Source organism: Equus asinus, chromosome 16 (genome assembly GCF_041296235.1).
Source record: "Equus asinus isolate D_3611 breed Donkey chromosome 16, EquAss-T2T_v2, whole genome shotgun sequence".
In the NCBI taxonomy this organism is placed as follows: domain Eukaryota; kingdom Metazoa; phylum Chordata; class Mammalia; order Perissodactyla; family Equidae; genus Equus; species Equus asinus.
In genome coordinates this window covers 34,811,381-35,099,738 of record NC_091805.1, presented here as the reverse complement: position 1 = coordinate 35,099,738, position 288,358 = coordinate 34,811,381, and the positions used below count along the sequence as shown (strand labels likewise).

At 40.0% G+C, this 288,358-nt stretch overlaps 2 protein-coding genes across 22 annotated transcripts; both read right to left on the bottom strand.

Moving 5' to 3' along the window:
* Positions 1-80,218: 80,218 nt before the first annotated feature.
* On the bottom strand, positions 80,219-86,727 carry GPR88 (G protein-coupled receptor 88). Of its 2 annotated transcripts, none has more exons than XM_044749406.2 (2): positions 84,618-86,727; positions 80,219-84,213 (listed from the first exon to the last, which is right to left on the bottom strand). In XM_044749406.2, exon 2 carries the CDS (start codon positions 84,142-84,144, stop codon positions 82,990-82,992), a length of 1,155 nt encoding a protein of 384 aa, XP_044605341.1. In that variant the 5' UTR covers positions 84,145-84,213; positions 84,618-86,727; the 3' UTR covers positions 80,219-82,989. The 2 variants fall into 2 exon arrangements, with proteins under 2 accessions (XP_044605341.1, XP_044605339.1); XM_044749404.2 differs by having other exon boundaries at positions 80,220-84,213; positions 84,565-86,727.
* Positions 86,728-100,878: 14,151 nt separating this feature from the next.
* On the bottom strand, positions 100,879-259,607 carry CDC14A (cell division cycle 14A). Of its 20 annotated transcripts, none has more exons than XR_011494866.1 (17): positions 258,395-258,551; positions 258,154-258,244; positions 240,522-240,597; positions 234,558-234,602; positions 227,882-227,974; positions 201,188-201,267; positions 184,090-184,156; positions 180,978-181,040; positions 168,709-168,796; positions 161,263-161,493; positions 154,301-154,439; positions 135,497-135,656; positions 125,248-125,363; positions 122,963-123,010; positions 120,560-120,738; positions 119,713-120,046; positions 100,879-102,871 (listed from the first exon to the last, which is right to left on the bottom strand). XR_011494866.1 is itself a non-coding variant. In XM_070486917.1 (17 exons), the coding sequence occupies exons 1-17, from the start codon at positions 258,516-258,518 to the stop codon at positions 102,842-102,844; spliced, it is 1,908 nt and encodes a 635-aa protein (XP_070343018.1). In that variant the 5' UTR covers positions 258,519-258,544; the 3' UTR covers positions 100,879-102,841. The 20 variants fall into 20 exon arrangements, 19 of the variants coding, with proteins under 19 accessions (XP_070343018.1, XP_014706982.1, XP_070343020.1 ...); XM_070486917.1 differs by lacking the exon at positions 120,560-120,738 and adding an exon at positions 120,773-120,895 and having other exon boundaries at positions 258,395-258,544; XM_044748972.2 differs by lacking the exons at positions 100,879-102,871; positions 120,560-120,738; positions 234,558-234,602; positions 258,395-258,551 and adding exons at positions 115,296-115,480; positions 118,514-118,524; positions 120,773-120,895; positions 259,034-259,582.
* Between the last annotated feature and the right edge of the window lie 28,751 nt (positions 259,608-288,358).

Here is a 288,358-nt window from a genome sequence, read left to right as displayed (position 1 = left end):
TAGTACAGGCAGCCAAATTGCTTTCCAGAAATTTTGTACCAATTTACCAACCAACATTTGATGAGGGTGCCCATTCTATTTCACTCAATTAGCACTGGATTTTTTAAAAAATTATTCTTTGCTAATCTGAAAGACAGAAATGCAGTTTCCTTTTTGTCTTAATTTGCATTTATTTGAGTACCAGTGAGGTGGTTTACATTTCCTGTCTAGTTACATTTTTCGTATGTAAATAGAAGGTTTGTGTCCTTTGCCCATTTACCCTCAAGGTCTTACAGCTTTTACTGTCATTTTTGTATGAGTTTGTAATATGTTAAGATTATAAACCTGTCTATCATGTTTCTTACAAATACCACACTTTCTGGATTCTAAGTTACCGTTGATGAGAAGACACGTATTACTTTAATAACAGCTTTTAAGAAAAAAAAAAAAAGAAACGCTATAGTCACAAGATGTTGATTATAAGACATCTTGATTTCAGAGATGTTAAAATGCAGGTAATGTTAAAATATTAAAATGTGGAGAGTGTTAAAATGCAGTGTTGACTCTAAATCAATATAGTATGAATTTATTATGGATTCTCAAAATCGATCATATCTGATGAATATTGCTGCTGAACAGAGTGATATGACCCAATATCTAAAAGTATACCAGTTTGATGAAATACAAGGATTTTAATAAAGGCCATTATAATATCGGATCATCGGCATTTATTTGAACTTGGACCATAAATTACTCCAAAGCATTTAGTTGCTAAGTGCTGCTCGATGTTGTAGAAATTGATGGGCAAGAACTCTACAGTGAATGCTAACATTACGTGTTGAGTTAAGCGTGTCAGGAAACTTACACATATCTTTTTATAATTATTACCTACATATCCCTATCTGTCTATTATCTATCTATCTAGCCTGAGTATGTATGTATATGCGCGCCTGAGCATGTGTGTGTGTATAATCATCCATAGTGTTGAGTCTTTAACATTGACAACAGCTGCCATCACAGGACCACTTTTCCAGAACTCTTTTCGTATCCATTATTCATCAAGAATCGTAGAAAGTCTTAGAATGTGGTGGTTTTAAAATATGAGGGTTTACTGATGTGGAGTTATCCATGTAAAACTTGTTATAAGGTCATAATCTAAAATTAGGCTTCTCTTACTGGATCAGAGGACTGAATGTGGTACTGTCGGTATCCTTCCTTATGATTCACTGGTGCAGGGCCGTTTGTAACCCCCCACAAAAACAATAATTACAGCGATCATGTCTTGAGTGAATATTAGTGTCCTAATCCCTGTGGAAGAACTTTGTGACAGAAAAGTAGTCCAGGAAGAATCAATAGATTAGCTCCAACTTACTGACATTTATTCCAATATTTATTGAGCACCTGCTGTGTGCCAGGTGCTGTTCTGTGTGCTGAGAGTACTGGGGAAAACAAGAAAGATGAGGTCTTTGACCTCCTGGTGCTCACAATGTGGTAGGTTTGGGATGGGAATAGACAGTAAACAAGTTATCAACTAAATAAGAAAACGTCAGAGTGTGAGAAGTGCCATGAAAAAAATAAAATACAGTCGTGTGGCAGTGACTGGTAGGGGTGCTACTTCAGTCGAGATTGTCACGGAAGCCCTGTCTGTGGAAGTGTATCCTGGTAGGGTGCCCAGGACTCTCCCAGCTGCCTGCATCTGCCACTTTATAAAAAAGCTTTCTCTCTATGACCAGCAGACTATGCTTTAAATTAATTCAAGTCTATTGGTCTTTCATTAAAAGCAGGTTGATGCAACTGGTCTATAGTTCCAGTTTCTATTTGTGGATAAATATTATTTGAAACATAAGAGAATGGTTGATTTTTAGCAACATAGTTTAAAATGGTTACTGGATATCTTGCACACAGGCAGCCTGGCTGCTCTCCATGAAAATAATAAATACTTCAGTCAGTCCATTAAACAAAAAGCTGTCTGGGGCTGTTTTTCTAAGGTAGCTACTGACTGAAGCCTGCTAGGAGAAGACCTGTTTTTCCCTTCTGGGTGAGCAAACTAAGTTCCTTGTGATACCATGGTTGTCAAAGCGAAGCTCATTCCAGGCTCGCATCCTTGTGCTCCATCTCTTGCCTGGAATGATGAGAAAATGCAATGTTTGCTCCCTCACCAGTCTAGGCCCCTTTTGTTCCTTTACGAGAGTCTAGGTACAATGAGAGGGACCGATAATGCTTGCTTTTGTTTTGTTCACACCTATGAATCTACATTTTCTGAGTAAAAGTCTTCTACTTTCAGCAGAATTTTAAAAATTTGTCTTAATTAGCCAGCTTGACTTAGTCTCAATCACCTGACCCTTATCCCAGCTCTGTTGGATCCTATCTTAGTTTAAAATTTTGATACCTAGTTCATCATGAATTTTTTTGGCATTAGTTTTGATTGTTTTCTAAAGTATTGCATTAAGATGTTATTTATCTTGATTACTGAGTTTTTTGGCACCCCCTTAAATTTTGCACCTGAGATGGGTGTCCTTCTTGTCTTTACCTCACCCTAGTCCTGATCCTGCCTTGAATGACTGTGTGAAGCAGAGCCCACCTACTAACCACATTGGACTGGGAGAAATAAATGTCAGTGGCACTAAGCCATTGAGATATGGGAGCATTTGTTATAACAGCTGAAGTCATTTTCCCTCATACAACTTATTAATTGCTCCTGGATTAATTGCATCCTGGACACCCAGTGGATGTTTCTTAAGCTTATCTTTATTTAATACAGACTTCTATTTCTGTATTATCCAAAACTTCTCTTGTGGCTAACTCAGGAGACATGCTGACCATTAGTTTCTTATAACATTTTGGAATCCACTGAAAACCTTACATGGTTCTGCCCAGAACTGTCTCCCAGTTCTGACAGTATACACATACAGTTCTTGAGAGGCAGGAGAGCATAGTGGTTCTATGCACAGACTATGGAGTCAGATATGCTGGATCTGAATACCGATTTGGTAGACTGAGTAAGCTTAGACTAGATACTAACTTCTCTGAACCTCAATTTCTTCATTTAAAAATGGGGCATATAATAGTCCTATCTCATAGGACCGTGCGAGGAATAGATGAGGTAAGACTTGGCATACAGTCAGCACACGATAATTATTAGTATTTATTATTCTAATTTTCTCTAGATGGAGGCCACTTCTTACTTCTCCCACTCTGGCATTTGATGTAAATCTGAATTGAGAAGATACTTATCAACTAGTAGTACTTGGTTTCTCTTAACAGAATCATTGATGTTAAACAGAAATTTGAATTGAAATTAAACAAACTCTACCATAAATAAGTCCTGTGGCAGTCCTGTTTCTAGGAAGACAGTGGTACCAGACAATGGTCCTGGTGCAGGCAGGGTCACGGGAGATTGGTACTGCCATATCCCAGAAGCACAGGTGCCAGGACTGGCTCCAGAGAGCCTGGGTTCCTGCCCACAATAGGAGCTGTCAGCAGGGGAGTTATAAATAAGGACGGAATCTCCGCTATCATTGGATTAAATTCAAAATGTGCAATGGCAGCTAGAATTAAGATATCTTTGCCAAAACGAAATCACGAAAAACAATGGACATTGGAATTTTCTCTTGAAGTTTTCCCCCAGGGACTTTTCCTTTTCTTGCTTGTTACCTGTAAATGTCTCAATTCACAGAAAGGATTAATAACAGAAAAAAAGAATACTTTGTCATATACTTTATTATTCTCCAGTGTCTGAACAGCTATTTACGTAAGAGAAGATAAGATCAGATAAGAGAATAAATTTTTGTTTCAATATACTGAAAATATTTGCTTCCTGGATTATGGACTCAGAACTTGAAGCCCAGCTGGACCCTTGAAAGCAGTCAGACACCGACTTCTTCTTTTTTTTTTTTTTTCCTGCAAATGAACAAACTGAGGCCTTGAAAGGAAGCAGAAGCTGGGTTCCCTGACTCTTGGTCTAGTGCTTGTTCTTTCTGATTCTTCGCCTGGCACATATTGGCTAGTCTTTCTTTAGCGTTCTGCAATCATACACAAGCCCCGCCGTGACCTTTATGCTGTGCAAAGGCTTCCCAGCAGGACACTGATACTGGGATAATATTCGTAAATTCCAATTTCTTCATATGCTTAAAGGATTTAAAGTGGAAAAGATCAAGCAATAGTTTTGAAATCAACACCAATGTCTATTTCAGAGGGACAAGCAATACTTTGTAGCTGCTTAGAGCTAGGACCCCAGACGTATGTCTGCTCTTGTTACCTGGAGCTTTTAGACCCTCTCAGATAACATTTGTGTTTTGGTAGAAAACAGAGAGGAGAAGCAGCTGTGGAGGGGCTGATGGCCAAGGAGATTATCTTTGAAGGCACTTACAAGACCCTAAGTGGCATAAAACCCAGAGAAATTATGCTGTTACATTTCTTTATGCATTAATTCAACGGATATATGCCACACACTGTGTAGGAACTAGAGAAGCAAAGGCTTTGCCCTAAAAGGATGCAAGCATGTAAGAATCTGTAATGCCATCTGATAAGAATAGTAACTAGCTTGGATTTGAGGAATGAGACCGGGCTACAGTGATGGGAACTGGTGACCTAAGTTTTGCAGGAGGAGGAAGTATAGGTGGACAAGATAGGAAGGGTGTTCCCGACAGAGGAAACTAAATTAAGTGTTGTTCCTTAGAGATGGTATCTCGTGGCTAAATTCAGAAGGATGAGTAAGAATAAATGGATGAGATAGGAAAGGGCAATCCCGGCAAAGGAAGCAGAGCAAAGCTTGAAAGTTTCATTCCAGATTCGATAAGCTTCTGAAGGTCAGGGGCCATGTGCCGCTCAACTTTATAGTCCTAACTCTAGCAGAGAGCCTGGCTGAGAGTAGGGTACGTGGAACGAATGATTGTTGAATAAATGAATGGATGCATGCTGGGGGTAGGGAGTCTCATTTTCAGTCCTCTGAAAATGGGGCCTGGAAATCTCTGTCCTTTTCCAGGCTCCCCTGAACCTCTGGCATGAGGCATCCACCAGGCCACTATGACCAAGGGTAACATCTGGCAGCAGCTCTCTAGCTACCCAAGACATACCAATTTGAAGAGGAAGGCACTGTTTTCTTAGCTTTGGGCTCTGCTGGGAAATGAAATAACTCTTAATACAGAGATAAAAATAGGCTGTAGGATAAATCAAGTTGTCCCTCAATAAAAACATGAGCTGGAGGGTGTGGACGGGGGTTGGTTAACATATTAAATTCCCCCTTACAGAGCAGACAGTGTTCCTTTGATGTTGTTTTTTAAATTAAGGATCATTTTATAGTGTCTGGATAAGGTTAGCTGTCCCTCTAGCTACGCAGCCAACAGAATTCAAGAGCAAAGTGGTGAATGCTCCCCAACTCCTAGTCTCTGAATACTTCTCCTGCTTCTGGGGACTAAAGTTTGGGCTAACAAGCCCCTGGTTGTGAGGCATTTGGGCAAATCACTTTCATTATGTTAGATTCTTTTTTAATATGAAAATAATACATACTAGGGGTAATTTGTTTTCAAACAGAACAAAAGAGTAGCATAATCAAGTAATGTTGATAATTGTTGAACCTAGGTGATGGGTAAATGCGGGGGGGGGGGGTCATGGTATCATTCTTTCTACCTTATGTATGTTTGAAATTTTTCATAACAAAATATATTTTTAAAAAGAGTCTCTATTCCTCCCCATGGTCTGCATCCCTTTAGGCCCCCAATTCTACTCTCCAGGCTTAGACATGACAATGATATCTTCTATATTTTTCCAAACATTTTCTGACCATTTATAAGCACACATATGCATACATAGAGCCTATTTTTTAAAATAGTACCATATAAAACATATTATTCTGAACGTTGATTTTTTTTTCTTCTTAACAGTATACGTTGAGCTCTTTCCATAGCAGAACGTGTAGCTCTATCTCATTCTTTTAACAGCTATTTAGTATTCCACCCGAAGTAGATAACACTCTGTACACTCTGAAGAATTAATTTTTTATATATCTTTGCAAATATAATAGGTAAAAAAATATTTCATTAATGATAAGTGAGGTCAGCATCTTTTCATATGTTTGTTGGTCATTCGTATTTCTTTCTCTGAATTGCTCACTTAAGTCTTCTTCCCATTTCTCTTCTAGGGATTTTTTTTTCTTTTTTCTCATTTGTTTGTAATATTTACCCAAAAATAAGGCAATTTTCCTTTGATCTGTTGTGCTACAGATATTTGGGGGCATGGTGTAAGGATGTGGTCAAGACTAGATGCCCAGACTGCTTGAACACTCATCTCTTCTGACAGGCAATCTGGCCAGCCATCCCAAAATATCCGTCCAGTGAGACTTACTATTGGTACAAAATGTCATAAGACTTGCCACTCTTAATACCAAAAACGCAAGATGGGGAAAACTTTTCTCAGCACATACACACACAAAAAGTAGGAGCCTTCCTCCAAGCCTTTCCCACAAACCTTCCTAGATGGATCCAGACCACAGTGACTTCTGTCAGAGGCTGCTATTTTCATCTTCCAGAATGATAACTCATTTGGAAGTGCCACCCCTCAGCAAGCCCCAACTACTGAACCACCTCCATCCTCTGACTTTTTCCTCTTCCTTTCTCTTCTCCTCTCCGTGCCTCATCTATCCTCACCCAACCAGGGGACCGACTTCTTAGTGTACTCTCAGCCAGGGAAATTCACCATACACAGTAGAGACAATCTTGTTATCCTTAATCTCCACACAAAATGTAATCCCTCTGGTTCCTGGTACCCGATCCTCGCCCTTCCTTTCATCCCAACCCCACGTTCCTCTTCTCCCTTCCAAATCTTTCCTCTGAGCCCCTATAGCTCTTATCCTATGTTTAAGCTCCCCCACGTCTTCACTGAGCTTCCCCTCTTCACCTTAAGTGAAACTCAGCTCTGTCCTGAGACACTAAGCAGCCCTCTCAAGTGACAGGTGTTCCTTTTCCCACATCCCATATAAAACTTTTGGGTCTGAAGATAAGATCAGGATCTCCCTTACTCTCTACTGCTGCTTCCAGAACATTTCTCCTTCACACATTTGAAAAAGCCTCTATTTCCTGTCACCAAACCTATAAATTTGCCTACAACTATACCCTTAATTTCTATCCTCTTTTCCTCCTATTTCAATATTCCTTCTTGTCTAGGGTTGACCCTCCACTAGTGCTCCTGACTCCATTCCCCTCCCGCCTTCAGAGGTATCTTCTCATACTAGTTTTCCTCCCTCTCCCATACCTTCAAACTCTTCATCTCCGTGGGTGGCTCCTTCCATCCGCAGAGTCCTCAGAACACAGCAAGGGGCCCAGGGGTCAAGGTTAACAGCACAGACTCAGGCCAGGTAACCTGGGGACAAATCCTGACTTCACCTTTTATCGGCTGTGTGGCCTTAGCCAAGTTTTTCCATCTCTAAAATGAAGGTCATAAGACTATCTCCCTTTCTGAGGATTAAATTGGTGAAAATGTGCAAAGCATTTAGAACAGTGCCTGACCCAAAGCAAGTATTATATGTGTTTGCTAAATAATTCAGCATTTTAAAACATATCTGTCCTCTCATACACAAACCAAACACACAAACAATATACTCTTCCCAGTTCCCACTTCCCTTTCCAGTCACCACCTCATCTTCTCTTCCTCCCTGACCAGCCATGCTTTTTGAAAGAGTCTCCTACACTTATTGCCTCCACTTTCCTACCTTGTGTTCATAACCCAACTCGTTGCAACAGGACTTCACTAAATCTACTCTTGCCAAAGACACTACTCACCACTTCCTAGTTGAATCCAATAGCTGCCTTTCAGTCTTTACTGATTTGTCTTAGTGTTTAATGTCACCAATTATTCCCACCTTGAAAGGCTCACTTCTGGCTCCACAGTATCATCCTGTTCTGTTTCTCATTCCAAGGATCCATCCTGTCTCTCCCTCTTATGCTCCTTTTCTTTGGCCCAATCCCTTAAAGAGCGGTGTCCATGGGGTCTGTTCTAGGCTCTCCCTGGGGGATCTCAGACACTAGCAAAGCTTGGATGACTATCCCTATGCAGATAATTTTCACATCTCAGTCTGCATCCCAGACCTCGCTCTGGACTGAGACATGTAGAGCCAGCTGGATCCTGGAGGTCATCACTTGGAGGAGGAACTAAACCCAATAAGTTCAAACGTGTAAATGAGTCTACCCTCTCCCAAACATTTTCTGCTCTCTGCATTCTCTCTCTTTGAGAAGGGTGCCAGAGGCCACCCTGTCACCCAAGCCCAACCCCAGACTTACTTCTTAGAAGCTCCCCCTTCCTAAGCTTCCACATCTGATCAATCATCTGTTGCTCTAATGTCTTCTAAATCCACTTTTTTCTGCTTCCCAGCTGCCACTACCTCCACTAAATTCACTGTAATTTCTGGCCTGGATTAGTACACCTCCCTGCCTGCAGACTTGCCCTCTCCCCTCCTCACTGAAGCCAGAGTGATCTTTGTAAAACTCTGACCTGATGCTCTGTTTCCCTGGCTGAAAGCATGTCAGTGGCTACTTGTGGAACTGGAGTCCATCCAAACTCTTGACCCAGCAATCAGGGTACACTCAGGTTACTTGCATCTGCTGCAGAGCTGATTTTTAAAAACCCAGAAATTTTGCATGCTAGTTGTTAAAGTGTTGGCAGCTGAAATCAGCCACAATAGGAACATTCATGCTATGGAAATCAGCCAACGCTCCCAGAGCTGGTTTACCGGTACACTTCACTTCTCTTAACACTCTCCAGCTGGAACTCTGCTCTCCAGTTATACTGAACTACTGCCAATTGCCTCTCACTTCTGCACTCATACCACTAACTCTGTGGAGGGAATCTTCTCTCTCTCCTGGCTCTCTCCTACTCATTCTTTAGGTCTTATATTAGCACCCACCTCATCAAGGAGGGCTTCCCTAATGTTCTGCCCTCAGGTTGACTGATGTACCCCTTCAATGTGTTCCCACAGCATCCTGTCCTACATAAGTCTCTGCCTACATCTGCAACTGCATGTAAAATGAGGGCTTTCTATTTGCCACACAATGTGAAACAAAAGTTGAAATGCCTGACCTCATTAATCCTCACAACAACCATAGGAGATAATTACTCTCTTAGATGAAAAAACTTAGGCTTAGAGCATAAGCTCCAGGAGGTCAGAGGCCTTGCACACCCACATGTCACAGTGCCTGAGACTTAGTAGGTGTTCAACACAAGTGGATACTGAATCAATTAATTCTAAACACTAAAATAACTGCTTGCCAAATTCTACATTATAACATTCATGACTTTTTGTCCCAATGTCACTTTAATATTCATAAATTCTCCAGAAGCTTACAAAAAATGCTGATGAAAAATTTACCCACTCTCTATAAATAACTGGTATAAGACTCCTTTTTCAGGAAAGAGCAAGCAAGAATGCACCCCAAATTATTGTTAATCAGACCCCAACCCCACACTCCTCTGGGTTTTACTCCACTTGTCAGGCCTCAGGCGCCAGGGATCTCCCCTAACAGCATTGGCTTCCTGAGGTTCTGCAAAATGCTCAAGCTTCTTTCCAGCATTTTGTTGTCAATTTTTTATTTCTCCATGACCACCGCCAAGATTCAATTGATCTTTTCTCATGGTTTCAAAACAGCAGTCGAGAAATTGTGTTTTGAAATTGAATCGGAGACAAGAGGAGTGATCCTGAGTGCTCTCCCAGCCATTTGGTTGCACTGTGGAGTATTAGGGCACAGCTTTCAATAAAGTTTTATTCAGCAAAAAGTGTTCCCCAACAAAACTCTATTTATTTGGGATTAAAACTGCTCCCATTTGACTTCCCTCTGGGCTTCCTTCGGCATTCATGCCTAATGTCTATAGCACCCTAGTGGGAACTTGCCTGTCAGGGGCTTCCTCGGTGCTCTCTGTTGTTTACTGTATGTTGGTCCCTTAAATGGATAAAAACTCCTAAATGACAAGAGAGCGTTTTCTCCTTGCAATGGAACCATGTGCTTCCTGCAGGCATAAAAAGTGTTTATTTGAACCGTTAAAAAAATCAACCAAATCAAGGTAAAGGATTTTTTTCAAGTTAATTGATGAAAAGTTGGTTCTTTCTTTTATGACATCTAAAACTAAGACTTTTATTGATTACTCCTGAAGATTAGCTACCAGAATCAGAGAAGCAATGATGGGGAGGCCACTCTATTGAAGAAAACTGAAGTAACACCATTCTGTAAGAAGGGCTTACTCTCCCTTTTCTTTAATGTCCCTTGGCAATGCATTCGTAACATAGCAAAGCAGGCTGAAATAAACTTTGTTAAGAGGATTTCATAACGGGGCCTATTTACCTGGGTCAGGTTCCTATACTTCACCATACTTAAAGAATATTCTTTAAACTCAAGACAATAAGAAATGACCAAAATATTTGTTGAAAATAAATGAACCCACACTCTGTACTGTGTATCATAGGCACAATGAACAGCCGCTTATATCATAAATATTGAGGTCCAATATGTATGGAAAAGCTATTTTGATTAAAATTTCCTATTATGCTTACTTTTCTAAAATTGTGGACCACAACTGTATGCACAGGAAATTGTTGGATACAGCCATCATTTTATCACCCATGTATCACCAATGAAGAGCCAGTGTCTTGAGTATAATCTTAAATTTTGGATTTCCAAATATAAACTTTTGAAAGAGTTTCTTTTTCTTGTTATTGGTTTAAAATTGAGGTATAATATTCATACAGTAAAGTGCTTAAATCTTAAGCACACAGCTCAATTACTTTTTACATGTGTGTATACCTGTGGAACTACCACACAGAGAAGACACAAAGCATTTCCAGCCTCCCAGAAGTCTTCTTGGTGCCCGCTCGCAGTCAATATCCTCCAAAGATAACCATTATTCTTCTATCACCATAAGTTAGTTTTACCTGTCCTTGAACTTTACATAAATGGAATCATAATTGTATTCTTTTGTGCCTAGCTTCTTTTACTCAACATTATGTCTGTGAGATTCATCCATGTTGTTGCATGTGACAACAGCTGGCTCTTTTTCATTGTTTTGTGATATTCTACTGTTGATGGACGTTTGGGTTCATTTACGTCTTTGGTTATTATGAAAAAAGCTACCAAGAACATTTTTGTATATCTTTGAGGTGGACGTATTTCTCTTGGGTATATACCTAGAAGTGGAACTACCGGAGTATAGAAGAAGCTATGTTTGGAATCTTTATCTTTAGCTAATTGCAAAAAAGTGGTGGTAGGCGAGAGAAAAACTACCTCCTACTGGTGTCTATTGTGTTACTTGACATTCTTAGAGAGTATTTTATAGCCGCAGCTGGCCAAATTGGACAGATGTACTTCTAGGTAAAATCTCAAGGAGTGAGTGGGTTAAGTCAGACGGCACTTGAACTACATCGCTAATGTATTGTATTTGGGCTAATTAGAATTATTTATGCGATTTGTCTGAGCCTCTCAGGAAATGCCAAAGTTCCAAACACTCTGGTCATTAAAAATTCTTGGAAAGATGAGAGTGCTCTAATTAGACTCAACTATAAGAACTTTGAAATAACACAAAGCTGCCTATGAACCCCAAGTAATCACTGAGGGATACTTTTTCACAGAGAGGTGAACTATGCTCTCATCTGGCTTTATCTTTTCCTTTGACCACTGTGGGGTTTGGAGCTTCCACTTGGAAGTTACCAGTGAGAATAAAAATATTTTCATTTATTATTTCATCCACAGTGCCCACCTTCAAATAAAATGTCTCCTCTCTCTCTTGGGGTTTTTCCTAGGTTTGAGTTAAAGCCTTTGTGTGGAGAATAAATCTGGTGCCAAGTACAAGTCAATAATTAAATTATGCTTATCCTCTGGGGAAGCCGAAGTCTGATGAACTTCCTCCCCATTGTAGAACTGTTTCTTCTTTCCCTTGAATGCTTCCCTGGCCTCCCCCACTCTCCTCCCAACCATCACATACAAATGATTTGTGTTTGCGTTTTCTGTCCTAGTCTCCTGCAAATCACTTTATTTTCTGTAAAACCTCTTTGATAATGCAGATCTCTAACTACTTTCTCACATCCCTTTGGCGTTAGATCAATTGTACAAAGGTTATCTTAGCATTTGGTCTAGACTTAAAAAAAGCATCCTGGGAACAGTTCCAGGCTTTTTTGATTAACTGAGCCATTCTGGAAATTAAGACTGCTTTTGCCATTCTTCACTTGAATTACGGTATTCGTCACTGGCCCTCTATATCAGGGTGTGCTGCTGCATTTCTGCTAATACAGGATGTAACAGCTTGAATTCTCATGAACGTGTTCATTCTGAGGTCATTCCACCTTCATATAGAAATCTTTATTTAGATTTCTTAATAAATGAGGAAACCAATTTCTAAAAAATTTGGCCAAGTCCTCATCACAAAGATAAGTGTGGCCCTGAAATCTTTTCCATTTGATAGCCTTAACCTCTGTTGGTCCAATTTAACTTCATTTCAAAAGAACTTGAATCAGAGCAAACTATTTCATGCACTGTGTAAGCAATCACTCTTCAAGACTATCAAATTTGTTCCTATGTTAGAATCTACATGCACAATTCAGAAAACTATCATGACTATAATTTTATTCAAATTGATCAGTAGTGTGTAGCTACATGAGAGACACTAACAAATTGAGAATAATCAACATGTTATTTATAAAACCAGGTCAGTTCTACCTTCATGAGATGGGGCCAGGAGTTGCTTCTGGCTAAGTGGTCTTTTGTGTACCTTGCCACTAAAAGAAAGTAGGAAAGGAACCAACATTGATTGGGTGCCACGTGCCAAACACTCTGGAAACATTTTACATGGGTTAACTGAAAATTTATAATTACAGGAGGCGAGTGAAATAACTCCTCATAACAACAAGAATGGGGAATTCCTTAACCTACGGGTGTTAGAGATTTTACAGATTCTTGTCCAGTCTGAGGGAAATTTCTTTAAGGATGCCTGGAAGGGGTTGAGCAGCTGAATTTAAAAAGCTTTCCTGTCTTAAATAATTATTGGTCCAACTTATGAGTATATTTTCTCAGTTGCTACTTCCTGCACTTTTAGCCTTGCCCTATCTCTGTCTTCTTAATTATTTAAAGCAGCTTGTTAATAATTTGCTTATCTGTTTCTATATTGCTGTTTAGCTGCTACCGTGGGGACGGAGTTTCTCTTGGGTTGCTGCTCAGTTCTTTTGTTGAATCTTGTCCTGCTTAAGCTGCCTGCTCTTCTCACTTTTCCAGAAACTCCTGCAGTACTCCTGGTTGGCTCCTGATTTTGTACCTGCCAACTCTTGCAGATTCCTACCAAATCTCATTTCAACTCCTGGTCAGTTCTGAACTCGTTCCACCTCAAACTGGTACCTCCTTGTTTGATTTCCCACTCTTGTGTAACCCCACTCTAGCTCTGATACATAGGACGTGGTTGACCCAGGCACATATGATAGTTCATATCTACTAAATCTCTGTACAGTTAAATTGAATACATCACATTGACCAAGAGTTATGACCAGGATGATTCTGGAAATTATTCTTTCCACTGGCCTATAGATCTAGGCTTTAAAACAAAATCAAAGAACATTCAAATGGTTGATCCTGAAAACCAACAAAGAGTTGCAAGAGATTCCAAATCTGCTTATCTATTTTCTGAAGAATAGCACCTAATGATTTGATAATATCTCTGTGTCAAAATCATTTTCTATTGTTGGATAAGTTTTGAAAGGTACAACTGGAAATCTCTGATTTGCTAACTATAGAATAGACTTAATGTAGTCCTAGTAACCTGACATTTAGTTTAGATTTATTTCCTGATCTAATTAATCAGAGGATTAATTTTTTAAAAAAATAGTCTTTTGTAAAAGGGTTGGCAATTCCTGTGTGAATGAATGGTTATAAGCTGATTGAATGTAGCTTGTCTACCAAATAGCTGTCATCAATTCTTTCCCTCATTCTGTATGCATGTCACACCTCCATCTAAAGATGGAGTCTCTTCCTGATCTGATCTCTGACTGCTTCAACCAACAGAATATGGTGGCAATGATATCGTGTCAGTTTCAGGTCTGGCCTTTGTGAGGACTGTAAGTTTCCACTTCCTGCCTCTTGGAGCCCTGAGCTGCCATGTCAGAAGTCTAAGTTACTTTGATAGAAAGAAAGACCACTCAAAGGAACAGAAAAATGCCAGACATGTGATTAAGAAGCCATCTGGGACACAGCTCGGTTGAGCCTTTGGTGGCTCCAACCTCAGCAGCTCTATGACTGCAACTGCAGGAAAGACCCCAAGTGAAGTCTGCCCAGACAAGCTCACTCAACTCACAAAACTAGAAGAGGTGATAATAAGTTGTTGTCTTAAGTCACTAAGCATCGGTGTGGTTGGTTACACAGCAGTAGATAACTGAAACAAATGAGTCCCAAGGTTCAGCATAAAGCAAGAATCTAAAGCAAGCACTTTCCATTAAATAATTTTATCTCTCGATTTCCCTCTCCACATTCAACTTAGCTGGCCTTTCTCCAATTGTTTTATCCATAATTTTAGTAATGAATGTGAATTATTGCAGTTAAGCCTAAGTCTTATATACATTTGTATGTATATATAGATCTTAAAGCTTGTTTACAAATTTACTGTATAAAAACACACAATACACAAAAGCTATTGGCACATCACGAAGTCAGGCTTGTAGAATTAATGCTGGGGAATCCCAGTGGAGATCACCAAATTTTACATATCAATGATTTATTGGGCAACAAGGATAACACCATCTGATATATGCTTTTATTCTTTCTCCATTAGAGGATAATAACGGAAGCCCTGCTATGGCCCACTAAAAATATCCAACATGATCATTTGTTCTCTGGCTTCCTAAAGAAAATATCCTACACGATAATTTGTTATCTGGCTTCTAGGAGAAATTAATCCTATGCCATAACCAAGAGACTACTCCAACCCCTGAAAGTAGAAATATAAAACTTCCTAGATCCACAGTTGGCTTCTGAACAGCAAATCAGTCTCCTGCTTAAACTCTCGGACTCTATATCCTGATTTCAGTAACTGGACCTTGACTTGTTCTTTGTGTCCAAAAATAGAGAAGAAATGTCATGTAAGAAAAAGACTAGCCAAACATATTTTAAATTTATGAAATACTAGGCATTTTTCTGTGTGCTTGTAGGTCACCTCCTAGCCCAATGACATAGGTACTTTTCTTCTCCCCAGTTCTCTGCATCTCAGCAAATGTCAACACTGTCTATCCAGTTGCTTAATTTCTAATCCAAGGGACATCCCTGATGCCTCTCTTTCCTTCACACTTTGAATCCACTCCATTATCAAGTCCTATCATATCTATCTCTAGAACTACTGAACCGGACACTTCTAATAGGTACAATTAAACAAAATTTTATGGTATGTGAATTATATCTCAATATATCACAATAAAGTTATTTAAAATATGTCTAGAATCTTTCCACCTCTCTTCATCACCACTGCTGTCATCCTTGTTCTGATCTCCACCTTCTCTTCCTGGATTACTGCAGCAACTTCCTAACTGGTCTCCTTACTTCAGGCCTTGCCCTCTTATGATCTCCGTTCAGAGATCAGAGTTCAGAGCAATCCTCTAAAAACATAATCCCTAACATGTTACTTTCTTGCTCAAAACCCACCCAATGATTTCCCAATCACACTGAGAATAAAAGCCTTCACGATCTCACACGATCTGGCCTCTCTTTCCAACATCATACCTGCCACTCTTCACCTGCTCCTTTTACTCCTACAACACTGATCTTCTTGGTCTTCCTAAAACGTGCCAAGTTCACTCCTCTCTCAAGAATGAATAATCTTAGCATTGGCTGTTCTCTCTGCCTGAAACATGCTTCTCTAGATCTTTCAGATCTCTGTTCAGATCTCTGTTTTCTCATCAGAGATCTCCCAAGGTCTTCCCAGGAAATAACAGTCCCATTCACACACTCCGCCCCAATTAATTTTTATCTCTTTAACCTGCTTTATTTTTTCTTGGTAGCGCTTATCATTACATGACGTCATATAATATGGTTATTTGTTCATAGCAGTGTAATCTAGATGAGTGGAGAGGTTCTATCCCAGCCCTTAGAATAGTACCTGGCACATTGCAAGGTGCTCAGTAAATAGGTGGAGTTTTGAGTGAGCATGAATGAAAGAATAAATATTATTAAACATCCCTTTTGCTAAGTTCACTAGTTCTTCCTGCTCGAAGACGCTCTTGATAGCAACCTAGCTTAACATAATTGTTCTCTGGTTGGGTTTTATTTCCCCCAGAGTTTTGTGGGTTGCAAATGGCTTAGCCACTTTGAAGGGATACCAGCAATCTCAAACTGGTAGGAAGAAAAAGTCTCTTATATGCCCTCATAAAAGGCCTCAAATGCCCTTCTCCCACTGAAAGGACACTTAGACCAATTAATAAGCTCCAGATCACAAAAACATTTTCCTAAAATTATCAGTCCTGAAGCCCAGTTATATATTCCCCAATAACTATTTATTGCACATGAATATATAGCAGGCCCTGTGCTGAACACTGAATACAGGAAAATGAATACAATATAGTCACTTGGAAGGTCCCTTTAGCTTCCCTTGATTAGTTTTATGTACATGGTTTTAAAAAAATCTAATCTGATTTTTCATTAACACATAATTATTTTTTAATTTCAACGAATGAGCCTATTTCTTTTCTCTACCCCGGTGAGGGCTAACTTAAGGTCATTCCTTACCACTGACGATTTCTCTCTTAGTGCGTATTCTCCTGCCCTCCTCGAGGTTAGCTCACTCCCTGTGCTCTTGATTCCACCCCTTCCAACTACCCCTCCATCATTCAATCTCTATACTTTTCGTTATCAATTATCTCAAAAGAACAACTCCATTCTTTACTGAAGTTGTTTCCTTACCCGTGACCAACGATCTCCTCTTCCAAGTTCCATACAGCTTTCTACGTTCTCACCCACCTGGTGCTCTCTAAAGTATTTGACCATGTTGAACTCTCCCTCCTGCTCAGGTTCTCATCTGCCTCAGCTTAGTTGATCCTACATTGTTCTGTTCTCCTCTCCTCTCCTCCTTGTCAATGCTCCCCAGTGTCCCTCCAGGCTTATCTTCATCTTGCCACACCCTGCATGTGGAGAGTCCCCAGGCCTCTGCCTTTCAGCCACCATTCCCCTTTGATATTCTCATCTGCATCCATGGCTTCAACTGTCACCTCTTTAGGTCTCACGGGTCTACATATTCAGTTACACACATGACCCTAAACTCTCTTCCCATAGATCCATAGGCCTACTAAACATTTCTATCTGAAATTCCTCAAACTCAACACCACAAAATAAAACTTTATTTTACCATTCTACAAGTCACTTCTCTTTCTTATTTTTCTGATTACATTAATGATACCACCACAGTCCAATCATCTGCAACTTTTCTCTCTCTCTCTCCCTCCTTTATTCCCCAAACCAATCAGTTTTCAAGCTTTGTTGATTTCCTTTGCAGATCGGCTGTATAGGTTCTGTCCTGTCCATGATGCTTGTCAGTGTCCTGGTTCTCCCTTTAGTATCTCCTGCCTGGACTCTTCAAGTAGCCTCATAAACGTCTTCAGCTTCTCTCTAATCCATTCTTCAATTAGCTTCGAAAACCTCCAATGGCTTTCCATTGCCTGCTAAATAGACTCTACATTCTTTAATCTGGAATTTAAGACCCTATTATTTCTCTATGTGGCACCTTACCCTATGCCAAAAGTGTACTATGACTCTTTTCCTGAGTCCACCTTTTGCCTGAGTGCCTTTGTATCTTTTTTAATACTCTTCTATCCCCCTAACCAGCTTTTCCCCATTTCCTTCTCACAAGATCCTGCTTTTGAATACCTAATCTAAAAGATACATTCCTCTGTTAAGCTTTCTGTAACTAACCTCAGTCAAAAGAAATGTCTCCTTCATCTTACCTCTATAACAGGTTGCTTGTACTTCATTTTTAAAACTGTAGCTATTTGTGTATCCTTCCTCAACTATATTTTAACCTCCTTAAAAATAAGGATGTCTTCTCTGGTAGATTCTATTACTATTCCAAAATATTCACTGCCTTCTTTGTGGGTGAATTATATTTGTCTGCCCCTCATGGGAAGTTTAGCTACATAACTAGCTTTGACCAGTTAAATTTGAGCAGAAATGATATACGTATTTTTGGTCCATCGTGTGTTTCTGCCATCTCTCTTGTTCCCCTGCCACAAGGTAGGCTTGTCCCAATTAGTGGCTGCTCCTCCCGCACAGATCCCAGAATTAAAAAGATGAGAAGTAGAGTTGCATCAAATTCACGGTGGACATTAACATAGATGAGAAATAAGCTATTGTGTTGTAAGTTACTGAAATCTTGGGGTTGTTTGCTAAGGTAGCATAACTTAGCGTAAGCTGAATCAACTTCATATCCAATTCAACAAATATTCAATCATTCATTCCACAATGCTGAGAACATACTCTACACCAAGACTACTTTAAGCACCTCAGAATGTACAAAAATTTATAAAGCATCATGTCTGTCTTCAACTCTCTTCCTTCTGAGTAGGAAGATAAGATATGTTCTCAATTTGCTAAATACAATGCAAAATGTCTTAAAGCTATTCGGAGACTTGCAAACAAAGAGCTGCTAGGTTTCAGGAAAGGGACAAATAACATCACACTGGAGGAATCAGAAAAAGTCACATGAAGGAAATATTATTTGTATCTTATAGCACACCTAGCAAACAGTAATTTTTAAAGATGTGTTGAATAGAGAAATAAATGCACAGCTAGTTATAGTCAATAAAAGCTGACATTTCTGTGTTAATGAATCCACATCAGGGCAAGTTAAATGTTCCAGGGTAAAAGATAATGGCACTTAAGAACTTCGTGAGTGGGTGAATTTGCTTTAACTAGATCCTTTGATGAAAGAAATCTTACTCATCGACGCTGGCACCTTTTAAGCTCCAATTACTTCTGGTTAGTCATGTGGCTTTTCATATGATCCACTGCTTTTGGCAGTCTGCTTAAGCAAGTTTATTTCACAGTCAGCAACCAAAGGCTTCCTATTTTCAGTTTTATTCTTGATAGGAAGCTTCAGGCCTGGTACTTCCGAGTATTCGGGCTGGGAGAACTCAGTCCAGGGATGAGCAAGGCTTGTACCAACCTCCAAAATGGGCCAGGATAGCCATCTTAAATAGCCTAGAACAGGGTTTTTGGAAGAAATTTTTCCCTCCCTGACTCTGACACATACTTCTGGGGTGATTCAAATGATAAATGCTTTCCTGGGTTCATAAATCACAAATTCAGGAATTGGTTAAATAGCGTAGTCATGCACCCAGTGCCACAGAGAGGAAAATGCTAAGGACAGGAGGACAGGAGGCCCATAAATGAACTCTTGCCCTCACTTTCCCCTAAACTAGACTGAGCCATTGAGCCAAAATTCTATCTCTAACATCTCTTCAGCTCTGAAATTCTGTGAATCTATGTAAATTCAAAAAGATTTGCCTCCACAAGCGGATAGACTACTCACTGGACATTTGTCCAAATGACAGTGGGACTGAGGAACCTTGCTTCCCACTCCCATATTTTCCTAACGAAGCAAGGTCAGGGTTTGTGAAATGCCAGCACCAGTGGTTACCACAGGGTGACAATAGAAATCTCGTGTGTCTATGCCTGAATCCAAGTGCCTCACGTTAGAATAATGTCTTGGGACAACACAAACATTGTGTCAGTTGTAGGAAAGGATGCTCTCCCCTTTCCAAGTAGAGGCCATTCTTTAAAGAAAAAGTGACTGTGCCAAAGGTGCTGAGTCTATGCAGAGCTTCTGAGAGAAGAATAACTTCATACTCTCCACAGTTCAAACCTGAGCTCACGGACGTCATTATTTCCTGATTTGAGACAAGTTGCTTACTCTTTCCGTGCCTCAGTTTTCAGATCTGTAGAGCAACTACCTTGTGTGGCTATAATGAGGTTATTTTGTGGATATGAAAGTTCTCAGAGCACAGGAGGCACTCATAGGAGTTTACTGCACGTTAATTCTCTTCCTCTCAGGACTCTCCCTTAGCCCATTTCAGTTCCTATCTTGAATATTATTTTATTAACTTTCTTTTTCTTTATCTTTTAGTTAAATATTGCTTTCACTTATGTTTAATATGTTTCACAATAAGCTGAGAAAGCACACCCACACAAAATGTAGACAATCCAGGATGGAAAAAAGTGCCGAATCATCCAGTGGAGAACCATCATCCACTTTTAGGCTTATTGACAAAATTTGAGATCTCTCATCATCCCACAAAAATTCCTCTGGTCCATAACAATTTTGGTTTTAAAATTGTCTAAATACGAACACAGAGCTATCTCTTGGCTCCTTCCTGAGAATTACCCCGGAAGCTCCCGGTCTGAAAGCTAGCAGGCTTATCTTGCCCCAGCTCCCTCCCCAACTACATGACTCGCTCAAATTCCTGTTTCCACTCCATGCTCACCTTGGCTTCCACCAACAAACTGTTTTTCCACTGCCCACTCTCATAACTCCCGAGAGTAACAATCACCATCCTTCTCACAGCTGAGTGGAAAGGGGTTTCCTACCCTTCTTTGTTTCAAATTGTCTCTATCTTTCAGTTTTTTCAGGCATAACACTGCTGTGTGCTTTGCAACTAACCAACCTTCAGTTTACAGAGGAGGAAAAGAAAGGACAGGAAGATGAATGATTGAAGATGAATGCCAAGAAGTTACCAGCAAAGGTCAATGTTAGAACTGCCTTTTCTTGATCTCATCCTTTCAGTTGACAGCAGGACCTCAGTTACAGGGAAGGCTCTTCATAAACATTTAATGAGTAAGTGTTACGTGAATGAATGCTCAGTTTCCTCCACTGTAAACTGAGGGTGACACTAACCCTTTTCTGAAGTAGGCATACCCTATTGTCTTCAGGATTAAGTGTTGGAATATTACTTCGGAGTCCAGATGTCTGTGTTTAGATCTGCTGCTCCAGCTTGATAAGACTTGATAATGCACACACAATACATGTGTGCAATGATACAACTTTCAGATATTGCATAAGCTGAGACAGGAAACAAAAAAGAGAAAGTTTGTTAGAGTCTCACTCTATGAGGAGGCAGAGGAAGGAAAATGATCATACCCTAGATCGGTGCAGTAGTGTTATAATTTACTACGTGTTTTCATAAACCTTAGCTCATTTGAACTTTCATGAACCTTATGGAAATGGTAGGGCAGGTATCATCTCTGTTTGGCCTTTGAAAAATTGGAAATTCAAAGAATTTAAGTGAATTTTCCAAGGTTACAAACTTAATCAGTGGTGGAACCAAAACTAGAGGCCAGGTCTCCTCTTTCTAGATGAGAATTAGTCATTCTTGTGCTACCAATCATCAGTTATAAGACATTTAATCCTTGATGCTGAGTACGGCGTTTTTTAAATGGGTACATTCTATCTTCCCATTTAAGAACCCTGAGGGCAGGGCTATGTCATATTCATATTTGGTTTCCTATGTTTAAGCACAGTCTCTTTTATAAGGTAAAACCTTAATGATATTCAATATATCAATAATATTATTTTGATGAGTAAAAATAACATTCTTAAGAAGCATCTACATTTAGCAAGTTGGCTCTTCCAGGATATTGACTGGTTCCCTGCTTGTATCACCAAAGCAATGAAAAGTTTATTTCTTAACGAATGTCCCATCAACTTGGTGTGAGCAAAATTTTTTATGAGGGGAATTTCTCCATTTTAAAAAACACTGTTTTAACTCTTTTCGAATGTGCCTTCTTCTGGCTCCCCTAAAAGATCCCCGATTTGCCAAATGGTGAAAAAATGTATTCTGTCTTACCCTCTAAGATTAGAAACATTATCTTATCCCTTTAGGATTTGTTTTTTTCTTTTTTTTTTTTTTTGGCCTCATTTTTTATGCCCCTGTTGGAAAAGGTTTTCCTATTACCATTCAGGGATCAATTTCAGGCAAAAAGCTGCTTATCATTTTTAGAATGCAAGACATGCTTAAGTAAGAATCTTCCTCATTAATATAGATAATATTTATGGAGTGCTCAATGTGTGCCACGCTTTTTATGCATTATCTCATTTAACTCTTAAATGATTTAACTTGTTTAAGATCTCATTTCTCATAGGAACCTTTTGACATAAGGAATATTATTATTCTTATTATATAGTGATGGAGACTGAGTCTTAGAGATCACATTGCTAGTAGGCAGCAGAGGTAAGATTTGATCCTAGGTCTCTCTGAATTTGGAATTTAACAACTATACTATATAGTTTCTGTCACTATTGGTAGCAGATGGACCTCATGTTAGTGGACAATTGTCTTAATTTTCTTTTCAATACCTGATGGATCAAGCTGTTAACTAGAATAATAAAAAACCTAATTCATCTACACACCTAATCTGTGATTACGTAAAGGTTTTTTACTTCAACATTCTCTGTAATAGTATACAAAATTACAGTGAGACCCCACCTCACACATGTTAAAATGGATACTATTAAGAAAACCCAGAAAATAACAAGTGTTGGTGAGCATGTAGAGTAATTGGAACGCTTGTTCACTGTTAGTGGGAATGTAAATGGTACAGACACTGTGGAAAACAGTATGGTGGCTTTGCAAAAAATTAAAAATAGGATTACCATATAATCCAGCAATTCCATTTCTGGGTATATACCCAAAAGTATTGAAAGTAGCATCTCAAAGTGGTACTTCTACACCCACATTTGTAGCAGCATTATTCACAGTAGCTAAAATGTGGAAGAAAGCCAAGTGTCCATTAACAGATGAATGGTATATACATACAATGGAATATTATTCGGCCTTAAAAAGGAGGACAATTCTGACACATGCTACAACATGGATGAATCTTGAGGACATTATGATAAATAAAATAAGCCAATCACAAAAGACGAAGACTATATGATTCCACTTATATGAGATACGTAGAGTCGTCAAAATCATAGAGACAGAAAGTAGAATAGAGGTTGCCAGGGGCTAGCGAGAGAGGAAGAATGCAGAATGCTTGTTCAATAGGCATAGAGTTTCAGTTTTACAAAACAAGAGTTCTGGAGATGGGTGGTAATGATGGTTGCACAACTTTATGAATGTATTTAATGCCACTGAACTGTCCACTTAAAATGGTTAAGATGGTAAATTTTATGTTACATGTATTTTACCACAATAAAAAAAAATTGGGAAAAATTAAAGTTGAGTAATTGCAGATTTATAATCAATGCGAACAACCAATCAAAATGTGTTATGTTAGAAAGTAAAGTCATTTTCACACAATAAAAAATAAACTAGAAACACAAGAGAGTCGTATTCAGAAAGGGACTGCTTGTTTTTTATACACCTGCAACAGATAATGTGGTCTGTGAACAAAAGGGACTCCAGAAGCACAGAAGCTCTGATGAAACAATGCTGCCTGGTGAGGCAGAGGAATGTCTGGCAGTCCGAAGGTCTCGTTCATCACAGTACGGAAGGCACCCTCTCGAGAACATGTAAACAAGACGAAGAGCTCTCTCGGAAGGTTACAACAAGTATGCGCCAGGCCTCTGGGTTCTCTGTCTGGGGTCATTTCACTCATAGTGATTCATCTTAATCTTTAAGAATCTGGGAAGCATATGATAGATCAGGCAGGAGGTACCATGTGTTTAAACCGCCAGCCCTTAACACAGAGTAGAAATCCTTTCCGGATGAACATATTTTAAGATGCAGGCAGAGTTCAGAGTTCAGCATGGATTGTTTATTCGAAAAATCCCAAATAAGTAACAGAGCAAAACTGGACGTAGGAAGCTAAATTAAAAGCTTATTATGGTGAGCTTCAGAAACGATACTTCAGAACAAAAGTTTACCGTAAACTTTCCATACTTTGCTCTTTGAAATGAAGTTCATTTACTTCAAATTAAACACTGCTGGTTACATCACCTGCACCTCTACTGCTGTATTTCTGGAATATATTCTCTGTCTTTTCCACAGATTTTGATTTTTTTTCAGTGGAAAAGGAATTTGATGGGTCATGTGTCCCTAGAATTCTTTTTGTGGTTTGTTCTAAGTTATTCACGTCCCCTCGCCTAGGCCATTACGCTCCTCCAAACCATTTGCACACCATACCAGATGAAAACGGCTAATGGAGATGCAGCTCAGTTTAAGGCCAAGAGTTAACTGGCCTGTACAGGGATCAAACCCATGACTTTCCTATCAGTAGCATCATACCTTTCTTCCAGCAACGGGCACTAGATCTCACAGGTAACTGAGGCTTTCAGTAAACACTACATCATTGCAACAACTCCATGCCCTTTAGAGGCTCACAGAAACGGAGACCCTGGACTCTGGCCGGGCTAAGGAAGTTACTGCACAAAGTAATTGAACAACAGATGAAAATTTTACTCTAATGTTGGTTCTGCCTTTCATTCATTCATGCATTCAGCAAGTATTTATTGAATGGCTACTATGTGCCAGCCACCAGAAAGATAATGGTGAACAAGACAGACATGGTCCCCACAACTGCAGAATTTACCGTCTAGTGGGAGGGGGGGTACAGAGAAGTTGAGAGGAAATCACAATACCTTTTAATAAATGCCATCATAACGGGAAAATTATAGTGTGCTAGTGGGACCACAAAGGAAGGGCAACTAATGCAGGGGTGTGCGTGTGTGTGTGTGTGCAGAGGCTGGTCACCATAGGCTCCTGGGATTAAATTGTAGTTGATATTTAAAATATGAGTTTTAGTTAGAAAGAGAGAGGGGTTGGAGGTGAGAAGAGGAGGAACCAGCATGTACAAAGGCCCAGAGGCTAAAAAGAACATAACTGTTTATTCCACGCTGTTTCGATAATCTTTCCACATTTTACTTTTCATCTCTGTGACAGAAGGCAGTGTCATGGCCAAACACTCGGGTAAAACTCTGTCTGGAGCTGCTGAAAGCTGTTGCGCTTTCAAAATACAAGTTGTTTTCTCTGTTTATAATGGTTAAACTGTTTGAACATGTCATTTATCGTATTCCTACTTAAAATGTGACCAACTTGCAGCAGGGAGCATAGCTCATAGTTCTGTTTCCCAGAACCTAGCACAGCGTTCTGTCCACATTGGAAGCTTAAGAAATGCTAGTGTTAAACAGATAAACAGCTAAGGTCAGCAGCCAAGCTGGAACTCCCAGAATTTTCAAGGGAGTGGCAGTGTTTATCCAACAAGGGATTTTAGCCAGCATTACTTGCTTAAGTTTCGACTTTAGGAGCTTAGTCACAAAGATCCTCATTAAATAGTATCTTGGCAATCCGAATAGTCACTGCCCCTCTGACTTGAACTAGTTGATTAAGGAGGCCAAAATCAGGACCTTCGAGTCCCATGAAAGCTTAGTTAGCTTTAGGGAGAGAGAGAAGATTCTTCCATAGTCCCACACATCAGCCACACCCTGAACTCTGGCCAGACTGAGGGATATAGCATTGCATACGGCGTGTGACCCATATTATGGGCTAGGCACTGTACTAGGTACTGTTGACATGATCGCAAATAAGAAGTGGTTCTGCCCCTAAGGTGGACCTGTGCTCAGTAAATCTTCATGGAGAAACTGAGTGAACACAGTCCTACATAACTAAACAAAGCAGTTATCATAAAATATGTGACAGTTTTGTTTTTATAGTTGGACTCTCTCCTAAGCTGTGGAAACTTTTGTATCCTATGACCTCTTTGTAGTCTCTACAAAAAGGAAATTCCTTCTCTGAGGTCCTGAGGGAACCACTACCACTGCTTTTGAAGGCAGTTAATGCAGCAGCCACTGAAGGGGCCCTGGTCCCCGTCTCAAGGAGACCGCAGCTCCCGCCTCTGTTCCAGTGTTACCGTACTCTGGGCACAGCTGTTGGACTGAAAGAGTTGCTCTGAGAGTCACAGCGTGGGCAGTAGCCCTCAGTGAACTGCAGCCATCTTGAGAGAATGCTCTTCTACAAAGAACACACATTTACAAGCAGCTGGACTCCACTCCGGCCCTTGGATTGCCCAGCTCCAGTGCTCACACCCACCAAGAAGAGTCCTGACTGGAAGGATCAGTGACATTATTTCCTGATGCAGAGGACAAACATATTCACTTCTTCTGAAACCTGGAAAATCATATTTATTCAAGTCATATTTATTCGTAAACATACTCAAAATAAGATCTCTCTCCGTTGAGTAAGGACAGTCTCAAACGTTGGGGATTCAAGTTCTGCTTTTTACACATCCCAATATACTGTTCAGAAGCTTTGGCTTCTGAGCCATGAGCAAGCCGTTTGGCTTCCAGGGCACTTTCCTCAGGTCTCTTTGGCAAGAACTGCAGCCAGTTCTTAGCCATTTCCTGGATGAAGAAAACTGTTTGGTTTCTCATACTTTTGAGTTAATGTGGACAGTTGGGTGTGCTGAGAGAAATGATGAGGGCACTGCAACCCCTCTGTGAGTGTTAACCTCCCATAGTGATGGGGCATAGGGCAGGCAGAGAAGATGAGCCAAATGGCAATACAGTAACAGGCTCAAGATGCAAATTTTATTACTTTCTGCACAACTCACACTAATTTGGGAAGGAAAGAAAATAATAATGAGCTGCAATATCCCACAACTGAGTTTCACTGACACAAAAATGTTCTTCATCAAACCCAACCTCTTTCATTCATTTCTTCCCTAATTCTCACCTCATCCAGCTAGCTGGGAATATTTTCTGCCCTGGTTTCTTTCATTCAGTCATTTGATCATCCGTCACCCACTCAGCAAGCACATAATGAGCCCCTGTCATATACCAGGCACTGAGAGTAAGTTCCAGAGTTTCTGTCTAGTAATTAAATATTTGAAGTATAGAGTGGTAAGTACAATAAAAGGCATCCACAAAGCTTGGGGATGGGTGGGGGAATGGCATATATCAAGAACTCCCTGAGAGCAGTTCCTGACAACTTCCCTAAAGGTAAGACGCTGGAGCTGAACCTTGCAGGACATACAGGATTTTGGGGGCAAATAAGTGCAGGAAGAGGAGCAGGTGGCCAGAGACAGAAGTCCAGGGAAAGGAAAACTACCAGCAGCAGCCAGTACTTACTGATGTGTCTGGCACTGATGTGTTTAGAATGTGCTGAGCACTGTGCTGTGTTCTTCACCTGCATTAATCTTTTTAATCCTTAAGATCCATAGGAGGTAGTCTCTGTTATTATTTCCATTGTGGCAATACACAGGCAGACCAAGTGAGTTGGCCAAAATCACACAGCTAGAAAGTGACAGCCACAGTGAAGTCCAGAGCATGGGCTCCTAACCACTACAGGACAGTGTAGAGAGAGATGTACGCAAAGGTCTAGAGAAGAAAGAGAGAGCAGTGCCTTCTGGGAGAAATAAGAGTTGACATGAATGGGACAGAGTGGTCATGAGGGAGCATCAGAAGCAAATGAAAGTGAAAAGATAATGGGCCAGATTACAAAGGGTCTGTGTACCCTGCTAAAGTTTGTGCTTAATCCTGAGAGCAATTGGAGCCATAAAAGGCTTTATACCCAACATCTGATCTATGTTTCAGAAAGATGATGGGCAGCTGAGCAGAGAATAGATTGTAGAGGTGCCAGTGAGCAGGAGAACAGTTAGGACAGTAACGTGACTGTACAAGGGAAAAATGGTGAGGGGCCAACCGAGGGAATAGCAAGAGGGAGAGAGGAAGGGAGAGCTATAGGAGCTATTTAAATGATAGAATTTATGGAGCCAGGAGGGAAGCTGGCTGGATGTGAAAGTTGATCCAGAAGAAAAGGAAAGATGGATGACTTCTAGGTTCAGGATTGGGTAGAGATGAACCGAAACAGGGAATGTAAGAGGAGTCCCTGGTTTAGGAGAAAGACAATATGTTCATTTGGGAATATTGCATTTGAGGTGCCTGTTCCAGCTATCTATTGCTACATAACAAACCATCCTAAAACTTAGTAGTTTAAAACAGTAATTTATGATTGTTGCTCATGATTCTATGAGTCAACTGGGTTCAGCTGGGCAATTCTTGCTTGGGGTCTCTCAGATAATTACTGTCAGATGTTGGCTGGGCTGCGATCTTCTGAAGACTCACTTGGTCTGGTTGTTCAAGATGGCTCTCTCCCATGGGTGGCGGTTGACGCTGGCTTTTTGGTAAGAGTTCAGCTCGGCTTTTCCACCTACACGCGGATTCTCCATGTGGCTTGAGCTTCTCATAGCAGGATAGCTGGGTTACAAGAGATAGAACCCAAACAGCAAGCATTTCAAGAGGCGTAGGCAGAAGCTGCAAGGCTTCTAATGACCTAGCCTTGGGAATCGTATAGTGGTTAAGAGTGAGTCACAGGGTCAGCTCAGACTCAAGGAGTGGGGATTCCATAGGGCTTGAAGACTGAGAAGCATATCTCGGTGGGGCCCATCTTTGCAGACTAACACAGTGGCTTTGGGATGTGCAATTAGAGAAGTTTAATAGGCATTCAAGTTATGGCTCTCTAGCTCAGGGAAAGATCAGGGCTAGGGATCTAGCTGAGAAGATAGTCAGTATGTAGGTAATGATTGAAACCATGGATGTGAATGAGATTTCCTAGGGAGAATGTGCAGAGCGCAACAAGCATAAGACCAGGGGAAGAACTTTGAAGCACCAACATCTGAAGGGTAAGCAATGCAACAATGAGTTCCTAAAGGAGATCAAGAATGTGGGGCTATAGAAGCAGAGAAAACCACAAAAGAATATGCTTATATAAGTTAAATGCAACATGTCAAGAAAAAAAAATAGTTAACAGTGTCAAATGCTGCAGAAAGGCAAAGTCATGGGGTCTGACAGCTATTTTCACCAGATTTGACAATAGGTAGTCATGGGTGACTTATAAGAAATAGTTTTAGGGAACCAGGAAAGCAAAGAAAAAATAAAACAGACTTAAGTGAAATAGATAATGAATGGTAGCTGAGAGAGAGAAGGCAAAAACCTATCACAAGACATGCACTTGAAAGAGGGTTTGTGTTTTAAGATGGTTAAGATGAGGGCTCTGGGGTCAGATTGCCTGTTTGCCTGAATTTGTATATCAGCTCTCCCAGCTGTGTGACATTGCTCAAGTAACTTAACCTCTCTAACCCTCAGTTTTCTCTGAAGAGGTGACATTTAAGCTGACACTTGAAGGATGAGCAGGAACCAGCCTGGCAGCAGATTGGGAAATAAAGTTCTTGTCTGGGGTAACAGAAGGATGTGGGTGAGTCTGGAGCACACTTGACTCATGCAAGGAATAGACTGGAGTGGGACAAGCTGGCAGGAAATGTGGGGAGAAGATGCAGTCAGCGGAGTAGCATGAGATTGAGCGAGGGAAGAAGGAGACAGTAGTCTGATCTTTCTGGGCTTCTTACTTGGGGGGAATTTCATTCTAAGTGCAACAAGAAGTCATTGGAAAATTGTAAACAGAGGAGTGACATTATTTGACACGTTTTTAAAAGATCACTCTGTTTTAAAAATAAACATACACCTACCCAGCAATTCTACTCCTAGATATTCACCCAAAACAAATGAAAATGTGTGTTCACAAAAAGACTCTTGCAAGAATATTCATAGCAGTTTTATTCATAATAGCAAAAGCTGGAACAGTCCACACGTCCATCAATAGAAAAATTACAAACACACTGTGATATATTCATAAATGGGCTATTACTCAGCAATAAAAAGGAATGAATTACTGATACAGGCGATATAGTCTATGATTTCACTTATATGGGATTATAAAACAGGCAAAGCTAATGTACGATGGAAAAAATTAGAACAGTAGTTTCTTCTGAGACAGGAATGCGAGCAGGGCCCGCCTGAGAAGGGTACAAGGAAACTTTCTGAAGGGATGGCTAATGTTCTACACTTGAGAAGTGTTAGGGTTACACAGTTGTCAAAATTCAGTAAATGTAAATTCAGGAATTAAATTTTACATTAAAACAAAAAAACCCTACACAAATATTGAACTGCAGTTAATTATACATATTTTGAAGTGTTTAGAGGGAAAGGCACTAATACTTATAATGTCTTTGAAATACACCCAAATTGAGATAGATTAATGGATGAAGAGAGGGATAGATGGACAGAAATGTAGTAAAGCGAGTATATGTGATATGGGCTGAATAACGTCACCTCAAAATTCGTGTGTTAAAGGCCTAACCCCCTGTACCTCAGAGTGAGACTTTATTTGGAGATAGGACCTTTAAAGAAGGTAATCAAGGTAATACAAGGTCTTATTAGGGTGGGCCCTAATCCACTATGAGTGGTATCCTTATAAGAAGAAGAGATTAGGATACAGGCAACATAGACTGAGGGACAACCAGTGAGGACACAGAGAGAAGGTGGCCACCTGCAAGCCAAGGGGAGAGGCCTCAAGAAATCAAACCTGACGACACCTTGATTTTGGCCTTCTTGGTTCCAAAACCGTGAGCCACCCAGTCTGTAATATTTTGCTATGACAGTCCTAGCAAATGAATATATATAAGTAAAATGTTAATGATAGAATCTAGGTGGCAGGAATAAAAATTCATTACGAAATTATTTCAGCTTTGCTGCATATTTCAAAATTTTCATAGTAAAATGTTGGGGGGAAAATCACTCTGATCTTGGTGTATGATGGATTTAGGGGGCAACTGTGAAAGTCGGGAGGAGGCTGCAGCAGGGGCCAAAGTGAAGAGGGCCGGTCGCTTGTCCCAGGATGGTGAGAGTGGATTTGGAGAAAGGTGGGCAGATTCTGTATTTATGTTGGAGATGGAAACAGCAGGACTGTCCGAGAGATTGGTTAGAAAATGTGAATGAAATGACAAAATCAAGAATGACTGCTATGGATGTCTACAACAAAACACCAGGGGTGTTTACTAAGATGGAAAATATCAGAGTTACAGGAACAAATCATAAGTTTTATTTTGGTCTTGTCAAGTTTGAAATGCCTATGGGATTTACAAGTGGCATTATCAAGTAGTAAATTAAAGAGAAAATTTAAAGCTTGGAGAATGCAAACATGTAAACTGCTTAGCACCAGGCCTAAGACATAGTAAGTATAATAAATGCTTGGTATTATTTCCAATTATTTTAGCTTTTATAGGATATGTGGATAGAAGCAGATCTATTAACATTGTATATTGGTATACTGGTATATCCTGTCTCAGAAAGGAGATAAGATTATAAATATATAGTTAAATCTGAGATGCTATGTGAAATGGCTAACATACAGCATTTGAACAAGATCCTGCACCAAATATGATAGGGCTGAGAGAGGGCTCAGCATGTCCTCTTGGCTCATCCATCCCTCAGGCAACATCACTTCCAAATCACCTCGGAAAAATCAGAATTTATTCTCCATTAAACAACTCATTCTAAGATTAATAACTGCTGCACAGTCACTTGGTTTTTTTCCATTTGAATTTGTCTAAATATAGTGAGAGCTCAAATTATTGGCCCTGGAATGCAGCTCCTTAAAATCCTAACATATGATATGATTCTGCTTATGTTTATCTGGTATGTTAGAATCCCTGGATAGACTTGCAATGCAATATTCTTGGATGGAAAAATTTAATACATTTTAGATATCTTTGCTAGAATTTTGTATTCTTCACCAGATACAGCACACAGATAGAGCCCTAGATTAACTAAGTAGGCAGGAAAATTGGGGGGAAAATGAAAACCTGTCATCCATGTCATTATTTCAGCACTAAGCCTTTAGGGAGTAGGAGAAGTGTCACTCAGAGCATCTGTGCAATTGCCTGAGCTGCATCAGTATCACCAGCTGCCTGCCTTACATGATCATTTAGAGCTTGCCGAAACTCTCACGTTTTCTCCCCCATCTATGCACCCTCTCCCTCTCCTCATTGGAAACAGGACCAGCGTTTGTTCAAACTCAATGGAAAATAGGAGCAAGCACAATCGTAGTTTGGCTTCTCTTTTCACAGTAACAGCTAAGATCCTACTTGAGTGCTTGACAAAGTGCTAGGCCCCATGCTCAGTGTCATTTCATTCAACCTTCATAGCAACTGTCCTCTGAGGTGGTATCTATTATTACCCACATTTTACAGATGAGGTATGTGATGCTCCAAGAGGTGAAGTAATCTGCCCACCTAGTAGGTAAGAGAATTGGAGGTCAAAACAAAGAGAAAAATCACCTAACTGCTGTGTTCTCGGCATCGCTGATGGGAATGACATCAGGAGCTCAGAGGGTGAGGAGGTTGGCTGATCCTCCTGAATCTTCAACAACAGCCGTGAAGCCACAGGGCTTCCATTCTGCCTCTGAGGGCACAGCTGAATGAGCAGCTCCTCCCTCTGTGTGAATTTGGAGGCTTCCCTGGCAAGTCTTCCTACATAGCTCCCCAGACCATCCAAACTCAGAGCCCATGCCTACAGTGATATCCAGGGCATAAACCTTCACATCTCCCAATAAAGATGAGGCCGAATACAAATACCTCTTCAAAAATTAAAGGTGGCTTAAATTCACACCATGCTAAATGTGACATGCGTTGAGATCCATCTGGATTAGATTTAGCTATAGGAGGTTGGGGAGAAAAGGAGAAAGAGTGACTAGCTATAAAGGGGCAAGGAGGGACCAGGAAAATATTCAGAAATAAGTATGTAAGCTCTGAAGTTAAACTTCACCTTCCAAGTTGCTGACTGCCAATCAGCCCATTCCAAAAAGAATTAAAGGTGATGTACACTGGCCTCCAATCTATTCTTTCCACTTTGGAGCCTTGCACACCTGCTGTATGGGACCTTACACAGCACCAAAACCAAGCTTCTACCTTGCCTCTTGGCCCTCTTGCCGCTATTTACATATTGAAAAGCTTATTATTCGGGGAAATGAGTCCACTTCTTGGCAAATATCTATAGCTGGTATATATCAGTGCTTCTCCAGGGCTTTTGCTCCCACGCCACTCTGCTGTGCACCAAGGAAGCAGTATTCTCCACATGACCTGGAGAATGGTGATTACAGGGAGGCTGCTAGACCCACTGGCCTCATTCAGACCTTCTTAAGGAGTCCCACGTGGCCAGAAGCTGTTTATTACCTAATAGGCTTTAAGAATAGGCTGGGAGAACAAGGGTAAAGAGATTTGCCTGGGAGTGCTGGGATAATCCTATTATTTTAGTCAAAAAATCAAGTTAACTCCAACAAAATATTTATAAAGGTTTATTTACTGTTTGTTTTCCACATTAGACTAGAGCTGGATTAAGAGACAACCCAGCCAGACAGCTTTCCCAAACATCAGTCTAAAAAGGGGGGTCAGGAATCACCTACTGCTAAAGCCTCACCAGGATGTCATAGGATGGAAGAAACATGTGTTGACCTGACCACTTTTAGAGTACTGCATACAACTGGAAGGAGCACTAAGTGTCTCCCAGTGAGGAACGAAAGACCAAAGGGACAAATTAAACTGCCTTCTAGGGTGGTAGGAGGGGTTAGCCCCAGGGCTTTTGCTTTGCTGGATGAGATTTGCAAATTTGGAGCCAGAGCTGAATTGCTCTGGCCTAGAGAGAAGAGGCAGAGCACTCCTACAAAATAACACTCCAATTCCTCTCTCTCAGTTGGAAAGAATGCCAATTATTCCACTGCCCAGGGTTGCCGCCAGTCTTGGTGTGGCCCTGCCTGGAGGGAGAGTCCCATGCGAACAGCGGCTGTATCTGTTTTGTTCAGGACTGTCCACTCAGCATCTAGCTCTGTGCCCAGCCAGAGTACTCACCCTAGAGTCATGCTCTGCTCCAGAAGGTGCCTTTCACAGAGTGTGCAGCCACTGTATTCAGCCTCATAAGTGGTGTACTACTTTTAGGACTGTATACAGTGGCCCCTGAGATTTATTGGTTGATCTACTGAATGAGTAAATAACATCTAGATGGAGAGGGGATTAACTTTTTCCCAACCGTCCTTTCTTCAGTGGAAGGGGCAAAATTCTTAGCATGGAAAAAAGACCTTCTGTGAGTGGTTCCACTTGATACCTCCAGCATCATCTCTCACTACACCCTGCTTTTTTGCTCTGTGCTCTAGCCATGCCCAATGGTCAAATTCACTACACACTTTCTCGCTTACGGCTCCTGCATATTCTATTCTATCTTCCATGGATAACATTTTTCCCTTCTTCAATATTGATATGGATTTTCCACACTGAGTGTATCTTTAAAAACAAATATATTTTGTCAAGTTAGATCTTTTAATAAACTTTTAATTTTAGAATAGTTTTAGATTTACAAAAAAGTTGCAAAGATAGTACAGAAAGTTCTCATAGACCACATACCCAGTTTCCCCTATTGTTAACAGCTTATGTACTATGTATTTGTCACAACTGACCAATATTGATACCTTATTGTTAACTAAAGGCCACACTTTATGCAGATTTCCTAGTTCTTACTAAAGTCCTTTTTCTGTTCCAGGGTCCTATCCACGATATCACACTACATTTAATTATGATGTCTCCTGCCGCTCCTCTTGACTATGACAGTTTCATAAACTTTCCTCGTTTTTGATGGCCTTGACGGTTTTGAGGACTACTGGTTGGGTATTTTGTAGGATGCTTGTCCACTAGAGTTAGTCTGGTGTTTTTTTCATGATTACACTGGGGTTATGGGTTTGGGGGAGGAAGACCAAAGAGTGCCATTCTCATTACATGATATGAAGGATAAATGCTATCAACATACCTTATCACTGTTAGTGTTAATCTTGGTCACCCAGCTGGGGTAGTGTTTGCCAGATTCCTGTAAAGTTACTCCTCCCACTTTTCTGTACCGACTTGTTTGGAAGGAAATCACTATACACAGCTCATACTCAAGGGCTGGGAAGTTATGCTCCACCTCCTTGGGGAGAAATCATCTATATAAATTTTCAAATTAGATTTTTAAAAACATTTTGTCCTCTTAAATACCTATTTTTACTCACAGATTCTAATAACCGGTTTGGCTCATTCTCAGCTGATTGTTTTGACTCCGGGTAGTCACAGAATTAGGGTAAAAGGTAGATACCAGCCTCCATTTCCCACTTTCCTTTCCAAGGCCTAGCCTCTAAACTAGAATTACTTGTTAACACTTTAAATATATAATTTCTTTATAAATAACAATTTAGTCTTTACAGATGATAAACAATAGTCTCTATTCTTTAGAAAGAAGAGAAACAAAAGACTTGAAATGTTAATGATTCGAGTCGTAGAAAGTGAAAATTATTGATCAACCAAACAGCTACTGTTTTACATCTATCTGCCTAAGGGGAGGTAGCACAGGAACTCTGATCGGTTAAGAAAAAATTACTTATTTTTAAGGATGCGCAAATACTTTCTGACCATCCGAGGACCATTAAGTGCATTTTCAAGAATTTCTTCTTATGTTCCCCAAGCCCCCTTCCTATGCATGTTATTACTTAACTGTCATGATCTGGAGCAGAAAGGGGCGACCTTCCCTCATGAGTGCCTGCACTGTGTATTCTTTGGTTAATATCCGTTACCAAAACAAAGAATCTGCCACTGCATATTATCAGATTCAGACAGATTATTCTATTCTTACGTTGGTAAATCTTTAGGGTAAACATCTCTTGGCAAAACATTGTGTCAGTAAAGCCTTTTGGTTTGAAAGACAAAAATCCATCACCAAAAAAAGTATCTTATTTTGGCCTCCCATAGAAATCAGCTTGAAAAAAAGCAGCCAAGAGCTCCCAGTTGGTAACTAGTTCATCACTAGTTGTTTCACTGAATTCTACTACCTTTTCTCCCCAAGCCAGTTTATGTGTAGATAAGGCCTAAATCTAGATCCTTTTAGATTTACAGTAAAGTTTTTATCCCTAAGAATTCTCAATAACTAAACAGTTAAGACATGGTTCAAATGGCCTGAATTTGATCCCTGGAATCTCCCTAACAGTGCTTTCCCCAGGGCAGAATTTCCCTGAGCAAAAAAAGAACAAAAGAAACAAAATCAGGCTTTCTTTGGGAATGTTGGTAAGGGAAGGGAGCTATTCATCACAGAAAATATGTCTTACAGTTGAACTTTCTAATGCAGATCTGCACAGTACTTGTAAATTTAAAATACAGAAAGCAAGCAAGCCATGGGCAGCAGAATCAATGATTTGAAAACTTCACATTAGTCATTTTATTTAGTTTTCCAGTGACCAACTGTGAAAGACATATTATGTCCACCCAATTATTTCCCCATATTCTGATCAGGTGACGCTGGATATGTCTCAGGCAGACATGACATGGGAGCCCACACCACCACAACTACATGAGTGACTGCTAACAAACAAGAAGAGTCACCCTAGAAAGATGCACACATCTGTATGTGTTGACATGAAGTGGGAACCACAACTACCACATTTACAAAACAGTTTACAAAGTAAGATCTAATTTTTGGTAAAATATAGATCTATGGTATAAATATTTATATATGCAAAACATGTCTAGAAAGATGTATACACTAAAAAGCTAACAGTGCTGAACAATGAGAGTATGAATGATCTTTATTTTCCTCTTGTACTTTATTACATTTTCTGAATTTTTCAAAACTTTTTTTAAGAAAGATATATGAAGAGGCCAGCCCCACAGCCTAGTGGTTAAGTTTGGCGCACTCCATTTCAGTGGCCAGGGTTGGCAGAGTTTGGATCCTGGGCACAGACCTGCACCATTCATTGGCCACACTGTGACAGGAATCCACATATAAAAAATAGAGAAAAATTGGCACAGATGTTAGCTTGGGGCTAATCTTCATCAGCAAAAAAAAGAAAATTAAAGAAAAAAAAGTTATATGGAAACATACTTTTTCTCTTTCCTGCTGGAATTTCCTCTTTTTCACAGTCATGTTTCTCTTAACTCTCTACAAATGCAACACTTACTCTTATTCCCTTCACGATTTGCAATAAAGTACAAGGAATTCAGACATTTTGAAAAATGTATTGATGACATGGTAGCTGATATGACTAGGATTGATAGGAGGCCACATAGAAAAAATAAAAATTCCATTTGTTTTGTTCTCCCAGAAGAATTTTTAAAGGCCCCTAAAGGTTTATGTAACAATCTGGCTGTGCATCAAATTGTTGTTTTTATAGCATCTGTTATCATTGGTGGTCACAAACATCACTTGACTGTATTCCAACAGAAAGAGAAGCATGCAGTGTTCCCTGGCTAATTCCCATAAAGGAAAGCTTCAACATCTCCTGGAACTGATAAAGTCTGAGTCCCTTTGTTAGGAATGAGGGGAAGTTTATGCATTTAACAGGCATATGTTCTTGTATTCAAACAAATTTCCAATGGTTTGCTCATTTTTTGAATTGTAAAATAGAAGTGTTTCTGGCGGCACAACTTTAATATGCATTGACTTTGATAGAGCATGAGACACGGAAAGGATACTGGCAGGAACCACAGAGGAATACACTCTTCGTATGCCCTTGACTGCTTCTTCCCTAGGCACAGGCCATCCTCTGGGTCAGACACCCAGCTGCAGGAGGGATGAGCATACACAGAGCCAGGGGGAGGAACAACCACAATCACATAACCAAACAGAGTCAATTGGGCAATGTTCTAGACACTCTGAGAAATTCATTGAATGCAGAAAAGCACGATATAGGGATTAAGAACACAAGTTCTAGAGCAGTGATTCAACTCTTAGTGTGCATAGGAATTACCCAAAGAGCTTGTCATAAAACAGGTTCCTGGGCTGACCCTGCACCCAAATATTTGGATTCAGTCAGTCTAGAATGTGCCTAAGAATTTGAATTTTAACAAGTTCCCAGGTATTTGTTGATGCTGCTGGTCTGCGGATCACAGTTTGAGAATAGAGACAGGTGCCCTGGCCTTAAGTACTGTCTCTACCACTTACTGACTACATGATGTTAAAGAGGTGGATGGACTAATTCCTCGCTAGCTCAGTCAACTTTTCCGTGAAACGGGGTAACAAGAGTTCCTGTCTCATAGTGCTGTTGTGAGGATTAAATGAGAGAAGCCAGCTAAGGCTTTTGGAAAAACACTCAATAAATGTCAGTATTATTATTAATAACATTAATATTGTTTTGATAGTTTATCTAAACTTTCTGATTTAAAATTGAGGAAACTGAGGCCCCCAAGAGATTGAGTGATGGTCACATGGTCCCTGAGCCAATGATCAGTGAAGCTGAGACATGGACCCTGGGCTTCCAGGCTGTCTCATGATAGACTGAGTGTGCCCTGGGACATCTCGCAGAAGTTGAACATTTTCAGCGGGTCTCAAAGCCATGATCTTCATATAGGAAAAAAATGCAAAAACAAGCCTTCAAAGGAAACAAGCATCTGACAAAGCTGACTGACAACAACCTCACACCACTTCTGCCAATTGAAAGAGAGCACACTATCCCAGGTTATCGAAATGGGAAACCAAGGTCATGTTGAATAAGGAAATTGTTATAGCCCTAATAACAAGTGTTGGCATTGCCCCCATTTCTGAGAAGACGTGGGGTCTGGTTGACATTAAACACATCCCTTGGTCCCCAGGAAGATGTCAGAGGGGCAAATCATAGTCACAATCTAAACCTCCAACAGGACATTGGGATAACAGAAAGTCATCGCCAGAGTGTTGCCCGTCTTTGGCCTGCTGAGAAAGAGAATTCCTTAACTCTGGCTTTAATAAAATGCACAATTATGCATTTTTTAGAAGAACAGGACAAACCTCCTTTTCCCAGCCAATAAAATGTGATGTGCTTTTCAATAAAACTGCTGAAAAGGGCAATAAATGCTGGCCTTGCTGTAATAACGTGTCTAACTTGGAAATCAAGGAATAAGATGCTCTTCTCAATTCTCCAATCAGCTTTCTGCTTTGGGGAACTGGGATATTAGGAAGAAACAGAGATCCTTAGAACATTTTCTTCAAGGCAGATATGAAAACAATATTTTAGATTAAGAATAACTTCATGACCTTCAGACGGTTCCAGTAATCCTTATATGATATCAGAAAACGGTTTCGAATTTTACTAACTTGACAACTTACTTCATGGAGTTATGATGATTAACTTGATTAATATATATATAAAGAACCTAGCACAGACCCTAGCACCTAGTAAGTGCTCTGTAAGTGTTTGCTGTTATGATTATGAATTATCGTGCTGATTTGGTGCCACAGTAAAGCCATGGGATCTACAGGCTGGTTCAGATCTCTGTGACTTTCATAACTCTATGAGGTAAAGCAATTTGTTCCCCCAATGGGATACAATAGAGAGAGAAAGAGAGTTATTGAGGGGAAAAGAAATATTTTGACAATAAAAGTTTTACTAAACTTGGAAACAAATCTTTTTACAAAGAACTGAATTTGTTTTCTGTTTACTTTTGATTTTTTTCTTTTTTTTCAAGTTGGTTTACATTGCTGCAGAAAAACACTCAGCACTTTTCAAAGCAGAACTGATTGATTTTAACCTAAGATAATCAGCATTTGCACACAAACACACAGTAGGAAGCGTTCTATGTCTTTTTTTCTGACTTTCTAGTTCATCGAAATCAGGTTCTTTGAAACCTGATTGTCTCACAGGATATTGGTTTACCGTGTTTATTTCACTAACTAATTTTTGAATGTGGCCTGACATCTTACTGAGTTCTGAATGGCCATTTTTATAAGATTTTTGAACAGGAAATTTCGACGTATTCATAGTACTGGGGCCCAAATGCATGTGTTTTAATACAATGCTGGAAATATAAAACTATGCAACTATTCATGAGGGTAGTAAATATATGATTTAGGGCAAGTTGAAAAGTATGCTAATTGCCATCATTCTTTCACTTCCCTAGAGAAGAGAGGTAAGGCTCATCAAACGCAAGTGATAATTTCAGGAAGGATTTTTCAGGATAGGTAGGATAATTTCAGGATAGAAAACAGAATACGGTCTTCCCTAATCAATCCTGTACCTTTCAGACAGTCCATATGCCTGCAGGCTCTCCTCTCTGGTCCTTTCCAGCTTCCGCTTCAATCCATTACCACCATGGGGCTCTTGGCTCTCTTTATGTACTACAATCCTATCCCACCCTGTGGACTAGGGTTGGATCTGACCGCTCAAACCCCTCCACCTTTTGCTGTGCTGCAAAGATCAGTTTAGAGTTGAGTCCCCAGCTCTTTCCATATTGTATGATCTTGGTGAGTTTATATCTCACCTCAGCTGGCTCCTACTGACCCAAAACAAACTTTCATCCATGGCTAGTGGCCCATAGAGGCCCCTGATATCCTGCAAGCGGTGGCTCAGAAATTGATGCATTAGGTAGGATTATAATTAAATGTTTTATTCACTCTTGTTAACTTAGGTAACATAATTCCATACAATAATAAGAGAAAGTCAAGAGAAAAATGGAGGGGAGGGGCAAAGTTTTACTGCAAACTATGAAGCCTCTATAAAAGAGATTCACTGTTACATAACTTGCTTTATGTTCTCCCCCCGTATTTAACTTCTTCCATAGCAAATCTATGTCTTAGATCAACATGTTCTATTAGCGGAGAACATCTAGACACCCTTCTCGTTTCACTCGGCTCTAAAGGCAAGCCCCTTATTTCCTGAAGTCTACTGACTGGCTGCATCAGGTACAAAGCATTCTTAAATTAAGCTAGCTTTCAATGCTACTTTCCCAAGGAAGAAAAACTTTGAGGAAATCAAAACAGCAGCGGGTTATCCAGGCAAACACTTATTTAGCTGTCATTAGCCCTCGGTGGGAATCCTACTTCTACCATTAAGGGTATAAGAAGGCAGCTTTATTTCTCATCTTCATCTTTTGAATTCTAAGGAACCAAAAGGACATTTTTGTCTTTATTAAAGCTTAGAAAGAGATCATGATGCATCCTTGATCACTGCAATGCTTTACTTACAGAATACAATAAAGAATTTCTCCAGTAGCAAAATACAATGTGATCTTCCTCTACAAACAGAATTATGTCCTTCATAGCAGAATTCAGGCAGATCAGCTGGCTAATTCTGGGCCAAATAACAGTGATTCGTTACACAAAAACTCACAAAAGGAACAAATTTTCTTTCTCTAGAAGGCTTCCAGGTCATCTATCTCAAAGCTCCACTAAATAGTTTTGTATTCATCAAAACTTATTTAAAACCAAGGGTGCCCTAGGCTCTGAAAGAGCAGTGGCTGGGCAGTAATGTAGTGCCACCTAGCTTCCCTCCTGAGGGATACTTGGCCATCACTAGATGTTCTCAAATGCCTGAAGAAACTAGCCTGGGTTCAACAATGTGCTAAGGCTCTATGAGGGAGAAATAGACAAAGGAGAAAATATCTCCTTTCATATTCGTACAGAGATAACTGAATGTCAAAGGTGGACCCTGGAGTTGGGCAAGATCCTCTACAACCTAGTCCCATCACCCTATCTAGTCTTTCCCCACCCCATCACCCCTACAACTCTGCAGGAGAAGAATATGTACTGTAACATATACAGTGCTTATGGTCCCACACCATGTATTTCTCCTAACCACCTCAACATGTGCCGTAAGTAATCCCACCTCTGTTGTAAATCCTTTTCCCAGCCTAAAGTCTCCTCCCCATTCGTTCTCCCTTTCAAACCCTTCCAATTCTTCAAGTCCCACCTCCTTTGTGCAGCCTTTCCTAACTACACCAAACTTCAATAACAGTCTCATCTCTGAATTACATTGTGTTTCCAGTTCTTCATCGTGCCTTTCATTGCTCTGCGTGAACCTACGTGCTCATTCCAGTCCTGTACCTGGAGTCTCTATTCATCCTTCAAGACTCAGCTCGGCTGTCTGCAGCTGTTCTTGACCGCACACACTTCCTCCTTCAGACAAACTGATATGCTGCCCCCTTGGTGTACACACCTCTATGAGAGAACTCATTTTTCTCTTGCCCTACTAGACTCTAAGCAGAGACTGTGTTTTTGTATTCTGCTCTAAAATAATCATTAATAAATTGTTGTTGAATTAACTAAATGGTTGAAAGAATGAAATATAGCCTTTTAATTATTACATGTGTTACTCATTGTTTCTCTAGTCTACGTTTCTTGGGGAAGAAATACATCCTTAATCCTTCCATTGCCACAATCCTGAACACAATGACCATTCCCTGCCTAATCTTTTTGGACCTTATCAAAAAAACAAAAAACCAAAACCCTACATTTCTGTAGTGAATTTACTCTCCCCCGTCTAAAGCAAGCAGTCTCCTCTTTCTTCCATCGACTCTCCCACTCGTTCCTAACTAGAGACTTTGCTCCTTATTTCACTGAAAAATAGAAGTCATCAGGGTTTCTGGCAGTATGGTCGATCAAAAACTGTGAAGCCTTCCTTCCACATAATATCTAAAAATGCTCAATGAAGTATGAAAAAAAAAAAACCTCTTTGCAAACAATTGGACGAAATGGCAGGAAAGTTGGGGAAATGAGCTGAGGTCAGAAATAAGACCAGGAGACAAGCATTGAAGCATACAAGACATGCTGAGGCATATACCTTTGGCTTCATTGCTCAGCAGGGACTGGAGGTAAAGCCCATGGTGGGCCCAAGGCATTGGAGCCAGGTGGGAGTCTGCCAACATAAATCCAAGACACAGACAGTTCTCAACACATTAGCCGGAGCGATCATTTCAAAATGTCACTCAACTGCTCACAATCCTCCAATGACTCCCTATTTCCATGAGAGTAAAATCCCAGGCCCTTCAAGGCCCTCTGTGGTCTGAAGCTCCTCCTTACTTCCTTGAACTCCCTCTTTCCTCTCCTCCCCTCACTTACCCCACTCCTGCTGTACTGGTCTTCTTGCTCTTCCTGATACTATTGATATCCCTGATGTAAATATCCATACTATTTCCCACAGCAGGTCCTTAACTCTTTCTATCTCCCTTTCTAGTTCCCTAAACTTCATGTGACTTATCCCTCACCTCATTCAGCTGAATGCTCAATATAGTATACTCAGAAAGGCCTTCCCCGATTATATTGTAAAAAATAGACCCCTCGCCCCTCTTTCTCCATTTCCTTACCCATCTTTATCTTCACAGCGCCATAACTGCTTGGAGTTACACTTCAGATTTTGTTAAATATTTATTATATGTCTTTCCCACCCAGATGTGAACTTTATGAGGGAAGAAACTTTCTCTTTCTCATTTAGATCGATAAACCAGTTCTAGACTGGGCCTGGAGAGAGGGGTACTTTATTCACACATAACTTTGGCAGAATGGTAGGGATTTGGGAGGAAAGGGGCCACCGACAGAGGTGTATTGGTCATTGTGGGCTAACTGCTATAACAACTAACCCCCAAATTTCAGGGACTTAACACAATAAAGGTTTATTCCTTGCTCGGGCTGTAGTCATCACAAGTGTTCCTAGCCACATGGCCTAGGGGGTGAGCAGGCTCCCTCAATCCAGTGGCTCCACCATCCCCTAAGGCCTTGGAGTCCTCCACTGGATCCCTTGCATCTCACCAGAGATGAGGAACTAGGGAGAGCATAGAGAATTATCTGGGCAGTTGTAGGGGTCAGGTCTGGAAGTGATATAAGTCACTTTCACCCACATTCTTTTCATTGGAACTCAGTCGTCTGGTCTTTCCTTATCTTGAGGGAGCCTGAGGAAGCAGTCCAACTGATTCCAGAGGGGAAAGGAAGTGGAGTATGGTGAACACATAGTGTAGTAGTGTCCGTCATAAGACGTAACCAGCAGGTAATGAACAAGCCGATTTACAACAGATGAGAAAGTTACCCTAGAAAAGTGTTCTAGGGCAAAGGAACAACAGCTGCAAAGACAAAGAGATGTGAAAAAATCACAGTACATTTTAGGAACTTCAGGTTGTAGATGTGGCTGTATCCATTGTGAACATACCATGTGAAACAAAAAGGCATATAGTTGGGGAAATAGACAGAATCTAGACCATGCAGGACCTGCATGCCATGACAAACAGATCATCCTGAGGGTAACAGGGAGCCATTGAGGAATATTAAGGGGAATGGTTGGAGAATAACATGATTAAATGTGTGTTATTGAAAGATCATTCCAATGGCTGTATGGAGGACGCATTTGAGATAGGGAGAATGGAGGCAAGATAATTAGATAGGAAGCTATTGTAGAAGTATAACAGGAAATGTTGAGGATGGGAGCCAAAACTAAGATAATAGTTATAGATGGTTGTTGAATTCTTTCTGGAAAGTCTCATGCACATGCTTACCTTCTTTGATTGGCTGAGACTCTAATATTATTCCTGGGGCTTAGAAATCCATCTAATAAAGGTTAACAAAGTCACGTTTTAATTAAATTTCTAATTGTATTTCTAATGCCTATCATTAAAAAATAAAGGTCAGTCTAAATGAATAAAGCTATTTTCCAATCCATGCTCAGAGATTACTGGGGGCAAGGAGGTGAATGAAGTAAAAGGTCTGAGGGAACTCTCACTTACATTGATAGTGTGTAAGAGGGGGAAGAAATTGATGAACATCTCCCCGCATACTCATTGTGATAATATAATTCTAATCAAGGAATAGATGGGAAGGATAGATTGTTCGTTATAACTCTGTCTTCAACTTCACCAAATAAATTAATATGACACTTCAATTAAATTAAGTTTTAGGTTTTTCCATAAGTACAACTACCAAAATTTTTCGTTTTTCTCCTTATAAGTGTAAACTTTTCCATTTCCCTGAACCATTACTGATCTGTAATAATTATCTCTCTTTTTTGGCCATCTTTTTCTTTATTTTTAATTTTTTTTCCAGCTTTATTAAAGTATAATTGACAAATAAAACTTGTATGCATTTAAGGTGTATACTATGATGGTTTGATATATGCGTTCATTGTGAAGTGATTACCACAACCAAATTAGTTAACACATCCATCACCTCACATAGCTGCCATTTTATTTATTTATTTATTTATTTATTGTTGGTATAGTGAGAATACTTAAGATCTACTCTCTTAGCAAATTTCAAGTACACAATCCAGTATTATTAACTGAAGTCACCAGGCTGTACATTAGATCCCCAGAACTTGTTCCTCTTATAACTGAAAGTTTGTACTCTTTGGCCACTATGTGCTCATTTTCCTCACCCTCCCATCCCTGGCAACCACTATTTTACTCTCTGGTTCTATGAGTTTGACTTTTTTAGATTCCACATATAAGCGAGATCATACAGTATTTGTCTTTTTCTGTCTGACTTATTTCACTTAGGACAACGTCCTTCAGGTTCATCTGTGTTGTCACAAGTGGCAGAATTTCCTTCTTTTTTATGGCTGACTAATATTCCATTGTATATATGTAGCATATTTTCTTATTCACCCACCAAGGACACTTAGGCTGTTTCACATTTGACTGTTATGAATAATGCTGAAATGAGCGTGGGAGTACAGATCTCTCTTGAAGATCCTGATTTCAATTCCTTTAGACAAGTGTCAAGCAGTGAGATTGCTGGATCATATGGTAGTTGTATTTTTTTTTTTTTACGAACATCCATGCTATTTTCCATAATGGCTGTACCAACTTACATTCTCACCAACAGCGCACATGATCCCTTTTTCTACACACCCTCAGCAACACTTGTTATCTCTTGCCCTTTTGATAACAGCAATCCTAACAGATGTGAAGTGATATCGCATTGTAGTTTTGATTTGCATTTCTCTGATAGTGATATGGAGCACCTTTTCATACATCTATTAGGAAAATCTTTGGAAAAATGTCTACTCATATCCTTAATCCATTTTTTTAATTGAGTTATTTAGCTTTTGCTATTGAGAAAGATCTATACACTTAAAAACCTGTATGATGTTGATGAAAGAAATTGAAGAAGACACACAGAAAGGGAAAGATATCCCATATTCATGGATTGAAAGAACTAATATTTTTAAAATGTCCATACTACCCAAAGTAATCTCTATCAAAATTCCAATGTCATTTTTCACAAAAATAGGGGGAAAAATCCCTGTAATTCATATGGAACCACAAAAGACCCTGAAGAGTGGAGAAAGAGGAACAAACCTGTAGGCATCACACTTCCTGATTTCAAACTATATTACAAAGCTATATTAATCAAAACAGCATGGTTCTGGAATAAAAACAGACATGTAGACCAATGGAACAGAATAGAGAGCCCAGAAATAAACCCACACACATATGATCAACTAATCTATGACAAGGGCACCAGGAATCCATGAGATAGAAAGGATCGTCTGTTCAAAAAATTGTGTTAGGAAAACTGGATACCCACATGCAAAATAATTAAACTGCACCTTTTTCTTACACCATACACAAAAATCAACTCGAAATGGATTAAAGATTTAAATATAAGACCTGAAACCACAAGACTCCTACAAGAAAACATAAGGAAAAAGCTCCTTGACATTGATCTTGTCAAAGACTTTCTGGACTTGACAGCTCAAGCAACAAAAACAAAAATAACCAAGTGGGACTATATCAAACTCAAAAGCTTCTGCACAGCAAAGAAAATAACAAAATGAAAAGACAACCTACAGAAATGGAAAAAACATTTGCGAATAATATATCTGATAAAGGGTTAATATTCAAAACAATTTTAATTTAGAATGATTAGATGTACAATCAACATATTTTAAAGCCATTGGAAGAAAAATAGGAGAAAAAAACCAGTGGTTTTTCCTGTACTCTGGAAAAAAAAATAGAAGAGTTCTAGAAAGTAGAGGGCAAATTAGAGCATCAGCAATACTTTTTCCTTTTAAAGCAACCTTTACAAATCTAAAATCACTGCATATGGTAATACCTGTTATATTGAAATTTTAGAATTATGAGTGAGTGACTTACTTTTGTCTATCGACTCCCTGTGTAAGTACATTACTTGTAGGAAGAAAAATGAATAAAGATAGACTCCCTTTGACAAGTTTATTTGCTCATGAAGTTATCAGGAATCTGAGTTCAAATATCAGCACCACTGCTTATGTGACATTGAACAAGTTAATATCATTATTATTATTAGCATTAAAAAATTGATAATACCTATTTTGTAGGACAGTTGTGAAGATTAGATGAGATTATATACAAAAAGCATGTTCTAAATTGTATAACATTATGCACATGTTGGTTGTAATCTTTATTCATTCTTGTATTGTAAAATATTCAGATAATAAATACAAATTTTTTTCACACTGCAATACATTAAGGCTGCCTGTGTTTAGCAAAAGCCTAACCACATGGTGCTGGAAAAATTGGCTTAGCAGAACACCAGATTGTATTTCAGATTCAAATTTTGGACTATATTCTGTGTTGCATACCCTCGAAAAAAGAACCTTTTGGGGGCCAGCATGGTGTCATAGTGGTTAAGTCCAGTGCACTCTGCTTTGGCAGCCCAGGTTCATGGGTTCAGATTCCAGACATGGACCTACACACCTCCTCGGTGGCCATGCTGAGGCGGCAACCCACATACAAAATAGAGGGAGACTGGCATAGATGTTAGCTCAGGGCTAGTCTTCTTCAAGCAAAAAGAATCAGGGTGAATCTTCCTCACCAAAAAAAAGGAAACTTTTGATCACCAAATTGCTCAAGCCAAAAACCAAGAACTACGCCTCAGTCCTCCTCTTCCTGATTCCACGTGGAATCTGTCAACAAGCCCCATGCTTCCATCCCAGACACAGCCTGTATCCTCTCACTGATCTGCATTTCTATTGCTGCCTCCCTGGCCAAGTCCTCACAGTGTCTCACTTAGACTTCTACAACGGCCTGTAACTCATCCTACCTCCCTCTTCTTTCACTCCTGAGACAACATTTGTATCCCTCTTGATGCTTAATTTTTCTCACATATTTCCTTTTTACCGCGTTCTGGAACAATTCCTTTAATTCAGTCTTCTGGGTCTATGTTGTCCAATACGGCAACCACTTGCCGCAGTGACTCCTGAGCACTTAAGATGTAGCTGGTCTGGATTGAGATGTGCTGTAAGTACAAAATACACACCAAGTATTCAAACATTTAGAATGAAAAAAATGGATGTAAATATCCAGTTTATAATTGTTTATATTGATTACACGTGAAAATGATAATGTTTTGTTTATTTTGGGTTAAATAAAATACACTGTTAAAATTAATTTCACCTGTTTCTTTTTACTATTGTAATGTGACTTCTAGAAAAATTAAAATTATATATGTGGCTTGCATTATATTTCTATTGGGTAGACCTGTTCTCCATTGCCAATTCAGTTGTCAGTTGTCTCCGTTTAACCTTTTTACTGAGGGATGTGGGATATTCTGGAAATCAAGTTTTAAATTTCCTAAAGCTCTTTAGAGTTCTCTAATTGCTTCTTTTTCGTAGTAACTATTCTTATTTTATGAGTTTAAAATCTTCTCAAATCTTTTTGGAGATACATAAATAGAATTTTATTCAACTGTTATTTCCTGTGCTAACTCTATTTCCTCAGGATTTAGTTTCTCCATTTTTTCCCCCATTTTGGAGCCTCTCTTTCATGCTATTGGTTTCTCCTCCAGTGGTTTTGATTCTTGGCTACCCATATCTAAAGTAAGTATCTAGACTAGTCAGTTATTGGTGGCTGCATCGTGTTTCCTCAGCCCAAGTGAAATGACACTTCCCTTAGCAGTGAGTAGGGTTGGTTAATGGAACCCTAGATGGGAAGAGTGGGTGAGGACATGTGGCCTGGCTGGCTTCTCTGTAGGGCACATGAAGAGCTTGCCCTTTTGGTACAGAGACTCCTTTTGATGATACCTGGGGCACTGCCCTAGTTATCCCAGAGAGCCCCAACACTTACTTTGGAGCTCCTCAGAGTATATCATCCATTCTATTTACATTTTCAGCATATTACAATGAATAATTTTAACCTAAGAAATGGAAACTAAAACTTATTACAGAACCATGTGGTAGCATAGTCAATAGAAGAAAAAAAGAGAAGAAAAGATTAGATATCATTACGGAAAATCTCTCAGACTGCTCGGGTAGTTAGAGCTAGATGACTTCATACTAGTCCAAACCTTGCAAGAAGGCAGGATGAGGAACACCGACTATCCAGATATCTGATGACAAGTGTCTAACCACTAAACCTATCCAAAGACGAATTGACCTCTCGTGGAGTTCTCCTCACTAGATAACTTTGCATCGAGTAAGTAGAAGGAATTCAAGTGTTTAACATGTTTAAAATTGATGATTTCTAAGGTCTGTTCTAGAGAGTGTATCAAGAAGCATATCTTGAGGTGTATCTGTACCTGTGTAGAAATAACATTGAATTGGAAATCTTGGCATAAAGTCTCAGCACCACCAGTAATTGGCTATATAACTGGGGAAACTCTCTTCAACCTCTCTGGGCCTTAGTTGTGAGCAACTCAAAAGCAGAGTCTGTGCTTCCCAGAGATGGACTGCCTTTAGAAAGATAGTCCATACAAAATGGACTTCCTTTTGGCTCAGTCGCCACATCTATAACAAGACTCGGTAAATATTTCTGTAAAGGGCCAGGTAGTAAATACTTTAGGTTTTGCAAAGCCTAATCCAGTTTCTGTAGCATTTTATTCTTCTCTTTTTCTCGCTCTCCTTTTTTTTTTTTTTACAATGTTCTAAAAATGTAAAAACCATTCTTCACTCACGGGCCCTAGAAAAACAGGTCACGCGCCATACTTTGCCAATCTCTGATCCATAAAATAGAGATAATAAGAGAACTACTGGGTAGGCTTGTTGTGGCTATTGAAAGAGTAAAACTTGTAAAGTATTGGAACAGTGTATAGCACATAGGAAGCTCTCAATAAATGTTAAATGGCATTGTTACCATTATAATTATTGTATGTTAGGGTTCTATCTTAGCACTGGGAACATACCATGACCTCAATAAGTGGTTTTGAAAAAATAAATATGTGAAGGAGGGGACTTGGATTCAATAATATCTGCAGTCTCTTCTAGCTCTGCAATTCCACAAACTTCAAGTCTCATGATGCATGTTGCCATCAGGTATGCTGTGCTTTGACCCAACGCCTGAGGAAAAGTCTAGGGAGAGGTGGAGGTGGTGCTGAGTAAGGCTGGCAAAAATGTTGGCTTCCCGAAAAAAACGTTTTAATCTACAAGACTGAAATAAAAACTTGAAGGGCCAAAAATTCTAGAAAACAGCTTAACGAATCAGAGTATGATTTTCTTACATGTATTTATACCAAGTATATGTTGCCAATTTACTTCCCAAATCCTATCTTCTTTTCCAGGGAAGTGAGCTACTCCCTGGAGACTTTTGACATTATCTCAAGAAAAAGTTCACAAATTTACAGTGACCCAATTTTTATCCACGAGTGAGAGAAATTAAACATTGAAGGTGCATTGGGCTTCCAGAAATACTTTCCATTCCTCCATCAAAGAGTGTACCAACGATTCAAGATGATACAGATCAATTATAAAACTATTAAATGTCAGTTAATATCTCTGGAAACTGAATACAAAATGAATGAACTAACACAGCCTTGTTATAATCCCTCTGTGTATAAAAATTAGGTTTAAACTCTTTCTGACTATATGAAAATATAATTACCAAGTTATTACTCTTGTAGAGGTGATTAATTACCATATCATTGACTTTAAAGAAAAAGAATGCCTGTTCTCTGTCTAAACCAGTAATTCCCAAAGTGTAGACCTTAAAGAAGCAGCAAGAACAGCATCTAGAAATTTGTTAGAAATGCAGATTCTCCATCCTGTTCCAGACCAACGGAATCAGAAATTCTGGGAGTGGGGCCACTAATCTGTGTGTTAACAAGCCCTCCAAGCAGGATCAAGTTTGAGAATTGCCGTTTTAAGCCATTCCCTTCTTCAGCCATCCCCTTAATTCTTCTCACTTGTCTTAGTCCATTCGAGCTGCTATAACAAAAATACCATAGACCGGTTGGCTTAAACAACAAACACTGTTTCTCACAGTTCTGGAGGCTGTAGAGTCCAAGATTAAGGCACTGGAGAATTCAGTGTCTGTGAGAGCCCAATTCCTGGTTCCTGGACGGCTGTCTTCTTGCTGTGTCTTCACATGGAGGAAAGGGGCAGAGGAGCTTTCTGGGGTCTCTTTTATAAGGGCATTAATTCCATTCATGAAGGCTCATTCTCATGACATAATAACTTACTGAAGACCCCATCTCCAAATACTATCACACTGGGGATTAGGTGTCAACATATGAATTTGGGAGGACAAAAACATTCAGTCTATAGCATAACCTTATCCAATGCCTAACCCCAAATTCAGTATTTGATGTCTCCTCTTCAGGTAACATAGTCTTCATAGCACCAGAAGTCTCATTTTCCTGTTTTCCCAACTCTGGGGTCCTTTCTCTCCCGCACTTGCCTTATCCAGATCCTTCCCTTCCCCTATTTCCCTCTTGGTGCCCATGTTCTGGGCCTGACCTTCCCAGACCACAATGAGCACATCATTTGCTAAAATCTTTAGCATTAACTGTACCACAATTTTAACTCCTCATCACACTCTGTCTTGCGCTGTTACTAACTTGTTTTATTGATTCAAACTAACATCATTTACCAAGATCCTACCCGGAGCCAGGTTCTGGGCTAGACCCTGTGAGAGTTCAGACATAGAACCTATCTTCAAAAAAAGTTAATCTAGTAACAGATGAGAGGAAACTTATAACTAATAATAAAATATAGAAAACATGTTGAAAAGAGGCACAGATAAAAGCATCATTCCTTGGTGATCTCTTGGTCTTTAAATACCGCCTATACTCATACGGCTTCCAAATTTACATCTTCAGCCTAGGCCTCTCCAGTGAACTCCAGTCTCGTAAATACAACTGTCCACTCCACATCTTGACCCAAATGTCGTATAGATATCTCAAATGTAGCATGTCCATAACTGAACTTCTAATCTTCTTCCCAAAACCTGCTCCCTCCTGCATCTTCCCCATCTTTCTCTCATACTCCACATCTGAGAATGATTTCCTGCCAGCTCTACTGTCAAAACTTTTGCAAAATCTAACCATATTTCATCATTTCCACCATTACCACCATGGTCTTAGCCTTTTGACAATGCTCTTGCTTCCATTCCAGCCTATTTGCAACACAGAAGCCACAGCGATCCTTTTGAAACATAAATCAGATGAAGTTACTTCTCTGCTCAAAACTCTGCTTCCCATCTCACTCTGAGTAAAAGACAAAATCCTTAACAGCTAGAGGATCCGCACTCCATCCCCCATCCCACCATTACATGTCTGTCCTCATCGCCTGTTGGACTGGCTCACTCACTCCTCTCAAGGCACGCTGGTCTTGCACTTGTCATTTCCTCCCCCTGGAGCACTCTTCCAGCTTACTCCCTCACTTCCAACAGGTCTCTGATTAAAGATCATTTCTCCATGAGGCCATTCTCCTCAAAATTGCAACCATTCTCCCCCTAATCCTGGAACTCCCTATACCCTTTTCCTGTCTTATTTTTCCCCATGACACTTATCACCATCTAACATAATGTACATATATTTTTTTTGTCTATCTCCCCCCATTAGATTATAACCTTCATGAGAGCAGAGATTTTTGTCTACAGCAGTGGACAATTGTTGAATAGATGAGAAAATGAATGAATGAAGTGCTACAGGAGTTCAAAGGAAGTGCAGGTTACTTCCTAAAAAAGAAATAAAGAAAGATTTAGAGTAGAGGCAGCATGTGAGTTGGTCCTTGAAGAACTGGTAGAATTTGGACAACAAGAGATGGTGCATGGAGGCATCTCTTTATTTTACTGAATAAGTTCTGAGGATCTAAGGTACATCATGATGACTATAGTTAATAACACGATATTGTATACTTGAAATTTGCTGAGAGTAAATCCTAAGTAGATCTGCCTACTTAACCACCTATGAATACTTATTTATGGAGGCTTATCTTTTTACCAAACCTAGGAGAGCACATTATCCCTAAATGTAGCCAAAACACTGTACAATTATGTCACAAAATATATAAAAATTATATCCTTTCAACATTAATATTATTAATATTAATAACATTATAGTATAGATATTATTAGCCAACTCAAAAATAGCTTTAAATTGTTCTTGTGAAAAAGTGGTTGAACACGTGGAGGAGGAAGAAGAGAATGGAGACTCTTGTAGAGATTCTGGGCAGGACCCAGGCATCTCAAAGGCTTTAGAAGTGAATGGGACTGAAGATGTGGAGAATCTGCCTTCCCGTTCATGGTGGATGCATAGTCTAATGGTCCATATCTGATGGGGTTGGGGATTTTTTTTCTTCATAAATTGATATAAGAGAGATTTTGCTAGGCAACACAGCAAGAGTAAAAACTTAGGGTGAAAGAAGATGTGTATGTACGTAGGTGAGAGTGTGTTTGTGTGTGTGTGTGTGTGTGTGTGTGTGTGTAAGCTATGGCAATGAAGAGGAGAGAGACGAGCTGCTCTCAGATAGAGCACAGCAAGCATGACTCCAGGGAGCATACGGTAGTCAATAAATAATTGTTGAATGAATGACTTCCCACCTATTTAAGATACTCCCAAAGAGAATCTGTCCAAATGTCTGCTTATGATTTTTTGATTCTCCTAAAACTCAGCATGTGATTTATCTCCTCCATGAAAACCAAATGGTGTACTGGTTTTATCTTCTCTGCACAGAAAATGTAGCATCTGAAAGAGAATGTTTATGCTGGAAGGACACGTAAGGGTTGTTTATTCTAATTGCTCTCATTCTCCATAAGCAAGTGAGTTTCTGAAATGTGTAGAGCCTTTTCAAGGTCACAGAGCTGGTTAGAGTCAGATTCTGGACTGAATCCAGGGCTTCTGGTTCCATGTCCAGGACTCTTTCTCCTTTACTAGACTGACAACTATCCACGGTTTGTTTGCTTTATTGAACAACAAAGCAGGTCAGGTGAGTAGAACTTGTTGGTATGTTATCTGATATATCCTGCAGAACTTGGATTCTAGCTTATCCTTGAGTTCCCACTGAAGGTCACAGTTGGCTTAATAGTTATTCATTTCATTCATTCAGTAAATATTTATTCAGCACTTCCTATGTGCCGGGCATTGTGTTAGGCACTATTGATCCAACAGTGAACACAGGAGTCATGGCCCTGCCTTCACAGAGCTTAAATTTTGGTAAGGGTGGCAGAAAACAAAAACAAATAAAATTACTAAATATTGTGATAAGTGATAGGAGGGAGATAAACAAGGTGTCTGTGGTAGAGAATAAAAAGTGGACCTCCCTGAAATACAGTGGCCAGAGGAGGTTGCTAAAAAAGAAGCATCGTTTAGGCTGAGTTTGAAGTAGGTGGAGGAGCCAGGCATTGGAAGAGCTTCTAGGCAGAGGGAACAGCAAGTGGAAAGCCCTAGAGGCAGCAAAGAGCTTGGTGTGTCTGAGAAACTGAGAGAAGACTTGTGTGTCTGGAGCACAGTGAGGGAGGCAGAGAGGGGACTGAGATGAGGTCAGAGTAGAAGGCAGGGCCAGGTCACACTGGACATAGTGGGTGTGGTTTGAAGCTTGAATTTTATTTCAGGAACATGGGAAGCCACTAAAGGACTTTAAGCATGGAGTGACATGATGTTATTTACATGTTAATAAGAGGTTTCTATGTTAGGCATTGTTCTACTCACTTCAAAAGGAAGAAACTCATTTAATCATCATAACTTTATAAGGTAGGTACAATCATGACCATCATTTTACAGCTGAAGCATCTGCAGCACAGCAAACTTAAAGAAATTGCCTAAATTCAGATAGCTGGTAAGTGGCAGAGCCAGGATTCAAACCCAGGTCGGATCATTCCAGAGTATTCATTCCAAACCTCCCCACTTTTGTTTTATGTTGAATAAGAGTTTGGTGGAGTGAGGCAAAGATATCAGTTAGGGAGCTATTGCAGAGCCTAGGAGAGAGATAATAATGGCATCAGTTAGGATGGTGGCAATGGAGATGGATAGAAGCTGATGGATTCAGATATATTTTGGTTGGCAGAATTGACGGAATTTGATGATGTAGTAGATATAGGAGAAGAGGAAAAGAGAGGAACCAAAGTGGGCTCTCAAATTTGGGGCATAAGTAATAAACCAGGAGTTCATTGGTGGTGCCATTTATTGAGATAAGGAAGATAGGTGAAGAGGTGAAATAAGTTTTAGAGGTAAAATGGCAATGGTTTTGATTTAGCTGTCTCAAGTTGGACATATCAAGTAAACGTCTGAATGCGTCTGGAGCTCAGAGGGCTGGGTATAAGAATATACAAGCTATCTGCACAAAGATGGTCTTTAAAGCCGTGAGAACAGACAAGGCAGCCCAGGAGGAGAGTATAGAGAAAGAAAGAGGGTCGGAGACCGACCTCTGAGGGGAGGTTGATTCGAGATGGATCTGTCAAAGGGATCTGAGATGCTTTGGACAGTGAGATGGGGAAAGCCATAAAATATGATGACAATCCAAGAAGGGAGATGATTTTATTTTAAAAAAAGGTCAGTGTCAATATATCAGATGCTGCTGAATAGTCAAACAGCAGGGATGAGTTAGATCACCTAAGCCACTTGATTCCAGGGGCTTCAGAAGTCTCGTCCCTTAAAGACTCTCCCACCCAGTTCCCAGATGTATGAAAGTCTGCATTTAAATCTTCATTCTTTTTATTTTTTATGACATTCAAAATTCCATAAGTGAAATATCAAATTGAGTCATTTCTACCCCCTGGAGGAAATAAGTTTTGGATCATTTCTGGATACTAGAAATTTGATAAGGAAAAGGAAAGAGAGAGAGATGAGTAAGGGCTATTGTGGGAAGAGAGGGTACTGTCAAAGTGAGGGAGAGGGAAAGCCAGAAATGCTGGGAGACATTGAATCCAGCTTTAAGTATTTCACACATTTGCCTGGGGCCTGCTAACTGCACTGAGTCACTTCTGTTTCCAAATGGTATTCTGACTGACATTTGATTTGATAAAGGAGGATAAAATCTCCCCCACATTCCCTCAAGGTATAAGCAAATGTTCTCTTTATATATGATACACCTTTGATAATGAAGTTCTTGACGCACTCTCGTTACAGTTTTCATATCACCATCTTCCCTGAAGACGTATTAGTGACATAATTAGGAGCAAAGCTTTTATTAACATATAAACACCAAAGGATGGTACCATTTGACTAGTGGAGATGTGGAGAACAAGAAAGACACACCAGGTGACTTGCATTTCAAACCAACCCACATTCAAACTAGACCAACCCACAACCCTCAGAAGCGTGGGTTTGTCAAAGAGAGGGCTCCCTTCCTAGTTGTGTGCTGGATGGACTTGGATTCTAGCTGGCACGCTTGAGCCTGACCTGTTAGTTGTCCACATCTTTACATTCTCTTAATTCTTCTTTGATCTGTCACAGATCCTGAGGGGAGAGCTAAGCGGGAAAACTGATTCATCTTTAGTTTCAAGTGTTTCCAAGTTAAATGGGTTCCAACCACCTGATGGGGGTAAAAATACCATTCATCAAAGTACTTAAGTCTTTAGAAACCCTGCTTTCACATTTCTTCAGAGGAACAAAACAAAGGAAATCAGCATGTACTCCATAACTTGTTGTTAGAAAAACAATGATGTTATGTAACAAATAGTTCTTAATAATAGAAAATCCCACTCAGATGAATGAATAAATGAAAGAACTAACAAATTTATGAATGAAAGAAAAAGGGGGACTGGCCTGGTGGCGTAGTAGTTAAATTTGTGTGCTCCACTCCAGAGGCCCAGGGTTCGCTGGTTCAGACGCCAGGCAGGGACATGGCACCACTCATCAAGTCATGCTGTGGCAGCATCCCACATAAAATAGAGGAAGATTGGTACAGATGTTAGCTCAGTGGCAATCTTCCTCAAGCAAAAAGAGGAGGATTGGCAACAGATGTTAGCTCAGGGCCAATCTTCCTAACAAAAAAAAAAAGAAAAAGGCACACCATAGATTGGCTTATTCCAGCTATCCTTCCAGGGGCTATGATCCCTTCAGACTCAGCATAGGGCCTGAGATTGGAACAGATAGGATAGGAATGCAGGAAAAGCTTCAAGGAGTATAAACAAAGAGGCCTTGGCCCCCGGTAATGTGGGTGACTATGTTTGGGGCATTTGTCCTTGTGGAGTCTTTTAGGCAACCACAGCCGGCTATTCTCAAATCCCTTATCTGAGGATGAAATTTCCTGGACTGTGCAGAAAAGAGTCAGCTGATGGCCTTCCTAAGGAGGTATTTTTGAAAAGCAAGCATTTCCCCTCTTCAGAGCAACCCCCTTCAGAGAAGGTTAGCATTCCTGGAGGCGCTCCAAACTGTCCAGAGTGACTCTGTCTCTGGAGTCTAAGCAGAGCAACAAGAAGGAGAAAAGTCAACAAGATTGCTTCACTAGCAAAACAAACCAACAACAAAAATCCTTCATTAGGATCCTAAAGGATTCCAAAGAGGAGTGTGGTCAAGACACGCAAGAACAATCCAGTTCCTGGGGCCTTGGAGCTGCAGGAAGTCAATGGCAGAGCCAGAATTGTGATTTGGCTCTCAGGTGACTGCCAGACAAAAGGGCTCTAATTATTCTTTTTTTGTTTTTAATTAATTATTGGCATTTCCTACTTAGGCCTTAGATTGCTTCCAGATTATCTGAATGGTGTTTTACATCCAGTTGTTCCATGGGTCTGCCTCATGGAAATGGTGCCTTGATAAGTTTCCATGACCAGAAGTGAGAATACATTGTCATGTCCACAACTTTCTCCATGTTCTTCTCTCACCTGCAAGAGCGAGAATACTTTCCCATCTTTACCTTCTCCACCTATGAAAAACGGGTATGTTGTCTGGAATTAGCATTTGTCCCTAAGGCCTTGAAGCAGCGTGGGATAGAGAAAAGAGCAGAGAAGTCAGATAAAAATGGTTTAGAGTCCGAACTCTACCACTTGCTATTTCCTTGAACTTAGACGAGTTCCTTAACTTCTCAGAGCCTTGGTTTCCTAACTTGTAAAATGGGTCTAAGAATACTTACTACTTGTTATTTGGATGGTTGTGAAGATTACATAAGGTGACATATAGCAGCTCATGCCACGCTGTTGGCACTTGGTAAGCACTCAAGCACACTTACTGGCATTCAGTAAATGCTGCTTCCTTTCTGTCCCCAACACTAAGCTCACTCCAATCAGAAATGATCTTACTTTTCCTACACATTCCCAGTGTGTCCTATTTACCCATTTGCTGAATGCCCATATCATGTCCTGCCTTATCCTCTCTACTACACTGGAAGCTTCTTGGGGACATAGGATGGCACTGCACAGTTACATCATTCTCTTATTGCCTAGCAACGCACCTTCCCGTGAAAAGTCCTTCATGAACATTAGCCAAATAAACAAATCTTTCTCTTTTATCAAAAGAGATCAGTAGATAAATTTTCCTCATGTCCTTCTTATTCACAAGTTTTTACAAAGAGAAAGGATTGAAGACATCAGCTTATATATGAAATGGAGGGATGAAGGCACTAAGTGCCTCCTAGGTGGTAGGGTTTTTAATTTCAGATCTTGTTTACTTTTCACATCAAGTCTTCTTTAGCCCCAATTCACATTTCAAAGATTATAATAGCATTTCAATTATGCTAATCAACATGTTTCCGTGCAAATCAAAAAGCAATTGAGAAAGACACCAGGTTGGGTGCAGAGCCCCCAGCAATCACTAGCTCTGATCAGCTCTCTATTTTGCCAGACACTATCCACAAGTGACAATAATTACTCAGAATCTGCCAACAACTTGGTCAATTTATAAAAACTGCCCATTCTTCTCCTTGAAAAAAAAATCAAAAAACTAAAAAAGCAGCTACTGGAACCCACAAGCCCTCTCTGTTTGCTGAAGTTCAGAATCCCATGGTTACCTTTGGTCTCCTTCCAACAAGCAAGGCCCTTTGCCAGTTGAGAGATACTTGTCCAGAGAGATGTTATTTTAGAGGCTGAACTTTTTGCTCTCAGCAATCTTGCCCTAGAATCAGGAACAGTGTGTTCCACAGATGTCCCTGGAGCTTCACCATCCAAACAAATGTGGGGCTCAGCATCATCTCCCCCATCTCGGAGGAGAGAGTCCAGAGAACCACAGAAATAAAGCAGTTCTCCTGCTGTCTGTCTTCAACAAGAGATTTTCTCTCCAAAGTCTCTGTATTTCAAATCTCTGAATAACTTAAGAGGGAAAACCCTATCAAGGTCCTGCTTGTCTTTGACATCTTTTCCTTCCTGCTAAACAGAGGCAAACACATGTTCAGTATGGCATGAGGCAGCAGTAGTATCTGGGGCCCAGGAAGGGGTAGGTGTGAGGATGCAGGGGTGAGGTAAGAGGAGGGGTGCAATAGCAGGGAGTGAGTATCTGAGAGGATTTTGAAGCACAAATCTAAAGTCCACAAACCTAGGAATGAAGTGCTCTCAGGTCACAAAGTCATGATGTCTAGGTTGCTTTGTACCGAGTTCAAGCCCCGTGGTTGAGGCAGGAGCCTGCCCAGGTTTTAGGGCATTTACCATCCCTTCCAGTCTCTCCTATGACCTGGATTTGTGGCCTGGCCCCCAGTAATCGTGACCTGACTTCTTGAAACCATACTTTATTCAATACCATTCTTTTATGATCCTTATGTTCCTATTTCATGGCCTCTTTTTTTTTTTGAGCGTCCTGCTTCACTTCACCATTTGATTCTATCTGTCAGCCACATAAAAGTCACCCTACATCCTTACACCTGCATGGTTTTATAGGCATGTTTGAATTTCATACAAATATGTAATTTTACAAATACAGTATTTCACTCCCTGGTTCCCAGTCTAGGGGAAATCTGCCCAAAATATCAATTTTGTTTTTAGGGATATGGGCCATATCTCTACAGATCACCTCTGAATTTAATCCCTAGACCAGCAGACAGATTTTAGGGGTCAGTAACTCTCCCTCAAGAAAGTCCACAATAGAAAGATGGTCCTAGCTTGGTATAATTGGAGAGGTAAACCAGGCCTACCAAGGCCAGGACAGGCCACCACACTTCCATCTGTCTCCTCAAGATGAGCTTTATAATGGCACAATGGAAGCCACATAGTAATTAGATTTAGAAAGTGTAAGTTAATTAGTGGATAATAAATCCATAACAGGTTTTAAAAGAGGCTCAGGGGCATTCAGAATCATTAAGTTCAAACAAAGGCAATTTCTGTGAACTCACAGAAAATATTCTTTGATGCTACTAAAAAAGACCTGTTTCTTTTTTTTTAAGATAGAAGGCTAAAGGGATAAGTGTGTCACCTCTCATCCCATGTGAGACAAGAGGGTCCAAGGATGAGACAAATCAACCTCTGCTTGCAGGAGTGACCAAGTCACTAGGAAACAGGGCTTCTTGCAAGAAACAGTGAGAGGGACCCATTTTTAAATACTTTTTCTCTTTGTAAAAGATGAAATTTTTTTTAAAGATTTTTTATTTTTTCCTTTTTCTGCCCAAAGCCCCCAGGTACATAGTTGTGTATTCTTCATTGTGGGTTCTTCTAGTTGTGGCATGTGGGACGCTACCTCAGCGTGGTTTGATGAGCAGTGCCATGTCCGCGCCCAGGATTCGAACTAACGAAACACTGGGCCGCCTGCAGCAGAGCGCGCAAACTTAACCACTCGGCCACGGGGCCAGCCCCAAGATGAATATTTTTGACCGGTGACTGGTTTCAGGAATTAAAACTCTGGGACAAACTTGAAGGACAGTTGGATGAGAGACACAAAACCAAACTTTTGATGATGGGTGATGGGAGGAGAGGATTGAAATACCAGAGCTTCCTGGCGTGTGGCTGATTTTCAGAAGAGACAGGGGCTCTTGGGAGCAACCTTGGCTAGTGTCACCTTGACATTCTGACCTAGTCCTGGGGAAACTTGTCCTGCCTTATAAGAAAAAAAACAAAAAGATGGGGACCAGCTTCAAAGGGGCCCAATAGCGTTGTGATACTTGTCGGGGAAGGATTCTCTCCAGACTTCCAGAGAGAAACTTCATCAATCACAAGGGTGAGGTGATTGATTAGGGTGGCCATGGGTGGCAGCCAGGTCAGCTCCCGGGCACAAGTGGTAGCCACATCAGCCAATGAAGGCCATGAAGAAAGAGGAGCTACAGTCAGCTCAACTGATCACTTCTGCAGACACTCTACCTTCCGTGAGTTAGAATCTTCTAGTCATACATTCTCCAGGTATACAAAGTTCCCATCTGCAATGAGGTTTCAAAAACCAAACCCAAATCCAGAGTGTTTTCGTTTCTAAGAGAGTTCCAGAGCTAGTTAACCTCTGAGTGAAACAAACAGCATTCATCTCCAAATCATCTCTTTTTGTTCTTTCCCAAGCCCCAATTCATTTTTTGTCAATTAATAGACTTTATTTTTTAGAGAAGTTTTATTTAGGTTTACAGAAAAATTGATGAGAATATATACACAGAGTTCCCCTAAACTGCCTCTACGCCCCCTACACACACACACACAAACACACACACACACACACACACACACACAGAGTTTCCCCTATTATTAGCCCCTTGCATTAGTGTGGTAAATTGTTACCGTCTATGAACCAATATTGATGTATTATTATTAACTAATGTACATGGTTTATATCAGGGTTCACCTTTGTGTTGTACAGCTCTATGGGTTTTGACAAACGTATAATGACACGTATCCACTATTACAATATGGTACAGAATAATTTCACTGCCCTAAAAACGCCCTGTGCTCCACCCATTCATCCTTCCCTCCCTTCCTGCAAACCTGGAAAACAGTAATCTTTTTACTCTGTCCACAGTTTTGCTTTTTCCAGAATGACATATAGTTGGAATCATACAGTATGTAGCCTTTTCAGATTGGCTTCTTTCACTTAGCCATGTGCGTTTAAGATTCCTCCATGTCATTTCATGGCTTTTGATAGTTCATTTCTTTTTTTAAAGGTATGCTTTTTGATGAGGAAGATTGGCCCTGAGCTAACATCTGTTGCCAATCTTCCTCTTCTCCCCCACCCCAAAGCCCCAGTCCATAGTTGTATATCCTAGTTGTAAGCCATTCTTGTTCTTTTACGTGGGATGACACCACGACATGGCTTGACGAGCGGTGTGTAGGTCCAAGCCCACGATCCGAACCTGTAAACCCCAGACGGCCAAAGCAGAGCGCACAAAATTAACTGCTTGACCACGAGGCCGGCCCCTCATTTCTTTTTAATGCTTAATAATATTCCATTGCCTGGATGCATCACAGTTTATTTATCCACTCATCTACTGAAAGACATCTTAGTTGCTTCCAATTTTTGGCACTTATGAATAAAGCTATTATAAACATTCGCACAGATTTCTGAGTGGACATAAATTTCCAACTCAGTTTGGGTAAATACCAAGAAGCATTATTGCTGAATTGTACAGTAAGAGTATGTTTAGCTTGGGGTTGGGCAAATAGGTGAAGGGAATTAAGAGGCACAAGCTTCCTGTTATAAAATAAATAAGTCACAGGGGTATAATATACAGAATAGGGATTATAGTCAATAATATTGTAATAACTTTGTACAGTGACAGATGGTTACTGGACTTATCACAGTGATCATTTCATAATGTGTATAAATGTCAAATCACTATGTTGCACGCCTGAAACCAACATAACACTGTATGTCAACTAAACTAAATTTTTTAAAAAAATGACTGTGCCATTTTGCATTCCCATCAGCAATGAATCAGAGTTCCTGCTGCTCCACATCCTTGTCAGCACTTGGTATTGTCAGTGATTTGGATTTGGACCATTTTAATAAGTGTGTAGTGGTATCTCGCTGTTGTTTTAATTTGTAATTTCCTAATGACATGATCTTGAGTATCTTTTCATATGCTTATTTGTCATCTGGATATCTTCTTTCGTGAGGTGTCTGTTAAGGTCTTTGGCCCATTTTTTAATCAGGCTGTTTCATTTCTTAGTGTTGAGTTTTAAGAGTTTTTTGTATATTTTGGATAACAGTCCTTTATCAGATATATTTTGCAAATATTTTCTCTCAGTTTGTGTCTTGTCTTCTCTTAACAGTGTCTTTCAAAGAGCAGAAGTTTTTAATTTCAGTGAAGCCCAGGTTATCAATTTTTCCTCATGGATTGTGCTTTGTGGTGCTGTATCTAAAAACTCATTGCCAAACCCGAGCGCCTAGAATTTCTCCTATGTTACCTTCTAGAAGTTTTGCATTTTACGTTAAGGTCTATGGACCATTTTGAGTTAATTTTTGTGAAAGGCATAACGCTTGTGTCTATATTAATTTTTTGCATGCAGATGTCATTATTTTGGTACCACTTGTTGAAAAGACTATTCTTTTTCCATTGAATTGTCTTTGCTCTTTTGTGAAAGGTCAGTTGACTGTATTTCTAGGAGCCTATTCCTAGACTCTCTGTTCTGTTCTGTTGATCTATTTGTCTATGCTTTTACCAGTGCTGGTTTTGTCTTGATTATTGTAGCTTTGTAGGAAATCTTGAAGTTGCATAATATCAGTTGTCCAACTTTGTTCTTCTGCTCTAATATTGTGTTGGCTTTCCTGGGTCTTTCTCCTTTCCATATAAATTTTACAATAAGTTTGTCAATATTCGCAAAACAACTTCCTGGGATTTTAATTGGGATTGCATTGAATCTATAGATCAAGTTGGGAAGAACTGACATCTTGACAATATTGAGTCTTCCTATCCATCAGCATGGAATATTGTTCTATTTACTTAGATCTTCTTTGATTTGTTTCATCAGAGTTTTGTAATTTTCCTCACATAGATCTTGTACATGTTTAGATTTATACATAAGCATTTCATTTTTTTGGTGCAAATATAGCGTCCTGTTTTTAATTTCAAATTCCAATTGTTCATTTTTTTCCAATTGTTCATTTTTGGTAGATAGGAAAGCAATTGACTTTTTTATATTAACCACGCATCCTCCAACCTTCTATAATCGCTTATTAGTTTCTGGAGGGTTTTTTTTGTTTCAATCAATTCTGTGGGATTCTCTACATAACAATCATGTCACCACAAATAAAGGCAGTTCTATTTCTTCTTTCCTGATCTGTATATCTTTTATTTCCTTTTCTTGTCTTATTACATGTCATGTTCATGTCACATTCACTTCTTTCTGAACATTTTCTCTAATGGCCATATCTTTATTATTGATTATTGGTTACTATCTATGAACAACTTGATTTAATTCAATTTGATGTTGTTTAATGTGTTTCATTTGATTTAATGTGTTTATAAAGCTTCTCCTACACTTTAGTTACTGTGTTCCAACAACCATGGTAAACCAGCATCTCTGAGGATAACTGATGTGTCAGGGGAATTACAAACTGAAATCCTCACATTCCTGTGGGATCTGATTGATTCAAACAGTGACTGAGGAGGCACGTTTGAGGAGAAGATCCAGTTTTGTGAGACATATTTAATCTTACCTAGATAAATAATGGTTTTATTTATTTATTTGTTTTGCAGTAACATTGGTTTATAACATATAAATTTCAGGTGTACATCATTATATTTTGATTTCTGTGTAGATTATATCATATTCACCACCCAAAGACAGATTGCAATCCGTCACCATACACATGAGACTAACCACCCCTTTCACCCTCTGTCCTCCTGTCTCCCCATCTGGTAACTACCAATCCAATCTCTTTCTCTGTGTGTTTGTTTCTTGTTGTTTTTATCTTCTATATACGAGTGAGATCATACAGTATTTGACATTTTCCGTCTGACTTATTTAGCTTAGCATAATACCCTCAAGGTCCATCCATGTTGTCACAAATGACCAGATTCCATCCTCTTTTATGGCTGAGTAGTATTCCATTGTGTATATATATCACAACTTCTTTATCCATTCATCCCTTGATGGGCACCTATGTTGCTTCCAAGTCTTGGCTATTGTGAATAATGCTGCAATGAACATAGGGGTGCATATATCTTTATGCCTTTGTGTTTTCACGTTCTTTCGATAAATACCCAGCAGTGGAATAGCTGGATTGTATGGTAGATCTATTCTTAATTTTTTGAGGAATCTCCCTACTGTTTTCCATAGAGACTGCACCAGTTTGCACTCCCACCAGCAGTATATGAGAGTTCCCTTTTCTCCACATCCCCTCCAACATTCGTTATTTCCTGTCTTGTTACTCATAGTGATATCTCATTGTAGTTTTTATTTTGCACTTCCCTGGTAATTAGACTTGTTTATTTATTCTATATAGATATCTGATAATGTCCACTTCAATTGATTCTGAAGGTGAAAATCCCAAAACACAATGTCTCCCCTTTGAAAGCAATTGAAAACTTCACTTTCACTTATATGATAAAATTTGCCAAAATTGTATTCATGTGATTGAAATATCACATGTCTACAGGCAACAATCAAAAGTCAATATTTCCATATTAGAGGAAGCGAGTGTTCTTAAGGTCTAGCAAGATCTGGTATAGGCAATTGCTTAATTTGCTTTAATCTAGTACTGCCTGTGTGTGTCTGTGTGTGTGTGTGTGTGTGTGTGTGTGTGTAGGCATCTTATAACCTTCACTATGATGCTCTTCCTCTAGAGAGATAATCTGACTAATCTACATCCTTCAATGCTACAAGCTAATGCCTGTTTTTATACACCAGTAAAATGCACAAATTTTCTCTTCCTAAAGTGTGAAGATTAATAGAGGCACTTTACTGCTAAGTTGATATGCAAGATAGGACTTGTGATAAACATCACAGTTGAAAAAAATGCATGTAATTGTTAAGGAGAGTATAATTACTCTTGAAATCAAGAAAAGGGAAGTAAACTGTGTTTCTTCCTCAAAGGGACAGATCTGGAGAGTACTACTACCACGTCAAGTAATCTGCTTGCAAATTTCAAAACAAAAGACATGAGGAAACTACAGGCTGTCACTTTTATTTACAACTTCCCTCTGACCAGAGCCTGTACTTACACTGCTACATCTGAAACTAATCTGCGTGGGAAGGTTTCAGAGGGATGGCCAGCCAATTGGTACATTGCTGCCAGAGCTGCTGATGCCACAGCCTCTAATGGGTATGGACGCTGGTCAAGTAGCCCATAGCATCTACCTGAAAGAGTTATTGTGCAGAAGATGGGGAGCAGTGGGAGGATGGAGGGGAAAATTACGGAAATACATTTTGAAAACCCAAAATGCAATTGAAATTCCAGTCTTAATCAAAAACAGTACAGGCTCTGCTAAATACCCACAAAGGTCTGCTAAAAATATGTGAAGTTCATCCAGAGTTCAAATCTCAGAATTATTTTTATTTCCCTGTTTAGCCCTATGAAAACTGCCAGGAAGGCTTTAGTTGTTTTAGTGAGAAAATATCATCCACGCAAACAGATTAACATGCTCTTACATCACAAAATGAAGACAGAAGTGAAAAATACTTTAAGAGCACTGAGTTTGGAGTCAGCAAATGTGAATTTGAACTTACTAGCTCCCTGACAACTTCACTGAGCTTCGATTTCTTAACTTTTAAAATGGATTGTGCATAGGTCACTATACTGCCTGGAGTAGGATAAACTCAACAGCAGCTTTCGACCGTGTGTAAATCCTCTTTGGGATCAGACATACAATGTCGCTGAACCATAGCTGCCTCACACTGACCCACACACATGAAAGATGACATTGACTGAAGAGAGGAAAGAGTGTAACTTAGAAACCAGATGTCTTTGAGACAGGTAATCCAGATATAAACTGAAATCACACTATCCTCTGAGACTGACATGAAACTATGTCGAGCCCTACCCTCCATTCAGTGGGAAGCTCATTGCTCTCCCTAAGGTTTGTGCAAAATCTCAGAGGCTTGTGTTTTTATGGTCATTTCTGGCTTCAACTGCATGCTTCTGCCACACATGGAAATTCAGTGGAGGCTTACCTCCTCTTCTCCTCACCCCTCTCCATTGATCTGTGTCCCCCCCCATAGTGTTCTTAAACAAAACCACTCATGTAAACAGTTGAGTGGCTGGCAGATTTTACTGAAGGTTTGAGGATGCAGGAAGATTTTATACCGCAATAACAAAAGCAACTGAATGTAGAAATTAGGCATCCTGTACTTAAAATCTTTCTGCTTACCTTTCTCCAAAGGATCCAGCCTCCTTTCTACAGCCTGGCACCCTCTCTCTCCATGCCCTCCGACATCAAGAGTCCCCTGACTTGATTTGCAGAGAGATTTATCTCTCTACTCCCTACTTGGCACTCAGCCTTCGTTGGCACGTCCAGAGACACACTGCTGTGCTCTGCTAGGCAGATGGCTGCCCACCTGGAGTCTCAGAGGAACTGGCAGAGGCTGTGAGGTCTTATCCCTTCCCTCTTTGCACTGTCCACTCCCAGCAGCCTCTGTAAGTCGAAGGAAGTAGAATAGAGATTCATTCTTCCACTAATATGCGTTATTCTTCCCCAAAACCTATAAGGAGATAGATCTGACAATTTAAGAGTTTTTTAAATTAACATATTTTTGGGCACTTTTAGGTTTACAAAAAGGTTATCAGAGTGCACGGAGAGTTTTCACATACCCCTCTACCTCCTTCCCCAAACAGGCACACTGTCCTCTGCTTGCATTAGTGTGGTAAATTTGTTATATTTGATGAACCAATATTGACACATTATTATAAACTGAAGGCCATAGTTTCCATTAGGGTTCACTCTTTGCCTCATAAAGTCTACCAGTTTTGACATAAAATGATGTGTCCATCACTACTGTAACATTCAGGATAGTTTCACTGCCCTGAAAACGCCCTGTGCTACAAAGGATCCATCCTTTTCTTCCTTTCCCCAAGCCCCTGGCAAACACTGATTTTTTTACTGTCTCCACGGTTTTGCCTTTTCCATAATGTCATGTAGTTGGAGTCCTGGGGTACGTACAGCGTTTTCAGATTGGCTTCTTTCACTTAGCTTTTGAGGTTCTTCCATGTTTTTTCTTGGCTTGATAGCTCATTTCTTTTTAGCGCTGAGTAACATACCATTGTATGATTACCACAGTTTGTTTATCCATTTACCTATTGAAGGCCATCTCGATTGCTTCCAAGTTTTGGCAATTATGAATAAAACTGGTATAAACATTCATGCAAAGGTTTTTGTGTGGACACTGGTTTTCAACTTATTTGGATACATACCAGAGAGTGTGATTGCTGGATCATATAGTAAAAGCATGTTTAGTTTTGTAAGAATGCAAAATGGCACAACCACTTTGAAAGACAGTTTGGCAGTTACTTACAAAACTAAACATGCTATTTTGTGGGGGTCGGGTTGACAGGTGAATGGGCAAAGCACAGAGGATATTTAGGGCAGTGAAAACACTTTGTATGATACTATGGTGATATGTACACATCATTGTACATTCGTTCAAAACCACAGAATGTACAAAATGGAGAGTGAATCATCATACAAGCTATAGGCTATGGGTAACTATGATGTATGAATGTAGGTTCATCAGTTGTAACAAATGTACCACTCTGGTGGCGGATGTTGATAATGGGGGAGGCTATGCACGTGTCAAGGTAGGGGGTATATGGGAAATCTCTGTACCTCCCCCTCAATTTTGTTGTGAACAAATGGGAATACTAGTTGTAATTCTCTCAGACAACACTTATGGCTAAATTGGACTAAGCTTCTGAAACCGAAAGGGATTGTTAAGCCTGAGACTGGGATGCATTGTTGAATTATCCTCGACCAGGCCATTCCGTGTAGGCAGAGAAAATGCCTTAAGATGCTGTCCCTAGAAATTTGTCTTTTGAGTTATAATAGCCACCATTTATTTAGCACTTATGATATGTTAGGCACTAGGTAAAATTATTTTCAGACATTACAGAAGTCCCTGAATTACTGTTTTTACATTAGAAAATGAGGCTCAGACACACTAAGTAACTTGCCCAAGGTCACACAGCTAGGAAGTGGTGACGCCAGTGACTGTTGGACTCAAAAGCCTGTGCTTTTAACAACTGTCCCACCTATCTTTTTTCTTTAGGTAACAAGTCACAGAAGAAAGAATAATGGCTTTCTCAAATTACATTTTAACTTGCATTCAATATGAAAACTACTCTGTATTAATTATCTTCATTGTCAGAAACGATGTCTTTATGTGCTGAGGCAGTTTGTGCTAATTTGTGTCGGAAGGAGTAAACGATGGCAGCTTTTTTCAATGAAATATTATTTCTGGTCACCTGTATGCAGAAAGAGGAGCACTTAGAGATTAGCAATCAAATAAATGTACGCACGTCATAAAGCTCCGGAAGAAATCGTAGTCGTAGTCAAAGGATTATGTTTGAAATTTAATCCACTGTTTACTCAACCTCAACATTAACTCAAATTACATTAATTCAAACTACAAATAAGGCACATTATAGATATGAATAATAAATTCAATAATAGATACGAATGATAAATACATGAGAATACCTGTAAGCAAAGAAAACCCTCCCATTTTGACTCCACTGTGCACTGCTTGTTTAGTATAGCCAGATGCCTCCGATCATCTTCATCTTTAATTTTCAAGAGCAAATTTATGCTGTGCTATAAATAATTGACTGTAATGTTTGCTTGCTGAGGTGTGGCTGGCTTGGTTACTCTTCTGGCACTTGTTTTCCTGTCTCTCAGTCATTATTTTGCAGAGATGATCTGGGAAAGATGCAGCAGGTCAAGTTTGGTCCCTGAAGATCGCAGTTTACAGTGCCAAACACTGACCATGGACCAATCAAGATAAAGACTGTCAAGAGTCTATTTGATTATGTGACATGGAGGCCATGGGAAACTTTGACAAGAACAATGTCAGAGGAATAGTGGAAGCCAGATTGGAAAGGATTAAGAGTGGGAGAGTGCTGAGAAAATAGATTCAGGGAGTGTAGACTATTCATTTAATAATGTTGGCCGTGAAGGACTTAAGCATGTTAAAACTCGTGGAACAGAAGCCAATAAAGAGAAGGCATTCAAAAGGTAAAGGAGTAAGAGAAAAATAGCTGACAGTTCCTGGTGTTCAAGGAGGTGGGAGGGAATGTCACTCTTAGGGCCCTTCTGCATTTCAGCTGGGGAAGGTTATAGGAAAAACTCCCTGACCTGGGGGGAAGGGAAGGAATACATGATGGAGCTAGAACTACAACTGTGGGAAGGGTAGGAGCACTAAAAGGAGACACCCTCAGACCCAGGGACATGGTACCTTCTGGAAACTGAAGCTTAACCGGAAGAACAGAAAATTCCCCTCACCTCCCACCACCAGGTTGACCACGTTGAGCAACAAGTAAGAGTGGAATACCACTGGGAGACTTGTAAGAGCATGGAGGCAGACCCTCAGTGAGTGCAGAGCAAAGACCCTCCACTCATCAGTCTAGGCACAGGGGTGTGGAGGGCCAACATTTGGATGGCTTGTTGGGTTCATGCCAGTTGGGTACACAAGAAATGCAAAGGGTCAAGCTGAGACAAGCATGCTGTCAAGGGGGTTGAAGTGATAGATCACGTTGTCCAAGTTGGATCAGACAGAAATTGAAACACAGAGAGCAGGATACTGGGAAAATATGGAGGATTCAAGGAGTTGAGAGAGGTCTTAATAAAATCAAAGAACTTGTATAGACACATTGTCCAAGGAGAGATCTGAAAGGATACAAGATTGTAGTCAAAGAGGAAATTATTTGAATCTTAAGGTTTTGTTTTAGGTGACGACAAGTTTCAGGCTGTGGCCATTGGAATTGAAGTGCAGTGGAGGCTGGCTGAGCAATCATGCCGAAGATTGACTTGAAGATAAAAACAAAAGAAATATTTAGATGTGAAATGTTTATTGAACCGGAAACTCAATTTCATACGTTAGCTCTGTACTTACCTTTTTAAAGTGAAAATTATTCTTCGAAAAAACAGCAATATAAGAGAGTGGAACGGGAGTCACTTGCTGCTGACACCGCTTCTCCCAGGAAGTTTTTCATAGAGAAAAATCTGTCTTCACCTAGAAAGACACTTTGAAATCTCCTGGGTCTACAGTTTCCAGGTTAAAGGATGGAAGCAAAGCAAAATGTGGAAATATGGCCCTCACCTCAGATGGGCGGATACTTTTGTCTAGATAGCACCTAGAATTCACTTCCCTCTCCTGCTCCCAACTCAGCATCAGGTGATTAACTTCAACTCATTGTTTGGGTCTCTTAAGTGTTACTTTCTTAGAAAGGCCTTTCCTGATACCCAAACTAATTTAGTTCTTCCTTTTATAAATGTTCATAGCACTTCACATTTTCTTCTTGTCACTTATCCCAACTGTAATGAAAGAACTACATGTGTAATTATTTGTTTTGTGCTTCTCACCGCTACTGTACCTAGGTCGCTAAAGTCAGGGACGGTGACTATATAGTTTACACAGGTATGTAATAGTCTTGCAATAAGTGACTGGAGCCAAAAATGTAATAATTATACCTCCTGTTATGTCTGTGGGGAGAGCCTAAAGGAGAAATTATTAAAACGTGTTCAACTTAGAAGCAAAGCACATTAAAACCAGCTGTATCTGATTCTCAACTGTGGGCTCTGACGTCATCTCTTTGCAGATGAAGCCTGGACACGCTGCTAAAACCCACGTGATGTAAATGCATCAAGGTGGGGTCTATTTTTAGCTATAGCAAATTACCGTTCCTTTATGCTTTCAGATTTTCGTCTTTGCAGATGAGTTCTCTTGTTCTTACATTTTTCGGAGTAAAATAAGACTCATTTCTTTTAAGAAGAAAGAAGATAGTATTTGAGACAAAAAGCATTCCTCCTTTAATCTCCACCCCAGCTCAGAGGTTCAAAGAACCTTCTTTGGGCTGCTTGTTGCTATCCCTGAGAATAGGCTTGGTCCTCTATCCCTTTTGTAACGACACTGCAGACTCAAACTTGGGTAGAGGAAATTCAGTCCAAAGAGGACAAAACAAAAATTTGACTGTGAGTCTAGTCAGAGACATAATGTTCCACACGAGTCTATGCTATTGGTTAATAAGAAACCATTGTATAATTAAAAGGTTTTTTTTTTTACTATATTTGTAAATACGGTAGTGTCATATAAAAATGAGCTTCAGGCTCCCACAAACAAATGCAGTTTATATAATGTCCTGAAGATGATGGTGCGCTTCAAAGACAAGTCTGGTAGCTTCCTGGGTTGACAAATAATGTAGATGAAGTCAAAGTTGTCAGCTCAACTGTAGTGTCAGCACAGAAGAGGTGTCTCACAGAGAGAACCCTATTTCGTGGTGGTGGAAAGTAGAAAGACAACAGTGGGCCTGCATATCAGGAAGGCTGAGGTGGGAAAAGGATATATAGCTTTTTAAGTATATTTGAAGTATAATTTTCTATTTTAAAAAATATCACTTTTTAATACAAACACTAAAAATTAAAACTTGGTATACATTTCTTGATTAATAAAGATGTGAAGAAAAAATTTCAGAATCACTAAGAAGGCCTAAGATCTTTATGTTTAGTCAAGGAAGGCATCGACCTAAGGAGACCAGTCATAAAACTGGCGCCAAAGTAGGATAAGTATAAGCAGTGTGGTTGGATCTGTACAATCTTACCTCCCACCTCATTTTCCCTATTTTAACTTTTTTCTTTGCAGTCAAACACATCATGTAGACTTCTGCTTCCGTCTGTGGTAGGCAGAATAATGGCTCCCCGAAAGATGTCATGTCTTAATCCTTGGAACCTATGACTATGTTAGCCTACATGACAAAAGGGACTTTGTATTAAGGTTAAAGTTAAGGGCCTTGAGATGGGTAAATTATCCTGGATTATCTGGGTGGGCTCAATCCAATCTCATGAATCCTTAAAAAGTGCAAGGGGGCAGAAAAATAGGTGAGAGAGTTGTGATATGAGGATTCAACCCACCATTGATAGTTTTGAAGATGGAGGAAGGAGACCATGAGTGGGGGAAAGTGGCAGCCTCTGGAAGCAATGAGTCATTGTCAATTTACAGCCAACAAGAAAACATGGGCTTCAGTCTACAAGTGCAAGGAGCTGAATTCTGCCAACAACTCAAATGAGCAGGAAATGGATTCTCCCTTACAACCTCCAGAAAGAAACCAACCTGCCAACGTTTTGACTTTATCTTAGTGAGTCTGTATCGAACTTCTGACCTACAGAAGTGTAAAATAATAAATTTGTGTTATTTTTAGCCACAAAGTTTCTGGCAATTTATTATGGCAACCATAGAAAACTAACACAATGTCTTTGCTTCTGCCTTTCTCTGTGTTTGCAATGACCTTCACTCTCCTACATTCTTCCAAATCCCACACCCTGGGTGAAGCCATCCTGACTTCACTGATCTCTCACCACTCTTTTCTACTTTTTTGGGGCACGTATACTTAGGGCAGCTAGTTATTTATTCTATCTCCATAATGAGATTTTTAAGACCCTTAAGAACAAAGATGATGTGCTAATAACTGCAGTCCATTGCAAAAATGGCCACAAATCCTTTCTCTCCCTGTATCCACACTCTTGCAATGTGACTTTGAAGATATTCCCATCAAAAGATGGACTATATTCCTCCACCCCTTGACTCTGGGTTGGTTCTATAGCTTGCTTTGATCAGTACAGATTAGCAAATATAGCAGAAGCAAAAACGTGACTCTGAGACCACCATCGTGTGAATGAGCCTGGGCTGGCCCAGCCATCCAGCTGCCATCCCAGCCAGCAGCACAGACAGGTGTGTGCACGATATACTACCAGCTGACTGAAGATTCAAGATGGGTTCAGCTGAGACCAGCGGAAGACCCACCCAAAGGACCCCATCCAAATTTCTAACCTGCAGAAATGTGAGCTGATCAATGACTGTTGTTTTAAATCACTGTTTCGGGGTAGTTTGTTAAACAGCAGAATCTAACATATGTATAACTCAATGCTGTGCGTTCAACTTTTGGTGAATAATTTTCAATGACGCTCACGATGACGATGACAATGATGATGATAACGACAATAACGATGATAAAAATAATAAAGAAAGCCATATTCACTCCTAGTAAAACAAGAAGATCAGTGGCATCATTTTCGTATCCTAATACCAGACATTTCAATGCTTATAAATTGAAGAGTTTTAAAATTTTGTTCAAGTAAATTGGAAAGTTCAATGTCTAACGGTTTCAGGTTTACATACACTAGAGTCTATTATTGGTCTCCAACAAATTCAAAATGACTCTGTATTAAGCTTTGTATTGGTAACTTTTAGTATTTCTTTTTGTTTTATGATTGGCACCTGAGCTAACAACTGTTGCCAATCTTTTTTTTTCTACTTTTTCTCCCCAAATCCCCCCCAGTACATAGTTGTATATTTTAGTTGTGGGTCCTTCTAGTTGTGGCATGTGGGTCACCGCCTCAACATGGCCTAATGAGCAGTGCCATGCCCGTGACCAGGATCTGAACCAGCAAATCCCTGGGCTGCCAAAGCAGAGCGCACAAACTTAACCACTCAGCCAGGGGACCGGCCCCAATTTTTAGTATTTCAATCTATCTCCCATTGTGTCGAAACATTGGGAGGAGCCAGATTGTCACTGTGCTCTGCCATTTCTGAACATACAAGTGGATTTTGGGTTAAATCTACTTGGGACTTTGTCAAGTGAGGAAAACTTAACCAGGAATTTTCATCAAAGGTAGCTCTTACATAGGAGCCATCAATAGCTTATTTCTCATCCAAATGCTGTTCTCTAAAATCTGTTCAACTCCCAACAAAGTATTTAAAAGTGTTGTGCTTATAAAAGTTCTTACGTGAATTAAATAGTATCTAAGGCCCTAATATTTAGCTGGAGAATTTTAAGGATAATGCACTTCGTCCAGCCTATTTTCCTTAAAAGTGTTTAGGAATAAGGTGAGAACAAAAAGGAGATGAACAGAGAGCAGCAGAAATGGGACAAAGTCACCAACAATGTGGAATATTCATGTCCCTGTGCCCAGGGAGGGACATCCCTAGTCACCGAGGCTTGTTTCTCTATTGGACAGTGTGGGTAAGGTTTCTGCCAAACACATTCTTTCTGACTAATCATTTGAAATATTATAAGCCCAGGGCAAGAAACATGTGACTTCTATGCAGAAGAAGAAATATTATATAATCCTAGAAATTTGACTTGAAAAGCATCTCAGAGTTGATCTGATAAAACTTCCCACATAATACAGACATCCTTTCCAGAGTTTGTCCTCCACACCCTGCTTGAATTCCTCAAGTGTTAGGAAAGTCACAGTTTCCTGAGACAGCCCATACTATTTTGAGCATTTATAATTGAGACAGAGTTCTTTTTCATATTAAACTGAAATCTATCTCCCACCCACTGAGCCAAATTTTGCTTCTAGAACCGCACCTCACACACGTTTTCTCCCTCCCCTGAATTGGGTGTTGTGTTTACAAGTCCAGGCTTTGAAGTCAGCCCGACTTGAGTTCCCTTGCCAGCTGTGTGTACTTGGGCACGTCTGCCTCTCAAAGGATCAGCATTTTCAGCTATAAAACTGGAGTCGTAATACCTGCCTTTTGGGTCATTGTAAAAATCAGGAAAAGTAACATGTATGAAGTGCATAGCACAGCGTCTGACATAATATGTTATCAATAAATGGAAGCTGGCATTATTATTCTGCTTTCATTTTTTCATTTATTATTTTTTTATTATCATTTATTTTATTCTGGCCTTTCAGATATTTAAAAACAACTTTATCTTTCCATATAGCCTTCTTTTCTGCAAACCAAGCATCTCCTTCTTCAATCATACTTCAGAATATGGCAAAAATATTCTTTCCCGGAGCTGGATTACACTTGTTTACAGCTTAGGTTTGCATTTGGGGTCTAGTTTAAACGATGCCTGGCTGGCACTCCCTGACACAACTGGCAGTTTACCTGTTTACAGAAACTGGGAGGCATTCTCTCTAATTGATAAAACTGGGTAGAAAAACAGGCCCAGGGCTCATCTGAATGACTACACCATCAGCCTGGCCGTCCCTCCTGACTGCGCCCTGGTTCAGTATCTCAGGGTCTATACTTTCAGAGGAGAATGCCTTTCCTCATTCGTCTGGTCTCCATGAGAAGGGATTTTTGATAGACGCTCCTGGACTCTTGCCCCATCTTTTATTCTACCCTTTGGAGGTGAAGCGAGTTATCTGGTGGATAGGCGATAGCCACAGCCATGTTGCATATTAGAGTGGAACTAATTTAACAAGGTCTCGAGCCCAAGAGATGCAATCTCATTCTCCTTCCCTTTCTTCCTGGATCAATGAGAGCTAGTTGACCTGCTTATTCCAAGGACTGGACTGGTAGGGAGGGAGTTAGGAAGCCCATTTTGACATTCACCCTAAGTTACATCCTCTAACCTCACCTTTATCAATACAGAGGTGATATTGTGCTTCACCATTTGCACACTACATGTTCTTCTTTATCACATGATTCAAAACTCAGAAAGTGAAAAGGAGTGCTATTCACTGGCCACCCCAATTTGTTCTGACCATAACCTGGAAACAACCGTCCTGCATGAGTGCTGACGTCTGAGGGAGCCCCAGAGCTGCTCTCGGCTTCCGCCTGCTCCACCCCCAGCAGGAGCTCTCTTTTTGCAATCAGTCAGAACACAGCTATGAGAAGGGTAGAAGCAGAAAGAGGCCTGGCTGGTTGCAGTTTTCCACATGCTCCATCTGTTCACTATCAAAAACTAAGTAATAGGGGCCAGGGAAGATCCTATTTTAACGCAACAGACTTAAAATAAACAACTTCAAGACACTGGAAATTGCACAAGGGCCTACTTATTTTAACCTGCAGGCCAGCTGTAAGTTCTGAAAAAGAGACAAACTCCACTGGGTAGACAGAGAGCAGCACAAATGGCAAACCATAAATCATTTATGTTGACAAGCACTGAATAGATTTCTCATGATAACGTTTTTAATGCCAGATATTCACAGCCCAGCTCCTTTAGGGGTGGTCATGTGACCTACTCTGGCCAATGAGATGAGAGAAGTCTTTTGGGGAAGCTTCTTTGAGTTTCCTCTCTTATGAAAAACAGAGACAAGCAAAGAGAGGCTTTTTCCCTCTCTTCTGTTTTGGGTGCTGTCGTGTGATCAGAGCAGTCATCTTGGATCTGTGAAGCAACAACCTTGAGGTTGGGGGAGCAGAAGGATACAAAGTAACTGGGTGCTTGATGACATCCTGATGCTGCTGAACAATTCTGGAAGCACCTACCTGCAGACTTCTCATTTGTGTGATGATTAAATGTCATCGTTGTTTAAGGCATTTTTAGTTAAATACTCAGTTACTTATAGTTAAACATATCCTAAAAGCTCTAGCAGCAAATACTGTCTGTCTCTAGGCCTCTCTTTATAACATTTTTCTTCTGCTTATCCTTTTTTTTGTATAGATAACTGTACAAACACACACACACACACACATAAAAATATACGACAGTATATAATTTATGCTATAATTATGTAGAATTCAATACATATAGGAAGAGAGAAAAAAGGAGGCGATGAGTACAGTGAAATGTTAAGAGTGGCAATCTTTGGGAAGGGGAAATATGGATGATATAATTTCTTCTATATTCTGCATGTTACAAATTTTCTGTGAAAAAAGACACTAATCTTCAGATGGAAAAAATAAACTGTATTTTCAAGAAATAAAATTTCCATAAGGACAAATTTTTGTAGTAATAGAGGAATTCAACCATGCCAATATCTCACAGAACTTTCATTTGGCTAAAAGCAGAGTATCTGTAACAGCATTACTATACAAAGGATGCTACATAATTTTCTACTCCCCGAAAATAGAAAAATTGGAAATGGGCCTAGTTAATACCAAGAAAAATTAAAAATCAAAGTACTTTCTGTCAAACAAAAACAGCAGGGAATTAGGCTGGATAATCTCCAGGTCTACCATCCGGTGAACTGACAAGGAGAGGTAAAGACATTCCCACAGACATTTCTCTCAGGGTTCTACCAAAACTACCTGGCCATCAGTTAGCAATGTTTAATGCTTTTACATATCAAAAATACACAGCTTTTCTAGGCAAGGCCCTGAGAAATAATTGCACGTACGCAGTAATTTGACCTTGAATTTAAAGGAGTAATTAGGACTGAAACTTCTTATTGTTACTTCTGTTAGTGTGAACAGAGCTTGGATAACAGGAGCATAAATCTCCCCCAAATGACAGCAACGACAGCATGTGATTTATGCACATGGCTCATAATCCCATACATCATTATTCTGGGATATCCTCTGGCAAAATACGAGTTGGGAAGTAGGATTTATTCTCGGGTCTATTTCATTAAGAGAAAAATAAACATGCAAGGGAAAAGACCAAATCTTCTTTCTTTCAAAATTACATTCTTTAACTATAAACATATATTAATTATCTAATATATTTCAGGTAACTGGCTACTAAAAGAAAGACATTATTTGACATAAAAAAAAAATCAAAGGATTGAAAAATAAACCAAAAACCTTTCCTATCTAGTTTTGAAGCTGACGCACACATTAAGACAGAGATAATACAAGAAGAGAATATGCGGTAAGATCGAGTGGCGCAGGAGCTCCGTGGAGGCAGAGCTTTACGTTTGCGGGGAGGAAGGGCTCTAATGAGGAGATAGAAACTAAGTGAGCCTTCCTGGAAGGAGAGATGGAGGTTGGGCAGGCGATAAGATGCGAGGACACTCCAGGAAGGTCCTTGAATGAACACGGCTCAGACACAGAACATGGGCCATGTTTAGAAGGCAGCGTGTGGACCAACTAAGCTATAGCGAAAGATGCATGTAGGGGAGAGAGATTAGGGAACTGAGAATGGTCACCTTCTAAAGGGAATTCCACGCAACTAAAAAATACCGATTTTATCCTACAGCATGGTCGTTTCCACCTCACGCTCTAAAGTCAGACAAAATCCCAGCTCCTCCATTTAACAGCAGCGTGAACTTTAATTGCTGCATGACTTAAGGCACGTTGATTACTTTCCTTTATTTGCTTTTTTTCTTCCTTCCTTTCTTCCTTTCTTCCTTTCTTTTTTCCCCCCTCAGTGTGGCTTCACTTTTTTTTTAACTTTTCATCATGAAGATTCTCAAAGATACACACCAGTAAAGAGAACTGGGCCATACATCCCATGTACCCATCACCACTCTCCTTCAACAACCTTCAACCTCTGACCTACCTTGTTTCATCCACACCCTTCCCACTCCCTCCTCACCGTCCTCCTTACCTGTTGCATTAGGCCTGATGGGACTCAGTATCTGGGGAAACCCTATGTGTGGCACCTGTTTAAGGAGTCCCTGCAGGTGGGAGGAGCTAAGAAAGGATGCCTGAGAAGGACCTGCGTGAAAGTGGTCTGGCCCGATGCGAGACACTGGGATCTCAACCTGGGTCTCATGCTTTAAAGGGCCTGCTCCCACCCTCCTCTGGCCACTCCCCTTCCCACAGGGAGAGGAGTCCCAAGGAAATGTGCCCACCTGGAGCTTATGCCTCCCTCAATAGGCACTGGTACCTGGAACCTAGGAATTCCCTGCCCAAATGGCTTGAGGCCACTTCCAGGCCATACTCTGACCTCTGTGTGTTTGCTGCTAGTTCCTAGAGGTGGGCAAGGTGGCTGGCTGAGAGCGAGATGTGAGCAGAACTTGGACCTGGGGTTTGAGTCTACACACGTGTATGTAAGGCCCCTCAAAGAGCTGAAAAGGGGGCCGGCTCAGTGGCACAGCGGTTAAGTTCACACATTCTGCTTCGGCGGCCTGGGACTGGCTGTTTTGGATCCTGGGTGCAGACATGGCACCACTTGGCAAGCCATCCTGCATCCTGTGGTAGGCATCCACATATAAAGTAGAGGAAGATGGGCACGGATGTTAGCTCAGGGCCAGTCTTCCTCAGCAAAAAGAGGAAGATTGGCAGCAGATGTTAGCTCAGGGCTAATCTTCCTCAAAAAAAAAAAAAAGCTGAAAGGGAGAGTAGTAGTGGAAAGAAAGGCCCCCTCCTTGTTCTACAGAACAAGACTTCCCATCTGGAGCTCCATTCTTGCCGTACAACACACAAACATTAAAAAACGGCTAAAAGTGAAGGACAGCCATGGTATTTCTCAGTGTTCTTGAATTTTAATTTGTGTCATTGATGCCCGTAGTCAGGTTAGTTCACAGGACTGCTAACGAGCCAGACGAGCACTGTTTGAGTTCCTGGGAGAACAGAACAAAAGCTACACTTCAGACAACGATGTTGACCAGTACAGTTGTCATCAGAAGAACAGGGTTGCGCTGAATCACAAGGCCAAAGCAGACCAACATTCCCCTGGTAAGCAGATCTCTTCAAGGGCTATCTCTATCAGAGTATTAAAGTAAGTCTCTAGCCCCTTCCTCTGCTCCACCCCATCCTCCCACCGGGTCCTCCTAAAAAGAACAATACCTCCACGAAAGAAATCTTTCTCCCTAATTCTCAGACACAAGGGAACTTGTCTGACCTTGGAAATCTCCCTAAAGTGTTTAAAACAAAAACCAGCTATGGAGGCCTCTGTACAAAACAGAATTCTTGTTTATGCCCATACTGCATTTTGGAAGGAGAGGAGTGCTAGGAACAATACCTATTACATCCTAGAATTTAGCCATTAAAGTGTAAGGGGGGGATGGGGCATGTTTTAAAGGCATATGCCTAAAGAAAAAAAGTAGAAAAGGCAATGTAGGGCAGCCCACGACAGCAATTAAGGTTTTTTTTTATCCCTGAGTGGATAATATGTGGTTTCATTTAAATAAGAACACAATCTCCATTAACTTAATTTGTAGAAGCACTAACTCCAGCACTCCCAGCTAGTGCCCTCATAAGGCATTTTTAGACGCATCATTGCTAATTCGAAATTAAAAGTGAATCATTCCTGTGGAGTTAATTACCAGTAAATATAACCTAAAGTAGGTCTCCCACGTGGCACTGAGCCAGCATAAGATGGTTCTCCGTGTCAGCCAGAAACATTGCAAGAAATCAGGTACTTGAAAAACTAAGTTTACACATGTGGCAAATGTTTATAGGAACGACAGGATGAATCATTTGCAGCATCCACAATGAGAAACAAGGATAAAGGTCTAATTACAAGACCTTTTTGATAGACATTTAGAAAAGAGCCCCAGCATCTCCCCACCCCAAAAAAGGAAACTCCTCAGCTCTCTGTTGTTGTTGCACCTTATTCCCCAATTAATTATGCTTACAGAAAGGAAATTGTCCCTATTTCTTTTTAATGCTGGCATATGGACCCTATTTAAATATACAACATAGAAATAATTTTAGAAACCAAAAATGAAATTAAACAAAGCCAGAAGAAAGAAGTTACTTTCATCACTAGCGCTTTGGAACACAGTGTCTTCGTTATAGTGTTCTCAAAGAGGTATGCACAAAGGCCAGAGACGGAAGAAAAACACTCAGAAGAATGGTTGTCTGAACTTTAATTAAATATTTGAATCAAGGAAAATGGGAACAGATGAAACCCTAGTAAGAGAGAAATTATGCATGCGCAAAGGGGATAGATTAATAAAATGACTGCTGATCCATTACTTGTGATGAACATATTTGCTTTGTTTTGTTTTACTACAAACATGTTGAAGTTTCCTGCAGCTTCCATAATTATTCAAATGCATAAGTGTTGCCACTCTCCTGGCCTACAAGGTCCAGGAGGGCAACAAAGCAATTACACAGTTAATTGAGGCTGGGTGGTTAGCAAGATTTGATGTAGTTAGCAATCACACTGATGATAGATGATTATTGAAAATTACTTTCTTCCCATCTTAATTTATAAAGTGATTTCACACGATTGTGTATTTCAAATATTTCTAAATAAATTGAGTAAACCAAAGACAGAAAGGACAAACCTCAAATCAGACATTTTAGAACAGACTCCCATTTGAACTGTTAGATATATATAACCAAGTTTGTTACACCTCTTTTAACAGACACCATATTAATGTTGTGTCACGGTAATATATACGAACTACATAAAAAACAGTGTTGCTTTCTAACATGTGGCTTGTCTAAACCCTAAAAGAGCACAGATGGCTTTGCAGAGCCAAACAATATTATTGATCCATCTTGACTGTGGCTCCATTTGCAAGATAAAGTCCCAACTGGGAGTTTTCTCATAAATTGGGTCAAGACAAGAAGAACTCTAGGTAGCCAGAGGTGTCTCTGTGTCTCTTTTCAAATAATTGCAGGCCACTTCTTCTGGTGTCTGGAAGAAGTAAAACGCCCTTGTCTAATGGGTATTGCTTTAGTATACCACATGCCCAGTAAGTTCTAGCATCTAGGAGCATGCAATAGCAGCTAATAGTAGCTATGCAGTCATGGTATTGTTAGTGTTTAATTATATCATGTGCATTGAGATATTTTAAATGTTAAAGAGAAAACAGAAGGATTTATTCTTCTTAGCAACCAATATAGTACAGAATGTTCACAGCTATGATCGCACTCATAAGGCAAGTAAATTGATTACAAAATGAGGGTAGCAACAAGTTGGCATGCTATATAAAACGTGAAACTGGTACCTAAAATAGATAACCCTCCTATTTGTTTTCAAAGTTCCATTGCTGGCTCAGACCATCAATCACCACAATGGAAATTTTTCATTTTAACACTCAATGCCAATTTTCAGTCTTAGAAGTGCAAAAAGGAGTGTAAAGTAATAAATCTGGTTCCCCCCTCCCCCCCCCCCACTGGCTAAGGTTCTATCTCATTCGGGAATGATTTTACTTTATCAACACCCTTTTAAGAATAAGGGGCTTGAGGTCTTAATGGCAACTCATACTGGTGCGCACATCTGTGGCTTCATTCTTTAGGTTAATATACAAAAGCTAATTATAACAGAAGCATCATCAAAGATAGGTTACTTTCTAAAATACTTAAATATTATTTCTTTCATCAATAGTATTTCTTTTGGCTCATGCACACTCAGGGCGCTTCATATATATCATAAGACGATGAAGGTGAGAATGGTAATACGTTATCAAAGCTCTTTCAAAAACAGAGTTGAAATAAATTAACCGGGTTTTTTTGTGTCAGTTGGCAAGTTCTTGAAGTTTGACTTTAGGATTTGACCGGTGTTTTGACTTTAGGGTTTCTCTAAAACACAGAAACAAAAGGTAAAAGTCAACCGGCCAAAAATGACTTCAAGGACCCCATTTAGGGAGAGACCTTGGTTCAGGCATCCCATGGGGTCGAAGGCGAAATCTTCGCACCAATTTCCCGGTCTCCGCCGCAGGAGTCTTCGTTTGGGCAGGGAATGCTCCGCCAGGGCTGGAGGCGAGGTGACCAAGGACGCTGAAGCCGGAACCTCCGCTTCCCTCGGGCCCTGGCTGGGTCACCAGTGCTGGCCGGCGGCGCGGGTGCCCAGTTGCGCCTGGGACACGGCGGGCACAGCAGTGGCGGCAGCGGCGGCGGCCGCCGCGTCACCGACGCCGGGCAGGACAGAGCGCACGGAGCGGCGGAATTCCTCGTTCCTCCACGTGTAGAGCAGCGGGTTGAGCGCCGACAGGGCGCAGCACAGGAGCCAGCTGGCCGCCTGCACGCCCCAGGGCACAGGCAGGGAGAAGCCGCTGGCCAGACTCACCCACACCAGCGGCTGCGTGGCCAGTAGGAAGACGCAGCAGAGCAGCAGCACCGACAGGCCGCTGAGCCGCCGCTGCGCCCGCCGCGGGTGCAGCGCGGGGGGCAGGGGCTGGGCCTGCGCCTGGTGCGCCGCGCCCCCGGGGCCCGGCGCGTGCGGAGCCCCGGGGAAGGCGGCGGCGGCGGCGGCGCAGCCGGGCAGCTGGTGCAGCAGGTGGAAGTTGAGGACGCTGACCCGCTTGACACTGACGCGCACGCGGCGCACGATGCCCAGGTAGCAGTGCAGCAGCAGCGCCGTCTGCGCCAGCAGCGCCGCGGCTGCCAGCAGCGCCGGGTAGTGGACGCGCGGGGTCGCGGCGCCGGGGCGCGGGGCCCAGGGCGGGAGCAGCAGCACGAGGCCCAAGGCGAGCGCCCAGGACAGCGCCAGCATGCCCGCCGTGTGGCGCCGCTGGTACAGCGCCTGGTAGGTGGCGGGCGCCCGGGTGATGAGCAGGTAGCGGTTCAGAGCCACCAGGCAGTGGGACAGGAGGGACACGGTGAGCCCAAGGCCTAGCAGCCCGCCGCGCAGGAGGCGATAGCTGCCCCCCGCGCCGTCCCAGTCCCCTGGGGGCTCCGCGGAGCCGGCAGGCAGGAGCCCGAGCACCGCCTCCTGCGGCATCCAAAGGGCGCAGACGCTGAGGTCGGCGGCGCAGCCGTTCACAATAAAGGCGTTGCTGGTGGTCTGCAGCTTTCGGAAGGACGACACTAGATAGATGACCATGCCGTTGGCCAGCGTGCCCCCGATGGCCAGACCCGAGTACAGGAGGGACACGGGAATGCGCCGGCCCGCCCACGACTCCTCTTCCTCGCAAAGCAGCAGCAGCGATCCCCCGGTGGTGGAGGAGGTGGACGTGGAGGAGGAGTTGGTCATTCTGGCCAACTCTTCACACCTCGCTCGCTAGCGACGGCTTCTCGCAGCGCGGCCCATCCTGACACCCGCCTGCAAAGAGGGCAAAGACATCCCTTCAGCCTTCTGCCACCGACACAAAAGTAGAATAATGGGCTGGGGGAGGGGGGAGAGGGAGCTCGAGGAGAACAACGGGGGTGGCAGATGACAGGTGGTTGCCTCGAAAATGTCTCTAGTGCCAGGGGAAAGGCCTCTTTGCCTTCAGCAGGCACCAAGGAAGCCCTAGGACAGAGCAATGTCAAGAACAGTCTCCTTTTCTCCCCCGACACACACAAATATACACACAGTTGAAATATTGCCAGATGGAGCCCCTAGTTTCCAGGAAAAAGCAGAGATGTCCCACTTGGGAAAAATCCCAGGGGAAAGGGGTTGGGGGAACCTTACTTTGGGGCTGGTCCGTAGCTGGCGGTAGCAGAGGGTGGGATGCCAGGAAATACCTCCTCAGCAGCAGCATCAGTGGTCCCGAAATCAACAGGAGAAACTCAGCTGGGATCGGTGCCAGGAGCAAGTGCCTGCTTCTCCCCAGCAGCATCAGCACACATGGTCCTAGGCACAAACCAGCAGCTGCAGGGAGACTTCTCAGCTGGCAGCAAGGCTGGGGAAAGTAAAGTGGCGGGCTGCAAGCCCCAGACGGGTGGGCAGGCAGGCAGCAGCAGCAGCAAGGATGCTCGGCTGCAAAAGCAGAAGCTGAGCTCCAGAGGAGAGCACCCTGTGCTCAGAAGCAAGAGTGGTGGCTGATGTGGTGAACCCACTCGAAGCTCTCTCCTGCTCGTTATACATCACCCAGGGAAAAGGCAGCCTTTCCAGGCTTGGCATGAATTATTCAATAGCTTCTAACTTGTGAAAGGAAGAAAAATATCTTGCTCAGAAAATCCTGTAATTAACAGGTTTCTCTCTCCTCTTTTTCTCTTTCTTTCAATCACCTTATTTTCACCCTGCTTCATTTTTCTTTCCTTCCTTTTTTTCCTCCTATCAACATTAGAATAAAATTTAATATAGTCCCAATGTATTTCATTCCAGTCAAATGCATTCTGGGGGCAAGATTTTTCTGAGGGATGATATGCTCCCAATACCCCGGACTGATCTCTTTCATCCCACATTTTCAGAGAGAATTAATTTATATTCTAATTGATATTCATCTTTTTTTTGGTAAGGTGGGACATGAGTAATTATCCACAGAAAATCCCCAAATCTCAATTTAAATCATAATTTCTATTTTTTCTTATCACCAAACTCCTTTCCAGAGTTTGGCTTGTGTTTCAGTAATGAAATGGTCAGAGGGTACAAACGAAATGGTCAGAATGTGAAAAGCGAGTGTCAGGAAGGAAGCAAAGGACATGCATTATCCACAGTGTAAACAACAAAGATAGCTCTTCCCTTCAGAACTCGATCTTGTGGTCTTTCTTAGATAGCAATTTGCAGTCTAATGTTGGAATCTGCTTTGGTGCAAGCATTCATTTGTCCATTCCACATGGGAAACTTTTCATAAAGTCACCTCCCCAATAAATCATTTTTCACTAGAAAAATCAGTTCTTTGAAATGTTAACTCAATATGGTATGGTAACAGGGCATAAAGGGAAGAATGCTAGGTGGGGTTTCAGGACACTTGGGTTCTCAGCTGAGCATCCACCAACTGGCCTTATGATGGATCATTCTCATCTTGTCAAATAAGAAGTTTCCACTCAGTGACATCCAAGGCCCTTTCTGTTCAAGCTGTCTATGCATCCCCACACATAAATGTAACATTTCTCTTCCCGAGTGCTGCCCCTTGAATATACCTACACTATCTAATGTGTAATGTAGTCCTGGGTCATATGGCGGGAGTCCTGTCCAGTCTGTCCCTAAGGGTGACATCTCAGGATGAAGTGCAAAATGCACGTCCTCTGCTTTCCTCTCTCTCTTTCAAAAATAGTTTTTGTTAATGACCGTGAAGACCTCTACTGGAGGTAGGTCTAAGCATCACTTGCTGGACTAAGGTCCACTTAGGCAGTATCTAAACAGAATTAGTCGAGTTGGGACATGAAAAGGAAGAACCAGAAATTTGCTCTTCAGAGGACTGAGGGTCAGATAGCAAGTTTATTGATGTTAAGGAGAATTGCCATCGTCCTTTGCCTGCTGTCATTTATCTGTACTGAGGCTTTGAATCCATCAAGCACAGCAAGGCTGCAAGAGATTCCTTTAATGATTTGTAGTTAAAACTTGTTAAAATAAAAATTTTCCTCTCACATCAGGAGGTATTCGAGTTCCAGGTCCTTGGTTCCAGCTGCCACCTTGTGTGTTGCCTGTAGGAAAGAGCAGAGTCCCTGCTGAGGGACCCCAGTGCCTTGTAGTCACACACACTCCTGCCAAGACCATGCCCTCTTTAGCCTTGGCCTGGCAGCGGCCAAATTTTTGTTTGGTTTTGGTTTGTTTTTGTTTAGGATTTAATTGTGTTTTTGTTTTAAGCTACTGAACTTACATAATATAGGGTAAAGGTTTTTCTATCTTGCTCCCAACACCAGAAGAGTGCCTGGCACGTAGAAGAAACTCAATAAATATTTGTTAAATCAATGAATAGATGGCTGTGTAAATGATTTCATTTGTTTTTTTCCATGGTGAAACAGTGATTTTGCTTAGCACCACTTCCCTCCTTCCCCCATCAGGAACTTGCTCCATCAACCACCCCTTTGGATGCATCTCCAGTCGCTCTGCTCTCCACTGCTTGCTCTCCCTTGGCCTTACAAAAATGCTGATTTCACCACAACCTAATAAAAACTTTCCCCGCACCTCCCCTCCTTCTCCAGCTGCCTCATGTAGTTCACTCTCTTTCCTGGAGGAACTGCTCCAGTTTCTGCTTCTACTTCCTTTCCTCCCCCTGAATGCCCACCCCATGCTGCTTTTGGCAGTTACCCCCGAGACACTTTCCAACTGGCCAAAGGCCCACCCATATATAAAATTGCCTACTGGACATCTCCACTTTGGTGTTCTGTGGGCATCTCAAACCCTAAATGTCCAAAACCAATCTCCTCATCTTCTTTCCAAACCAGTGCCTCCTTCTCCTACGTTCCAAATCTCAGTGACCGACTGGCATTATCATTTCCTGGTGCCTGAGTCAGAATCCCAGCTGTCATGCCTGATTCCTTCTTTTCTCACTAACTCCCTATAGCCACCAGTCACCAGGTGTCATCATTCCACCACATTAATGTTTTTTAAATCTGTATACTTATCTCTATTGACTCTGCTGCTGTCAGCATCAGACAACCATCATCTCTTGTCTAAATTATCCCAACAAGCTCCCAACTGACCTCTACTAAAATAGCAATCTTATCTCGCTCCAGCCAAAATGATCTTTCTAAAACCAAAAGACATCACTTGACATGTCAAATATTTTTACTTTTATCTGTTTCCCCTCTCTGCACTCTAATGTACATTACTTGGAAATAGGAGTTTGTTTTGATTACTACTATTATTGGCAGCTCCCAGAACAATGCTGGACACATAATAGACCCTTAATATTTGTCTGAAAAAATAGTGAGCAAATGTTACTATTATGCTTAAAATCTTTCATTAGGTCCCTACTGCCTTCAGGAGAATCATAAGCATCGTCATTGGTAATGTCACTGAGGACATTCCACGTGCACCAAGCATTATTTTGAGTATTTTTCATCTACTGTTTCATTCAGTCCTCATGGCAGGCCTACAAGGTAGCCAGGCTCAGCCCTAAATTTGTAGGCCAGGCAGTCCAGAGGGAAGTCTACAGGTCGTATGTCTTAATATTTTAAAATCATAAATCAAGCTATCAAACTGTTAAATAAAATATGTTCTATTCTCCTAACTTGACAAATATACTTTCATGACAACCAGAAGGCTGGGTTCCAGTTTAGAATTCTCAGATTCCTAGATTGTTTCATGCCACAGGAATGTGACAACTCGGGGAGCTTGCCTCTGGCCCACAGTCCATCTCCCTACACTCAGCTCTCTCATCACATGCCAGAGGGGCCTCATGTTTAACATAGGACACTCCAGCCTGCCCATCCAAGTGTCATCTACCCCCCTGTCACGCAGCCACCCCTTGGTAACATCTCAGACCTGGGGTGGTACCTAGAAGGCATAGTCAGCCATCAGAAGGACAAAGCCAGAGAAGAGATCCATGCAGATCATGGAAGTGTGTTCATGGCCACTGAGCAGGGAATTCTGGGGTCCTGATAGTGAACATGGTCTAGAAAGGGGATGTGAGCTCTAAGTGACCTTGTCCCCTTGGCTCCATTTAATAGATGAGAAAACTGAGTCACAAAGAGGTTAAACAACCTGCCCAAGATCATACAGCTAGGCGTAACTAGGATTCAAACCCATTACCCCATACTCAACCACTACACTGTACTGCCTCCCTTAGTAAAGTTTAATTTCCTTGACATGGATGAGCCACTATGGATTAAGCTGATGTAACAAGGAGATGCAAAATGATAGATGTTCAAAAAAATAAATAATTGATTTCTTTCTCATGGAGGTGAACAAGCAGTCCAGGTGGAAGGCAGATCTACTCCACAAGGTAATCCAGAAACCAAGGTACCTTCTTAGTGTTCCACCGTCCCTTAGGACAATAGTATTCAAAGTGTGGTCTCTGACCAGCAGCAGCAGCATCATTTGGAAACTTGTTAGACATTATTCAGACCCAATGAATCAGAATTTCTGGTGATGGGGCCCAGTGAGCTGTGTTTTAACTAGCCCTCCGGGTGACTCTAATGCATCCTAAAGTTCGAGAACCACTGCCCTAGGATGTTATATTTGTCTATGTGGCCGACATTGTTTCACCACTACTTCGTTCACATTCCAGCTGGCAGAGGTGGGGAAAAAAGAAAGAGGGGCAACCAGCTTCCTTTTTAAGGATGTGAACTGAAAATTTCACTTATCACTTCTGCACACACCTCACACACTCAAAACTTCAGTCACATGGCTGCTCCTTACTGCAAGAGAAGCTGAGGCCACTCTGGCTGACTGCTTGCATGCCCTGCTAAAATGCAGGAAGGGCAGGAGAAAGGAGAAATTATTTTTAAATAGATAACAAGCCCCCCCGACACACACACACATCCCTGAGAGGATCCAGTGTGGACTTTCCTAGTACTCAATTTCATAATCCACCATAGTCAAGCGACTGTCTCACATCCTTGGGAAACCAAAGGGTGAGTGGCAGCAGTAAAAAATTGCTCGCTTCCTGTCGCCCTTCCTGTCTGCTGTTAGCCAAGCCGCAGAGCAACCTCACCAAGCACACGAGACTGTCTCAAATCCCATTTCAAATCCCAGCTGTATTTCCTGAGATCTTGGTCTCTCAGAAGTAACACAACTGAGAAACCTGTTGGTATGGGCCTGTTTGGACCGTGGACGAGGTTTTTCAAAAGAACAACAGCACTATGTTGTTTTATAGCCAAATTTAGGAGTAATTCGACTGCATGTGAGCATTTAAAGCTCAGTGGTAGAGGTTTTAGCAATTATGAATTTAGAGAATGATGGAGCTGGAAATGACCTGTAGTTTGTTCTTTCCTGAAGCCCTTTACCTGGGGTACATGAGACCTTGTAATGATGGCTCCCAACCTTTCTCCTGCCCTATCAGACGCGAGGGATTCCCCGGCCTTGCCTCAGCGACAGCGACTCATTACAGTAGTGCTGTCAGGGGAGTGGACCATGGGGCGTGATTCTCAAGTGGGGGCTGTTTTGCCCCCCAGGTACATTTAGCAATGTCTGGCGGCATTTTTGGTTGTCACAACTTAAGTGGGGGGTGTTATTGGCATCTAATGGGTAGAGGCCAGGGAGCTGCTAAACATGCACAGGACAGACCCCACAACCAAGAACTACCCAGCACAAGACGTCAGTGGTGCCCAGACTGAGAAGCCCTACCAGAGCGGTTAAGACCTCAGGCTCAAATCCAGGGCCTATTTGTATTAGCATATGACCTCAGGCAGGTCATTTCACCTTTACAAACCTGTTTTCTCATTTGTAAAATGAAGAGGTCACCTGCCTCTGAGGGGGTCTTATAATGATTAAACTTATGCAAACAGCTTCACAAAGTGGCCAGCATACAATAAGTGTGCCACACATATTAGTGACCGTGGTGACTCCCAGCAGGGGACCGGGAGTAGAGGATGTAAAGGGACACACCCTTCAATGGAATAAATCTGAATAATGGTGGGGGGGGCTTACGAAACATAAATTTAGATAAACCAATTCTCCAGCTCTGAGAGTCACTGCCACAGGAAGTCCCTGGAAGCGTTTAAGGAAATTGTGACCCTGCCTAAATTTGTGTGCAAAAATCTATTGTGTATTTGTGCATTGTCTGGAGAAAAGATTAAAGAATTTTGTTAGCTTCTGAAAGGAGTCTATAATCTAAAAAAAGTTAAGAACCATTGACGTCATCCAATCTCATTTTACAGAAAAGAAAATTGAAACCCCAAGACAGTGAATGACTTACCCAATGTCACCCATACAGTGATGGATCTATGCCTTGAACCATATTGTCCCAAGACCCTAATACAGGTGGCCACACTGAAGAGGACTACGAGATAAACACAATTTGTAAACACATAACAAAATATAATGAACACAAATGCAATTTCTCATTGTAGTCCTATCAATTTATATATCTCTACGATGAGGAATTAATTGAACTGTGAAATCAGAGTTAATTCAGCTGGGATCTTCAGATCTGTAGGAAATCCACTAGGTCTGGGTCAGAGCTACTGTCTGGGCCAAGGAAGCTGCATTTTTAACAAGCTCCCCAGGCAATTCTTTTCCACATTAGTATTTGAGAATCATCGAAGCAGAAGATATGTAGACTGATCTTGCTAGTTTTTGAGTGTTGATTTGTAAAGTTGCCAAGGCATTTCTTTTCTGAACTACATTTTCCGCTTTTCCAGGAAAACCAATTTGAACTAAAATTGCTTTGGCTTGGTCTCTGTCCAGAAGTGACTTTTTTTCCAGTAAGGGGTTCAATATAGTTTATTTTTTAAAATCTGCTTAAAAAATATTTCTATCTGATGGAGATAGGAACTGGATAGAGAACATCCAGTTTTGTATTTTCAAGCATTTAGGGATTATTTTAGGTAATTTAAACGATGAGGTCAAATTACTTCAAAAGAGTGCTCTGTGTGTATGTGTGTGTGTGTGTGTGCACACGCGCTTTCTCACATATCACTGATGGGGAAAAAGATCATACACTTTTAGGTGCTGGGCCACAATTATTATCATCCTTAATTAGAGTTCAGCAGGATTGGCAAGATCACAAATGAATAATTTAAGAAAAATCTAAGCAATGGTAATTCACATAATTTTAAAATCTAAATTAGATTAGGAAACAAGACAACTGGGACCTGCTATCCTGTTTCTACTTCATGGAGGTAATCATTGGTGGTTAGAAAAACCCATATATTCTATTTTCCTCATCTCAGAAGTTAGATGCCTGCTTCCTGCTTAGGAAGCAAATTGGCACTATTTCCGGAAGCCCTTTGCTCAGCATATTCCTTTATTTTTAATCCTTGAAAACCTTCTCTGGATGTTGGGCACAGTCCTCTGAGCCTCAGTGGAAGCAACTGTCAAATATACGTTAGAAGCTTCTCCATTGTGGAATTTAAGAGTTGAGGACACCACCCTATTTCTGACTGCGTGTCAGATATCTCCGCTTAGATGTACCTCAAACGCCATAGATACAACCAACCTCCCACACTTTCCTCTTGTTGAGGTGTGAGGCAGGCGGTGCTTCTCGGGTAGTAAACACCCTGTATGCACCACCTCATTTCTTCCTAACCACCTCCACATGTGGTGGGGAACCTAAACTCTGTGGAAAGCCAGCTCCACAGGCCCAGCTTTTATTTGGGTGGGCTACAGCAATATTCTGTACCATTCCTTTGGTCGTTACTTCTGCACCACACTGTTCTCCAGTTCTGTCCTGTAACATCTTTATCTTGCTATACAAATGTAGTGGACACTTTTTTTGTTTGCCCAGCAAACCCCTGCCTCCACACACTTTTTTGGGACTAGAACACCTATTGTTCAGAAAACTACTATCTTCCACTTGATTTCAAAGCGTAGTGCCCTGTTCTTGTGTGAGCCCAATCTCCCCAACCCACTCAGATATGGTTTATCAGTCCAGAAGTAAATGTGAGTCCCTTCCGGGGTGTGGACTTGGGACTGAGAGCCAGGCCAGTATCTCTCCAGGTGCCTGAAGCATAAGTTGCAGCATGCGGCAGCTGTCAGTAGCCATGCTTTCTGCCGTGCAGAGAGAAAAATAGAGCGTTTCTGCTGGTTTTGAGCTCCTAGTTCCAGCTGTACCTGAAAGTCCAGCCACTTCCCAGTCCTTGGGTTCTAAAAGCCTCTTGTTTCCTAAGCTCGTTAAAGTTGAGTATTTCTCACAATCAAAAAAGACCAACCAATACCTGATTATATAATTTCCCCAACTGGACGGTGAACTCTGAAGACATGGATGAAGGCATGGAGAAGACACCTTCTCATCCTTATCACCCTACTTTTTACTCCCCCTCAGTTCCTAGCGCAATCGCTTGAGCAACATATTTGTTAATGGGTGGATAAGGAGGACTATTTAGTCTGTTATTTCTCATCTAAATCTCAAATTTAACAGCCATCTTGAAGAATTAAAAATGTTACTTTAGAAAGACAGTGTTAAGTGGTTGAAAGTTTGGCTTTCTTCCCCCAATTTCTTAACCGTACAGTGCACCAGGCATTACTTGAGAAGCTTAAAAAAAAAAAAAGGCAATCTCAGGCCGGAATCCACATTCTGCTTTAACTGGTCTGGCGTAAGGCCTTGGCACTACTTTTTTTTAAAAAAAAAATGCTCCCCAGGTGATTTTAATGCAGCCAGAATTAAGAATTATAGCTTCATATGAATTTCACTTTACAATTGTTTTAATGTTAAATTTAAATACATCCCTTAAACACAGCCAGTCAGGGAAAATGACAGTCAGGAAAGTTAAATTTTTTTTTTCCTGAGGAAGATTAGCCTTGAGATGTTAATCTGTGCCAATCTTCCTTCATTTTTTTTTTTTATATGGGGGTTGCCACCACAGCATGGCTGACGGGTGGTGTAGGTCTGCACCCAGGATCTGAACCTGTGAACCCCAGCACGCTGAATCCAACTACTATGCCAAGAGGCCAGCCCCAAGTTAAAGTGTTTTCATGCCTCTGTCAGGTCCATATGACCCCCTCCAGCCTGCAAAGCTGCCCCACTCCCTTAGTCAATTTTGTCCATTTATGGAAAAGGAGTAAGGATCCAGCAGGCAGTTCATTCCATCTTGCGAACCAGCTCTTCTCCTCTTGGGCCCACCTTTAAGTTTGGAAAGGAGGGACCCTGCTGGGGCAGAGAGCAGGTGGAAGCCTCAGCACCAGATGGCTCCACTGCTCTGAGGACTGTTGTTTCTTCTAATTCCTTGCTGGGTGAACACATTAGCTTTTTAATTAGGAGAAAGACATCAACACCTACTCCTTCCCTTCCCACGCCTTCCAAGCCATCTCAACGAGTGCTCGTTCCTCTGTGAAGCTCCTCTCACCACACGCTCCACAAATTTTATCCACGCTCTCTCCTCAGGACCCAGGAAAAGCGTGTCATCAGACTGGATGGTCATTGTTTAAGTGTCTGTATGAACTCGAGCACAGCGATTTTAGCTTTATATCTGTAGCTCCCTAGTAGCCTCTTAATAAACTTTGTTGAATGAATGAATGAAATATCAACCCACAGTCGACTTTCCAGTCTCTATGGGTCAATATGAGTAAGTTTCTTTCTTATTGTCTCCATTCTTTCTAGACCAGCAGAGTCACCAGAGAGAGCAGCCCATTAAACTTTCCCCACTACTTTCTGATAAAGCCTCTTCAAAGTTCTGCTCCCAGCAGGAAGTGGTCCCAAACCAGATCTCACTCAGACTTTTAGATCTAATGGCTGAGGGCCTCCCCAAGAAAATGAAATCTACGTCACACTTAATTTCTGAAGAACTCAGAGAAGATATGAAAAAAATAAAAGTGAAATAAAGGGTCCAACCTATATCTATTATGAGTCAGGTTCCTCAGGCTACAGCAACAAAAGGCGTACAACCTTGATTCAGGATGTTACAACTTAGTGAGGGGAAATAATTACACTTCACCAAACCCAAAAGAGGAAACGGCTTCCCGAGGAAGGTGGAAAGCAAGCTGACCACTAAAAGGATCGACTATATGTGGCACGTAAAATATGTGAGAAGGAGCCTCAGAGTGTAATTCACAAGAGAGGACAGAGCCTATTTTTATCCAGCACATCATTTGGAACACTGAGCATATTTGTGCAGGAACAAGGAAACACATAATATTTCAGGTGTTCAGATAGAGTCATTATTTAAGTACAGAACATGCTTTAGAAAAAAATCCGGAAGTATAATCTGTTAGTACAGTTACTTCAGGTTAGCAGATTTGAGGAAAAGGAAGATTTGAAGCTTTTACTCTCATACATCTCTGATTTTTTACAAGAAGTATATTACTTTTTAGAATAAAAATACTACGTTGACTAAAAACCATAATATGTAGTCTCAATAAAAAATTTTATTAAATAGGATTCTAATTATCATATAGTCATGTATATTCATGCACAGCGTCTGAAGCTATTAAAACCAAGAGAACAGTACACTTTGGAAAAGAATTGTCCCAGATTTATTATTAGGACTATGTTAAAACTTATATTAAAAAGTCCTCCACTGGTTTGTTTATTAGATGTTACTCATTGCTGTGTGAGCACAAAAAGAGAAGCCTTTACTGGTTCGTGTCAAAAAAGCACCCAGGCATGTTGCTCTGGAAACTTCAAACGTGAACTCTGCCTTCTGGCCAACAAATCTTTTCAACACAGTATTAAAACAATTTTTTAAAATTTCAAGAATTTCATTTTCTTCCCTCGGGTCCCAGTGTATGAATTCTTGGCCTTCTTAGGTTTTTCACACCAGCTGAGAATCAGCAAGAGATTATTCCTTACACGCGTATCTCTAAGACACCTTGCTTCGAAACATGCTCTACTTTCAAAGCAATAATAGCTTTTGACCAAACTTTTTCCAGGCTTACCAAGGTGTGCTCCAACCCGAAGTTTTAAAATGCTGAGAACCGTCTTGCTTGAGGTGTTTCTGGCATTATATTTTGATGTGCTCTTTCACAGCAATCAGGCCGTATTTAACAGACTGGCTACATGTAATACAGCAAAAAATTAGGAGATGGGCTTGAGCGTTAAGGCCGTGTTTAAATCTGGGCTGTACCACTTGCTAGCTGTATGACCTTGGGTAAGTCACGTTGCTTCTCCACTTCTGTTTCCTCCACCGAAAACCTCTTAAGACGATACAAGTAGATAGCTTATAGATTTACTCATAGGTTCATGTCACTTAGCACATAGTCTGGCTTACAGCAATCACTCAAAAAAAAACAGTCTTATTAACATTGCCCAAAGGCTGAATAGCTTTTGCAGGTCTGCAGATGCCAGGCTGAAAATCTACTTGGAATAATTAGAGCTGACAAAATGTCTTGCTCATAGGTCCTTTCCTTAGAATATTCTCCCTGGGGATTTTGACTATCATAAGGCCTGTCCGGGAAGCTCAACCTTGGGATTCAGGCCAAATGGGAGGCCTGGGGCATCTGTAACTTTCTCTGTTCAAGCAGCTCTGTTGCTGTGTGAAAGAGTGTTTTAATCTTGTCTTTATGTCTTATGTTTTAATTTTTTTATTTTTAAAAGTCCAGGTCTTTTTTGATTTATTCTTAATTTATTTCAGATTATTCTACCTCATTCCTTTAAATCTTGAATTCCTTAGTGGTATTATTTCACTGCATTTTATTCTTTAGATTTGCCTTTTATATTATTTTAAGCAGTTTATCAACTTACATAAATATTTTAATTTACATCTTTATTGTTTAAAGTATATCTTTTTAAAAGCCTCAGTGCTGACTTTATTTTTACAGTAATCATTTTTTTAGCTTTAATTTTCTCTATATGTTTTTACTTTAATATTTTTGAAATTATATTAAAAACTATTAACCCATATTTTTATTTCTTTTGCTTATTAAATAATGGGGAAACAATAGAACAAAAATTTTTAACTAGTTCATCTCTTAAAGGAAAGAAGATTCTGGGAACCTTTCCTACTCTTAGTGATACCAACCCTGGTGTTAGTTTCCCCACATTAAACCCAGCATATATGGGGTTAAAACCAAAACACTCATTCCCTGCTTACTCTCTGGCTTCCTGGCTCCAGAATCCACTATCCTCCATGGAGAGAGACAACGTCAAGGACAAGCACCTGGACTATCTCCTCCCCACAAAGAGATACAGGCTGGTGGGAAAGCTCCGACCAGCAAGGCCATATGCTCCCCCTCATCTACCTAAAGCCCCAAATAAAAACCCTTCCTTTTAGCTTTTCGGGGAGTTTGAGATTTGAGCCTTAGCTGCCCTCTCTCCTTGCTCAGTGCTGTGCAAAAATAAAGTTCCTACTTTCTTCCACCACACCCGGTGTCAGAGATTGGCTTGCTGCGCAGCGGGTGAGCGAACTCACTTCAGGTTCGGTAACATTAGTTTGCTCTGAAAGGGTTTGGCATATTGGAGACCTGGGGTCGTGGCATGTGTCCTATGACCAGTAGAGTGTTTACGAAGGGGAGGCTGTACAATTTCTGAATTTATCCATTTAAAAACAAAACAGAAACCAGAATTCTGGCCCATCTGGAGCACCGCAGACCCAAAAGGATAGAGCTCCTGTCTCCTAGCTCACAACTCCTTCCCTCCACAAAGAAGTCTTCTGAAAACAGGGACTTTGGGTCAACTTCGTAAGGTAAAACTGCACATTAATTTAAACAGGCTTTAGTTACTACAAAATTGGCTAGGATACAGAGTGTACAAAAGGTTACACAGCAGGCCTGAGACGGGTGTCCTCAGAAAGGCCTGCTTTCAAGTTTGGCCTTGGCTTACACTTGGGAGCCTGCTGGTAAACAGCTCCCTACACCAACGTCAAACTCCCCCTAGTGGGAAGGGTGGTTCGTTGCGCCTAGACCGCGCAAAGGTTTATGCGGAACTCCTGCTTTCCTCCTGAGAGTCTGGGATTTCGGTTTGCGCTGGGCAGAGGGTGCTTACCTGACCTTCCTCTGATAAAAAACCTTGGGTGCTTAGTCTCTAATGTGCCGTCACCACTGGTTGCTGGAGAATTGAGCACATTCCATCTGACTCCACTGGGAGAGGACTCCCGAAAGCTTGCACCTGGTTTCCTCCAGACCTCACTCCGGGCACCTTTTCCCTTTGCGGATTTGGCTGGGTCTCCTTTCACCGTAATAAATGTTAGCTGTGAGTGCAACCATATGCTGACTCTGCGAGTCCTTCCAGCAAATCACTGAACTTGGGGGTGACCTTGGGGATGCTGACAAACAGTGCTTCTCCTATCTCTCGACTGCGTGAAAAGTAATTAGTTCCTGACTTAGTAATTGACTTTTCTCTCTCCTCCCGACCAGATGAGTGAACTTTTCCTCTTTTGGTTTACCTCAAAAATTAGCAATCCTAACCACCTGTCACTTAAACAGGAATCCTTAATTAGGGTTGATTATCCCAACAGATTTGACTTTAAAATAGATCAAGATATTCTGCAGTCTCAGTTTGTTAGCTTGGTTGATTATCAAGGTCTCTCTCAGCAGTCCCACTTCTTGTCATGCCAGGATAGCCATCTCGGGGCCAGCGTCCCTTTCAGTCTCTGGGGCAATATCTGAGACAGAGGACTCCAAGGCTGGCTCTGTGGTGATGGGACATGAGAATCTGAGCCCAGTGATTCGGCCACCCATGTCTCTGCTCTGTTTTATGGTTTCTGCTGTGTTGTCATTTAATGTGGCCCCTGGCCATTTATTCCTTGGTCTTTGAAGGCATGTGATATAAGTGGTAAGGTAAGCTATTGGCTAGCTCTTAAGCAGCAGGAAAAGTCTGGGATTGGCTGTTATACTTGTGAAAGAAATTGGTATGAATAGTGGCCAAGGGAGAAAGAGGAAATGAATATTACATATTTCCTCAAATGAGGAAAAACTAGGCCTATCTGACTGTGCTGGGCATGCTCAGCAGCTGTCATATTACTTTACAACCCAAGCTACATGGGAAGCCAAATGGTTACGACTTTCTGGAATTTAAAAAACTGCCTGGAACATGCATCTTGGGGTATGGTATATCTCTTAGAATGTGCAGTGTGGCATTAAAAGTCTGTCTGCAAGAAACCTAGATTTTTAAAAATGCCTCCATCTCCTCCAGAGTTTTACCCTTTTTTTTTTTTTTAACAAAGACAAGAATGGACTGGTTCCCTTAATCTCCCATAATGGACCCCTGTTTCTTCCAAGTTTTCTTTTCAGTACAAAAAGTCATATGTTATACTTTACAGCTTAGTCTCCGTTAGTTCTCAGTAAAGGCCAGATCTATTACCAGATGGATGGATGGATAGAGAAATAAATAGATAAATACTTACATAAACTACCATTATCCTATTCCGATCTCTGGTTTCAATTTGTCTTTTGAACTCTATTCCCTGTACCTGACATAGTCACTTTTGGGGATCTGAATGTCAAGATTGACAACCTCACCTGGAGAGAATCTCTTATTTAAACATTTTTAAAACCACTCTATTGAGGCATGACTGACATACAAAAAGCTGTGCATATTTAATGTGTGTAACTTGTTGAGTTTGGAGGAAAGTATACATCTGTGAAACCATCACCACGATCTATGCCATAAACATCCATCACCTCCAAAAGTTTCCTCCTATCCTCTTTATTTTTTGTAACATTATTATTTTGTGGTAAGAAGACTGAACATAAGATTTACCCTTTTAGCAAATTAGTCAAAGGGTACCAAGTTTCAGTTATGCAAGATGAACAAGTCCTAGAGATCTACTATATAGCATACAGCCTGTAGTTAATAACAATGTATTGTGGGGCCGGCCCTGTGGAGCAGCGGTTAAGTTCGCGCGTTCCGCTTCTTGGCAGCCCAGGGTTCGCCGGTTTGGATCCTGAGTGCGGACATGGCACTGCTTGGCACAACATGCTGTGGTAGGCGTCCCACATGTAAAGTAGAGGAAGTTGGGCATGGATGGATGTTAGCCCAGGGCCAGTCTTCCTCAGCAAAAAAAGGAGGATTGGCAGCAGTTAGCTCAGGGCTAATCTTCCTCAAAAAAAAAAAAGTAGTCTTTCAATAGAAGTTTCTCCTTGCACCTACCAAAAAGAGTTTAAAATTCTCTGGAAAAGCTATTTTTCTCCTTCTTGATATGATTATCATAATTCAATCCATAGAGAAGAAACTGGGTGGGAATATATTAACATTTCAATGCCGCTCAAAATAACTTAATACAATTATTTTCTACTTTCCTTTCCCTGCCATGGGTGCCACCCCTATGCAACCTATGTGTAAATAGAAGAGGTTCCTCTTATGCTGTAAATTATATCTTGCTGTAATTGGAAATCTTCCTGATTAATCTTCTGAGGAGACATGCAGTGACCAATTCTTGCTTTGCTGAGTGTCGCAAAGAGGACTGCAAGGCTTTTGTGGGCACCATTAACTCTGCCTTACAAGGGCACTTTGGGAAAGAGCACAGACTTCTTCTATGACAGGAAACATCACAGAGGACAGTTCAGCTTATATACCAACAATTGATTTAAGTAGAAACTTTTAACATATTGATGGTTTAACATGTCACCAAGGAAAGCATACAAATGAAAATAATTTTGAAAATATTTTTGTGTAGCTTATCGTTGGTAAACTCATGTTCCTGCTGTTACCTGAATCACAGCTGAATACATACACATTCGGTAGCTTCTCCAGGTGTGTTTTGAGATTTATAAATCATTCGACATCTAAGGGTAACAAAACCATGTGAACTCAATGACCAGTAGGTGAGAAAATTTGTTGAACTAGTTAATTGATTTTTTTCATAAGAACTAAATTTGTAGAAAAAGATTTTCTGCCCTTCTAGACAGGTTCATGAATTCATGAGAAATCTCCTTCTCTAAGATGTGGCCCCATGACAGCCAAGGTACCCCAGCTGTCTCATGCAGTGTCGTGAGGACAGCTCATTGGCTCATTCTCAACTCAAGAAGTGAAAGGACCTTCCCACCCACCACCTCTCCTTTGTGTTCTGAAAAAATTTACAAGACAAAAGAGAAGGGAAAAAGCTCAGAAACATCACAACCCAAAGAGATCCAGTTTAATGCATAAAAATATTTCCAATAAATAGTGCAGTTTCTCCCAGGTTGGTACGTCAGGGCATAGATCCAACAGAGGTGAGGTCTGTTCCATCTGATTTATTTCTGTAATTTCTCCTTTAAAAAAATACAGCCATTCTTTCTCGAAAGGAACCGATAACCAGTGTATCATACAATAGTCATAAATGACCAAGCAGGACCCAAAACACTGATCATCATCATGTTGTATTAACAGAAAGGAAAAACTACAGAGAGAGAAAGACAGCAAGAGGCTGACATTATCTGACTTTTATGAAATTTGAAGTAAAAGATTTCTTTGTGCTCAGTGTCGAGTATTTCAAGAAATGGCCACAACCTGGAAAGTCAATAAAAGATAAACTAAAAGTTCAAAACAGAGATCTTGAGAAACTCAAAAGGCACCAACCAGATTGAATCATCTATAAAATTAGAGACAGACTCCAGTACATTGATAACTGAAAATCCAAATTATAAAAGCCAAGGAAAACGTAAATTGCACAAAACTTTTATTATTTATTAGCAGTGTATTCTTCTACACTTTAAAATAGAACAAAATATCTTTTGGAAGGTAAACTATTCATAACAAAATATGTGTCAAACAATTTTTATTATTGGAGTAGAATTACTATGCTATACTTTCTATATTATATACATACATTTCTTGGTTTGTCTATGTATGCACATGTGTATAAATAATTTTAAGACATACACATGTAGATACATATGACTAATATACACACATAATTGTGGAAAATTTACAGTAGTCAATTTTACAATCATTTAATAGCTGCACACAAATTAGTGTTCACAGAACTAAAACTGTCAATATGGTTCCCTTTCCCCCACTTCTTAAATGTCATCTGAATTACTTTTCACGGATAATTTTTTTAAAAAATACTATCATCTTCCTATACAATTAACCAATCTATTTTTACAATAACTCATAATAAAATATTTTGCTATTTCAGCTTTAGAAAAGGTACACAATTTAATTCCACTTATTTTCGTTTTTGATTCTTAAAACGTACAATTCATTTTTCATCAGTTTAGTGCAATTATTTGGTACTGTAGTTATTGAAGTCAACAAACCTGAGTCAAACATTCATTCAAATGCCTTTTTTAAAATGTAAAACATGAATAAGATGTTTTGCTGAAGCACGTACAATAGTCTCAAGGTAGCCCTCCTAATAAATACATTATAAATAACTCAATGGTTGAGAGAAAAGCACTTCATGTGAATCCATTTAACTGTCTCTGAGTAGTCCATTCGCAAGCAGCACGGAAGAGAATTGGAGTCAAAGGCTCCCCAACTCCCCACAGAAATGAAGCCTACGGGCTTCTGGAGTCTACATACAAGCTAACACTTGCACGGAAGGGCTGCGAGTACCTACAAGGAGTCCCTTCATTTTCATGTTAGGTTTTTGACATGCTAGCTTGTGCGTCAGGGGTTTGCAATCGTTTTAAACATAACTCCTTTAATACAGAGAACTCCTTAGCAGCATCTTTTTCAGTTTTATCTCTTCATTGATTTAAAACTGGTGCCAGACCATGTGTGATTACAGGCAACAACCACCTTGTACCAAAAGCAGAATATTCTAATTGAGTTAAGAGCTCTTTTGAGAGGAGGAAAGAAATAAAAACATTTGGAATGTTGAGTCATTTCATAGAGAAAAACTATGCTTTTGAGGGAAACACCCAACGAATTCTGATCTTCAACCGGATGTGAAATTTTGTTAGAGCCCCAAAGATGCCAAACTAAGTGGCTCAGAAGCAAAAACAAAGGGAAAGGAAATGGTCTAAATACACCGAATCAAATAATTATACTCTTGCTAGAGATAAATTTGGATAAACTCGTTAAATTAGACTGACTTCCCAAAAGAATGAACAGATCTGCCATACTCATAGTGGGAACATAAAAATCACTTTCTAAACACATTCTCCCTTACTTTTTCTTAATAAAGAGGAATTATTTATTCATTGTAGACAAAACCATACTAAACAAATTCAAAATACAAATTTTTTGGTAGCAAACGGCAAGAAAATCTAAGCCAAAATATAGTCTAGTTTTTACATAATTTTATATATTTATAAATTTATCAAAATAGTCTTTTAAAGTTCACAATACATACATAATGTAACACTGTACATGTAATAACAAAGTATTACAGAAATACATTAAAAATAACCTTTCGAAATACCAAATTCAACATTGAAACTATCTTAAAAAGTGTTGACGTCTCCATAAACACAGTTTCAGTGCATTTATAGTAGTCATTAGCCAGAGTTTTCTGATTTCAAGTCTCTTGAAGGTCTTATCTTAGCGCTCTCTTTAATTAAAGGTAAGAAGGCAGAGGTATTCTTCCAGCAAGCAGCTGCTCTCCCTCGACATTGCTCGTCCAGATGAAGAAATTGTGTCTAAGGGCGGAACAGCTCTCGCTGGAGTGGCAAGGCCTTAGTAATGAACATATTCAGACTGAAGGGACTGTGCGGGGGAGAGAGATAAACCGAGGTTAAATTCCATCACATACAAAACATCTAGCACATCATGCAGCTCCTTCCTTCACACAAGGCAGTTTGGGTCTATTATATAAAAGATAAATGAAATACACTAAGAAAAAAACAGAAAAAGATGAGGGAAACAAACCATTTGCTAAAAATGAGATATTCAATTATGTAAAGTGATTACAAGAAAACTTTCTATTTTAAAAGGCTTACTAGTTTATTAACAGTGATTAAAAATTAAATATTAATTGAAAATTGCACTGAACTAACTTCTAAGCTTTCATGCAATAATATTGAGTTTTACTCAAAAGTATTAAATGACACTTGTAACTAAACTGAAGATTATTAGAGTACACTTTGAGAAGACGTACTTTTTTATTTAATGCAATACATATCAAACAAATGTTAATGCTTCTAATGCAGTAGAATTAGCAGTCATTTAAAAAATTTCCTTAGGAATGTTTGAATTTAATCAATACCTTACAAATCTTTTCCATTTAGGGTGACACAAAGCACTACTAGCCTTGAAATCTGATCTTAAGACCCAAAAGCATTTGTGCAGGAGAAACTTGCAGTCATAACATAATAAACCATGGACAACCTTCAAGAAAAGCAAACAATGCAAGTTCCTCCCACATCATATTAGATAATAACATATAAAAGGAGCATGATTGGGATATGTAATCAGAATGCATTGATAATAGACATAAACAAGGAAAAGAAAAAGAGAGGTACAGAAAATCTGCCAAACAGTTATTTTTGAGCAGTAAACAGTAGTTAGAAAGAGGGAATATAAAGTAAGTCTAAACACTGAAAAATTTTTCACACAATTCTTCTAATCAAATACTTCAGATCAACAAAGTTTACTTGATTTGCTACCAAATGCCCTTTTGTCCTCCCTCAATAATTATTTTTCAAATTGACCTGCAGCATTTCATTAATAGGTCCTAGTAATTCTGAGACTGGTTCATTTTGTTGATGGGATAGGCAACACTAAAAAAGAATCTATCCAGAGCCAGCCCTGATGGCCTAGTGGTGAAAGTTCAGTGCACTCTGCTTCAGTGTCCCGGGTTCAGTTCCCAGTTGCAGAACCACACCACTCCTCTGTCAGTAGCCATGCTGTGGTGGCAGCTCACACGGAAGAACTAGAAGGACTTACAACTAGAATATACAACTATGTACTAGGGATTTGGGGAGGAGAAAATAAAAAAAAGAGAGGAAGACTGGCAACAGATGTTAGCTCAAGGTGAATCTTTCCCAGCAAAAAAAAAAAAAGAATCTGTCTATTTCACAAATAATTTACAAAAGGATTCAAACTATCTTTTTTCAGTTTCAAAACCCCAGTGAATTTTAAACTCTATCAACAGCCATGTATTAAGTAAGTCTCTATCAACACCATGAGTCAAAAAGTTATGGTCCCCGCCCTCAAAGGGCAAAAGACCACACTGTCTTACAGACACAAAACGAAAAGACAAATGTATCAACATTAAATAATAATATACGCAGGGTAAGAGTAACGTTGTGCACAAGCAAAGGATTAGGCAAAAGGATGAGGGCAGGTCTGCACAGGGAGGTCTCAAGGCTGCAGGTTTCAAGGGAGAGGGTAGATGTCAAGAACTGCTAGGAAGAATGGAAAAGGTTTGGCAAGTTGACTTTCTTGCTACAGGATGTGGTTTATGCTTCAAAACAGGAGAGATGATCAAGAATAAGGGCACTATAATAAAAATATACCAGAACTCAGACAGAATAAACGAGGTAAGACTCTGAGCCAGTCCAGTGAAACTGGTCCAGTGCCTTGAAGCCCATATACATTCAACTCGCAGGACATCAGGTGCCATCCTGGCAATTAGAGCTTAAAAGCAGACTATCATTTTTCTAGCTGCTTCTTCCCAGTTTCTTCTCTGGTCTGGGAAGCAGGCAAAGAAGGCAGAGCCAGGTGGTCTCCCCGGCTGCAAGAATGCCACACGTGCACGCTGTACATCGGTCAATGCTTTCTTGGAAATATTTAACCTTTCCTTTTGTTCTAATTAGAAAAGTTACTTGTGTTATCACTAACAGAAATTATAAAGCTCCTCAGATTGCTTTAAATTTAGAACAAAATGGTTCTGCAAGCACCTCTAAAGTTCCATCAATTCTCAATAAACAGAGATAGAGCAAATGAACAGATACTAGGTAAGTGACCTTTGTTCAACTAACTTTCTTCCAGGGCAAAGTATTTTATACACACATCAACATGTAGGGGGTAAATATGTGTGTGTACATACATTTATTTATTGTATAGAATCATGACACCTACTGAACAGGAAAACAGAAATAGCCTAGAATAACTTTAAAGATTTCTATCATTCATACAAAGCATATACTCATTAGTCTTCTGGCAGAAGCCTTTCCTTACACACAGCAGAGGCCGTAAACTCTGGCTGGTATGTAATCCTGTCTTCAGATACCATTTACCACAGTCCCTCACCCAATCTGCTCACTTATGCTGCCTGAGTGGCTCTGCAGACCTCTGTAAACAAATGAAGACATGATTTGGCCAAAGGACCTTCTGTCACGCCAGTTAATTCATTCTACAAACATTATTGAACATCAGTAGTATACAGTAGGCACTGGGGTATAAAAGTACAATACCCAAGTTCTCAAAACAAAACAAATTACATGGTTTCTTTATATGGTGTAAAGAAAGTTAAAGCAAACGAGAGATCACTAAGAAAGGTTTACCAAATTATTCTATCAGTATTTTGCAACAAATTATCTTCCTTTCATTTTCAATCTAAAACAAAAATCTTAACGGAAGTGGACTTAGGGAAGAAAGAATTAAAAGTTAAATTCTACAAGATCTACCCGCTTTAAAAAATCATAACTAATATTTCAAGGCCTTTTCACTGGAAAAGCAATAGCGTGGGATGATGGTAGCATTTCGATTTCAAGCACCGCATGATGGAGTTGTATTGAGGGTCTCTGGTTCATTTTTTTCCAAATGTACAGATATTCTAAAGTAACTAGTCCCAGAAAACACAATAGCCAGTTATTACCATTTTTAATTTTTATAGTAAAAATTCAAATGTATTTTGTACTCCATAAATAATATCATTATTCAAAAATAGATTAATTGAAGCACAACTATCTGGAATTCTTAATAAATCAGATACATTACTTAACAAGTCAATTATTCTGCGATAGATACTTATTGAGTACTTTCTATACACCAGGCACACTTTAGATGTACTAAGTCATTAAATGCTCCAGACAACTCATTTTACAGATGAGGAAACTGAGGCACAAAGCAGTGAAGTAGGTTGACCAAGATCATGCAACTAGGAAGTGGCAGAGCTGGAATTTGAACTCCAGCAGTCTGGCTGTAAAGCCCAAACTTTTAGTCACCATAATAAGCCTCAAGACACTTCTAGCATTTGTTCTGTGATCACTGCAAATTTAGTCGAATATTCTCTCACCCTGACACAGACAAATAACAACCTGAGGCAAAGGATGATCCTGAGGGAGCCAAGAAATATTAAATTTCAAAAAAGAATGTAATATTTATTAGTGTAAAAGAGACATACATTTTAAAGTGATTTTCAATAGGACTGAATCCAAAAGAATTTTCAAGAATATTCCAAAAAGTGGGGCCAGCCCAGTGGCGCAGTGGTTAAGTTCACACGCTCTTCTTCGGTGGCCCGGGGTTCACCAGTTCGGATCCTGGGTGTGGACCTACACACCACTTGTCAAGCCATGCTGTGGCAGGCGTCCCACATATAAAGTAGAGGAAAGTCTACTTTCCTATATAAAGTAGAGGAAGATGGGCATGGATGCTAGCTCAGGGCCAGTCTTCCTCAGCGAAAAGAGGAGGATTGGCAACAGATGTTAGCTCAGGGCTAATCTTCCTCCAAAAAAAAAAAAAAAAAGGAATATTCCAAAAAGAAATTCTCTTTATAAGAACACCCATGCTTAAGTATTCTGATGAAACTTTTAATCTTGCTTGACCAATATTATTTTTATCACTATCACAAGAATTAATGCCTAATGCACCCAAAACATTAAAAAAAAACTCCCTCAGCAATGACAATGGATATGGTTATGAGGGAAGTGAAACCTGGGGTGTTAATATTATTTTACAAGGTAGCATTTATTTATATAACCAATGGATTTTAATCTCTCAAATACAATATTCAAATTCATGTGGCCAGTAAGTTTAACGAGATTACAGTGAGTAAAGAACAGATCAAGTTTATCGTGAATATATGGTACGAATACCATAAAACTAATAATATAGCAATATTCAGCCTGCAAAATAAGGATAAAATTACCTTACACATGCAGCCCCCAAAATTTTTATGTCAAAATACAAGCTTCCATCAAGAAGTCTCATTCCCTGAAAGCAGTTAGATTTGACATAAAACAAAGTGTTAGGTAAGGAGATCAAGACAATTTGTTCTGTTCTAGAAATCTGCTACTAATCTGTTTTGGCAGATGTAGGTAGTGACTTTAAAAATTTAGGTATTCTGGAGGTGTCTCTTTTTTAAACAGCCCAGTTACCTAATCGTGGTAGAAAAATGTCTTATAATTATTGATATAAATACTGTACAGATGGTTAACAAATAAAATTATAAGCTATCAAAAACAGCAAACTGTAAAGCATAATGAAAGATTAAGGTCTTTGCCAGCAAATGAATAAAACAATGTCTTAACGTGCAAATAATTTGGACCAAAGGACCCTATATGTTAGCGTCTTACTAGGTCAAAGCCCTGCCTCAAAATCACCATGTGCTTTTGCCACACTGACTTTTTCTTTCCTGCATATCCTCATTTTCCCAAGTTCCTTAAGGAAGAAAAAATAGTCCACTAGTTATCCTTGGTTTGAGTTCTAACTACAGAGGCAAAAACTACCTTAATAAGTGGTTTCAATGGCATAGCTAATTTAAAAATAAAAACACATTTGGCAATATGGTATCTTATTTTATATATAACTCTAGTGTTTTGAGTGTTAAAGAACAACTGGGGAAAAATAAACACTGGGGAAAAATCAGTTTATCTCTAAATGCGTCTATACTCCTGGGCCTTTCACGGCTTTGCAATATAATTTCCAGTTTTTGTATTGCTGGTAAGTTAATACGTAAAATGTGTGCATTAATCCATATTTCCACAAATGTGGTTTCACAATCCTGAAAGTACTTGCCTTTGCTAACATAATAATATTCCTCTGATAACACTAGTAGAAATGTAGCTGGATAACATTTCATTGACATCATATTAACACAAAAAGACTAAGGTTTGTGATAAAATCAGATTTGAAAGATGTGTATACATTTTTCTATAGTGTTCTCTAAGCATTTCAGGGACCCTAAGATTTAACAAGCCAATTGTGGTTAATTAAAATGCTATATAAAATATTCTTTCACCTTCCTACATGACTTTTAATAGATTCTTTTTATCTGTGGGAATTTAATCTGTGCTTTTCAACAATCACAAAGAGCTCAATTGTTAGATGACAGATTGTTGACACCCAACTTGACTCAGTCAACCATTACATGAGTGTTTTCAGTTCATCTGAACACCAAAATTATACTGATGCAAACTCCGTTAAAATTTATTTTCTCTTATTTTAGTAAAGCCACGTTTCTAGAAAAAAAATAAAACTCTCAGATTACTGTATATTAAAGCTAAAGCTGAAAACTTGTTTTGCTTTTTGTTGATGCTTCCTTTGCTAACAATGATAAGGGGCTCTTAAGCATCGAGCTCTTTGCTTAACATTCAGGAACCTGGATATCTTATCCAACTGTTAGTTCATTAAGTATTTATTAGGTGCTTACTATACTTTGGAACCTGAGAAAACAAAGATGCCTCTGAGAAGCTTAAAAGCCAGCAGAGGAGAGAGAGAATCAGGTACAGCTGACTACAACACGAGAGCAACCAGGAAGCATGAACAAAGTCCCATGAGAAGGAAAAGGCACAGATGGGTCACGAATGCTTCATCAAAAAGATAACTATTGAGCCAGGCCAGGAACTATAAAACCTACAGAAACAAGAGGAAAAGCAGAGTGAACCACATGTGCTAGGGTTTGGACATGAAGCAGAGTGTGGCACTCTTGCAGAATGCCAGTCAGGATCCGGTAGAGCTGATGGAGGGGACACAGTGGGGAAGTGCATTGTGCGACAGGGAAGGGCCCTGAGTGGCAAGCCAAGGAGTCCAGACTGGACCCTGTAGGCAAAGTGGAGACGGTGAAGATTCTAAACACAGAAATGCTTTAATCAGCTGTGTCTTAGAAATCTAACACTGGCAGCAAAACTGAGGAAAGATTAAAGGCAAGAGATACTGAAGGCAGGGAGAAAATTTAAAGGGCTAATCCAATGGTCCATGAAGACCTCAATTAGGGCAGCAGTGATAAGAATGGAGGGACAAAAACAGACACTTCAGACTTACAATAGTCCACGAAGACCTCAATTAAGGCTTGAGTGATAAGAATGGAGGAACAAAAAACCAACATTTCAGAGCGAGAACTGATAGGACTTAGTGGCTGGACATGACAGAAGGAAAGGCAGAAGTGGTGTCAAAATGATTGCGAGTTTCTAGCTTGGATGATTGGATGCATAAAGACACAATTACTAAGCTAGGAAACTAAAGGAGGAGCAGGCAATTGAAGGAGCCTGTTTTCTCTCCCAGGTAATGCCCACAGGAATTTAGAAATGTAGGTCTAAAGCTCATGAGATGATTACCCAGAGAGAGAAATGGGCCAAGGTCAGAGCCTTGGGAAAAATCATTAAGGACAGGCAAAGGAAGACAAACAGGTAATGATTTAAGGGGAGGAAAGGAGAAATGGGAAAATAATATTGCAAAACTGAAAGGAAACAAAAAAATAGGAAAAAAGGGTGGTCAATATTGTCAAACGCTGCAGAAAGAAGAAGAATGAGGACTCACAAGAGACCATGGGATCTGGCCTTAAACAAGTCAGTGGCAGCCTCTGGGAGAGACTCTCACCAGAATGGGGGTCACCTCTCTTGTTGCAAGTTTGGCCATAAAGGAGACATTGTGAGAGGTGACAGGACCGAGGGAAGTAATTGGCAAGACACGCTGACCAATTCGGATATACTTGTTTGCAGGTGAGGAGACAGGCAAATGGAGGAGAAGAGACTGAAAATATAAGAGAGGGAGGGAGAGGATGGGGCAACTCCCTAAAAGAGTCTGGAAAGAATAGTACAGGTAGGTGGAGTTACCATTGGAAAACAGTAGGGTTTCTTTTCATCTAAAAGGGAAGAAAAAAAGGATAAGTCCAGATGTAGATAAACTTTGAGGTAGAGAAGAGGACAGTTAAGGGAAATTACTCCTGATAAATTCTATGTTCTTGGCAGAACTCAAGGCAAGGTGAACCAGCCCTGGAGGTTGGAGGGGTAATGCTGATGAAGAATGTTAAGAAGTTTTAAAACAGCTAGTATGGGGAAGAGAAAGTGAGCCAAAATGGGCTCCGTAAACAAATCATGAGCACTAAAGGGCCAGGTAAATTAGAAATTTATTTGAAATGGAGCCAATAGGCAGAGTAATAGGAGTTTCTCTAACAATGCTTAGAAGAGAAAGACTAAGAACAGATACAAGATAGTTGAATTGATCTCATTTTGGAGGCTAGCGATCAAGTGACTTTGGGAAGAGACTTTGGGCAAGTCACTGCCTCTCTGAGTATTTCCTCATCTGTAAACTGTGGGTTAAATAAGCAACATAATGTCTACATAAAGCACCTAACACAATGCCTGGCACATAGGAGGTACTCAATAAATCATTGATGGTGATGGCGATGATAATGATAATGATTAGAAAAATGTTACAGTTGTTGAGAATGTTGGCAGTGGCCTGGTAGCTAAAAGTAAAGCCAAAGTCCTCAAGGAATGAAGATGAGTAAATGACAGTGATGAGGATAAAAGGAACAGAACATCATTGGATGGTGTTTTCAAAGGAGAGGAGAGTGTTGAAACGAGGTGTCTAAGAAGTCAGAACACAGCCTTTACCTCTTCACTATAAAGATTTGGGAGTTACCAGACAGTAAGCAATTTGCATTTAAGGGGTCAATAAGGGGAATCAGGTTGGAATGCGACAACCTTTTTTTGCTCACTTTCAAATAGAGACTTCTGGACTTCCTCTTTTGGTGTACTGCCTGCAATGGACTTAATGTTTGTATCCCCTCAAAATTCATCTGTTGGAATCCTAACCCTCAATATGATGGTATTAGGAGGTGAAGCCTTTGGGAGGTAATTAGGTCATAAGAGTGGAGACTTGAATGGGATTCGTGTTCTTATAAAAGGGACCCCAGAGAGCTCTCTCGCCCTCTTATATCCGTGTGAGGATACAAGAAGATGGCAGTCTGCAACCCACAAGAAGGCCCTCCCCAGAACGCGATTATGCTGGTACCTGAGCTCTGACTTTCCAGCCTCCAGAGCTGTGAGAAATAAATTTCTGTTGCTTATAAGCCACCCAGTCTATGGTATTTTGTTATAGCAGTCAAGCTCCTTAAGATACTGCTTTTTTTATATCCTTCCTTCCCATTCCAATCACTTTCAATCAGAGACTGAACCTGAGGATGCTGAAGCACCTGTGGAGCCCACGTAGAAGTTGACCTCTATAATATCACAGAAAGCTGAGGGGCTCACAATGGTCTGACCAAGAGAGGGAAACATCTGCTTCTACAGATAAGACACTTCTCACTCACACATATTAGCCATCTGAGTTTAGACAGTCGCCATCAAACAGAGGCTGTGTCATTTACCAAAGACTTCCAGTAGGGGCAAATCCAATGATCTTACAAGTAGGTGCATGTGGCATCTATGCTTGTTTGCACATGCATGCACACTCACATGAACGTGTGCCTGTATGGAAGAGCAGGTTGCAATAAAAATATGCCTTTCTGGGTTAAACATCTTACACATACATACAGTAAATTTCAAGTTTTGGAAAGAAATAAATGACCTACTCAGTATTAGAAAAGGTGACAGTATGGAATAAATAAACCAATAATCATAAGCATACATAAGCAGAGTCCAATGCTAGATGCCATGAAGATAAAAATAAGAGACTATGTTTTCGAACATCATGTTTCTAACCTCAAGTTTATCAGCCAACTCAGTGGGGATCCAAGGCCCAGATGCAAAAGTAAAAGCAACATTTTTATGGCCCAGAAACAAACCAAGGCACAGTGGCAAGCCACTGGCTACAGAGCTGGAAGCTGGCAGAGGTGACTGGGTTGTCCATTCCTCGGGGTACACAGGCCAAGGGATGAAACTGGGGCTGGGGTCAGGCTCTCCCACCCATGAAAGAGGCTGAGGAAGCTGCAACCACTGCCCTCGGGCCAGGGTTTATGCAGCCCTGCCTGAGAAGCCAGCCTGCCAAGCTCACCACGGGAAGAGAACCTGGGTGATTAAGATCTGTTTCTAGACTGGAAGACCCAGGGGCCAAGTAGAGCCAAGAAGAAAGCCAGTAGATGAGGAGGGAAAAACACAGAGAGAGGGCAGAGAAAGAGAAAACTCCCATTCGGTGTGAACCTACAAAAGAAAATTCCAAAACACACAAGGAATTTGAACATCAAGAGAACTGACAAAGCCTGCAACCAAGAGATGAATTCTCACAGGCTGAAATGAAAATAAAAAAGCAATCTCAAAATGACCTATTGTCTGAGATCCTCGAGGTGGAAAAATGAAGAATACCCAAAAAAAGAAAAAGAAATTATGAGACAAAAATAGGCAGGTCCAAATAAAAAACAGATGGCTATCATAAAGAACGAATTATAAATGCTGGAAATGAAAGATACAGCCATTGAAATCAAAAGGTCAGTAGGTTGGGGATACATTCCAGAATAGACACAGTTGAAAGAGAATTAGTGGACTGGAAAATAATAGGAAGGACTCAATCAGAACACAGCTAGAGCAATAGGAATTTAAAAATATAAAATAGAAGGTGAGAAATACTGAGGATACACTAAAAGGCTCCAACGTGAGTCTGGGGGTAATGCAGAAAGAGAGAGTAGGGGAAAAGACAGAAAAGTAATATCGAAAAAGATAATGGCTGAGAATTTTCCAGAATTGAAAAAGCCATTCACTCTGAGATTGAAAGCACACACTGAGGCCAAAAAGGATAAACTATAACAAATCCATATCTAGATATATTATGATGAAACTGCAGAAATTCAAGGAAAAAGAGAAAAATCTTATAATAATTGTTTTTATTCTTAAGCAAAGGATGACATTTAGAAACTGGTATTTTAGGCAGATTTTAGCAGCAGTGCAAAGACAGGTAGAAGGGACCAGAAAAATGAGGGTAGAAGATCAATTAAGTGAGAAGATACCCTCACAGAGCTTTCAATCCAGTGGAAGACAATGGCTTATACTCTTTCTTACCTTCCTCCATGAAAACAGTACAGCGCTCATGGTGAACACTCATATAAATATTAGATAAATTTTTAAAAAGTGGATAAGCCTTTATACATATATGAAAAGCACTTACTCATTTTTACTCTTGGCCAAAATAAATAAAGATTAAAATAAGACTCTTTTATATTGACTTAGCAGTATTATTGATAAGACATAAGAAAGAAGGTGTCAAAGTTGAACAACCAAGGCAATAAATAACTCCAACGTATCTGAGATTAAAGCAAGTTCCGTGTTTGAAAGAGTTCTTTCAAATGGAAAGTCAAAGAGAGCAGACAGGCTTTACACAGCAAAGTAATGCAGACCACCATTTAACAGTGGAAACCTAAATCACCCTTAGCTCTATCTGCAAACACTGTGTGTACCTAAATCGCTTATATGCAAATTTAAAGGCACTATCTGAACTATGCTGACCTCAAAATAATTTGATGCTTTAATTGTCAAGTAACATTCCCAAGTCCCCTTGGGAATACCAATGCTGAATGAATAACAAAGATGTTGTGCAATACTGAAATTGACCTCATGTTCTTTTCTTGGTATTATTAGCATCCGTTAGCTGAAAAATGGCATTAAATTTAAGGCAACGCCACAACAAAGAGGAGAGATGGAAAAACCACAGCAGCTTAGAAAGGTAGTACTAATTTTCAATATTAAATATAATACTTAATATTTAATTAAATATAATGTTTAATCTTTGTGATTAAACGTTATATTTAAAATCAGGACAGGGAGGGGGCAGCCCGGTGGCGCAGCGGTTAAGTGCGCACGTTCCACTTCAGTGGCCCGGGGTTCACCAGCTCGGATCTCTGGTGCAGACATGGCACCACTTGGCACGCCATGCTGTGGTAGGCGTCCCACATATAAAGCAGAGGAAGATGGACACGGATGTGAGTTCAGGGCCAGTCTTGCTCAGTAAAAAGAGGAGGATTGGCAGCAGTTAGCTCAGGGCTAATCTTCCTCAAAAAAAATAAAATAAATACAATAAAATAAAATCAGGACAGGATGACCGTTTTTAACATGGAGAACAGGCAGAGGGAAAAGACATCAAGTTTAAATCAAAGAAAGCTATTACATACCACTGGATAGTAGGAGCATTTTATTGGGAATGGAAGTTCAGACAATCAGTAAACAGGTCATCACTGTCACACTAACATTACTCCCAGGTAAAAATGAACCGTGTGCCAATCACTCAAGAGATTTTCATCAAATTGGTTATTTTACCAAGCTAGATCTAATATTTTTATCTTATTCCAAGTCCTGCTTTAAGGAACAATAATTCCTTTAAAAAAAATATTCCACCTGCTGCTAGAAAACAGAAAGACTTTCTCTATTGGTAGGCTACCAAGGTTGTTCTGACACTCGTCAAATCTGAGAGGAAGAACTCATCCAGAGTCTTCAAACCCAAAGAGCAGACTAACAAGCTGGGTATAGAAACAGCTTTGGGAGCCGGCCCGGTGGCGCAGTGGTTAAGTGCATACGTTCTGCTTCGGCGGCCCAGCGGCCCGGGTTTCACTGGTTTGGATCCCGGGTGCAGACATGGCACTGCTTGGCAAGCCATGCTGTGGTAGGTGTCCCACATATAAAGTAGAGGAAGATGGACACGGATGCTAGCTCAGAGCCAGTCTTCCTCAGCAAGAAGAGAAGGATTGGCAGCAGATGTTAGCTCAGGGCTAATCTTCCTCCCCCTCGAAAAAAACAGCTTTGACCACTGGGACCGGGAACTGCATTGGAGCCAACGTCAACTGTGTCACAAGGAGAATGCCAAGGCAAAGCAGTAAGTACACAATATTTCATTTCAATTTTCTTTTCAACTTTAAACCAAATAAGTATTTTTTATTTCCTTCTGTGTCTAGCACTGTGTTAGAAACCATGAAATATAAATAAGAACTTTATGAAATGTCTGCACAAAGAAAGTTTAAAATTTGGAGACAAGTCTTGTATATAAGGACAATACATAAACAAATACAGATGCTCATGTAAGTAAACAGCTATGTCATATATGGATAAAATAAAGCACTAAATTTTCATCACGAATGGGAACAGAGGTTAAAAAGGAAAACGTTGGGTGGGTTCAACTTTTTGAGGAAAGAGTCAGAGAGTAGATGGTAATATATGTCTTCAAAGATGAGAAATTGGTGAAGAGGGCAGGGAGCTTCCAAGAAAGGGCTTCCCAAAGGACAGGACATAGGCGAGAACATAGTTGGGGAAGAGGATCAGGGAAAACCCCTTCAGGGACAAGCAGGGTAAGTAATGTACAAAGATACAATAAGAGGAACAGAGTACAGAGGTCCTGAAAGCTCAGCAAAGGAATTCGGGATTCATGTTCTAGCATTAGGGGGTCACTGGTCACTTTTGAACAGGAGAGTAAGATGATAGGATCAGTATCTATTACCTGGAAATGCTTTAAAGTGGGATGGGCAAACTACCGCCCACGGGCCAAATCCAGCCCACCACCTCATTTGGAAATGAAGTTTTACTGGAACACAGCCACACCATTCGTTCATTACCACATAAGCTTCAAGGTCCACAGTCACACAAACCCCTTTCAAAGTACGTAGTCATATGTTTGTATAAAAATTTACAAAATAAATATTTTGTATTCTTTATCTTAAACAGGTCCCACCAAATTGTATACGTATCAAGGTGTGCAAAACCTAGATCTGCCCCTGATTATTATCCCCATTTTACGGAGGCTTAGAGACGTTACATAACTTGCTGAAGTACTCACCAGGAGGAAGCGGCAGAAATAGGATTTGACTCAGGTCTACCTGTCTTCAGAATCTAAGAACTTAACTACAATACTAAGGATGTGCCCTGTTCTTGCTGTTCCAATTGCCTGAAATGGCCTTTCCTCTCTTTCCTATTTTCAGCACTAGATTACTAGCAGACTCCTAATCACCCTCCAAAAGCCTAACTAAAATGCTACCCCTTCTTCACAGCTTTCCCTGATCCTTCATGGCAAAATGAGATATCCTTTAGATATTTCAAACACCTACCACAGTATATACACGACAGCATATAATCAAAAGAATATGCTTTTTGGAGTCTAACTGACCTAGGTTCAAATTATGGCCCTGCTACATATTTGTGGCACAATCTGGGGCAAAACATTTAACCTCTCAAACCCTCAAGTTATTTATCTTTAAAATAGAAGCAATAATTCTTACCACATTCATTCATTTAAACATCCAACCATCCATATATCTATTCAAGAAATACTTAGAGTGTCTACTATATGCTAGGGACAGACATATAACTATAAAAAACAGAGGTACAATGCCTGCCCTCACAGAGCTTACAGTCCAGTGGAGGATACAGACAAATGAGCAGATGATTAAAATGCAGAGTGAGATGAGTTTTGCAATGAAGACCAAGGCTGGGTGCAAGACAAGCTTATGGTGGAAGCAGCATGACCTAACATACACTTGCAGGGTCACGTAAGGACAACGTAGATGAAGAGCAATTCACTGGAAAGGCTCTTAGAAATAAAACAGAGCAAATATTCAAGACAGATACCTCAAGTAATTTCGATTTAATAAAATACTTCCACCCCACCCACACCATAATCACACGTCCCTCATTTCTTAAGTATTTCAAAACTCCTCTGAACGTCAGAGAGGAAAAACTGATTTTTCACAGTAAGTGGGTCAACCAAAACGAAACCTTGCACATTACATTGGGCAGCAGAAACCTCAAGACTAACAGAAGAGGCCAAATAAATACAAATAAGATCTGACTGCTTCTCAACATTCTGTCACAACCATAAGGATTCCTTAAAATCTGTTCTTGTTTTCTGTGTTAAAGCATTTAATGACAGAACACGGAAATCACTTTTACCTTTTTCTGGGGGCTGAATTGCTGCATAAAGTGAGAGAGCAATTGCAGCTTTCAAAAGAGATGCTAATTGTAGCTTTTAAAATATTAGACACCCTCTAAACACCCGTCACCCCATCCCCTAGGAATTTCTGGGTCTTTCTTAAAGGTATTGAGAGGATATTGCCAAATAGACTTCATTTCCTACTTAAGGACTTAAAAACATTTTTGTTGAGTGATTTATTCCTAGTTCTTCAAGGGTCACATGTCCCACATCTTCAGAAGCACTGGAAAGAAGGACAAGAAGCCCACAGCAATGAGAAAAGCTGCATTGGACTGATGAATGAAAAAAACTCACAACCTCCTACTCTTATTCCACATGAAATGGGAATTTCCATCTTAATTAGACTTTCTGCCAGCAAGCCAGTAGGGGTAGGACTTGGAGCCCTCCTTCCTCCAGAGGCTTTCTAGGCAAAGACAAAGGAAGGAAAGTCAGCTATGGGAGACCTGCTCCTTCTGACTTCTCAGGAGGGTGAGAGGGAGGAAGATGTTGTCATGCTGGCAATTGTATTTATAAATGCTTTTCTTTACAATAAGATGACAAATTTAAGAGGGAGAAGAGGGGAATCGCAGCAGCCGCCCACACAGACTATTACTTTAAATTTAATTATTGGAAAGTCATTCTATTCGGGCCAGAAGGTGGAGGAGGAGAAGGAGGAGAGGCGAAGAAAAATAACAAAATATGGGACGAAACCAAAATTAAGTTATATAAACATGCGAGGGGTATCAATGATCATCTAAAGCAAGCTCGCACTAGCAAAGAGGAATTCAGAGAGCCAGAAAAAGTAGAATGTTATTCTTGTCAAACTACCAGTGCTTCTGGTATTCAGCTATAAATGTGGATTACACAAAACCTTTAGCCGTGAAATCTGCAAGATATTTATATAATTATCCATATATCCATAAGTATTACACCTTTTCTGAAAATGGAAAGACCTATACTCAGGTCTGAAAAAGAGGCTGACCCACAATCAGTCTGTGAAAATATTGACTGAACTCAACACCTGCTGTGAAGTCTATGACTTGTAAACCTAGTTAGGAAAATGTAAATACACTAGCATTTTCCATCTAACCCCAGTTATAAGGATTCCAGTTCAACTGACACATATATACTCATAACATAGTGGGATTAGTGTCAAATTAAGAGGTGAGGTAGGCTGGGGCCCTAATTTACACAGGAATCAAAATAATGTTGAAAAACATCACTCAGAATAAAATCAGATGAGGAAAAGTATAAATGCCAGAAAGGACTGTGTGTGGATAGAAAAAAACTTTGAAAAGAGGCCTGAGGCAGGGATGGGAGTGGTAATGAGTCCAACAAACACACACACACACATGCATACACACACATGCACACTGCATCCTCATGTTAGAAAAGTGGTTTCTAAACTGCCATTTTAAGGAAAGTGGGTCCTATTAACTCTTGCCTTGGGGCTACTGCTTTGCTGAGTGGGCCAGGAGAGGCCACTGCCACCGGCTTCTCCTCAGCCCTTCTTCTCCCCTGCAGAAATCAGCCTCTCCCTAGATAATGGCTGAGGAAATGTTCCAGAACAGTGGGCACGAAGGGTGCCAGAACGCAGCCTTCCCAGGACACTCGGAGCTTGCTTGTGCCCCGTGTGGAATCAACGATGCATTCTGACACTGATTCACATTTCCTTCATCTGCGGGATCTATTTCTGCTTTACATTTTGTCCTTGTTCTCTCAGACCAAAACTCATAGATCCCATGGATTCCCATAGATCTCAATTCCCTTTGAGGCAATCAAAATAAGTGACTAAAGTGATTCCTAGCAGGGGGTAAACCAACAGATTATACCCTAACAGGGGTTACTGGTTGAAAAGGGGGCTTGGTAACCTAAATAAAGAGCAGATGGGTAAAATGTGTTTGGAGAGCTTCCATCCTGGTCCTCTGCCTTCCCCTCCCCTACATCCCAGGTGCCTATCTATAAGCGTTCCTTAGAAACACCTTCCACTTGCCATTTAATTAATTCTGGCTCAGTTCTCTGCAGGAGGTGAGATATTCAAGGGGCAAATGGGTAGTCCTGAGAAGATACTGTTCATTCAGCACCTTCCCCATTTAAATATTCCAAAATGCATTCATTAATACACGATACAGAAAAAGCCATGATTCCGACCGCCACCACAGCCAAAGCAAATACTGTCTATCACACGAATCAGCTCCTGGCTTTGCACCAGATAGTCACAGTGATTTGAAAACTTAACTAAAAATTAACTTAACTCAACAGTGTTCTTGATGAAGGGAATGAAAGCTATTTCCTCTCTAAGAGAAACCACTTAAAAAGGAGCAGGGGGAGGAGAAGAAAAAGAAGGAAGAAAGAAACCCGGTTGGAACTTGGCATTTACTTGAAGAGGAGCCAGCAGAATGGACGTGCATGGACAGTTGCACAGCACAGAGGGAAGGCATCGATCAGAAGGCTTCCTTGGCGCTATTAAATTTCTTGGGTGGCAGCCTCGGCTGGGAGGGCAAGGCACAAAAGTTGCGTTCAGGGTTCTGAGGGCCAAGAGGTGGTGTCTGCGAACTTACTGGGATTGAGCGGCTCAGGAATCTCGCTGAGGAAGAAGACAGGCCAGTGTAGGAGGGCCGGAGGGCGGTGGCGTGCTCCTCGGTCTTGGAGCCCTGGGTGCTCGGCTGGGTGCTCAGGGGGCTCCCACTGCTGCTGCTGCTCCGGCTGTACTGGTTGTTGTTGAGCTCGGGGCAATTTCTGGCGGGTGCCTGGGAGCTGCCATTCAAGAGGTTGGTGAAGGGGTTGGCTGCGAAACCCACCTTCGAGGTCGAGGAGGTCTGCTTGTTCTCTGGATCATCTATGGCAGCGTTCAAGTTCCCAAGAGAACTGGCCAGCCGGGAGTTTATGGAAAAGCTGAATGGAAAACACAGGTGAGGGGCAAAACAGAGACAGCAATGGATCCTCACGCAGAACTCACGCTTCTAAACACAGAATGATGACACCAGGGGAATGTGATGAAGACAGCGCTGATCAAGGCAAATGGTGACAGAAAGGCTTCTTTATCGCTTGTGGCAATATTCTATACAGCCTTTCATTACACATGTCAATTTCCTCCATCAAAAGCAGTTAATTAAGACCCAAGGAGCTGGCTAAACCACTTTGACCAGAGATCTTGAAATAGAACATCTGGGTGTCCTATTCATCCAAAGCAGGAGGTAAATGAAAAGGGGTACATAATGAGAGAGTAAAAGCAGACTAAGTACAAGATTTAACTTATATATATTCCTTCACACGACTCTACCAAACGTCCCCACCCATTTTACTTCCGTCCATACACAGCAGGGGAGAAATGACAACACCATACATCATTAGTATGTGCATCTGAACTCTGTTTTCTGGATCATGTTAGACAAGCTGGAGACCTACCACAGAAAGGGATGCTATACAGTATTCCCTCCACAGCCTTGTCCCTTGCAATTTGACACAGGAACAGAAGCCCCAGATGGTCACAGAGCCTGTTGTGGTTTCTCCCCTTCTCCGTGGTCCCCTCCTCTGACAAACTTCAGCCAAACTCATTGTTTGCTGCAGAATTCCTTTACTCCCCGCTAGTACCTCAGAAGAGAGAGAGAGAGAAATTACCTTCTGACGCCAGCACCTGAGGACAAAGAGCCTCTGCTTATCCTCTTGGCTGTCGCTGAAGGAGACAAAGCCACTTTTGAGGTCTTCAAGGTAGACGCAGATCCTTGTGGAGAAGAACTCGATCTTTGTGGAGAAAAATGGGCCAAGTGTCACACAAAAGCTGTATCATCTTAACATTCAGCAATCAACTAGAACAAGATAAACTAATAAACATTAAAATCATCATGGCAGGTCCTAAAAATGGTGATAGCAGCAGCAGTCAACACTGACAGAGCCCTCACTATGTGCCAGGCCTTGTACTGAGCACCTTACAGACCTTACTTACCTCATCTCATCCTCACGACATCCCTCTGCAGCTAAGATGCTGTACCGCTCTGCAAGGGAGGAAACGGAGGCCCAGAGGAAAAGCTCCTCATCCAAAGTCACTCAGGGAGCGAGTGGCAGAGCTGGGATTCAAATCCAGGATCCCGGGTCTGCCCTTTAGCACAATCCGGCCATCCCGGGTCACTTTCCTTCCTTGCCGCGGCATTCATTCCTCCCATGTCCTTAGATTTACTACATCTTTATATTTTAAGTCTATCCTCTCCCTTCCACTCTGCAACTGCCCTCGGGGAGGCTATTATTATTCTTATCCCTGACTACTAGAGTAGCATCTTTTAATCTTATTTTTTAAAATTCAAATTCTGAATAGCTTCCAGGGAATCCAAAATATTTAATGGTGTTGCTTCACTGTTTAAGCCATTTAATCTTTCCTCGGTGCCCAGAAAGGCAAAACTCCTTGACTTGGCTTATAAAACCCTCCCAAATCGGGCATTAGCCTCTCTGAACAAGTCTTTCTGTCTACACTTTCCCATGAGACACCTGTACTCCAGCTACACAAAATGACCAGAGCTCCTGAATGGACCACATTCATATCTTTGTCCAGTTGGCATGTGCTATTTTTCCTGCCAGGGCATCTTCTCCTCTCCTTACCTCCCCTCCACCTCTTCTCTTCCACCTCCATCTGACGCACTCCTATTGCTCATCCTTTAATGGTCCAATTAGCTGGCACCTCTTACAGGAGGCCTTCACTGAATTCCCAGGCTTAAGCATCCTGTTTCCTCATACTACTCTCATAATAAATCACAGCTCTTCAACCTATTCCACTGTCGGATATTTGTCTATTTCCCTTCATATAAGCTCCATCAAGGGCAAAGAACTGTCTCTCATTTCCATTCTTAGTGGCCAGCACAGTGCCAGACTCAGAGTGGCTGTTCAATAAACGTTTGCTGAGTGCACAAAAAGGAAAACTTGATTCAAATCTCGACAGCCAGGGCCTGGTCATGGTTTTAATACCAAATCCATTTTATCCTGGACAAGTCATTTAATGGAGCTGGACCTTGTTTTTCTATCTGCTATAGAAAAGCTTAATTACTTATAGACTCTTTCCTTCATCATCCTCCTGCAAACAGCAGCTTATGACATAGTTTGCCTCTAAAACAGTGATGGGAAAAGTTGTACAAGGAAAACAGCTCAAGCTTCTGGAGAAGTCTGGCCTCTCTCAGAAGTACCTGCACTAAACAACCCTAAAACCTAAGGGTGAATAAGAACCAGAGGTGAGGAATGGGTCAGCTTTTTTGCCTCTATCTCATCAACAGTTTGGGCCAAATGTTTCTACTGGCCTCACCAAGCCCTCCACTGGCTCCTGGTACCACTGGTACCCTGATACCACCCAGGGAGTGTTCGGTGACATTTTTCTAGAGAAAGACACTAATGTTTCCTCCTCAAATGAAGGACAGGGAAGGACATAAAACTAGAAAATAAAGGAGGGGAACAAATTCATGCAAAATAGGAGGAAAGAGGACTAACAGAAATGTTAAAAACTCAAGGCAAAATCTATCATGAGATTGAAAGGCATGTTGCAGAGCAACTGTAGTTTATTAGAGGTCCCACCACGTGCTGGGAGCCCAGAGGACACTGACATCACTACCACAGACACACAGCCCTGTGGGCACTTCGGTAAAACAAAAATCCTTTCCACGGTGAGCGTTAAAAATAAAGGGTATCATAACGATCTGGAACAGAAAGGAAAGAATTTAAAAAGCGAAAAGCTGTGTGCCGTCTGTTTTTATCAGTTTAAGGGTTGGGAAATGTATCTAAAAGATAGCATTTATTTACAAGCCACTAGAAATTCAACCTCATTAACAGTACCTGAAAGGCTGGGACACCGCTCTTGGGGGCCCTTTCATATCATCCAACCTGCGGAAATCAAACACAAGTGCTCAAACATCACCAGGTTCACACAGTTAAGCGAAGACCAAAAGGGACACCATACGGAGTCAGATGACTAAAAATATTAAACTGGCAAAAGGGAAAAACCTTGCAAATAGAGATGAGTACTTATTCACTTTATAAAATAAACCCTAGAAACAGCAGGAAATCCCTATTAGTCATTCTGTTTCATCTTGCATTTCATTTACAGCAAATGGCTTTTTAAGCAGAAGGTGGTATTGCATCCACTCAGGGTGAAAAATGTTTGGTGATGGTACCATGATGCTGTTAAGAAAAACTACATTCCAAAAAAGTAAGAAACTTTCTGAGAAGACAAAGAAAATAGAAAAACCATACTGGAACGAGCCTTCTAAAATTTGTGTTGTGGAGATTCTCTCACTTTTTTAGCCTATTTATTTGCCAAGTTATACTCTAACTTATCCCTGCCTCCCCCTTTTGATTTCTTAAGAATCAAAGAAGGGCTGGCCCTGTGGCCACGTGGTTAACCTTCCACGTACTCCACTTTAGCCGCCTGGGTTCACAGGTTCAGATCCTGGGCGTGGACCTACTCTACTCATCAGCCATGCTTTGGAGGCACCCCACACACAAAACAGAGGAAGACTGGCACAGATGTTAGCTCAGGGTGAATCTTCCTCACCAAAAAAAAAGAGAAAAGAATCAAATATAAATCTGTTTGAAACTAATTTTAATCAATATAAAGTAATTTCTTGGAATTTCAAAGAAGTAAATGGTGAATAAAAGAGACTGGCAATGTAAATCGATCTTGAAGACCCTTCCACTGACTTAGGTCATATACTCAGTGAAAAGAGCACAGACTTTGAACAGTGCTGGGTTTGAATATCAGCTCATTCTAACTCCACTCCACTGGGAAGGATTTAACCTCTCTAACTCCTAGCAACCCACTCAAACGTGGGTGACGATGCACAGCTTTTGCGTTATCTCAGTTAATCCTCATATCCAAACTAAGCACCTAACATGGCTCCTGGCCCATAGCTGCCACTCAGCCAATGGTACGTCTCTTGCATTTTCTAGTGGCAGTTGGTGGTTATTAGGAAGCACCAGGCTTGCTATCCCATCTTCTCATCTTACTATAGAAAATGATTAACTCCACTCTGAGCTGTATGAACCTTTATTTCTCAAGTCAGGAAACCAGGACTCAAGGCCCAGGCAATGGTGTGACCAGACCCAATCTGACTTAAGTGCTATAATGCTCCCAAATAACACACGGAAATTAAATTCCCTGTGAGTCTGTTTGACATTTGTCATACTGGCGAAACATTCTTCCTGGTATGCTTGTCTCTCACTTAAAAGTCAAAGAAAAGTAGCCATTTCCAATTATATTCATTTGTGGACTTGCTACTTCTTTCATTACAATAAGGAATCTTAATAATATCTACAGATTTTTGTACCTACATTGATTCTGAAACCTTTTTTTTTAACCTAATCTGAACTATCAGTAGGTTTCAAATGTTGTGGTTAGAAGTCAAGTCCAATCAATTGATTCCGATGAGTAATTTCACACCTCGAAATGAAGATGGTTTATAACTTTACAAGCACAGATAGGAAATGCTTATTCAATTCTTAAAAATAGAAGGTAAGGCTAAGGAGTCAGGATACACCAAAGCTTGGCATACAGTACTTTTCTGCACACTCTAGATTTAACAAAAAAGTCTCAGCACACCTGTGAGGATTCACCACAAGACAGGAACCCCACTCACGGGAAACGGAATTCCAAATGGAACTTGAAACAGAGTCCCAGATACAACCAACTGCTTAGCAGTTTAATGCAGAAGTCCAGAGACTGAGATGCAGCCGTTGCTTTCAATAAGCTCCTAAAACTTAGCTACTCACCACAGTGATAAAACAATACACAATTCAAAATGGTGATAAACCAAAAAACGAGACGTAAACGGGGTACTCATAGAATGACATTCAAAAGAGAGGATTAAATATTCTATCCACAAATGAAAGGACAATATAAATTTAAGAGTTTAAGACGCCGGCTCAGTGGTATAGAGGTTGAGTTGATGTGCTCTGCTTCGGCAGCTGGGGGTTTGCAGGTTCGGATCCCAGGCACAGACCTAGCACCGCTTGTCAAGCCATGCTGTGGCAGCCATCCCACATTAAATAGAGGAAGATTGGCACAGATGTTAGTTCAGTGACAATCTTCCTCAAGCATAAAAAAGAGTTTAAAATGGATCTACCTAAAAGCACAGGATGGTGAGGAGCGTGGTTGTCTCTGACTTTTTAAGGCACGTAGTTTGTCTCCCTGGGTTATACTATTTTTCATTTCCACATCTTCATCCTCTTCAAAATTATTCTGGAAAAAAAAAATGCATGTTCCATAGAAAGGTCATTATGAATAATTTTGTTTTATATAGATTTCTTAATAGATTATAGAGTATCTCATATAGATATATTTTATATAGATTATCTTAATATAGATTATTTTAAATAGCTTTAGTGCACTATGAATTCAGCAGTGTCCACTTATACACTAAAGAGTGCTCGACTATTCGCCAATTAAACATACGAGTCAAACTGCAAATCAGTGAAGCACAGATGTGAATGTGGTAAAATTTAAAAGGAGCTGTTTGCTACATGGACCACAACTGAAGAGACTTTCACACAGATAAAATCATGCTTTGGAATATAACTCAGACATAGGCTAGCTCAAGAGACACGGTACAAATACGCTTCCAGATACTACCAGGATCCAGCACTTCAAATTCATAACTTGTTAACAAAAATGAAAGGTAAAACAATTTAGGGTATCTATACTGAAACTTATTAACACTAGTAAAAGCACTCAAGACATTTCCAGAAAGAGTTAAAGCTTACTAATTGGGAAAGTGTGTTTCCTGCTGAAAAAAGTCTTAGAGTTTGAAAAATATAAGTACCATGCTAGGTCTTTTTGCATGCCAGCACACATTTAATTCTCACAACCAGCGGGGAAGGCACTGTTAACCTTAATTTAAAGATGAAAAAAAAGGAGGTGCTTATGGAAGTTAAAAATATTGCCCAAGTTCCCCCAAACTCTTCATGACAGAGCTATGATTTTAAAATCAGATTTCTTGCCCCCAGATGCAATGTTCTTTCTAAAATATCTGCCACAGCACACTAACATTGCACCAGTAAAGGATGCATTTTGCCCATTTCCTCACCTGAAAATATCAAAGGGCTTGAATTTGCTAAGATCCCTTCTAGCCATAATAGTCCCCTCTCCTCTTCAAAGCTAGAACTCTAATTTCATGAAGAATACACAAAAATATACTTCCTTCTGTCACATTCTAGTCATTTCTGACAGCCATTCCTGGATCAAAATACCTCTCCATTCTCTGCCACCTATGTTGGGTTCCATGGATACATGTGGGACTCAGTATGCATGCCCTGGGTAAAAAGACCACACCTCACTACTACAGCTCTGAGTTTAAAAAAGACGTAAAAAGCACACAGCCAATAGGAAAGAAGAAGAAATGAGAATGATGAAGATGAGAGTTTCCTAGAGGAGGCCAATCCCTTAGCTGAGTCTTAAAGAATGAGTACCAGTGAAGCAGGCTAAGATCACAGCAAGAGTCATCCTGGCAAGAAACACCAGTTCAACAGTCACAAGATCATGAAACCTTAACGTCAGAGGATTCTCTTAGAGTTCTAAGTTGCCTGTCCACAAAGTCTCCAGGAATAGGTTATATCATTCATCTCTGTCCATACAATCCCAGTGGGGGAGGAATCCATTTCCACCCAAGGAAGCCTGCAGGAATAGAAACCAGGAAGGCCTGAAGGCTAGGCTTGCTAGCGGGATGGTACACCGGAGAAGGTGAGCTTAGCTGCACCCACTCCTCAATATTTTGGGTTGTTACCTGGTGCTTGTACCTGATGGAAGGACCAGCACATAGCCAGAGTCTCCAGAATATAGGGCGAGGCCAAGACGTATACAAGCAATGATGAGATACGCAAGGAAAGCTTCCTGAAGGATTTGACAGGATCCTCATTCCAAGCAGTCAGTTTCATTGCCTAACGGGCACCTTTGTGGGAAAGCCAGGAAAGCTGGTTTGTCCACCCAACTGGAAGGGTCTTTGTGTTCCCAGCTCTGAAATGCCTTCAAAATTCTAAGGAAAAGTGATCCTCAATCTAGAATTCTAAAATTCAACCTATCAGTCAAGTATAAAAGTAGAACAAAGGTACAAAAATTTACATCCTACACAATCTTTCTAAGAAAACTCTTACAGAATGTGCTTCAGGAAAAAGGAAAGAAGACAACACGAGGGCCAGGAAAAAAATGGGTTCAACTGGAGAGCGTGAAGAGAAGGCTGCAGGTCAGAACAACATACTCAGGCCAGAGAACAACCAGGCCAGGCAGGAAAGAAGTGTCTTCAGGAAAAGACAGGACTTGGTAAGATTTTTTTGCTGTGTTGAGATTTTGAAAAAATTTTAAATTGCTTGGCACAATTTGTTGGGGGGGGAGGCGGAGGGTGGGATGAGAGTAGCATTATCTTTTCCCAAATACATAGAAAACTATGCAAATAAAAAGGGCAATTAACGCTAGGAAAAACAAAGACAGTTCAACAAAGAAAACAGTCCTAGTGGACAACTAAGCTTAACAGTGAACAACATTTACATAGTAATAATGTACACATTATTGGGTTTAACCAAAACGTATGATATAGCTATACTGGGAAGCTAGGGGGAGTAAGGTGACAGTAAGGTAGGAGAGCTAAATGCCATCTACCATAACCAGGAAGCAATAGAAAAATGTCCAAAATTAATAAATTTTTCTAAAATAACATTATAAGCAAAATATTTAGAAATATGACAGTGAAAATATTAGTATAATTTGCTTAGAGTTTCCCCACTTTGGGAGTGGGTCTAGGGGTACAGAAAGGTGGGATAGGGGACTGGCATTTTTTAATTAGAATTCAATACTTTTTGATATTTCTAAAAGTGTAGTCATGTATTATTTGAAAAAATAAATACTAATTTAAAAGATCTACAGTTAAACAAAAAAATTAACAGTATATTTTACATTTTAGTTACTTTACATGTGTTTTTGTCTCCCACTCTATTGTGAATCTTGAAGGTCAAGTCTTCTTTTTTAATTATAATACAATTCAAACATGAGGAAAATGACAAAAATACTGCAATGGCCATGCATCCAACTAGCCAGATTTTACTTTTTCTTTTTTTTTTTTTTAGAGGATTTACCCTGAGCTAACATCCATTGCCGATCCTCCTCTTTTTTTGCTTGAGGAAGACTGGCCTTGAGCTAACATCTGTGCCAATCTTCTTCTACTTTGTATGTGGGATGCCTTCACAGCATGGCTGGTGAGTGGAGTATGTCCACACCAGGGATCCGAACCTGCAAACCCCAGGCCGCAGAAGTAGATCGCGTGGAACTTGAACCACTCGGCCACAAGGCCGGCCCCCTTATATATTTTTTTAAGCTCCTTCTCTTAAGGAGTTCACTTAAGTATTCTGCTCTCAAGGAAAAAAGAAAACATCACACACAAAGTCCTAGCTCTCAACCTCTGCAGATGAACACCATGTCTTTTCTAAAGAAAAATACATATAATTTACCATATAATACTTGTTTGTCATAGGTAATGACAAAATACAGACAAGAGTGAAAAAAATATTAAAACCACCTATATCCTTACTGTCAAAAGCAACGCACATTAGCATTCTAGCATATAGTCTTCCAGAACTTTCCCTCTGCTATCCATAGCCCCTTCACATATTTCTTCCTTACAAAAAGAGGCTGAATTATACATGCTGCTTTGTGACTTACTTTCTCACTTAAAAAATATATTGTGGAGGGCCTGGCCCCGTGGCCAAGTGGTTAAGTTTGCGCGCTCCGCTGCAGGTGGCCCAGTGTTTCATTGGTTCGAATCCTGGGTGCGGACACAGCACTGCTCATCAAACCACGCTGAGGCAGCGTCCCACATGCCACAACTAGAAGGACCCACAACGAAGAATATACAACTATGTACTGGGGGGCTTTGGGGAGAAAAAGGAAAAAAATAAAATCAAAAAATATATATATATATTGTGGAAGTGTTTCAGGGTAAAGTAAAACACCCTCTACATTATCATTCTTTATGGTTCCATAAAATTCCACTGTCTAGAAATACCAAATTTCATTTATTTTACCGTTTTCTTTCATCACTATAAACAGCTCCAACAAACATCCTCCTATACACACATGGGTTTTGAGCACTGTCCTATGACTGCCTTAAGATAAATTCATAGAAGTGGAATTGCTAAATTCATTTTAAGTCCTCTGCTACATATTATCAAATTGCCCTCCAGAAAAGCTGTACCATTTTAAACTCCACTTAGCAACATGTAAGAGCTTTTTATTCCCCAAACTCTTGCTAATGCTGCGTACACTTATTTAATCTCATACAACTTGATAGGCATAAATAGCATCTCATCATTTAAAATTTTGATTCCTTCATTTCTAGGGAAGTAGAACTTTTTTTTATGTTTACCAGCCATGAAGATTCCCATTTTTTGAAATTTGGGTACATGGCATTTTCACATTGATTTTTTAGAGTTCTTTACATCAAAAAACCTTAATTTGAATATGTTGCAAATTTTCCTCCCCGTTGATTACCGTGAGGAGAATGAATTGGAGAAGGTCAAGAGTGTGGAGCAGGAGGAGGGGGGAAGCACAGGTAAGTGGCTACTGCAGGGGTCTGGGGAGAGAGGATGGATCAGATTAGGGTATTCGATGCTGCTTAGAAGGCAGGTCTGGGTGGCAGGGGAAGGAAGATCTAGACATGCAGATCTAAAGAAACCTACTAAATATAAATCACATTATTTTTGTCTTCCTTTATTTTATTTCTGTGACTATTATATGAAGTTTGGGGCATTTTTAGGACTAAGAAGTATAGAACACATAAGCTATAAAATTCTCAGTAATTAATGCTACTTAGTGTTATTCAAAACATTTAAATTAAACTCTCAGTAATTAATGTTATTCAAAGCACATTTAAACTAAACTACAGAATTAAAAAACTAAAAAGCTACAAGAAAGAGGACTTTGGCCTCCAAGAATCTTTTTTTTTTTTCTTGCTGAGGAAGATTCACCCTGAACTAACATCTGTGCCAATCTTCCTCTATTTTGCATGTGAGCAGCCACTGACAAGTGGTGTAGGTCCACGTCTGGGAACTGAACCCAGGCCACTGAAGAGGAGTATGCCAAACTTAACCACTAGGCCAACGGGGCTGGCCCCAGAAATCTTGAATGTGATACACAAACATGAATATAACTAAGCCCTGCATTTATTAGGGGCCCTATAACATATACTAGGTCATAAGCACCTGGGGGGTGGGGGTGTATATTAGAAAAAACAGTTCCACATATCATGAGTCATGAATCAATCCCAAGAATTGGTGGACTTGGCGCAGTTTGAGGACTACTCATCAAGTGTTTTTTATACTAAACTCATTCCTCATAATGAACACAGTCATAAATAATGAATGCAGAAAACCTAACCAGGGCCTCCCTTATACCCTGGGGCTCCAGCCCCTCTCCCCAGAGTCCCAGTGCAGATCCTCTCTTGCCCTAGGCTGCTCAGGGAGCAGCAGATTCCCTGAAACAAAGCCACATGGCTGCTGGTGAGCAACAGTGAAGGAGCCTAGTCCAGGTAAGACCCTCATATCTTTGCTCCCCAAGGAGAGGGGCCTGTTCTCAGACTCCCCATTGCCCTCTGGAGGGTCTGAGCATCAGCACTCCTTCTTTTGGATACCAGCCTGCCCTACATTAAGGCAAGCAAATGAGAGCAAACTAAAATACATAAAGAAGGACCATTTTTAAAGATATACTGGGCTGGCCCAGCAGCATTGTGGTTAAGTTCACGCGCTCCGTTTTGGCGGCCCAGGATTTGTGGGGTTCGTGGGTTGGGATCTCGGGCATGGACCTACACAGCGCTCATCAAGCCATGCTGTGGCAGTGTCCCACATACAAACAGAGGAAGACTGACACAGATATTAGCTCAGGGACCATCTTCCTCACCAAAAAATAAAATAAAATAAAAATAAATAAAATAAAATCTTAAAAAAACAAAAAAAGGTATACTTATTTACAGACAATGATCTAGCTAAAGAACAAATAATAGCGTAAAGAATGAAGATTTGTCTTATTCTACCAGTTGTTCTCTATGTATAGACAAGATGAAAACCAAAATAAAACATGTCCACAGATTTCAGCTGGATAAAGTAATTACCTACTACTTACCAACACATTAATAAATGGTGATAAAGTCAGCTACCAGGGAGGCCCTGGTGTGTGCCATTAAGAAAAGATCTATTGGATAAAATACAGCACACTAGGGAATAAAGATTGAAGAGTTATAATAGAAAAATGACATAAAAGGAGAGTTTGAAATAGAAATGAGTAAAAATAGAAGTCAAAGGACTGGAAGAAAAAGACGAAAATGGAATTTTTAGTAGATTTAAATGATTTGGCTAGGAAAGGTGGCTGTGTCATTTCTAAAATTCTTTTCAGCTCTCAGATGTTGAACCAGGAATGTAAAAGTTGGTGAAAGGCAGAGACGTCATGTTCATAACAAGCTGCTTCTGATCAATAAAAAGTTTCGATTTACTAGAGCCCCTCCCCTCCGCCCCCAAGTCCATCTTCTCTCTCTCCTTGCTGCCACTGGTTCAGAACTTTATTACCTGCACCACTCCCCCATCACCACCTCCCTGGCCTTCCCCCGCAGCTGCACACAGACTCCAGCACACATTCCACACCACAGCCACAGTGATCTCCCCAACCGTGAACCTGTGTGCGGTCACTCCCATCTAACAGCCTCTGGCGGATCCCAGAGGCATTCAGATTGGAACTGGAATGCCTTAGTGGTCCTCAGAGTGGAAAGGGAGGTGCTCAAAAGTAGAACCTTAGAGACTTAATTTTTACTTCCTAGATTTTTTCCTAAGATTCACCCTTCTCGTAAGCATTTGACATAAAAGGGCGAAGGATTTTATAAGTTACAGTATCTCAAAGATATATTTAAAACACTGCATTTTTATTTACCTAATTGTCAATTTATGTGAACTCTGCTGAACATTAGCAGCATCTGTATCTAATTAATAACTCTAAGTCAAGAGCATCTACTGATTGGTGCGCTAACATTGGACTGCTGTCCATGTAAGAAAAGAAAAGGTAAAAACAATTGCAATTCCAGGAGAAATGTATTAAGACAGGCCGGCTAAGGTTATGTTCAAAATGACTGCATGTGACATACAGCCACACTGAGGACCTCACGGAGAGGCGTAGGGCACAGGGAGAGACTCAAGGTCGGGTGGCTGAGTACGGACTCTGGAGCCAGAGAGCCTGGATTCAAATGACAGCTCCACCTCATATTTTGTGATCTTGGACTGATGGCTTGATTTACCTCAGTTCCATGAGCTGTAAAACGGGCCTAGCAATAGTGACTATTTCACATAGCTGTTGTAAGGAGTAAAAGGGCTAATCCACGTAAAGGCTTAGATCAGCGCCTGCACACAGTGGGTGCTATTTCCATTGTTGTTACACTCTAAGCTCCTCATTTAACTCCTTAAATATCTACACCTTAAACAAAGTGCTTTAAATTCCATCTTCTTAAAGCGCTTTTTTTTATAACCCCAATCTGTAACAGACCCTTAGACCTCTGAACGTCAAAATGAGCACTTACTGCTGGTGCTGTTTTGTGTTTCAGCATATGCTACCTTCGGATAGCCTAGATTATTACCAATTCCAGGCGTGTGTTCTTGTTTTTCTATGAAACTGTAAACCTTCGTCATATACTCAAGTGATATTCACGAAGGCCCTGTGGGTTGGGAATGGACTCACGACAGGGCAGACAGAAGCTTTGGTCTTTATGGAACACCTCACCGAGCAGGGAAAGAGAGGGGAGGACCACGGAGGACGAGGACAGGCAAGGCAGGAGCTCGGAGCAGGGAGCCCGACCTAGACCCACGGGCTGGGCTGTGTGTATTCACAGTGCCTATCCCAGCTCTGAGGACCAGGTTCAATAAAGGTAAAGCCTCCGTTTTTGAACTCTACTAAGTGGGCTAAGAGAATCCATTAAAGCCACAGCCTAGCCCATTACTATGGCCTGACTCATTCTGGTGGATACTTTTGGTTATTTTCCTTTCACCCACCTCCTAAGTACTGAAAAAGTATATATTCAAATTCCCAAATCAGGTAACGACAGAGCTTCCTAATAATCAATCCCTGGAAAGTTCCTGTGGGCCTAGAAATCAAAAAATTATTTAATATCTTTGCTTTCAATCTGACTTAACAAAAAAAAAAAAAAAAAAGAAACCTCTAGAGGAATACTGCCCTTTTGTACTTTCTTTATGTACAAACTAAATAAATCCACACTTTCCATGGGCTTGTTCTGAACACAGGTATGGAACTTGAAATATATTAAAATCCTCACAGCATCCTCAACTTATTTTCCCACTTGGAATTCACAAGAACGATGAAGATAATCACTCACTCTATTACATTCACTTTTGAGCAAACTAACTCCCCAAATTCATGTAGTGTTCTGGAGCTGGCACCAGATAAGCATGGCCAGAAATGGGCTTAGAGGAGTTACCTGCACAAAGCATCATCTAACTATAGAGTGGTCCGAAACCCGTATATATGTCCCTGTCTAAAATCTCAACACACCATCGTTCTCTGGTATTTCTGAATCCGTTCATTTCTGTCCTCTAATTTCTAAAGCAACAGCACTCCTGAATGGCTAGAGCTAAAATCACTATTTTGGGGGGTGCAGGGAATAGAGAAGAGGAGGTAAAACAGCCAACATCTAAATTGTAAATTTCAATCCTATTGCATTCCTTACCCTTTCAGTGATTAAAAAATGTTAATTATTCTTAAATTCAACAAATTGGGATCTAAAACAGTATGAGAATGAACTATTCTAACTACCAGATGTGAATTTAATACAGATTATGATATAGAAGGCATTATGTTCCTACGAGATAAATATTTCTCAAATAGATGGATAAATTCTGAGCGTCTTTTCAGAGGTCATAACTCAAAGCCCTATTTACTTGACCTTAACCCGGGAAGGAAATGCTGACCAGGGCAAGAAAAATGTTCCCACTTAGCTGTATTATCACATAAAACTGTCAGTTCAGATCCCTTTTGTTTGCTTTGAATAGGCCAGCCTACAACACAGAGACAAGAATATGTCAACAAAGACTCTGAACATCAACATGACCTTGGCTAAGATTTATATTTGCTCAGGACAGATGACTGAAACAAGTAAACTCAGCCAGTTCATCAGGGGCTGTCCTGGAAAATATACCACAGGGGCTGAAAAATCAGTTCTTTCAGCAGTCGCCATCCTTTGTCCTGCCCCATCTCCAAGCCCTCCGGTTATCTTTCTTGGTGAAAGAACCCTGTTGGGGATTGCTGATTTAAGAGAGCCGTGATGCATTCCTTCCATTCTGCATTCCCTGAGGGCGGGTCTAATGGGTCACTGCCTAAGAGAATGTAAATCTATACTTGCTCCTTAATAAATCTTTTTAACAGCTTTTCTTTGCTCCTTTAGGGACATAAAAATATAAATATAAATCAGGTGCTTAGCTTCACCTCAGGCACACTGTGGTAGAAGAGCTAAACTAACAGTTAGACCCCCCCAGCCTCAAGGTGGTCCTACGACTAAATCAACTCTGTGACGTTGGACGAGCAACGAATTTTGTGAGACCTTGGTTTCTGACCTGCGCAAGAAGGGAACAAAAACAAATGATTCCAAGGTTGCTTCTAGCTCCAAAAATGCCCATGATCCTAACTCTTAGTAAATCACTTCCACTTATATTTGGAAGTAGCAGAGTAGAATAGAAAAAACACAGATTTGGAATTAGACAGACAGATTGGAATCACTGAGGTTAGGACTTCTCTGATATTCAATTTCCTTACTGTAAAATAGAGATAATATTGCCTAACTCACCAAGTAATTACAGAATCAAATCAGACAACGTACGTCAACTGTTTAACAGTGGTTTGTTTATAAGAGAGACCCAATAAAAAAGAGTTGCCCCTAGTTATGTTTTCAACCCTGGACTTGCTTTAGAAATCAACATGAATTTGAGGCTTTCAAGGTCCCACTCATGCAGTATACACTCTTTCTTTAATTGTCAGATTAAAATTTTTCTTCTTGATATCTATTCTCCATTTTCAAATAGAAAGTTTGCTTTTCTATTTCCTTTTGGAAATATTCTCCAAACCAGAGTGGCCTCCTTTAAAACTGTACTCCTTAAATTACAGCTTTTCCTTTTTAAGGATAATTGCTTTCTTTGCTCTGATTCTTGCTTTATAGGTGAATGATTCTACACCTAACAATTTGGTACTCTCAGCATCTCAGAGAAGAGATACTGCTACGTTATATGTGTTCAACTGGGAAACAAAGAAATGCAGAACGGAGACACAAAATCTTCCTGGGGAAAACTCACCTCTCCAAATCTTTCCACGTTTTGTATTTTAGATAAGTTTCCACCAATACACATATCATCCAAGCTAGAAAGAATTTTATTAATACTTCCATCACTGGATGGTCTATTTTTCAGTTTAGATCGGAAAATGTCTCCTTGGACCCATAATGATGCCTGTTTTCTGTGAAAAGGAGAGAAAACAAAATAATCTGTAAAATAAATTACTATCATCTCAGCAGCATGATATCTTATAGATAAAAAGATTAGTGGATAAACATTTACAAATCAGACCAGAGAATTATGAAATTTTAGAATAAAGAAAAATAGTTACTTTCTGAAAGCCAAAATAAATTTTATTACAGTTCTATATTAAACACAAATACCCATCTCCCAGTCTATCTCTCTACAGCCATCCATGGGATGACTACTAATGTTCTCAAATGCTTAGAACAAATTCCGCAGCAATAAAGACTGTGAGCCTATTTGCCTTTTAAATATGAATTTGAAATCTGTAAGGCATTTCTCAAATAGCAATTTGATATGTTTATAACAACAGCTAGAATAAATTGAACTCAAAGATATACGAGAAGGAACTTGAGTTAGACAGATATATTACCTGAAAAGTACTCAACAGCTAATTATGTGTGGCACAATGAAAGACACTAAACACATAACTTTAGAAACCCACGCTGAGAATCTAAAAGCAAGACTTATAATCTCAGTTAGATTATCCTTTGAGAAAAAGAAAACATGTTTAAAGTTCATTTGTAAGTTTTCTTTCTTTCAATAAGGCATAATGCAACTGTTTTCAAGGTTATAAGAAAAGAACTTAAAATGTGTAAATAAAATGACGTACTGGGGCTTTTATTTTTGGTTGGTGGAGTCACCTTTATACATTTCTGGTAAGATATATGACCCTGTAGAAGTTTTCATTCTTTTCTATGCCACACTGTACGGAATAGAATTAAACTAAACACATTGTGATTCATCATAAGGGATATCAACATCCAATGAAATAATAGCATTGTCAAGGAGATGCCACCAAGAAGAACACAGATTTATTTTTTAAGACAAAAGGAAGACTGAGTAATACCTTCTCTCAAAGGTTCCACATATCACATAAAACTCAGGTTAAAACTTGAGGAGAAAAAACAACAACAAAAAACCCTCCCTGAACTGTATTGTCTCTGTGGGACAATAAAAGGAAATCCATCTTTCCTTTTAAACAAAGTTTACTCTCAAATCAGAACTTTATTGTGTATGGTTAAACACTGTTGAAAGTCTTGAAGAAAAGATTAACTTTTAAATTACAGCAAAATGTTACATGTGCAATCCCTTCCACCAAGTAAATCCACATCTGGGTATCATCCTATAGAAATACACACTTGTATACACGAGACAAAAACGCTTGTTGCAGCATTATTTGTAATAGCAAAATATTGCAGACACCCTAATGGACAACCAGCTTATTAAATTATAGTAGATCCATTCTGTGAAATATTATGTAGTCAGTAAAAAGCCTGGGATGGACCTACACGGGGTGACAGGGAAGAGTGGCCATGAAATAAAGCATTAGTGAATGAAAAATATAAGTGACAGAGTGCGGGAAGTGTGATCCCATTTAAACAAACAACAAAAAAAGAGGGAAAATGTTACAATGTTAACGAAAAGTTCACAATTATCTAGAAGAATATACCCCAAAATATTAACTAGTTACCCCGAAGAATAGTGACAAGGGAAACTTTGGCTTTCTACTGCACAATGTCTACGTTGTCTGACTTTTTTAAAACAGTGTGCCTCATTTGCTTTTGTAAAAAATAAGTGATCTGAAAATTAATGAACAAAAATAGAGATCAAAGCAGAATAAAGCTAGAGTAAGTATGAAGAGGAACCTTGAAAGTTGATATCACAAAAGACAGCAGGCAGCACATCACTGCATTGTTTTAACATTCTTCATAAGTATCTTTACAAGTCAGGAGAATAAGTGCCAAAATGTTAACAGCGTGGCGTGGGACTGGATGGCTGAGGGGCTTTCTCTTTTTCAATATAATATCATAACTTACTTTCAAACAAGAGGTTTTACTTTTTGCTCATTTCTCAATATTTTCCAAATAAGGCAAAAGAAAAAGAGAAATACCTTTAGATCCGATTTCTGAGACACCAGCATAGAGGCTCGAGATATAAAATATGCTGTCCCAATATAAGACTAACTTACCACTTATAACATTGTTCTAAAATCAAAACTAGCTTAAATCACCTTTAAAAACTCCCAGGATGTTTCTAAATAGATTAAATTTAAAAACAAAAATCTGGTGAATTTTTAAATACATGAATAAAATTACAACTCCAGGAATCTATACAATAGGAACCTATACACACCAATTCAATAGGGAGTGTGGCAGGATTTACCTTCCATTGTGGCAGATTTTTTTGCTTTCTGAAAGCAAACCACTGAGGAGTATTTTCTCAGCTTATGACACGTAAACCGATGAGACTGGCATAACCACCAAGTCATGTTTCATTTTTCGATACCAGCTGTAAAAATATGTATTCAAAACAAATTTTCTTAATTTTTTCTTCCCTTGTAGAAATCTCCATAAAACCATGGAACAGCCTTCCTGATACTTTGCATCTTTAAAAATTCTTGCATTTGTGTTTTTATTCCTCCAGACTTTTTCCAATTAATGTTATATTTAGCATAACCCTTTATCTGATGCTTGAGTCTTATATCCTTCCAATACTAGGAAACAAATAGCACAGTCCTTGATAGAGTCTGAACAGTTAAAAAAATAACTATTAAATTCATAAATGAATGTCTTGGGCCTCTGGTCAAAATTCCCACTAACAAAGAACTACTACTTCACAGGGAGAAAAGAATCAGCTCTGGCAGATAGTGAAAAGTTCAGTTAGAAGAAACATACACACAAAAGATAGGGATATGCAGATAAGACAGAATTCCTGTCTCTCAAGAAATCCCCAGTTTACTATGAGAAAAGTCAACAACTGAAATCCAATATTAGAGCCCTATGACCAAGATTTACTTAGGACTCTAGGAGAAAGGGCCCCTAACTCAATCTGAAAGAATCAGAGAGAAGTTCTCTGAGAATCCAGAAGTATCTAGAAAGATGAGCATGACTTAGCCAGATAAGAGTATTCCCAAAGCAAAGAAAACAATGTGGGCTGGAAGAAACAGTGGTATCAAAGCATAGAATATGTTTTAGAAACCGGGTTGTCTGAAGCAGAGGATTTGAGAGGAGAACGGGGTGGGAACCAGCTCATGGATGGGCCCTGCATGCCATGCTAAGGAATTTGAATTTGATCTCAAAACTGAAGGGAAGACTCTGTAAGGGTCTTTAGGAATAAAAAACATGAAGTGGAAACAGAGGCAGAGAAGTTGGAGGACCTAAGAGGCTAAATTGAAAAAAATTCCAATTCCAAAATGTTATAAAATAAAAACTCTGATGCTGCTGCCAACCTAAAGATGAAAATTACAAAGTGACACCTTTCACTTGCGCAGTTTAAAGACTCAATCTGTCCCGTCACAGGAAAGACTTGACTTGAACCTGAATATTAAAGATGAATAAGGTGTCAAAGCTGATTTGTGTGTTGCTAAGCGATGCTGTACGCAAGTGCTTTTTAAGAAAAAGCAGCACTTCCTGCAAATACCTTTTTTATTGACAGTGGAAACCACGCTAGCTTTTATTGTGGTGTCTATTACTCCTTAAAAGCCTCATCTCAAACAGAAAAAGTAAAACATGTATTTTTAAGTATTTAGCATTTACAAATCAAATCCTATGAAGCTAACACATTCGCTCAAAGTAAATCCTCCAGTAATGCAGTGCATTTTCTAAGAGAGTGGCATTATTGACCCTTTACCAAAAGAACGTGTGCTTCGAAATGACAGGAAGAGATCTGTCTTGACTTGCATAGAGAGCCAGTATTGGGGTCACTGTTTTTGGCCACGTCCTTGCCCTGAGTTAGTCAGGTTTGGGGCTAGCCAGGCCAGAACATAAGAAAATAACTAACTATTATGAGCCAAGTCATTGTTAATTCTTATAAAGAGGCTTCATGAGTCTTTTTAAAAATCTGCTTTTAAAATTCCTCTAAAGAATGTCAAGTCAGTAGTATTGTTATAGATATTTCTGGTTGTGAATTCAGAACACGATAGTCATCGTGCAGCTTCTTCTGTTTGTAGCTGACCTCTTCTCCCTCACTTCCTTGAATGCTACCTAATCCTACTTCCACACCATCCTCACTCTTTATCATTTCTTCATCCTGGACACATATTTTTCCAGTACGCCCCGACCCTGACCCTAGTGTCCAACCACAGCCACCATCTGTTCACTTTGTACAGAGAACCAACCCACTTTCCGGCTCAACCTGGGCCTACTCTAGCTGTGACTTGAGCAGCAATCTGCCCTGAGTAACTCCTACACCACAACCCCAAAACTATTACGGAAACTGAAGTAGTTCCTGTTTTAAAGAATTAGGCTAATGAAATGGTCTAACTTGATATCAAGAGAAGACAGACCAGAAAGCAGTACCCAAGATTCAGGAGGTGGAGGCGAGACAGGCATTCAAGGAGTTGTACGTGCATTTTGGTACAAATGGAAGATTTCATAGGAAGATGTTTAGAAAGAAAATTTATGAGGGTATTGGGGAAGGCTCTCGATTCTGAAACACATACAAGAAAATGCAGCTAGAAGAGGAAAACTGAGCTGGGGAATTCCTAAAAAAGATTCAACTAGCTAATTCTGGTTTAGGTATAGAACCCCACAATCAGGGGTGGATCATGCATATCATGCTAAAATACAAACTTGACAACTAAAACTAACGCATTATTGCTTACCTTTTTTTTTCAACTCTAACCCTTTTTACACAGGAAACAAAAAAACGATTCCATCTTCAAGATTATCTTCAGTAATTGGCATGAGTATTTCAAGATAAATTTCTGATGCTACCATTGCCAAAAATCCTTCTACATACTTTATCCTTAATATTTGAACCCATACTAGGATTTTATTTTTGCTTAGCCAATAGATTCGATGCCAACTGACAGTCAATAAATGGATCAAATGATTTAACAGTAAATACTGAAAAGCAATTCAGAAGTTTTTATAACAGTGTTACAGCAAAAATGTGACTGTCAAATAAGTAGTGCAACTCAAACCTATGCAATGTACTTTTTATTCTAATAAATAAACCACAATATTATCTACGATTATTTTAAATTCTTCTGTTTAAAGCATTTCAGATTTTAATTTCTATATTTTAGGAAAAGAAAGTTCTTAAATCTCTAAAATAGATTATTAAAAAAAAATAATCCACATTCCTTGACCTATTACATGTATCTCAAAATGACAGTAAAAAAGAAAATAGTAAGAATTAATTATAATGAAAAATTCAAGCCGCTATTGTTAGACATAGTCAAGCATTTTTCTCAAACAAGTTTTCTTCATCTTATTTTTGGTAATTTCCTGAAATATAATGCAATGGTTGAACTATTAATTTCTATGGTTGCTCAATCCAACTGTGAAACTTACCAAATGCTGTAAGCACCAAATTGAATGTGGCATAAGTTGATAACCACAAACCCTTAATATACAATGTGGTTGGTGGACCAGTAGCATCGCATCTGGGAGCTTGTTAGAAACGCAGAATCTCAGGTCTCACTCCAGACCCACTGAACCAGAAACTGCATTTAACAAGATCTCCAAATGATTCCTAACACACTTCAACATTTGAGAACTGCAGACAAGTGAAGGCTTACAACTAAATTAGAATACTGAACAATATCCAAATGACTGCAAGCCGATCCATGATGATAAAGCAGAATGGGGAAATTTTTGATTTATGGATTTAGGAATGAAAAAGAGTTCAACCACAAAATTGTCATTTCCTTAAAGATAACTTCATTCAAAATGGAAGCTCTACTTCGCAAAGACAGAACTCCCTGCAGGGCCAAGTTTTGGCTTCATGTGAGTTCTCTCTGTCACAGGAGGAAATCTAAAAATAAAAACAACAAGATCATAGCAGGTCCCATAAGTAAAGGATCACTGTGAGCTGAAAGTCTCCACAGGAACCCGATCCCAGGCCTTCAAGGATCCCGTTCTAATGAATGAAAGCTTTAATGGATCATGATCCAGAGGTCAGCACAGTGCCACACAGTGAATGTTCAATAAATAGAATTCAACAGATCATAAAAGCAGCCTGATCCCATCTTTAGACTTCTACAGGCTGTCTCTGAGAAGGGTGAGTTTAGACTTGCTCAAGAATAAAGGAGATGCCTTGTGCATCATTTTAAGAACTTTGGGGATGTTTGGTAAAAGACATATTTTGGGTTCAGAATGGTATTTTTAGCTTAAAAACATCAGCTTTAAACGTAGAAAAAGACTTGATGGTTGTTTTGCAAACAACTTTATTTATATCCTAGAAAAAAAATTTAAATCTAAAATTTCAGACTATAACAAAGGAGAGGTCTTGATCTGCCAACACATAAATTCACAAGGATGCTAACAAACATTTCTCTTGCTGCTGGTGACACAGAGGTAGGTTTCCTCAAGACACAGAAACCAAATACCTGGACATGTTTTGGTGTTCAAAGACTAGCAGGATGTGACAAAACCGCTTTCCTAGTGTCATAGATTTAGAATTAACATTACCTAAAAAGCACTGAGTGGATTTTTCACCTCCAAAAGAATACAATCCCTCTAACTTGTTCAGTCATTCTTGAGAGATGAAAACCTATCAGAAAACTTTTTAATCCTTTTATTTCTTTCCTAATGAATCTGTTACTTATTCATGCTTTTGCGCCATCATTGACGTCACTCTCTTCATCTCTGCTATCATTAGTCAGTCTTCAAAGCTCTTCGTCTCTCCTATCATTAGTCAGTCTTCGAAGCCTGAGATTTATTTCCTTGAACTGTCCCTGGGACCCATCTCTAACTCTTCAGTCCAACTTCCAGCCCCTTCAGCAAGGCCCCAACCCCTTCTGGATTACAAGTCTCCTTTTTAGCCTCTCGGACTCCAATCTCCCTCCATCCCATTCATCTTACACATTGCTGCAGCCCAATCTTCCCTAAACAACGTGTGGATCACAGGGCTCTCCCACATCAAACACTCCAAAGGAGAAATATGATGAATAAGAGAAAAGTTCAACTATGCATATATTACTATAAATATATACTGACATTCTACACAGATGTATTAGTTTCCTGTCTACATAAAGCTGCTGTAACAAATTACCACTAACTCAGTGGCTCAGAAGAACACATTATTTCCTTTCGCACAGTTCTGGAGGTCGGAAGTCCAATATCAGTTTCACTGAGCTAAAGTCAAGGTAGTGAAGGGTTGTTTTTTTCTGGAGGCTTTGAGGAAAGAATCTGTGTCCTTCCCTTTTCAGCTGCCAGTGACTCCGTTTTCCTTGGTGTCTGGCCCCCTCCTCCAGCTTCAAAGCACATTAGTCCATCTCTGTTTCCATCATCATATCACCTTCTCCTCTAACTGACTCCTCCTGTGTCCCTGTGATTACATGGAACCTACCAGAATAATCCAAGATAATCTCTTCAAGATCCTTAACTTGATCACATTTGCAAAGTCCCCATTTATAATATATCAAGTGGGGTTTATTCCAGGGATACAAAGCTCATTCAAAATTAAGGGAAAAAATATCAATGGAATCTGCCTTAGTAACAGGCTAAAGAAGAAAATCACATGATCATATCAATCAATGCAGAAAAAGTATTTGACAAAATTCAACTCCCATTCATGATAAGAACTCTCAGAAAAACAGAAATAGAGGGGAACTTTCTCTACTTGATAAAGTACATCTAAAGCAAACCTCCAATTAACATTATACTTAATGGTGAATGCCCAGATGCTTTCCACCCCCAAGACTGGGAACATGGCTAGGACGTCTGCTCTCACCACTCTTCTTCGTCATAGTGCTGGAACTTCTAGCCTGTGCAATGAGGAAAGAAAAGGAAATAAAAGACATACAGATTGGAAAGGAAGTAAAACTGACCCTATTTGTAGACAACATGATTGTCTATGCATAAATCCCCAGGAATTCATACACACACGGTCCTAAATTTCAGGATACAAAATAAACATATATAGAAAAGCCAGTTGTAGGGCTACATACGAGCAATGAACACATGGATATGGAAGTTAAAAATATAATACCATTTATAATCCCTCAAAAGCAGATAAATACTCAGGAGTGAATCTAACAAAACAGGACTTGTATGCTGAAGGTTACAAAATGCTGATGAAAGAAATCAAGGAAGATCTAAATAAGCGAAGAGACACATTGTATTTATGGATTATAAGACTCAACAATAGTAAAGATGTCAATTCTCCCCAAACTGATATAGAGGTTTAGCACATTCCTATCAAAATTGCACCAAGATTTTTTGCAGATATGGACTAGATTATTCTAAAATTCACATAGAAAAGAAAAGGAGGGTGAGTCCTGGTGGCCTAGTGGTTAAGTTTGGCACGCTCTGTTTCGGTGGCCTGGGTTTGCTTCCCAGGCACAGACCTACACCACTTGTCTGTCAGTGGCCATGTTTTTCAGTGACTCACATAGAAAATAGAGGAAGACTGGTAACAGGTGTTAGCTCAGGGTGAATCTTCCTCAGGAAAAAAAAAGAAAAGAAAAGAAAAGGAACTGGCGTTGCTAAGACAATTTTGTTACAGATGGAGAAAATGAAAGGAATCATTCTTCTAATTTTAAGGTTCACTACATAGACTCAGAAACCAAGAGAGCGTGGTATTGGAGGAAGGATAGACACAGAGATAATGTAACAGGATAAAGAACAAAGTAAATAGATCCACACAAAGAAGACCATCCTACTTTTGACAAAGACCCAAAAGCAATTCAATGGAGAAAAGATAAACTTTTCAACAAATGTGCCAGAGCAACTAGACATTCATAGGCAAAAAAAAGAACCTTGACCTAAGTCTCATATCTTATACAAAAATTAACTCAAAATGAATCACAGACTTAATGTACACATATAACAATAAACCTTTTAGAAAAAACATATGAGAAATTATGGGGATTGAGGACTAAGCAAAGAGTTCTTAGATTTGATACTAATAGCATGATCTAAAAAGGAAAAAATGATAAATTGGACTTCATCAAAATTTAAAACTTTTGCTCTGCAAAAGACCCTATTAAGAAGACGAAGACAAGTTATACACTGAGAGAAAATATTTGCAAGCTATTTATCAGACAAAAGACTAGTAGCTAGAACATATAAAGAACTCTCAAAACTCAATAGTAAGAAAACAAACAACTCAGTAAAAACAGGACAAAAGATTTGAACAGACACTTCACCAAAAAGAAATATGAGTAGCAAATAAGTACATGAAAAGTTGCTAATTGTTACTTACTAGGGAAATGCAAGTTAAAACCACAATGATATATCATTACACAACTATCAGAATGGCTAAAATAAAAAACAGCGACACGGCCAAATGCTGGCAAACACAAAGAGCAGCTCGATCACTCACACATTGCTGGTGAGAATGTAAAATGGTACAGCCACTCTGGAAAATAGTTTGACAGTTTCTTATGAAACTAACCATGTAGCTTACAACTCAGCAATTGCACTCTTGGGCACTTATCCCAGAGAAATGAAAACTTATAGTCACACAAAAACCTGCACACATTTATAGCATCTTTATTTATAATGGCCCAAAACTGTAAACAGCCCAGATGTCCTTCAACAGGTGAATGGTTAACAAACAGTGTGTATATTTCTACCTTGGAATACTACTCAGCCATAAAAAGGGATGAATTATTGATACATGCAACAACCTGGATGAATCTCCAGACAATTACACTGAGTGAAAAACACCAGCCCAAAAGGTTACATACTCTACGATTCCACATATATAACATTCTTGAAATGACAAAATATATAAAGGGAGAACCGATTAGCAGTGGTCAGGAGTTAAGGAGGGGAGAAGGGCAGGAAGGAAGTGAGCATGGCTATAAAGAGGCAATGTGAGGGATTCTCGTGTTGGTGGAAACGTGTATCTTAACTGAATCAATGTCAGTATCCTGATTGTGATATTACATTACAATTTTGCAAGATGTCAGCACTAGGGGAAAGTGAGTACTCCCTCTCCTCTGTTATTTCTCACAACTGTGTGTTAATCTACAGTTATCCCAAAATAAAGACTTTAATTAAAAATATGTGTGTGTTTGTGTACATATCGGATCACATCACTCCTCTGCTCAAAAACCCTCTGTTGACTTATCATCTCACTCAAAGAAAAGCAAAGTCCTCAAAGAAGGCCAAGAAGAATGAGTGATCTGACCCCTTCACGTCCTTGCCTCATGTCCCATTGCTCTCCCTTCAGCCATAGTGGCCTCAGGCACATCCCATTCAGAGCTTCAGCCCTTGTTCTTCCCTCAGCATGAAACCTCTTCTCCAAAATACCCACACGATTTATTCTCCCACTTCCTCAAGATCTTTGCTCAAAAGTCTTTTCAGTAAGCACCCCACCACCACCCTATTTAAAACTGCCTTCTCTTCCATTCCCTATTCTTCCCTGCTTTATTTTTCTGCATAGAACCTATTATCATCAGAGAAACTATACAATTTATGCATTTGTCTATTAACCACACAATCAACCAATCTCTCTCTCTCTCTCTCTCATGTGATCTCCACAGGTCAGAAATGAATATTTTACTTCAACTTCCCAGGTGCCTATAACACATAGTGGCTTTCAACAAATATTTGTGGAAGGATATGAGGGAGGGAAGAAAGGAGGGACCCCTGTGACCTGTGACAAGAGTGATATGGACAGATATATTAAAGACTACTGGGAAAAACGTAAAACCTACAGGTACCTGTAACAGCAAAATTCAATATGGGAAATTATTTTAAAGTTTTATCATTAGAAGCTTAGGGACACGTTTAAAAAAAGATCTCTGAAAGACCAGAGATGAAATCTTTCCCTCTCTTCTAAATGGTTCACATGTAACAAAGGAAGTAGACTTTTATCAGCTAATAGGAGGAACATGGGAAAGACAAGAAAAAACATTATTAGCATAAAATATAGCTTAGGAGAAGGCTTGAGGTTGTGTTTAGAAAGGTTAGAGAAACACATGTGAAATAAACTTTCCAGGCAGGATGGTTAGAAATAGTCAGGGAAGGAAATGAACAGAATTGTTTCGCCACCACAGCACCTCAGGCTCCCTGTGAGCCAGCACCTCGCCCAGGGGGCCACAGCACTGGCAGCAGAGCAGAGATTACCTTGGACCTCACGTTCCCCTCTCTACCCACCTAAGTAAGTGGTCCCAGTAGAAAGCTTGCTCATCCCCTTGACCACCATTCCCCTAGGAGTTGCTGGATAGAAAGTCACTTGATGCCCTATACCCTGTGGCCTCTACTGATGACCCACCAGGCTCTAAGAGACATTCAAACCAAACCCATCATGGCTCACATCCTGGTTTACTTCCGTCACACCACACGACCAACTCTTCCAGGTCATCCAACTGATATATCAATTAGACCCTTATCTCCAGATGACACTTACGTCCTTAATTTCCCACCCCACCCCTCAAATCCATCTTATAACATATCCTTTTTAGAATATAGAGAAGGAAATGCTTCACAACTCATCCTATGAAGTCAGCATAACCCTGATACCAAAACTTAACGAAAGTATTACAAGAAAATTATACATTAATATCCTTCATGAACACAGACACAGAAATCTTTAACAAATATTAGCAGATCAAATCCAGCCATATGAAAAAATAACAGCATACCATGACCATCATGGCTCCACATTTGAAAATCAATGTAACTCACATTAGCAAAATAAAGGAGAAAAAACTATATGATCATCTTGATAGATATAGAAAAAACTGACAAAATTCAACACCTATTATTAATAAAAACTCTCAACAAACTAGAAATAGAAGGAAATTTCCTCATTCAGATAAAAGCCATCTATGAAAACCCCACAGCTAACACCATATTTAATGATGAAAGACTGAATGCTTTCCCCCAAAGATCAATAACAAGACAAGGATGTCCATTTTCACCACCTCTAATGCGGTACTGGAAATCTTAGTTATAAGGAAAAAAAGAGAAAAACTACAAGAACTAATAAGTAAAGTCAGTTAGCTTGCAGGAGACAAGGTTAATTTTCATCAGACTAAAGAGCTTCTTCAAGGCAAGGGAAAACAGGATTGAAACAAAAAAACAGCCCACTAATTGGGAAAAAATATTTACAAGTTATTTATCCAACAAAGGGTTAATCTCCATAATATATAAAGAACTCACACAGCTCAACAACAATAAATCAAACAACCCAATCAAAAAATGGGCAGGGGACATGAACAGACATTTCTCCAAAGAAGATATAAGGATGGCCAATAGGCACATGAAAAGATGCTCATCATCATTAATCATCAGGAAAATGCAAATCAAAACTACACTAAGATATCACCTTACACCTGTTAGAATGACAAAAATATCCAAAACCAAGAGTGACAAATGTTGGAGAGATTGTGGAGAAAAAGGAACCCTCATACACTGTTGGTGGGAATGCAAACTGGTGCAGCCACTATGGAAAACAGTATGGAGATTTCTCAAAAAGTTAAAAGTAGAAATACCTTATGACCCAGCCATCCCACTGCTGGGTATCTATCCTAAGAGCCTGAAATCAGCAATTCAAAAAGTCCCATGCACCCCTATGTTCATCGCAGCATTATTTACAATAGCCAAGACGTGGAACCAACCTAAGTGCCCAGCAAATGATGATTGGATAAAGAAGATATGATATATATATATACAATGGAATACTACTCAGCCATAACAAATGACAAAATTGTCCCATTCACAACAACATGGATGGACCTTGAGGGTATTATGTTAAGCGAAATAAGCCAGACAGAGAAAGACGAACTCTGTACAACTCCACTCATAGGTGGAAGTTAACATATAGACAAAGAGAACTGATAGGTGGTTACCAGGGGAAAGGGGGGGGTGGTGGGAGGGCACAAAGGGTGAAGTGGTGTACCCACAGCATGACTAACAATAATGTACAACTGAAATTTCACAAGGTTGTAAACTATCATAATCTTAATAAAAAAATCAATTTCAGCAAAATTTTAAATTCTGCTTATTAAAAAAACATACTATATACATATATATATATGACAAAGGACTGATATCTAAAATATATAAAGAACCACTACAAATCAACAATTTCAAAAAATTAATTTTTTTAATGGGCAAAAGACTTGGCCAAACACCTCACAAAAGATGTATATGTGTATGAAAAGGTGCTCAACATCATGAGCCATCAGGAAAATACAACTGGAGATATTATTTCACACCAACCAGAATGGCTTCCCCCCACCAAAAGAAAAAAAGGTTTACAATACAAAATAGTAGCAAAGATGTGGAGCAACTAGAACTCTCATACATTACCAACTAGCGTATGAAATGATTCAACCACTCTGGAAAACTGTGTGGCAATTTCTCGTAAAGTTAAACTACATGTAACCAATATGATCCAGCAATTTCATTCCTAGGTATTTAAATAAGGGAAATTAAAACATATGTCCACAAAAGGACTTGTAGAAGAATATTCATAGCAGCTTTATTCAAAATAGCCAGAAACTAAACATCACCCAAATACCCATCAACAGTTGTACGGATAAATACATCATGATATAGTCATACAATGGAACACTCAATAATGAAAAGAAACTACCGACATACTCAACCTAGATGAATATCAAAAACATTGTTCTGAGAAGAAAAAGAAAGCCAGACACAAAAGAATACATATTGTACAGTAGTCTCCCTCTTCCTGAGGTTTTGTTTTCCATGGTTTCAGTTGCCCATGGTCAACAGCAGTCCAAAAATATTAAATGGAAAATTTCAGAAATAAACAATTCATAAGTTTTAAATTATGCTAGTGTGATGAAATCTCGCACCATTCGGCTGGATCATCCCTTTGTCCAGCAGATCCACGCTGTACACACTCCCCACCCACTGGTCACTTAGTGGCCATCCTGATCATCAGACCAACTGTTGCAGTACGGCAGTGCTTGAGTTCAAGTAACCCTTATTTTATCTAATAATGGCCCCCAAGCCAAGAGGAGTGATGCTAGCAATTCAGACATGCCAAAAAGAACCCGAAAAGTGCTTCTCTTAAGTAAAAAAATGAAAGTTCTCAACTTAAGGAGGAAAGAAAAAAAATCATATGCTGAGGTTGCTAAGATCTGTGGTAACTTATATTACAGCATATTGTTATAATTGTCTTATTTCATTATTAATTATTGTTGTTACTATCCTATTTATCTAATTTATAAGATAAACTTTATCATAGGTATGTATGCAAAGGAAAAAACAGTATACGTAGGGTACAGTACTACCGTGGCTTGAGACACCAACTGGGGTCTTGGAGTTTATCCCCCACAGATAAGGGGGACTACTGTACATATAAAGTTCAAGAACAGGCAAAACTAATCTATGGTGTTAGAAATCAGAAAGTGATTTCTTCTGGAGTGTGCCAGGGGAAACTGAAAAAGGAACACAAGAGAATTTCCTGGGTGTTGAAAATGTTCTATATCTTGCCTTGGGCTGTGGTTACAAGGGTGTACACAAGTGTGAAAACTCATGAACTAAGACCTTTACATTTTATTGTATGTATATTATACCTCAATTTAAAAGCCTATGTGAATATATACTTTGTAGGAAAAAATCAATCAAATTGCTAAATGCCAGCTTTAAACAAGTAGAAAAGAAAACCTAAAAAATGATACCTTTTATAGTGCATTCAATAACTCAAACATCTAGGAAAAAATATGCAAAAGATGTGCAATACCTCAACACAGAGAACTAGAAATATTTTAAAAATTGAGAGAAATTAAAGAAGACCCAAATTATGGAAGGATAAAGACAATCTTGAACAAGATCAAAGCTGGAGGACTCACATTCCCAGACACTAGGACTCATTTTAAAACTGCAGCAATTGTGACATTGAGGTATTAGTGTCAAGAGAGACAAATTAACAAAGAGAATGGAATATGGAGTCCAGAAACAAACCCACACATGTACAAGCACTTGGTTTATAATAAAAGTGACACTTTAGAACAATGGGAAAAGGGTGATCTTTCCAATAAATTCTGCTGGGTCAGATAGACATCCATATGGGAGGGAAAGAGAACCTTGGCTCCTAACTCACAGCATATTTTTTTAAAAAGCAATTCTTGATGAATTCTCAATCTAAATACAATAGGAAAATCAATAGAGCTTCTGGAAGATAACACAAAAGAATATATTCATACGTTGGGGTTGACAAAGATGTCTTAAATAGAATACAAAAAGCATTCCTATAAAGGAAAAGATTAATAAAATCAGACTGCACCGAAATTAAGAAATTCAGTTCTTCAAAAAGCACTATTGCGAGAATGAAACAGCAAATCTCAAGACTAGGAGACTATATCTGCATTACATGGAATGGATACTGTGCTTGTATCCAGAATATTCGACTCCTACAAATCAACAAGAAAAAGACAAACAGTCTGACAGAAAGATGGGTAAGGGACATGAAAAGATATTTCATAAAACAGAACATACAAATGGCCAATAAATATGTGAAAAGATATTCAACCTCATTAGTCATCAGGGAAAAAAGCAAATCAAAACTACCAAACAAATTACTACTACAAACAAACAAAACATAATGGCTTGAATTTAAAAGACTGACAATACCAAGCATGAGCAAGTATGTGAAGACTGGAACTCGCACACACTGCTGATGGGAGTGTAAATCCACATACCTACTTTGGAAAACTCTTTAGCAAAATCCGCTATGGCTGAATGTTCCACTTATAGGTATACATCCAACAGATAGGTGTTGGATTTCATTATTTATATCATTTCCAAATGATAGAAAATAGCCAAAAACTGGAAACCACCTAAACATCCATCAACAGAAGAGCTTATATGTCACATATTTGAACAACGGAATTTTATCCAGCAATGAGAATGAACACAGTATTACTACACATAACAATAAAGACAACGCTGAGTGAAAGAAGCCAAACAAACATACTGTCTGGTTCCATTTATATGAGGTTCCAAATCAGGCAAAACTCATCGATGGTGTTAGAAGTAAGAATGATGGATGCTTGGGCAGAAGAACTGGGTAGTGAATGGAAGGAGCACAAACGGGGCTGCCGGATACTGGCAAATGTTCTCTTTCCTGATCCAGAGGGAGGTCACATGGGTACGTCCACTTGGTGAATATTTACTGAGCCTAGCTCTCAACCACCCACCAGCTCATTATACTCCATCCACACTAGCCTCTTTCTGGGCTTCAAAAGTGGGAAGTTTGCCCCCATCTGAGGACCTTTGTGTGCCTGCTGCCCAGGACGGGACTCAGACTGTGACAGCACTGGCTTCTTCTCACCCTCAAGGGTCACCCTCAAGAAGTCTTCCTTGCCCACTCAATCCAAAGGGCTCCCCCGCCCCCATCAATCATCCCCCGCCACTGCGTTAGTCTCTATCGTCATGTCACCATCAGAAATCACCTGGCACATAAACTCACACACTCATTTATTGTGTGCTCCTTCCACTAGCAATACTGGCAACCTGGGATTAAAAGACCTTGTCGGTCATGTTCACTGCTGCATCCCCAGGACCAGGAGCACCATCTGACAGAGTGTGCACCTAATAAATATCTGGTGAATGAATGAACGTCACCAATGCAAGTAGGTCTTCTACCAAGGAGTAAGTCAAGACACAGGCTTAGAAAGGAAAAAAGTGAGAAAAGGAGAGAACAAAAGAAATGTACACAGTCAAGGAAGGCAAAATACTACCTCTGGTGCCACTGAGAGGCATAAAGCAGATTAGGCCATAGACCGCCACCCAGAAGGAGGCCGTCTAAACGAAGCCTGGGGAAGCCCGTGAATAATGCAGACATTTTTCCACATTGGTGCTGTAAGAAATACCACAAAATAGAGAAGGCACAGTGCCTCAGACAAAGAACCTACCTTCAGGAAGCTTCCAAGCTAGGAATTAGCAATGAATGATTTTCATACTTCAGTTATACAAGGAAGTCATTTCTGCACCTCAGTTTTTATAGAAAAATATCTGGAAAACTCTAATATGGACACACCTAAGGAAATATCTTAAGTTTTATAGTTTACGTATCTATAAATGAAAAAAAAAAACTTTCTTCAGCCTAGTGTGCCCCTGCCTCATAAGCCTCATTTCTTCTGTTATTCTAAGATGAGGCAGAGAGAAGAGGCAGAGTAGGGAGGGAGGAAGGAGGAGCGTGCAGGCAGGAAGTGGTTCGCACGCCCTGAGAAAACTAAGTGAACTTGACCGTGGTCTCCCCATCTTGTGAGCTGCACCTAACAGAGCGCCAAGTGCAAGGTGAGGATTCAGTAGGTACCTAATGAATGGACATTCTTCCAAACAATGACATTAAAAGGCTGATTAAGCGGTTTAAGAACCAGGATTAGGAATGTTTTGGTTTTGGTTTTCTAATTCTAAAGATATTTATTCAGCATTTATTCAAGCAATTAGTACAACAAGCACCCGCAGGGGACACAGCTCAAAGCTCCCGCTGCAGGCGCACAATGCAAAACAGAGGGTGGCGGAGGATCTGATAAAGCACACAGCTCTCGAATCACAGAATTATTTTATTTGTATCTCATAGGCAAAAACCTAGGAACTTCTGTCTTCTTAATGATCCTGTGCTTAGGTATTTTTTCTTCTGTATTCATCTGACTTCTGCCTCATTCTTTGAAGCTAAAGTTTAACTGCCCACTTTCAGCACTTATTTTCTTATCTGTTATTCCCTCTGGGATTGGCAACTAAAGTAATTCCTCAGCAGGCTCAAAGCCTTTTATCATTTCAGAGACTTACATGGCTTACATACAGCATCCTTCTGTGAAATTCTTGACCATTTGTTTCTCACCAACATAAGATGATTTAAAGGGGAAAGGAATTAATTATATGGAAAAGGATGCAATTCAAAGTAGAGTCATCCCAGCATAAAAAGAAAAACAATGAAATTTCAATGTAAGATATCAGTAACTGATAACATTTCAGAGCTGGACCTAAACGAGCTAGTGCTAATTTCACCTCCACATTTTATTAATGGGTAAATTGATGGAGATTTCTAACATTTTTAAGGGGAAACTAGAAAGGGTTGTGCCCTTACAAGTTAAAGCACTCCCCCTTGTAGGCTGAGGTTTGACAAATTGTGAATGAATGACTGATGGAATTAACTAATTAATTTATAAGTATCCTTCTAAGTAACGGTCACAAAGCTAGTGGCAGGGCCAGGACTAAAACCCAGTTACTTTTTTCTTTCCTTGGTAACTCGTAAGTTGCAGCTCCATTAGCAGTTTAGTTAGTTCTCAGGAGAGCAGCAATGTCACGGAAATCACTCACTGACCTTAGTTGTGGGGTTTTTTTTCATCCCGCTTTTAGACACGCAAACAAAAGAAAAGAATGAAAAGCGCCAAGTGGGATGACACAAGAAAATTGCACCGTAGCCAGATCACACATAGAAAATGACAGAAAAAAGGTAGGCAGAGATGGCTCTGTGATTTTCCTCTCTCTCTCACCTGATCTAAAAGATACAAAAGTACGAAGTTAAAATGCATTAGCTGTCAAATCAACAATATTCCATTAGAAGCACAGACTCCTCGAACAATGCAGCCATTTTATAACCACACGCTTGACACAGGCCACAACTGGAGGAAAAGAGGTGGCCCTGATCGGGAGCAAGGACGGAATGTGATGATGAAGACAATATACTTACTCTTCCAGGAAGTGCTGCTGCGGTCCTATAATGGAGCCTGGCCGGCAGATTCTGATCCAAGCAATTATTTCAGCGTGTGTAAACCTGTAGTGTTTCATGACATAACAGGCTATCAACGTCCCTGTTCTTCCAAGACCAGCTGTAAGAGAGGGAGACAGAACAAGAAATACAAAATACAACAGATGCACCCACAAAAACACTGAAATCAAACACTGTCCGGCAACTGCAGTGGTTTCAAGCAGAATGGAAGACTTTTGAACCCAGACAATAACGTAATGCTTTTTACACGATGTCAGGTTAAAAGATAATTCTACCTTAAGAAATCTTTAACAGATAGATCCCATGATTAAAATAAACATATATAAGAAAATATAAAAATCAGAGCAAGGGTCTTGAAAATCCATGGAGTTCAACCCCTGAGGGGCTTTGGGAATGACTGTCATTGTGAGTATTGTTAAGACAAGGCTGGTTCCATGACAAGCCCTTATAAAGGTCCCCTGTCCATTGTCTCCATGATCCTCATCCTTGGCCCCAGCCCAGGCTGTAGATGAACCTACGGTTAACAGCCTGTGTGTGTGACCCCTGAGTCAGTAGTGTAACTGATTATATTATCATGGCCATGGTTTTTAACCTATTTAAATGGTTAGTTTTTTTAACTTATTTTCCAATAAAGAATCATAGAATCAAAGTTAGAAGACACCACAGACATCATCAAGCCCCATCAATTACCTCACCCACGATGGTTTCAATACTATCTCTATCAGGCGGCAAATCTAACCTCTATTGAAGTCAATCAGAGACCAGGATTTCATTATTTCCTCCATCAACAGGTATTGATGGAGCACCTACCACCTGCCAGGTACTGTGCCAGGAGCTGGGGATTCAGGGCCAAACAGAACAGCCATGGTCCCTGCCCTTGTGGAAGCACACAGCCCACTGAGAAAGAACGAAGCAAACAGAAGTGCTCCAGTTTCACTTCCTGAAGCTCCTGCATTTTTAAGTAACTTTTGTGTCAGTGTATTTTCTTTATGTTGAACCCAATTTCTGTTACGTAGGATAAAGTAATGCAATTAGAAATGATTTTCAAAGAAGTTTTGGTTACTAACATGAACTCTGATTTCTTCAAAGTGTTTTTACAAATTGTTATATTTTTTCCTGTCTCCAGAGAAATAAAAGTGATAGAACTTTACATTTTAGCCAATCTTTAAAAAAAATATATACACACACACACACACACACACACACACACTAGTGACCTCCTTTCCCAAAAATACTCAAAAACTTGATCAAACTGTAGGTTTTCAAATATAGTGATTCTTGTCCATATACCAGAACAGCTGATGCCCAAAGATACTAACCCATTGACTCATATTAGTATAACAAGTGAATGTGGAATTCAGGACTTAGATCCCCGAAGTGTCCTGTTTCTCACCCCAGATTCTTTCCACTCTTGGCTCATCCGTTCAGTTACTCATTCTACAAACATTCCACAAGTATTGACTAGGACCAACTGTGTGTGAAGCACCATGAGAGATGCTGGGGATAGAAATATGAAGACAAGCAGATGCCTGCCCTCGTGAGGTTTATAGTGCTGAGCCAATAATGCTTATTTACAGGCATTTTCTAAATCTTTCCATATCTGGATTCTTGAAAGTAAATTCAGTACTATAAACTTTTAAGTACCACCCGTGAGCAAGGCACTGTGCTGAGTTATTTTTCTACTACTTAAAATCTGTTCCCATCGTATACACTTTTCTTATAGAAAGACAAAGAGGCTCTGTCTTTTTTTTTTTTTTTGTAGGGAAAGATTTGCTCTGAGCTAACATCTGTTGCCATCTTCCTCTTTTTTCTTCTTCTTTTTTCCTCCCAAAGCCCCAGTGCATGGTTGTATATCATAGTTGTAAGTCCTTCTAGTTCTCATATGTGAGCCGCCCCCACAGCATGGCTTCTGAGATGGATGGTGTGGTTCCACAACCGGGAACCGAACCTGGGCTGCCAGAGGGGTGAGAATGCCAAACTTTAACCACTAGGCCATCAGGGCTGTCTCTAGTGTTAAACACTAGATTTAGCTAGTCAAATGTTTATTCATTGCCTACAAGATATGCAAGACAGGGCTCCGCTCACAAGAGAAAGATATAAGCAAGGATATGTTTGACCACAATGAGTTATCACAGTGGTTGTAGACACAAGAATATTAACCAAGAAACAATAAGCAAAGAAATTTAAACTGAAACTGGGCTCCCAGAGAAAGGAGGAGGGACTCTGTGAGCTGCTGGTGTCTTCCAAGAATGTGTCATGGATGACAAGGACTTCGTAGCAGACTAAAGAATAGGAAAGTCACAAAACATTTTGGGCAAAGGGTCTAATGAATGAAAACCTGGCTGGTCTGGGGAATGCGTCAGTGTGTGTCGAGTGGAAAATAAGGAAAATAAGGGTGGGGAGGGGCCAGATTAAAGAGCGCCTCTGAGTCAAGTGGAGGAGCCTGTACTTAGGAGAAGCAGGTTACCAATCGTGGGCCAAAGACAATGAGGACTGCTAACGCATTATCGGGAGTCCCCAGTTCCAGACACACGGTGCTCTGAGCGCTGACTAAGTCACAGCGCCTGCATATATGTGTTATAACTCCTCAAATGTATGTAGATGATGCTTCGAGCAACAAAATTCAACTCATTTAAAAAGTATTACAGAATTCATGATATTATCAACAGCTAATAAACATACAACTGCTATCATATAAAATCTGTTATTTTCCCTTTAACCAATGGAAAGGGCAAAAAAAAAGCACGATATATTTGGGGGGCAAGAAAGCGAGATGATAAAAGCAGATGGATCTGGGAGCAGCATACCTCTGGATTGGAAAAGGCCGAGCCAGGAGCCAGAGAGAGGAGCTGGAAGGCTGGGCAGGAGAGGAGGGGTGGACAGCGGTAATAAAAAGGGAGAGCTGAATTAGAAAGACGCTTTGATTGGGTCACAGGGAAAGTTAAGATGACTGATACTTTTGGCCTGGAAAACTAGTACAATGTCAATTTCATCTGGGAAAACATTTAGGTAGAAAAAAATAGGGGAAAGTTGATGGTTTTATTTTTCATATGTTTAAGAATCTTCCCCGCAAAGGAGGGGTCCTTCTGTCAGCTTTCCTTAGTGAAATGATACAGAGAATCATCTCTAACCTGCTCGGTGCTTTGAAACACACAGTACGTCAGCAAATCTAAGACGGCATCAAGTCGTCTAATGGTGTCATACACCAATAAGTTTCACTAAGGAAGAAAAAATTAAACCATGACAAGCTATCAATTTTAAGGTCCATCCTAGTTTCATGAACATCAAAATGTGAAAGAGCTGTCTCTAAATCAGTGTTTCTCAACCTTTTTTTCATTACCGCCTCCTCCAAGAGCCTCTTTAGACTTTTTTTCCCTTAATCATCCCCCATGAGATCTTACTGCCACAGATATACTGCATATCTGTTTATGTACTGTATGTAAATCTGTGCTTTACACCAAAAAACAATGTTTTTTACCCCCAAAAAGCAGTTTTTTCACCTTGGGGGCAATATCACCTGGGATTGAGGAATACCTTTGAAAAATGCAAATGAAATTACAATCAAGCACCTGTTTATAGAGGCCAGGCATTCCCTTCCCATTCACCCTCCCTTTTTAAAAATTCTATTTACACTGTTTTATTAGACAAGGTCTGTGTTGGGGGGAGGGGCTGTTTTCGTCTCAAGTCCCTTTTGCCCCAGATCAAGCATCAGCATTCTTTAGAAAAGAGGGAAGTTTAATTATGCTCTCAGTGGGGTTTTTCCTTTAACATAAGAGTTAAAATCGATTTGCTTTTCTGTTTCCGTCCGGGGCGAATACTTTCTGTTTCTGCAAAGTTGTTACCTCCCCAGACCTCTGACGAGACCACAGGTAATCACATTGATAAAACACAGCTGGACAGCCTGCAGCAGGAGCCAGGGCCCAGCTGGTTTCCAGGGTCCCTCCCTCGAGTCACCAACTTGGGTCTCTGGAGAGAAGACGGGCTCTGTGGAGACAACACTATCGCTCTCTCTCTGCTCCCCTCTCTGTTCCAGGGGCTGTCTGGGTCCCTCAGTTAAGCTCCTGGTCACACACACTCACGATCAAAAAAAGGTGGTGCAGAAAATTTTCAAATTTCTCTGAAACTAAAGTTGCTTCTCCCTTTTAAAAAGAGTCTATAATTTAGATCTATAAAAAGAAACTACTTAGCACTCAATAGTTAGGAGCTCTTACCACAATTCAACAGAATAGGAACATTTCACTAAGTTTCTATAAAAACTTTAACAAATTTTTTAAAGCATTCATAATTAAAGGGCTCCCTGGTACAGCAAGAGAAGACATTGAAAAGTATTCTATTTATACTAAGTTAAACGCCGATTGCCTCACAGTTCCAGGCATTTTCTGAAATCCCCATAGAACATCAACAATCACATTCCAGGACGTCACAATGTTGCCATCTTTTAAATTACTATTTGTGCTGGAAAATTTCAAGAATTCATAGCCATTCCTTTTATCAACCAGAAGGCAAACTGCAGATACTGAATTCCAAGATTTCACGTGTTCCTGGCAAACTAGTTTCTAGTTTGTCTCTATATATACAACTCTCTTTATGTTGAGACGACATATTCACTCTCTTTCCAGCAGCTACCAAAGTTCACTTGACATAAGATGAAATCCTCTCTCCCTCCTCCTTGTAGTTCAATTAAAATGCTCACTGCTGGTTGACTCCCCAGAAAATTAAGCTGACTTAATTAGGGCAGATGTCAAAATAATTAACAGGCCTATAGTAGATAAGTACGCTATTAAAAGCAATCCAGCTGTAATTAAATCAAAAGTGTAATCCTTATAAAAGAACCCTACATGTGTATACAAGTGGAAGCAAATGAAATAACACTCTCAAAAAGATGTCACCACATGTAAATGTGACCTTCCTATACAAGAACCGACCTCAATATTAAAGGTTCTGATTTTAAATTTAAAAAATGTAAAAACCTCTGCTATATATATTTCTTAAAGTATCAACATTCACAGGTCATGGATGTAACACAGAGAATACCTGTAACAAGAATGTTTAACACCACAGAGTTTTATTTTCACAATGTTTGTTAGGTGAAGAATGCTAATTAAGAGAGATGCTGAGTTTTAATGAAAGCTTTGAGTTTCTTCTCCCTTGAATTTGTCAATCTAAGACATGACACACAGATAAACTATAAGACTTCTTAATCTTAAAACTAATTGACAAGGAAACAAGGCCGAATTAATCACAGGAAAAACACTGATTTTTATGACACCAAAACTTTGAAAGAGACCATGTGAATATCTCCCACTAAACGTTGGTAGCTGCCATCGTCCCACCAATTCTCAAGTTCCATGATATTTGAAATACACGAAACGCAGGCTTTTGTTAGGCCTGGACAATCGAACAAAATGGGATGGAAAGGCAAAGTTAGGGTGCACATGCACCACACCCCACTGTGACCTGAACAGAACTGAAAGCGGCAGTTACAATGAGGGAACAAAAGACACCTTCCTAACAGACCCACCACCCCATCCCAAAGGCAGGAAATCCTGCAAGCCAGGGCCCCATCCTGCTAAGAAACAGGGAAGGGGAAGGTGGAGTCTATGTCACCGTGGATGAAGCCCAACATAGGAGCCATCATCTAAATCGGGGCCACGTGCAGCTCATCTCCATGTCTCTGGGTCTCTGGAAAAACGCAGCTTCCCGTTATTACTCACATGTTCAGCAAAGTACCTCCACCTACTCGAATCTTAAACATAGAAACAAGGGCCTACAAAATGGTATTTTAATTTCTGTCAGAACCAAAGCCACGTTTGTGTGAATAAGTCAGTTTCAGCAGCACTAGGCACATGAAAAGAATGGTACAATCCCCAACACCTACTAGACAATTAGCACAAAACTCGACAGAAACCGTTTCTCAGACCCAAAACCATAAGAACAGCACCCCCCAGTGGCATGAAGAAGAGCTGCTTGTGAGGAACTAGAGGCTCATCCCCAGGGGTGGTCAAAGGGATTTCTCTTCTCCTCACTGAAACCAAAGACCCAGTGAAAGAGCTTCCACCGTGCTGGGAAATCTAACATGGAATTTGAGCCTCCTCAGAGTCTAACGACTAGGCTTAGAGCAAATGTTATTTCATACTTTCTGAGTAGCTGACACAAGGTTGCCAGATAAAATACAGAATGAATGTTCTGTGCTATATTTGAGACATATGAAGAAAGTATTCATAGTTTATCTAAAATTCAAATTTAACTGGGTGTCCTATATTTTCAGTTGCTACATCAGGCAACCTTATGCCTCCTATCATCTGAACGATCCCTATCCCAAAGTACCCACCCCTGGAGACCAGAGATTCACTTTTATAACGAAGTCTTTCAGTTCCTTCAAAGAAGCAGTAACATGTCTGCAGCAAGTAAGCCAGACAATGAATGACCTGTCCCCTGGCAATGGGCAGGGAAGACACACTGTGCCATGGTGCAGAAGACTAGTAGGGGAAGGGAGGAGCAGAGGGTGAAATGGGGGTCCGGAGAGCCGGATCATAAAATGAGGACATTCACGATCAGATGGGTTTTTCCAGAAGAGGACGGAAAAGAGATGGGCAATTCTGGAAGAAAAAGAGAAAGGGTAACCAACAACCCCTGCTTCTTAACAATTGTGGCCCCATCGTGGTCCCTGGTACTGGTGGGCATGAACTTGCTAAGGTCAGGCCAGAAACACTACCTGTCCAGGAAGCCACACCACCACCGACTATCCACATCCAAGCAATCTTTCTTTAGGAAGCGGTGATCTAAACAGGCTTGTGTTCCAGTTTTCTGAAAGAAACCAACCTCATTTTTTTCCTAAGACGCTGGTTTCATTTTACACGACTTGCTGGTTTTTGGCTCACTCACTTGCAGAAACACAGTGCCCCCCGCAGCCTCACACGCACCTTTGCAGTGAACCGCGATCGCCCCTTCCGTGTTCTCACAGATGTTCAGGAACCTTCGCACGATGTTGTCGCTGGGGGTGCTGCCGTCTATGAAGAAGAGGTCGTAGTGCTCGAAGCCAGCGTCTGTGAAGCGCTTCGCCTCGTAAATCTTTTTGTTCAACCTCACGATGGCAGTCACGTTATTCTTTTTGAAATAAGGAAAGTAGGCTTCAGGGGCGTGAAGAGGGTAGCCTGTAGGAAAGAAGGAGCTGTCAGCAAAAGGCACACGTGTCCTCTTCCCCAGCCAGGGGGACACGAAAACCTTCTCGAGGAAGTTTATCCATCTCAACTGTGCTTAGGAGGAAAAGGCATTTCAGGAGAGAGCAAGAGGTGGCAGGACATTCCTGAAAGCAGCCGTCTGAAGAAGTGTAAAAGACACTGGAGGAGGGGGACCTTCTCTACCAGGAATCCCTCATGAAAGTTCAAAACCTCAGCCTCTGGAATTCAAATCCTGAAGCACTCCTCTCGAGCCAACACGGAGGCATTCTGGAAGCCCTCAAATGTGCACAGGAGGCCTGCAATGATTCTTTGTGCTTTTTATTCCACTTGACAAATGCTTTTCAACTACAGTGAAGGCTTTTGGGTCAGAAGTATAGCTTTAAGGTAAAATGCAATCCCCCACAAAAGAGACTGATTACGAGACACGTGCCATGTACACGTCACAATTGCCTACCATTTCTTTTAATTATCAAAACAGCCTGTTAAGAACAGTTAACCCCACTTAACGGATTAAGAAACTAAAAGAGGTTGCGTCATTTTGTGGTAGATTTTCTTTTTTGAGGAGAACGGGTGGTCAGCCTCTAACGCCCCTTCTATTTTGAGTGCATTCAGCATCACGTGAGTATTCCTAGGAGCTACGGTGTCAGCTGGGTTACAGACACATGACCTAGACTTGGCCAATCAACCAAGGTGACACTGGGGGCTTTGGCCACTATAGGCCTTGTCCAGCAGCCCCAGGGGCTAAGGGGGCTAATTTCCCAGCACACTGATCATCGCAGCTGTACCCATTCTGGGTTTACGGGCTCCCGGCATTTCAGACAATACGATCTCACTGAGAGCTCATCCATGATGGTGGGCTCCAGGCGTGGGGAGCAGCTGTTTCTGCACTATGCCCTCGGCCGTATTTCCTGTGGCCTCGAACCCTGTGTATGCTGGTCATTTCCTATTTTCTCTCAGCAGCAAGACCATTCTCCTATGCCCTGCTCAGTGATACTAGGGTTGGGGTCTGCATATTACATTTCCCAGACTGCCTTTCCAGCTGGCTTCCTGTCAGTTCTAAAAATGGGAGGCACTGAAGGGCGACTGGAGGCCAGAGGAGGGAGAAGGCACTTCTGTCTGGGGGCCAGCATGAGCTTCAGCAGCAGAAGAGGGGAGCAGCCAGAGCTCCCAGCTTAGCCTGGCACTCTCAGCACCAGCCTGCAGCCCAGGCTCGCAGTCTCCACTCCTCAGCCCCCAAGTGCAAACACCAGCTGTGTGGCATGCCCTTCAGAGCTCCTAGGTTCTGGGAACCCCACTTTTTCCCTTCTGGCCCCCCAGCCTTAAAGGCAGTAGCTGTTTCCTCCACAATATTCTAGTTCTTTTACTTTTTAGGACTCTCTTTAACAAATCCCTTGTGTTACATTCCCTCTGTTTGAAATAGCGTGGTTTCCATTTCTGCCTGGACCCTGCCGATGCCTTATCTCCCCTGGATCCTGTTCATTTTCTAAGCCTCATTCTCCAGCCTTCCTCTGCAGGCTGTGAGCTACCCAACATAATTCCAATAGATGCCTTCTTCTTTTTGGTTTAATTTACCAGAATTGGTTCTGCTGCCTGCAACCAAAAGCCCTACCTGGTACACTTGGCCAGGGTTACACAACGGATGGAGGCAGCAGGGGAAGGCAGGCCTAACCAATCTGCAGCCCAGATGCATGGTGTTCACAGACCGTGCTGCTTTTGAGCAAACAGGTAATACAGAGCTTATTTACAATCCTCTGTGTAGAAACACTGACTTATACACACACATTTAGAGAAAACAGATGTTTTTCACCCTGGAAAAATTAAATCTGTTTCCTCAGTTCGTTTATGTGCTCAAAGTATTTCCCAGCCTAAAGGGAAAAAGAACTGCAGTTGGCATAAGGAAACAAGAGCTTTCCTATCATGTAGAGAAAGGGAAGGAGAGCGCTCAGGAACATATGGGAAGCCTTCCCTTCATGTGTCAGGCTGACAAGCGCTTCTGCTCCTGGGTTCCCAGCATTCCTGGCACCTCCACGATGGACCTGTCAGCCAGTGGGCTAATGCTTGGTTTGGTGTCTATCCCTTCCCCTCCTCCACCGAGCATTTAAGAAATTCTCTATTCACATATGGATTTCCATCAGGAGTAAATGGCATTATAGATAACACACCTAAACCGACTATTAAAAGCAACTCTGTACGCTTTTTGAGAAAAGAATGCTGGACAGTTACCAAACACGGCAATAGGACATTGAAATAACTACAATCATGATAACAATTGCACCTCACATTTATTGAGGGTTTACTATAAAGTCAGGAAGTAAACTGAGTGCTTCGTGTGTATCAACTGATTACACCTTGCAATTACTCCATGACTGATGGCTGGAAAGTGAACTGGCCCTTGCACACACAGCTGGCAAGAGACGGGGCAGCATCAGAACCCTGGTGGCCGGATTCCAGGGCCTGTACTGGGGCTGATTTCGGGTAAGATCCAACTTGATTCTATTTGTTGGGTTTCCAAATAAGGGAAAATTATATGACATTAGGTGCTGCACTTTCTAGAGCTGGTGAGCAGGTTTCTTAAAAATCTTCCAAATTGTTTCAAATGAGTCATAACCAACAAACATGACAATATTCTTTGACCTCTGAACAACTGTCTGTGGGTGTTATCAGTGCATTCGGATGCTTTTGATGGGCGACTGGTTTTAGCAATGTGCAAGGCGGAGCACTCATCGACCCTTACTCCATCTGGCCGCTAGAGGGTGCCCTAGCATCAGTAAAGCACAGGCAGAGCCCTGGCACCGAGCAAAAGCAGAAATGGAATTTCAGAACTAAGAGAGATTTTAAAATTCATCTCTTCCCAGCCCCTCATTTAAAGTTAGGAAACTGAAGGGTAGCAGGGTCAAATGAATAGTCCACCAAGTCATTATTAAAAGTAAAAACTGCAAAATAGGCAGGCAAATGTAGAAGACAATAAAATATATTTACTAGGCTCATTAATGATAAAAATGTAATCAGAATATCTGCTATCTAATAAACACCTATTATGTGCCCGACACTGTGCAAGGCCCTTCATCTAATATCTCCGATCCTCACTAGGTGCCTGCAATGTTTATCCTATCTCCCTCGTTTGATATAGAAGGAAACTGATGCTCAGAGAAGTTGAGAGCTCACACGGCCAGTAAGTGGCAGAGCCAGGCTTCAACCGGCCAGGCTCTTCACACCTCGCTTCTCTCACCAGATGAGCAGGCTGACGCTTCAGATTGCTGGGATTCCCTGGCTCAAGCTGTCTTTCTCTGTGCTTTTTCTTAATTTTTATTTTTATTTATTTTTATTTTTTTTCTAAGATTGGCACCTGAGCTAACAACTGTTGCCAATCTTCTTTTTTCTTCTTCTTCCCCCAAAGCCACCAGTACATAGTTGTATATTCTAGTTGTGGGTCCTTCTAGTTGTGGCATGTGGGACGCCGCCTCAGCATGGCCTGATGAGGGGTGCCATGTCCACGCCCAGGATACGAACCAGCAAAACCCTGGGCCGCCAAAGCGAAGCATGCGAACTTAGCCACTCGGCAAGCCTCTTTCTTTTTTTTTTTAAACAGAGATGAGAAGGACATTGCCACCTGAGAGTTTTGGGGGTTCTTTTGGAAATTTTGAAATCTAAAATATGTTCCATTCTACTGCTATATTATTATCAATTCAAACTTGTTTAATCAAAAGAAAGTAGGGGTCGTCTCTTCCCCACTGTTAAAACAATGTGAGCCAGGGTGGCTGAAAGAAACTCCTAGCTGCTTTGTTGACACAAACACACACTTAAGACTCTTATAATGCATTCTGCCCCGACATCAAGATTTTAGCCCCTCTTTTTGCTACATCCTGGCAACAGCTATTTGAGTGTTAATTCCTTGAAAATCTACCTTTTCTACTAACCCCCAAAATGACTTTCAGCCTCCTCAGGAAACACAGGCTTTCCCAATTCAAAAAAAATAGAGAGAGGCCAGCCCTGTGGCCTGGTGGTTAAAGTTCCACATGCTCTGCTTTGGTGGCCCAGGTTTGGATCCCAGGCATGGACCTACACCACTTGTCAGCCATGCTGTGGCAGCATCCCACATACAAAATAGAGGAAGACTAGCAGCAGATGTTAGCTCAGGGCAAATCTTCCTCAGTAAATAAATAAATATGTATATATACACATATATATGCCAAGATTTCACTGTAATTGGATCAAGTTTACTAATTCCATCACAAAATTATTATTATTACCATTTTTTGGGGTGAGGAAGATTGGCTCTGAGCCAATATTTGTTGCCAATCTTCCTCTTTTTTTTTTCTCCCCAAAGCCCCAGTACACAGTTGTATATCCCAGTCATAGGTCATTCTAGTTCTTCTATGTGGGATGCCGTCACAGCATGGCTTGATGAGCAGTGTGTAGGTCCACGCCCAGCATCCAAACTGGTGAACCCCAAGCTGCCCAAGAGGAGCATGTGAACTTAACAACCATACCACCAGGCTGGCCCCACAAAATTATTTTTCTAAGTTCAAAAAAGATTTACAAAGTTAAAGCCCTTTACAGAAAAATATGATGGACCTTCTAGTGAATATCAGATCTTAAAATGGTGATTCCGGTAAAACATCACTATTTCACTAATGACAGCCTTAAATGAAATTGTTCTAGACATCATAAAAACAGATAAATATTAGGTAAGCAGCACTGTCAGGGTGCTTAACTTAATAGCAGTTATTTCTAGATTATATAATTACAGGTGACTTTTTATCTACATTGCTTGAATTTTCTTCTTGAACATGTACTTCCCCTAACATGTAATAAAATAAAAAAGAACACAGAATTTGGAATCAGAGACCTGTGTTTGAATCCACACGCTGCCACATTCCGGCTGTGTGAACCTGGGCATGTAAACCAACTCCTCTAACCCTCCATCTCGCTGTCACCTACCCCAGAGGGCAGTTCTGATCAGTGAATAGATGATGTGTGTCTATTTAGCACCATTCCTGGCATATAAGCAAATGGCAGCTCTAATTATTTCTCTATATTGCATTATGGGACCAAAAAGAATTTTTTAAGATTTTTGATAATTAAGAACTATCACACAAAATATTCATATCCTTTTATCTAGTGATTCTACTTCCAGGAATTTAGAGAAGAAACTGGAGCTGCAAAAAGGATGTATAAACATGTAGGCCAACAATAACAGTTTTTATAAAATGAAAACCTGTAAACAACTTAGATCTCATTCAAAAAATTAATTAATTGGGAAAATTATGGCACAGTCATTGAATAGTATGCAATGTGCCATGGAAATTTATAATGCAGCTCCACACTTACTGCCACGGAAAGAAGTCTGTGATATGTTAAGTCAAAAAAGCTGCTATAAGATAATAATTATGTAATGATCCCATGCCTATAAAAATTTTTTTTATAAATGTGTGTGTATTCATTGAGAGAGAAAAAAAAATATGTGCAAGTAAAAAATACAGAGAAGCAGATGGGAGAAAATTAAAATCCCCAATAATCCCATCACCAAATATAAACCCAGAAAACTTGGGTAGAATTATAGGTCATTTTTATGCTCTTTCAATAGTTTGTCTGCATTTTCTTTTCTTAAAAAAATCATGTATTACCTCTATAAAAATATTTTAAATGATTTTTTAATTATATCTCTCATCTCCTCTTCCAGAAAATTTCATAAAACACATGACTCCCAAATGGCAAAAATCTTTCAATGTTGCCAGATGAACACCCAACAACAAAGGCACTACTACAACCATACACCTACTAAGATTTTCTGAGTCAGATCATTTTGCACAGAAGGCCAAAGCTGGATTTAATCAATCCTGTCTTCAAAGACCAACTGTCAGAAGGCAGCTTCCTGAGGCACTCAACGTGTTGTTCCCAACAACCCAACATGACAGAGGTTAATTATCAATGTCTGGAGCAAAAGAGATTCATCAGCAAATTTGTGAATGAGAAGATCTAATTCTGGCTTCAGTATAGAGGCTTTCTATTTGTCAGCTTAACTCTCTAGACCTGGATTGCCCATCCACAGAGGAAACCATGACTCCAGCAGAGTTCCCTGGTCCATACGTAATAGTTGGGGAAATGATAAGCACATCTGCGGAAACTCAAACAAATTATCAAATCTAAATGCATGAGTAACAATATACAATGAAACTAGACTTTAGAATAAATACTTATGATGATGATGATGATGAAAGAAGAATAAATCTAGACTAGGGGTTTCAAGTTACGTTCCCTCAGGGTACTAGTGTTTCAGCTCTGCAAGCAGATAAGAACAAAAAAAGAAGCTATATGTTCATGGGTAATAGTTTTCAATTTTAAGAACTTCTCTCATAAATTATTCTTAAACCCTTGGTACCTATCATTACTTATCTTCTAGGGAGTGTTACCAAATGGAAAAAAATAATAAAGTAGAAAATAAATACGAATGGGAGAACTCATATAGCTGATCACGTTTCATTCAAGAGAATTATTTTTTGTTTTGCTTTTATTTATTTTTCCTGATTATGTATGCCCATGGCTATCCATATACTGCAAATACATAATTTAATCACTGTCAGCTAGAAAACTGTTCCAAGTTGTCATGATGGAACTCAGTATCAGTGCAGTGGCAATGTTTAGGAAGCTTGGGCAAATTCCCTCTTCATAACCCTCAGTAAAAGGGAGAGAATAGTACCTACACCTCACAGAGTCATGTATGCATTAAATGAGATAACGCTGTGATTAGCTAGTAACTAGCACCTGGTTACTACTCAATAAAAGACAGCTATTGTCATTATCGTCATTACGCAACATAGTGTTCCCCAAAGACCTTGATGTGTAGCACTCTACCACCAAACACATGTGAGAACCAATGATAGGATTCAGCAATCTGCTTATTGATGGACCAGTTTCTTTCTCAGATTTTTCTTTGATAATTGGGTCAAGTAAAGTGAGCATCCTATTTAGGGCAACCTAAAAATTTGCTAGTTTTAAAAGTGATTATAGCTCTACCTACTAAACTAAAATATTTAACACACTCATTACTACTGTTCAATTTTTAAAATTAGGAATAAATATTCTTTGGCAAATATTACCAAAAGAAAGGATTATCTGAGGAAATAAAGAAATTAAAGAAAATGAACTGAAATAAATTTTTGGATGGTAAAATAAAGAAAAACCTACCATTTTCAATTTTGCTTTTTGGATGTGGTCCACTAAATGCTAAAAATTTTCCTGGAACAATCCAGTTGAAGTCACCATTTTCAACTCGCTGGAAGAATTTTGTGAGAAAAGAAAAGAAAAATATTTTATAATTCTTATACAATTTACAAAACCCTTACAAATAAAACTGCTTTTTACTCTATTCGTATTAGACTAACTGGACATACATGAAGGCAAAGTAATATAGCTTAAAATAAAAATACGCATCTGATTCTCAAAATAATATTTATGAATTCAATCTGCTTCAGAAAAATTTTTATCTAGGCTATATGAAAAGTTTAGAAAACTTTATTTAAAGTGGAGGGACTTAGCTTAAAATAATTTTGTCTCTTGGCTACTCTGCAATGAAATGAAATGAAAATAAACATTGCTTTTTGTCCCAGCAAAAAATAAAGGGAAATAGAAAATGGAAAATATAAGCACTTTCCACGAACATGGTAAACATACTTTAAACAAAGAAAAAAATCTATAAATATCAGGGTCGTGATGAACACACTTCCAGGTGTTTTTGTGTTTTTATAGATTGATATCTGTTGTCAATGCTGATTTTTAGACTGGGAAATGGAAGGAGGCAGGAGTGAGGGACAGAGGCTCAGCAAACCCTCCAGGTAGACCACAAACCAGAGACAGCCACGTTCTACCGCAGGGGCTGCAAACCCAAAGAGTGACAAGATCAGGCAGAGACATAAATAAAAGCAGGTACTCTTCAGCTCCGGCCAGTCAGTCACCTTGCAGGAAAGCAGACTGATTGTGGCCGATCTTTCAATTGGATTTTCATGTGAAATCTTTCTATATGTGAAATGTTGACTGTTTTAAATTAAGTTTTTAAATACTATGAAATCAAATAAAACACACCTGCAGGCTGACGGATTACCAATTGTCGGCCTCGTCTACACACTCTAAGAAATCCTCAGAAAGGCTTGAAGACCAGGGAAGGGGCTGAGCATCCTCCCACTGCTCCATCACCTCCTCCATCTCCTTCCCTTCCCCAAGTCTCCGTGAACCCATGGAACACTGGGGCAGGGCTGAGGGTACCTGAGATCTTGCAGGTAATTGGGAGACATTTGTACAATACATCACAAAATATATGTTTCACCTCTTCATGTAAGCCATCTTTAGCCCACCCCCATCCCCACCACCAGGCACAGCTCAAGTCTCCAAGTCCCCCCTCAGGGCTCTCATAGCTCTGCATGGATAGTTCCCAGGCAGGGAAGGAAGGCAGTTCTCTTTCCTGGGCTAAGGCTGTGCACACAATAAGGCTCTCTCTTCTGCTACGTGGCACAGACCTCAATGGTAGCAATCTGAGTCAAATACAGAGTCCGCGCTCTGGTGTGAGAGCTCAGCAAGTACTCGTTAAATAAACTGGAGTAATGTCATAAAGGAAAACCGGAGCCTCCACTTTAATTACTTATACTACACATTATCAGGTCCACGATAATCAAAACTTAGCTGTACAATTTTCATGTTTAAAATGCAGATGTTTCTTACCAGTTATAAAAGGTTATAAATGAAACTTTACATGACACCCTATAAATGTCTGAATTGCATTAATCTAATTGTAATAAACATGATATCTCCACAATGCCCTAAATAAAATCTTAGAGATACTATGAGTGTTATGAGCACACACGCCAAATTAAATCTCAAGCATAATTATTTATAACAATATGAATATAGAATCTAAACTCTTTATGATAATTAAACATTTTCTTGGTTAAATAAAGCAGTCTCAAATTAACAGTCCAAAATCCCTCTTAAGTAATTATTAAGCTTAAAACATTATTTAAAATTCAAATATAAAAGCATGCTCTAACCATCAAAAGGCTAAAACCAATTCTTTGTGAACAGTCGAAGAAAACAGGTTTCTGTGTTCACTATTTCTGTATCTTTGACCACTAAGGAGGCCTAAACAAATAAATTGTCTTATGCCTGTTTATTCGGATGATAGACATGCATTGGGTTAAACAGTAACCTTTCATCATCAATGACATGGAGACAGGCAGTGGACTCTCTAGGACACATTCACTCACAGACAAAAAGAATGTTTGCAAATCTGCCCACCCAAAAAGATAAACATTAGATATTATTCATCCATATTCAGTAGCTTAGATAAGGTTGATGGAGTAAACAAAAAGATTTAGGACTTTGATTCAAATCCGAAAAGAAGTTAGTAAAGTCATAGCTTTTAACCGACTAATATAAGCTTACTTTGGTAAGCTTCCAAAATTAATATCATAGTGTTTTATAAGAATGTCAATATTTATCAATAATAGAATATTTAAGATGAAAAATTTGTTTTTCTAATTAAATGCACACACACACACACACACACACACAGAGTTCAAAGAATCTAGATCAGACGGGAACTTGAGGTACTTTCCCAAGCCTACCACATTTTATAAACAAACATCTAAGCAAGGATAAGATAAGAAGGTATTTCACCTCTTCCAATCTAAAGCCTACTACCTACCACGTACTATGTAGACAAACTTCAGATGTTCCTCACTCTATGAAAACCCCAAAATAAAAATCTGAATTCCTGAAACTGACACATTTAGGTGTTACTATTCACTTTACCAGGATTCTTCAGTCTACAAAAGATTTACCAGATTTCTTTGGAATAGCTAACTGTCCTGGTGCATTTAAAGTATAATTGAAAAGGGGCTGGCCCCGTGGCCGAGTGGTTAAGTTCGCGCGCTCCGCTGCAGGCGGCCCAGTGTTTCGTTGGTTCGAATCCTGGGCGCGGACATGGCACTGCTCGTCAGACCATGCTGAGGCAGCGTCCCACATGCCACAACTAGAAGAACCCACAACGAAGAATACACAACTATGTACCGGGGGGCGTTGGGGAGAAAAGGAAAAAATAAAATCTTAAAAAAAAAAAATCACAGTTGCTTACAAAGTAATTAACAGTTTTAAAATAAAATATAATTGACTTGAAAACATAAATTTTTATAACTTCTAAGAAATACATCTGTGCCAGTAAGGCATACCTCTGTTGTAATGGTTACAAACATATTTTTCAGACCAAACACTGAAAAACGTTTGGCCTTATTACCATTGTAATAAACAGACAGTAAGATAGAAAAGATAGACCTTGAAGTTGACAGTTACAGGATTATTCCCTTTATCAACATACGTTTTCTATAACATGGCTAAACAGGTTTTAAGCACAATTCAATACTCATTGAACCATGTGCTGAGCCTTTATTATACATCGAGGATTATAACTCGGTGTCATACAAAAAAAATTAAAAAGCCTTCCCTCTGTGCTCTAAAGGAGTCTGAAAGCAAGTGGGAGTGACAAACAACTGTAATAATAATAGCAGCAAATCACTGACTCTGTGCTACGAACTACTCTATTACATGCAACTCATTTAATCCCTACAGGAACCCTATGAATGCAGGTGCTATTATCATCTCCATTTTACCCATTGCTATGGTCTGAATGTTTGTGTTCCCCAAAATTCATATGTTGAAACCTAATCCCCAATGTGATGGTATTTGGAGGTGGGGCCTTCAGGAGGTGATTAGGTCATGAGGATAGAGCCCTCACGAATGGGATTAGTGTCCTTATAAGAGAGACCCCAGAGAGTTCCCTTGCTCCTTTCACCACGTGAAGACACAAGGAGAATATGGCCATCTATGAACCAGGAAAATGGCCATCACCAGACACCAAATCTGCTGGCAACTTGATCTTGATCAAGCCTCCAGAACTGTGAGAAATAACTGTTTGTTGTTTAAGCACACAGTCTATGGTATTTTTGTCATAGCAGCCCAAACTAAGACACCCATTAAAGGAAAAGTTGCATTCAGCCTTGATAAGTGCTACAACAGAAGTATACAAGAGGTTTAATGGTGGCATGAAGACTATTGTAAAAATCAAAAAGACAGAACTACAAAGTTCTTTTTGATTCATTAGAAAAGTGCCTTGTTTATATTTTCCTAACTTCTAAAACAATAAAATAGAGTTGACAGAATAATTGTATTATATAAATGCAAACATGCTGTAGTGATTGGCACTTTATGAGCTTAAAGCAAAGAAAATATTTGAGTTATTTGGTTTAAATTGTTACCATGCCACATGGCTTAAATAATAATCCAACTCTAGATTATTAATTTAGATTTGCTTTTGAGAGAGACAGTGTGGCGGAGGGAAAGAGGAGTGACCCATGTGGATGATCGCTTCACCTCCACTAGCAACAGTGGGGGTGGGGAGATGCTGGTGGGAAAAAACATCCAGGGTACTGCTCCAACAGCCCAGACCAGGGAATGCATCTGCCAGTTGCAGAGTGCCATTCCAGTGCTCAAGACATGAAGATCTGAGGCTATCGGGACTAGGTGGTTACTGAAACTTGGAAACAGGTGCTCTCACTCACAGAGAGCGTGCATAACGAGAAATCATAAGGCCCTGGAGAGCAGCAGCATTTCAGGTGGGAAAAGGAAGAGAAAGGACTTATAAGGGGACTGAGAAAGATGACCAGAGATGGAAGGAGGAGAAATGCAGGAGACAGAACCTTAGAAGTTAGGGGAGGAAAGTGAGTTTTCAGAATTAGAGAATGGCCACTGAGTAAATCCAGTAGGAACAAGACCACGCACAACTATTTGCTGGTGCGAACTCTTGTGTTAGCAGGACCAATTTCAGTAGAGTCACAAAGGTAGAGGCCAGGCCATCATCAGATGACTGGCTGAGTAAAAACAGACTCAAGACTGCTCTCTTAAGACATTTGGAGGTAAAAAAAAAAAAGGAACAGAGACCAAACAATAATTAAAGAGGAAGAAAAAGACCATGAGAAATTTCTCAGGATAAGGTAGACCTCAAAACATTTTATAGATTTAACCAACATGATCTTTGAACCACACCCGCATTAGCTAATGTGGAAGCACTGGGTCCCTCCACTCTAGCAGCTGCAGTGTCTGGGAAGCAACTTTGCTTCCTTAAACTGGTGACCTTTGAGTGGTGCAATCAACACCACGGGATGGCTCCAGGGAAATGCTTCTAATAGTTCTTTGAGTAGTCAAATCACCTTGGCAGGCACACCTCCATAGTTCCTCCAGGTGGTGAGGACATACCCATATACCTCCATTCTGGAACTCGCCTGACCCCAGTCCTATGGCAGGAATTCACAATTACAGTGGCAGAAATTCACATTTTTCCAGTTCTATAATCCATGAACAAGCAAAGACAGCAGATCAAGCAATGTCCAGATTACATTTTAGTTTCCTGTACAAATACTAATCCAAAGCAAAGCCTCAAAACATCATACCTTACGTCTTCAACAACAATGACTCCTGCTGCTGACCTGGGGTGACACATCAAGAGCTGGGAGACCTAACAAACATTATTAACTCTCAAGGTACATGCAAAAGGGCAACCTCGGGAGTCTACACCACCTGGCCAGTTTGACAATTTACTTACTAACTGTAATGAAGGATGACACAGTCAACCTGGAGACAGTCTCCGTTCAAATATTAAACTAAACTGACATTACATGCAAGCCCTGATCCAAGGTTACAATATCTAGCAACCTGTGTTGCAAATAATTCAAAAACTCACTCTTGCAGCATAGATTGGTTGGTGATGAAAGACAGAAATATCATTACAAGAAGTTGTCTATTACAGTCAGTAAATTTTTCCCTGGAGTGTTACTGCAAAATCAGAATGGATTTTATCTATTTATTTATTTATTTTTGGTGAGGAAGATTGACCTTGAGCTAACATCTGTTGCCAATCCTCCTCTTTTTGCTTAAGGAAGACTGTCCCTGAGTTAATATCTGTGCCAATCCTCCTCTATTTTATGTGTGGGACACCACCACTGTATGGTTTGTTGAGCAGTGTGTAGGTCTGCACCTGCAATCTGAACCCACAAACCCTGGGCTGCCGAAGCAGAGCGTGCAAACTTAACCACTATGCCACTGGGCTGACTCCCAGAGTGGATTCTTAATTAAGACGTCTTGATCACTTTCCATTGAAAAGTAGTTACATTTAATAAATTATATAAAATATCTTGAAATGTGCTCTACTCCTGTTTTTAGTATTCACTTATTTATTCCTTAGTTCTTTCATTCTACAAGCAATTAATGACAGTCCACTATGAGTATACTATGCTGCTGGATTACTTATTCATCCAAAGATGAATAAGACACAGTTCCTGTCCTCAAGGACCCAAAGCACAGAGAAGACACAGATGTGTAAATAGAGTTTCAAGCAACACTGTGTGAGAAGAGCTCCCACAGAGCTGAGAATGACTTAGCAGTCAGCCACATAAATATGACAGGGCAGGTGAGAAGGGATCACAGACAGGAGGAGGGCCAAGAGTATGCCCAAAGGCACAAAAGCATGAAGAAGCTCTGCTATCTGGGAAGCTGCATAGACTTGGGTATGAGGAGGAGGGGAAAGAGATAAGCGTGGAGAGGAAGGAAGAGCTCAGTCAAGAAGGGCCTTCTGCGCCGCATTAAGGGGTTTGCAATTCTTCCCCACTTTCAGTCAGCGTGGAGTCCATGAAGGACTTAAAGCAGCAGGAGAGTGATACAATCAGACAACTTCTGAAACATACACTGACAGTAATATGAAGACTTGATGGAAGAGGCCCAAGATTCCAGAAAGACCCAATCCTAGGCATCCAGAATCAACCAACACTTTCTAATAAACAGTTCTCAGACGGGCCGCATTGTAACGTGGCTAAGATAATGTGAAATCATCTTTTAGAAGAGCAATGCTCTTTTCCACAAAGAATATCCTTTGTGAAGATAGCAATAATAATGACTTAAGAATTGCTAGACTATCTCAGGAGCCAAATTTCCCACACTCAGCCTGTCCCAGATCAATGAGAAATTCTGTGTAGAGAACTAATTTGTTAAACATGAATTTCGGGGCTTGTGGCAAAAGTCAAACATAACTTCTACACAAGAATATACGGAGTCTATGATAGCAGGCGACAAGAAAAAAGGCTCTAATCCCACACATGAAGAGATGAAATTACAGGCATCCTCCTAAAAAAAAATACTATTCCTAGCAAATACACTGAGCAAATAGAAAGCACATAATAAACGTTCAATAAACGAATTGAAAAGTTATCAAATTGAAGCCATTAAGACTGTAATGCGGCTTCTTGACTCTCATATAACAAAAGTTTATCTGTACACCATTATTTCTGTAGAACAAAGCTTCCCAACCAGTCTAACAGAATGGAGTTGCCTGGGCAGGGACTGGAGCAGCCAGAGTCCCCAGCCCAGTCGCCAACAGCTGTGAGCTATGATCACAGGGTGCTGAGCAAATATTATCATTCTCCACGTGTGCCATGACAAGAGAAACAAAAGGAAGCCCTGTGCAGTGACTCCACTCTCAAGGAGGCAGTAACCAGTTTGTCTGTCATCAGGCCTGCAGCAGCCAAGCACAGCTCTAACCACTTCCATCGAGTAACCAATGGCAAAGAAGTGGCTGGGGTTTGTCAGCATATAAAAGCACAGGGTCAAGTCAATAATAGCTTGATATTCTGGGAAATATCCTCATACTGACAAAACTACTTCACAGAATGCATTTTTTTCTCAAAAAAGGAATTTTATGGTGAGGAAAAGATCATGGCAGATAGAAAATAGCTCAAAGAAAGAAGTCAAAACAATTTTTTCATTTTTGAAGTGGGCTCTCCATGAACTTTAAGCTCCATCTAATCCCCTAAAGGATATTTAAGGCAGCGCTTTGAAATTGCATGGGCCACATTCTGGATGGGGAATAAATGTAAGCCACAGCGATGAGGCACCCCCAAAGGATGCCACTGAAGCTCTGTTTTTTTGCATTTCTCTCTCTTTTCCCTCCCCCTAAGCAGGAACAGGGTACTGCTACTGGATAACTCTTGCTCTCTGTTGTTCTGCGAGTTCATCTGTGTATGGCCAGCATAGGGGCATGATCAAAAATGGCAAGCCTACTAGTAAACAGTGGAAAGCCCCTTAGGGAAAACCAAATAAACTAAAAATACAACTTCAAATTCTCTTTGATGAATAATGACTACTTAAGAGCAGCGTCATTAACGATAGGTGGTGTTCAGACAAGGTCTTATTTGGTAAGGATAGTTCACTCAAAAAGAAGAGAAGTTGACTGAAGGCAGACTCTTTCTATGGGTGCTACTTTCTGAGTCTTAAAAGCAGAATATTAACCTACATGAGCATTAACTCTATAGAGGTATGTGAGGCTACAGGTCCTCACATACCTGCAAGTGCATCACTTGATAGAATACTCAAGCTTTTTCATCTCCATTGTTTTTCCCTGGGGCAAAAAGCCTGTTTCTATTTTTCAAGTGAACTGATCCATGGCTAGATATCAAAGGAGTGGCCGCGCTCTTAGATCTTTGAGAATACCATAAGAAACCTGCTGGGAAAGTATGAATGTTTGACACTGATTCCTAGGAGAAGCTTTTGGACCACCATCCTGCACAATTTCTTCATCAGACCGTCATCGCATAGTGCCAGAATGATGTCTGTTTGATCAGTGCAAATGTGAGGAAGCCACAACTCCACAACAGCTTGGCAAAGGACCTGAGAGGCCACATTTTAGAAGATACTTTTGTTTATCAATACTTAATACAATGGGCCATTTGTAAGTTACACAAAAATAAAGCAAGAGCCTGAGATACTTATCCCAAGCCTTCTAAATATGACAGGGCCTTGAAATCAACGCTTAAGTGAACAATTAAATCGCCTCAGAAAGCAGGCAGACCCTGTTCTGCTTATCTAGGCTTCATGCCATACTGAGGGACTATGATAGTTCTCTGTCAAGGCTGTCCTTGCAGAATTTGCACTCTAGCTACATGGGGCTACTGGGCACTTGAAACGTGGCCAGTCCAAACTGAGATGTGCTGCAGTGTCAACTACACGCTGGGTCTTGCAGGCTTAGTTCAAAAATAAAAAGGTAAAATACCTCATTAATAATTTTTATATTGATTACATGTTGAAATGATATTGCATTAAATAAAATATATAATTAAAATTCATTTCATCATTTCTTTTTGCTTTTTTTAAATGTGGCTACTAGAATGTTTAAAATATATAAACATACACGATTCTCACTATATTTCTATTGGACAGTGCTGCTCTAGACCCATGAATTACAGGAAGAAGATGGAGATAACCTTTTGCACAATGAGCAGAGGTTTATCTGCAGACTTTATAAAACAAGTACTTCCCATGTTCTGCTGCCCCTGTCATTAATAGCATTTATAAATGACATTCTTATCATAAGCCTCCCCCTTTTAATGTCACAGAGAGATGCAGTGCCATTAATTTAGGCTTTTTCTTGAGCCGCCGTATTATATATTAAATGTAGTTTAGTCAAGACGTGCCTTTCAAAAGCTTCACCTTGAACATCCCCCAATCATCTACGACTTACATTCTCATAATATGCTGTCAATGATAAAATTTTACTTTGAAAACTATGTCTTCCTGGGAATACTGACTTTGTTGGAGCTAACGAAACATGTAAATTTAGCTCTTCCACAAGTTCTCCAAATGTCCAGACTCATAAAGCAGGTGAGGGAACAGAGACAGAAGTTATGACAAAAATGACTGGGCCCACAGATTGTCAGGAAGAGAGTTCCTTTATTTAGCCACTTATTCATTAAGCAACATTTATGAAATGCTTACTACCCGCCAATCACACTTCTACTTGTGATTTTCTATTTTCTAGGCTTTTTGATAAAGTGGACATGTCATTCTCAAAAAGAAAGTAATTTGACAGAAAACTTTCCAAATGTTCGCCAACTGCCTCCTCCCCTCCCATTACCTGAGTGGTGGTGACGGTGGTGGTTGATTCAGGTGAAGGTATGACCACATTCTTAGCAGATTTTTGTTTGGTTGGTTGGTTTGCAAGAATGAAATTGCATTGTCCGTTTCAGGTTTCTCAATAGCTTTTTCAACTAACTCTCAACATCACCATTAAAATTTTTTTAAAAAGGGAGGGGATAAGTAAAATGTCAACTAGTCTTTTCTCTGTATTGTGGTATTTGTTCCTTCCTCTCCCTCTCTAACCCCAACCCCACTATCTCCTTTAACTGAAACGGCTTTAGTGTTCTGCCACATAATTTTCTCCATGCTCATATACATGGGGCAGAAATCCAGGTTTTGGGGGGTGCCTGAAACATCTACTTTGGAGGCCCACTTTAAGAATACAAAATTACAAACACAAAATTAGGTATAGGACTTTAAAAGGTGCCCATGCGATTGAGGGTCTCTAAAGTTTAAGCTTCATTAGCTTCACAGGAAATCACTTCTGGTCATATAATACAGATATACATATATGTATATGGGGTGGAGGTGGATCTTGTTATTGTTTGTTTTATTAAAAAGGGGGGATTATATTATAAGCACTCCGCTATATCTTTTCTTCTCAACAACGTATTATAGAAATCACTCCAAGACAAGTGATATAGCTCAAATTCATTTTTCTAAATGACGACATAACATTCTAAGGTACTACAGGTTATTCAGCCTTCCCCCTTACAAGTACATAGCCTCTTCGTCTCTAGCTTTTTGGGAATTTTTTAGGGGGTTGTACTTTTTCTTTTTTTGGCACTACTAAAGATGCCACGATAACAATGTTTTTATGGTTAAAAAAAAATTCGAGGTCTTTAACAAATTTCACCCAATTTATTAATTTTGGAGAAGAGGCAGTTTTATAATGTTAAACCTTTCTATCTGAGAACTTGGTATGTATTTTTCCATTTAGTCATGTCCCATCCACAAGGAATCTGCAATCTTATAAGGAAAATAAAGCTTGTATACCAATAGCTATGATGTAAGATAAGAAAAATGGAAAGTACAAATTCTAACACGTGAAATTGAGGGAGAAAGAATACTCTAGAGAGTGAGAGCTGACCAGTGTAGGATTTGACACTGGTCAAATAGAGGAGAGGAAAGGTTAAAGAAGATGGGCGCCTAAAAGAAAGGAAGCTCAGCCAGGGCACAGAGACATTCAAGAAACAGTAAGTACACAGCTCAGCAGGGATGACTGAGGAAACAAGATGAGGCAGCTAGGTGAGCTGGAGAGCATCCATGCTAAGAGTGCCGGGACAGGGGAGTTTCCCTTTACTTCTGCAGGAGAGGAATGGGAGCAACAGCCAGTTTGGGGCCAAGACAAGCCAAGATAAGAGCTCTGTTTTAAGATCTCTCAGGCAAGTGGGTAAAAGACCAAGAGGAGAAGGGTGAGGGCTCCCTTAGACAGTGGTTATAATAGTCCACGAGAGAGGATGTGAGACCTGAGCCAGGGAGAACACAAAGGGAAGGAGGGAGGAAACACATCCTGGGACATTGGCAACAGGAATTCAAATACTTGTTAGATTAGGGAGACAAAGAAATGTTTCTGGTCTTGAGTCTGGGTGAACGGTAGGATGGTGATGCCATTAATACTGATGAACAATGCAGAAGCCCATGTTTGGGCGAAAGATGATCAGTTTCTTTTCAGATATGTTAAGTCTAACATGTAAGCAGGATACCCAAATAGACATGTCCTGAACTAGAGCCCAAAATGTGAGGGCTGCCCTTGTCCAGCTAAGGATAGTGATAAATTTTCTAACTCCTCTGGAGAACCCCAACAGATGAGCCCACTTTCTTAGAACCTTGAGGCTACTCATGGTCTACAGGCTTCTCATCTTTCAGGAAAAGTTAATTCCTAGATTCCTCCTTCTACTCAGAAAGTGCTATTCTTCAATGTCTCCTTATAAAGTGACCTAGCTTGGACAGCCTTTGCCTAAAATCTACAACACTGAGCAGGCAAGACATTATGTGAAAGCTTTGTGATGGTGCCATAGGCAAAAAAATCAGCCAACTCTTAGAAATAAGTAAATTCAGCCATATTTCAAAATAAAATTTACGCAGTCAAAAATATTACAAGGCACAAATCTAGTTTTGTTTTAAATGAAATTTGAATTTTAAAATAAAGATAATTTATAATTTTTCTACCAAATTATACTTTAAAATTATTTTTTATCATAAGCTAAAGACGCAAAGTAATTGTGAATCAAGGTTTGATAAAAGAATATATACAGATATGGGATTTTACCAAGCTAAAATTTTGGTGACTCCTGGTTCAAAGGTAATAACCAAAGTTAAAAGGAGAAAACTGACACCTATAGAAAACTCCAGAATGCTTTTATTTAGCACCCATTCAATTTGCAATTCCTGAGTGTTGGGGGGGTAATCAACACGAAATTATATCTTGCAAACAATTAAAATGTACAAACCTCATAATGTTCATATTCATCCACATCAAATGTTTCAAAGTCAAAAAATCCATGTTGTAATCCCTAAAAGCAGAATTTGAATTAGTTTTTCCACACTAAATTGACAAAGTCTTCTAGCCATTCCCAGAATTCCTGCTCACAAAATCATCCTCACTAACCTGGAGAGAAAGCCTGAAATCTTTGATTTTTAATGCATATCATCTTCTAACATTCTTAATTTTAAGACCGTCGTACATACAGGACTAGGCACTTAGAAAAACAGGAAAATATGTCCCACAAAATATGCCTCTTGAATTCTAATTTACATTTGTTTTGCACATAAAATTAATTATATATATAAAATGGAACATATTAGCAACCTTATAGTTAAAACCTATTAAGAACTATGCAATTAATTCATATTTAACTGTGACAGAATATATAATAGTGATTAACTTCTCAGATAGCAGCAAAATCAATTATTCCCAGGAGACTTGTTTTCTTTTTACCATTAATGAGATATTTAGCAAAAATGGCATTTTCACTTAGTAGGCCCTTATTTGTTCCTAAAATTCTACTTCGGGAGAATTTCTTTTACGTCGTGATAGTGTCTGACAGAGTAAAAGTGTAATTGACTGCTGTTACAGTTTAGAAGGAAGACTGATATTTTTAACAACACAAAGAAAAACTTCATGCTGCTTTTTGTAACTAATGACTTAGAACTTTTCAAAACTATCTGGCTTGCTCAGATGTAATATCTTAAAGACGACAGAGCCTTTTACGTTATAAGCCGTGAAGCTAAACAGATTACAACAGAATACAAAACCAGTTACTTGGAAAAGTTACATGATCGAGTCATTAAAAATAGAAGAAACTATTAAGTCAAGCTCGAGTACATCTATCTTTGAAAACACTTTACAGCCCAACGTTTTTCAAAACGTAGAACATGGACCACCTGTAACAGAAGCACTTAAGTAATTTATATTTAAAATACAGATTCCTCGGCCCCATCCTAGAAGTATTAAATCAGATTCTTTGGGGGCGGGGTTAGCATTTTTAACATGTCTTCCTAGGTGATTCTTATAAATGCTCAACTCTGACAAGACTGGATTAGACAACCTCTACAGAATAAGCCGAACAACTTATTTAAATTATTTCACCTTTAAAGAAAGCAATCTAGTTCATCCATATGCACCATTCCAGAGAAAACAGTGAGAAAAATATACCCTGAACTAGCCACTTTCCCTTTCTTTAAAGTGTGTGTTTGTGTATGCCTCTGTATGCAGACGTTCACACACACATAAACTATGCTGCTGATGATGTCAATACATCAAAATCAAAAAGATGCGCTTCCTAAAAAAAGGCAAAATGTGGCTATAGTCTGTCTACATTCTTAGGAGGTATGGTACTCGTCACAAAAATGGCCCAGAACATTCGAGCCCTATGTAAGAGAGTGTACAGAGGGCAATGTGTCTCGGTGTTTAAAGACATGGTGAAAAATCTACTAGATCCCCGGAAACCTCCTCTACATTTGGGTAAAATAAACTGCAACACCTAACAAAATGAGTTTACAGAAGACCCTCTTCATGAACAAAGGCAGACCTTTCCTCTACAACAGGAAGGATGTCATAAGTTTCTGTATCAAGTTACCATTCACTATAATAATGGGCAGGATAATAATGATACTCCAGTGTGAACTCTTTCTGAATTTACTAAGCGTTAGAAAAGAAATAACCACTACCAGATGGCAGGATAGGCAAAATAACAATAACAGTGACAATAAATAAATTACTTCTTTTCCCTCAGGGGTATTTTTCAAAGGCTGTAATCGTGGATTCTATGTTGGGTACCATCTCCATAAGGGTCCTTAACTGGTGATACTGGAAGTGCTTGTTGGTGGTATTATTTGCAGGGGGTGGGCTAGAGTCTCTTGATAGTTTTTAAGTGAACAGAAAAATATTTGAAAACTATTTTAAAGTTGTACAGAGTTTACATGCATTTTTAAATGAAATGTCAAAAACAAACATACATAAAACAGATAGCATATTTAGCATACCAATTTTCTCAACTCAAAACACAATGAAATCAGTTTTACATTACCTCAGAGAACAGAAACTGGAGCTAGAATTGCTGCTAATACTATACTTACAGTCCACGATGACCCTTGCCAATGGGCTGTGTCATACGTACATTCCTGACTGATAAATCACGGCTATATGTTCAAGGTGGAATGTTGTACTTTGAACATTCATTAGAATTCACAGTATAGCTTGTGTGACTTCTCAGATTGTAAACCAATGTTTAACATGTCCCGATAGTTCTCAAGAATCTTCTAGATTAACTTCTGCGTTTTATATATATAAATAACTCTGACTCTGAACTTTAGAGTGCATCAAATCACCTGGAGCGACTGTTCAAACACAAACTTCAAGGCCCCACTCCCAGAGTTTATGATTCTGCCAGTCTTGGACGAGGACTGAGAATTTGCCTCTCCAACAAGTTCTCACACTTTGACAACTGTTGATTTACGACATACCCTGAGAGGCTATGAGAAAGAAGTCTGGATTGACAGGGAAATGTGAGTTAAAATTAGTCCTCCTAATAACTCTGTGACCCTGAGAGTGACTTAACCTCTGTGGAGTGGTTTCCTCATCTGTCAAAAGGAGAAAATAATAACTGGCCTACTTACTACTTCATGGGCGTGTCATAATATCCAATGAGAAAACCAATGTGGAAATGTCTCCTCCACACTAACAGAGGAGACCAGTGGCTTAGGCAACTTCCTGTCTCTCCCACGCCAAGATCTAGTTTGATAATGAAGCTGAATGGCTGACAAAGCAATACCACAGGCACAGCAGTAGATAGAAGTGATAAATCTGCCCCAGAACACAGATAGCTTAAACAGAAAGGGAGGCCCCTTCCACCCTATAAGGAGTTACAGAGTTACTCTCCTACCCTCTCCCCGTTTGCCCTGTAGTTTGTATTCTACAGATCCATCATTGTTCAAGAAGTGGAAAGCCTTCTGCTTACTGGCTCCCCTCTCTTCTTTCCAGCAACAAACAAGATGTTGATATTATTTCTTTTTCATATTTTTAAACTAGTGGGTCAGCTACAGCAAGGAGAACTGTATTACCTTTCTGATTCCCTGCAAACAGTCGAGGATGGTGAGGTTGTAAGAGCAATTTCCAAAGGAAGCATCCCTACAAACAGAAAAAACTTCACATTAAAAACTTGCATCTAGAATATCCAAATAATAAAATACCCAAGTCAGAGGGAGACATGCCAGTTTGGCTTCACAGCTGTCAACACGATAAACTGATGTAACATATCAGCTCCTACTCGTTAACTACTCCCGCAGCTTAACTGAAGCACTTCTGAAGTTGCTTTAATCCAACAGGCAGAATTAATAAGAAAGCAGATTTAAGAGCCTGAACTCTGCAGTGAGGCTGCCTTGGTTCAAAGTCCACCTCTGCCACATACTGGCTGGGACCTGGAGCAAGTTATTTTCTTTCCCTCTACAAGTCGGTTTCCTCATCTGGGAAATGAAATTACTGATAGTAGCTAACATTCATAGGACTGTTGTCAGAGTCATTAAAAAATACGTCAAGTCCTTCATGTAGTGCCCAGCACATAGGAAGCACTTAATAAATATTATGACTCATTAATATTTTATTATTATTATTATTAATTAACAGTGAACCGAGCTGTTTCATTAAGTAAAACATTCATCATCGAGAAAGGTATTCTGACAGAGGAATATGGTAAACAGAAGCGTAAAAGAAAAGTGGGACAAGGTACGCAGGTCAACAGAAACCAGCAGTTATTTTCATGGATTAAATGCCACCACTCCCATACCCCTCCCCCCAACAAACTAAGAAAAATGCAGTCATGCTTCCAATCTCCTCAGGATCCATAAGAGCTTCCAACACACCATGAAGTGTTCTACCAAAGGAGTGGGAACCTACTGCGCTGAAAATTGAGTGCTTCATACTTTATTTAAGTTTTTAGAACAACTTAGCAGACCTGCTTTAGGCAACTTAAAACTAGAGTATCAAGTTCAGGTCAGTTAAGCAAGAACTGGCACTGGAGCTCTAACACTAGCAATGTTCCAAGGTGGCCAAGGCAAGAAACTTGACCTCAAGGCTCTCAGTCTCCCTGCAGAGGCCCCACTGCTGAACCAAAGGCCCAGAGCTGTCAGGCACCTGTCAATGACAAAGTCCAATGCACCACACCAAGTCGGTCCAGGGACAGCTTGGGGGAGGGTGCCAGAAGACGTTCCATGGGGAGAAAATTAGTTTTAAGGCCTTTAACGTATAACTAACATGAAACCAAGTTTTATATCATAACTGTCCAAGGTAAGTTGAACTACGGCTGCAAAGCCATGAATTAAAAAGGTAACATCAACGTCACTGAGTTTCAGCATCCTGATAAGCTAATATAAAAATAGTAAGTTAGCAAAGCAGCTTAACAGAAATGTTTCTTAAGTCCTGAAACTTCAAAGTTGCCCTATATAAATAGGAAGAGTTAGTCTAGATATTTAAGCCTGATTTCAAGAGTTCTTCTTTTAATGCCATCTGAACTCACGGGTCAGTGAAAAACAAAATAGCTCCTTTTTCAAATATCTTGTAAAGATGTAAACCATATATGAAGAAGCAAATTTCAATGGACTAACTCAGAGAAAGGAGCAGCTGGGGAGCTAAGACAAAATATCAGTTTATATAAATCACTACACATGCCTTTGTAGGCACTGGTCTTTTTGGGACAAGGGTTCAGAATCTTTTGTGTGCCCTGGACCCCTGCAAGCAATCTGGTGAAGCCTATGAACTCTTTTTCTCAGAATAATGTTTTTAAATGCATAAAATAGAATACACAGGAATAATAGAAGACCTATTCCATTAAATTTAAGTAAAGTTATCAAAATATTAAAAAAGCAAATTTATAATACCTTATTATGCAGTTTTTATTTATATAACAATATCTAGTAGGCGGTCTGATAATTACTATAATTTTGAAGAAGGAATGAACATAAATAATAAGATATAGGAAACAACTGTAATGGGATATAAAAATCTCTATGATTTCTACTGTGACAAAGTCATTTATATTACTAATACTTCTAATAGTTTATTTCCAACCCTTATAATTGAATACAATCTCATAAATTATAAGGTTAGTGAAAATAAAGATATAATTTTTGTCATCCAAATTTCATTCTACAGACCCTAGATTAAAAACTGCTGCTTTAGTAAAAAACAAAAAAGGAAAAGAAAAAACCCATCTTTGTATTTAAAAAGAGTAAAAAAACATTAGAATTGGAAGTGCTCTTTATTCCCCCAAGTGTATCTTCCCACACCTAGACTCAGCTAAACAAATTCACAGATACAAGTTATCAGGAAAGCTCCAGACCCAGTCTTTCTGACCATCTGCTAAGTACAGTGAGACTGTCGTGATATCTCCTCCTATAGCCAAAATTTTTACCAATGACTGAAAAGACAGCTGTGGTGACTTGGTGACCAACGCTGAAGACCGGAAGATCTTCGAGGGAGAGTTAACATGCCATCTGACAGGATTTGGGCACAAAGCAGTCACAGCAAGCTGGGAAGTCAGGCAGAAGTTTACAAATTGAAATATAACAAGGCATGGAATAAAATTAAGTCACATCCTCAGGACCGAAGAAAGAAGATCCCACACCTTTTTGAACACCTACTAGGCCGGGCAATTTCAATGCATTGGTGCATTTAATCCTCATGACATCCACGTGAAGCCAACAGGTTCCCCAAACCTGCCCCACACTGGGCAAGAGACAAACGGCTTATTACATGTGGCTCATACACAGTCACAAGAGAGTAACTGTAAAAGTGAAGGAACCCAAAAACATGTAATATACTCTTTAGGAGGAAAAAAAAAGAGAAAGAAAGTAAAGGTGGCAGACTGAACCCGTTCATCTACCAAAACCCCACTAAAAAGAGAACTTTAAAAGGCTTTTTAAAAATGGAATCCAACAAGGTCAGGGAGAATGAGAGAGAAGACAATAGCAATAAAATTCTGAAAGCTGGAAATCAGATAGATAAGCAGCAAAAAAGTTAGAACACCAAGAAAACTGAATACAAAGCTGACAGTGAAAAAAATCAGAGACTCTACACAATTAATACCAGATAATTCTCAAAAGGATCAGGTATTGGCAGCACTGGGTTCTTCTGGACGTGAGAGTGAGGAAATGACCAAAATGAGACTGAAAGTCCATTTAAGAAGCTGAGAGGGGCTGGCCCAGCGGCAGAGCAGTTCAATTTGCACGCTCTGCTTTGGTGGCACGGGGTTGGGCAGTTCAGATCCCCGGCGCAGACCTACACACCGCTTATCAAGCCATGCTGTGGCAGGTGACCCACATATAAAGTGGAGGAAGATGGGCACAGATGTTAGCTCAGGGCCAATCTTCCCCCCCCCAAAAAAGAAGCTGAGATATTTTACTCTCTAAAAGTAACATTACCTCCCATTTTATAAATCAGTTTTCCCAAGTGATTTTCCTCAACCACCCAATATTGTTAGAACCATCAGAAAATGGAATGGTTGGCCCTGGAAGGCAGCAAGATACCTACCCCATACAATGTTTGAATTGAATGATGGCTTGTGAGGAATATTTTTCACCTGCATTGTTACATGAAACGGAAGTCAAGGTTAGGAAAACACCTCAAAAATCCCTTCCCACTCTGAAATTATATCATTATTCAGTACAATTGATGATCTCTTTCCTCTCCATATCTCTCTCCTGGGTCCTTCCCAGCAGAATTTAAACATTTTCAGGTCTCTACCATCTATTTTAAAGAAAACCATCCAAAACGTTCTTGACTCTACAACTGCCTTCAATCACCACCCTCTCTTTGGCCTCCTCTTTAAAACAAGACTTCGCTAAAGAATTACTCATCTTCCTGCTTCCATTTTCTCTCCTCTCACATCCTAACCTCCTCTGTTCTGTTTCCACCCTCATCCATGCCATGAACACTCCTCACCAAGGTCACCAATGATCTCCACTGTGCTAAGCCCAGGGGACGTTTTCTTAAATGAGAGAAAATTCACCATTTTAGCCTTTTTGAAGTGTACAATTCAGTGATTTTCCTATATTCATGATGTTGTGATTTTTAGTACATTCACAATTCACATCACCACTGATTCCAAAACATTTTTATCCCCCCCAAAAGAAACTCTATACTTATTTGCAGTAACGCCCCATTTTCCCTTCCCCACCCTACCCTCAGGCCCTGGAAATCACGAATCTATTTTCTGTCTCTCTGGATTTGCTTATTCTAAGCCCAGGCGACATTTCACAACCATCATTTTATTGACTACGTCAGCAGCAAGTAACTCCCTCCTTTGAATACTCTCTTCACCTGCTTCCTGGATTCTTCTTCGACCTCTCTAAACACTCCCCTTCCCAGTCTCCTTTGCAAAGTCATCCTTCACCGCCCGATCTTTAAAAGTTAGAGCCCCCAAAGTTTAATTCCAGACTCCAATTCTTCTCACTCCACACTCTCCTAGACCAGGGTTCTCAAACTCTAGCATGCACCAGCATCACCTGGATGCTTCCTTAAAATACAGAAGGCTGGGCCCCACCCAAGTTTCTGATTCAACAGGTCTGGGGCCCGGCCTGAGAATCTGTGTTTCTACTAAGTTCCCAGGTGGTGTTGATGCTGCTGGTAGGAGGAAGCACATTTTTGAGAATCACTGCCCTACACAATCCCATCTGCATAAATTACCATCCATCTGCCAATGACCCTCAAATTTATCACTCTAGCACAAACTCCTAAAAATTCAAAAATGGTATAGCCAACCACATGCATGACATTTCCACTTGGGCGTCTTAAGGCATCACAAACTCACTGTGTAAGAATCTCTTGAACCTGCCACCACCCCAAAACAATAACAATAATCTGCCTCCAGCACTCCCTATCTGGGTAAAAGTCACAGCTTCCACAATTGCTCAAGCTAGAACCCGGAAGTCCCTCCACCTCTCTCATTCCCCTTATCCATCTGACACTACGTCCCATTGTTTTTCCCTCTCAAATGTTTCTTGAATGCATTCACTCCTCTCCACTTCCAGTGCTCCCTATCACGTAGACTACTGCAGCAGCCTTCCCACATCCACTCCTAGCTTTCCTAATCAGTTTTCCTCACGGAAGCCAGTGGTATTTTCAAAAGGCAAATCACAACGGCCTGCTCTGAGCTGCTCAGATGGGGCACTCTGCTCTCACCACAGAACCTTTGCTCCTGCTGGTCACATGTTCTCCTGCTCACCTTAGCCTGGGTTACCCTACTCACGCTTCAGATCTCAGCTCAAAGATCACTCGTCTCAGAGGAAAAACCTCTATCTCCACCCTGGCTAGACCAGCTCCCTAACTTTTTTTTTCCATTGGACTTAACCACAGTTTGACATTATATCCTGGTGTGCTTATTTGATTCTCTGCCTGCCTCTCTGGAATAGTCTGGAAGAAGGCAGGATCTATACATTTTTCACTCACCATTGTGTCCCTAATATCTAATACAGTGCCTGGCACAAAATAGATACTCAATAAACGTTTGTAAGCAAACATTCAAATTAACTAAAGGAGCTTAGGAGCTCATCTCAAGAAAATTTTCTATAATATTCTGTGGCCACTTTTGTTAACTCAATAACCTAACACCTCAATCCTCACTAGCAAGAAAAGCTTTCTTTGCATTAACCCAAAATTCCTTCTGTCCATTTAAGACCATTTTCTTTTGCTCTCTTTCCCAGAGTACTAATTGAATAGAGCTAAAAGCTCAAAGTAGTTTTCTCTTCCTTTGTCAAGTGGTATTAAACATCATTTTTTATTTTAACCCCTTTTCGAGAGGCTACAAAGAGCTTTCGGAATTTAAATCACTATAGCAATGTGCTACAAAGTTTTAAACTCCCACAGTTTTTATTGTAGTTACAGTTCCCAGTTGTTTACTTAACTCCTGGTTTGCTTTTTCACTCATTGATCCATGCATTCATTCATTCATTCATATTTATCCAGCCAAATATGTACTGAGTTGACTAAGAGGACATGTATTTTTCCACCTCTCTCATAGAGGACCACTGAAATCCCATAGACTTCAACAGAAGGAAAACGTTTGCACACCCCTGGCTGCCTGGGAAAACTACAGCTCTTACTCTTATCTGTCATGATGATTTTACCATGGATTGCATTCCTCTCCTAAACAGGTAAAGACAAGGCTGCTCTTCATTCAGGAGATAAGGTAACACCCCAAACACCCAAGGTTTCTAATCATTCATCTCTGCTGAAGAATAAATAATGTGTCCCTAATCCCCAATACAGAAGACTAACGTTACAGCCGACAGCTGTCTATAGACATCTAAACACAAACTGAGCTCAACCCCATGCTTGACCATCTAAACTGCATCCATCCTGATAATTCTTTCTAAATGTGACTTGCGGCATAAAGGCAACTGATCCATAAAGCTATTATGAAGTGATTATAAAAATCCATATAACTATTCCAAGTCCCTGGGAGGGATTAGAACTCAATAAATATTTCTTGAACGAAAAACTAAATGAATGAATATTTAAGTAGATGGAACAGATGCAGTTTTTTTGTTTATTTTTATGCTTTTGCATTTATTTTGCAGAGATGCAGCAGAAGAAAAATTAAGAAAACTAGAATCAACATCCTCAATTAGATACAAAGAGAAAGGGCTTGATTCACTGTTGTCCTAGAGCTGTCTTTCTACAGGCTCTCAAGAGTCAATTGTTAAATATTCAGAAATTTTGGGATCCCAAATCAGCATTGGTGGGAAACTTTACACCACAGAAATCAGTAAACACTTTTTACTTAAGAGAGCCAGTTTACCAACACACCACTGTTTGTAACCTAAGAATCTAAGAAATCACTCAGAATGAAGCAACCTTGTAAACACTAATAATGAGAAGATGAAACCAGAGATGAAAGAACATATTTACACAAAACAATAAGAAAGCATTTCTGGTAATGAAGTTGTTCGAAATGAGAAAAGAAAGAAGAACGGAGGCACAGCCAGTGTTTACAATGTGGAGACCACATTAAAGAAGAAAAAAGAGCCAAAGGTAAATGGACTAAGAAATATTGGGAAGGACTATGATCTACATAGATGATTCTCTATAAATTCTCTGGATAGCAAGTAGTTAGGAGGTATGCAAATATCTGCAAAGCAATGGATTGGAAAGGATCTCAAAGGTCATCTAAGCACCTTCTAAGCACTGAACTGAATCCCATCTACACAAGCACCACAAGATCATGAGCTTCTTAAGGACAGCGAATGTGTCCTTTACATCTGGATGTCCAGAGTCTAGTACAGTTTTGGGTATATCACTACGTTGTAGATGTTGAATGAATGAATGAATGAATGAATGATCTTTACCAGGAGATCATTTGACTTTAGCCTGAACAACTCTAATGGCTGGGAACTACTGACCTTTGAAAGCAAAAGTTACATAAAACAATCTTTAATCATAAACTATGTACAGTAACAAAAATATAATCTAGATCATTGCTGTCCAATGGAAATATAATGCCAGCCACAGAAGAGAGCCAAGTATAATTTTAAATTTTCAAATAACCATACTGAAATAAAGTAAAAGGAAATTACATTAATTTTAATAATATATTTTGTTTAGTCCACTATATCTGAAATAGTATCATTTCAGCATGTAATCAACATATTTATAAATAAGATACTTTACCTTTTTTCTTAAATAAATCTTTGAAATCCAATGTGTATTTTAAAGTTACGGTCTATTTAAGTTTACACTAAACAAATTTCAAGTGCTCAACAGCACATGTAGCTAATAGCTACTATATAAGACAGTTCAGTCCTAGACTATATTGTTTGGATACCTGGGAACTAGACAATGCCCCAAAATACTTTACACAATTGTCCAAAGTACGCCTGGCTTCCAGAATCTGAACAAATCCATGCCATATATGTACCAGATCCAGGGAAAAGAAAGAGCTGACTGCTTATATCATCGAGGTCTACAAGAGAAGAATTAGTGGGGAGAACAGAGCTATCTCCCACTCATGAAAGAGCAAAATCAGCTGGCTTCATGGGTAGGACCAAAAGCTGAGCACAACCAGTACTTAACAAAAAATGGAACACGGGATCACCTGCTCTTCAGACTGAACATAAAGCGATACACTAATCACTTTGCTCATCTAAAGAAACAGAGATATGTGAAAATTCATTTCTAAGTCATGGTTTAAAAGGTCACATAAAGTCAGCAGAATGGAATCTGTCTAGAACCAGCAGTAACAGGCACCAGAATTAAGACCAAGGGCTGTGTTCTGAGCCTTTTATCAACACCTAAGTGCTACTCATTTAATCACATTAGTTTTGCTTTAAAGATAAAAATAATAGTAAATTGTCTTTGACTCAGGTATTGAAAATAAGAGCTTCACCTAATAGGCATTCCACAAAATAACTATGTTCGTTAATGTAAATGACTGTCTCTTATTCCAAACCACCTTTATCACCTAAGGCTGGCTATTGGAAATGTACTATAAAGAGTACAAAAAGTTTGGTAATACTGATCTGGGACCATAAAAATAGGAATAACCAAAAAAGTAGTCTGAGCCAATTTTCACAACTCAAACCACTTAAGCAATGCCATGTTCCAAAAAAAGAACAGATGTAACTCACCTCCTCACACATATTTAATGGATATAAAGACCCTGACAGTTGTTTCTGTTCTCAGATCCTGTATAGTGGCGCTTATTTACCGCTTTAACAAGAGAAAGCTGATAAAGCGTCTGCTTTTCATGGTGGTCCACGTTACTCAATATGCTCCAGCTGTTGCGAATGGAGTCAACGTTTGGAGTGGATAAGCTATCTATGTCCATCTGTTTTCAACACTCAGGGAACTGGCACATCCTCACTATTCAAAACTAACACAGATTCTTTCCCATCATACCAGGCATCGAAAGCAAAGGTTTATTGAAGATCCATGGGAAGCAGAGAGGTACCACCACAAAGAAAAGCTGCGAATGAAAGGGAAGTCTTAAGAGAGCATAAAATAAGTTCTGCTTCTATATTTTTGATACTCAAGAGAAAAACAGTAAGGAGAACTTTCCCTTTGAAGTACAAAGTTAACTGCTAAATAAACTTTGACAAAAATCATAATATCATATTTAAACTAACAAATACCAGTTCAATGTTTTATGTAAAGAGATATACTTTATAATTACATCTAACATCCACAGCACATGTTTACTTTGCTTAAGAAGAAGGAAGGCAGATTAATGCCAAGTTCTAAGTGGTGGACCCCTCTGAGCCTTTGTTAAGAGCGCTACAAGTTCGGGCATGCCCAGATGATCCAGAGCAACTGCTTCACAGATTTCCCATTAAGACACCGCTCAGCAACGGGGATATCACTAAGGGTCATCCCCCAAACACAACAAACCCCTCCCTTAATACAAACAGTATGGATTCATTTTAATGACAAGTGTCGTTAAAGGAAGGCCAGTGGGAGGTTTATGGGTCCTCTCTTAAGGAAGGTTTTCTGCCCTCATATCTGCTCCGAAAGAAAACTTGCATATTCCTGTTCCTATTAAATAAAATAGCACTATCTGATAAGGCGTTTATTTCCAAGACTCTCAGGAAACAGCACAAAAACAGTTCCACAAATGGCAGCATATTATTCTAATCCCAAAAGATCTATTTTGTCCCACACATGTGTGGATCAGGAAACGTGCTCTAGAGTGTTGGAGAACATGAGTTCTGCCGGGTGTTCACAGAAATTGAGGGGAGTGGGAAAGGATTTGCGATGAAGTACTTCGGAAAATTCTGGGTTAAACCAAGTTAAACAGGTTATTTTGTGACTAAGAACCATTCAGAATCTTTAAAATGAGAATGTACTTTACAAATCTCCTGAGAGTTCTAAATGTATTTGATCACTGAATCTTTTTTTATGCCATGGTAGATATTATAGAGCAGTAGCTCTCAACCTTGGCAGCATATTGTAATCAAGTCGGTAGTTTTTAAAAATCCCAATACCCAGATTTCACCCCAGACCAATCATATCAGAATTTCCAGGAGTAGAACCCAGGCATCAATATTTTTTAAAGCTTCCCAGACTTTTTAAAACCAAGTTTGAGAACCAACATAACTTTGGGAAACACTGATCTGAGTTCTAGCCTCTTCTCCAAGCTAAAATAAAATAGCTACACAAAAATGCATTCATGGACCTATCCAGGAAGAGACCCACCAAAAAAATAACCCTAAACTAACAACTGAAGATAAGACATCCAGCTCATCCAGCGTTATCCACTGGATGTCAGCGCAGCCCGCTACCCTCACCTCACCTCTGCACCCAGTCACTATTTTTCATGTCAAGCTTTCTGTCTTCAAAACTGGGACCCTGGATATTATTTATTTTCTGTATAGTTTTATTCTGCATTTAATTTTATATGTCATTGAAAAATATGCTTTGAGCACATTTATGAATCATCATCAATACAAAAAACTTACCAAACTGATACATGTGGATCGATAAACAAAAAAGTAAACGCAAAATGAAATTAAAAAGCACAAAAGAGACCTAAAAGATTTGTGCTATTTAGCTTGATTACCTTTGCAATGTTTTGTGAGACTTATAGTTTTCACAAATGCTGTTTTTATGAAGACCCAAGAATGTACATTTGAAAACCACTGCCGTTGAGTGCCAAGAAAACTGTCTGGGAATTCCACTCAGGGTTGGTGGTCTTATGGGGCCTTAGACAGCTGTGATTAATAGGACTTTGTAGAATGATTGGCCAATAGCATAGACTATAAATTTACTAGTACACTGAAAGGAAGAGAATCTAAAAAGATTCGTACCAGGCTTGCCAATTCAAATGCTGCTGACTCTGACCCCAGAACTGAAAGGCCCGTTGTTCCTTGAAGGCCAACTGCTAAGCCACCACTAAAGATAGATGGACTCAAAGAATTAAAGTAGGTGAAAAATACCCTATTCCTCTAGTTTTCAGCTAAAGTCATTCTTGAGAAACACGCCGGCTATCCTTAGTACAAGTAAAAAGTATAGTTTTTGACGCTACTTTACAATTAAATCGGAACACCCTAATACTGACTTACAAACAGTAACATCAGAATAAACACTTCTTGAGTGTCACACCAAGCCAGAAATTCAACTATCTCTAAAGTCTACTATACTTAATGTAATCCAGGATAGTCAGTAAATGGGAGCAGGGGGTGGCGGAATTGGGTGGAAGTGGTCAAAATGGACAAACTTCCAGTTAACAGAGCAATAAGTACTAGGATGTAATGCACAACATGATGACTCAGTTAACACTGCTGTAAGATGCATCTGAAAGATGATAGAAGAGTAGATCCTAAAAGTTCACATCCTAAGGAAAACAAAAAATTTTTTCTAACTATATGAGGTGACAGATGTTAACTAAACTTACTGTGGTAATCATTTCGCAATGTATGTGTCAAGGCACTGTGCTGTACACTTTAAACCTGTGTTGTATATCAGTTATATTTCAATAAAACTGGAAGAAAAGAAGAAAAGGAAATAAAGCTACCCAACTCTTTTTCTTTTAATTTGCCTCATCTTTAGAGAATTTTTAACTAGGTTAATAGAAAACTATAATTAAAAAATTTTTTAAGATGAATCCAAATAGAAAAACTTAATCAGATATCTTTTTTGGTTATAATAATGTACCTACACTGCAAACACTGTATTATACAGCATTCTACCGAAGCTACCATTATAAAAGACAATCTGTACCAAACAAATGAAAACTCACAGCACCTAATATCAGCACCTGGATTGTTATTCTCCAGTTTTCATCCTAACATGAAATGCATTCACGGGGCCTACCTCTAACATCTCCTCCAATTCGCAGTTCCCCGGTTAAACCTCTTTCCTCAGTACTCCTAAAATACCAATCTCCTAACTCTAATAAAGCAGTATAGTTGTTTTACGTACCTACGCATTTACAAGTCATATAGCGAGTTCCCTGGAGCAGGTACCTAGTTGTCCTAAATCATCTTTAGATCCATAAGACTTTTACAGTGACTGGCACAGAAAAAGCAATAAATAAATTAATGTATGTATTCCCTGGCACACAAGAAAAGAGCCCAATCTCGGCCTTCAAGAGAAGAGTCAGACATACTTGGTGGTAAGTCAGCCGTTCAAACACATAATTGCAATAGAAGACATATGCTTTAATGGTATACATAGCAAATGTAATGGTGTATGAACAAAACGTAATACACAAAATGTAACAGGGAATTCTAGGCAAAGGACCTGCTAAGCCTCTCTGGAAAAATGAGGAAAGGCTTTCCAGAAGAGACTGCTCAGATAAATGTTTGTTGAATGAATAAATCTTGAAGAACAGCATTATTTAAATTCATAGTAGCCTTAAAACTCCCTTATTAGAAACACACTAAAAATATATAGCACAAAAGAGAACATGGGCATTTCAGTGAAGATAGTACATAAAGATGCCAACCACACCTCAACAGCCTTCAAAATAGTCTTCATTTTTAAAAAATTTTAAACAAAAAGACAATTACACTTAAAAGGAAGTTCCTTTAAGACTTCCTGTTTTTTAAATGAAAGTGTTAATGCAGCAGCAGATTAAATAAAAATCTAGACAACAAAAATAAAGGTGTCATTTAACAGCAAACGGTGTAAAAAACCTAGTGGATGACAGAATCCAGATTCTAAGTGAAGGCCAAGGCAGTGAGGGCTGACCAGAACTAGGATGAAGATGATTCTTGACGCTATTGCATTAGCCTTAGTCGGCCTGGGCTGTGGACTAAAATCAACTCACATCTGATCCTAGCGTCGGGGAAAAAAATTCAGTTTCTTTAGTCAAATTCCAGCCAACTAGTGGTATTCAACTAAGTTTTTCACTAAATTATACACACTAATTTGTGATATTTTTTGCTTCAAATGCATAGCTTATGAAAAGTCTGGATTTAGAAATGCAACTTAATGTAAACAAAACTCTTTGATGTCTGAGTTATCAGAAAGACACAACTCAGAGTTACACTCAAGGTCAAACTTTTAGTAGGAAATAGGTTCCCAAAGCAAGGCACAAAGGCCTCATACTTGCACTTAGCATTTTGTTTCATATAATGAGTATCTTTATGCAAACGGATTACTAAAATCTCTTTATCTCTAACAACAATACTATAATTTTCCCATAGTATTGTCTCAGTTTCTTTCCTCTAAAACACACTTGAGACCATATGAATTAAAAAACTGCAATTAAAATGATAGGAAACAATCTAAATTTCTACTTGTTAGAGGCCAGTTAAATGCATTCTTGTACATTACACAGAAATAAGACAGAATAAGGAAGGAAGCTCTCTATGTACCGATAGAAAAAGATACCTAAGATGAGGTAAGTGAAAAAAATTAACGTGCAGAATAGCATATATACTAAGCTATTTTGTGATAAAAATAGGAAAAATAAAAACGTGTATCTTTATTTTTTATATGTGCATAAAGAAATTCTAGGGGCCAGCCCCATGGTCAAGTGGTTAAGTTCATGTGCTCTGCTTTGGCAGCCCAGGGTTTCACGCTTCGGATCCGGGGCGCAGACCTAGCACTGCTCATCAAGCCATGCTGAGGCAGCGTCCCACGCAGCAGAACCAGAAGGACCTACAACTAGAATATACGACTATGTACTCGGGGGCTTTGGGGAGAAGAAAAAAAAAGACTGGCAACAGATGTTAGCTCAGGGCCAATCTTTTTTAAAAAATTAAATAAAATAAAATGCTTCTTAAAAAAAAAGAAATTCTAGAAGGATATGGAATAAACAGAAGTTATTGGAATACTAGAAGTTATTCGGAAAGGACTAGACAGATGAGGATAAGGATGGGAAAGGGCATTTTCACTGTAAACCTTCTTATATATTTTTAAAATTTTTAAACCATGTTAACATATTTATGTTTTCAAATATTTAAATAAAAACAATCTGGAAAAACAAGCTATAACTTTAATAACTTTGATTTAATTCTATGTTAAGTAATAATAACTTTCTTACTATCTTTCCTTCCATTCTGATCTTAATTATTTAAAAATTCTAGTTCTCAGGAAACAAATTAATTACCCAGGCCATTATAAGCTAGAAATATAATTTTGCTTAAAGGAAGAATTTATTCTTTCCTCCTTTTCCAACATTTTCATCTAAATTGACAAGGACAACAAGGGTCATCTGTGTAGTGAAATGGAAATACATCTCCCTTGACTTCTGAATGGATAATATCACAAGCATAAAAATTAATATACATTTTTCACTTAAACTGCTTAAATAGTTATATCCTCCATTGGACTTACTGACTGGCACTACAATTCTACAAATGTTAGAGCATTACAATTTCCAGGTGCGTGTGGTATTTTTCAAAATAACAAAAAAAAATTGCAGACACTTTTTTTTTAAATTGGCCCTGAGCTAACATCTGTTGCCAACCTTTTTCCTTCTTCTTCTTCTTCTTCCCAAGGTCCCCCAGTACATAGCTGTATATTCTAGTTGTAGGTCCTTCCAGTTCTGCCATGTGGGACGCCACCTCAGCATAGCTTGATGAGTGGTGCCATGTCCGCGCCCAGGATCCGAGCCTGCGAAACCCTGGGCTGCCGACGCGGAGCGTGTGAACTGAACCACTCGGCCACGGGGCTTGGCCCTGCAAACACTTTTCTTATTTAGAAAAGAAATTTAATGAGCCCTCACTGTCTCCAGGAAAAGTGCCTCAGTAATCCCATCACCGTTACTGGCCCCTCTCTCACCACAGACACTGTGCTCCTACCACAGAGAACTTCTAAAGTTATTTTAGATACGACATCCTTTCCAGGGCTTTCCGTAGGGTATATCTGTGCCTAACCTCCCCTCCTCCATTCCCAAACCCTTATCTATGTTTAAAAGCTCAGTTTAAATGTCTGATACTTTCCCAAATCTCTGTCAGAATCTTTTCTTCTATTTTTATAGCTTATTATGTACCTGTAGAGCTACTCACTCCTACTAAATATGTGACCATTAGAAGAAATACTTCCTATTCATATTTAGCATATCCTTGTGGATAATTCTTATTTCTTATTAGTAACAGTACTAACAACACTGAGAAAAACAAAAACCAGGTACTACACCAGGCACAGTGATAAACGCATTACCTCATTTAATCCTCAAGAGAGCCCTAAAGCCATTTTACAGAAAAGGAAACTGAGGTTCAAGGAGGAGAAGTAACTTGTCCAAGTTACTATGCTTGCTATAGACAGTAAGGAGCAGAATGAGCCTTCAAACCCAGTGTCTCTGCCTCCAAGGCATATACTCAACCACTTTGCTCAGAGCTTAGGCAGAATGATTACTATTATCATCAGCAGCACAATAGACTGAAGGTTGCTGTTCTCCTAAAATTCATATATTGAAATCCTAACCCCAGTGTGACGTAGTAGGAGGTGGGGCCTTTGGAGGTAACAGATCATGAGGGTTGAGCACTCATGAATGGAATTAGTGCCCTTATAAAACAGACCCCAGAGATCTTTCTTGCCCTCCTTCCACTATGTGAGGACACAAGGAGAAGTCAGCAGTCTGCACCCCCAAAGAGGGCCCTCGCCAGAACCTGACCAGGCTGGACCCTGGGCCAGCCTCCAGAACCGTGAGAAATATATTTCTGCTGTTTATAAGCACTCAGTCTGTGGTACTGTGTTAGAGCAGACCAGACTGACTAAAACAATTACCCATTTCTAAAAAATACAACTGTGTTTTACCAAAAGCTTTCAAATTATGGAAGCCATTAGAAGTGGAAGAAAAAAATAAAAAGCTTTGTTTTCATCATTAAAACTCTCCTATACATAATCTGTCACTTTTTAATCTGCCCTTCAATAGCTAATTAGCTCAACTCTAGATTGCTTGAGGGCACTTTCCTCTCACTGCTTCACTCCTCGATTTCATTGAGAGATCGAGCACACCGGGTGTCATCTGCCCCATTCCTCCTCCCCACCTTGACATCCACCCTGTGCCTCATAATGCTCCCTCCTGTGGTCTGAGAAACAGAGGTGGGAATCCCCTGGATCTTAAGGGATTTAGTCTTAACTTATTCATTCAAATATTTACTAAAAACACTTTTTTATTTATTTACTTTTTTTTGAGGAAGATTAGCCCTGAGCTAACATCTGCCACCAATCCTCCTCTTTTTTTTGCTGAGGAAGACTGGCCCTGAGCTCACATTCGTACCCATCTTCCTCTACTTTGTATGTGGGACACCGGCCACAGCACGGCTTGCCAAGCAGTGCCATGTCCGCACCCGGGATCCGAGCCAGCAAACCCAGGGCCACCGAAGCAGAGCGTGCGAACTTAACCGCTGTACCACCGGGCCAGTGCCTAAAAGCACTTTTAAGTATCAGGCACTGTGACCTGCCCTCTTACAGGAGAGGAAGGAAAACAGACAAGCAAGGAGGCCTCCTCAATCCTTCCCGGTCCTTTCTTTCACTGTTGTTGGTAATTATGATATTAGTAATAACAACCAATCCAAATGCTTGGAGATTTCGACACACAAATAAGCAAAAAGGCAAAAATATTAGAATCATCCACAATTCTATCAGAGATGACTGTTGTCGGAGTTTTGACATATATTCCCTTCTATTTTTTAAACAAGTTCAAGTTTACTCAAAATTTTTAAAGACCTTTTTCCGGTGATACTTAGAAAATATTCTTTCCCAACGTTGTAATAAAGACAGGCTTCCTCAGGATGAAAGCTGGTTTTGTGCACTAAACAGATGATTTAGGGTCCCCACTAAGGATGTGCTCCTGGAAGGAAGGTACTTGGAGGGTCTTATTCTATATACCTAGCCCCTGATATTCAGTCAGAGCTCAATCAGTGCTCATGAAATGAAAGAATGAATGGATGAATCAGTGATGTACATTACTGAAATCCAACGAATCTTGACAGGGTTGTTTGCTCATAAATCAGGCACTGTTTGTGCTTAAGTTGTCAAGATATAGAAAGGATTCAAGGAAAAAATTAATTCCTAAAAGGAGAAAGCTACTTTATTCTTACTAGATAGGGGGAACAAAACTCTGCAAAAAGGAAATAATAAAAACTACCATCTCATTTCATCCCATATAACATAATGGTCACAGTCTTAAGACAATTTAAAAAAACAATAATCCAACTCTAAAGTCGCGAGCTGTCCCGCAAAGGGCTATAGCCCAAGTCTCAAAAGCAGTTATACCTGAACGGAAGATAAGGGGCGGTTGAGCCAGATAGCAGTGCTCTGTAGGCTTCTTCTGGTGTCTTCTTTAAATAGATTACCTAAGACAGATAAACAACAACATTTAGAACACCAGCAAAAAATGACGCAAAACTAATTTAATTACTCACCAAGTTTGCATTTCACGTCTTCCACTTTGAGTGTCAACTGTCATGGCGATAATGTTGATCTTTAGACGGCAACCGAGCTGCCAAAATTTCCTTTTCAGCTTGAAGCTGAGCAGCAGCCTTTGACTTAAGCATGGGTGAGAGCTTAAACACAGAGGGCAGAGCCATCAAGAGGCCGCCCAGGGCTGTCGACAAGGCACACTGCACAGATACAATGGCAGGGTTTTCCCTTCTGGGAACAGAACAATCGTACCTCCATTACTGTACTCTGTGCTCAACAAAGATCAAGAGTCCTCCCTGTCCTACACAGAAGATCTGCCAGAGGTAATTCTGTGCCTGGTGAACTTTGAAAGAGACATCGCAGGGTGATGACAATACCCAGGGAGGGTCTACGAGCGCTCCCTCCGCCCTGAGGAAAGCCCACTCAATAATCCCAAGGAAATGAGCGGAAACGCCTGCAGGTGAGGGCGTTGGAACACACAGTGGCTTGGCTCTTGCTATCAAGGATACTTATAATTCCTCCAAGGTAGCCATGGAGGGGTCTCTGGGAGCCTTTAGGGTATCAAGATGCAAACAGTGAGAGCCGTGGGAAGAGCTGAGGGAAAGAGGAAGGGCTTTCTAGGCAGTAGGAAGAACAAGGGCCAGTTTTTGCTGGGGATAGAGAGCATGGTGAGTTGGACAGAGAGGAGATCGGTGTCACTAGAACAGGAGAGAGAGGGAGAGCCAGGCAGTGGCCAGATTGTGAAGAGCAACACAAACCATGGAGTTTGGTTTTATTCCAAGTACAATTTACTATTTTAATTTTGAGCCAAGGGCACTGGTCCTTTTCCTCTATAGTTTGAATCGAATTTGATTCCTAAACCCTCTCTACCTAGAATTAGTGGCATTATTTTCTTAATATGTCCCAACATCAAAACACTATGCTTTTCAATGACAAGAATGAGAGTCTCAGTTCTTAAAAAGTAGTCTTCCTCTCTACTTACAAAGTTTCTTTGAGCATTAAGCTTTTCCACTAGCAATATATTGCATTTAATTATTTAAAATTTCAAGACTAGAAAACACCTCGATTCTAAATTCTCTAAAGAAAGAAAACTAAAATAAATACACAAAAGATACTACTAACTTTAATAAGAAAGGCTCATATTCATTTGACAAGTCAACATAAAGGTCTGATAAAGTAGACACCAACCAAAGCGAACTGAACATGAAACAAAAACAGCACAGAAAATGAAACCACTGTGAAAGAATGCTCTAGACATGAAGCACTCATTCTACAAATGGAGAATCATGACCCTAGTTGCAGCTCAAACAATTACAAAAATCCATTTAAACCAACCCTAGCTTGAAAGACCATTATCAGTAACCAATATTAAAACAGGATTTTGCTGCACCCTAATGAGTAGGTTATATAATATAAACAGAGTTGCTTATAATGCAGTGATTTCTCAAGCCTAAAAATGTAGCAGTATTTGAAAGTTGACTATGGCTGCTAAAAGGGAAAGCTGCTTGGAGAAAGCTTCTGAGTTTGGATTAGATAATTAAAGCTTATACAACAACCTTTGAAAAGCAAAAATACATTTCCCTTCTCAGGAGCAATTACATTAATTCCCTGTAATGCTGAGGCAGTCATTCTGCATGAGGGAGGCAACAGGCCACATCAAATACTTCTTTAGACTGCCTACCCCACGGGGTTTGCTACTCATCTTACCTGCATGACTTAGCACACATGACCCATGTTCTCACACTGTAAGATGAGAGTCTTTGTTTTTATTTTTATCCCAGTGCTAAATTATTAATAAGTGCAAAGTGAAACCCAACAAAGCCATCTAAATTCCCAGGAAGATTCCAGGAGCAGGTAAACGCAATGACCTTTCACAACCTCATGTCAGGTACTGGGAGAGTGGTGAAATGTAATAAATGAGTGTGTTACTGAACGCATGCACGCTAAGGTCATTAAAATATGTTCCATTTTTCTAGGAGAAAATGTCATGAATTCTTATGATAGATCTTTTTAGATATGTCTCCTATTAAAAAGAGAGAGAGAAACTAGGTCTGATTAAAGCTCAGAAGGAAAACAATATTTATTTACTGCTGAGCAATCCAAAGCTCAGAAAGGTAGAGAACTTTCCAAACTCACATTGCTGCTCTGTGACAGGATTAGCCCACACTAATTCCATACATCACATCTGCTTAAAAATATAAATGCGGGCAAAAGCAGCACAATCTGGAAAAAAAGATTCCTACTCCTCCAAATTCCTAAATCCCATTACACTTGACTTTTAAAATTAAGTGACTTCAGGGCTGGCCCCGTGGCCGAGTGGTTAAGTTCACGTGCTCCCCTGCACGTGGCCCAGTGTTTCGTTGGTTCCAATCCTGGGTGCAGACATGGCACTGCTCATCAAACCATGCTGAGGCAGCGTCCCACATGCCACAACTAGAAGGACCCACAAGGAAGAATATACAACTATGTATCGGGGTGGCTTTGGGGAGAAAAAGGAAAAAAAAATAAAATCTTTAAAAAAATAAAATTAAGTGACTTCAAACTGTTAAAGGGAGGAAAGAGTACTAATTATATTTTCTACTCTCTCTACATTTCCTGTATTTTGTAAAGATGTGTATTAATTTGTTTTTTTGAGGAAGATTAGCCCTGAGCTAACATCTGCGCCAATTTTCCTCCACTTTACACGTGGGTCGCTGCCACAGCATGGTTGACGAGTGACGGAGGCTCACACCAGGGGACCTGAACCCGTGAACCCAGGCCACCAAAGCACAGTACACCGAACTTAACCATTATGCCACCAAGCCAGCCTCGTAATTTGTTTTTCAAATGTGGAGTAACTAAATCAGTTATGAAATATTAAATGTGTACTCTTTCCAAAAATAAAATCTATATTTAATTAATACTCAAAAATGTATTACTATATATTCTAATATTTCTAAAAATATTTTCTAAATAAAATTAACTTCAAAGCATCTTCTAAATATCCTGATTTCCCTTTTCTGATTCTCAGGGGAAAAAAAATACGCCACTTTTCTCACTAGATATTAGCATATATGAACCCAAACCAAAAGAATCTTCCCAAACTTTGATTGATAAAATGTAACAAAGCCCCGTGCATAGTGCTTGGTGTACCATGCCAATTTATCCCTGGAATAGTGAGTACATGCATTACTTTTATAAAATTGCACTATTCTTGCCAGGAAGTCTTAGAAACCTTCTCAATAGAAAAGCATTTGATATATACTTTCTTATTTTTAATTGTCTAGGAGTCAACCAAAGTGATTTTTTTCTGCTTAATTAACTTTGATACCAGATACCAAAGACCCAAATAAGTCAATTTCTCTAAGAAAAGATTCTTAAAAAGCCAGCATTCTAACTTATATATATATATAACCAATAGCTATGAGGTTTTTATTTAACAGCATAATTAAAATTACAGTACTACAAGCTAGCATAATATATGTTGTTTCCCAATAAACCAACGTTTGCCAAACTTCAATTAATCGTGCATCAACCTTCCCACTTCTGCCACCACATGTAGCACCACATACTACCACTTCTCTTTAAAGAGACATACATACTCTTTTAACTTAAATCAACTTATTCTAAAGTGTTTTACATCATTGCTACCAATGGAAAATCATGTCACTTGCCATAGAGGCTACACATAAATGAATATTAAAATATATAATCTTAAAATTTAAAAATGCTTGTGCACACCACTCACTGAGAAAGAATGTAATAAATATCAAGTTTGGACTAATTTTATAGAAGAACAGCAGATCAACCTGGTAAGTTAAATAAAATCCTCTTAGAATTAATCTGCAAATACTTCTAAATCATTTCTTTAAACTAAATACTATGGTTGTTAAATCCTTAAAGCCCGTCAAAAAATAATATATGTGAATTTCAGAAGCATTTTGGAATTTACAATTATATTTCTCTACTCAGTTAATCTCTCTGATACACAAGGGGTAATTCTTAAAACAACAAATGGCTTAATATAGTAGTCTAAACCAGACTTCGAGTCACGAATTTGCTAACGGTCTTTCCCTGGGGACGTCAGCCTCAGATCTTACTATGTTTTTAGTTTTATTTTTAGGTGCTATTACTTCCCCCAAAAAAAGGCTCACTGCAAAGAGCAACACACACACACACACATATCCCTAATATTTAAAAATGAAACCTGTGCCGCTACATTAATTACATCTATATTTTACGATCTGGAAAGTGGAAATACTCTTGAGGATTTGATTTGGCCATCCAAGAGAATATTCTCGAGTTCTGGCATTTAATTTCCTGTAATTTGTTTAATATTTTATTTGTTTATAAAAGAGGAAACAAATGCTGAGAACAGCCTTTCCCAGTCAGGTACTACCAGCAGAACGCTGACATGTTAGCTGTGAAATCAGCATTCCAATCATTTCTGAGTCAATTAAATTTCTTTGAAATAGAAGTTTCCAGAAAACAGATGTTATAACTTAAAAACAGTCTAGAAGCACTAAGATTTACCAAATATAGAAGACTTACATCAAAAAGCAGAGACTCTTTAAAAGTTTCAGACAACTAGGTTTAGCATATGTACAGAGTTCTAAATGCGGACATTATAAAGATGTCCCTATGGTATGTGCTCTGGGTTCTAGTCCATTAATTAGCAGTCATGCTTGTGCTCCTTTGCCCAGCCCCATATCACTTAAAATTATCATGCTTGTAAGACAGGAGTTAAGGATGGGGATGGGCAGAGGTTAACAAAGAAATGTTTCTTTCCCTGGTAAAGCTAACTAGTATAGAGCACTGGCTTGGTCTGAAACCACTGCTCCTTAACTGGCTTCTCCCATCGTCCCCCTATCCCATCAGGGGTTCCTCCCAGTCAGCCACACTCAAAATTTCAAAAGTCATCTTTGACTGGCCATTCCTTCACTGCACCCACTCATGTCACATCAATACTCAGACTGATTCTTTCCCCCACAGACTCTTTCAACTATGAGGTAGATCCAGGATTGAGGGACTGAAACATATCATTTGGGGTGACCAGCAAAAAGATACAAATATCTTTTCTAACTTTACAAAAATATCACTAAGGTCCCTCCAACAGCCTTGAAAGAGGGGCCCAGGCAAGTGAGGGGCCCCAAATCTTAAGTTTCATTAGCTTCCCAGTGAATCTGCACTTGACCTTCATGATTATCATCATCACCTTATTTCAAACCCTTATCACTGCACCTCACCATTCCCTAAACATACCTGACGCCTTCTGGCATCTGAGGTTTTTTTCTGGAACACTCTCCACGCCATCTCTGCCTATTAAAATTCTTCCTATTTCATTAGACCTAACTCAAATACTGCCTCCACAATGGCTTTCTTCTTCAGCTCAGAAACCCTTCCCCTCACTCTTTAGACTCAATTCTAAGAGAGATAATGACCACGATAAAGATGATAATAAACACAAAAAGTTATATAGTGCATACTATATGCCAGGCACTATTCCAAGCACTTTACGTAATTTGGCTCATTAATCCTCATAATCACCCTGAGATGGGTTCCATTAATCCCCATTTCCATTTTACACATGAAATGCTGAGAATCAGTTACTCAAGGTCACACTGCTAGGGTGTGGCGGAGTCAGGCAGTCTGGCTCCCCATCCGTGCTCCTAAACACTTCCTGATGGGCCCCTTACAGCTCTGTTGTGATTAACTTCCTTTATACTAATGTGGAAAGCTCCTTGGGCTCAGTAACCAAGTTCTCCATACTTCTATAAGCATTACAATGCCTCCTGTCAGACAGATGCTCAGTAAATACATGTTTAGTGAATGACAGCTTTAAACTTGTAAGGTACTGAGAGTGTATCGACCCTAGAGAGTTAATGCAGTTTAATTAATAATTAGTGAGTGAGATTTTTAAAATATGTCACTACAACTTCAGTTGTAATGCCCAGGGGAGCTAGTGAAATTAACTTTTTGAGCCCAGTTGTATGAGAGCATCAAATTAGGTATAGTCAATTCTTCAATGATTTGCAAAAAAAAGAAAGTAAGAAAAAGATGATTTTAAAAATAAGAGCTCTCACTCAAATGATCTGTATTAGCTTATAGAAAGCATTTCAAGAGCAAGGCATACTACCTGACCCAGACATTCATTCTCCTACTTCCCCTGTGTCTGTTCTGAAGCTACACTCAGCCACTCTCAAAACCTTAAAAAAGGCAGGAAGCAGGAAGTGGAACAGAACACAAGTCACCAAAGATCAAGGTGTATTTACTTAATGCTTACAATTAGCACAAGATCCCATACGTATATACGTGGACAGAGGGAAAGTCTGCAATCTCATTACAGAGCTTAAAGTTATTGACAACAAGGGCTCTAAAGGGGCCTGGGGAATGGTCCACGAAGGGACCAGACTCACCGGAGACTTCCTTGCATGCTGGTAGCATTTAGACGGCCACCTCTCCTCTGCCTTGGGACCACAGCTCTAAGTCACTTTGGTAAGGCAGACTTCTTCGCCACTCGATGAGATCAGGCCCCTATCTTATGTTCTCAAAGCTCCCTGCCCTTCTCCAAACTCTTCCCCCGGTTTGTCATCACATGTTTCTGTGGTTATTTTAGTCTGCCTTTTCCTGTCTAGGCTGTAAGTCAGAGAACAAGATATCTGTCTATTCTGTATCTGCAGGACTCAACACTGTGCATAGCACACACTCAAAAAATGTCTGACAACTGCATGAACAAATGATGGAGAGAAAGACAGCATTTTATGTGAGAACAAGTGTGACACAGTCACAGAACATGGGTCATCAACTAGAGCCTAGGTGACAGAGTGTAGTAGTCAGGCACCCCAAGTCTGCAGTCAAGCTGCCTGGGTTCAAATCCAGGCTCTTTTACTTATGACCTGTATTACATTAACTCTACGTGCTTCCATTTCCTTACCTATGAAGTGGGGATCACAACTGTAGCTGCCTCATAAGGCTGTTTGTTGGGAAGATCAAATGAATTAATAATATACGTAAAGTACTCAGAATTTGATCTAGCACATTGCTCTCTCCCTAGCAAGGGACCAGAGAAAGGAGATAAAACTTTGGCCCCAAAATATTTTTTTTTCTCCTTTTCACCACCTGTATCCTTGTGAATCTGGACCCACAAATGTATTATTTCTGACACCTTAGCCCTAAAGCCTGTCTATGCGTACAAACATCAAAACATGAGGTTGTAAAGATCCCTCATGATTGCCATACACCAAAACCATAACATATAGACCATATAGAGCATCATTTAGTACAACCTTCTCATTTTAAAAGTATAAACATTGATCCTCGTCTCAGTTCTGCCTCTTCCAATAGTCTCCTGAGTCTCCTGGTGACTTAACATCAACAACCATAAAATAAATGCCCTGGCTCCTGTTTTATCAATCTATGGTCAAAATATCAGAAGATCCCAAGGCGGCCCACATCTCTCTCCAACAAAGTACATGGAAGCAGGAGGGAGTTGACGCTGCACTCATTTTTTCTTATGTGAACTTCTCATGAACAGAAGAGTAAGATTACCAGGCTGGGTTTGTTTTTAGGAGAGGAAAGCAATTACCAGCTACCTGCAAAGAATGAATCACAGAAGTCCATGGGGTGAACATCTGAAAAAACACCCTCTCAGATGATGGGGGGCCAGCCCTGTGGCCGAGTGGTTAAAGTTCCACACGCTCCACTTTGGCAGCCCAGGTTCGAGGGTTCGGATCCTGAGCATGGACCTATTCCACTCATCAGCCATGCTATGGAGGCAACCCACATGCAAAGTAGAGGAAGACTGGCACAGATGTTAGCTCAGAGTGAATCTTCCTTAAGCAAAAAAGGAGGAGGATTGGCAACGGACGTCAGCTCAGGGCGAATCTTCCTCACACACAAAAAATACTAGTAAAACAAAAAATAAAAAACACACCATCAGGTGAGAAACTCTGCAAAGATTTGAAACATGAAACTTTTAAAGTCTCCTTCTTGGCTCCCAAGATTTTGTTTCTCAGACTTCTTAAATGTCAAGGCACTTAATTTATAAACCGCTTTTTCCGGAAGACAGCATTAAGTCTTAATTGTCATACGCAGCACAAACAAAACGTCTAATTTTATTATTTTTAGCAACATTTTTTTTCTTAATCATTTCCTCCCATTATAACCAGTGACTGAGAAAACAATATCTGCATTCAACTTTAAAATTAAAAAAAAAAAAGGAAAAAGGCAAATATTTCTCAAATGCACAACTTATTCTACTTTTGTTCTAATTGCTTACGGAAATAAAAATATTCAGTGTGAAACAATCACTTACAAATCAGATAGGTAAATCTGATTACAAACCAGAAATGCAACTGTATATTTAAAACAATCTTACTTTATTCAGTCTATTTTAAATCTGTCGTACTAATAGTCTAATTAGAACAAGATGAATGCATCTTGTCTTCCACAGTCTTTGAACACACTGTGAAAGAAGGTAAGTCATTCTTCCTGTTCTTCAAGTTTTGAGTCTATTATAAATCATGGATTATGAGGCCTGCAAAGTATAAGACAGTACTTAACAAATGTGGAGGCAACACTAATTACAGAAGGCAGAATGTGATGTTGAGTCTTTATCTCCATCCCCTGTCTCTGCCCTAAAAATACTTAACAATCCTTATGAGAACAAGGTCTAGAAATGATTATGCTTTTTGGTTGAGGTGACGTTTGCTCGGAAATACTCTTATGTGACATCTCTTAACACTTTAATTTGAATTTGAGATACGATATACAGTGAACAAGCAGAGAACTTTATCCCATATATTAGAGAATTAGTTCAGAATAGAAATACTCTCTCCACCACTCTCATGGGCGTAATTACAGTAAAACCAGTGGGAGCTCTTTGAAGGGCAATTTAGAAGAACTGCAGACAACATTAGCCATGTGTGTCTTCCCAACTAATCTGATGGGAACCAGAATCTTCATAATCAGCTTGAAAAGATCTCCTTCCAGAACTGACAGCCACAGCCAGGACAAATATATGTCTCTTGCTAGCAGAGTCTCAGTAACACTTACAGCCTTCTCGAGCCTGAGGAGAGCTCATGTTCCAAAACAGACATGGCTAAGCTGGTTGTATCTCATTGAACTAGCCCAGCCCCTTATTAAGCAAACCAAGGAAACACTAAGCCAATGTTCTCAGCACACAGCAGTTTAAAAGGACCCTTTAAAGCAGAAAAGGAGAAACTATTTGGTCCCAAGAAAACGTGAGCGCCTAGTCTCACACAAGCTGAGTACAGGGCTGCTATGTTACAACACACAGGTAAACACAACCCTGTATATCATCTATCTTTCATCATCAGAGGCGGCCTCTGTATAAAACACAAAAACAGACTGGCTCCAGAAGATCACTTGAATAACACACACTCTCAAACGGAATGGTTTCATGTTAAAAACTCCTCGAGCTGAATTTCACTGCGTACTTCTGAGTAGTATGAGTTGTATTTCATAAAACCTTTCAAGTTAAAGAAAAGTGGAAAAAAAAGTGAGAAGAACATGTTCTTTAAACCAAGGACTGAAGTTGATCAAGCTTAGAAGGCAAAGAACCATAATTTCATTTATGATGAAGATGTAGATGAGAGATCCACTACAATAGACCAAGAACCAGTGTTTAAATCCTTTTAACACTTATTATGAATTACAGAAAGTCCTTAACTTGTACATGAATTATATTCTAAAAGCTTATTTGTTAAGGCTAATATTTAGATCTCTGGAAAGAGTTCCCCAAAGATAAAAACTTACTGTTGTTAGCTTCCAAGGCTGGTCCAAAAATGATAATATATTCCATATTATAATTAAAATTATATATCTAAAATAAAACTTGGGAGAAAACATTTCAAAACTAAAACAAAATAATTCAACTAAATAAGTGTGTTTACTTTTTAAATTATCTTCCCTCAACACTAACACTTGAGGAAAGGCTGGATTAGCAAAACATGAGGAACCCAATGCACATGTTTATGACTCTAAAGTGAACTTTGGATTATTTCAAATGTTTTGATTGGTACTTTGTTATATCTAATTCCACTTGGAAATGCATAGCCTTCTTCAATATTTGGCATTATGATTAGGATGATTTAAAAATCTGAGGCAATGGCAGTCAGGGCAAATATTAGAGGGGAAAGATTTTCTGACGTAACCAGAGGGAAATAATTGGGGAGAAAAGTGAACAAGAAAGATCAAAAACTTCCTGGACATGCACAGGAGGAAGACTGCCAAACTTGCCAGGGATGGAACTCAACCAGGGTGCAAGCGCACTGAGATCAAAGCGTGCTTTTTTCCCCGTGGACTTATGGTAACTTATGGCAGCCTAAGATCTCCTAGAAGGAGGGAGGGAGGTAGACCAGACAATCAATTGTATTCATTTTAGTAACTAGAGCATACAACTGAGGGACAACAAACAAACAAACAAACAAAGCCTTTTCCAATGTAGTCATCGTATTCTTGTTCAAATTGAAGAAGTTAGTAGGTGAGGTGTTATCCAAATTTCTAAGACAGAAGCCACACAACACGTGAACTAAATCTCAGATCTAGATTCTCACAGTGACTTGTAAGCTAGTGTTCTTTGAATTGACTCAAGAATAGAAAACTAACAATGAACACAAACAAGGCACTGGCTGTTCTCTTCCAGTATTCACAAAGTGTTGTTGCTTAGAGAAAGCAAAAGAAACAAGAGCTCTGCCCATCCGTCAGGTGTTTGCAGAAAAGATTCTGTGGCAATTTTACTGTGCATTAGCCCAAACTGCTCAAATACATGCCACGTGACAGAACTGTCCTTCAAGAACATAATAGAATTAATCACTCTTAAATGTGTGTACATTTTTTTAAGAAGTAAGCATGTTCCCCAAATATTTGAGTTTACTAATTTCACAAACAGTGGAATTGAAACAAGTGAAGGCAACTTTAATTTAAAGCAACTAAATCCAACCAACAGCTCTATTGTGCACAGGCCCAACATATATAATATACAAGAAGTCTGTCCACCTTCCCTGCAGCTACTGGGAATTTCCCTCCCCTTCTGGCTCACCCCTCTAGGCAGAACCCACTACTTCCAGAGAAAACACCTCCCCTTCACTGTTGGTCAGCGATTTCTCACCCCATCTTTTTTTTTTTTTTTTTGAGGAAGATTAGCCCTGAGCTAACATCTGCCATCAATCCTCCTCTTTTTGCTGAGGAAGACTGGCCCTGAGTTAACATCCGTGTCCATCTTCCTCTATTTTATATGTGGGATGCCTGCTACAGCACGGCTCAGTAAGCGGTGCGTCGGTCCACACCCGGGATCCGAACCGGCCAACCCTGGGCTGCCGAAGCAGAACGTGTGAACTTAACTGCTGCACCACTGGGCTGGCCACTCACCCTCATCTTTTGATCAGCAGCAAGGCTTGCATTGCAGATTTACTCGTAGTAAGGAAAATGAGGAAGAGGAAGAAGAAAGGAAAAGAAGGAGATGAGCAAAGAATTTGCCAATTCTACACACTGGTGATTCATTTCCTCATTCAGCAGAGTGAATGGTACCAGGCACCATGGATAATATCAAGAACAAGGCAAATATCTTCCTGATCCCATAGAGCATCCCTTGTACGTAACTTCAGATCTTCCAAGTCAGGCAATCCCAACTTAAAATATTCCTCAGAAAAACCTTTAAAGCTATTTAAGATATAGATATCCTGACTTCTCCCCCCTGAGATTCTGATTCACCAGATATGAGAGGTCTGGCCCATGGGTATTTCTAATACATAATTAGGTTGAGAACCAATGTCATAAATATTATCCTTACAGAAGTCAGAAGGCTAAATATCTGAATTATATCACAGAACTACAAATATACATTATTTTCTTAGCTTTAAGTGATAGCTGATATAAGAAAAGAGGTCCACCTTCTCAATGAAATTCCAAGGGCACAACAGGCTTTGCCAATGTCGTTGACAACCCATGTGACAAATCCACTTCTCCATGCATGTGTCTACTTGTAGACACTGAGTTACATTTTAGGGATACATAAATGAAGATGATAGGGAAGGCAGACATGTAAATAATCAGATGATTATGGCACAGTTTAAAAGAAATTTGAAACACACAGATAACTGTATCATGGAGAGCTTTCAGTTGAGTTCTAAAGGATGAGTTTAAAAAATCTTTTTAAGTGCAAATCAGATCATTTCAACTCTCTAACAGTTTCCCATGTCATGTAGAATGAAATCCAAACTCTTCCCCTTACATACAACCCCTGTCAGAGACCACAGACTCACCACCTACATTAGCCTCTCCACCCTCTGTGCTCCAGCCACATCGGCTTTCTCTTGGTCCCTCAGTCACACCCAAGTTCATGCCCACCTTACAGCCTTTGTACCTGGTAATAGCTCCGCCTACAATGTTCCTCCTCTTTATCAGCTTAACTGTCATCACCTCAAAGAGGGCTTCTCTGAACTTCCCATCTGAAGTAGCCAGCCAGTCCCTAGCACGTCGCCACACAGCTGTTACCGCTAACCTTTCATTCGTTTGTCTCCCCCAGTAGAATATAAGCTCCATGAGGACAGAGATTTTTCTCTCTCATTCATTGCTGTATCTTTAGAGCCTAGAAGAGTATCCAGCACAGCTGCTCAATAATTATCTCTTCAATGACAGAATGAACAAATGAACCAGATGGAAGGGGAGAGGGAAAGACTATTTCCTATTAAAACTAATAAAGAGTTTTTATTAAACAGTGAAGGCTATGGAGCCCTCTACTTCCCCCTTTTGACTAAGCTACCAGGAAATTCACTACAAAGTTGTGAGCTTGAGCAAGTCAGAGCCAGTTTCTGTAACATGCAACAAAAACCTCCAATTATTAAAGTACTGCTATCCAATATGCAAGCCAATTAAGAAAGAAGGACTGGGGGAAAGGAAGGAAATAAAGCAACAGGAGATAAGCGATCAGAAACAAAGGAAGGAGAAAGAGGGGGATGTAGACCAGGGAAAAAGCACAGACAAAGAAGAGGGCTACACAGAGACAGCCCAGGACTGCTGGATGAGCAACAGGCGTAAAGGAAAGCTGAGAGCAAAGGATGAGAAAAGGGGTAACTGGTTATTTCACACAATGGTGTTAACTTGGACTATGGGTGTCTAAATAAACTAGGGGTTGCTGACAAAGAGAGCAAGAAGGACTGGAATGCCAACAATACAGGGGAGTTCTTGTCGCTCCCTTTTCTGCCTCTTGTGACAAGTTACTTAATTTCTCTGGGTCTCCTAGCACAGTGAGGAGGAGGAGGGGAGAAGGATGGGGGTGGGCAGGCAGGGCAAGAAGAGATCCTCTCTAACCTCTGTTTCTGTAACTTAGTGAAGAATCACTGTGTACAGCTCCCGTGATGCAACTCTTCAGAGGAGAAATTATCCTCTGGATTGCCAGAGGAGACACGGTAAAGGCCACAGACCCTCTAATCTCATTCCGAAGTCTTGGATTTAACCTGAGGTCCTGGTCAACCAATGTTCCTTTAAAAAAAAAGTAAAATAGACTTTACAGAAGGAGCCCAGTGGCCCACATTCTGGGTAAATCCCAAAAATTTTAATTGCAATAGAAGGATCTTAATCAACAACTTATATCTGACTTCCTCTTCCATGAATTCAGAAGTAAAATATTGTCATCAGTCAGTACACATATATCAAATTTAACATCTAATATATTTTTTAAACTTTGTGCTAATAATGGGATAGTCCCATGCCAGGATTAGGTGGTGGTGTTTTTTAACTCATACATCTGACTTGGAGGCAAAAACACAGAATGATTTTAGAAACTGGTTTAAAATGTTAACCCCATTTTGTCACTATTTCCATTATTTCACAGATGTGTTTCCAGAAAAAGACTAAAATTTAAAATCTGGTTCTGGGTAAAATACATGGCTTGCTCCCAAAACTACAACTCACTTGCAGCACTAAGAATTTTCTCAAAATTTCAGACATTTCTGAAGGGAACATAAATACTTTGCCACATTCAAACTAGTGGGATTTAGGGCTTCCTCAATTCCAAGACAGACAATATCCTACCATACTATTAGGAGAGTTACAGCATAGCCCTAAATTCTTTGTACAGGAGGGGTCCATTCCTATAGGTTCTAACAAGCAGTCAATTTCAAATTGAAGGCACTGCAGCTGAGGCCCTGGTGACAGAAGCCAAGGGCAGGGCCTGGGGGGAGGGGTGATGTGATGAAGATCCTGAGCTTGGAGTCCGTCTGCATCGTTTCTTACACACTGTTAATACGAGATCAGCCACCATGGGAAATCTGAATTCTCTCCGGGGCTGTTTCCTATTTCGATCATCTCTTTATTCTTAAAACAAAAGAGACAGGCACTATGTTGAGCACGGGGGATACAAATATGAGCAACAGTCATCCCTTTACCCAAGGAGCTCGTTCTAGGAGAGAGAGATGGCAAAGCAAGTAACTACAAGGAGCTCATTCTAGTAGATGATATTACACATAATTAATTGCAAGACAAGGGGAGAAAAGCTATAATTAAGCCATGCTCTGGTCAGATTGTAAGAAATGACAAAATAAACAGCTTGGGGTGGGAAGTGGGCAGACAAACTACAGAGAAAACATCACGAAAGATTTCTCTGAGAAGGAATTATGTTGGTTTTTTTGTTAACTAAGAAATTTCCCAAAGCAGGTCCCACTAAATGACTCACATACACCCACTTGAGAAAGAACTGTAAAGTCTGATTCACATGGAAAGGCTTGTCTGTCTGCTCATTAATTTGAAACTAGGAACCACAAATGTTACTCCCCTATGAAATTAATTCTCTGAGGCACTGCCACAACTCTGAACATTTCTTTTAGGCTAAAGTTACCCTTTCCTAGCCCTACTATTTACATACTTTGATTAACCGTGAATTGCTATCTAACTACATCCCTGCCTTTAGGTGCTCATCATATAAGCTTGGTTTTTCATAATGAAAATTCAAAGGCCCTACAAGCATTTGTCCTGGGGGATGAGACGGGTGGGGGATGGGTGGGCACAGGAGAAGCAAGGTGGAGGCAGAAGAGCAATGAAGAAGAGAACTAAGCAAAACTCAGAGACAGGCTGGCGCTAACATGGGAACCTGGTAGGTGACGTGGGCTTGGTCCAAGTTTATTACCGTGGTGACCATATTTTGGGCACTAAAAGTCTTAGGAATAACTCAACGCACAGCAACCTCAACAGGAGCTACAATTAGCTCCTGCTTTATTTAAAATTTCAGAAAGTAGGGGCAGGCCCTGTGGCCAAGTGATTAAGTTCACTCGCTCCGCTTTGGGGGCCCAGGGTTTCGCCGGTTTGGATCCTGGGTGCAGACATGGCACTGCTCATCAAGCCATGCTGAGGAGGCATCCCATATGGCACAACCAGAAGGACCTACAACTAGAATATACAACTATATACTGGGGGGCTTTAGGGAGAAGAAGGAAAAAAAGATTGGCAACAGATGTTAGCTCAGGTGTCTATATTTCAAAAAAAAAAATTCAAACAGTATGTGTGGAAAGGGCTTTTCATTTATTAATTCACTGTCCATAATAGAGAAAAGGCCACTGTCTTACTCACTATATCAAATAGAAAAAACTTTCCTGAAATAAAATTTACAGAGATTAAAATTATGCATTCAAAACCCCTTATAAACCTCAGGTTTAAGATGAGATGGTCTTGAGGTGACTAGAGCATTACAAACCATCGGTGTAAATTTAGAAACTAAACAGGATGAGGCTCTCACATAACAGAACCAGAGGCAGGCTCCGCACCAGCTCCTCGGGGCCCCAAACGCTGACCCGAGCACAGGCTTCTCTCATTCAAGTTTGTCCCCAAATGAATAAATACACATTTTGGCTGCCAGGAAGAAGGGGACGTGGCGGAGAGGAGTTTGAGGGAAACAGTGATCCAAAGGAAAGCGTGATAAGATAAATTGTATTATTTGAGGGCTTAAAACAAACTCAGCTTTTCCTGACAATCAAGAGTCAGCTGAATCAAGGTCACATGGCAGCCAGCCGCACATCTTGATATTCAGCGATAAGAGGCTCTGAGTTCAGAACACTTTCCATCCTCCTTAAGCTGTTCACATTAATTGTAGACTAACCCAGACAGGCCAAACAACACCTCACACGTTCAGTGCCACAGCAATGCCCTAAAAAACACACAAACACATTTCAGATCTGAGCACAGGAAGCAGATCCTCCAGTGGCCGTGCTTTGCAAACTGCAGGTAACTACCCACTAGTGAGCAGCAAAATCAATTTAATGGGTAAAGACTTTTTTAAAAATAAAATAGAATAGAAAATGTCAGTATTCATTCTAAGGTAAGAATTGTCAGGAACCTTTTGTTTCAATTATACATGCGAATGGTGTGCATGCGTGTGAGCATGTGTACTAAGCTGCAGTATAAAATGTTTCTTACTGTGGATTATAGTGAAAACAGCTTTAAAACCCTGTGGTGAGATTCAACCTAAACTGCTTCATGTCGTTCCTTGGTTCTCGCATTGCCCTATCACTGGTGACACTTAGACCTCCTCCAAGACATCCACGGACCTCACCAAAGTAAATGTGAGAACGGCCATTTCGCCTGGTTGGAACACAAAGGTATTTGGGTTGTTAACACCATTAGCTAGACTTACATCTCAGATGCTACCTGGAAGAGAAACTGCATGACTAGTGTATTTGAAACACTGCTTTCTAACTGGAAAATTCTACTTGTCCACACTACATGTTGTTTTGAATCTTCTGCATAATATTGTGGTTTACATGCAGTATTATTCTAAGACTGGCACTGCTCAGTTACGTGCTGAGCGGATAAAGCTTCAATGGGGAACTTAGGGATCTCTGGTCTAGTCTCTCTCTTTCACCATCTGGATTCGACCTTGGGCAAGGCAGGCGATCTCTCTGGGCTCAGATTCTCCAAGCAAAACCTGAGAAGATAGGACTGAAGCAGGGTTTTCCCTATCAAGTCTCTTGTAGAGATACATCAATGGTTCTGCAAAAGTGAGTCTTTTTTTTTAAATTAACATACGTTTATTTTTAAACTAAGAGAAAGTAATAAACACAATCAAATGCATCCTCTATCAGATTTTACTGCGGTAGAAATCACCGGGCAGCCAAATAACCTCATTTTGCATAAAACTTGGAAGTATTATCTATGGTTTCTGCATCTATTCTAGTAAACGTCTCCTTGCTTCAGAAGCCTGGAGCTCTGCACTGTGGACATGTGTAAATGTGAGCCTGTTCTGTCCAGATGGCTGTGTAAGACTGAACAGAGATGGCTCACACTCATGCAAGCGCCTGGGGAGGCCCAGGCAGACATACACAGGACTGGTTAACTGCAGACTAACCCAGATGGCAGACCTACTCCCACATCAGGCATTGCAAATACATTTCAAGTCACACTCTGATCAAAGATAATGTCTTCGGGCCTTCCGGTGCCTCTTTTCTAATTTTTTTCCATAAAAATGCATACAGTTAAAATTTTTAAAGATTCACCTCTGATTACAAATTTTTCTAGTATTCTTTTTTCAAGTTTTTGGATTGCTTCTTACTAAAAGTTATCCTGAGATTGCAAGGACAGCTGTTAAAAAACATTATTGACATTCATTAGCAGCTACTTAACCTATTGAGGGAAAAATCCTTCAATATAAATAAAGGAAATAATTCCAAAATTTTAGAGATCTATATAAAACATCTTGTTTTATTCAGCAACTTTAAAAAAATAAATTAATGCCTCAAAACACTGTCATTCTTGCTGCTATTTTTACAATTAGTACTGACTTCATAATTCATTTTTAAGCACTCCAGTTTTTAAATCACTCCACACCAAACTTTCAAGAACTATGGATACAACCACTAATTTAGCAATGCTATTATTAATGTATTTATCAATGTTATTATTGTTTATTTATAAATTAAACATTCAGTCATTCATTCCACAAATATTTATTGAGCACTTAGGATTCGTCAGACACTGTTCTAGATACTGAGGCTTTGGGAACAAAACAAAGTTCCCTCCCTTAAAGGGAGAGATAATAAACAAGTACGTAAATAATTCCAAGCACTAAAAAATATATTCCCTTAATTCATTATATAAGCGAAACAAATGGACATAAGCTTTCCACACAGAAAATATATGTCATTTCAAGGCTACTAGTGAGATTCAGAAATGTGTGAGTAAACAGCATCAGCATACGCAGAGTATCAGTACTTAAATACACGGTACTAAAAACAGTGTGAGAGTGTATGTGTGTGAGTGTGTGGATAAGTATGTGCATATAAATCTGAGAGCTTATTTACGGCACAGAGGAAGCTTGTTATCAGGATACCAAAGGGACAATAGAAAAAAAATACTGGAAAGGTTTATTCAGTTTAACTTGAAAAACAAACCTTTCACAAGTGAAAAGCAAACAGCTGATTTTCCTAGCCCACAGCTGAATGATACATCCAAGGAGAGTTGAAGAAAAGACAGTATTGCTCTACCCCTATGCAGAAGACTAACAGGACTTTCAAACTGAAAATTCTGCACGATTTTAGGGAGCCTGATCTGTTTTAAAGTCAGCAGACATAGAAGCCCACGAGGAGAAAAGCCTGTCTGGCCTATTTACAGGCAATATCACAAAAGCATTCTTGCCCATCAAACTATAAAAGGAAAGAACTGCAAACAGGAAACTGCCCTGCCCCAGCCATGTGCCACTCCTCCCTTCCTCTCCCCAGTATCTATAAGCTGAAGCAAACACTATCTGTCACATTTACCAAGAAACCACAGGGGGTTGACAGAACACTAGTAGCTGACATCCGCTATAATACCGTTTTCATAAATATTTAATGTAAATGCCTTTATTATTTTGAATCAACATTTTCCTTGATAATTTTACCTACACTTTAAGTGACATTTGTTTAACCTATAGTTTATTAATGACAATATAAAGCAGTTCTGAAACTGCAATTTACAAATGAACTGGAAGTTTGAGAGTAAGGAAACTAAGTAAACTTGGTCCAAACAATGACAACAAAAACAAATTCAGAGTGAGTTGGCCTGGTTTATCATTTTCCAATGGTTTCAATATACATACACTAACCACTTTTAAATAATACTGTTCTGAAGATAATTTTCTGTATATTCAGTAGATCACTCATTATTGAATGATCAACAGGTCTATTATCTGCAGTTCCAATTAACCGTCTTTGAATTCTAGTATTCAGAAGTAGTTATTAATACATCATTTCAATGAGAAACAGAATTTAAGGTATACAGACTTCCTGATTTCTTACAAAAACGTGGACCAATGGGAGCCAGCCCTGATGGCCTAGTGGTCAAAGTTCAGTGCTCACCACTTCAGCGGCCGGGTTCACCTCCCAGTCCCAGAACCACACCACCCATGTGTCAGCTGCCATGCTGTGGTGGCGGCTCACATAGAAAAACTAAAAGGAATTACAACTAGGATATACAACCATGCACTGGGGCTTTGGGGAGGAAAATTAAAAAAAACAGGAAGACTGGAAACAGATGTTAGCACAGGGCAAATCTTTCCCTACAAAAAGAAAAAAAAAAATCCACTCTCATAAAACAATAAAAAAGAAATCTGGACTGATAGGTATGATTTCCCATCTGTGATCTCTAGGGGTGTATGTCTGGATACAAATTAGACACAGGGAAATGACTCCTTTTTTTAAAGGAAAGAGACTGATAGCCACTTTTCAACTTTTAAATGGTTCAAATACAGGAAACAAATTTAAAAAACACAAACTAGTCAAAAAGTCAATAAACATATAAATAAAACTATAGGAATAATAAACCTCAATAATCAAAGAAATGATTAGTAAAACAATGAGTTATTTTTCAGCAATCAAATTTCTAAACCTTTAATGTTTATAACTAATATGCAAAAGTATATGAAACTTGAGACTTCACATAATACCAAATTTAGTGCGAACTAGCATAAATATACCAACCTGCTCCAAGAGCCTAAAAAATGCTGAATTTTTAAACTCTGTTAATCCTACTTCTGGCAATCTAAAGATCAAAAATCCACGAAAAGAAACATTTATAATGCCAAAAGATGTATGTTGCATTGTAAAAAATTTTTAAAGGAATCTAAAATGTTAAATAGTGATATGCCCTCTAAATGGAATATTATTTGGTCACCAGAGTAGCAAAAAGGCAAAACATACATAAGCCAACTGAAAAAAAGTTCACAAAACTACAGTGCAATTACACGTAAGTAAATAGTTCAGGCTTAGAGTGCTGGAGAATTTTCCTACTTTTCTTCTATACTGTGGTTATGCCACTTTTTTAATTTCAATAAATTTAATTTTAATTAAATCATCCTCTTTTCAAACTAGATATTTAAAATATATTTAAGCATCTCCCAACCCCTCTCCTCGCCCCCCAAAATAAGCATCCTCCCCTCCAAGTTATTCCCCCTGTCGGATCTTCCCTCACCACTTGGCCTGCTGAGGTGGCCATCCTTGATCCCACCCTCCCTCCAGGTTTGATTCTGGTCCCCCAACTCCCACCCCAGAAGGCAGGAGTTATTCACTTTAGCGTCCTCTACTCCTAGAACAAGGCTGCGTGTATGATAAGGGCTAGTAATACACTTGTTGAGTGAATTAATATTTATCCAAATTTGGCACCCACTGCACACTTTTCCCAATTATTTATTGCTCAACTGTCCTCTATTTTAAGCTAGGCATTCATTCTTTTTTTTCTATTTTTCTTCTATTTTTGTATTCCCTAGAGCCCACTATAGTGCTGGGTAGAGCTCATCTGAGCTAAATAAACATTTACTGAACTAATAAATGTCTGAACACACATCTCAAAAATGAGAAACTCATTTGGTTTAGACAAGTTCTTACTTTAAAGTTCAAATAACATCCTAGGAGGGAAAAAAAAAAAAAGCTCATACCCACACCTTCCAGTAAATTATCTTAAGCAATCGTCAGATTAACAACCCTCTGCATGTTAAACACAGGAAGGATTTCAGTGTAAAATGGGTGGAAAGGAGGGAACATAAGCAGACAGGGGGAGCAGCCTTCAACTCTTCAAAGGAGGTAAGACAATGGCTCTGAGAACCTTCTGGAAGGCCACACAACTTCCCTGCATGGAGCCACCAGCCATTCCTAAGCGCTTAAAATGCCAGGCGCTACCTCAACACCCTCATAAGCATGACCTCCTTCAGTCCTCACCACAACTATGTTAGGCGGGGTGTTATTATCTCCGTTTTAAAGATGAAAAACACAGGAGTTTGGATGAGTTAAGTAACTTGCTCAAGACATACAACTACCAAGTGGTTTCAAGGCCAAGCCTGTGGTTCTGCCAAAGCGGTTGCTCTCAGCCACTGCTCCAGATAGAGAATGGCCTCTTTGCAATTAGTAGTAGACTTAGAGGTGGAATATAACTACTAAGGCCTTAAGGGCAGTCTGCAGAATAAATAGCAGACACAGACATGATTACAAAGTCTACAAACCTTAGCCTTGTCATCTCTAATCCAGACATGACATCTGGTTCAGACCAGTCCCAGTTAATCCATAATTAGACCCCTTATTTAGCAATTCGAGTACTTAACAAGTGGGTTAAGGAAAATACAACATGGTTACCACCTCTGTGGAAGCATCCTCCACACATCTGAAAAAAATTCTTAATTCTTTAACTCTGAATTTAATTTTCTAAGTTAAACTATCACACTTATTTTAATTTCTCCTCATACATATTATTTTCCAATCCTTCAGTCATCACGGCCTGATCCAAATTCTCCGTGACCTCTTTATCATAAGTTCTGTGAACTCAAAACGATACAGTAACTAGTGAAGATTTGGTCTTTAATCACACGGCAAGAACTTAATTAATTCATGCTTATTTTTTAAAGTCATCTTCTTCAAATTCATATGAGAGTATTTTGGTTGTTCTGATGGTCCAAGCATTCTATTTCCTAACTCTAACATTGCACTGAGTATTGTGCTGGAAGGGAAATACCTTTCCAGCAAAGTTGATCATCTTAAACTCTGAGCCGTCCACCTCAGGGAGCACACCATCACAGCTCAGGAATAAAGAGATGCTTCGTGAGCAGGGACTTCCCTGAAACGGGTGTCTGTCATCTGTTAAGTGGCACTGTGATCTCCAGTGGCCACGTCATCCCAGCAACCCTGGCTTTAGGATCACCCACAGAGAGGGGTTTGTGGATTTCTTACTGAACACGATGTTCTATATTTTATGATGTTCTGTGTTCTACATGAGTATTTTTGATACTCAAACAGCTCTACCAGATAAAACATAAAAAGCCTCTCCTCCACTTAGAGATAAGGAAATAGAAACACAAAAGCTTCTCTGACATACTTAAAGGCATGATCTAACAGAGAAGCCACAAGCAAAGCCCTGACTCTGCAGGTACACAATGTCTGCCGCAAAATGTCACACTCAAAAGCAAGGTATGATAGTTGCACAACAAGATGGATGTACCTAATACCACTGAACTACACACTTATAAATGGTTAAGACTCATCACAAGAAAAAATATTTTTTTTGAAACTACGTATGGTGACAGATGTTAAGTGGACTTAGTGATCATTTTGCAATATATGCAAATATTGAATCACTATGTTGTACATCTGAAACTAATATAATGTTAAGTCAATTATACCTCAGTAGAAAAAAATAATAAAAAAGAAAGAAAAAATGGTGGACAGTAAATTTTATTTTATGTATATTTTACCACAGTAAAAAAAATTGGAAAAAAAAGTTTATCAAATAAAAAACACAAGGTCATGATGTGACTTTGTCTACCAGTACTGCCCTTGGTCTATGATCTCTGCTTTGATTCTGCATCTCAAAGACCACAGTGGGCTCATCATTACCACAAATATCCTGGGGCGATGAGGAAGACACCACTTTACATTTTATGTCCAATTTGATCGTTTTCAGAGTTTCCCTCTTAAGTTACCTAAAAGAAGTTACCTTCCTTCTTTCTTTCATATTTTGTCATCAACAGCTGCTGCCCACAGCACCCCAACCCCCTCCACAGTGGCCACCTCATCTCTTCCCTGGGTCACTCCCCCCCCCCCCCGCCCCCCGACTTCCCCATGATTCAGCAAGGCAGGAAGGTTCCACTGTGGCCAGCTTCCAGTTCAACTGGTAAATGCCTGGGCCTAACCTTTTGTTAAATATTTGATCACCTCCTAGACACAGCAATGAATGAAACAGACAAGGTCCCTACCTTCTAGTCTAGGAAAGAGACAAAAAACAAGTAAATACATAAATGAATCAGATAATTTCAAATAGTAGAGTGCTGTAAAGAAAATAAAACAGTAAAGGGCTAGAGGGTGACTGGGAGCAGGTGGAGGATGGCAAAACTTGAAAGTCTCTCTGAGGAGGTGACATCACAAGGAACCAGGAATGCAAAGTTCTGAGGTAAAAACATTCCAGATAGAGAGAACGAAGTATCAAGGCCTTCTGGTGGGAACAAGTTTGGGATTTTCATGGTTAGAAGCCCAGTGTGATGGGAACATCTAGAGCAAGGAGATCACAGTGGTAGGCAGGGCCAGATCAGGGAGTATCTTAATGGCATTGGTAAGGAGGTTGAATTTTATGCCAAGAACAGTGAGCAATCATTAGACAGATTTGATACAGGGCAATGACATGATCTAATTTATATTTTTAAAAGATTACTCCGACAATTGTGTGGCAACTGGATCCAAGGGAGGCAAGAGTGTAAAAAGGAGACAATGTGTGAAGCTGTGGTGGTCATCTGGGTGAATAATGATAGTGGCTTGGGCTAAGCGATAGCAATAGAGATGGAAAGAAGTATTCTGACTCAATATATGTTTTAGAAGTAGAGCTGACCAAACTTACTGATGAGGATAATGTGGGAAGAGGAAACAAGAGAAATCAAAATGACTAGTATCCTTTGATTCAGCAAGTCACTGATGGTAGTTCATAGATAAAAAAAGGCAATGACTGAGGGAATAAATAGATTTGTGGAGAGAAGGAATAAAAAGTTCTGTCTTGCCACAATTAATATGAGATATCATTTAGATACATAATGTGGAGCTATCAAACAGGCTTTGGAATTTCAATCTTGATACCGATCCAGTGAGGTACACCAGAAAATCCTAGTATTATCCAAATTTTACAAATGAGAAAACTAAGGCTCAGAGAAAAAGACTTGTCTTAGAACAAAATATTTTCTATTAGTCAATGCCACTTGATAGCTGATTCCACATTTAAAAAAGAGGAACACCTTCACTGTTAAGGAATTCTCTCTGAAGAAACACACCTCCATAGCTTGCCCCATATAGGCTGTGCGGCCGCTCCAAAGATAAAAGTCCTTCCCATCCAAGAAGACTCCTCCAGGAGATTATGACTTATCCAAACAGCAACATTTAATACATGCGAAACAACTGAGACGGATGTATAACGCACATTACTATCTTCTTAGAAGACTTGCGTGAACAATTAAATGCACACACATGATATGAAGTAAGCCACAAAATTCTCCTTAAGGAAAGATTACAATTCTTGGTTTTTATTTTTACTAAGTGTTGTGTCAAAAAACTTTCTGGGGAACGCATTTCCAAAATTAGCAAGGAAAATCAACTGGGAAATGACCAATACAAGAATAACTACTTTACACGGCTTCTCAGGACTGGAACTAGCGTGTAAGACAAGCGCACGCTGCCCTAAGCACTTCTTCCCCCCTCCCCCCCGCCCCCACTCCGGGACTGCTTTTCCTTCATTTGGTTACTTTAAAGTGGCGGAAACGTCTGCCTTAGAAGACACATTTTCTCAATGCATCTATTATAATGAAAGTTCCTTTCCAAATTCTAGAATTGCTACACTGAAATTAAGGATGACTCTAAAAACAGGACAGACAGGTGTTAAAAAGTAAAGAAGAGAGAGAAGGGGCGAGGGAGGAAGGCAGGGGAAAGGCAGAAGAGCAGCAGGTGATCTTTTCCTGATGGCAATCCCTTATGATAAAAGACCCATGAATAACATGCTCACACAGCATCACAAAACCCCTCAGGAAAGACACGCTTGTTTATGTGGCTTGAATCCAGAGATTATTACACGCTTTTCATATTGTAAACACAGTGTCAATTATCACTGTCAAGTAAGTAGTAATTATCAATACAAAGTGAAAAATATGCATGCCTGCATTCAGCTTACCAGCACTTCACTATCCTCCCTGCCAACAGCCAGCTTTTCAAGGATGCTCTTAAAATAAAAGCAATAGACTGGCTGTGGCAACAAATAATCCTAGTATCCTCAGAATTGGAAGGAAACTTAGAGGTCATTATATCCAACCCTCTCGTTTTACAGATAAGGAAACTAAATAAAGCTAAGAGAGATAAAGTGGCTTAGCCATCATCACAGAGCCACTTCATGATGAAAAAATGTGTTTCTGATTCTTAGTCATGATTCCTTGTACTATACCATGCTGCCTACAGAGCGAGAAAGAAGAGTTCCACAAGGGATGGCAGAAGGCTTTACTGCAGCCACATAAGGGGGAGAAAAAGTGGGCAGGGTTGGGCATCTGAGGCCTGGAAACAAGGCTCTGGAGCGTAGTGTGGCCGTTAGCCTGCCACTGTTCTCTGCCTACTCCCAGCAACAGCTGACAGTCTTTCCAACAACACCACCGGGTTTCTTCCCCCAGAGCTTTTGGTTTGATGTGACAGAGTTTGATGTCTAGTAGCTGGTGCCTCCTTCTGTCAAGATCTTTAGAATGAGGCCCCTGAAAGGTCACGCAGCAGTGTGCTTCCAGGCTTCAGAGAAGCCCAGACCCTCCCCAAGGAGGAGGGGCAATGACATCCCAATGGCATCCCTCTGCCCTGCCCTTAAACCAGCATATTCCTAACTGGATATCACACATGTCCCTAACAAGCTATTACAGATTGCAAATGCATTTTAGCCTCAATGGCTTCTGCCTTCCAAGTTTTTGCTCAATCCCAGTATATATAGAAAATTCTAGAAATCCTCACACCAACATTCTGTAGCACATTCACGTTGAACTCACATTTACATTCTAGTGCTTACAGAAAACAAAATTTCTAATCAAAATTATTTTTGAAAAATCTTCTCTAGTTATGAGGGAAGCTGTAATATACACAGAATTTATATTCAGTTTGCCTACTACAAACACTTGCATAGATAAATGAATGAATTGATAAAAATAATAACAATAGCCTCCCCCACCCCGTGCAATGTAGGATTTCCTCTTATCCCAAAAAAGGAACTACTCAACAGTCTTTAAAAATCTCCCATTATATATAATTTTTTTTCCTGGAAATATCTTTTCTGGGTATTCTTTTTATTAAAACATCTATACGACTGTGGAATCCAAGCCACACATTGCAGTTCGAGATTCTCTCATTAGCCTCGAGTAAATAAAGTCCAGAGAAAAAAGCCCATCGACGCTAGTCCACACTTTCTATTCCACATCATTTCCCAAGCTGCTAATCATCTTCGCATCTCCCAGTTCCACTGAAAAAGTGGCCCAGGTTTTATCTGACAGTGTTAGCACTCCACCGGCTTGATTATAAAAAAAATCATGAAAAAAGTACTTACAGCATAAGCACCTATCAAAAATGCTGCATTGGCTCTTTTCCGTTGATCAAAACAGGTGTAGTGCACTATTTTCTTTCTTGATAAACTGTATGACTAGAAAGAAGGAGTAGAAACAGTAAGCGTAACCACAGAGACAATGTTGAAATGTACAGAAGATAAACATCATCTCTTCCAAAGAAATGTCACAATCAGTTAAATTTAAAAACTTTCAACTTTAATTTCTATGACATTTGGACATGAGCATTTGGAGGGTGGAGGGTCACTAGCTCAGATTTTTTCCAGCCCAATCAGGATGTAAGAATTGACGATGAAACAAATATGTTTTCCTCCAAGAAAGGAGACTGATACAGTGGGAAATGCTTAAATTATTGGCATCTCTAGTAGCAGGAGCCATTTTTGAAGATTTACTCTTCATCTTATAAGTCAAATCTATTCACCCTTTTTCATTCCTTACATACCATCCCCACTCCCAGAAAAGTTATCTAGACTTCTCATTTTATAGTTTGTTTTTAAATGTGTCAACCAGTCTATTTTCCTCTCTAAAGTTTTTAAATATATTAGCTAAATTATAATACAATATATATAAATTATTAATATATTAACCAGAGCAGCAATATTAACATTTTCTTTCTAGAATATTCTATAGTGATCTCTTTTTAATTATCTGAAAATAAATGGTTAATGGGAAAAGCTAAACTATCAAAAGGATTATATCAGCAAACATCTTAATACAACATTCATGGATTCAAACAGTTATTAAGCACCTGCTATATGCCAGGCAATATGCTGCATGCTCAAGTATTCAGCTAAATCCAAAATAAGCAACATGGTATGTTGAATACATGCTAAACATGAAAAGAAGTGTACAAATAAAAAGATCTGTTAAAATGAAATCAAATTATTAATCAAAATACAAATAAATATAAAACAATGAGAACACAGATACAGCTCAATGAAATCTGCTCAATTTTCTCATATTTCAAAATAGTTATAGTATTTTGACAAATGGTTTTCAAGATACAGGCACATAAGCACATTTAAACATCTGTCTATAAATTCATACCAACTATAAAATAGCAGCTTTTTATACCTCACACATTGACCACAGCTCACAGAGTCTCGACTTTTAGAGCCCCTGTAAAAATGTCAACAGAGTTCAACTACATACCTTCTTTCTCTGATATTTTCTACAAGGAAAAGAAACTCTTCCAACTGAAGTCTATGCTAAGATGAAACTGCAACATTCTGGCTTTAACATGCAACCACAGAGAACGTAGCTGTGCGTACGTATCCCTGCACCAAGCCCGAGCCCGGAGACCCTCCCAGCCAGGCCAGGCAATTCTTCGATGACAAAGAATCACAAGCTCTGAAAATGGCATTGCCCTTCTTCATTGAACTTTGAAAAATAAGTGTTTGCTACATAGAGGGCCTCATTACCAAAGTCCTTATTTCCTCACAGGCTGACTAAAATACGCCTATGAAATAAACAACAAAAATGTATAATATTTTATTCAATTCAGCTTAATCAAGTTAATACACTGAAGTTATCTAAAGCTTCAAGGTCGCTGTCAATGGTGCTGACACTTGTCTACTTGCTTTCTCAATTTGGAACTATTGTCTGCCTAGCCAGTTCCTCTTCCGTTTTATTATATTTGTTTGTGTTTGCCACTTACTGTTCTCCACCAATAAGTTATGTTTGATTTACTGAAAACAGAGTCAAGGCTCTTAAGACCTAAGCAACTTTTATGGTCTCTGAATCCCAAACATCTAAAGCCCACCTTACACAGGCCAGGCCCCCATAAACCTGCGTTTGACTGAACATAAGGACTCAGCTCGGGGCTGGCCCGGTGGCGCAGCGGTTAAGTTTGCACTTACCGCTTCTTGGAGGGCCAGGATTCACTGGTTTGGATCCCAGGTGCGGACATGGCACCGCTTGGCACACCATGCTATGGTAGGCGTCCCACATAGAAAGTAGAGGAAGATGGGCATAGATGTTAGCTCAAGGCCAGTCTTCCTCAGCGAAAAGAGGAGGACTGGCGGTACTTAGCTCACGGCTAATCTTCCTCAAAAAAAAAAAGATAGAAAAAGGACTCAGCTCTTCTTGCTCCCAGCCTCTCACTCTTTACACTTCCTGGTTCCCTAAAACACCTATGGGGAAGAACATATCAACAATCTACCTTGAAGTTCGGATTATCTGTTTTGATGCTCTTTTCTACTAAGAATTTAGGTTTCATAACCAACTCTTGTTATAATTTAATAGTGTGGAATTAAACTTATTTTACAAATCACTTGCCAAAAGTGACAAACACATATTGGTGTTCTTTCATCACCAATGGTCTTTTCTGTGTGTTTGTTTTTGAACTTCTTGTGTTTGCTTGGGGTTTTTTTTGTTTTTGCTGAGGAAGATCCACCCTGAGCTAATATCTATTGCCAATCTTCCTCAATTTTGTATGTAAGCTGCCATTACAGTGTGGCCACCGATGACGGGTGTGTAGGTCTGTTCCTGGGAACCGAACCCAGGCCGCTGAAGCGGAGTGCACCAAACTTAACCACCAGGCCACCGGGTCTGGCCCTGTCTTCACTTGTTTTTTGTTTTTCTCTCTCTTATTCTAAAGTATATGGAATGCAGAGAACAGAACGGGAATCATGAAGCTGGAGGACAGAATTCTGAAAGAAAATTTTTTTCACTGTATATCTACAAGTTTTTTAAGTAAATATAATACAAATTAAAATTTTAAGGACTTCAGAAGAATTTTACAAGCTTTCAGAAATTATTTCAGATAAAGAATATTCTTCACAAAATTCACCTAGAAATTTTAACCATTTTAAAACACCTCCTGTTGGAAACGGCCTACAGGATGGAAACATAACCGACTTTTTGTTTTTTTAACATCCATCATCAGACATAGTTAGAAAACTTTTTTCTTCTGATGAGAGCTTTTACGATTTCTCTCTTACCAACTTTCAAATATACAATACAGTTTTATTAACTATAGTTACCATGCTGTATATTACAATAACTGACTTTTTTAAATGAGAGTTTTCTACTTGATTTTTAGGAAAATTTTTAAAGCTCCTAGCATTTAGCTTACTTAGATGTTTTTGGACTTTAAGTGTTTTTCTCAGTTAAGTCTCAAAAGCACTACAGTCAAGAAATGACCTTCTGCTTAGTGAAGTGTGGCCCCTGTCTCCTAGGTCAGATCACAGGGAGCTGAGTTCTCACTCAACGAATCAAAACTAATTCAAAGTGAATGATAAGAGAGAAAAATCTTATGGACTACTGGCCTTGTCCTAATCTCCCTCCTTGCCACAGCCAGGCCTGCCTCTTACGGGTCACCCTGCCCCAGTATCACAATGCTGCTCAACAGAGGAGATATTCTGGCACTGAAAAAAAAACTCAGGGACAGCAAAACATTTTGCCTTAGTTGATGCTCTATATGATTGGGTTGTTATATACAAACTGTTTAATGTTTTATTCTTTCAAATATTAAACACGTCCCTCTCTTCAAAAAAAAAAAAAAAACTATCTATTACATATCAAAGCAATCTAGAAGAAACAATACTATCCATTAGAGACACTGATGACTAAAGTTCTTTACAGGAACATTTGGTTCATCCTTCCAGATCTTTCATGGAAGAACGTTAGCATGCTGGGAGAGAAAGGCCATCTGCAGACAATAGGACTCTATTTTATGAATAAGCCTAGTAGATACTTTCTTAGATCCTGCCCTAATACCAGGAGAAGTTCATGCCTCCGAACTGGACAGCTGCCTCTTTCTTACTCTGACCTGTCTCCTCTGTGGTCTGGTAGGCTGACCAGGCCCCTCAAAGGAGAGCACCTGCAAGGTCATGCCATCTCCTCTGGCTGTCAGTGAACTGTCTGATCTCTTATAGATTCTTTTTGCTTTACATGAGAAGCTTAAAGGTTACAAAAACACTGTACAATAGCAAAGTCAAGTCAGAAATTGGTAAATGAAATGAATACAGTCTTAACTATAAAGGGGAGGATGTCACAGAAAGAATACTGAGATCTCTGGACCATTTGCCTGCTCTGCAGCAAGGCTGCCCATGACACATTACAAATTATAACCTGCAGCTACTATATTTTAGATTTCTACTTGGAAACTCGAGTGTACAGCCTTCTGAATCTTCTTAACCTAAGTGGACACAGCCAGCCCCTATAACAACAGCAACAACAACAACAGCTAACATTTATTGGTCATTTGCTACATTCCAACATTTCTCAAAGCAAAAGGAACAGTGCCAGAGGGATCTGACTAGACACAGAGTGACTCCCAAACCAGAGGTCCTGGGCAAGCCTGAAATATAATGAGCATAATGTGTCTCTTTTTTACCAAAAGAACATAATCCAGGAGCCAGAGAGGGCCTGGTTTATCACACTTGGCCAAGATCTCCTGGGTCAGATCACAGAGAGCTGAGTTCTCTCAGCAATTGTGGTAGATGGGAGAAATCCAGAACACTCTCACTGAGCTTGAAAATTTGTGTAAATCTCAATTATAAGGCCGTATCAAGTTTCATGGTTGAAATTTTAAATAAGTCTCAGGCTGCATTGTTCAATATTATTCAAACTTTTCAGAAATAAAAAACAAACTAAACATCAATCTAAATTATATGTTATTATTACATTATTGTTATACTTCATCCTCTTAACAGACTGGTCCGTCACCTGGAGGGCTTACTGAAATACAGATTGCTGGGCCTCACCCCCAGAGTTTTCTGATTTGGTGGAGCAGGGCCTGAGAATCTGCATTTCTAACCAGTTCCCTGGTAATGCTGATGCTGCTGGTGCAGGGACCACACATTGAAATCCACTACTCTAAGATACTGCTAAATTTTGAAGAGCTGCCTGAAAACGTGACTGGTCACACCCCTGGAAATGTTCTGTATGGATCCTAAACACTGTCCATCTGGTCAACCAGCCTCAAAAGACATTTAAATTCTTTCAGAAACTCCAAATCTGCCATATGGCTTTTAAAAGCATGGTATAAAAAACACATTTCCCCAGATCCCTCAGAAAACTTTATCATAATTTGTAAATTCTTGCATTCCAGGCAAAAACACCTTAGGAACAAGTTCCTTCAATGCTTCAGTAACTAAGCTGCCTTAAAGGATGTTATCACAGAGGGTCCACTCGGATGCCCTCGGGGGCCAAGAACTTGAAGTGGGTCAGTTGGCAAACTAGAAAAGCGTGCCCCATCCAAAGCAGACCTGGCTCCAACCTGCTGTTCCCATGCAGGAATCTGGGCCCATAACCAGATACTGCAATATTTGAAAGAAGCCAGAAATCCAGAATATAAGGGAAATTTTCATAAATTGCAGATTTTTGACCACGAATTCAAAAATTTTAAACAGCATTCATGCCTAAACCAAGATGTCTGTGGACTGAATGCTGCCCAAAGGCAACCAGTTGGCTGAATCTGGGTGATGGGATACTGTGGCCGAAGAAAGTTCTGGTTGGTTCTAGCAGCATGAACTGAGCAGCTGCTGAGCATCAAGCACAGTGCTGAGCAATGTGGTAATGAGGGGAGCAGAACCCCAGTCTCATGGCTCATAAGCGGTCACAACCTAATGAATATTTGATGCTAAACAAGGGGAAAATATTGGCCAAGGCTTATTACAAACAGAAGAGAGTAACTACCTAGAGATGCATTCACAGCACAGCAAGGAGCAATGGAATGATCTTAATTACAGGTACAGTAACTGTTTCATTTAATGAGATAAAAAACAGTAGATAAAAAAATGGGATTTAGTATTGAATTTCTATCAATTAACATAATCAAACCTATAGAGATTTCCAGACCTGTATTGCTTACCTGAGTGAAAGTCAAAGTTTCACCACTCTTAATGTAAATCATGACAAGTGTGTAATATAGCATATAAATGTTTAATGGTACTTGTAAACCAAAGTACAGGACTGCTGCGATAGAACAATATAAATTAAGATGAGGGTATTGACCTCAAACAGACATTTTCTACCTTGGAAAGACAAGCTATGTGACAGGTTGCATTCTAGTGGGATCACTCCTTGTGAGAAACAAGTCACAGCAACTCGGAGAGAGAAAATGATGAAACGCTACACAGATCACAAATGGCCCAGGCTATCCTTGGATTATGATGACATACACAAATCTTGCACTTGTTCGGCTTAAATCAGGAGAGCACCAACTACCTAACTATTCAAAAACAAAAGGTGATGCAATTAAGCTCAAAGCCAAAAAAACAAAAACAAAAGAATTAATGGCCAATTTAAAGAAACAGATCTTTAAGCAGCCTTTCAGTAAAGTTGTTTGCCATGCTTAAAAATAAAATCCTCAAGTCATTTGTTTAGAACACCGTGCTTAATGAAGCTGTGTGAATCAGCCTGATGGAGCTAAGGAAGACATTAGTATAGGCGGGATAATATGCTCTCTAATAAAAAATAGAGCCCATGCATTTTCCTAAACAAGCAAGCTCTGCCAGTGATGGTGGCCAGATTAAGTAGATTACAGCACAGGGACCATGGTGACCAAGGCATCATTCTCTTACAGGTGACTAGGCTAGCCCAGTAATGGCCGCAGCAATCAGCGTCTCCATAGCAATTGGTAGTCATCTCATTGCAAAAGCGATAAAATGAACAGGTCTTCCTGAGAGCAGCCATGACCTCTACATGTTTTACCTCCAACTTTCCCAGGAAAGGGATATTCTTGAAAATTTTCTTTGGCTGTACAAAACAAAATATGGTTTATGATTTATTTACAGCTAAAATAAAATAGATTGAATAGTTTCTTTAAAAAGAAAAAGGTGTCTCTGTATGGTCTACTTCGTTTCAAACCCATTATGTTTCATTAATGAAATGACACATTTGATTAAAGGAGAAGTCAAAAATGTCAGAGAAAAGTTGCTTATAAAGATTACTTGATCGTGCTGATAATCGAGTTGAAGGCATTTGGGGATTCTCTGTAAAAGGGGTTCTTCTTGCCTGAGGATTTCTGAATGGGGATAAGGGCTCCGTGCCTTGTGAACTAGGTATGCTCACTCCCAGGGGAATTAACACTGCTTTCGAACCCTGGAGACCGCTTTAAACTACATGAACTGCGTCCAGAGGGTAGCTTGCTTTTTTCCTCCCAAAGCCCATGAACCTGAAACAGAAGATAACCTCATGAAGAAATCTTTGACATGTTTTTGTAGTTATAATAGGAGGGTGGTCTGATCATTATATCAAAAGAGTTCTTGTGTACAACCACCTGACACCATGGCAGGCGCCTGGTTACCAGATAGGATTACTGCACTGATTCGTCCAGCAACAAGGACATTCCCCAAGCCCCACCACCTGCCAGGTACCTTCAGTGCTATAATACAATCATCCATTTCACCGCACCCACCTCCCTTCTACTTTTACCTGAAAGGGCTATGTGGGATGTTGGGTACATTTAAAATTACACTTCTGTCAATATTCTTTCAAACCTTTTTAAAATCATCCTCAAGATTACTATAATTGTCCTGTTGATTCATAGGAGCAGGTATTAAAAAAAAAAACACTGCCTTTGAAAATGTCCCCTTTTGTCAGTGATGCTCTTAGATATTTTTGCCCCAGGCTGGGGTTTTATTTTTCCCTGAGAAAAAGGCAAATCTGTATTGACTATTTTAGGAAAAGCTGGTTCAATCATATTATCTTTATAAAACTTTCAGATTATTGAATCAATAACTGAAAGATTTTCTTAACTGAGTAATTTTGAAGTAACTGAGTAATTTGAATTTTGTTTTCTAAAATACTACTACTTTGTCTTTTCTTAGTAAGGCTTTCTCTCTTAGAAGACTTAATATTCTAGCCCAGTGTTCTTGGCATTGTCTGTGCCAAGAATCCCTTTGAGAATCTGTTAAAAAGTTATGATATAGAAAATATTAGGGAAATGCAAATCAAAACTATAATGAAATATCACTTCACGTCTGTCAGAATAGCTATAATTAAAAAGATAAGAAATAACAAGTGTTGGCAAAGATGTGGAGAAAAGGGAACCCTCATACACTACTGATAGGAATATAAACTGATGCAGACACTATGCAAAACAGTATAAAGAGACCTCAAAAAAATTAAGAATAGAACTACCATATGATCAAGCAATTCCACTTCTGGATATTTATCCAAAGAACATGAAAACACTAATTCAAAAAGGTATTTACACCCCTGTGTTCACTGCAGCATTATTCACAATAGTCAAGACTTGGAAACAACCTAAGAGCCTATCAATGGATGAATGGATAAAGATGGAGTAGTATATATAAACAATGGAATACTACTCAGCCATAAAAAAAGATGAAAGTCAGCCACTTGTGACAACATGGATAGACCTTGAGGGTACTATGCTAAGTAAAATAAGTCAGACGAGAAAGCCAAATACCATATGATTTCACTCATATGTGAAAGATAAAAACAAAAACAACAACAAATAAACACACAGACACAGAGATTTGATTGATGGTTACAAGAAAGAAAGGCGGAGGGGGGCAAAGCAAAAGGGGCAAAAGGGCACATGTATATGGTGATGGATGGTAATTAGTCTTTCGTGGTGAACATGATGTAGTCTATACAGAAGTCAAAATATAATTATGTACACTTGAAATTTACATAATATTATAAACCAATGCTATCTAAAGAAAATGAAAAAAAAAGTTATGAATCCTCTCAGGAACAAATTTAAATACACACAATTTTACATCTAATTTCAGGGGATTATGGATCTCTTGAAATACCAGATTAATAATTCCTGGTTAAGCCGATCAATCATTGATGACATTTTATATTAAACAACATACACTGTTTACAAATTGTTCTTACTGCAATAAATCTTCCTTTCTTTTGACTGCTCCCTCATTATGGTAACTACTGACCAAAAATAGCAAACAACAAACTACTACTGCATAACTCTTAGTACTTACACTTTTTAAAGTATAGTTTAAAATAAGAAACAGGATTTTTGTTAGTGACAGTGGTTTCTGCTTTTAGTTTTTTAACCTAAGCAGATGTTTGATGAATAATTTTCCATTCTAATCAACAGAATTAAAACAAAGGCCATTGGGAATAGAACGCATACTGACACAGAGAAAAACAGCAATAAATCACCACCTCAAAACGTCAACTTGAAAAAATACCTTTTGATATATAATAAATAAGAAAGTTGGGTTTAGAATAGAATGTACTGCAAAATATTACCTATTTACCTAAGGTATGAAATAAAGGAGAAAAATCGTAAAAGCTTTCTTGGAAGAAATAAAAATTTCCAAAGTAGAAAATAAAACATGTCTAAAAGAATTAGGAAACCACAAGAGAAATATTCTAAGAAGTTGTTATTGGTTAAAATAGGCCAAATTATTCAGAGAAGTAAAGGAATTTGAAGACAAAGTAAACACCCTCCGATTCAGTGTTAAGATGTCACCAGAGCAGTTTCAGTAGAATAAAGAAGGCCAAGGGAGACAGCAGACAATGAAGAAATCTGTGCGTAGAGAGGATGTGAACATGCTGGGGGTGGACTACTCTGAAACTTCTAGAGGCAAAAAGATAAAAGAGAACCTGTAAGTCAAGGGCATCATGATTAGGTCAACAGAAGTTTCTGCATATTTGGTGACCCTGTGCTGGACACTAGGGACACAAAATTATATCACACGTCACCATCCTCTAGAAGCTCATAGTCTATTGAGAAAGAAAGATGCAAACAGGTAATTATAATTCATCAATAACAGAGATCTGCACAGAGAACTATGGGAAAACAAGGGAGGCACCTCCAACCCCGTCCAGAAGGACAAGGAGACATACTAGAAGCAGAGGTGCCTAACCAAGGGCTCAAAGAACAGGGTTATCAAACCAGAAGGAAGGACATTCCAGTAAGACTGGGCGTCACAAGCAATTGTGTGGAGCAGTGGTGTAGTTCAGAGTAAAGTGCAAGGCTGGGAGTGGCAGGGACACTGCAATCGTCAGTAGATCAGTAAATGAGTGCATGAAGTCACCCACTGGGAAGACGGCAAGGGTGAGAGTTGTCAAGGCAAGCAAGACAAAAGGCATGGATGCAAGGTGCCCAACGATCTTACCAAAATGAGTGCCACAGGCTGCAGACAAGAGACATCAGCAGGGAGCCGATGGACTGAGAGAATAAGGAGAGAGACGGTCTGGAGATTACACGAGGGTGAGAGAGACAAAAGAGGGGGAGGTGTAACAAGAAGGGTACATTCAAAGTCTGGTTTCCTAGAAGCAAAGCAGCCGGAGTGGCAGTAACAGTCACTAAGCAAAAGAGGCAGAAGAGCTCAAGGCCACTACAGAACAACAAGGTGAAGCCAGTCAGGGCAATGCCGTGAGTGAGCATGGAAAGATTATAAACCCGAGGCTGCAGCTACCACTGAAGGTGGAAAGAAGGAGCATGAAGAAAGCAGTCAAGAGCCCTGAAAGTTAGCCCCGACTTTACCTCGCAGCCTTGGGCAAGTCACCTGCCTCTCCCAGGCCTCTCTTTCTGCACCTATAAAATCAGGAGGCTGGACTAAATGGTCATTTAGATACCTAAAATTATACTGGAGACGACAGCTATGAGACTGCGAATGTGTTCATAACCTTTGTTGAAGAACTGTCTTTAATGTATTTCCCATCAGAATGCACAGGTGTCAATTACATTAGTAACTTTCTTCTGTTTAGGACTTTAAAATTTACAAAGGTCTTTTACATATATTTTCTAACATAATCCTAACCACCTCCCTGTGAGAGCTCTATAATCCCTATTTATAGCTGAAGAAACTGAGATTCCACAAGGCTGCAGCAGTGGCGGCTTTGAATTGGTCTTTTTCTCCTAATAGAGAGAGTCTACTTGGTATGCTTTATTGAGATAACCCATGACTTCTTAACCTTTGAGCTTGAAAATTCATTCCTTCAGCAACTAACAGGATGCCCACTGATTGTACGAAAGCCAAAAATGTCATTCCAGGCATTCAACATTACCTCACCACTGAAACGAACCCAGAGGACTACCTGAATGTTATTAAACTTTCACAGTGTTCTAAGAAAGCTTTGTAAATGAAAACAAATCAAAATAAGTCCTTGTGTATACTTACCCATACTGTTCAGTATAGAATATGGTAGAAAATTAGTCTTAATTCAATCCACCTACACTTATATAATTGTTATAAGTACAACACTGAGTCAGACCAAAAATTTTGTTTTCCTAATAACGAATCCTTTCTCTTCAATCACTCTAGATAGTAGACAGGTCTCAAATTGTTAATTATAATACCCAGTTCATACCAACTACATACTAACAGGACTAACAAAGAAAGCAAAGAGATTCGTAGGTCCTCAAAAGGAAAAAATGAACTTCAATTATTTATGAATTATTCTTTCTCTGTTAATTCTTCCATTAAAAGTCCATTTAATATTTTTATACTAAATTCTTGTTAGAATATTATTTGCTTCCTTGGTGGTAACAAAAATTTCAACTTTATTTTCTAAACTAGAGGTAGTAGCTTCTTTTCTGAAAAAATGTAGACTGGTTTAGTTAAAGGAATTTACATACATCTTTTCAAGTCAGACAATATTTTACAATTAATTCCTTAAAAAGTTGATTGCAACAGATTTTATGTTATATGATTATTGACAAAAAAAAATCCCTCTTTGGTATCATTCCATGAGCATTTAGCATTTTGAGATCAATGGCAAAAATTTGTGAATTCGTAAATACACAACATACTACGGGAAATTTTCCACCACAGACTTGTATTCCTAAATTCAATAAAAATCAATCAAATCTTAAGACGATCATTAAGTAGTTAATATGTACAAGGTGCTGTACTGTCACACCGGTAACCCAGCAGAAAGAATAAACTACCCTGGGGTATACTTTAGCGGTTATCTGTAAGAGCATGCTATGTAGTATTTCACCTTCCAAACAGAAACATTACATTTAAGATCCTCATTTAGAAAGGTGGAAGAAAAAGATAACTTTTCTTTCTATACGATAGAAATAAGTTTACCAAAATTAGAAGTAGATGTCACTTTTCCTCAAATTATGCTTAGAACTTAAGAGAAAAAAAAAGCCATAAGTAAAATCAAAAATATACATGAATACTGAACGTATAACCTGAATTCTGTCATCACAAGTAAAGTCCATGCTCTGTAACTACTAGTTCGTCAACCTTACTTGTCAACTCTACAGAGATGACATTCAAGAATATGCAAAAATTTCAACGTTGAGCAGACAAAGCTTATGTTCCAGAGTTCCTGCTGTGCAATAATGCTTTGAGCCCCTTCAAAGCCTGGTGACATTATCTAGAAGCAGAACTGAAGGTTTCAGAAAAATCATCCTAAGAGGGAATTCGATACACTCATTAACGATGATCTGAAAGGATTTGTGCTTTCTTTCTTGGATCACTATTCCAATGACTTCATTCAGCTCATATTTCAATTCATCCTGAAAAATGAAAGAGGTTAACATGCCCTTTATGGGGTAATCAGATGGATCGATTTCAGCTGCTGGGTGAACTACTCACATAAATTTCCAAAGATCAAGATGACCTGACCAAACGGTGTGTGTGCAGCAATCCCATTGGTTAGAATTCACAGTTCAAATTTTTAATACTAAAATGTAAACATCACCACAATACTCACTTTTAGTTTCTTGTTTAGTTTACAGCAGTATCTGTACACCATTGCCAAGTTCAGAGGTCCAAAATCTGCATAGAAACTGAAGATTTTCAAAAAATGTAGTATTTAGTAAAAATTTAATTTTCAGTAACATCAATGCTCATTTTTATTTTCATTAAAGTTGGAATGAAATTTCAATTGTCTTCAGGAATAAGGGTCAGTATATAACTGATTCTTAGTAATCCAAATAACTAATGGTTTCACCCTACTAATGCCATCCAGTTACCATAACAAGTCTCTTAAGAGGGAACTAATTGGACAGTTTTGAGTTCTACCTCCTTTTATTCCCCTGCCAGGACATTAAGTAAAAGGATTAAAAAGCAGGCAAAGAAAGAACCAACATGAACATAAAATGTATGTGGCCTATGCTTCCTGGTTTTATTTCTTTACCACCAAGTATACTTGCATCATAAAGCTCAAGTACTCTGGGTTCCAATTCCAACTATTCCATCCAAACCTTGCTCTCAGTTGTCAAGTATCTTAAATCCAGTCGTCTTTTCTTTGAGTTTCACTCTCCCTGAACTTTCTGTATTATATGACACACCGGCTCATCTCCGTCTCTCCCCCCCGTACCTCTCCAGGATACAGTCATCAGTCTGCAGATCATCCACTGCCACGAGTTTAAGTGATAACCCTATGGAAAATAGATGGCTCCTAACTCAAGACCCAGCATCAATCTTTTCCATCCTCAACTACCCGCTAGACTTCACATCTACAGGTCCTTCCATCAGTGGAACTCAGAAGGTCTAAAACTCACCCATCTTTCCTTCTAATCAGCCCTCCAGACTAAAAACATTCGGCTTCTCCCAGCCACTCAAACATGAAACCTCCTACTCAAAGTAGGGCAACAAGTAATTATTAATTTAATTCTTATATATCAAATAAGCTACTACTCTAAGTTATCCTTTCCTTTTCTTTTTTTTTATCTTTTTTTTGGGGGGGAGGACTGGCCCTGAGCCAACATCTGTGCCAATCTTCCTGTATTTTTTTTGTATGTGGGATGCCACCACAACATGGCTTGATGAGCAGTGTGTAGGTCCGTGGCCAGGATCCGAACCCACAAACCCAGGGCCACCAAAGTGGAGCATGTGAACTTAACCACTCTGCCACTGGGCCAGCCGCCACCCTTTCCTTTTCTATTCCTATTTTAGCAATAGAAGTCCAGATCCTCTTCTTCCCACATCTTTAGTGTTTAAATTCTCTCTCTCCTCTGCCCTGTCTTCCACTGGAGAAATTAATCTTCATAAAATCTCACGTCTCATATATCCTCCACTATTCAAAAATGTTTAATGGCTCCTTATTTCCTTCAGAATAATTTGGTCCAGCAATCAAAGCCCTACACTTCACCCCTCTAGCTTCCAGGCTGACTTTATCTCCTCATAGGTCCCATAGGGAATCTTCATTCTAAAGAACATGTCCATTTCTTATTCCCAAATACTCCACGCACATTCTGAATGCCGCCCTCTGCTCACATTGGTCTCCTTGCCTGCAGGGCCCTCCTTTTCTCTTTCTACTACCCTCTAGCTTCCTCAAAACCCAGTTCAAATCCTACTTTCTCCATAAAGTCTTTCCAATCACCCTTAGGGAACACTAACTACCCTTCTCTCAAATTGTGGGTGAACTTACCAAAACTTACCATCTGAGACACTCTTTTGGCCCACTACACATATCACATCCTGTGAATACCTTTTCAAGCATAGATACTACCTGCCCACCTACAGTGTAAGCCTCCCACTCAGGGACTATATCTTATACCTTACACGCTTAGAAAAATATCCTGCTCATAATATCAAACTTCAAAAAATAAGTCTTTATAATGAACATTAAAGCTCAATTTAGCCTAGACCATAAATTTACTAAATATCAACAAGTTTCCCAAAAAACCTTGATTTCGAAATACTAATTTAATTTTTTTCTGCCACCCAAATTACACTATCATAGATATTATTACACTACATCGAATCTGCGAATAACCACTTGCCTCACCTAAGTAAAAAATACTAAACCAGTGTATTTTACCTAAGGTAAGTAAGTTGGTAATATTTTGGAACCTCTATTCCAGGTAACACCAAATTAGCTGTCGCTGTACACAGGCTTCATAAGAGTAAGAACACAGAGTTGCCAAAAAAGGAAACCTGCAATGATTTGAAATAAAAGTTCTGGATTCATTTCTAAAGTTCCCAGTGTGATGCTATGTGCTAAGTATAAACAAAATATGCATGAATCCAAAATGAACTATGCCTATAACACCTAATTACTGACAAGTCCAAGACCTGTCAAGAGGAATCCACTCAAAAAAACAAAATAAAAAGAGTATAAAATAAGCACCTAGGCATTGATTAAGGCAGCCCTATTTCTATCACAGAGATTTCCTTGTCCTTGGGTTATTGGAAGCAACACTTGACCAACATACCTTGTTGTTTTCCTACTTGAACATGAATACTGACACCTAGAACTTTAAAGTAAATCCGGAATTTTTAGTTATGGTTATTTCAGCTTTTTAAACTCACTTTCAACAAATTTCTGGAAAGCAGAAAGAATTCAGGTCACATCATTCCAGTTTCATACTAACCATTACAAGCCAACTTCAATTTCAAACTCAAAGCTGTACAGTTTCTAACGATACAGTCAGCTTAGCCATGGGCACTTTTGGAAGCAACATGGCAAACAAACACATCTGTTTCACCAAACACCAGGAAAATAAACTGGTGTACTCTAAAGACACGGGAAAAAGTAAATCAAATACAGACCTCGTCCTTAAGTTGATCTGCACTCTCCAACACGGTAGCCACTAGCCACATGTGGCTATTTAAATTTAAATTAATTAAAGTTAAGTAAATTAAAAGTCAGGCCTCTCCTTTTGAACATTTCAAGCCTTCCAAAGCCACATGTGGCTAATGGCTACCAAATTTCACAATGCAAATACAGAAAATTTCTAGCAAGGCAGAAAATGTTCTGTGCTGATGAACAACACTGATCAAGATAAAAAAATAAAATAAGAACAAAAATAACCATAAAACAGTAGAGAAACTGCCAAGGACCATTGGCATGAGATATAGATAAAATGTTTAAAGACCATGGCCTTCCCCTTCAGGGGCCCACATATTTCCCAACAGTGAGATTAGGCCCTGGTAATTTTTGTTCCGTTTTGTTCAAGGGAGTCATATTTCCAAAAAGCCAGTTTGTGACATAGAACACAGGAGGACAAAAAAATAGAAGAGGATCTAGTCCCCACTCTGCTTTATTGTCCCTCAAAGAGACAGGTTTCTCTAAGAACATGGCATAGCTACAATGAAGAAGGTACACCTCTACCTTGCGCCATGGCCCCAGGTTAAGGGCAGAAGAAAAAGAAGCACTCCAACCCAGAGGGTTTCCCACCTCACCATATCTCGAAGCTTAATGGGCTAGCTTTTTACATCCTACAAAAGGAGAGACGCGTTCTAAGAAATTCAGTCCAAAATTTTGCACAGCCAAGAGCAATTCAGAACAGGTCTTCAAAAGTCAGAATTGTCACAGACAAATATAGAGCCAACAAACTCTATCTTAAGGTCATTTTATATATCCTTACAATTCTTACAGTTCTAAGAATATTCATATGTATTTATAATAAAATAGTTTGACAACTATATATAGTTTTCTAACCAGCTAAACACATTTCTGAAAATGTCAAGATCACTGAAAAAAAAATGGTCATAGCTGCTCACATCATGCTGGGTTACCACTCATTTTGGTATAATAAAATGCCACAAATGAAGAAGACACCTTCCAACAACATGCTTCTTTGCAAGACTCTTCCTCATCAGAGGTGGGGGGCAAACGCAAACACATTTATTAGCCAGACCATTCACTAGAAAGAAATATTGAAAGAAAAAATCAATTGAGGGGCTGGCCCCGTGGCCGAGTGGTTAAGTTTGCGCGCTCCGCTGCAGGCGGCCCAGTGTTTCGTTAGTTCGAATCCTGGGCGCGGACATGGCACTGCTCATCAGACCACGCTGAGGCAGCGTCCCACATGCCACAACTAGAAGGACCCACAACGAAGAATACACAGCTATGTACCGGGGGGCTTTGGGGAGAAAAAGGAAAAAATAAAATCTTTAAAAAAAAAAAAAAATCAATTGAGATAAGTCAGATGTGCTAGAAAGTATAAAATAGGTACTCGGGTAACTTGGAGCCGAGGCAGGAGAATGGAAGAATTGGGCTTACGGTAGAAGAGGAGAAATGGATTGTCGTCAACCTGGGGACAGTGAAAAGGGAAGGAGAAATGTTAGAGATAAGCCTTACAGAGACACAGTAAAGACACCGGAAGGCTGACTCGGCCCCAAAGCCTGAAGTGAATGAGCCTGGAGAGCATCTTCCCCACTCTGGCAACTCCCTGGAAGAGGCCTCCAGAGGCACAGCCAGGCAAGGGCCCCCACTGTGTCTTGGGTGGGGGAGTAAAGGGAAATGTGGTCTCATTTGGGCAGGGAAACCCATGGATATATTATTTTATTATTTCAGAGTACCCTGAGCTCCCCCTCCAAATGAATGAATGAGCAAACAAGTGAATAAATCTCCCTTATCTATTTGTAAATTCCCCCTTGTGAGGTTGGCAAATTATGGGTTAATAACTAGAATGAAACTCATAAATTATTAAGTGAAAATCAGTCAATCTGTCTCTTATTCAGTAAGTGTAAATAGCTAAAATCAAATTCTTTCCTGTTTTGACAGGAAAGAATAGAACTGGAGTCTGCAAGTGCGGAGGGGAGGGAAGAGAGAGTCATCTGCTTCTGACGAGGACAAAGAAATGGGAGCCCAAGGATCAGAGCAAACATTTACCAGGGCCACCGACTACCCACGGGGTCATCCACTACCCACAGTACTGGTCCTACAGATTCGAAGGGGAATAGAAGTCGGGCCTAGAAGTCTTTGTTATACCCAACATGTCTAACTCTTCTCACAAGATTTATGAAGTTTATGATGTATCATCATTTTGTGTTTGGTTTTTCTAACATACTCTAATTTAAGTGGGGCCATTCCCAAAGGAATCATTGTTTAAGGCACTGTTGTACCTTATTCTACATATCAGAAGTTTTCTTTGAAAATGTTCAACTCCTCAGCAAAAAATAAGCTACAGTCCAAGCAATACTAACTCCTTCAACAAAATTTATGACCATCTATGCTGAGCAAGGCACTACAAGTTAGCATATAAATCAAAGAGTGTTGACAATACAAAAAAAATAGGATGAAAAGATCCTCTAAGTTCATTATAAGGCATGCCACTCTTCAATTTTTTATCAGCACTGCTGACACTTCTGTCTGTTCATTCACTCACTCACTCAAATATTTACTGAAACCTGCTACCACCAGTCCCTACCCACCAGGAGCTCACCACCTACTAAGAAGACAAGTAAACATATTATTACATTGTGCTAAATGCTAAGATAGCAGTATCCCCCAAAGCACGGGGAGATCATGTGTGCTTGTGTGAGTGTGTGCAAAATTTTGGTGAAATTAATCAGTACAGCCCTCTAGGCTGCGCACACCATCTAAGGTTTTCCCTAGCACTGGAATGCTATCAGCACCCCTCTGGTCAGATGATAAAGTTCCTGTACATGGCTGAAATTGATAACGATCAAATTCCAAAAAGGCCTCAACTACTCAGCAAATCTAAGACCAAACTCTAAGGCTGAGTTTTTGCTCAAGCCCTTAGAGCATAACAAACCAGTCACACTGATGTCGACTTCCTAGGGAATAGAGGCTGCACACCTAAGAAGCTTCCCAGCCCCACATTGGTCACAGAGACTCTGATGGAAAACCAAAGACCACTGGGAAGCAAGGGGTTCTAGGCCCAACTAGACCATTCCACGTCCCTGGGCCGATGTCTTAGGCTTTCTGGAACCCCACATCCTCTCTTTCAAACGGAGCTGCTGAATTAGATGGTGTCTAAAGTTCTTTCCAGGCTATGATATTATATTACCCCATTATACAACATTTCTAGCCATGTATATAATAGATTATTATATGTATTATCTATGAGAGTCCAGAAAGTCAATGACTCTGGTTATCCACATTGGACAAACCCATTCAACAGTTCAAATGTTTCTCAAGGACTCCTCGCACGATCTGATGCGCTCTGCCCTCTCAATGTGCTGGGTCTGGGTACAGAGGCATTTCCCTCAGAGTGTCTCCTGGGGAAGAACCTCACAGTTTTCTCCCTGAAATTCACTAGGCTTTGCACACAGCCAGAGAACAAACCCAGAGTCCAGAGAGCAGCTTCCTAAGGTGGGAAGCTTGACATCTATTGACTACTAATTACGTACTTGCATAAAGTTTGACATCTGTCCAGACCACAAAGGAAGGAGAGAACCCCAATATCAACTCTCACTCCTGGCCTTTGGTACCTTATCTAGGGTTTTAGGAAAGTTCAGGAATGCAACACTGGGAGTATGAGGAACCCTTCTCCACTTAGTAGCTTCCGAACCTGCGGCAAGTAGCAGGGCCACTTAAGCATCAGCTGCTGCTACTGCAAAATGGGTTAGTGTTGCCACTTTGCCTTAAAGCCAAAAGACAGACTAGACGGTTCAAGGAACCTCCCAGCATTGGGGTCTGTAATTCTGTGACTTCCCTCTTTGGAGCAAGTCAATTAATGAAAACCCCCTTTGAGACTCAGATTAATGAAAACAAAAGGAGACTTCTTCAGGAATGCACTGGTAAGATTAAAATTCACTCCTACAGAAACATTCCCAAGTTGTGTCAATTAACCCCTTTACTCAACGGCGGGTACTGAAAGCAAGAGGGCTCTGCAGACAGTATTCACAGGGCTCTGGTGGAAAACAGAGTGACGACTGATCCCTGAACAGGAAAGACTAACCCTCCTCACCTTTCATAAAGCAACTGAGGCCCAGAGAAGGAAAAGAATTACTCTCCACCCTGGCGATGACCACATTACCTCTCTAAGCTCTTGGAATTAAAACCAAAACCTGCAAACTTACTTGTGAGGCCCCGGTATAGCCCTACCTATCTCTCTTTGGGGCTCCATTCTGCACCATTTCCCCCATTTTATTACTAGTAAGCTCCAGCCAAGATATTACTTTTAATTCCTGCCTCAGGCCTTTAGCACATTACTCTCCCTGGCCTAGCTAACATCTACTTATCCTTTAGGTCTCAGCTCCCATCATACTTCCTCAGGAGCGTCTTCTCTGATCCCTCCCCCACCCCTACCTCCACCCCCACCCCACTTCACACACACCCCCCCACACACCACTACCGCCACCCCACAAGGCCAGGCTCCATTGTTATGAGCTTCCAAAGAACTGGAGGGCTTTTCTTCGAGCAATGACAAATAATCCTATGACCAAATATTTAATTAACATCCTCCCTCTGCCCACTGGACTATAAGCTCCATGAGAACAGGGCTGGGTTAGAATCCATGCACTATCGTATCCCTAGCCCCTGGCACAGAGATGACTGACTAAACAAACGAAAGATTGAGACTTGGTTGGTTCATCTGCAAAAATACTGCCTTCTTCCATTAAATCCTTCTAAACTATAGACCAGGTTAAATGTGGGGAGAGCTATCAGATATCACACTTTACTAAATTTGGGTACAAAATAAGACTAAGTTGACAAAAATGACCTAAGAAGGAAGGGACAGCAAGAGGGATGGAGAGCAGTGAGATCGTCCACCTCTCCAGGGCAGGGAGAGGGTCAGAGCACCCCAGCCCTGTCTCCCCTACAGCCTGCATCTTTATCATTGGTCTACTCCAAAGGTGGCCTGCGCCAGAAGTAACCCTCAATCTACACAGACTCACTCCAACTAGATATTACCCCAACTCCTTTTTGCTTCGGTGCCCCTTCAATTTTGTCTCAGAGTTTTGCCAAGTTAAAAATCATCCTCAACAAAGAATATACAACTATGTAGTGGGGGGCTTTGGGAAGAAAAAGGAAAAAAAATAAAATCTTTAAAAAAAAAAAGAGGGGCTGGCCCCGTGGCCGAGTGGTTAAGTTCGCGCACTCCGCTGCAGGCGTCCCAGTGTTTCGTTGGTTCGAATCCTGGGTGCGGACATGGCACTGCTCATCAAACCACGCTGAGGCAGCATCCCACATGCCACAACTAGAAAGACCCACGACGAAGAATATACAACTATGTACTGGGGGGCTTTGGGAAGAAAAAGGAAAAAAATAAAATCTTTAAAAAAAAAAATCATCTTAAACCTTTAAAATTATCCATTACTTTTGGGTTTTCTAGAATCTGTTGGAGGGCATGTGGAACAAAGCACAAGACTTGACACTAGAGAAAAGGTCTGGCAGAACAGGAAAGGGACTATTTTACAAGCCCACCATTCACAGCTTCCTACAAGAGATCTTTTTAAACATTTCTCTTTATCTCACACTTAGAAAAAAATAAAACATTTTTAACATTTCAGATTGACTCAGCGGGGGAGAATCAACAATTTGACTCCCAAGACTAATGTAAATGCTATATTAGTTCCACACTTTCTTAAAAGGAAGAGAAATGTAGAGGATAAGAAATCAGTTATACAAGGACCCCCAATTCAGAAATCTCAATCTGGAATACAAGAGAGAGTCACAAGTAAGCCAAAACACAAAATCTTATTGCTTCTTCGAAAGCCTGCCACAAAACGCAGAGCCTTTGGCTATGTTTATAAGAGAGTCTATTTAGTGTTATTTCGTATCAAAGGCTAATAAAATGTGATGTCTGGTTTCTATGCCCATAGTATATTAGGACAGCTTATAGGGACGAGGCAGCTTTTAGGGGCTGGTACATCAGCAGCAACGTCAAAAGCTACACTGACAGTAAGCAGCACCTAGAAAGTACTCAACTCATAGCAGTTAGTCGTCAATAAAAACTGACTGAATAAATTAAATCCACTAAAGGACACAAGATGTTTAGCAAACAGGCACCATCTGCTATATAAGCAGAGGGCCCTTTATTCCTTAGGAGCTGCTGAAACCATCCCTGAATTACAGTGAAACTGTACAACCAATGTATTCAGTGAATCTGAGTGTTACAGAAAAAAAGCAACTCATAATCAGTAAATTTTTTTCTTTTCTTTTCTTTTTTTTTTTTTTGGTGAGGAACATTGGCCCTGAGCTGACATCCGTGCCAATCTTACTCTGTTTAGTATGTGGGATGCCGCCACAGCATGACTTGATGAGCAGTGTGTAGGTCTGTGCCTGGGATCTGAACCCACAAACGGCAGACCACCAAAGCAGAGCACACGAACTTAACCACTACGCCACCAGGCCAGCCCCAGTAAATTCTTTAAGAGGGCAGATATGTAGATTCATTTTAGCAAGGTTTCCATAAATTATAAAACTGCTTTGAGGGGCCAGCCCGTAGCCTAGTGGTTAAGTTCAGCATGCTCTACTTCGGCAGCCCAGGTTCAGTTCCCAGGCGCAGACATATACTACTCATCAGCAGCCATGCTGTGGCAGTGACCCACAAACAAAATAGAGGAAGACTGGCACAGATGTTAGCTTGGGGAAAATCTTCTTCAGCAAAAAAAATACAAAAGAAAACCCTGCTTTGATATTTCAAGATGTGATTTTCCAACTTTTTGTAGAAGCTGCTTCACTGAAATGACACATTCTCCAACAACACTGGATAAATGTATTACTAGAGTATATCCATCAAGGAGAGCAAATTTGAAATAAACCATCTCTTCTGGTTCTAAAAGAAAATTAAACTTTATAACAAAAGAACAAGTCCAAACTAACAAATTCTTCAATTCATCAATAAGATGTGAATACCTTTAAGACCAAAATATTACATTATTAAATGAAACATTTTATTCAAAACGTTTTATTCAAACATTTTATTCAAAAACTATTCATACAAACTATTTTCTATAAAGGAATTCACTGTCAATCACAAATAATTGTGATCATTTACCAGATGTTTCCAAGTTGTTAAGGACTGGGAGGATTATGTGCTTTCAATAAATAGAGCAATATTTTTGATGGTTCTCATTCAACATCTGATTCTTTGGTGGTCCTGGAAGTATTTAGTTGATTAACAAAACCAACTCTTTTTTTTTAAGTAAATGGAAACTAAAGCCTCAAAAAATTTTTTAAAGAAACAATGAATTCCACACTGAAGTGCAGAAAGCCCAGCTCAAGTCACTGAGCCAGAAAGGAACTTGAGATCAGCTGTTCCACCCACCACTCGAGATTTTAAAAAAGCAAATATCTAAATACCCAGGACAGGCATTGTCTATTTCCTACTTAAAAATCACAAAAAACAAAGACTCCTCTTTTACTTTCATTATAGACCCCTCTCTTTTTACATCGTCTCCCCATCCCCAAAATAAAACAAAGCAACAAAAAGCCAGCCCCTGCCCCCAATTTGCGTACATGGCCTACTTTGAGGTGTCACTTTCTCCCAATCACCCAAGCCAGATACCTTGAGTTTACCTTCACTTCTTCCTTCCCTCCTCATCTGGTCACTCCCAAATACAGTCAATCCATCCTGTCTAGCCCCCGAGTCTGGCCTTCCTGTTCCAATTACTGCAACTGTAATCCAATTCACCCACAGGCTAACACACCCGCACCTCCCAGCCACGAGTAGTTGTCCTACAGCAGAGTTCTGATCAGTCTCTCTGTTATTCTTAAGCCAGCAAATGGCTTTCCATAGTCCAGTCCCCAACCGAGTGTCCAGACTCACCTGTGCTCTCTCTGCATCCAAATATTTTGCCTCACCTACCAGAACTTTGCTATTCCCAAACACTAAATTCTCTTTCTTTCTTTCCTTCCTTCTTTCTTCACCATTCATTCAGCTAAAATTTCTTGAGCATCCTCCCTAGGGCAGGCACTGTACTGGGTGTAGGGACACATGGGAAGCAAAAACAGGTAGTACTTGTTTTCACAGAGATCATAAAGTATACTCTTGGCTCTTACACACCCTTCAAAAGCTAGTTCAAACATCACTCTGTGTCTTTATCACCCTGGGCAGTAATAATCTCTTCCTTTCTTGGATTCCTAACATCTCCATGTGCAGCTTTTGTCACATATTGTCCTGCACTGTATTTGTTTTCACTTCCTTCTTTACATATTTGTGTATCCCCATAGCACTAGCACAGTGCTGTGCACCAAAATCTGCCCCGTCTAAACGGTAGTTTCTTCGGTAGCGATTTTCAACCACTTACAAGTTTTAAGTTATGCTTTTTTCACTTCCCATAAAAATACGTCAAGTCTTTGTTCTTTTTCTTTTTTTTTTTTTAAGCACAAAGGTGTATTGAGCTGTGGCTAAGTAGAAGTCACTTACTTTTGGCTTTGGAATGTGTTTATGAACTTACAAATGAGAACATCTGATGTCTTAGGAATCTACTTCAAACAAAATAATGAAGTCGCCCTGTGGTGACTTGGCTTGGAAAGAACTTGGACAGCAGACAGCTCCCAACTGGACTCTCCTACAGCCCATTCGGATCCCTCTCACCGGCTGCCTGATTGAGACGAGCCCTGTTAATTTCACCTGAGTCCTTAGCACCTCAGGTAAATTTTGGATTTTCATCAAGCTTATCACAAGCAAACTGAAAGCAGTGAATAACAGGTTGCCTTTTTGAAGATCAGAGACCAACTACCCACTATGAATGCCTAAGAGAGAAAAACATTACGGATTTAATAAATCACTATCTAGAAAGCAAAATTTGACTCTAGTGGGTCAGAGAATTAAGACTTGACTGGTGACTGTACCCCGATATGTCTGTTTCCTCATCACGTATCCTACAGAGGACTGCTGGCCATACACGCAGGTATGCAATACACAAGCACACGCCTAAAACTCGTGTTCAAAACAGAGGATAAAAAAAAGTGGCTCTGAACAATACTGGGTTATTTTTGCAAGGTTAGTTTGGAAGCAAGGAGAAATGGGGAAGAAAGTATAAACCTACCATCTTTTAAAAGCTAAAGAGTTTTCTGAGTTTTTAGGAGAATTCTATGCAGAAATCATTACATCTTAAGTTATACCAGTTAAGCAGCAAGAGTATTTGACCAAACAGCCTGCAAAAGCCGTTTTTATAGGCTTACAAAAACTGGGCTTCCTTTGTTTTCATCCATCCTATTAATATATAATGATAATTAATTAATTGACTTTTTTTTTTGGCCATCTGAAAGGAACAAAAGCAAAATTACACCCACAAACGTGGAATTGTGAAAAACAACATTCCCAGATACGGCCTGAACATAAAGTTTGTGCACACACTGTCAGGGGCACATTTCTTGCAAAAACCATCACCACCCAAGTTAGAGGGGCCAAGCACACCAGGGAGGGGCAATGCTGTTCTGCACCCTCCTCACCAGCCTCAGACTCAGGACAACTGGGAACCTGCTGGAAGCAGAAGAGCTTAGACTCTAGGCTCGACTGCCTGTGGCTTGAATCTCGGCTCAGCAACTTACTAGCTCAGTGACCTTAGGCTCTACTTACCCTCTCTGGGCCTCAGTTTCCTCATCTATAAAGTGGCCATAATAATAGAACCTAACTCCTTGGGTTGTTCTGAAGATCGAGTTAATGTGTGTAAAGTACATAGAACTCTCTGGCACAGGACTATAAAGGTTAGCTGTTGTTATGATTTTATTTCTATTCTCATAGTGAAATTTGTCTCTGAATTCAACTAAATCTCCTCTTCTGTCCACATCGTAGCAACTCATAATGAGAGCCGAGGTATCAAATGATGGCCCTCAGGCTCCATAAATCATATATATATGTATATGTGTGCAGGTGCCTAAATGGCATTCCCCTTTCCATTAAATTAACCTACTTGCTACATATTAAATTTGAAATGAAAATTGAAAAACCAAAAGTGTTTCTTCTCACCTCTATCTAACCTAAATACTTCATTCCCACAAACATTTCCTGGCAAAAAAAAGCTTTTCTCTATTTCTCTCAAAGATGCCCTAGGTTCACACTTTGACTCAAACCTATGCTACAGACTACATAAAAGAAATCATTCTTCTAAAATTATTTATCCAAAAATTCCTGGTTGCATTAATATCAGGCTGCTTTACCAAAGTTTAAATGAAAACTGAACATTTTAAATTACTTAAATCTTCAGTTTAGTTAATTAGTCCTCATTAGAGGCTGCTCATTCTTCCATGCTAAAACATTTGGTGAAATTCTTTGAGTCACTTCAGAAACTGCTTAATATTCAGTCCCCAGAGTATGTCCATGAAGAGTTCTCGCCTGCATATTCAATACCTTCCTTTTGCAAACATAAGAGAAGAAATGAAAACAGACAAGGCTGAAAAGGAAGACCCTCTACACTACTCTCCACAGCAAACTGGCGTTCTATGCATTAACATCCAACCCTACACCCATCAACACCATTAGGAGGGGCACATAAAGCTTATAACAATTAACATATTTCATTTTGCTAAGTTTTTTTTTTTTTTTTTGGCTGAGGAAGATTGGCCCTGAGCTAACATCTGCTGCCAATCTTCCTTTATTTTTTCATATGTGAGTCACTGCCACACTATGGCTGCCAACGAACGGTGTAGATCCACACCCAGGAACCAAACCAGGGCCACCACAGCAGAGCACACCAAACTTAACCACTAGGCCACAGGGCCAGATCTGATTTTGCTAACTTTTGAACCAAAAAAATTTGAGCCAAGTTATAAAAGTAAGCCTCTATTTGGATTACAGGGCCCAATTCCAAAACCAAAGAATTAGCTTTTCTGGAGAGTTGTGCATTATTTGTAGCTTAATCAAATAGACATAAATCTCTGAAAGGCTCCCTTTTTATGGGGCTATTTTTGTCCACAAGTGTGATAGGCTATACTCTGATTTTAATTCTGATCTGGGAAATCATAACCCAAGGACAAATGTATGCTTTCTAATCAACCCCATTTCACCAAAACTGTTCAGGCCTTTATACTGAGATAAGTTCTGTTTAAAAATCAAGCAGAAAATTCAGACTTTCATTTCTAATAGCCTGACCTCATGAGGCCACTGAAATTTTCTCCACCAGCTTCTCAGAAGGTTGCCATTTTAATCATGGAGCACTATCATCCTTTTAGAACTAAATAAACATCTGCACAAAACACAGCTGTGTCCAGGGTACCCACAGTCTAATATTTAAAGTCTACTTCCTGATTCAAAAATAATAGATGCATTTCCAAGGTGACAATTTAGCCAGAAAGGCAACATTTCACTTATACATTCAGCAAATAAGTACACAGGTACACAGCTGTACAAGGCCCTGTGTGATAATGGACATAAATATACTTCTTTCCTTAGAGACATGTACACTCTGATAGGACAGTCAAGATTTTTCTCACCACAAGCATCCTCCACAGATAGAACCCAGGTTACTACACATCCTTCTAGGGGCCTTGCAGTCTCTCTTATTCTATACTTCCAAGAAGTGGAGCTGACAAGACAAGATGGCTTCCACAGCTCCTGGCCCTCTCCCCTTTCTTCCCTCTCCTGCAGCGTCTGTGCACCAAAGTCTCTGGCTGCTTATTTCCACCACTTTCCCTTGCTCCTCTCATCCTGGCCCTGCCTGTGAAATACAGACCTTGATATCTTCTCTTTCTCTCCAGAAATCAGACCATTCTCACAGCTTTACCTTCTCTTTGGGGAAAATTCACACATTTAAGAACTTCGAATTTATGTGAGATCCAGCACTGATGTGGATATCCCTTAAACTCCTTAAATTCAACCTGTGCAAAATGGAATGCCTGATCTCCCCACTAAAGCCAGGTCTTCTGTCTTAAGGACTTCGACGACTTCTTTTCCTCAGCACCCCGCCAACCCACCCACCTGATCTGTTGCCAAGTGACATGATACACATCCCTTCTTCCCATCACTATTGCTACCAATCCTAATCGAGGCACTTGAATATTCCAGAATTTTTCCAAGTGGGTTCCTACATCCTCTCTAACCCACCTTCAGTGATGCTATCACATTAACTTTTTGAGAGAAGATATATGTACTCAAGAACCAGAAGGCTTGGTTTCAAATTCCAGCTCTGCTAATTCTTCCTTCTGTGACCTTGGGTGAGTTACTTAACCTCTCTGTACCTTACTCTCATCATTTGCACAATAATGATGATAATAGTATCTGCCTCATAGAATTGTCATGAAATGAAATAAATTAATAATTGTGGAGCACCTAGAACAGGGTCTGGCATGCATTTAAATTCTCAATAAATGTTTGCCATTATTTGCAATTAGCACAAACCCAGTCATACCATGGCCTGCCCCAAACCCTCAAGGGAGTCCTACTTCGTACCAAGGAAACTGTGGTTCCTCACCCTGGCATTCCCTCTGCCCCCAACTGACCTCTTAGCTTCATATTCCACATCCCCATGTGACTTGTATGCACATCAGGCAAAGTGGAGGATGTACTGTTCCCTGAACACACTCCAGAGCCTCCCTCCTCATCCGTGCTGTTCTCGCTTTCGGGGATCTCACATCTCCGCCTGTCCTCCTTCAAGCCAATCCTAACTCTTCCGTGACGCCTTCTCTGACCCCCTCAACCAGATGTGCTCCCATCCACCTGTGAATTCCTCCTAGCACAGGGGTTACGTTTCTCTCACTGCAGTTATCTTTTCTATACCTCTCACGGCAGCCCTGTCATTCTCCCTACAGGTTTGGAGCTCTCTGAAGGTAATACATGCGTTCATCATCATTGTATTCTCTACATCATCTAGCCACGTGTAAACTGTTGGGGTAACAAGAAAGATGGATTTGTGGGTGATCAGAAGCACAGCCACTCCTGTAGCACAATAGTTGGGCAAGTCCAAAGGCAAAGAAGTACACACTCTCCCCGGACTAAAGTCCTCATCATAGTTTCAAATGACATCAAAACTCACAATATAAATTGGGTGGTCTCTCCAGCAAGAAACACAGTAGTATAAATATAAGAGGAATGTGATTTGTAGCCCTATTCTTAAATACCAACATTAAAATCACACCAAAAATGTCCCTCACCTACCAACACTAGAATCAAAAAACCAAGGAGCCCTGTGCTTAGTTGGCTAAATGTAATTTTCTGCTAGATCTACCATCTAGCAATCCCAAGACGAGCAACTCAGACCTCATTGACTGGAGCTTGTTCAATGACACATTAACCACCTCTGGTACGTTAGTCACTACAGAATTGAACAGAATGGCATATGCACAGTCCCTACCCTCAGACTCACGAGAGGTTCCCAAACCCTAAACTCACAAACAGAAAGCCACAACAACGCACATTCCCAACAATAGAGTGAATACTCAATAAACACTGCAGGCAGTGACATCATCCAGGTACAAGGGTCAGAGAGCGGGAGCATTACCCCATTCTGTCTGGGAGCAGAGCTGTAATCTGACACCACAGATTTAGACCTCTTTGCTGCAGCAACTCTGGGTATTCATGAGCAGCAGCAAAGGGCTCTTTCATTCCCACTTTCACTCCAGCCATTCAAGAAGCATCCTGCTCCCAGTACCACTAAGAGAAATGTCCCAAAGACATCAGTTTCAAGAATCCTTATGAGCAAGTGACAATTAAAGACTGTTTTCCCTCAAATAAAAGATACGTTCTTGAAGGTCAAGACTATTCTCACTATTTGAATGCCTGGTGGTACCCACAAATTCATAGGCATAACTGCCAAGATCCCTTTTAACAGGACAAGTTCTAGGAAGCTTACTAGCGTGACTATGGTTCATGTAACGATGTTCATTTAATTGCATGTTTGGTTAAAACAACAAGAAAGTAAAATTAAATGTTTAAGTTAGACTATATTAGACTAGTCTGAAACACCAGCTCTTTTAATAAAAAGACATAATCGAGTCAGTTCCTCCTTTTTATTCCTTATTATCTCTTGCTTTTACTGAATAGAGATTTATCTCTCTTTACTTAAATTTTTACTATACTTAAAGATTTAGGGTATCTTTTTCCTGTAAATTAACGGTCTTTCACAGAAAACAGTTCCCTACACTTATCTCCCACTCTCAAATCCTAATCCCACAGAAGCAAAGTAATCAAAGAAAGTAACTCAGCACTCCTCGACCAGCTCTTCACAGGCAAAGAAAATAATACTGTCAAGGAGGGGGCACCCAAATAAAGTCACTCAATCAATAACGTGTCATACAGGTGAAATCTTACTCATAGATATGACTTGGATACTGTTCCCTGCAGCTAATGTGTCCCACTTCCCGAAAATGAGCTGCACAAACAAAAACCTCCTGGGAGACACCAGAAGCCTTGTGACCCGGAGAGCTGAAGCACCTGTAAGACACACAGCGCCCTGTGCTCCGCGGCTGCTCCATAAATACTCGGTCACTGATTCACAGGCCCATGACGGAGTCCACGAGCACAGAGTGCGTGTCCCCCTGGGCCTCCCCTGGGGAGTGGGAGGAATCGACAGCCGCAGTTGCTGTGGCGGCAGGAAGAACTAATACAGACAAATGTCTAAAAGGACTGAAGTGCTGACAGGTTCCAACTACAGCAACTTTCCCTGCACCTCTCCCCAGGCACCTGAGCCTAAACAAATGATACTGTTACTTGCAACACTGGGGGAAAGAGAATAAAACTGCCATAAAGGTGCACAGTGTCTGCTCACCAAAGAGCCAACTAGCTAAATGGTTGAGAAAAAACAAAATAGAAACTTACTTTTCATAGACCAGCTCCTCATCGATGGAGAAATAGTGGGTATTTACTGTGCTTTTTGGTCTATTCCTTAAAGTAGCAAAATATAACCGATCTGAAAGACAAGTTTAAAAGACGAGAGAAAACATATGAGAAGCAGGGAAGCTGGAGGTGGCGGGCGGTGATAATACACGAAGGATCAAAATAACTGCTACCCATTATTTAAAGACCCCATGAACACGCAGAATTCTTGCAGAAACCTGACCTCTCCCAGAAAGCGGCGGAGACCCAGGAGCACAACAATTAGAAAAGCAAGAACATCTGACTGAGGGACTCAGCGAGGGCCAGAGCTCCCATACGTCCCTTGGTTCAGGCCAGCGGGGACACATAGAAGCCGGGGGTGCCCGTCGAACTGGAGATGCAAGTTTGGTTCAGAAATCTCCAGATCTCAGCAGCCGCGGAAGGGGAAGAGAGAGGCGCGCCTCTCCCCTGCAGCTCAGGCGACTTCAAGAAGAGGAAGGGAGGAGAGACGGGGCGGGGGGGAGGGTCCTGAAAATAGAGGCCAGCAATAGTAGGATAAAGGCGATCTAAAGGATCACCCGGAGCAGGATCCCCACGAACTGCGTGCAGGAGCCCGGCGGAAGCCGGCGCTGTCCCATTACCGAGCGGAGAGGCCATCTGAGGGAGCTGCAGAAGGAACGAGGGACGCAAGAAAGACAGAGAAGCCGGAAGCAGGGGGTCCTCGGGGAGAGGATAGTGCCGAGAGGGGACGAGAGCGCGCGCAGCGGCTGCAGGACACTGGGGGCCCAAGGAGAAGCCGGGGGCAGTGGTTGGGATGTAGGGGCGAGAAGTGAAGAGTTGGGGGCGAGGGAGGGTTGGAGGATGCGGGGCGGCTGCTTCTCACCTTTCATGAACTCGCAAGCCCCGATTAGTTCCCCTGACTCCGCTGCCATCTTAAGCGAGATACGCACGGGGGAGGGCTGGGTCGGGGCCAGTTGAGGTCACCCGCCCCGGGGGGCTTCCCCACTGCCCAGGAGCCGGGAAGCTTGCAGACCCGAACACCGAGCCGGCCCGAGAGAGGCAGCAGGCGCCGAAGGCGGCGGCGGCTGGGGGGTCAGCGCGCCAGGCGCCCCGGGGACATTCCGTGGGGAACCCGAGCCCGCTCCGCGCGGGGCGCACACGCCCCGGGTTGTGGCCGCTCCGATTCGGACCGGGCTGCTGCTGCTGCTCCGCCGCCGCTGCCGCGCCTGGGAAACGCAGACCAGCTCTCACGGCCGGGCAAAGTCTTCCCCCGGCTCCCAAAGTGATCATGGAGGAGGAGACGTCTGGCACCGATCGCGCCCGTGGCTACTCGTGCAGCAGCGGGCAGGACCCCGGTGCCCGCGGGCTGGCAGCAGCTGCTCTGGCTCCTCCTTCGCCACCTCCTTTCAGCAGCAACTCTTCCTCCTCCTCCTCCCCCTAGGTCCGCCCCCAGACCTTCCTCCCCGCCCTCCCTCGGCCCCCTCCACTTTCACGGCTCCGCGGCCATCCCTTAAAGGGACAGCCCCGCTCCTTTCTCCGTGTCCGCCCCGCGCCCCAGTTACGAGGCGCCCTGCGGGTCACTAGGAGCCGGTTGCTAAGGCTTTGTTGTCGTCCACCAATTGCTATACAGGAAACGGGGCCGTCGGCCCAGAGGAGCCAGGCGGGGCGCCCGGACCAGAAACTTATGAATGAAGCGGTGGAGTTGGGAGTGGATGTCCGGGAGGGCGAAGTTGCAGCTTCACAGGCAAGGATGCGCCGACGCCCCTTTCCTGCACCCACTAAGTCTTCTCCCACTCCAAATTTTTCTTCTCTGTCTCATTCTTTTTCTCTCTCGCCCCACTCACCCACGTTCTTCTCAACTCTTACATGTAAGCGCGCACATGTAACACACAATTAAAGACCTCAGATCTCCGTGTCCTGCCTTACCTATAGCTAATCTTTCAACCAACCCCCATCCCCACCACTGATGGATCTCCTTCTCTATAAAAAATAAATTTAAAAAAGAAGCACTACCTCCTAGCTCAGAAGAACACGTACTGGTTTCCTCTACACATTCTAGACTCTGATATAATTTGTGCTTTGTTCTTACGGAGGAAAACGTTCCCATCCGGTTCCCCACGTCCTTTCATGTGGGCCGCCACTGTGGGCTCAAAATCATCACAAATGCCTAGCCTTTATATTGCTCTGGTCCAGGAGGGGGGCGGGGCAGGGGAACAAGGCCAGCGGGGGCGGGGGGAACGGAGGAGAGCGGGACTCTAGTCCACGGGGGAGGTTAACACAAAAGAATTGCTTTACGTAGAGTTGGCTGAAGCGCTGCAGGGAGTGGTTCCTCTCAAAGAAGCCCTTGAGGGGTTTCTGTGAGGCTCCTCGTACGGCCTGAACAACTGCAACGCCGAGTGTCCTCTACGGACGTGCCTAATTAGAAGGCAGTCCCTTCGATATGAAAATGGCGCTACAGACCCATCATCAGAGGAGCATGCGCTCTGAGTGGTTTCCCCGCAAACGGGGCTTTACGCCGGCCGTGGGATTCGCAGTCGGTTGTTTACTTCTTGGGAGAAAGGGGGCGCGCAAGTGAGGAGCCGACTGACTGAGTTCGGAGCAGCGCTTTGAGGCCAGCGAGGAAAGCTCAACTCATTGGTCTTAGCCCGTTATTCAACTTTGCTGGCTAAACAGTCACAAAATGATAAACGAATGTTACTTAGATATTCGAAAAAAATATTCACAACATCTCGGTGATTTTAATCGGATATGTTCTTGTAAGATAGTAAAAAGAAAAACCTATCCGAACATCCAAATCTTCAAACTCTCAGGCTAGAACCATATAAATTTGAAGCTGGAAGAACCACTAAAGAGGACCTTCTACCGCCCCTAATCTTCACGTGAGGAAAAAATATCTCAAAAGAGTTTTTAAAACCGTAAAAAGTCCTGAAAAGATGAGTTGTAATGAGTGCGCCACTCTTTTGAGATGCATTCATGGTTTACGGGCCGCCACAGGGAAGCACCTCTCAAACATGTTGTGCATATTCACACAATGAGTTGAATTTTGCCTATTTGTTCCCTCAAATCTTGGTGTCAACAATCATGTTGTCCAATTCAAATTATTTTACTGAAAAATTCTAATTGAAATTTTATATGTGAAAGATATGGAAAAGCAAAGTATATAAATATACTCAATGAGGTCTCAGTAAACGTATCTACTTTGTTGAAAAGGCTAAATTAATTCAAAAATGGCGACCTATTTCCAAATTTATGATTTCAAATTCATGTAGTCACTTAAGAAATTTCCCAATAATTTTTCATCCAAGTGTTGTATTAGAAAAAGATGTCCAAGTTCTCATTCAATGTGTAAACTTTTAGTTTCACAAAGTACAGTCTTAGAACTCTAAATCTACACTTTCAGAGAAGGCAGATTTAATTGAATACCCTCTCGTTATTTTCTAAAATGAATTTACAAAAACGTTTTCTTTCATATAATTCTCCAGCTTAGAAATTTTCGTCATGAGGAGTGAATCATGAGTTGAACAAACAGAAGTCCTTAAAATTAAGAACTGAAAATGCAAAAGTTTATCTTTCCTTAGCATATAACAATATGAAATTTTTGGAGTTAACAAGACTCTAAGTAATTTTTTTATTGTTTCATGAAAGGAAAATAAGTGTCAGTATAATCAAATTTCTCTAAACCAAAATCCATACCATCTAAATGGTATAGAAAATTCTATAAGAAAAATGGTGAACAAGAGTACGCACACAGCACACACATGTCAAGGTTCTAATGAGATCATAAAACACTATTCTCTCAATTGTCATACAGTCAAAGTTCCTATTGGTTGTAGTTTCATAATAAAGGCATGATTTCACAGTCTCTGGAGGAACATAATGGAAGAAACTTCTTGCCAATCACCCAAATTAGTATAAATGTTAGGAATTTACTTTTATTTTAAATAACCATAAAGAAAGGTGTTTCAAGCATTAAGGAAATACTAAGAGAATTAAGATATCACTCAACTGCAGAAAAGGAAGGTAATGTTATACATAGAAATTTAGCAGTTAAGTCTAGAAGTGTCTCAAGCTTAAAAACGACAACATTTGGTCTCACTCTGCAAACATTACTTGAATTCTGCCTGGGACACCCAGAAAGACAGTCTGCAGCCCTTGCCTGTGCACCTGCACAGCTACAAACTCACTGCTGGAGGCAGCTTCAACATACGGCTCCACCCTCTGGTTCTCATTCTGCCCCCTCAAGCTGCACTGAACGCCCTTAGGCACCCTTGCACACAACAACTCTTCAAAAATGCAAAGGCAGCTCCCTTGGACCGCTTCTTCTCTTTTCCCCAGATTAAAAGCTCTCTTTTCTTTAAGCTCTTCTTGAATTACATGGCTTCACGCCTCCTTGCTGTCCAGTCCTCTCCTCTCCAGTTTGTCTGTGTCCCTCATAAAGTGTCTCAGAACTGAACGCAGGCCAGTGGCGACCTGGTGTGTCCAGTTCTGAGATCAGAAAAAAAGCATTAGTGGGAGAATCAGATGGGAACAAAAGCAACGAAAAACATAAAAGAACTAACTTGTCATTTAGCTTCAAGAGAAAAGGAAAATATTCTCTCTTGTTGGAAGAGGGCAAAGAAAAAGTCACCTATGATTGCCAAAGGCCTGACAGCTGTGATATTTACATATTCTATTCTTTTAAATTATCATTTCTCATTAGAACAGGCTCTTTCAGTTGCTTGTTCAGTCATGATGATGTTATTTAAGAAAGTAAAAGAAAATATAGAATACGTACTTTAAATTCTTTCTAAAACTTAATTTTCAGTTTAACTGTGAAACAAGAAGTAGAAACCTGCACTGCTGAATGATATGAAATTCAAAGTAATTTGAATTGTTTAAATATTTTGATAATTAACTTCTTGACTGATGCCGAAAATAATTTACAGCAGCTTTTAGTGAAATGTAGATACCAAAAAGAAGTTATTACAGTACAACCACAATACCAAAAGTACCTAGACCATGTGGCTTATGAAATAGCTGCCTGCAGACGCTAAGATCTTGGCCTAACCCAGCCATATTCTGCATCACACTAATCACCAATGCCTGTTTAAGAATTGCAAAACAAAATCAAAGATAGTAAGAACCAGAAGGGACCTGAGAGATCAGCTAGTTCCAGTTTTCAAACAGACTCCATGGAGCACAAGGTGACAGAGGCCTCACCTGGGGATGGGGGTGGACAGTGATGGGTGAGCAGGCAGGGATCCTACAAAATATTTCACTAGTAAAAGATTATGGGGCAAAATAGAAGAAAGAAAAGGGAAGAAGAAACTGAGGTGTATAGTGGGTAAATGTTTTCCAAAGTGACAAATGTGATTGGTGGTAAAAATAAGCCCAGTATTCATTATTTTCTCTAATACCAACTATTGTTAGCTTATCTTACATTGTTTAGCTCATAGGTTCTTAAGCTTTTAAGATGATAAAATATCAAGCAATAATAGTGTATATGTATAATATCTTAACTAATTTCTTCAAAATTTTAGGGAAAATAGCGAAAGAATTTAAACAATGAAAAAATACAAGATGTTGTGTTATCTGCCATTACTATTGTTGACATGTGGCCTCTACAAAAATTTGAATTATTTTCCCACCCTTGTGAATTATTAATTGCATACCAGCATTCTACAGAACATAATTTAAGAAATACTGGTTTTGTGAGCAGTAAATAAAACAATTCACTTCAATAATCATCTCACCCTTGACTAATGCAGCCAGTAAAGAAAGATGAAGTTTTAGAAATTAAATGGCCAGGTCAATATACTTAATAATGCTCAATTTATTGGCCAGTTTGCTATATTTTTCAAATAGGCTAACGTCTCAATGCAGTTTTTAAATTTAAAGAATTTATCCATGTATATTTATTTGTCATTCCTACTCTTTTTGGAGAAAAAATAAAGAAGGGAACATTTTTTTCTCCAAAAATATATAAAATAATATTCCTCACCCCATCACCACTACCTCAATTACTAACACTCTCATCACCATCACCCTGCTGAGAAAGATCAAGTGAAGTTTATGTTTTAATCTCATGTTTCTAATATTCGCTCCCATATGCCTGTTTAATACATGTCCCTACTATACTCTGTACATTTTTCTATCAGGAAAATAATGATAGTTAGTAGTTAAGTTTTATTGAAAACCAAGCACAGCAATTTATCTCAGCTCTCACATCAGTTTCCTATGAGGTAGATACTATTATTATTCCCATTTTACAGATGAATAAACTACCACAAAACAGATGCTCAACAAATATTTGGAGAATGAATAAGTAAATGAGTAATGAACATGTTGGGAGATGAACTTATGTGCATCACTTGGATAATAAATCAGTTCCTTTATAGCTTAAAGCAGTGGAAATAATACTGAATTTACAAACAGAAACCCGGGTTTCAGGCATTACATTATCACCAACTGTATATGCATTATCTTAGACTGTTTCCTCTGGCATTAAATAAGGATTATAATAATTTCTAATTCCCAGGAATAATAGTAGAATTAAACAAGTGCCATGCTGTAATGCCATAGTATACGTATATTTGTTATTAATGTTAAAGCCTATATTAAATACTAAATTATTTCCAAAATCCGATGTTCACAAGCCTCAAATTATTATATTTATTTGAATCTAGGTATTGTTACTTTGTTTACTCCTAGCTAACAACATAAGCAAAATATACACTCACAGAGAAGCTCTTTTTATCAACTGAAGACAACTCCACAGGGTACAGGTTACTGTCGTCTTTCATTTCTGATTGCCTGTGGCCGTGGTGCTGTCTCTCGGGTGTGACTGGCGATGACCCCATTCAGGCAACCTCAGTGGATTCCTAAATTCCCCTGCTGTGGCTCACGTTCTTTCAATCGTTCTGTTTCAGAAGCCTGGGACACAAATGTTGTTCCCCGCGGTTCCCGTGGTGACCCTTGATGTCCCTTTAGAACTCTAGGTTTTCTGGTGCCTGATCTTGTGCTGAAACTCCAGGAAAAAATAATATTTTCAATAAACTAATGAGAGACCTTTGGTTTCCATTTTTCCAGTCACAAATACTACGCAATTATTGAACAGATTCCTGATGGTTCTTCTTGCTGCTGTTGTTATTAACGCCTATAATTGTACTGATTCCCATGGGAAAAAACACACTTTATATCTTCCATGTGCCAAGCCTTCCTGCATGAGGAGTTTGTTATTCTTCAGATTATTTCTAAAGTACAATTTGGATTTGTTAATGTAAGATAATAGTGATATGAATAATCTAACAGCCACACAAACAAGAGTAATTTCCATTTATTTCTCTTCATAACTGTGTTTTCTTTCCTGTAACATCAAACATACGTTTTTATATTTATGCCATTCATTTATTCAGCAAATATTTACTGTCTACTGTTTGCCTGGCGCTGTGCTAGGTGCTAGGATTGCAATCAAGAACAAGGCAGATTTCCTGTTCTTAAGGAATTTACATTCTAGAAAGGGATATAGATAAGCAAGCCGGCTCCATAAGCACGATACATGATAGGTTGGAGTAAGTTCAGAGCACTAGGCAGCTTTTGTGAAGAGCATCAGTGCTGAGAAGCAAGGAAAGAGTTCCCTGCAGAATCCTAGACTTGAAAGTTGAAGAGGAATTAGCCCGGTGGAGGTTGCCAGATTACAGAAGGAGCAAGGTGGCAGGGGAGGTGGGAAGGAGGAAGACACAAGGAAAGAGTCCCAAGTTGAGGGAACAGTATGTACATAGGCTGGGAAGCAATAGAGAGAAAGGTTAGTTCAGGGATCTGAAGTAATTCCATTTGGATTCAGCATAGAGTATGAAGTGGGAGGAGAGGGGACAGGATCTTGGTAACAAAGGCTAAAAATTTGGACTTTATCCAGATGGCAATGGGGCACCAAAATGAAATATATTAAATAGGCAAAGCCTAGTCAGGTGTGGATTTAAAATTGCCAGAAGTAGTCTGCAAAGTAGTTAAACTAATTGTAAATAAATTGGAGCTTACTCCGTTAATCTCCATAGAAGCAGAATTATAGCAAGAAGATAGACTAAGGCCCACTTAATTGGATCTTTCATTCTTTTTCCTCTCACTATTAAAAATACAAAGTAGAACTTGCCCCTTTTTTCTTCAGCAGAACATAATTAAGTGCATAAAGGGAAGAGTTGTCTGAGATTACAGAAATTTAATTTGCATATATTGGAGATAAATGTTGATGAGACAATGTATATTTCCTCTAAATTCTTAGTAAAATGACCCTAAGGAAATATAAAAAACAGAATATAAAAGAATTACACTTTATTAAAATATTTTAATTAACTAACAAAAGTTAATTTGGGATGTGTGAGAAGTTGATTTTAAAAATAACTTTTAGAAATAGTAAATTAACATGAACAATTTGATGTGACTTTGTAGAGGACAAGTTGACTGTGCCTAAAGATTAAAAACAAAAGCAGAGAGGCAATACTGCATGACATGTACCCTGGAGCCCCCAAGGGACAGCCAGTCCCAGTCTTGCCCATCTCCTCCCGAAGAAAACATTCACAAGCGTACAGACATAATTCTTATCTACACACACTATCTGTCTGTGTATCATGGTGCCTTTCTTGGTGCTCTTGGGTGCTTTACCTAGTCAATTTTTCCCAATGGACTTTACCTCATTACTGCCATTTACAGCATTCCTCCAAAAGTGATTTTAGTTCCTGGAGTATCATTAACCTAAGCATTACCAATTTGCCCACTGGAAAGAAAAAAAAATTACAAGAAGACCACTGACTTACTGAGCTGACTCAATCCTTTCCAAACACTTCGTTCCTCGCCAGAACTTTTTTTTTCTTTTGCGGTAACATTGGTTTATGACATTATATAAATTTCAGGTGTACATCGTTACATTTCAATTTCTGTGTAGATTGCATCACGTTCACCACCCAAAGACTAATTATAATCCATCACTATACACATGTGCCTAATCACCCCTTTCACCACCCTCCCTCCCTCCTTCCCCTCTAATAAGCACCAACCCAATCTCTGTCTCTACCTGTGTGTTTGTCATTTTTGTCTTCTACTTATGAGTGAGATCCTACAGTATTTTACTTTCTCCCTCCGACTTATTTCACTTAGCATAATACCCTATAGGTCCATCCATGTTGTCACAAATAGCCAGATTTCATCATTTCTTGTGGCTAAGTAGTATTCCATTGTGTACGTATGCCATATCTTCTTTATCCGTTCACCTGTTGATGAGCACTTAGGTTGCTTCCAAGTCTTGGCTATTGTGAATAACGCTGCAATGAACATAGGGGTGCATGTGTCTTTATGCATTTGTGTTATCCTGTTCTTTGGATAAACACTCAGCAGTGGAATAGCTGGATCATATGGTAGATCTATTCTTAATTTTCTGAGGAATCTCCATACTGTTTTCTATAGTAGCTGCACCAGTTTGCACCCCCACCAGCAGTGTATGAGAGTTCCCTTCTCTCCACATCCCTTCCAACATTTGCTGTTTCCTGTCTTATTAATTATACCCATTCTGACAGGAGTGAGGTGATATCTCATTGTAGTTTTGATTTGCGTTTCCCTGATAGTTAATAATGTTGAAGATCCTTTCGTGTGCCTATTGGCAATCTGTATATCTTCTTTGGAGAAATGTCTGTTCAGATCTTTTGCCCATTTCTTAATTAGGTTGTTAATTTTTTTGTTGTGGAGATGTATGAGTTCCTCATATATTTTGGATATTAACCCCTTATCAGACATATGGTTTGCAAATATCTTCTCCCAATTGTTAGGTTGTCTTTTCTTTTTGTTGATGATTTCCTTCACTGTGCCAAAGCTTTTTAGTTTGATGTAGTCCCATTTGTTTATTTTTTCTATTGTTTCCCTTGCCCGGTCAGACATGGTACTTGAGAATATGCTGCTAAGACTGATGTCAAAAAGCATACTGTCTGTGTTTTCTTCTAGAAGTTTCATGGTTTCAGGTCTTTTTTTTCTTTTTGTTTTAAGACTGGCACCTGAGCTAACATCTGTTGTCAGTCTTCTGTTTCTTTCTCTTCTTCTTCTCCCCAAATCCCCCCCAGTACATAGTTGTCTATTCTAGTTGTAGGTCCTTCTGGTTGTTCTATGTGGGATGGTGCCTCAGCATGGCTTGATGAGCAGTGCTAGGTCTGCGCCCAAGATCTGAACCAGTGAAACCCTGGGCCTCCAAAGCAGAGTGCACTAACTAAACCACTTGGCCACTGGGCCAGCCCCATGATTTCTAGTTTCATATCATTGTGTTCAGAAAAGATGCTTGGTGTTATTTCAGTCTTCTTAAATTTATCGAGATTTGTTTTGTGGCCTAATGTGTGATCTATCCTGGAGAATGTTCCATGTGCATTTGAAAAAAAATGTGTATTCTGCAGTTTTTGGATGGAATATTCTGTATTATCTACTAAGTCCATCTGATCTAATGTGTCATTTAAGGCCAATGTTTCCTTATTGATCTTCTCTTTGGATAATCTATCCATTGGCGTAAGTAGAGGGCTAAAGTCCTCTACTATTATTGCATTTCTATTTCTCCCTTTATACCTGTTAATAATTGCTTTATTTATTTAGGTGCTCCTGTGTTGGGCACATAGATATTTACAAGTGTTATATCCTCTTGTTGGATTGTTCCCTTTATCATTACGTAGTGCCCTTCTTTGTCTCTTGTTACACTTTTTGTTTTAAACTCTGTTTTGTCTAAGTATTGCTACCCCAGCTTTCTTTTCATTGCCATTTGCATGAAGTATCTTTCTCCATCCTTTCACTTTCAGTTTGTGAGTGTCTTGAGGTCTGAACTGTGTCTCTTGTATGCAGCATATATATAGGTCTTGTTTTTTTTTATCCAATTGGCCACCCTATGCCTTTTGATTGGAGCATTTGGTCCATTGACATTTAAAGTAGTTATTGATAAGAATGTACTTGTTGCCATTTTGTTACTTTTTTCTGAGTGTTTTAGTAGTTCTTCTCTGTTCCTTTCTTCTTTTCTTGCTCACTTCCTCTTGTGGTTTGATGACTTTCTTTAGTATCATGTTTGGGTTTCTTTCTCTTAATTATTTGTGTACTTATTATAGGTTTCTGGTTTGTAATTACCATGAGGTTCATATTTAATAACCTACATATATAGCAGTCTATATTAAGTTGATGATCTCTTTAGTTTGACCTCTTGCTAAAAGCTCTACTCTTTTACTCCCCTCCTCCCACATTTTATGTTTTTGATATCATATCTAACCTCTTTGTATGTGTGTGTTTGTATCCATTACCCTCTTATCATGGAAATAGATAATTTTGGTACTTTTGTCTTTTTACCTTCATATTAGCTTCATACATGGTTGATCTGCTACCTTACTGTATATTTGCATTTACCAGTGATTTTATTTTATTTTTTTTATAATTTTCTTATTCCTGTTTGTGTTCTTCTCTTTTCCACTTAAATAAGTCCCTTTAGTATTTCTTGTAAGGCTGCTTTCTTGGTGATAAACTCCTTTAGTTTTTGCTTCTCTGGGAAACTCTTTATCTCTCTTTCCATTCTGAATGATAACCTTGCTGGGTAGAGTTTTCTTGGTTGTAGATTTTTTCCTTTCAGCACTATAAATATATAGTGCCACTCCTTTCTAGCCTGTAAGGTTTCTGCTGAGAAGTCACCTGATAGCCTTATGTGGTTTCCTTTCTTGTAACTTGTTGCCTTTCTCTTGCAGCTTTTATGATTCTCTCTTTATCCTTGATTCTTGTCATTTTAATTATAATGTGTTTTGGTGTGGGCCTCTCTGAGTTTATTTTGTTTGGTGCTGTGTTTCTTGTACCTGGATGTCTGTTTCCTTCCTTAGATTAGGAAAGTTTTCAGCTATTATTTCTTCAAGTAGATTCTCTGCCCCTTTGTCTCTCTCTTCTCCTTCTGGGACACCTATAATACAGATGTTAGTGTGCTTGATATTGTCCCAGAGGTCCTTCAGACTGTCCTCATTCTTTTTAATTCTTTTTTCTTTTATCTGTTCAGCTTGGGTGATTTCCTCTAGTCTTTTGTCCAACTCACTGATCTGTTCTTCTGTATCATCTACTCTGCTATTTGAGTCCAGCTAGTGAATTTTTCATTTACAGTATTGTATTCTTCATTTCTGATTGGTTCTTTTTTCCAATTCTTTGTTGAAGTTCTCACTGAGCCCATCTCTTCTTCTCCCAAGATCAGTGAGCATCCTTATGACTATTAGTTTGTACTCTTTGTCAGGTAGATTGTTTATCTCTGTTTCGTTTAGTTCTTTTTCTGGCGTTTTGTCCTATTCCTTTACCTGAAACATATTCTTTTGTCTCCTCATTTTGCCTCTTTCTCTGTGCTTATATCTAGGTATTAGGTAGGTCAGCTATGTCTCCTGATCTTGGAGAAGTGGCCTTATGCAAGAGGTTCCTTATGAGGACCAGCAGTGTTCTTCCCTCTTGTCAGCAGTTCCAAGTGTTCCAGGAGTGACCCCTGTGTGGGCTACATGTGTCCTTCTGTTGTGGCAGGGTTGCTCCTACTGAAGGTGCCTGGGGAGGCGAGGCTATGCCCCTGGCCAGACCTTTGGATTTCTACCCCAATCCTCTTCCGTCTCCAGACTTCCCAAGCTCACTACATATTACCACCATTCACCTAGTTGCTTAAGCCAACTCCAAGTGTCATCTTAACTTACCCCCACCTCTAATCATTCCAAGTGAATTGCCTTTTCTGCCTTTATAATGTATCCTGAATCCTACTTTCATCTCCATGGTGACATCATCCCTTCCCCTAGACCTCTGCAATAAGCAAGAGTTGCACAAATTTCTCTAGTGTTTTGATCTGTAGGTAGGACCCAAGGACTATTGGCCAAGGAACTCCTCCACTGTTATATCCTTTAAAGGTAGGGGCAGCTATTTTGTCAGTTCTTCCCTTCACAATCCCAAGAAGGTATCCTGGGGAAGGGATATCTAGGTGTCCACTGCCTACAGTTGGTGTGGGATGGGGTCATTGTCAAGTCTACCCCACCCTCCTGCCTTGCCTCATTCTTCTCGAGCTCTGAATGATGGGGCCTTGTAAACCTGACCTAGGATATTTGGTCAGAGCATAGGTTCCTGTGCTTGGTCTTGGAAGAACTTATCTTCCTGTTTGGGGGAAGGAAGGTGGGGTTGAGGCTAGAAACATGACAAGAGCCAGATTGTATATGGCCTCATAGACCATTCAAAAGAATTTGGACCTTTATCCTTCAAGCAATGGGAGTCACAGAGCATTTCTAGAAGGGGAAATCACATAATTATTTGGACAGTTTCTGGTGCAGTGCATAGAAAATGGTGAAAAAGTATTAAGTAGAAGTGAGACTGATGGGGAAGGACATGAATATTAGTACCTAAGGGCTGATATTACAAGATCCAAACCCATCGTTATTAGCTGGGATTAGCTTTTTCTCTGAGTGTTTATGGGTGATGTAAGAACTCCAAGGTAGAGAAGAAACTCTACTGTGGGCTCTGAGCTCCATGGAAAAATTTCAGAAAAGGCTCTTACTGTTTGTGACTAAGCATGGACTGTCATTGATGAAAGGAGTTAGTTGATGAGAAGACAAATTAAAAGGCTATACTTCAGCATTTGGGGCACTGATACTTTCTTTGAGTGGAAGGCTGTTTACATAATGAGATGGAGTTTACAAAGAGCAGAGGCTAAGATAGTGTTGTGAAACTCTGAGATATATAGTGATGAAATTGGGTCACAAGATGTTTTTGGATACTAATTTTGGTTCTGAAATGACCATACAAAGAATTTGAAATATGGAAAGCAATTTTGAACATGATAGAGGACTGTCCAATAAATGATATTAGGATAATTGGTTAGAAATATGGGGGAAATGATTTAAATGCCTCACCCACACTGGAATGAATTTTGCATGAGTGAAAGAGTTAAATATTTTAAAAATCAAATAATCAAACCAGAGAAAATATATTCAGGAAATTTGACAGTAATGAGTTATTATGTTTTCTGTATAAAATGTATACAAATCTATACGAAATGACAACTATCACAAGAATGCAGACAACAATTTACAAAAGAGTAAGTTCAGTCAGTAAACACATGGTAAAAACCCTCATTAATCAAACAAGTTGGAACAATAGGCCATCTCTGTTTTTGATACTATAAATTACAAAAGAGAGAAGGGTTAAGTATATAATATTATAACTCATCTAATAAATTGACTATTATGCAAAAGTCAAAGTGATGATTAGGAAGATTATGTAAATGCATATCCGTAGAAGATAATTAGTAATAATAGTTATTATTTTTGAATACCTATTTGTTCTAGACTGTGTGGCAAGTCTTTCACATACATTATCATTTAACCACAATATTTAATCACACATAATCATTTTCAGATGATGATACTGAGCTCAGAGATGTTCAAATGTGCCCAAAATTGAATAGTGAATGCATCTGGGACTGGAATTCAGGCATGACTGTCCCCAAAGCACATCATCTTAACCATTACACTATTGCCTTCTGTATCAAGTTCTACGTTCAGTTTTTTAAAGGCATTATTAAAAATTGTAGGGGCCAGTGTGGCCAAGTGGTTAAGTTCGCGCGCTCTGCTGCTGCGGCCCGGGGTTCAGATCCTGGGCACGGACATGGCACCGCTCGTCAGGCCACATTGAGGCAGCGTCCCACATCCCACAACTAGAAGGACCTGCAACTAAGATACACAACTATGTACGGGGGGCGGTGGGGGCGGGGGGGGCGGTGGGGGAGATAAAGCAGGAAAAAAAAAAAAAAGGTTGGCAACAGTTGTTAGCCCAGGTGCCAATCCTTAAAAAAAAAAAGTAACACAGCCAGGTCAAGCTCATTATTGTTTCCTCTTTCCTTCACATTGAGTTCTCCTGCCCCCCTCCATAGACTTCTTTTTTCTTTTTACAAATAGACTTTTGGAGGGCTTTCCCTACTAGTTCATCAGATATACCCAAGCCTGTATGAATCTCAGTGGTGGACATGGTTTATGTGCAAATTGGAACCCCTACTACTTGATAATTCAGGACGGAAATGATGAGGGTAAATGGCAGTGGGCATAAAGAGAAGCCCAAATTCAAGACAGCTTTAGGAAGTGCAAATGACAGGATATGCAAAACAGATGTATATAGAAATTGAGGGGGAAGAAGGGAGCCAAGGATAACTCCCAGAATTGTGACTCTTCACTGGCTGGATGGTGAGGCCATTTTCTATAGTATGTTGATGGGGAATAAAATAAGGTCAGTTTGTGTTATCTAGAATTTGAAGTATTTGCTGGACAATGAGATGGAAATACATATTAAGTACTGGAATATATAGATCTGAAGCTCAGGAGAGATAGATGGGCTTGACTGACAGGTGGAAAATCTCCAAAGAATAGGCATAGTCTATAAATTGCAGGATAAGCAGACTGAGGTGATAAAGAGCATGACCTCTGGAGACAGACTCTCCAAGGCCAAGCCCTGGCCCCTCAAATGGCCAGTGATGGCAACTTGGGAAAATTAGTAACCTCCCTGTGTCTCAGTTTCCTAGTCTATAAATTGGTAATAATAAGAGTACTTACCTCATAACACCATGGAGACAAAAACATTTTGTTTGTAAAGCGCTTAGAAGAGTGCAAAGCACACAGTAAATATCATAGATATGTTTTTCAAAAATCTCCAAGGAAGCGGCCGGCCCAGTGGCACAGCAGTTAAGTTTGCACGTTCCACTTAGGCGGCCTGGGGTTCGCCAGTTCGGATCCCAGGTGCGGACATGGCACAGTTTGGCAAGCCGTGCTGTGGTAGGTGTCCCACATATAAAGTAAAGGAAGATGGGCACAGATGTTAGCTCAGGGCCAGTCTTCCTCAGCAAAAAGAGGAGGATTGGCAGCAGATGTTAGCTCAGAGCTAATTTCCTCAAAAAAAAAATCTCCAGTGAAGAGTGTATGTAACAAGAGTCAAAGAAAACCAGAATTAGCCATGGGGAATATCAACACCTTAAGGTGTATGTAGGTAGAGAAAGAGGTACTCTTGAAAGAGAATGAGAAGAAACTCCATGTAGGTGTTCTCTTCTCACAAGACACCACAACTGAGATATTGAGACACAGTGGTGCTAAGAGAATTGGAGCTTAACTCCTGACGTCAGATTCTCTACAACTTTCCTGGGCAGGCTCTCAAATGATTTTAGAAGTACAACATTCTCAGGTTCTATAGGAGTAGAGAGAAGGAAAGTATGTCTTTAGCTACATTAAAAAGGGGGTATCTAGTATCCTTTCTCTACTTATAAAGAAGCCTCACATTTTAAAAATTATTGAGTTTGCTGCACTGGGAAGAATCGCAGACTCTTAAGAGGAGTATAGTTACTCTGACCATAAAATAATTTGTCTACTTCACAGATTCTAGGTTGAATAATTAACGTTCATAAGGTGTTCCAACAGGAAAATCACTTAAAAGCACATTGCTGTCTAATTAATAATTTCCTAGACTTTATATAATTAAAAACCACACATACAAAAGGAACACATCTGACATGAAATAAGACTTTTACTCTCATCCCCACATCAGGCAATTCTCTCAGGGTGCCAATGCTTTCAAAATGTAGGCAACGTACCATTTTAAAAGAATTTAGTTCTTGGTAGTTCTCTACTGTTTCTACTCACAACAATTCAGACACGAAAGTCTAGGAAGGGGCTGAAAGTTCCAACCCTCTAATGACGTGGTTTGTTCCTCTGGTCACCAGCCCCCACCGGAAGGTATCTGGGGGCCCACTAGAGGTCAGCACATTAGCATAAACTCCGATATGACTTGTAGTGAATAACAAAAGATGCTCCTATCACTCAGGAAATCCCAAGGGTTTTAGAAGCTCTGTGTCAGGAACAAAGACCAAATATTTCTTATTACCACAGGAAGAAAAACCTATGGATAATTTGGGGAAGGAAGCTATCTCAATCTCCCCACTTTGTAATGCCTAGGTACATCGCCCAAAACTGTTTTTTAGGAAGGAGATTTTAATTGCAAATATGTGAACTGTAAGCCAAAAGTCACTTTTTGAGTAACATGGGGCCATTTGAGCTGTATCAAGTTCTAGATTATGTCTAAATATGCAGTGTCTTAGCTCAGGTTCCACAAGAAGCAGATTCTGAAACAAGGATTCAAGTACAAGTAATTTATTTGAGAGGTGCAGAGAACACCAACCAGGGAGTGGGGAGGCAACCATTAGAGGGTGTGTCTTCAAGCCCAGCTACCACTGTGGGCAACTGGAGCTTACTCCCTGTGTGCACCAGGTAATGGTGTAAAACCACCTGCCCCTGAGAATCCCCAACTCTCCCAAAGGGCAAAGGAGCTCTGGTTTTTGTCTACCACCTCCCACCAGCTGTTGGTTGAGGGCTGCTCCTGAGGATGTTAATTCTCTGACACTTCTCTTTGGTACATGCTGGATTCAGAGAAATTCCTTAGGCACAGAGATGCAGAGCTTGGCAGATGGAAGTCTTAGAGCCAGGGGAGGTTAGAGTACACAGTGTCAAAGATAACAGATAAACAAAATCAGAAATGACACGTGTCTTTGGATTTGTCCACTTGAGATTGTTTCACTGCTGCTTTTCATGGCAAAACTCCTCAACATTTTCCTGTCCTCCCTGTCTCCAATTCTTACCCTCTCGTTCTCTCCTGAACACATTTCAACCAGGTCTCTGTACCCACCATTCCATCAAAACTGCTCTTGTCAAGCTCACCAGTGACCCACACAATGCTAAATTCAACAGTCAATTCTCAGTCCTCATCTTACTTGACCTATTAGTAAAATGGAACACTGCTGTTTACTTTCTCCTCCTTGAATCTCTTTCTTCACTCGGCTTCCATAACACTATGTCTCCTGGTTCCCCTTCTGACTCATTGGCTGCTGCTTTTTCAGACTCTGTTTCTTCTTATTTTCTTAACCTCCTAAAATTGGAGTACCCCAGGGCTCGGAGCCTATACACGTCTCCATCTCAGCCACTCCCATTATGATCTCAGCTCGTCATGTGGCTTTAACTCTGATCTATCTGCCAATCTGCATGTTTATCTCTATCCCTGACCTCTCCACTGATCTCTTGACTTACGTATCCAACTGCGCACCAGACATTTTCACTTGAATGTCTAAAAGGCACCTCAAATTAGGTGTGCCCCCAAATGAACTTCTGATCTTTCTCCCAAAACTTCCTCATACAAGCTTCCTCATCTCAGTTAATGGCGATTCTACCTTTCCAGTGGCTCAGGCCAAGAACCTTGGATTTATCCTTGAAGCCCCTCTTTATGTCATATATCACATCTAATCTGTAGCAAATCTTGTCACCTCTACCTTCAAAATACATTCAGAACTGGAACAGTTCTCCACTACAGTACTGCATCCAAGCCACCACCATCTCTGAATAACTGCAACAATCTCCTAACCGGCTTCCTTCATTCTGCCCTTGTCAACTATGGTCTAGTCTTAACAGAGCAGCCAGAGGGATCACTTTAAAATGCTAAGTCAGATCATATCAATTCTTGGCTCAAAACCCTCTACTACTGTCCCAAATCATTCAGAGTAAAAGCCAAAAAGCCTTAAAATGGTATGTAAAACTCCAAGTGACCTAGACTCTCATTTCCCCTCCAGCCCCATCTCCTATCACTCTGCCCTTTATTCCTACTCCTCCAACCACATTGGTCCTTGTAGTTCCTTGAACATTCCAGATACACTTTCATCTCAGGGCTCTTGACTCTGCTGTTCCCTCTGCCAGAGACTCACTCACTCACTTCCTTTAGGTCTTTGCTCAAATGTCATTCTCTCAGTGATCCTTCCATGACCACATCACTCTTTTAAAACATGAACCCCACATCCCCCACCAGCACTCCCTAGCTCCCTTCCCTGACTGATTTTTCTCCACAGCGTTTATCACTTTCTAACATACTGGATACTTTGCTCACTTACTTTGTTCATTGTTTGTCTCCCCTACTAGATTAAAAATTCCACATGGCAAGAATTTCTGCCGATTTGGTTCACTATTGAGTCTCAGACCCTGGCACAGAATCTACCATATAGTGGTACCCCAACAAATATTTTAATTAATTAGTTAAATGGTTTAATTAACTAATTAGACCGATTGACTTAAATAACTAACAGCAAATAGTGAGAACAGAAACAAGACTTAACTGATTTGAGAAGTGACTGGAAGGTGAGGAATATGACGCCGATCATGTAACCACCCCTTTTAAGAAGCCTGAATGAGAAGGGAAATGAGCGATAAGGCAGGGTTCCGAGAATGTTGAAGGACTAAAGGAAAGTTTTGTTTGGCTTTCACTTTGTTTTGTTTTAAGACTGGTATCTTTGAGCACACTGGTAGGATGAGGGAAAGGGGCCAATAGAGTTGGAGAGGCTGAGGGCAGAGGAAAAGCCTAAATAATCTGAAGAAACAGAAGAGAATGAGATCAAGAAGGAGAAAGATTAGACTCAATCATGTGAAGATCACCCCATCTTCCAAGACAGTGATCAACAAACTTTATCTTCAAGGGCCGGATAGTAAATATTTCAGGCTTTTCAGGTCACAGAGTCTCTATTGCAACTACTCAGCTCTGCCTTTGGATTGCACAAGGAGCCATAGATACATAAACAAATGGGTACAGTTGTCTTCCAATAAAATTTTATTTGCAAAAACATGTGAGAGGCCCACAGGCCATAGTTTGTCAACTCCAACTCTAAGTTTATTGGAGGGGAGAGTAAGATGAGAACAAGTGCATGTAAGTTTGTGAATTGGATGGGCAAGCAGTAGAAATGGTATACTTGTCTAATTGCTTCTATTTTCTTTATGAATTAGAAGTTGAGATCACCTAAGAGAGAAGAAGTGGGATCAGGTAGGAGTTTTGTGGAGAGTGGTGAGTATTTGAAATAGCTACAGGAAGGAATAGGGGAAAAATATTTTCCAACTGAGATTAGAAACCAACCCACAAAGTAGTGGTCCATCAGGACCAAACTTGGGAACACAGAAAGTCAATTACAGGAAAGAGAAAGGACGAAGCTAGTCTTATGTTGGCTGTCTGACTAGCATCTACCTTCCCCCTCTTCCTCCTATAGCAGCCTAATTTTCCTTTGAAACACTTACCCCTCAACCACTCTCAAACACATGGTTGTGGTAGCATTAACCTCATCCTCGCCACTCAGCTCTAGAGGTGGGCTCTAGCTGGCATAGCAAATCAGCAAGTCCTATCCTCCACAGGGGTCACAGTGACTGAGTTGGGGATGAAGAGAGGATACAATTTGGGCCAGAGAGAGAAAGAATCCCAAACTCTGGGCCATAGCAGCTTCAAAAAAGCTGTTCCTTCCCCTCAGATGGATGGTGTGGAGAGAACTGTAGCTGCCTTTTTTTGCCACCAAGTGGACTCCAAAGCCAGCCCGTGGAAGACAGAGTAGAGAGCAACAGAAACAGGACTTAGGGACATGACTGGATCAACAATGATGGAAGAAACTACACATGAAATGTTTTACTTTTTATTTTGTGAGCCTTTTTCTTTGAGCCCATTTGAGTTCTATTGTCTGTAACTAGCTACATAAGAGTCCAAACTGACACAGATCTTACAGTTTCTAAACACGTGATCAGAGGATTATCTGCATAAATATATCTCAGGGTGAGTGCTAGGAATCTGCATTTTTTAACAAGCACTCCAGGTGATTCTTTTGCACATGGCCTTAAAAGATAAGAAAAAAATTTTTTTTTTTTAAAGATTGGCACCTGAGCTAACAACTGTTGCCAATTTTTCTCCTTCCTCTCCCCTTCCCTCCCCTCCCCTCCCCTCCCCTCCCCTCCCCTCCCCTCCCCCTCCCCCTCCTCCTCCTCTTCCTCCTCCTCCTCCTCCTCCTCCTCCTTCCCAAAGCCCCCCAGTACCTAGTTGTATATTCTAGTTGTGAGTGCCATGGTTGTGTCATGTGGGATGCTGCCTCAGCATGGCCTGATGAGTGGTGTCATGCCCACACCTAGGATCTGAAACAGCAAAACCCTGGGCCACCGAAGCAAAGCACGGGAACTCAACCACTTGGCCATGGGGAGGGCCCCAATAAGAAAAATTTGATAAGATAAAAAGAGAGCATTCTAAGGGGCTCCAGAGGCTGGAAATTCAAATTTGAATTAATCCATTAATTGAACAAATATGTATTGAGCATCTTCTTTGTACCAGGCATTGTTCTTAAGGCTGGAAATATAACAGTGAACAAACCAGACAAAAAATCCTGCCCTTAAAGAGCTTACATTTCAGGTAGGGGAGACAGGAAGGAGAGAGGAAGAAGAGTAAACAAATAAATATTTCAGATGGTGATGAAAGTTAAGAAAAAGAATAAAGTTGGGTTTAAGGACACATGGCTGTTTACATAGGGTAGTCAGAGGAATCTCTCTGATAAAGTACTATTTGAGCAAAGACCTGAAGAAAACAGAAGAGTAGGCTATGCAGGTATTTAAGGAAAGAGTTGTTTCCAGGGAAAGGGTTTTCCATCGAGGTCAGCTGGTGAGCCATGAGCATTCTTGGAGCAATCAAGGATGATCAGGGAAGATCAGGGCAGGTGGAGCTGACTGAGTGAAAGTGAAAGTGACAGGAAACAGAGCCCCAGAGAAGTAGGAAGGAGGGGTGGGGCAGATCTTAGAGCACCTGCAGGCCTTGGTAAGCTCTGTGGATTTTAATGGTATCTATGCCTATAGAACAAAATCCACATTCCTTATCAGGAAGTTGAGGCCCTTGGCCCTCCATCCTCCACCACCTAGCAAGCTTGTCTTCAGCCATGCCTGATTTTATACGTGTCCTCTTCCATGCCATGCAGAGTTCTCTTCCCTGGAGATCATGCCCTTTATTGCTCGTGCCTTCCATGATGGCACAGCTTTGGGAAGGTCTAGAATGCCTGGGATGCTCTTTTCACCATCTCTACCTGCCAAGATCCTCTTGGCCAAGAACCAGCTCAAATGCTACTTTTATTAGACTTAGTCATTCCCACTCCTGTGTTCCCACAGAAATTTATCTGCTCCTCTCTTTAGGGGTGCTTATCATACTAAGATCTGCACTAAAGACATCTCAGTCCATGACTGCCATCCCTGCAAAACTGTGGTATGTCTGTTTTTTAGCTTTTCTCAGATTTAAGGGATGCCTTGCATGTATTAAACCCTCAATAAATTTGTTACATAAAACGATGAAGCTTGTCTAGAGTATGATGAGTAATCTAGTGTGTCTGAGCAAAGGGTACATGAAAGGAAGTTCTAGGATATAAAACTAGAAAAATAATGGAGAGTTTCTAACACCAGGCTGAGGCATGTGGAGTGTTACAACACAAACCTGTGCCTCTTGATTTCTTGATCTTCCATTTATAGTAAATAAGGCTTATGGTGCTGTTTAAAGCTATAATTTGGTGTCAGAGTTAAAAAACAGATCCATCAGATTTTTAGCAGAAAACAAAAGAAAAAATGGTCTCATACATTTCACCATCATTAGTCTGAAGCTCAGACATCTTGGAGGCAAAATTGAAAATACTGATGTTGAAATCAGACCTATGATTGATTCTAGGCTCTGTCACTACCACTGAGACTTGAACTAGTTTCCAAACCTCTCTACACCTCAGTTTTATCATCTGTAAAACGGGGATGACACTAGTACCTGCATATTGGGTTGTGAGGATGAAACGACATAATGGGGTGTAAAGTACCTAACCTTAGCACAGGGCCAATAGTTGAGTGCTCAATAAACAGTAGCTACTATTGTACATTACAACGAAATATCTTATCTAGCTGCCACCTCTACTACCTTCTTTTGCAGATGAATCAGGTGAAAATTTGCAGGTGTAATAGCTGAATCAAAAGTAGATGACAGTCAAAGGAGTATTGGAAAGCATTCAAGAAGAATCTACCTTTCCTATTTTCCCCTAAAGTTTTGTGGTGTGTGCAAAGACTGCAGAACTTAAGTATTGTGAAACGTCCTTGTAAAGACACGTAGAGTTTCGGATAGAAATTATAACTCAGCATATTACATCTCTGATCCAATGACTACTACTAGTAGTAACAAAGCCTCTTAACTAAGAGGCTTAATTAAGCTTCTATTTGCCTCTTAACGGGAAAAGGGCAGGGTAGGAAACTCTATCTGAAATAAGCCTGTAACACTAGGAAAATGTTGTGTGTGCCCTTAAAAATTTAATTCACAAAATATTGTATTATCTATGTGGAAAGTTGGCATCAGTATTCCTGGAACAGTTTGCCACTTTTAGATCTGTTGTGAAATACAGAAGCAGGACTTGTCTGAGAAAAATTAGAAACAAATTGATATCCCGTCAGTCTCCTGGAAGAAAGTTCCGCTAGTTTATCCCCACTCCACTTGCCCTTCTTCCTCCATCGTCCCTATGTTCTACAGTTTTTCAGACCGTGGTTAATCATATGAACCTTGGTGTCAGTTGACCTGGCTTCAAATCCCAGCCTAACTGCTTTCTTACCAGCCGCATGACTTAATCCAACCTGTATTATTTAATATAAACTTCATTTTTCTCCTCTGTAAAACGGGAATAAATACATAAAGGGCTGTTACGCAGACGAAGTGAGAGAGTGCATTTAAGGCAGTCAGTACTAGGCACATTTCAGTCAATAAGCGCTGGTTGCTTTTATCACTATATTATCGTTCAGTTTAAGATATCTAACTTCTCCATAACTTTTAAAGGACAAGAGAAAAAAAAACACCAGGCAGCCATATCCCAGGAATTCAGAGGCGGTTAATGAAATAGCGTCTCTGAGACCTATTGAATTAAAAGGGAGAAAGGTAATAGACCAGTCTTGAAAACAAGCTGGAAAAAAGGTGCTTAGCCACAAAAAATCTGTACCAGCCAGCCTCCCCTTTACATGAGAACAGTTCAGACTGCAGAGATAATAAAAAACGAAACTCAACATTCTTGCCCTTTAACCCACTAGAAGTTGTTATTGGCCCTGAGTACAAGGGTATATTCACTGTCAGCTAAAGAGACACAAATTCTAGGGAAGTTACTCTTTCTAAAAACACCTCGGGCACATTAAAGATGCTCATAGCCACATATTCCTCCGGGACCTCAAAACGAAACAGCCAAATCTGTGGTTACACACATATACATTTCTCAGAACAAGTCATTTCAGAAACTTACTGGGACGAAAGTGAAGTCACTTCACACTAACCTGCGATTTGTGGAGCCCAGACTTCCTCTTCTTCATAAGGATATCCCCTTGGGCTGTCAGGACCCCACATGTTCTGAGTCACCTTCTCATTCTTCTGGGTGGCACAAGCCTGTTGTACTCAGGTGAGAAGACAGAAGAATTCTGCCCTATCACATGGGCAGACGTGGTGTTTGATTACTTTCTATCAGTTAGATGGTTAGGGTTAAGGAACTAGATCAAATTACAGTCCAGGAGTGTTCAGACTTTGTAATGCAGGTAAAGGTATGGATGACAGTGGACTGTAGCTTTGCCTTTGGAAAATACCGAACTGACAGAAAGTGCAGCCTCATCCTAAAATTCTATCAAAAACTGCCCAGAAGCTCTTAGTCAAGCAGAAGTGTAAAATAATGAAAAGTAATGTCAAAGTATAAGATAATGAAAGCTGACTGCATCAAATTCTATTAGCTCAATTCTGCTATTTATAGTATTGTGGCTTCCTCTGTATCAACACAATCATGGCTGAATTAGATATGACTAACGGTTTTGGTTGATTCTCTTTAATTGGGTCAGAGTAATGTGCCAGCTGCACACCCATGTGGGAGAACCATTAATCATAAATTAGACGCTGATGTTTTGATGTAATGTTAAATTCTCTTTACCCAAATTTGGGTTGAACTATGCACTGTTATGTCAACCTCTCTTTCCTCTCAGCTTTCTAAAGAAGCCTATAAACCAATAGAGGGCTGAGCTAGCTCAGTCTGTCACTAAAGCATTTTCTTTTCCTTTTTATTTAGGGAAGATTCACCCTTAGTTAACATGTATTGCCAATCTTCCTTTTTTTCTTTTTCTCCCCAAAGACCCAGTACATAGTTATATATTCTAGTTGTAAATCCTTCTAGTTCTTCTGTGTGAGCCACCCCCACAGCATGGCCACTGACAGGGTGGTGTGGTTCTGTGACCACGAACTGAACCTGGGCCACCAAGTGGTGAGAACACTGAACTTTAACCACTAGGCCATCAGGGCTGGCTCATCAAGCATTTTCTAATGAGCTAAGGAACAAGTGAAGGGATGGCCTGGCCTCTGAATTAGAGCTGCTAACTGTAGTGGTGAAGAGTAAAGAGCCAGACTTCCTGGATCCAACTCTCGGCTCTGCCACTTGTTTGCAATGACATCTTGGGTGAGTTTCTTTATGCCACTAAACCTGTTTTTTCATTTGTAAGCTAGAGCTAATAATAATACCCGCCCCAAAGAGTTTTTGATGACTAAATGAGATAATCCATTTTAAGTGTTTACCATAATGCCTAGCATATAGCAAGCACTCAATAAATGTCAGCCATTAATAATAATAATAACTACCAGGCTAAAGGAATCTTTCCTGATAGCTGCTCTCTCAGAAACATGTGGATTGACACATACGCTAACTAGGGATTCCCAACCTCAGTACTTTTGACACTTTGGACTCTGTAATTCTTTGTACTGGGGGACTGTCCCATGCACTGTAGGATGTTTAGCAGCAACCCTGACATCTAACCACTATGTAGCAGTGTCCCAGTTGTGACATCAAAAGTGTCTGCAGACATTGTGGATGTCTCCAGGGCAGGGGAGAGAAATCACTGCAGTCTGGAACCACTGTGCTAGATCAGTTAATACCTGCTGTTCAGGACACACCATCTTTGTCATATCACTCTTGCCTAAACCTCTAGTCACCTATGTCCTCTATGTAACACACACACACACAAAGCTGCCTTAAAATTACTTTCTTCCTTGCCATTAATTCAACTCTGTGAAGACAGACAGTGTCTGTCATTTCTACCTCAGTGTTCTCAGAACCTGGCACACAATGGACGGTGAATGAACAAATGACGAATTAATGAATGAATACACTTTTGAGCTTTTTCATTTTGTCAAACAACTCAGAGTAGCATTTAGGTTTCCTCACTCTTTGACTTCAGTCAACACACAAAGGAGGTAGACACTGATAATCTCCTCCACACTCACCCTCACATACCATGAGGAAACATGGCAAGTTGGGCCAAGCTGGGTCAGGCTCTCAGGAGCAGGGGAGGGTAGAAGCGCCCTTTCCACAGAGCTTTAGGGCACAGAGCCAAAGGGTGAATACCAGATCGTCTCCAGGAAACAGCGCCAAGGGCCTAAGCTGGAGAAGTGGGTCCAAATAGGTCAGGAAGCGAGAAGACCTGCAGCAAATCCTGGGATGAGAGGGGCTGAACAAGCAGAGCCACAGAGCGTGGCAAGGAGCAGAAGCTCAGAGCAAGAAGCGGTCTGGAAAAATCCCACAGACAGGCAGAAATGCTTTTGGCTAGATTTGAACATGTCTCAGACAATTTGTAATATGGTCATTTAAAGGGCCCAAGATAGACTGAGACCCAGATTCTGTCATCCATTGTTTGAATTAACCCTGTCAGCTTTGTGTCCATTACACGTTTAACCAACCATGCTCTCTCTTCATCCAGGTCAATGTTAAGCATGCTAAACAAAACTTTTCCTGAGAACCTACAATTATTTCCCCAGTGGCCCATTAAATAAAGGTATTTAATTACATAGAGAACAACTTAAATATGCTATCAAATAACACATGAATCACAAAGTTCAGCAAACAAATTTTCAAGTGAACATCACTTCAACTATTTTCATTTAAACCAAAAAAAATGATGCAATTGTATCAGGTGATTGCATGATATTTCCAAAGCATGCATATGAGGATTCTTAAATCCCTCGTTATTTGCTACTGAGACATAAATTAGTAAATAAATACACAGCTCTCTCAAGTCATGTCAGCTATACCTACTGTTTCCTTCATTGCCCAAAGCACAAGTTAACCATTCATTCAATTTTAATTCAGCTAAAATTTATTTATTTTTTGGCTTTGTTTCCTTTATTATGCAAAGGTATGTGGACTCAGTGGTGATAAAAAAGCTTATAGGGCCATGTGAGAAATTTCTTCTAAGGTCATACGTTAGGAAAACCTATATACTTCCCTTAAGGAAATAGTGGGCTTTGGGAGGATGGTGGGAGGAGGCGGAGGGAATAACCAGTAACCTATCATGTCTCCCTTTTCACTTTCACCCGGAATCCTAGACCAAACTTGAAACTCAATTCTAGTGCTTCATTTGTGTTCTGCTTGTGTGCCTGAACATGCCTTTCTACTGTAGTTTTTATTTCTATATATCTATAGTTCTGGGCCTGATTTTTAATGTTCTTATTTGTTGCTCTCCAATTTATGGTATGTGCTTATTATAAATCACCTCAAATATTTTGTGCCATGACGCAAGGTATGAATAAAAATTAAATAAAACAATGATCAAAATTTTTATGTTACGTAAATGACATCGTAAAATGAGAGGCAGGATCAGCCTTAGGATTAGTCAAATAGTGTAGTGGAAAAGACACGACTATCAGAAAGCTCACAATAACATTCATTCTTTTTTTCAATTTTGAGGGTTTTTTGATTTTCAGATTTCTGATAAAAATGCAGAATCCTCCCTGGAGGGTTAACATCATAAGGCTTTACCAGTTATCAGCTTACAGAGGACTAGCTAACATATATGTAGAATTATATACAAGAGGGGATCCTGACAGGAAAAAATAAAGAAAGAGCAGATAGTGTCAAGGATCAACCTCACCTCATAATTTTTAAATGATGCTGCTGCAGCCACAAGAATCAACCTGAGGAGCCAGCCCATTGGCGTAGCATTAAGTTCGTGCACTCTGCTTCAGCAGCTGGCCTTCACAGGTTTGGACCTAGCACCACTTGTCAAGCCATGCTGTGGTGGCATCCCGCATAAAAAAATAGAGATGGGCATGGATGTTAGCTCGGTGACAATCTTCCTCAAGACAAAGAGGAAGATTGGCAACAGATGTTAGCTCAGGGCCACTCTTCCTCACACACAAAAAAAGAATCAACCTGGGAGTATTTTATAGTTTCTTTGTGCTGTTATATCAAACATGTCAATCACAGGGACTTCCCCACCCACAGCCCTAGCCAGGGGCAACCCTAGTACCCATGTTTTACCTTGACAAGAGTGGACCTTGACCACAGGGTGCTCAACCCTCACTTCCAGCCTAGCCCAGGATGAATACAAATGATCTACTATTTAGCCCAATTCAGCAGCAGATCACGAAACATAGATGGCATCATTTCCAAAATTGTATCGCTACTACAAAATTCTTCCTCATTAAATTAGAACAGCCGTATCTGAGCTAAACAAAAATCTCTACTCTTTAATCTTGTTGTTCATTTTTCGTATAAGTAATACGTGAACATGTTCAGAATTCAAAAGAGACTATGAAAAGCATGTTTCTCTCCCTCCTGGGCCTGGAACTATTCCAGTGAAACTGTTCCAATGAAACATTGTTGCTAGTTTATGGTTAGCCTTCCAAAAATTTTCTATTAATTCATAAAATTTATCACAAGCTTTAAAATTGAGTAATCATCAAATTTTTCTTTTCCTCCGACTTACGGTATCCCATTAATTCAAAAATCCTAAAATCGGGGACCGGCCCCCTGGCCGAGTGGTTAAGTTCGTGCACTCCGCTGTGGTGGCCCAGGGTTTCACTGGTTAGGATTCTGGGCGCAGACATGGCACCACTCATCAGGCCACGTGGAGGTGGCGTCCCATGTGCCACAACTAAAAGGACCCACAATTAAAATATACAACTATGTACTGGGGGGATTTGAGGAGAAAAAGCAGAAAAAAAATAGATTGGCAACAGTTGTTAGCTCAGGTGCCAATCTTTAAAAAAAAAAAAAGATTGCCAAGTTGTTAGCTCAGGTGCCAATCTAAAAAACAAAAAAAAAATCCTAAAATCTATTTCAAGAGGATTGTGAGCTTCGTTGTTTGTTCCATTTCTTCACTACTGCATCAGCAGCTTTACCTGTCTCCCTGAATCTACTATTCTCCCCTCTTCCATATAGTTACCAGAGTAATTTTTCCTGTTGTGAAATACGTTATGAAAAATATTACATATATGTGTAATATAAATATGTTAAACATACAAAATGGCATATATGACTTATGTATATATCTTCTATAATAATATGTAGACTTTTTTCATGTGCCACCACCCAGCTTAAGTCACAGAACATCACCAGCACTTTGGAAAGCTGCTTTGTGCCTTTTGTCTGTTTGTCCTTCCCTCCCGCTATCCCCAGAGTAATCGCTTATCTAAATATTGAGTTGTCCCATTATTTTGGGATTTATTGTAGCCCAATAAAATAAATTTAGGGTTTTGCATGTCTTTAAAGTTTTCATAAAGGGAATACACTGATGTTTGTCTTGGTGACTTGTCTTCTCAGGTTAAAGTTTTTTTGCCATTCGTCCCCGCAGCAGTCATTCATTGGCTATTCCTCTTCCTGCTTTATAATATTCCGTTGTATGCCCATACCACGCTTTCCTTAGCCATTCTTCATATGCACTTGAATTGCTTGACCTTTTAGGCTATTTCTAATAATACTCCTATAAACGTTCTTATACATACACCCGGGTGCACATATACAAGAGTCCATAGGTTATGTATCTAGGAGAGGAATTCTGGGTCATAGGATATGTATATCTCCAAATTTCCTGAGTAATATCAACCTCTGTTCCAAAATAGTGGACTAAATTGCACTTCTACCAGTAGCACATGAGAGTTCCTGTTGTTCCACATCTTTGCCAACACATAGCATTTAAAAATTTTGCCAATCTCTGGTGAGCATGATACAGTTTCTCACTGTCGTTTTCATTTGCATTTCCATGACAATAATGTGATCAAGCATCCTTCCATGTGTACTTAAGTACTGCTCTGGCTGCTTCCTACAAGTGTTTACTTATGCAGTCTTTATTATCATTCAATTATAACTATTTTCTAGTTTCTACTATGATTTATCTTTAACCCATTGATTAATTTCCAGATGTATAGAATTTTTAAAGTATCTTTCTGTTATTGATTTCTAACTTAAATGCATTGATGTCAGTGAGTGTCTCCTATTTGGCATTCATTCTCTGGAAACTTTAAAGAATTTGTTCTATGAACAAATACATGGTCAGTTTTTACA

Bases quoted from the DNA above. Each gene is read 5' to 3' on its own strand.
- GPR88 (XM_044749406.2), bottom strand. From the start codon at position 84,144: ATGACCAACTCCTCCTCCACGTCCACCTCCTCCACCACCGGGGGATCG.
- CDC14A (XM_044748968.2), bottom strand. From the start codon at position 258,518: ATGTGTCCCCGCTGGCCTGAACCAAGGGACGTATGGGAGCTCTGGCCC. The intron at 240,598-258,153 runs GTAAGTTTCTAT...GAAAATCTTCAG, and splicing joins GAGGAGCTGGTCTATGAAAA to TTTCTATGCAGATTTTGGAC. The intron at 120,047-120,772 runs GTAATTTCTCTC...TTTTCCATTCAG, and splicing joins TCAGGTGCTGGCGTCAGAAG to CTTTTCCATAAACTCCCGGC.